Here is a 253,071-nt window from a genome sequence, read left to right as displayed (position 1 = left end):
CTCCTAATGTATCTCTCAGGACTAAAAGAACTATAACTGTTTTAGGCCTGCCTTTCTGACCCCACTTGCCTTCTAGGGAGTTAACAGAATTCAATAATCAAATGCTTCAAAGGATGCTGGAAGACGTGACATAATTCCCAGGCGCAGTTAATGGAGCTGCTGCTGGAGAGAGGCAGAAATCGTAGGTGCATTTTATCAAATCTAGGTCTGACTCAAAAGCAGAGAAAAACCATAAAAGCATGAAACCAAGAAGATAATTGAATGTTTGGTCTTTCTGTAGAGACAGTGGTAGGGTCCTTAGACTTCCACATCATCTCAGGCAAGTTTCTGGATTTCCTCTATCATAAATACCCTTCTGAGACTCTCAGAGCAGCAAACATTCAAGGACAAGGTGCTGTGAAAAAAACAAGGTTTAATTAGGGACCCAGGAGGTGGTGAAGATTTAGTATTATGCAATCAAATTAAATATTCCTCTGCAGCTTTTTGTTTTCTTAACAACTTAGCAAAGTTACTCAGAACATAATAAATCCAATAAAGAATAAAACCAAGTGATTAAATCAAAGTGGCAAACTCTATGACCTTTTCAGAGGGTACTTAGTTTTCCATTTCTGCCTGAATCCTTTCCAAAAAGAACTAACTTCAGAAATAATATGGAAAATTATTTGATCCAGTGTGTAAAATTCAGGGTTTTGTCAGAAGAATCAAATTGTGCCTTTATGTCTGAGGATTTAGTGGGTACTATTTCAGTGAATTCTTAGCCTTTAAAAGTTTTAAGTGTCCACTGTAGAATAACTAGGAAAGCTCTGGAAAAGCTCTGACTTCATCCATAAATTTGGTTATTTACTCATTCACTCACTCACTCATTCACTCACTCATACTATGTTCTAGGCACCATGCTAGACACCATGTTGTTGGTGTTACTGATTGCCTTTGTCCTCCAAAGCTCATTAGTCTAGTGAGGAGGAAACATATGCTACCAAATGAGGACTATATTATAAATGTCTCTAAGGAATATGATGCTGTGACAGGAGACCTCAACAAATCTGGACACTAATGGAAGGTTTTCTTGAAGAAGAAAGATTTAAACTGAGACCTGGAGGATGAGTAGGAGGAGTTCACCATGTGAAGAGGAGAGAAGAATATTCTAGGTAGAAGGAACAACATATGCAAAAGTTTTCAGCAGGAGAGAGCGTGGTGTTTTGTTAAAAATAAAGAAAACCCAATGTGATTGGAAGCAGCCACAACTCTAAAAATGTCTGGATCGTGGTTTCTAAATATCATTTTTCACCAAGACTCCCTAGAAAAATGGACTTTTCCAGAGCTGGAGAGAGGAGAAAGTGCAAGATGAGCCCAGGACATCTTTCAGTGTCACAAAGTAAGGAAGTGCTCAGAGAATAGAGGGAACTTGTCAAAATAACAATGAAGTAAAGCTAGCATTAAGAAGTTCCCTTTGACCAAAGTTCGGGCAATTCAGATATCAAAATAAATAATAATAACAGCACATTACAAAACACCAAATAAAATAAGAAAAAATGAGTCCATACTAACATAATTATTACGCATGAAAAAGTTTAAAGTTTGGTGAGGAATAAGATATTTACAGTCTCAAATTACCTCCCTACAAAATATTTGTTAAATACAAAGAGAAAAAGAATACTTTACAATAGAGAACCTTGGCAGATACCACTTTAAGTGATCAAAGTCAGCAGCATTAGTAATCATAAAAATTGAAACTGTATGCTGTTAGTAATCAATAAGTAGAACACAATATTAGTTCTCTAATAATCTTGCCAAAGTGCACAACGATCAAGAAGGAAAACCAGACCAATCAAAATTGAGGGGCATTATCCAAAAATAATTGGCCTGTAATCTTCAAGTTTCAAGATGATGAAAGCCAAGGAAAGAATGAGAAATCAAAGGAGATTAAAGAGAGTTGACGACTAAACACAATATGTAACTCCAACCTGGATCTTTGGTTATAAAGGAAAACTGAATGGGATCTGAGAGATGAGTTGATGTGAATTTTCTGATTGTGACGATTGTAAGTGTGTAGGGGAATGCCCTTGTTTATAAGAAATTAGCTAAAGTATTTGGGGGTCATAGGCACCATGTCAGCAATATATGCATCCACATGGTTAAGAAAAAACAAGTTCTTTGTACTATACTTCCAACACTTCTACAAGTTTGAAACTGTTTCAAAATAAAACATAATAATGATTAATTAATTAAAAAAGAGGGGAAAAGCCAACATGGCTAGAAAGCTTGGCCCTCATTTTCACCATCTGGACAATAAGGAGGTCAATGAAATCCATGGACCTCAGTTCCAGTTGCACCATGGTGTGCTAACTAGTTCCCAGGAAAGACATGCAGATGAAAAAGGGTGTGTATTAGTTTTCTATTGCTGTATAACCAATTAACCACAAACTTAGTAGCTTAAACTAATACCCATTTATTATCCCACAGTTCTGAAATCTAGAGAAGTCTGATGGCATGACTGAGTTCTTTACTGAAGGATGGAATCAAGGTGGCAACTCTGCATTCTCATCTGGAGCTGGGGTCTTCTCTTCCAAACTCACTCCTGTGTGATTGGCCAAATTCAGCTCCTTGAGGCTGTAGAACTGAAATGCCCATTTTCTTGCCGGGAACTGCTGTCAGCTCTTAGAGAACACTCTTGGGTCCTCGCCCTGTGGCCCCCTTCCATCTCTGCAGTAGAGTCTTCCTCATGTGGAGTACCTCTCACATTTTGAATCTCTCTGATCTTCTCTTTTGTTATCACCTAGAGAAAAACATTTCACTTCTAAAGGGTTTGTGCTGATTAGGTTAGGCCACCCACAGCATTTTTCTACCGTGAGGTCAATTGATTAGTAATCTTAACTACATCTTTAAAATCCCTTTTGCCATATAATATAACACAACCGGGGACAAAGATTGTGGGAGCCATCTTAGAATTCTAGAATTCTGCCTGCCCTTGGATGGAGGAGAGTAGTGCTTTGGAGCCTAGTGTCAAATAATATATGTAAAAGAGGGAAAGTAAAAATCTGCTTCTCTATTTATGAATTGGGGATTGGGGAATTCTGAACTATTTTCTTTGAGACATCTTCAGCAGTGACATTCTTCGATTTGTTGTTATGAGGCGGTAAGAACAGGCACAGTGTATTTCTGTATTCCCAGTGCTTTGTTTAATGCCTGGTACATAGTAGATACTAAAGAAAGTTGAGGGTATGAAGAATAAATGATGAGTGAATAATTAGTTATGACAACCAAAGATTTATTTTCTTATTTAACCAATCAAAATCTTCAATGCTGGTCCTTCAGTGAATTATTCTTCCAGAATAGCCAGGTTAAGGAGAAACCTGACAGTTAATTTCTAGTTCCCTTTTGATTGATGGTATTTGTGTGTATATAGAATTTCAGAGGGGTTTTTTTTTTTAAGTAAATATAATTTTCCAAGAAGCTTGAAACACATTCATTTATCAATAGAAGCAGCTGATGCATTTGGAGTGAAAGGATCTTAAGATGCTATGTGGTTTCAATTAACATATGACAAAAGTTTAAAACATTCCCATATAGGTGTATAGGAAAAGGTTGTAGTAAATATCATTTTGGAAATAGTTTTATCGCTTTTCGTCATTATAAAATGTGAATATGCTCAAAGTAAAAAAAAAAAAAGAAAGAAAAATACAGAAGAGTATGAAAAAGAAAATAAAGATTATCTATAATCTCACAACTCAAGATAATCACTATTAATAATTTGGTAGATATCCTTTCAGATTTTTTCCTCTGCAGCCATGGACAACAACATACTAGCATGCACACATATAGTTCTACATAGATAATCATACATAGAGTTTATATAATCTGCCTTTTTTGTTTAAAAATATATCATAGACATAGTTCCATGATTATTAATTACATCATTTTTAACATCGGTAATGTATTTTATTATGTGATTTTTTTTATTTAGCCAGTCCTTCCTGAGGGACTCTTAAGTTTTTCTAGTGTATACATATCACTGCAATAAACATCTTGGTACATAAATATTTGTATATTGGCTTAATTATTTCTGTAAAATAAGTAACTAGAAGTGCTATTGATTAGTGAAAAGGTAGGTAAATATTGTTGTTACCAGATTGTCCTCAGAAATGTTTAACCCCACAAGCAGATTATAAAATATCTGTTCATCCTTACCAACAATGGGTATTATCAGTTAAATATTTAATCTTCTCCAACTTGATACAGAAAAATAATTTACTCTTTTAACTTTAATTTCTTTTTTATATAGCTACTTTACCTTTTTTTTTTGAGTTTTAAAAGTATTTTAAGATGAGATTGTTAAAATAGCTCTTAGGCATTTTTTCTCATTCTTTGTCAAAAAGTATATTTTTTACCGCTTGTAAATATTTAAGTCATCTAAATAATTTTGAAATGCATTAGTATGGTAGGCAGCCTCTGGGATGCCTCCCAATGATCCCAGCCACCTGGTATCCACAACCTTCTGAAATCTCCTCCCTTTGAGTGTGAACTGGCCTTGACTTCCTTCCTTGTCCTGTCAATAGAATATGGCAAAGGCAATGGGATGGCACTTCTGTGATTAGGTTATAAAATACTGTGACTTCTTTCTTGTAAGCAGATTCTCCTTATTGTTTCTTGGCTGCATGATTTGATGAAGGAAGCTGCCGTGTTAGAGAGACTTGCTTAATAAAGAACCAAAGGTAGGCTTTGGCCCAGAGCCAGCAAGAAACTGATGTTTTCAGTCCAACAACCCAAGAGGAAGTGAATTCTACCAACGACCACCTTGTGGGCTTGGGAGCAGATCTTTTCCCAACTGTGCCTTTAGATGAGACCCTTGGCCTGGGCGACTCCTTGATTACAGACTTAGCTGTTCCAATGTACAGAAATGTAACTTTTATAATATAAATATCTTATATCTTATAGTATAGAGATCAAATATTGATTTTTAAAATTCCTATATAATATGTACTATATGGTGATATGAGGATTTTAGTATAGCTGAAAGAAAATTTGGTCTCAGGTTTGTTTACTTTTGACAAAGAAAGTTGATGACAGTTCTTGTAGTTTGCTTGTTATTTTAAAGAACTAATTGGATACCCGTTCAATGTTTAACTTTTCAACTGGCACTGGGATTCTTAAGGACTCCCCTCTGCTTTGGTTTTGCAATAAATATTGGAAATTCTACACCAATTTATTTGCATGCACTTGTATTTATTTGGATGTGAGTATCTATACATATGTGTCCCTATTTGTCTCTAATATTTGTTTTTGAAAAGATGTGAGGGAGTAAGATAGGAGGGAAGGGGAATTATACTCACTTCTCCAGTTTCCAGAAGTACACATGTACTGTAATTACCAGGCCTCTGATGAAATATTCAGTGGATGAATTTGAGTACTCTACTTCATGACTTACAACATCCACAATAATTATTTTGAGTGGTAGTGGACAGTAGGAAATGCATTATAGCATAGCGGAGAAGAGTATGGATTTTAGTTCCAAAAAGGCATATGGTATATTAGAATTTCAGGCCCTGTACTTATTAGCTGCAAGTCTTGGTTTCTTCATATAGGAAGGGGTAATAATCTTAACAATTGTCATTATAGAGTTTTAAGAGTTAAAACGAAATAATATACATAGAACAATTCTGGCACATTTTAAGATCTCAATGAGTAGCAGCTCTGGTTATATTGCTATCTTTCATGAACCCTTAAATTATGTATAAAATGAAAGTGTAACACATTTTAATATTTCACAGGTTCTGAGTTGATTCATCCTCATAATCAACACACAAATATTTGTCTCATTTTATAACAATATTTTTCTCTTATGTAGGTTACTTTCTTTGTAAAACAAACTAAATCTGTATTTCATAAATCAAATTATATTTGATAATGAGAGGTGGACAGTACACTAAACAAACACAGTTTTAAGCTTTGTTTAAACATACAATCTTTTGAAAATCTAATGGCAGCTGTGTACCTTTTTTCTGGCCAAATGAACAAATCTTCACATGACAAAACTTTGTTTATAATTAAAGGGGCACATGGGCCAACTCCAAAAAAGTTGAGACTTTTAATAATGTGAATAAACCTTCAATCTTGTCAAAAAACCAATCCTTGATCTATCTGTTGAACCAATTCAAATTTTCATATAGTGGCTTTTAATGAAGTCACCTTATATAGATTATTAATGTTTAATGTGGTCTGAAACATAGTCCTATGCCACAATATTCACTAGTTAAAGTTATTTTTAACCCAAGCTTATTAACTATGGTGTACTAGCAGTTTTGTGTCCAGTGAACAGTCACTATTATACCATTAATATTACTGTCAGGTTGTAATACCGAATTACGCGAGCTGATTAACGTTATTCTTTCATGCTTTTCTGTACCAAAGAACCAGCAAATACAATAATCTTGTTTTCTAACAAAAGTTTTTTTAACTTCATATTTTCAATAAGTATCTTTTAAAAATTTATATCAAGTACTTATTTTTCTAACATAGCAATATCTAATGGGAGTAATTGAATATTTGAATCTTAAAAGCAGTCAGTAGGTGATAAGTTTACCAGTAATTTCTTGGCTTTTTTCCCACGTTCAATACCATATTAAAGTTAACTTGATTCAGTGTTTCAATATTTGAAAATAACAGATAATTAATAAACTCTGAAGACTTCCCTGCCAGCAAAATTTGATATTTCTGCTAATAAAAGCAAATGACCTTTTCTGAATATATGTTTAAAGATATGTTTTGAAAGGTATGTAAAATCTTGAGGAAATAAAGTTTGGCTATTAGGCAGTCTTCAACGTTTCATTTCTGAAGTTGTAAATTAACTAGGGAAACGACTTACTTTAAGGAGAGTTTGTTGACCTGGGATAACTTGTTATTATCTCATTTGTGAGGTCCATCACTTCAATTAATGGAGTCTGATTGTTTGCTTTATTCTTTTTTTTTTTTTTTGTAAACTGTGAAATTTTGATAATCCATAAAACTTTAATGTGAGATTTGTGGTGGTTTTCGTTTTAAATGTAATTAGGCAAATCAAGAGGCAAATGAAAGCAGTGCCTATAATAGCAGTGAGAAACAACCGTCAGTGGCAGGAATTTGTTTGGTTGCTGATCCGTTGCATCTGCTGTGTGTGAAATGGCAGAAGGATTATTCAGGAAATTCAATATACCCACAGAGAGAAGCCAAACATGACAGCTTATTTTGGGAACCATTCTATCATGAGGATACATTTGTTCTTGGAGCAGCCTCGGAAAACGTCCCTTTTATCAAACTGTGTCTTGATTAAAAGGACAGCTGATGTCTGCTACACAGAGAATGGTTTTCTTTTGACAATGTTGTCTTATTATAGTCGATGTATTTCTTCTTGTAAGGAAAATATTTTATTGTTAAATATTTGATTATTGCCTGTTTTCAGCAGAACAGATTGAAAGATAGTTCCAGGAAAGCTGGGCACAGTCATCTGATAAATTACAAAGTATAAATTCTTACAAAAATATATATGGCATTTTTATCTTGTAAATGTGCTTCTGAAGAAGGAATTGTGACAATGTAACTACTAGTTCTTTGAGGGTTTTTTAGTTGTAATCTTTAAATTTGTAGTATAGTTCACTATAATTTATTTAGTAACAAAAATTTAGAAATCAATTCAGAAGCTTTTGTGTTTTTACCAGAGCATTGAGATGAAAGCAAATAATAGTATATTAATTATAGCTAAAAATTAAGAGTGACATTTCTTAAGGCACTCAATCATGCTTTTGCACTTTTCATACACTTGAATTATTTTCTCTCCTTTACCTGTAATTTCTACCCAATCTTGGGATTTTCTGTTAGTGGAACTTCTTTAGCTAATGCAAGTCAAGATGGCCAAAACATCCCTTTGTAAATGGTAAGTAACAAATGTGATATATTGAAAATGAAGAGATAGCTCTATCTTACCAGTTTCTGGGATGTCACACTCCCCCAATTGCTTTTAGATTTTGCAAGCATCTCACAAACCTTCTCACATTATAAATAATAATCAATGTCTTATAAGCACAGGAATAATTAATTCACTCATTGAGGTGTGTCTGATATTTTTTTCCCTGTGTGACATAGGGTAGGTATTCCTAATTAACATTAAGAACACTTACAAAACTGTTTGCCCCTTTGAGTAGGTCTATTTAAAATTTTTTGCCTTGCTTTTAACCTGCCACACATTAAACCTAAGATTAAACTTCTCTTTTGTTAGATTGCAGTTAACAATTCTTTTCTTCCCTAAAGTTAAAACAACAAATATAACGTTTCTCAATACTTTTTAGTTGTTTTAGATTAAATGATTTTTGAATAATTTTCATATGTTGTCTATGAAGCAAATGCCATCCTGTGCTGAAGTGGGCAATTCTAAGAAGAATCGTTCGTCCGCCATGCTGATAGCTCATAATGATTAATACTTCTAGAACGGGGCACAAAATGTTCCCAACACTGAATGAGCACAGATGGTGCCGAGTGTCTCTGCTGCTTGTTATTGACTTTCAACCCACGTTCATGTCAAGCTCCAAAGTGTTGTCTTCTTGGTGAAGGATGATGATGATGATGTGACCTACAGGTTAAAGATGTGACTTGTCAGTCATGTTCAGACTCTGGTATTCGGAGTTAAGAACTCTTTCTTGCTACTCTGTGGCCTGGTATTGGCACTTTTGTAAGGGAAAAAGATGTATTTAATTACATCTCTGTTCTCTTCTGACTTTATTCCAATTCTGAATTCTGACCTCTCCTTCAATGTTCCATATACTTTAGGAAGGGCATGGAAATCTCTCAAAATCCTTGTCCATCTGTGCAAGCGACACATACACAATACACATTTAGTGCTTAGTAGAGTGTTTGGCACGGAGTAAATATTCAATCAAGGGAATAAATTCAATGAATTCTTGAAAAAATAGAAGAATAATTAATGAAATTAATTACATTGAAATATGAAAAAGGTTTCAGTGAATTTTCTAGCTGATCGGGATGTTTCATTGCTGGTTCTACGAAGGTAAAGATGAAGGCTCATCATTTTTGGGGATAGAGAGATTAAAATGTCTTTTCTAAGTTAAACACATCATTAGACACAAAAATTTCAAAATAATTTTTAAGCTATAGCTACAGGTGATTGGTAATTTCATGAATGTAATAAGATTAGTGAGTACAAAGTATTTTAAATAAAAATGTCATATAAACCACTAGATAGTTGCTGTTTATTAACTTCATTATTTTGTCTAACATGGTGATTCTCACATTATTTCAGATCAAAATTTTAAGCGTTCATCTCACCCTGTCTTTAACTTTTTGTTTTCCTTGCTGGTATATATCTCATTCAGAAAGAATAAAAATTAAAAAATAGAGAAACCTTTAAGGTTATAATAGTAAATTAATCTTATTAAATATTTTCCTAGTCTAGATAATATGAAAAATATGTAAAACACTTATATGGCAATAGCCTATGTAAGTAAGATATGTTCATTATTATTTCTATCATAAAATAGTCAAATAAGAAATACATGTGAATTATATACAGATTATATCCAAATGTATGCCTGCATTGGGTAGCGTTAGAGCCTCCTAAATACATTTCATCCTTCCCCAATATGTTTTAGCCATGGAATTTGAATGGAATTGATGCCACCACCTCCCCAACATCCCCTCCACCCCCCGCCACCCCAGTTCTAAGGGTAGGTTCTGATGGATCCTTTCCCATTCCATCACTGTGGCAGCCTGACCCTGCCTGGCCATTTTCTGCTTGAATAAGTTAATTCCTGACTGCCCCCTGTGCCTCCCTCTCCAGGACTCTCCGGCTTGGCAACCAATCAATGTTCTCTTTATGTTTTCCTTTCTTATATGGAATATCTGTAGCTGTGTAGGAATGCAGAAATACTAGACTATATAAAACTGTCTGCCATGTTACAATCGGGGCTCAGCCTTTGGATGAGAATCCGCTGAACCAGTGCCCGCATCAATGAATGCTGCTTCCTGCTTATAGCATCAGTGTCTCGTCTTTCTGTTTGAGAACCCTGCAACATCGCCACAGCAGTTGGTTTGGGTGTGGGTATATATTTCAGATTTAAGTCAATCAATATTTCCCCAGCTATCATGATCCAGCTATTTTGGATCATCCAATTAGACCAAAACATAAGAGTTTTGTTCTGAGGTTATAGAAGGTAATCTTTTCTTTCTATTACTAGCCATGAAGAAAGTCACCTGCAGTATCAGTTACTACTGGCAGCCATTCTGTGCCCACGAGGACGGAAAGTCTTCAGAAGACACCAACACTGTTGAAAGCAGAATGGCAAGATGGAAAGATACTGTGTGCTAATAACATTGTTAATTAACTTTGAAGAACCTTTAACTTCTGGACCTTGCAATCACATGAGTCAACAAATTCCCTTCAAATTAACTACTATGAGTTGCTTTTTTGTTACTTTTAACTGAAAGTATCCTTCACAGTAAAATATCTATCAAAACATGTCCATCCATTTGATTATGAGCCATGAGATAATACTAGTGGAGAAGACAACCTTTCTGAGAAATGGCTTCTTGGGGTTGCCTACCATCACTTTGTTTGGTTTTACTTATTTGAGACTAGATTCTTTAGTGGAATAATAAAAATAGTATTGAAGAAATGAAAATATAATATTTGGATAGATTATTTTTAATTTTATAGCTAACAAATCTCTAAGAAATTTTAAGAGACATAATTAGAGACATAAAGGGCAGATTCTAGGGTCTAGAGTAGCAACGTATTAGAAAAACATGAAGAATATTTAAAAGTATATTAACAACAGAAACAACCTGAAAGAGAAATTTCTCGGTAAGTGTGCCAGTCTAACACATTGCTTTGGAATCGTGACTATTTTGAACTACTCCTATGTCCAAACTCTTGCATTGTGATAGGCACATACATAATAATGAATGTTTTTTAAATGAATGAATGATTTACTCTGAAGAGGTGAATAACTATAAAAGAATGGTAAATCATAGAAGAAACAAATAAGTATTCAACAAGGTAGTGTTGACATTTTAAGGAAAGCAACGAATACAAGCAAATGAATGAATGAGGATTGTGCTGTAAGTTGAATAATTGGGTTTCCTGGGTAAAAATTAATAATAAGATGAAAAATATAAGTTCATGAATTAGGCTTTTATTGGTTGGAAGCAGTAGAAAACAATTCTGGCTAAGAAAAGAAAAAGATAATTAATTGGCAGTATTTGGGGGCTCATGAAATTGGCAGAGCTGCAGTTAGGGTTAGGAATTTGCAGAAGCCAAGGTCATTGTGAAGACTAAGAAGCAGAACACATAATGGAAAATTCAGGGTGCAGCTATTGAAGGTTGGTGACAAGGAGGAGTTTGGTGATGACTTGAACGAAAGTTATTTCAGTGAAGAATGAATTTTTTTTTTTTTGGAGAAGACTGAAGATAAATTGGGAAAAGCAACTCTTTTAATGAATTTTTCTGTGAAAGGGAGCACAGGAAGACATTAAGCCCAGAGATAATTCTCTTTTGTTACTGCTACTTAGCGAGTTTCTGTAATGACAGAACTGAACCACTGGCTAGAACATTAACCTGCAAACGTCTCTAGCCTGGTTCCTTCTAATCTTTCATGTCTTAGTTCTATGTTACCTCCCGTTTCTAGTTATATATCCTTATTATATTTTCTCTACGGTACTCGTCCCTGTCGGAAATTATTTTCTGTATTTGTTTGATTGCCTCCATCAACTAAAGCATGAAATTAAAAGAGCAGCAACTCTGTCTTGCTTACCACTGTTTCACTAGCAACTAGAAAAGTGATCGTCATGTAGCAGAGGTTCAATAAGTATTTGTGAAATAAAGAAATAAGCAAATGGATAACTAGAACTTTGACTGTTTCATTCATTCTTTTTTCACTTGTTTGAGATAAAAAGTCCCAGGATCCCGCTGCTGAACAGCCAAATTGAGATGCTATGCAGTCAGTCATTTCTCTGGACAGGGCTGTCTCTTCTTGGGTTATATGGTGCGGGCTGAGCTCATGAGTTTATTTTCCCTTCAAAACAGAATATGAGGGGGGAGGCAATTCCCAGGGAAATCAGAGATTATGCTCATGCAGTATAGAACTGTAAGAGAGAAGAAGGAATGTTTACTTCCTGCTTTAAAAATGCCATAAATGAAAAGTTTACATTCCTGCTCATCGATTAACAGCTTTCAACTTTATTCCTATGTTTACTGAGGAAAGACTTTAAAACCAAGAGGTAGGCAAGTCTCTCTGCACACACAGATAAACATCTCCCTCCATTAAAACAGGCTGGAAGCCTGGAGATAATTAGACCCACTATGTCAAGCAATCAGCACCACAGCGAAGAGGTCACAAGAAAACAATGACAAGAGAGCTGGCTAATTCTTGAGAGAAATGAAAGGAAAGCCTTGCAATCAGTTGAAAGATGTTTTGTTTGTTGCAGTTCATGGATTGATCTGTACTTATTTGTGTGATGTTACTTTAGCTTCTCACCTTCACCTCCTCTCCTAGCACAGACACACCCAGACTCCCACACACAGTCACAGTCACCTTGTGTCCATCGCAATAAAAGCATAGTGAACTTTGTTAGGTCAGCTCTGTGAAAAGCAGTCACTTGTCTACAAGAGTGTGTACCCCTATAAGAGGAATACCTACAAGGTACTTCTGCTTGCTTTCATTTGTTTATTCTTTTCAATGCTTGAGATATGTTTAGAATGGCAGTACGATCAGCTCCATGAGAATAGGGGCAGCATCGAATTCACTCACGCTGAGCAGCTTGCTTAGTACTGAGTAGGTTTTCAATAAGTAGTTGGTAAGTAACTGAATAAAGAATTAAGAGGGAGCGGACTATTGAAGACCAAAGGGCTGCTTCCCAAGTAGAGATTCTAAAGACCTCCATGGCGACTTCCTCTCTGTCTTCAGCCACACCACTTCATTGTAAACATACTCTCCTTTCATGTCTTGCTGATACTCAGTCATTTAAGTTTGATAAGGCATTCTGATAAGCCTTACCAGGAGAGCACATAAAGTATGCATGCTCCTTAAAATTCCTTGTTATTTGCATATATATGATTTCCAATTCTAAAAAAAGATGCATTTTTGACAGACCTCAAGGTAAGTTTTCAAATAGTGCATAGTGGTCTACGAGAGCCCCAATGAGCATGCAGTATTTTTTTAAGTTTAAAATTTTGTTAATGGTGGAAGTGCCAATAATTTATATGTATAAATTTCTAGAAGCTTTGTTACATCACACCTCGTTTTTATTAGATTTAAAGGGGAATATTGTAGTTTCTCTTAACATCCAGTTTGAGTTTTTAAAATAAGACCATTTCAATGATTTTCATTCATAAGTACTCTTCCTTAGCTTAATCATAAAAGAACATTATCATTAATTTCATTATTTAGCCTGTTCAGTCAAGAATTCTGTAGACTAATATGTCTTTGATAAACCTACTAATTACTTTACTACCTTCTTCTGTAATCCTTCCCTCCACAGGACTTATTTAAGAGATAGAAACAAGGGAAAAGTCACTCTGTTCTTCAAGGGCTTTTTGTATTAGACATATCTCCCCACCTGTTTTTGATTAGTAAGATGTAAGATAAGATTAATAACTTTTATAAAGAATTAGTGTCTACACTGTCTTTCACCAGCCATATTGAGATGACCTTCCTTTCATAAATTGTTATAAAACAAATACATGGTGAATATCTGCACATTCCTCTAAAATGTACTAAAAACTTATCTACTCTGTGGGTTTTTTAACCTATTTCTTGTTTGCACAGAGAATACTTGCTGGTGGCATTTGTGGCTGCAGCGTTTACCCTGAGATTATGGTCTTAACCTAGCCACCAAAGTTTGCCACAAAATATCTTGCTTTTATTATTATTTTCACATCACTCTAGTATATTGATAGTCTTTGGTAGCAAATGACATGATACTATTTATAGCATTCTCTTTCTAGTAGTGGTATTTCCATTTACAAAATATAGTAATTCTCGATTGCTAAAATTTGGCATCCTAGCAAACATAGCATTCCTACATGTGATGTTAATTAATGTTGTTCTCAAATAGCTGTTAGCCAAAGATTCATTTGATAAATCTAATTTCTATATACATTTCTGTTACATTAGGATTAGAGACAAGTTCTGTTTAGAAATAACTCCAAGAACAGTTTTTATATTTTATTTTCACATTGAAAATCAGTCAGATTTGCTTCAGCCTCAAAGAGCGTGTTCATGTAAAATTAATGCTGGCAGTGTGCTGCACTTTTTTTTTTCTCTAAATAGGAAATAGGTTGATAAGTGGGCTAAGGAAACAGAACCGAATGTTAGAGCTGGAAGGAATGACAGAAACAGCTCAAGTGAGTCTTTTATCATGAGAAAACTAAGGCATAGGTAGGTGAGAGAATTTTCTGAATTCTATATGGGCTGCTAACTAGATGTAACACCGATACTTCAATCCTTGTCTTTCCACATCTACCTAGTTAGTGATTTTTCCATGCAGAGCCCCGATAGCTCAGAGTTCATAACTTTACTCATAGGAGCTGGGTTACTTAAAGTTCTTTTGAAGAAGTAAATGCTAATTATACTCTTTAAATGATCAGTTCCAACTATTCCCATTACTATTGTGGTTATTTGATCTACATGCTCTATGCCCAGAAACAAGTTCTGTGATTGAAAAAACTGCTGTCAAACTGACCTAATTTATTTTGGGATGGGCTGGATGATCAGGTTTGGGTGAGCCCAGAACATAAGGGATCAAAACCCAGGAGTGATTCCCAGCTATAGACTGCAGAGCTCCTGCAGGTACTTCCTGCCAGAGCAGGAAGTGAAGGGAATACAGACTGACCTGGGTCCACGAATGCATCCAGGGAGAGATGTAGCAACTGGCTTAGAGAAAGGGGCTGTTGTCTTTGGACAAGCAACAGAGAAGCAGTAGCAGCGGACTACAGATGAGTTGTGACAGTGAACAGAACACCAGCTAATCAGCCACAATTTATCACCTCTGCCGTCTTGTGTCAGGAAACCTTAATTAGGACATGGCCAAGCAAAGTCTGCTGTCCCAGAGAAAGATCGTCACAATTGGGGGTCTGTGGCAAAAATTACTGCTTATCCTGTAAACTAATCCATGTCTGTGTATGCTTCCCTCTCAGCAAGTCATGTGACTGTTTTCCTAGCACTGGTTCTGGATGTAAATATGCTATGGTTTAAGCACAAAACCACTGATTCTGGCCCACTTTGAACGCATTTTCCAGAAATAGTGAATATGCAGCTATTCTTCATCTCTATTCATGCCTGCATTTGATTTGTAAAATGTTTTGAGGAGGTACTGTGGCTTTGTAATTGAGGTTTGTTTTTCCTCTGGGAAGTTAACTATCTTTTCCACAGCCATTGTGGTTGCCTAGCAGCAGAAGACAGTGAAGGAGTAACAGGGATTCTAAAACTGTCAAGAATGGGGATAGCCGATGCCTGTCCCATGACAGGGTATCCCACTGGGACTGATTTGACATGGGAGAATGTTATAGCAAGAAATCTGTGGCCCCAGGGTCTGAAACCCCAGAGAGAAGCAGGTGAGTCCCCAGCTCCTTCCATCTCAGAAGAATTTATGGGAATTTCTAGATAAAGTAGCCTTTGCTCAGTGCTTCAAAGAAAGCCTTTCTAAAAACTCTGGGGGAAATATCAGACAGATCATTCATCTTTTCCTGGAGAATGACCCCTTTCTTTGAACACTGCTGTCTTCTCAGACCATAGGGCAGGACCTGAATACACAGTAGGTTGCCAACAAATATTTGTTCAATGAATAAGCTGTCTTTCACTTGCTCTTCTCAAAATCACACACTTATCCCAATTACTGGTGTGAGAAGGATGGGGGTTTTGGGGTAAGCCAGACCTTTTTCAGAACCACCTTAATGAAATGTCACCTTTACTTCTCCCTTGTCAGGAGATATACACAAAAGAAGCTAGGTCATTCCAGCTCTCCCCAAATAAAAATCCAAACCAACTCTGGCTATAAACATGACAGTACAGTTCACCTCTGTATCTGATCTATGGTTAATCACTGGGAAGTCTGCTTGTTGGCATAATACTCGTTTCCCCTTCTTATGTGGAAATAACCTTCCTTCCACTTAGAATTTTCTTATATATCTTGAATAGGAGCTGGATCCTGGAGGGTGGTATCCTGTGTGATACGTTCACATGTAACCATAGTTCTGCTTCGTTAAGTTTTAAAATGTACTTTTCATTACATAAAATCTGTGGGCTTTGCTTTTATTTACTTTTAAACTTGGGTCTGTGGTCTACAGATGATGTGGAAAATTAACAGATCCCCCCAAATTTTATGTGAAATATTTCCATGTGCAAAGGAATCTCTGAACCTCAAAAGATTAACAATCTGTGAGAGGGAGGAAATTTTTTGTCAGTTAAAGAAAATGGAATTTAGCACTCACTCACTTTCTTTTAATTTCCCTGAATACAGCACCTACAGAGATAATATGTCAATGTGCTGACAATTGGAGAGGTGAACATAATGTTACTGAAGAAAAATGCCCTGTGATTAACAACTTTGAAATGAATAGCCCAGTGTACAACCAGCAGGGAAGCCAAGTGGAAAGTAGGACTTTGCTCTCACTGCAAATTATCATTGGTGTTTTTGTTCTCCTGTTATATGGAGCTCAGTGTTCTGAGGAGGGAGAGAGCAGGACTTTGAGACAGGAGACAGGGGAAGGACCACGCTACCTTGGTTAACCTTTAGGTGGGTTCAGTTTAGCTCCTTCCCTTCTAAGCAGGAATAAACTGGTCCCATTGTCTGGTCGCCTCCTCTGCTTTTCTTTCCCCTCTTCCTCTCTTTTCATGCCCTTGACACAGACCTTTTCTGTAGTTTACAGAAACCAAATGGGAACTTGTTCCTATGTTGTGTAAGCAAGGGAGGATTAGGCCTCGGATGCCATCAACCCAGGGAATAAAAAAAGCATTTTCCCAGGAAATTCTTTTTTATAAGAGCTGGACGGATGGATGATCAATAGTTACATTTCCAAACCAATTTTATTAAAATCATTTATTCATATGGACTTATTGGTGACTGATTATTACCACACCAAACCAGCCTTAAAAACATAGGGCAAAATGTTTCAGGAACAGATAGAATGATATTTCACTGGAAGGAAATGTTTATGTTTTTGTCAAGCACTGAGAAAAAAATGTAAAGCGTGTATGTCATATCATTGCTCTATGCCAATAGAAATTTAAAGATTTTTTTTTCAGTTTTTCCATGAACCCTAAAGAAAATACTACAATAAAAACAAGCTTCATAAATACATTTGTTAATTCTAATTTGTTTTCTCTCACTAATAGGCTTTCTAAAGCTTTTAAAAAATTAATTATGGTACAACATTACTTGTACTGTGTATGCAGAGTTACTATGGATACTCTGAGGCCCTGACTCATGACCTTTAAATATTATTGTCAAAAAGCCAAAACTCCCTTTTAAATCAGTAGTTTTGTTTTTGGCATTATTAAAAGAAGGTGATTTCAAATAGTACTTTCTCTTGCATATTTGTGGCACGTCTGAATATGCACATAAGGGTATTGTACTCACAATGTTTTGTTTTGCTTGGTTTCATTCAGTAACAGAATATTAATTTCTTGCATAGCATGTCATCAAGTGAATAAAAAATAAGGTATGGTCTTCATAGTCCTATGAGGGTGTTACTGAGAAATGCAAAAACATAGGTAGATGGATAATTATATACATCATAAAATATAATAAGGCATATAAAAGATAGACATCCAAAAACTACAGAGGCAAGAAATACTTCTGCCTGGTATAATCAAAGAGGCAGCTTTTGAGTCATGGTGTGAAGAATGGATAAAGTTTTAACAGGGAGAGAAGTGAGCACAGGTGGTCTAGTAAGGGGAAACAACCTAAGGAAAGGATAAACCCATACTCTGGAGCTATTGGATAGTACGGTTTGGTGGAAATGTCAGTTTTGTGAGATCCATTGATAGAAGATAAAATTGGTTGGAAGGTGAGAGAGGCCAGCCTTTGCTGTTTTGCCCAGCAACTGTGCTAACCAAAAAGTTGTTTTCCATTTCATAATAAAGAAGAATTGTCAAGAAGAGAGCACCAGAACACTGGGTTTTGTTGATTTAGGTATGATGTGAGAGAAGCAATTACATCTCTCAGAACCCCAGCACGTCTTTCCACTAAGTGGGAATTTCATTAATTTTATTCAATAGTCACTGATTACTTTGTAAACATTTTAAAATAAATTTAATTTTTTTTTTTGAAAAGTGAGAGACAGGCACAGAAATATGTAAATAATATACTACATTTTTAAAAAAGAGAATGATAGGATAGAAACTAATAAAAATACCCCTGGATTTTAAAGTAAGGCTTGTTTGTGGCACTAGTAGAATGAGACTTAAACAGATTTAAGGTTTACTAAATCATCCGTTTATGAATTCATTCCACAAATATTTATTGACCATCCTCTTCAAGATGCTAAGGATGAGTAACAAAACAACAGAAAAAATCCTCTATCTTCAAGGCATTTACATTTTCAGTAGGGAAGAAATATAATAAATATAATAAGCAAATTACATAGTATGTTAGAAAGTGGTACGTACTGCAGAGAAAAACAAGCAAGGTATTGAGGATGGAGAGAGAATGGGGAATTCAATTTTAAAGGAGGTACATATGGTTGGCTTCACTGAGACAGAGATATTTGAGCAAAGACAAGAAGGAAGTGGGAATAGCCAAGTGAACAGGTGTGAAGAAAATATTCCTGGCAGAGGTACTTGAGATAGGAGTCTATGAGGTGGTTGAAGAGGAGTGAGGAGGCCAGTGTGACCTGGAGGGGAGGGATCGAGAAGGAGAATATTACACTCATTCAGAGATGTAAAGCCGGAGCTGTGTGGGGCAGGGGCAGGAGTGGGATGGAGACCTACAGTGGATGGCAAACGTGAATAGTGGAGACATCTGTAGGACCTTGTAGGCCATTATATGGGCTTTGGGTTTTATTCTCAGTGACATGAGATCCCTTTTTGGAGGCTTTGTGAAATGATTTTTCTTTTAATTAATGTATCAATGTAGGGTGCACAGGTGGAAGCAGAGTGAGCCTATTTAGTAGGTTAACCCAGGCAACAATCCAGGCAAGAGCTAATGGTAGCGCGTTAACCAGAGCATCAACAAAGACAGCAGTGAGCGTGGGCAGATATTGGATATATTTTGATGGTAGGCCAAGAATTTCCTGTTGGGTTGGAAATGGGTTCTCAGAGTAAAGGAGAACTCAAGGTATTAGCCTGATTAATGCCATCAACAGCTGAGTTGAGGAAGACTGTAAGTAGGGCAGTTTGGGGTAGGCATCAGAAAGTAGGTTTGTGAAATGTTGAAATTAAGATATCGAGTCTACATGCCCAATCTCATCTGATCTCGGAAGCTAAGCAGGATCAGGCCTGATTAGTACTTGGATGGGAGACCACCTAGGAATACTAGATGCTGTAGGTGTTAAAAAAAAAAAAAGAAATTAAGATATTCATTCTTATCTTAAAAATAAAATATGAGGTGTCAAGAAGGCAACCGAAGGAGTGAATCTGGGATTCGAGGAAGAAGTCTGGACTGGAGATATGTATTTAGGAGTGATGGGCATATTGATGACATTTAAGGCCAGGAGGCTGAAGGAGATGCCCAAGGGAGTAAATGTGAATAACGAAGAGAAGAAGCCCTAGAGCCTGACAAAACTGAGCACTCAGGGACATGAGAAAAGACCCTATAAGGGGAATGAGGAGCAGAAGGTGGCATAAGAAAGAAACCTGAGGCTGGGAGGCGGCGGGGCGTGGAAGGGCCTAGAGCCAAGCAGAGAAAGTATTTTAAGGAAGGAATGACAACTCATGCTAAAAGCTCTCAAATAAGGTGGGTTGTGGGTAATGTGATGAATTCAGTAGTGCGGATACTGTAGAGTGAAACTTGTGACAGTCTGAATGAAGTGGTTTTAACAAAAAATAGGAGGAAAGGAATTGGAGACAGTGAAAATATGGTTTTACTATAAAAGGGGTCAAAGTAATCAAGCAGAAACTAAAGGGTTAAGAGGGTTCAAGATATAATAAATAACCAGCATGTTTTTAGACTACTGGAAATGATCCAGGAAAGAGAGCAGAGAAAGAGAAATTGGTTGAGAAACAGTGTAAAAGATAAAGAATTCCCTAAGTCTGAGATTTCATAGGATGATATGCTTCCCTTCCTCCACTTTTTTTATAAGTGGAAATAAGAGATTTTGCAGGTTTTCAGAACAGATTGTACTGTTCAGCCTGCTTATTCTCAAGAGAACCTTTAAAGGCTATTTTATCTTCTTTGAGTAAAGTTTACATTCCATAGTTTTGATTTCCTTTGGAAATGTTCAGAAATTGACATTTGGAGGAAATACCTTAGAAAATTTATCTTCAATGTTACAGTATAAAGATCTTTTTAATGTAGGGCTGTGCATGTGCATGTGTGTGAGTGTGCAAGCTTCTGAAATGTTGGAACTTAAACTCTTACTTTATTTCAGCATCACGTCTGGAAGTTCGGAGTCAGACATACAACAAATAAACAAAATACCGGTAAGAAATACAATTTGTCTGAATTATTATTTTGGAAAAGATTACAGTTTCAAAAATTATAATGAAACTGTAATTTCCTACATTCATGTTGAGATTTTCCTAATATGTTCATTTTCACATTTTACTAAGGAAAGATTTTAAGAATAAAACATGGAATGTTCTTTCTCAAGTAGAATGAGGTAAAATGGGTAGGATGCCAACTGAGGGATGTATGTTAGTGGGTAGCAGAGAAGTTAAGTACCAGTGGTGTGGTGTAACCTTTCCCATTTTCACCGGAAATAAATCTCACACTGCTTCTGTGGCCCTACTATGTGGTGGATGTCCTGGATTACTTCAAAGTGTTTTTTTGTATTTGAGGAAATTCTATAATTCAGACATGGTACAGTTTGGGTAAATCACATTATTTAGTTTATTTAGACTTTAGATGAAATCATAGTCTATTCCATATATTTCCAGTTCATGCTTTTTCAGGTCAGCTGATAACACACCTACCTCTGACCCTTGAGATTTCTCTCTTCCATGAGCTCCGTTATGTCCTGGCATAGCTGGGTCCTTTATATCTGAGCCACACCTAGTCCCTCTATGTAGGTTGTTGATAAGTGTTGAAGCTAGGTGATTGCTACATGGGGGATGGAGGGGCATCATTATACTAGTTCTCCATTTTATGTAAGTTTGAGGAATTCTCTCAAAAAAAAGAAAAAAATAAGCTATCAGTACACCCTGGATTCAGTTTCAGTATGGATCTCCTAGATTCCGCCCACACACATTTCTGAAACAATTCTTTCAGCTCGAATGTAAAGGCAGTGTGGTATAGGAGAATGATTGTGGAACTAGGAGCTAGGCCCAGACTTGCCACTTCCAAGCTCTGTAGTGATAGTCGAGCTACTTAAACTCTCTGAGACTATTTTTCATCCATAGAAAGAGGATGATGAGACTTTAATAGTTTACGGTCATACTTCAGAGATATTGTAGTTTTGGTGTCAGGTCACCACAATAAAGCAAATATTGCAATAAAGTGAGTCACTCAAATTGTTTGGTTTTCTGGTGCATATAAAAGTTATGTTTCCACTTACCATAGTCTACTAAGTCTATAATAATACTGTGCCTCAAAAAAATAATAAAAAATTAAAATAAAAAACAATGTACGTACCTTAATTAAAAAATACTTCAACGCTAAAAAACCCTAAACATCTGTGCCACCAGTGAGTTGTAATCTTTTTGCTGGTGGAGGGTCTTGTTGTGATGTTGCCTCATTGTTGATGGCTGCTGACTGATCCAGGTGGTGGTTGCTGAAGGTTGGAGTGGCTGTGGGAATTTCTTAAAATACGACAACAATGAAGTTTGCCATTTTAATTGACTCTTCCTTTCACAAACAATTTCTGTAGCATGTGATGCCGTATGGTAGATTTTATTCACAGTAGGACTTATTTCAAAATCGGAGTCAATCCTTAGATACCCTACTGCTGTTTTATCGACTAAGTTTCCGCAATACTCTAAATCCTTTGTTGTCGTTTCGACATCTTCACAGCATCTTCATTCATCTCAAGAAACCACTTTCTTTGCTCATCCATAAGAAGCAACTCCTCATCCATTACAGCTTTATCATGACATTGCAGCAATTCAGTCACATCTTCAGGCTCCACTTCTAATTCTACTTCTCCTGCTATTTCCGCCACTTCTGCAGTTAACTTCCTCCACTGAAGTCTTGAACCCCTCACAGTCATGCATAAGGGTTAGGATCAACGTCTTCCAAACCCCTGATAATGTTGATACTTTGAACTCTGCCTATGAATCACAAGTGTTGTTAATGGCATCTAGACTGGGTGAATCCTCTCCAGGTTTTGAATTTACACTGCACAGATCCATCAGAGGAATCACTATCTATGGCAGCTAGCGCCTCACAGAATGTGTTTCTTGACTAACAAAACTCAAGAGTTAAAATTACTCCTGATCCATGGCTGCAGAATGTTGTGCTGACAGGCATGAAAACAGCAGTAATCTCATTGTGCATCCCCCTCAGAGCTCTTGGGTGACCGGGTGTATTGTCAATGAGCAGTAAGATTTTGAAAGGAATCTCCCCCCCCCCCCTCAAAGCAGATAGTCTCAACAGTGGGCTTAAAATTTCAGTAAACCATGTTTATCAGGTTTATCGTTCCATTTACAGAACACAGGCAGAGTCGATTTAGCATAATTCTTAAAGGCCTGAGGATTTTTAGAATGGTACATGAGCACTGGTTTCAACCTAAAGTCACCAGCTGCATTACCCTTTAACAAGAATCAGCCTGTTCTTGAAGCTTTGAGCCGGGTATTGACGTCTCTCTAGCTATGTAAGTCCTAGATGGCATCCTCTTCTAGTATAAGGCTGTTTTGTCTACATTGAAAATCTATTGTTTAGCCACATTTATTAATTATCATAGCTAGATCTGGATAACGTGCTACAGCTTCTACATCAGCACCTGCTGCTTCACCTTACATGTTTATGTTGTGAGGATGGCTTCTTTCCCTAAACCCCATGAACCAACCTCTGCCAGCTCAAACTTTTCTTCTGCAGCTTTCTTACCTCTTTCAGCCTTCACAGAATTGAAGGGAGTTAGGGCCTTGCTCTGGTTTAGGCTTTGGCTTAAGGGAATGTTGTGGCTGATTTAATCATCTATTCAGACCACTAAAACTTCCTCTCTATCAGCAAAAAGGCTGTTTTGCTTTCTTATGATTCATGTGTTCACTGGAGTAGCACTTTTAATTTCCTTCAAGAACTTTTCCTTCACATTCAGAAGTTGGCTGTTTGGTGCAGGAGGTCAAGCTTTTGGACTATCTTAGCTTTTGACATGCCTTCCTCACTGAGTTAATCATTTCTAGCTTTTGATTTAAAGTGAAAGATGTGTAACTCTTCCTTTTGCTTGAACACTTAGCCTTTGCAGGGTTATTAATTGGCCTATTTTACTATTGTTATGTCAGAGGGAATAGAGAGGCCAGAGGGGATGGGAGAGGGATGGGGGAACGGCTGATAGGTGTAGTAGTTAGAACACGCACATTTATTAAGTTTGCCATCTCATACGGGCACTGTTCATGGTGACTTAAACAATTACCATGGTAACATCAAAGATCACTGATCACAGATCACCATAAAGATATAATAATAATGGAAAAGTTTGAAATATTGTGAGAATTACCAAAATGCAACACAGAGACACAGAGTGAGCAAATGCTGTCAGAAAAATGGCACCAATAGACTCGCTGGACACAGGGTTGCCACAAACCTGCAATTTGTAAAAAATGCAGTATCTGCTAAGTGCAAGAAGTAAAGTACAATAAAATGAGGTATGCCTGTACTTCAAATAAGATATCCGGCTGTGACATTTGTTGTCAAAGTACTTGCGTGTGTATGGGAGTCTAGTTGGAAATGCAGAGCATTCACACAGGCTCCTTTGTGGGCCAGGGGGCCTTGCTCTTTGAATTTTCATTCTTTCCAATTCAGAATATCTGTTCTATCACTTCTGTCCCACCCAGCATCACCAGCGAAGAACTGATCTAGGAAGGTGCATATCCAGAACCTCACTTCTGCACAATTATTTTTGTTCACGAAATATTAACCTCTTTTCTAAGTATATTTTATTTAATCTGGCCCCATACAGACTGGACATATCTCTCAAATCCATAGTAATTTTCAGGAGGATTTTTGTAGAAGAAATATAAGTCAACTTAGATTAGTAGAATATAACTTTAAACATTTGTTTTCTAACTCTAGTGTTACTTTAATCTAATGTTGCTTGTATTTTTTGATTAGCAAAAGAAAACCTAATAACGAGTTTTTATTTTAAATAGTGGAATTATTTATGATTCTGTTGCTTAAAGATAGAGAATTCTTTACTGGTATTATATGAAAATATTTTATCTTTGGTTAGAACCCTTGGATTGCTGGTTTTTTTTTAATTTTTAATTAAAAACACTTTTTTAGTACTAGTTGGATTGCTATTAAATTGGAGTTCTGGAAATGGGAGACTTCAGCTCACAGATTTGTGTTTACTGCCTTTTCCTCTAACAATCCTAATCAATCAGCACTCTAGAGGTAACCCACTCACTGGAAAGGACCAGATGCCAATTACCACATTTAGGATTTCTGCCTAGAGCTCCCAATTAGCTTCCTGGAGTTTAGACTCTCTCTCCTCTCAATTTACATTTACTGTTGTTAGGAGTCCTGGGGCTTGACGTAGCTGGTTCTGCTTTAGTTACTGTATTTTCACATTTCTAAAAGAATACATTTAGCTAGAGGAGGATAGGATTAGAGACCTCAAGGCCATAAGACATCTACAATTGTTCTGCCTCCTCACCACACATCCCCTTTAAATCTTGGAACTCAGTAGTTTCTGTGGAGTGATCAATCACTCCACAGAATCTATTCTGCTCTGTGCCATGAGGAACCAAATTACATGTGGATCTTGGATGCCTTTTTAAATAGTTATAGTTAGTTTTAGTAGGGAAGATTGAGGCGAGGGATGAAATCTGTTTAATTCTGTGAAGAAGTCTTGAACACCCAAGCAGAATGAAATACACTCTGGCTTTGTGGCACTGCTTTCTGGAGACTGTGGCTTCTCATTTTCTTTTGCCACACTAGTCTCTGACGAGTTTAACCTTTTGGGCTCTCCTGGTGAACTGTGCATTCTTCGAGTGAGGACTGGCCTTTATTCACCTCTGTGTTTCTGGGACAACGTTTCTGATACTATAACGGCATTCGATTAGCATCGATGGAAATAGAACAAATGGACTGAGCTTGGTGCATAGCACTAGGTAACTGACAAAAACCTTCTCTCTGAATCCTGATAGCAACAGATCACGGTGGGTTTTAGAGTCATCACTATCATATTGATACTTTTCTTCTAATTATTATTAACACATCAGAAATTAAGAAATTGAGAATCAGGGAGATTGAGGGAGATTCCGGCTGTGGAATGATCAATGAATATGTGTTTACTACATAATAGGAACATTGTGGGATAATTCATGGAGAGTTAGTTTATTTATATCCACTTCAATGGTGCCGGGTTGTCCCTGTTTATCTGGACCTTATTCCTTTGGACCTGATGAATTATTAGAATATTATTTGAACTGTTGCTTTTGCTCCATTTTAACATCCTCTGACAGAGGACAGCTAATGTGTATAAGTCATCTTATTTGAAACTGTTTAGGAAATAAAAATTCTATTGCAATGAGTTCTGGCCTGAACCAGACACCCGGCTCAGGATTTCTCCCCGTGAATCACTCCTAAGAACTGGGACACAAAGAAATGAACAATGTAGAACATACAACACCATTGGTTATGTGGACTGTTACATCCAAAAGTAAGAATGTGAATATGAAGTCATTAATGCTAGAATATGAAGTACTTCACTCATTGTGCATTGCTAAGCTTATTATGAAACCTCATTAAGCCATTTAGCTTTAAGGTTGTAATTTAGTGATGACTTCATTAAAGAGTCATTATTTTAAGTGTCAAAGATATGAAAGCACTTTAAAAAATTTTTCATTTGTAAGTCAAATTCATTGCACACTGTATAGGAAGTCAGTTACAAAATGACCTTAAAGTAGCTAAAAGATTTAATGTTTGATAAACTAGGATTGGCAAGCAATGCCTCAAATTGTGTCAAATAGTATAAATTCTGTTCTTTTAGTACTTGGTATAATGCAGTATTATTTTTCACAGAAAACATATATTTGATAACGTTTCTGATAGTTCTAAGCTTTAACATTTTAAAATGGTGTTTAGAAGAGTCCTCCCTTTGATGAACAAACTTTAAAATCATTAACGAATCATAGTTAATATATTAGTTGTGCTTTCAATAAACATATCAAATGATTTAAAGGAGACATTCCTATTTTTAAATGAGATCAATAGAGAACTGCATTTCTATATATATTTAAAGATTTTTGCTATTCTAGAAAATATTTTTATTTTCTACCTTTCTAATAGGTGAGCAATATCTCAAAACTTTTTGTTTTGGTTCTTTCTTTCTCTCTCTCCCTCCTTTCTACTCTCTCTTTTACTGGAGAATACTTGACAAATTTAAAGTGTACAAGTTGGTGAGTTCTGACACATGTATACACGTGTGAAACCATCACAACAGCCAAAATAATGAAACTATTCATCACCTCCAGAAGTTTCTCATGATCCTTTGTAACCCCTCTCACCCACTTCTCCCCATCTGCCTATACCTCATTTCTAAGGAAGCACTGGTCTGCTTCATGTCACTATATATTACTGCATTTCTTTGAGCTTTTCATAAAGTCATACAACATGTACCCCCTTTACTGGCTTTCACTCAGTAAAATTAGTTTGAGATTCATCCATGTTTTAGTGTGTATTGATGATTTATTTTTATTGCTAAAATAGTACCCCCATTGTATCGAATGTACCATTTGGTTTATCCCTTCCTCTGTTGACTGACATTTAAGTTATCTCCAGTTTTTGACTCTTATAAATAAAGCTACTGTCAATATTCAAGTATGAGTTTTTGTATGGATATATTCTTTCTTTTCCCTTGGGTAAATACCTAAGGGAATTGGGTTAGCAATAAAAATAAATTATCAGTACACCCTAAAACGTGGATAAATACCTAAGGAAATGGTTAAGTCATATAGTAGGTAAATGTTTAACTTTCTTAAAAACTGTCCAGATCCCGAAGTTATGGTATTACCAACAGTATATGAAAGCTTTAGTTTATCCACATTCTCTCCAGCCCTGGTAAGTTCAGCCTTTTAAATGTAAGCCATTCTAATAGGCATAGAGTAGTATCTCGTTGTGATTTTAATTTGAATTCCCTCAATTAATGGGGTTGAGTAAATCTTCGTGTGCTTATTTGCCATCCTTATATCTTATTTAGTGTAATATCTATTGAAATTTTTTGTCCATTTTTAAACTGTGTTTGTTTCTTATTACTGGGTTTTAAGAGTTCTTTATGTGTTCAAGATACAAGTAAATTTTCAGATGTGTGTTTTGCAAGTATTTTCTCCAGTCTGTGGTTAGCCTTTTCACTCTCTCAAGAGTGTTTTTAGAAGAGCAGAAGGTATTAATTTTGATGAAGACTAATGTATCAATTTGTACTGTTGTGGATCATGATTTTGCTTTCTTACTTAAGATAGTTTAGCCCAAGGTCACAAACCTTTTCTTCTATAAGTTTTATACTCTTAGGTTTTGTATTTAGATCTATTATTTATTTTGAGTTCATTTTTCTTGATGATGACTCACAGCTAAATCCCTCTCCAGGAATTTCCTTCAGCTGAAGGATCACCACTGTCCCAAAGCCTTCCCTTTTTATAGGATCGACATGATTCCAATGACTGCTTGATAACAGAACCACAAAACCTTCCTTTGAGCAAGAACAATTTTGAAGGGCCAGCCTGGCTCCAGAGTTCCCCCTGGAATTGGCTGAGCCTGCTGCTGCATTTCTGCTTCCTCCCAAGAACCATCTCCAAAAAGAAGTCTGCAGCCAAATCTTTGAGTCTATTTCTCATGGACCCTAACCTAATAGAATCACAAAGTCAGCAGAATAGGTCTAACCTAATGAGTGCTTTGTGAATGAACATTTATAAAGAATGCAAAACGGCCATTGTATTGTCACTGAAGGCAAGACAAAAGATATAAGTAGAAATTGTCATTGTAACTTTGACAGCCCTTCAAAGAAATCTTTCTTCATATAAGTAGAGCTTTAATGAATACTTGTTCTCAAATTTTAGGAAGTAAAATATTTCATTTAATAACACATGGTAATATTCATTCAGTCAATCTAAAAAATTGACTTTTTCCTACAAAGAACACAAATAGTATGGAAATTGAATTTTTACTTAGAGGGACATCTGCTAGTTCTCTAGATAGTATCTAACATTGCTCTGTCTGAGCAAGTAATGTTATCTACCCAAATGTTGGGACATGAAATGTTAGTTGGAGTTTCTACAATTGTTCAAGCTCTCATATAGCTAATTTTATGTTGGGATCCTGCAGTAAATGAGGGACTGATTCATATCATGCTCTCCTGCCCCTACACTCCTTCAAGAGTTTACCTAATTCAAATTGTGTACCTATATTCTAAAAAGAAACAATTTCAAAAGAAATTTCAGGTCAAGCAGTGCATAGTGATGGTATCATTGTAACTGATGAGAAATACATTTTTTCCTTCATCAATTATCAAGAAAGATCAAAACTTCAATTCAATTCAATTTAATTTGATTGTCATTAAAAATTTTAAAGGTTATTATTTGCATTTGGCTAATGGCTAATCTTAGTATTGGATTTATTTGAATAATTTATTTTTTCTTCACAATACCCATCAAAGGTGGGTGGCAGAGAGTTTCTATCCATCATAGTTCCTAAGGGACTATCCAGATGGAAGCTTCACCAGGGAATGCACTTCTGCAATCCAGGCAGGCAACAATAAAAGAGGGACAAACTGTAGAACTAGTATTCCACCTAGAAGTTACACGTGACTTCTGCTCCTATTTAAAAAATGTCACATGCCAAAAACAATTTTAAGGGTTGAGGAAGCGATAGCATGTCATGTGCTTAGGAGAATTTTCAGAGATATTTTTTTGGACAAAGTCGTAGCAATACAAATCTAGATATAAAAAAATAATTCAACTTAAAATAAAGGAAATGCTATAGATAGACACAAAATAAAGGAAGACATTAGCTCCATAATTTCCCATTTTAATAATAAGTTCTGTTTAACTTGAGAACAGAGGCTGCAAAAAAAAGATCTTAGTCTAAAATGAGATTGGTTAAAGAACTAGGAAGTGTTCTTTTGAAAACGATAGGTCGCAAGCAATTAAGCAAAACAATCTATTTTGTTTTTAACTTCTATAATAGAATACATGTACAAGAAACAAAAGGTCCTATTTTCACATGTAAATGTGTTCCTTTATATTTTTTAAATGTCAACAGGCAAAATTTAGAAAACATGTGACACCGAAACAGATTGTTTACAGATAGGATATTTTTCAAAATTTCCCCAAGAGGCATCGATGGCGCAAAGGACCTCTATAAACTGAAGCATTTGAGCGTCTGCAAATCTATTTCATCAAATGCCCATGACATTTTTGTACCATTGGCTCCTTCAAATGGCAAAAAATTCCAAACGACAGGCATAATTTGGGGAAAGCATGCTAATTTGTGCTGTATAATGCTGACATTTTTTTTTTTTTCCTGTGAGGGTGAAAATGCTGAGAAATTTGTATGTATAGAAGGAAGTCATGAAATGTAAAAAGGGAACAGAAGTTAAATATATACATTTAGTTGAATTCAAGAGTTAATCTAAATTAATATTCTGGGTAAACTCAAGTTCACGTACAATATCCTCATCTTCTGAAACTTGAAGGTTTGGATCAGAGGAAGACAGGGCAAGGGGGAAGTGTGTTTTGGGGATAATCTCATCAATCAGTTTGACTTTGAAAGCACACTTTGATTGCTGTGGTGTGAAGAAAAATACTTTCCAAAACTTCAAAATTTCCTTGAAAAAACATATTCTCCAAAGGGCTAGGATAATTATTCAATCTAGCCTTTCCCAAAGGAGTAACTATCCATTTGGAAGATGCTCTATGAATGCTTGGAGAGAAGTTGGAAGAGAGTGGGGGTGACTAGAGAATGAGAATCAGAAGGAGGCAGGCTCTCCTGTAAAAAGCTTAACCTCTGGCTGCCCTTAGTCTCATCAGGCAGATTGAATAACAACAGTTTAACTTATTTTGATAGTTTTGTTAAACTGAAATTTGCTGCTGGGAATAATAACCCCAGGTATTGTGTCAATAGCTGAGCTGTTTCTGTTAGATCGGGTATCAGAGTCAATGAGTTATTTCAAAATAGATCTAATAGTTTGAATCAATGTGATGTGTTATCTGTACTTAATGAGGTTCAGAGAAATTGAGTAATTCTCCAAGTTTTGGTTAGAGTTTGCTTCTTTAAAATGTTGACTCTCTCCTCAAAGTGATGCATTAATAATGCACAAAGATGAAAAAATAATTTAGTACTTGAAAATTCTATACCTCATAAGAAAACTTACCATTTACCACTATTTCAACCTATTTAAGACTTTGTAAATATTCAAAATAAGTAATAGAAAATATTTATAACATTTATTACAACATAATATCCTTAATATATTAAGGTCTCATATACATAAATGAGGAAAAGATTAACCCTGAAATAGAAAATAAACAAAGGACACATTTTACAAATCACAAAAGAAGACACAAATATCCGATAAAATCTCCAAACTTGCATTTATCAAAAAAAATGTCCAAACTCAATGAAAGGCAGAGATAAAAAAAAATTTAAATTTAGATGTCATATTTACCTGTAGCTTTGACAGCTATCAAAAGTATTGAAAATATCACTGTAGGCAAATGTGTAAGAAAACTACAATTCTCATCATTTTGGTGGGATCGTTAATTTGGTGGGTTGTAATCTTAAATATGTATCAGGTATATACTCTTTAAAATCCAGTAACTGCTTTTTTATGTATATTAAGAAAATAAAAAAACAAGTTCACAAAGATGCATAAATATGCTTATTACAGGGTTTTCCAATAGAAAGGAAAGTCATAAATGCACATAATAAAATTTATTGTGATGGTTAAAAATTATGGACAATGATATCGATCATCATTCAAATACAGATTATACCTATGACATTGTTAATTAAAAACAATCATAATTTAACCATATATAACCATGTATGTATGAATCAATGTAATATATGTTATTCGTCTTACAGGCATACACAACTCTAGAAGGTAATGCGCCAAACGTTGAGTCTTAGTCATCTTGGGCTGCCCTAACAAAATACCACAGACTGTGTGGTTTAAGCAACACATTTATTTTGCACAGTTCTGAAGTCAGAGATTAGGGTGCCAGCATGGTTGGATCCTGGTGCAGATGGTTGCCTTGTTACTGTATCCTTACATTGTGGGAATTGGGGGTGAGGGGAGAGAAAAGGAGGGAGTGAGGGAGCAAGGGAAGAAGTTCTCTGGTTAATAAGAACCAGAGAGTGTTCTTCTTATTAGGACACTAATCCCATTATGACGACTCTACCCCGACGACCTCATCTAAACCTAATAACCTCCCAGAGGCCCCACCTCCTAATACAATCACATTGGAAGTTAGGGCTTCAATATATGAATTTGAGGGGGCAGGGGACACAAATATTCTACCCATAGCATGTGGCAATCTCTGGGACCTACATATAAAAGGCACTCAATAAATATGTGAACGATTCCCATGGCTTTGTCATTATGTAACTGGACACATTGTGTTTTTCAGTTAGGAAAGAAAATGTTCCTGAATCATACATACTCTTAATGCAAAGGAAAGTTAAATTGAAAGATATTTTTAAATTAAATGTAGTTCAGAAACATTCTTTGGAAAGGAGTAAGCCCTGTTTTGCTTGTTTCAAATGCCTAAGGAAAATGCTATAAATTCTAGAACAGCTTGCTTTCCCTAGGGGCTATTACTACTTAGATTCTTCCTTAAAATAGAAATATCTGTCTGTGGTGACTATATTCTGAGTCCTATTCATTTTTCTGCTTCTGAATACAGCCAGATTTGGGCTTAGTGCCTTCAGATGTGTTCTTATACATTATTTTAACAATCAAGTTACTGAAAATTAAAAAGTCTTCCATAACTTTCCTTGTGACTGCTTGACATGTAATTCTAAAATTTAAATGGTTTGGTTTCAGCACTGATTTGTGACTTAAAAAAACAGTCTACTATCCACAAGGTAACTTTCAAATTCCTCAAGTGCTTAACCCTTAGTATACTAGAAAAATAGTCATCATCATTTACCATCTGGATCAAATAAATCTATCTAAATCTTTTATTTTTAAAGTAATAATTGACATATGAATGAGACAGTAAAAAAAAACAACCTCATTAGAAATTTTAATAAGAATTCAAACAGCAAATCTCCTTATATCAAGTGAAAATTTTGTCATATAAAGATTTTAAAAGGTGGGAGAATACTATCACATATCTTCTTAGCAAACAGGACAGTCCAAGTTCTTATTACCAAATAGCGTGTAGTCTCTCCTGTACGGGACTATCCTGTTCATGTTTGAGGACATGCATCTCAGTCTCAAGGAAGTCATGATTTGAAGATTCATAGTCTATTTCACTTACATAATTAATTCCACTATCAACATTAGCATCTAGAACAGCACTGTCTGATAGAAATATACGGTGTCTACATAATTTTAAATTTTCTAGTGACATTAACATTTTTACATAAACGAGTGAAAGTAAATTTTAATAAAGTTTATTTAACCTATCAAAAATAGTCATTTCAACATGTAATCAAAATAAAAAGGTATTGAGAGAGCTTACATTCTTGCTTATTGTATCGGGTCTTCAAAAATCTTGTGTTTTATGCTTACAATACATCTCACTTCAAACTAAACACATCTCAGGTACTGAAGAGCCACCTATGGTTTAGTGGCTGCCACACTGGGCAGTACTGGTCCAGAGTGCTTGCTGCTTTTCACATTCAACTTCTGATTTGTCTAAAAATTCTGAAACGTCCTCCTCTGTCAATTTTCTTCTCTTTGGACATTATGCATGGAAAAAGAAAAATTCAGTATTCACAGCTGTGTTTAATGAAAGTCAAAGCTAGGCTATAAAAATGGTGTCTCTTCTTTTATACCTTGAAAGATGATGCAATACTTTTGGCAATGCAATAAGAAAATGAAGGATAATTATTAATTTTACTGTGGCATTGTCTTCCTAGGTAATTTCACAATTTGGGGGGGTGCGGAAGGAGGGTTCTTTTTAATCTTTAAAGTCTTAGTTGGAAATAATTGATGAATAATAATAGAAAATAATTCTGTGGATGATTAAATAACAATACGTTTCAAATACAGGAAAAATAAGATTACTAAGACTTCACAATATATCTTAGATTTGTAAAAGGTTCCAACATGTAATCTGTATTGTATTTGCAAGGTAGAATGAGTTTTATTCTATTTTTAAAAAATAAATGTGTATTCTTTAGTTTTTTTGTGAGACCCCCTAGGAAAAAATAACAGCCATGAAATATAGATTTTTATGAATAGAATGGCTCAAAAACAGAAACCGAAAACTACATTCGAGTCCAATGAACTCTGATGGCATATTGGAGCATAAATTGCATTAATTAAACAGTATGTGTGGAAAAATTTCAGAGAGATATATATTTTTTTAATTCTTCTTTCCTTTTCCATAAGCTTCCATTTCACATGACAGCTTTTCCCAAGTTTTCTCCTCAAAAGTTTCTTGGAAAACTTTTTCCTTTAGCCCTAGTAATGTTCTTCACTCTCTTCTTCAATCTCTCCTTCTTCATTTTAGAAGCTCAAAAGAACACATTTAGCAAAAAGGTCAAATAAAGGAAGAAATAGAGCACACTAAATAAAACCCCTCTTTAGCAACAGAAAAGTCTATGCCTTATTCTACTACATTTTTGAATTTTTGCTATAATATTATGCATAAAAATCACTTTTCCAACAAGAAGTAATCGGACTACATGTAGTCACATAATGGCAAAACCATCAGAGTTTTAAAAAAGTTTTGGGTCTTTATGACTAACTCTCAGGCTCTTTCTTAGGCTGTGAGCTCCCAGAAGCTGTACCATCGAAACACAAAAGCTAAAGCTTGAAAAGAAAATGCTTTTTTAAATTTACTTCTATGGATTAGCAATATCAAGCATTTTTCTGCACGTCCACATTTAGTCATAACAGCAGCCCCTGTTGAGTTATTATTTCTTCCATTTTTAGAGGTGACGAAATAGAGGCTCAAAATAATTAAATTACTTGCTGAAAATTACACAAACAATAAGTAATAATCAGTCAAATTTACATTCAAAATCAACAGAACCCAACCTAGTTGGTATTAAGGGGAAAATTAATCCTTAAAGGATATTAGGTGTTTCAGAAGACCGCTCGGGCTTGGAGGCGAACCACAATTACCCTGCCAGGTTCTGGTGAAGAACCAATTACTGCTGTCACTTGACTTTGGCCCCATTATCACTTATTACTCCCCTGAGTATGAGATACTACTTCTAAGTCTTCTATCCCTGTGGCTTCTGAACAGAGAATGACCCTCTCAACCTGGCCAGATTCCATTCTATGTGGTAGCTGTGTCATGTCACTCTCAACCATATCGAAGTCTCAAGCTGGTATGTTTGATTGGTAAAGCCATATGCCTAACACTTAGATGCAAAGGATGCTTAAGAGGGAGCTCCTGACTTATATTTTGGGTAGATGAGATTCATAAGTTGGGAAATTCTCCAAACAGGTGAAAGACACGGGACCATCAACATAGTATGACAAATGGCCACCGAAGACAGCAAGATGAATGAGATATAATGGTCTCATTTCATGAGTGAGAAAACTGAGGCCCATTGAGTAGCTAATGTCAGGCACGTTATGTCACCTTCTGGTATTGTGTCCATGCCTCTTAGTACTGTTTTGACTGGAAGACCTTAAAAGAAGTGGAAATTTACAGTAAAAGAACTGTCCCATCTGTCTTCCGCTTACCTTATCGTATCGGAATGTACTATGGAAATTGTTGCTAAACTTTTATCTGATCCGCAAGAATGCATAACACATTTCTCCTTCAAACCTTGGTAAGGAAAGAAGTCTCTGTAAATGCCAAGCTGGGTTAGGGGAGTGGATTCTTATGGAAAAGTTTTCTTATGAAACATCAAGTTCAATTAAGTATTTCCTTGATAGGTTTTGGGAACAACATCATTAGAGCATTGAAGTACTTAGCATTGAGTTAAATTTAAGTTTACTTATTTAGAGCCTATACTTTGCTAGCAGAAAATAAATTACCTCCACTCTGAACAGTATCAGTCATAAAACATTCGTTGTTTATTATACACAGTTTAGCAATAATTTATTCACAAAACTACATTTGAAAAACCTCAGTTAATTTGAGCAGTAAAATTCTATCACCTTACTTATTAGCTGACCTGAAAGTCTTTCTTCCTACAGGCATGTACATTTTCTAAAACACTAGGATACAGTGGGAGGATGAAAACATTGCTGGTCAATATGCCAGAGTACTCAAAATATAAACTTATGTATGATGTATGAGAAAATAAATAATCCTGTTATGAAAAACTCAACTATTATTCAAAGCACTATTTTCACAAATGAGAAAAATATTTGCATTATTATGCTCCACTAAACCAAAATTTTATTTAAAACAAATAGTGTTTGTTTTCTTTATTAAAGAATTCAAAATCCTTTCCTTCAGTAAGATTACCTTATTGTGTATTTTTATTTTACAGTTTTTATTATGTGCAATCTTTTTTTTATTTTGTTCACATGACAACCCTGTAAAGTACAGTAGTTGAATTAATTTTAACATTGTCTGATTCCTTCACTCCATAATTTACCTGCTTTATATATTTGTTTTATGTTACTTTTATTTTTAATGTGGTAAAACACATATAACATAAAATTGACCATTTTAACCATTTGAAAGTGTAAAGTTCAATAGTGTAAAGTTCACACTTTTGTGCGACTAATCTCCAGAGATTTTCATTTTGCAAAACTGAAACTCTATACCAATTAAATAGCAATTCTTAATTTCCTCCTCCTTTATTTTTTAAGAAAATGAAAATGTTTTATTATGAAGTGAAATGCTTTAGATTGAATTAAAATGAGAGTTGGCCTCTTATTTAAAGTTAGGCCATGATTTACACTTATTTATGAAGCTATAAAATGTCACATGGTCATTTCTCTTTAATTTCCATGCCAACAATCTTTTTATAAGTTAATATCTAAGCCAACAATTTCTTTTGAATACCCTTTTCTTTTATTCTATCAGTGATGCTATAGAAATGGAAAAGTAGTTAAACCTTTCACAGTACGAAAGATTGGTCCAGGGGAATTCAGGTATCATAGTTCTAGAAAGGCCACTTACTAAGACATTCAATTCATAATTTAACAGAGATGACTTAGATAGAGGGTTTCTATAATTTCAGATTTCATAAATCCATAAAAATATTCACCCCCAAAATAACTGGAGTTAGTTCTCAAAAGACTGCCACCTTTCCTTTTTTTCCAAGAAAAAAAAAAACACTAAAACAATAATTTCCATATACTATCGCCATCATTAACACCAAAATGTTTAGACCAATCACAGTCTCAGAATAAAAGACAGTCCTCTAAATGGAATTAATTTGACTTCATGAAAACTTTACAATTCTTTTAAATTTTTTAGCTTTGTTCTTTCCTTGGTGACTGGTGAAAATGTTACTATAAACCAACACTCATCTATGGACTGGTGTTTGGAACATGCTAATATAATGAAATGCCTTTGGCCCGAGGTTTTTTTGTTTCCCCTTCCAGATTCACTTTCCATTTTTCCCCTACTCCCTTCTTTTCCAGGGAAGCTGGTCTCTCTGGACTTATCATTCAGACTCTCTTGCCTCTGGGTTCTTGGGTTGAGCCCAAGGGAAATACAGACTGAAGTGAGGAGAGATGAGGTTAAGCCATTTAACTGGTCCATACTACTGTCTGGGCACAGGGTTGGCAGTGGCTGTATTCCTCTGCCCAAAGGCCCAGCTCGTGGGGTGGCTCTCTCTGCAACTCCTTTTCTTGATTCTGCAATAATACAACTCTCCCATTACTTCTCCCCCTACTTCTTCAAGCTAAGGCAAATGGTACCTTCACTTCTAGGGGCTGATGCACCATCCTTTGTTGACGCCCTTAATTGTGCCCACATCTTTGTACACAGTTCCTTCATTAAAGCCCCCTAAGTCACTCCATTAAAGTGGCCATCCATTTCCCACTGGGATCTGGCCAGTATATTCACAATTTAAAGATAAAAAACTGAGACTCTGAGAAGTGAAGGCCACAAGTCCCACTGTCTAAATCAAATGGACTGTTAAGTCCAGAGTTCTCCTTAGTCAATGCTCATCTGTCATCCTCCCATGGCCGTCTCCTTCACAGTTATATTGATGGGCACTTTCTAGAACCTTCTTTCCACTGTGCTTTGACAATAGTTGTAGTTTGCTCACATTCTGAATTAAAAACATCTTATTAGGTGACTACTAAGGCAGGTCCAAGCACAGAGGAATACAGTAGAATGGATTGAAATCAAGAAAGCAAATTTTTAAATTTCCACTCTTAAATGAATTTTGATCATCAAAGATTACAGAAGACCTCCCAGAAATCCGTGCAGGGGAAGGGGCTGAGCTAGGAGCCTGGGGAAAGACTTTAATCCACGTGAGAAATATAAGCTGGTTGTAGAAGGGTAAGCAAGTGTAGAGCCTTCAGTGCCTGTCAAGCAGGGGGAAAGATGAATAGACAGTAGTAGTAAATACAGGAAGCACGAAGCAGGAAGTTTGACCATTGCAAAATGTATCAAAATCATGTTTTATGTGGCAGGAAGATACTGCACCTCTGAGCAGGGGCTGCTGCCAGAACCCTGGACATTGGAAGCTTTAGATTGCTAGAAACAATGAATCATTTTAAATCGACCCATGTCCAAATGCTCTTCTATAAAGGTGAAATTTTCTATAACTATGCCCTTATTTATCAATATGGGTGTTCAATAAATACACATGCATATGTTTAACATAGTAACTTTGTTCTGATCTCATAATTGACTGAATTTCCCACTGCTGTCCTTTGATCATTTGTTGTTACGAGTGTCTCTATGGGAACTTTCTTTTACTAGGGTCTAAAAATAAACTAGAAAGTTTTAATATCAAATGCGTCTCTTTAAAGGAGTTAAGATAATGGAATTATTAATAATATCAATTGAGAATTTCATCTGCCTAAGAAGTTACCTGCCTTCCTCATTTAATCCTCACAACCACCTCTCCCGTCATCATCACCCAACTTCATGGCCATCTTCTTGCTCTCTGCTGCACTATCTTGCATCTGGCTTTGGCAAGCAGAATTTCTCTAAGGATCTGATCCCTGTCGGTGTCCCCAGCTGGATGCATGACAAATTAGGAAAGAAAGAGTATAATGGACTTTTTATTAGTATAATTCATTCATCACTTTAACCACCAAGACAATTTCATGTTTGTAATAAATTGCTTTATGTAGGATATGTCCACACATGCCTGAAGTAGAATGAACCTGACAGTGTAGTCCCACCATTCTACTCTTCTGCCATTGCATCCTGCAAAACTGGAACAATGACTGACTACAACTAACTTTTTTTAGGATCCTTGAAACCACACACATACCTCCAAAATCTCCTAATCTCATGGATTTACTTATTTCTGAAATTATCGGTTTAATTTTTATTCCTTTGCTTGGTTAATGGGAATTGCCTCCTATTAAAAAGTACATGCCTTTGTAAAAGCCATTTTTACCTCAGCGAAGACACATTTATGACTGTCTTAAGAGAGTGAGGAGAACACAAAGGCAAGTCAGAGAGCGGGGAGTGACAGCTTGCATCTGGGCTGAAGAACGCAGACTGCATTCTTCAGCTTGCTCAGAACTCTCTCTGTTCAATAACACATGACAATTTCTTAAATCTACCTGTATGAAAAGTTCTATGTTATTTAATACCAGTCTTCAGTCAAGCCTGTTTCATTTGGCTTTACTTACAATGTTTTTGTCTTACTGGAAACGGTTATCCTTGGCTGGAGAAATGTGGGATGTTTGGAGAAAAAAGACCCAGAGAAACAGATTAGGTGATCTTACTTGGTCTAGTCACAAGAATTTAAAAAACTTCCCTTGAAATCCAGCATGAGATGAGAAGATTCTTCCTGGAAATAGCAGTTTAGATAAAGGATTCCCAATCTTTTGGGAAGAGTTTGGCCTCTTGATAATTTCCCCTTTCCTGCATAAAATGTTTTGCATATGAATTATCTGTAAGTGTAAATGCACAAAAAATTTGTTTTGAGGCTTGTTTTTTTGAGTTTTTTTTTGTTCGTTTGTATGCTTGTTTCTTTGTTTTTGGAGTGACTCAAAATTATTGGAATCATCATTGGTTCATCTCAAGTATCACCATTCTAGACCAAGATGTTATCCACCAAAAGCCAACTTTTGAGTGAGATAACACAGTTGCATGTTACCCATGAGCCAGGCTGTTTTTGAGACATAGGAAAATTCTTTCTTCTTTCATTCCATGGAGTTTCATTTATATTAGAGCCCTGACACAGGGTCCTAAGCGTAAGAGTACTTACTGTATGAACAATTATAGGAAATTAATGAATGCTTTATTTTTATGGCTGGTTCCATTTACCACCAGATGGCTCTATTGTATCATCAGGAAATGCACACATGTGTAAAATCAGTGGGCTCCTAAACCAAAGGGAAAAAACAAAGCAGCAGGTTTTCCTTTTTAACTTCTCTCTCATATTGCTGCGTAATTTTAATTAATTGTCTCAATAGCTAAAGAACAGTCAGTATGCGCTCTAGTCTCAGAAGGCCCATGACTGAAATTGACATGCCACATTTTGCATAATCCTCAGGCGGTTATAGAGGAGAAAGAGCAACTGTTAAACAATTTTGAGAGGCAAAGTCTACACATCTGCTAATTTGAGTCATATTAGCCATGTTCTGGGAAAGGATGATTTGATCCTAAACCATGTGGTATCTGTGCTTTAATGGAATTTGTGATAAGAAGGTGCTGATCAGAGGAAACAAGAGCTTCTCTGAATTCAAATGACCCTGTTCCTCAAGATAGGTGAATGTTAAAGAAATGTAGGCATTTTAGGTGACATCTCTTATTAGGAATGTGAAATTTTGGTCTTAACCACTTGAAGGAAAGTTTTCCCTTGTATCAAGATGAAAAGTCTCAGATTAACCTAATTCCAAACAGTAATTTTATTCTATTTTAAAGCTATTCATTGTTGTCATTTAATATGTATTTTTACCCTTTCTTTAGACCTTAAATGTTAAATAAGACTATTGTTTTTGTAAAATTTCACTGTTTTATTATGTGTTGATGAAGAAAAAGAGATGATTTGCGTGAGTTTATTAAGCCTATCGTTAGTTTATAAAGTTGTTTAAGATGTGCTCAGGAACCTATCCATGTCAAAAAGTAATACTTGATTATTATTTTAAAGAAAGATTCCCTGGAAACTGGACAAATGTCATTTACTCTGACACATCTCGAGGCTCTGGAGACTTGCCTAAAGGAAGCGGAAGAAAAGGCTAAAACCTTATCTGAGCAGGTAATACCTGTTGTTGGTATTGAAAAGAGATTTTTCAGTAGAACAAGTGTAAGTCTAAATATGTGACTTAACCTCTGTAATTATTCACATGCATGCACACACACACACAGTATTTCATTCATTTTTAGATTAACAATAATTACTTTAATCCATATGGAACTTTTCAGCCTTTAAGACTACTTTTACATTTGTATTTTGATTTTCATCCACTACAGCCCATGAGTTAGGCAAGCCATCTTAAGCAAGTGGTTTTCCTGAATGAGTGAAGCATATTTGCATTATAAAAAGATAAGCCCAAAGGTAAGATAAAACCTATAGGAACCACACAGAAGTAATTTTCTCAAATTACTTGAGACAGGAGAATTTTCCAAATATTGATCTTCCTCTTGGTGTTCGAAATTCATAGAAACAAAGCAGGTGCTTCCTAGGTGGAGCCCAGGCTGCAGTGGGCAACCTGGATGCTTTATAAAAGTGAACTGCCTCAATTGTCAGGTTTCTCATCTCAGAGACACTGTGTGTGGATATCAGTAAAGCTCAGCCCAGAGGTTGAACCAGTTCCCAGCATGATTACGGTTTGCAAACAGCAAATTGTATAGTGCAAATCCCACTGTTACTGTTCGTCCTTTTCCCCTGGGCAGTGGGGGTTGGCCCAAGAGAGTCTGGGTCCTCCTACAGGGCACCAGTGCTCACTCTTGGTGATGGTCAGCAAAGGAAAATGGACTTCAGAGACCTGAAATATTATAAATGCTTATTGATTTATCATGCATTGATACATTTCGCTAATATATTTTAGGAAGTTTCGAAAAATGATATTTCATAACAAATATCTGGATAGCAAAGTTTGATTGTATCAGAATTTTATAAGAATTTTTGCAAAAACTAGAGGGTCAAGCTGCTTGTATTATGAGAAAAAGAAGTACGATTAACACGCAATGTAATGACACACACAAAAATGGCCTCTATTTCTTTTTCGAATTGCCAAAAAATGCATGTCTTACTTTGGGATGTGTTTATTGTCTATTGACTAAATGTGACTGATGCAAGAGTCACCGGGGACTTACGTCATTTAATGGAAAGGTGTTGCCGTAAGCCCAGAGCCATTTGAGAAAGTTTCCATCTCAGCCACATGCCGTAACCCTGACTTTCCAACTGGTCTTTTCTTTAAAACAAATACAAACAAGCCTCAAATCATGGAAAAATTATAAATTACAAAAAAGATAATGATGAACATGAGGTACCATTTCAAAGGAAAAAAAAAAAAAAAGATTTCAGAACCTCCAAACCTGGAAGAAATTTTGAAGTGGCTCACTAAACAAGGACAGCCCAGTAGTATTATTTTGCACTAAGATATATGTTTATTTCATAATTGAATGTCTTTTCATGATTTCTCATTTAAAGTAGTAAAATGCAATTCACCCATAAAAGTACTCATTCATTTTGTTCTTTATAAAATAGTTTTATCCAATATAAAGGGCCCCTAATATTTAAGATTCTTAAATCAATGATCCTTTTATGTAACATCAAATAATTAGATCCATTTTTTTTACAGTTTAGCAGATTAAATATACGAAGTGGAAACTGGATTTTTTTCCTCAACTTTTTTGTACTTACCATGAATAAAATGTTTTGAGAAGAAAGATATATAACTGTGGCTTCACTACCCAAGTAGCTCACAACCAGAATAATCAAACAAAGAGCTGAAGAGTAAAAATAGCTATTTGTATGGCTCCCAGATAAACTACACAATAGCATTAAGTTGCAGGATTCGTGTGTGTTACTTTCCGGAAATATTGTCCTTGGAGTTGCCAAATTTGTATAGCCAAGTGAATTTAATTGGAAAGTTGGCAGTGGTTTGAAAAAAAGAGGACATGATGCATTAAAAAAAAAAAAAAAAAAAAAAAAAGGCCCATGACAGGCATTTTCAACATTGCAATTTTAATTAAATGGAGTATTTTATTAGCTTTAGCTGTCTCTACTGCTACTGTTGAAATAGGTTAATCAAATATAAACCCTGTTCTTGAGGATTTAATACTGAAAGTTTTGCTTTCTCCAATGTTTTAGTTTAGTCTTATTATTGAAAATATGAAAACTATAAGAATATTCCACTCTTTCCTATTTTTAAATTCAGTAGATGTCATAAAAACGAGATGACAGAGGAGAGCGAAAGATAAGGGGAGCAACTGACTATTCTTAAGGCTAAGATATGAGAACATTTCAGAATGGACACCTGTCTCAAACAATCAAACATTTGTCCACTGGGTGCCACTGTCTTCCTTATCAGGTTATGCCACTTAGTGGTTGCAAAAAGAGAAATTGTCTTTAGTATTCAAGACAATGGTGCGTGCGTGTGTGTGTGTGTGTGTGTGTGTGTGTGTGTGTGTGTGTGTGAATATATTTGCCCGTATACATGTATACATCTTAAACCTTCTTTTAAATATCACTAATCTAGTATTTGTCATAGGATGGTGGGAATGCTAGCTGGCTTTCACTGGTAACACAAATCTTTTTTGTCAGCCCTGTAGCTAAGCACAGGCCAGATGGACTGGCCATGGGGACAAGAAATGTGTGGGGAGGGCAGAGGAGAGGAAATGGCAAGGACAAAGATTTGTGCTGGAACTAAGGAGTGGAAGCTCATGGTATTGTTCACCAGTGGATTCTGACTTTGAGATAAGGGTAAATCTCACTGTTAGCCAAATTCTTATCTCCTGGCTTTAAGAACATAGAACTAACTCAGAATGGAAAGTATAGATGCCCAAGGTTTCATCTACAGTAAGAATCTGTTGGTCTTGGGCTCCACTCAGTTTACTTAAACTAAACCTTTCTAAGGTTCCTTTCAGCAAAGTCTCTGTTGGTTCGCTATAAAAAAAAAAAAGAGAGAAAAGAAAAGAAAGAAAAGAAAAGAAAAGAAAAGAAAAGAAAGGAAAGGAAAGGAAAGGAAAGGAAAGGAAAGGAAAGGAAAAAGGAAAAAGGGGAAAGGGAAAAGGGAAAAGGAAAAAGGAAAAAGGAAAAAGGAAAAAGGAAAAAGGAAAGGAAAAGAAAAGAAAAAAGAAAGAAAAGAAAAAAGAAAATAACATAGAAATAGTGAAGTAATAAGGAGATTGTGGCCATTTCTGTGAGGTCACACAGTAAACAAAATTATTGTTGGCTTCCCACTAGCTAACAATTGTTCTGTATTTCTCTGCAGTCATACCACCATTGACAAAATAAAAGAAATATGAGATTAGGGTAATTTGTAATTAAGATTTATAATCTGGGCTATTCACAGCTGTGAGAAGTAACTTTGCAGCAATTCAGTTGGTCAGAGTGAGAGAGGATCCTAAGAATACAACTCTTGTCCTGGGTTAAAATGGTAAATAACTCAAAACATTACAAAGTTTTGCCAAAGAAAAGACTTGATTATATTTTCTGCAGTTTAAGATCAGTATGAAGAAATGCCCGGAAATTGTGTCATAGATAAAGGAATAGAAGGGGGAAGAGGAAAGAAGGAAAAGTGTTAAGGAAGCAAGGGAAAAAAGAAGAGTAAAAAGGTTTCTGGAGAAACTCATGAAAGTAGTTTTGAATGTATTCTGGCTTCTATTACCAGTATATATGGGAGGGATGGAGAAAGAGGCTTTGGTGGGCTACAGTTTTGACCATATACAAGAAAATAGATCTCATAGCTTTTATGCTGTGTTTCCACAGCTTTTTGTGCTAAGGAAGCCTCAGGAAAAACCCACAGTTTCACAATGAAACACAGATTCAGAGACACCATAGTGCAGAGGACACGGCAGGCCATTTCCTGAGACACTTCCTCTAGCAAAAATCTTTGGCCCAGTGTCTCTCATTCAACAGCAGCTTCTGGTCCCCAGCTCCCAGCGGCAGACCCAGGATAGTTTCAGCTTTGCTCCTGTTCCACCAGCTTTACGACCTTGGACAATTCACTTAATTTCCCTGAGTCCCAGCTGTCTTATCTAGAAGTGGGTAAACATTCTGGTTTCCTAGGACTGTTATGAAGATTTAACGAGATGTGTATCCAGCTCTTCAGTAGGTTGTCAATAAATGTTAATTTATCTCCACTCCTGCTAGCGGTCGTAACAGAACTGTGTGATTCTCTTTGTCATGCTTTTATGGGTTTGTGTGTAAGTTGCTTCTTTAATTTTTTACAGTTGCCACCCAAATGAAGCACAGCAGTTCCCCAGCACTCCCAACCTCATAGCACTTCAACCAGGAAAGGCCGCCCTTGCACACCAGCTTCCTTGTCCTAGCTTGGCTTTTTTGCCACCTAGTTTTCTCTTCTATTCTTTGTCAGCAATTTACTCAGTAAAAGGACTTTTGTATACTTAACCTCGTTCTTTCTTTCTGTGTCATTTCTTGGGTTTTCTATTTGTTTCTGTCCAGACTGGGAGCTAAATGGTCAGCGCCAATATTGGGTTTTTCGAGGAGAAACTGGGAAATGAGGAGATCTGCGATCATTCCCTCGCCAAGGAGGTGAATCCAGTAACAACTGTGTAGTTGGAATAAGCTTCAGGCATCTTCTAGATATCATACCCAGCAAAATACTAGTTTCATATTAAGTGTGCCATAGACACTAGCTGGGAAAGAGATGTGATTTGGTGCAAAAGCTAGGAGGTGGGAAGCTTGGTGGGGAAGCTGACTTTGATAGGAATGAGACATAAATAAGACATAGTGAGGGGCTCCTTTATGGCCTTTTGAAAGGCCATGAAAATAATTTTGCCCCTTTTGTTTTCATAAAAAGAGATTTATTGGTAATACTCACCATACAAACAAATTTTGACGGAGAAGACCATGGTAGTTTTATTTCCTAATTTTGGAATAAGCACATGTGAACCTTTTTCTTATTTTTAGTAATAGCTCATATACCAGTTAGGTATAATTTTTTCCCTTACCTGATGAGAAGGACATTTCTAAAGGCCTAAAATAAAATAGTAATAAGGCCTCCCTGTATTCTTACTCTGTAGTGAACTTGACCGGTTGTATTATATTCAAAGAAGACTCCTTTTCCTTTTTTTTCCCTCCTGGGATCTCTCTGCCTAAGGTTCTCTTCCACCTTAAAGAGTAACGGAAGCAATAATGAAGACAGAGTGTAAAATGGGGGTGAAGTGAGGGTGTGTCTAGCTCAGATCCTACAGGAATGCATGCCTGGTACCACATGCCTGCAATGCATTGTAAGTGGTGGACAGTGAGTGGAGGAACTAACATTTATTAAGCACCTACAGTGTTCCAGGTACTGTGCTTAGATTTATCATTTGATCCACACAAGAACTCTATGAAGGGCACTATTATTATAATCTCCATGAGGAAAATGAGTCTCACAAATATTAAGTCATTTGCCCAAGGACATACGATTTAATAAAAAGTGAAGCTGAAGTTAGAACCTAAGTAGTTTTAAAATTTAAAGAACCTAATCTTAAGAACACGTGGTCTTAGGCCAAAGCCATTGAAAAGAAATATCCTACTCAAGGAGCATGGAACAGGAAGCACTTACCTTGGTTCCCAAACCACAACCTGAAGGACTTGCTAGACTGGGCCTTATTTTCAGAGTTTCTGATATAGGGCCAAGCATTTGCATTTTTAACAAGTTCCTACTCTAAGCTGAATTTAAGTTACAGCCCTAACTGAAACCTACAGGTCAAGGTTCCTCTTCACTTTCACCCTGTGTTCCCAGCTGCCCAGGAACTGATGGAATCAGTTAAGATTAGTCTTGGATACATAAAACAAACAACCTAAATAAGAATGTCCTAAACAAATAGATGCTTATTTTTCACTCATACAAAGTAAGTCTGGACACAGGCAGCCCAGGATGGATGTGGTGGCCCCACAGTCCTCAGTAGCCTGAGCTTTGTCTCTTCATGTGTTCACAAACATGGCTTCCATCCTCAAGGTCCAAGGTACACCTGCAGCTGCAGCCATTCTAGTCACATGTCAGGTAGCATGGAGAAGGAAAAGGAAGTGCAAAATAGAAATGGACAACTGCAAGCTAAGCAGCCCTGTTTAAGAGATTTTCTCAAAAACTCACTTAACAAGTTCTTATATATCACTGACCACTGCTATTTGCATGGGGACTAGAACTGTGGACACTTACCTAAGCGCATTGCTACCCCAAGAGTATGGGGATTCTTTTACTAAGAAGGAAAAAATGGATCTTAGCCTGGCAAACTGCAACTGCTGCCTTGCTCATTCAAGCCTTTTACCATATTGCACATAGTGCTCTGTCCAGGTAAATTTAATGTTCCTTTGCACATGTGTATCCAGTTTTCCCCAGCACCATTTATTGGAGACAATTTTTTTCCCCATCGAATGGTCTTGGCAACTTCATCAAAAATCACTTGTTTATAGATGTATAAATCACTGTCAATTCTATTCTATTGCTCTATAACTGTGTGAGTTTTGGCAGATACTGCTGGTTGGAAACCCAATGTAAATTTTTGAGCTGGAACTCAGATTCAGTCTTCTGGGTCCTTTACCGCTACTCTTTCTTAATGAGAGAACCACAGCGAACCTCTCTTACTTATGCGATAGCTGAGGACTGAATGAATCTTCTAACTGATCGTTTACCTTTAACACTTAGTATCGTAAGAAAACAAACACAAAGACAAAAGATTAGTATGTTTAACTCTAATAACCAAAACTTATTCAGCATTTTATACCTAAGGCTCTAAAATAAACTGTCATTATTTGCCTCTTGGTGTTCAATCGCTATTTTCTTTAAGTTTAGGAGTAGGAAGAATATAAATAGCCAGAAAATTTTTAGATTTCTAAATATGTGTATGAGCGGCTAAAAGTGATTTGATGTGTTTGATTTAAGATTGCCCACCCAAAATGTTCTGGTTCTTCTTCATTGTTCAAATGCAACAGTAGGTCCCTTGATGTCAAGTTTATTTGAAATAAGTAATGTGCCCTTGGTAGGAGTATTCATTTCTGCAAATGCTCAAAAATTGTGCTTGATATGCCAATCTGAAATCATGAGTTTTTGTGAATGAGTTTTTGTTTCCCAATCTATTTGGAAGTCTACTTTAATGCTGTATAATCACGAGCAGTTTGTTTGACCTGGAATGGGTTCCCTTACCGCCATGAAGTCTAGATATTGGGAGTTTTGTTAAACTGTTTAGATCTGGTTGATTTTACAGCAGAAGAGTTCCCTTTTAAAATACATGTGTGTGCGTGCACACACACACACTCACACACACTCACACACACACTCACTCACACACACACACACACACACACACACACCCTCCTATCTAAGCAGATGTTAATCTTCACCCCCTTACTGGATTTTTGGGCATGCGTTTGGAGCCTCAGAGAATGTAAGGAAAAAAATACAAGCTGGTGAAGAGATGTGTTGTTTTGAATAGAGTCAGGCACAATGACAAATGGGCTTCTGTTGTTATTGTTGTTGGGGGAGGGGGAATGCGGACTGCTGGCCTGTTACATAACTAAAGACTTCCTTTTGCTTGTAAATGTCAAGATCAAACAGAGGTCAGTTTTAAATAGCTGACCGGGTGCTAATAAATGTGTCTTTCTTGTCTAAGAAAAAGCAAAAGGCCTTGTCCCTTATGAGTCATGGCTCTGCTGATAAGGACAAGTGTCTTTTTCTATAGGTATAACCTGTATTTTCTTCATAAGATTTTCTCAGAGGTGGCAAACTTTCACTTTGTTTAATCTCTACAAGGAAATTAGTAAATTACACTTAGGCTTTTGTTCCATTATTCATTTATTCATCCAATAAATATTTATTGACCCTGTACTGTGAGCTAGGCATTTTGCTAGGTACTTCTCATGTTGTAAGCACATTTATTTCTCCTAAAGGCCCTGGAAAACTGTGCCCCTATTTTGCAAATGATGAAAGTTGTTTTGTGAGATTGCAGCCATTTTGTCTGTTCTTTTTATACATTCTCCCTTGGTGACCTTCCTGCCTTTAGGGCACATAAGCTGCTGAGAAGAACCAAGTCTTTATCATTAGTCTGATCTTCCTCACCCCAGACCTGAGCATCCAACTGCTTACTGAATAACTCCACCGAGGTCCTCACAGTCAAGTTCTACCCATACATTAGCTTCTTGTCCCAAACCTGTTCCTTCTCCCACATCCACTGGCCAAGGACAGGTGCTGCCAGATACCGTGTAGCTCATAACAGAAATCTGTGCTGCTTTAATTCTTTCCTCTTCCTCACCCCACACTTCCAATCAATTGTTAAGTATTATGAATGATGATCACTACTCTTGTCAAGACCACTGACTACAAAAGTCTCTCCTGACTTTACTCCCATTATGGTCCTCATTTAATGGCTCCTCAACACTGCAGCCAGAGTGAAGATTCAAAAACACACACTTGATATTCCTCTTTGGCTTAAATTCTAAATTATCTCTGTTTTTACTGCCAGGGTCAAATCTATATTCATTAACAGATCTTAAATCATTTGGGGTCTGACCTTCTACACATTTTATCTTACGCCACTCCCTGCATAAGTTCTCATTATCCAACAAATCTCAACAAATTTCTCCTCCAATTACATGTCACTCCCTCCAAAATGCTTTTCTTTCTCCTTCAAGTTTGGATTAGATATCCTTCTTAGGTGCTCTAATAACTCTTCTCCCACTTCCCCATTCTAACCAACTATATTTTTCTGTCTGTATCACCTATTACACCATAAACCCCATGGAGGAAGTTCAGATAGTGACTTTCCTAAGTTCTTAAATTAAGTTAGGATTTATCCACTTATCCCTCTGATGTCAAAGCTCTCACTCTTTCAATTATATCAATGGGAGATGACATAATGAGGAGCCATTAAAGGACACGAAAGGGGCATATTTAGATTTGTACTAAGTGAGAAAACTGAGGGTACTGAGAAGAACAGATTTGAGAGGAGACCATAGCCAGGCATATCGATATGTAGACTCTTGCAAAAATCTAGTTTAGAAATAATAAGTGCCTATCAGTGGTGAACAGAAGACCAAGATGAGAAATATTTATGAGCTGGATTTGGTGATTAAGTAAATGGAAAGTAGTATTCAAGACTGACCCAAAGTTTCAGGTGACTGGATTTGTGGGCACTCCAACTATCTTATATATGAGTCACTAGATGTTAAAGGTGACTTATTTCCTATGGAAAGCTCTATGTAGGCTCAATTTAGTCCACATATGCACTGGATTCTCCTCAAAACTTTGTAACTTGGATTTCCTTATTTAGGTCTTCTGAATGTTGCAGTCCTTTGATATTACATCAGGTTCTTTATCCATTTCTTAGAAATAAATGTTTCTTCTTCCCATTTTTCTGTTCCTGGGATTTCAAGAAGATTTTGGAAGACCATGTGCTTTGTGCATGAAGATCTCATTTATTAGCCTTAGGAATAGTATAATGTTTACATTTGGAGTTATATAAATGTATGTCTCTCACCATTATTGAGTGGATGTATAGTGACAGGCAGTTCCTAAAAGCCTCAGGGGATATTCAAAGTAGAAACTATTTGCATAATAATATTAACAGGTTATTGGCCCTTTCCACTATCAATCTTTAACAAGGTGACTGAGAAGTTTTCCAGATTCTACATGAAAGATTAAACACAGAGCAAGTATGATAATCCAGCTGTCCTCTATTAAGCCAAATATTAAAGAGATAAGAGGAGAAAGGGAGACCCTTGAGAGAAACTCAAGGATAGTAGAATGCATTTTCCCCAAGTTGGAGAGTAGAGAGTCAACTCTGTGAGTCCCACCAGCAGGAGAAGTCTGTGTCCTATTCCATGAAAGTGTTCTGAGAATGTACCCAAATTAAAGACACTGGCTGTATCATACAAATAGTCCCCAGGCCCTTGTAATTGTTGGATTTAGTTTCTCAGAATCTGATATTACTTTTTGATTTTTACACCCAAGCACTTGGCCTTTACATCAAAGTCAATGATTAATTGTCTCACCTCTCACCTTTTCCTGTGTCTCACTTCTCTCAGGTATTCATCTATTAATAAGGCCCAGAGAACTTTTTTGGAAACTAAAAGAATCTTAGGACTCTCTATGCATGGATCTCTACCATTATATTTTGATTACATGCATACCTTGTTTTATTGTGCTTTGCTTTATTACCCTGGCAGATTCTGCATTTTTTAAAAAAAAAATTGAAGGTTCATGGCAACCATGCATCAAGTAAGTCTATTGACACCATTTTTCTAACATTTGCTCACTTCGTGTCTCTGTGACTCCTTTTGATAATTCTTACAATATTTCACTTTTTATTATTATATTAGTTATGGTGATCTGTGATCAATTATCTTTGATATTACTATTATAATTGTTTGAGGGTACCAGGAATTGTGCCCATAATAAGACGGCAAATTTAATTCATAAATGTTCTGTGTGTTCTGACTGCTCCACCAACTGACAATTTCCATGTCTCTCTCCCACTTCTGGGGCTTCCCTATTCCCTGAGACACAATAATATCAAAATTAGGCCAATTAATAACCTTATGATGGCCTCTAAGTATTCAAGTGAAAGGAAGAGTTGCATATCTCTCAGTATAAATCAAAAGCTAGAAATAATTAACTCAGTGAGGAAGGCATGTCAAAAGCTGAGATAGGCCCCAAACTGTGCTTCTTATGCCAAACAGTCAACTTGTGAATGCAAAAGAAAAGTTTTTGAAGGAAATTAAAAGTGCTACTCCAGTGAACACATGAATCATCAGAAAGCAAAACAGCCTTATTGCTGATAGGAAGAAAGTTTCGGTGGTCCGGATAGATGATTAAACCAGTCACAATGTTCTCCTAAGCCAAAGCCTAAGCCAGAGTGGGGCCTTAAATTCAATTCTACAATTCTAAGCTGAGAGAGGTCAGGAGGCTGCAGAAGAAAACTTGAAGCTAGCAGAGGCTGGTTTGTGAGGTTTAAGGAAAGAAGCCATCCTCATAACATAAACATGTAAGGCGAAGCAGCAGGTGCTGTAGCACGTTATTAGATCTAGTTACGATAATTAATAAATGTGGCTAAACAACAGATTTTCAATGTAGACAAAACAGCCTTATACTAGAAGAGGATGCCATCTAGGACTTTTATAGCTAGAGAGACGTCAATGCCTGGCTTCAAAGCTTCAAGAACAGGCTGATTCTTGTTAAAGGGTAATGCAGCTGGTGACTTTAGGTTGAAACCAGTGCTCATTTACCATTCTAAAAATCCTCAGGCCTTTAAGAATTATGCTAAATCGACTCTGCCTGTGTTCTGTAAATGGAACGATAAACCTGATAAACATGGTTTACTGAAATTTTAAGCCCACTGTTGAGACTATCTGCTTGGTGGGGGGGAAGATTCCTTTCAAAATCTTACTGCTCATTGACAATGCGCCCGGTCACCCAAGAGCTCTGAGGGGGATGCACAATGAGATTACTGCTGTTTTCATGCCTGTCAGCACAACATTCTGCAGCCCATGGATCAGGAGTAATTTTAACTCTCGAGTTTTGTTAGTCAAGAAACACATTCTGTGAGGCGCTAGCTGCCACAGATAGTGATTCCTCTGATGGATCTGTGCAGTGTAAATTCAAAACCTGGAGAGGATTCACCCAGTCTAGATGCCATTAACAACACTTGTGATTCATAGGCAGAGTTCAAAGTATCAACATTATCAGGGGTTTGGAAGACGTTGATCCTAACCCTCATGCATGACTGTGAGGGGTTCAAGACTTCAGTGGAGGAAGTTAACTGCAGAAGTGGCGGAAATAGCAGGAGAAGTAGAATTAGAAGTGGAGCCTGAAGATGTGACTGAATTGCTGCAATGTCATGATAAAGCTGTAATGGATGAGGAGTTGCTTCTTATGAATGAGCAAAGAAAGTGGTTTCTTGAGATGAATGAAGATGCTGTGAAGATGTCGAAACGACAACAAAGGATTTAGAGTATTGCAGAAACTTAGTCGATAAAACAGCAGTAGGGTATCTAAGGATTGACTCCGATTTTGAAATAAGTCCTACTGTGAGTAAAATCTATCATACAGTGACGCATGCTACAGAAATTGTTCATAAAAGGAAGAGTCAATTAAAATGGCAAACTTCATTGTTGTCGTATTTTAAGAAATTTCCACAACCACTCCAACCTTCAACAACCACCGCCTGGATCAGTCAGCAGCCATCGACAATGAGGCAACATCATGATAAGACCCTCCACCAGCAAAAAGATTACAGCTCACTAGTGGCACAGATGACAATATTTTTTAGCAATAAAGTATTTTTTAATTAAAGTATATACATTGAATTTTTTTCAACATAATGTTATTTCATTCAATAGACTATAATATAGTATAATCATAACTTTTATATGTACTGGGAAACCAAAACTTTGTGTGACTCACTTTATTGAGGCATTCACTTTGTTGCAGTGGTCTGGAATTGTACCTGCAACCTCTTTGGGTATACCTGTATTGATTGATCTTTTGGTAAGTATTTCTGTTTTCATCCAGACTTTAAATGTTTCTTCATCGCTCAGAGCCCCTGATTTTGGTGGTGGTGGTGTTATGGCTTGAATTGTGTTCCCTCCAAATTCTAATGTTAATGTTCTAACTCCCAGTACCTCAGAACACGACTTTTTTTTTTTTTTTGAAATAACATTGTTCCAGATGCAATTAATCTAGATGATGACATAGTAGAGTAAGATAGACTCCTGAACAAACATGGTTGGTCCCCTTATAAAAGGTAGATATTTGGGCATAGAAATACAGGTGAAATATTATGTGAAAATGAAGGTAGAGCCCATGGTGATGCTTCTACAAGCTAAAGAATGTCAAAGACTCTCAGAAAATCACCAGAAGCTAGAGGAGCGATACAGAATAGATTCACTTTTCATAGCCCTCAGAAGAAACCAAGCCTACTGACACCTTGATCTTGGAGTTGTAGTCTCCCGAACTACGAGACAATAAATTTATGTTGTTTAAGCCACCTAGTTTGTGGTACTATTTTCCAGCAGCCCCGGCAAACCTAATATAAGGGTAACTATGCTTCTAAATTATAGGCCTTTGGAGGTCTATTTTAAGATGTGTGTGAACCCAGAAATGGCTGGAAATAACTTGTTAAAGGCAGATATATTAATAAACATAAAATTCTGTTTTGTCTAGGTAGGATCAGGAATTTGTTGTTTGTTTTTAGCTGTAAAATTAAAATGAGACCAAACCAGTTCTGTGAATTAAATGTATTTTCAGACACGGGGGTTTCTGCTTATTCCACAGGTAGGAGAGGAAATTTTCAAAGTACTTGCCTCTATTATTTATTGAGGAGGAATTTCATAGTTTGTAGTACTAGTCTAAGTCTGTTTATGAAGCATTTAGCACAAGTGAAGCCTTTGTTTTTAAATTAAGTCATTCTTCTCTGTAGCATGAGCTCTATGAAATTTGTCAACTCGGTTTGGTTATGAGAGGTTACCGAATGACACTGGAAACCGATCCTGCAGTATTAACTACTGTGTATATGTGTGTATGGGTTGTGGAAAAGAAGATCTAGGAGAATAGACAATAAGAAGAGACAAACGTGAAATCTCACAATATTCAATGGAGAGGTTTTAATAATTGCATTCTGTGATAGATTGGGTGAATGTTAAGGGAAAGAGAAGTTTTAAACATATTTGTGACTTAAGCATATGGACAAGTGGTTCCATTTATTGAGAGAGGGAAGTCTGGGGAAGATATATAATATGAGGAGTACATTTTGAATACATTAATTTTTAGATGCCTAGTTACATTCAATATTAAGTACACACACACACATCTGAAGCTAAGTAGTTGTACATAAAAAAATTGGGAGTCAAACATGTGACTAGTGTTTAAACCACAGCACCTAATAAAATCAGCTGGAGTATGAATGTAGATAATGGGGAAAATTGGGCCCAGGACTAAACTCTCAGATTTCGATACTTAGAGGATTGGAAGAAAAGGAAGATTTAGCTAAGGAAACTGAGAATCAGAAAGAAATCCAGAGAAATGTGTCCTGGAAGCAGAAAGAAGAGAATGTTTCAAGAGACATGGAGTGCTCAAATGCGTGATATTTTATTGAGAATTGAATAAGATGACCAGAAATATGCTCATTGCATTTGCTTAAAAGAGAATAACAGGTAACCTTAACAAGATTAGTTTCAGTAGAGTAGTGGAGGGCAGAAGCCTACTGAAGAGAAGTTAGGAGGGAATATAATTCAGGGCAGCCTCTTCCCAGCCACTGAGCAGAGTAGGGCAATGATGGTAGAGAGTGAATTCTGAAAATCTAATTTGAGACTTGGAATCTAAGGGTCCCCCCACTTGCAAGCTAAATGAACCAATTATTTCCCTCTTTAATCTAAGCCAATTTAAATTGTGTTTCTATAATATAACTAAAATGGTCCTGAAAATGGAGGAATTAGTGACATACCCAAAACTCTGGAACTTAGTATAACCCCCATGAAAGGAATGCCCTCTGGCCTTTTTCTTGATTATAGCCGTAGGAGAAAAGAACAAAGAAGGCTCCCAGAATTCAGGAACAGTCAAACAGCTCAGAATCCTACAGTCACTGCATTGCTAGGGAAGGCCTTATTAACTCTGACTAGTAGAACACATTGGCCAGAAACAACTGTAAATTGTTTCCCCTTGTTCCTTCTCCTAAGGGAGAATTACATGGAATTACCTTGCGGTTGTCCTGTTTTTCCTGTATTTTAGACAACATATTAAGGAAAGGAATTTTTTGTTGTCTTCAGGTGTGTATTGTGATAAGCCTCATCTGGATTTGAGTCAGGGAGGAATGCACATAATTTGGAGATCAGAAGGGGCATTAGATGCAGTAACTTGATAAGACTTTGGGTTATCTCCTGTTGGGAGGAGGTGAGTGTATTTTTGGATTAATATAGAATAGATGCACCATATTATGTGAGAGCATTTCCCATATTGAGAAATGCATATTTTTATGAACATAAGGGTGTAATTGTTCTGAACACCCACAGGGTGATATTTAATTGGTCTCTGTTTTATGTCTACCTCTTCTGGAGAATTGCTCCTTCTGGTTTCAATCTTGTAATACGTCTGTGGCTGTCAACCATATTATTCCTGGCCAGAGGGAATGATCTTTGAGCAAATGACCTAGGCCCAGTCGATATGATATCCCATTCTCTTGACCATAAAGATTGACCCAAGAGAAGTCATATGAGCAAGGATGGGCCAAATAGAGTCATTCTTCAGTTTGTTACTGGAGGACAAATTGTCTGACAATTGGGATTATGAACCTGGGTGGTTTAGTTCAATTGTGATTCATTCCCTGGGGCTGGACACAGCGAAGCTCCCTTAAACACACGGCTGCTAGCTAATCCAAATTGTCTGTCTGGTAGGAAGGGATAAATGAGCAAACTGTTGGGAAACAGATTAGCAGTGTCTGCCACAATAAGGTTTATATTTTGGCTGGTGGGAAGGTGAGAAAGTAGCTGTCTGGCAGCTACTATTTTTTCAGTAAATTATTGATGAGGTGGTCATTTAGGGTGAGAGGTGAGATGGAATTTTGAAGAGAAAGAAAGTATGAAATGATATTTGAGAAAAGAGTAGAGAGTAATAAATAGTTATCTCAGAGAAGAGGAAAGTCAATTTACTAAAAGAAAAATATAATATTTAGATTTCAGGGCGCTATTGAGTACCTGTCTGAGATTTGTGCTCATTAATTCAAAATGAAACCAGTCAATCCAATTTTGTTAATTTTTCCTAATGTTCAATGAATGGATGTAATGCTAACGGTTTTCTTGGCCATTGAGTGCTAACTAGAAAGCCATTTTATTTTTATGGAGTTAAATTCACGTAATATACAATTAACTATTTTAAAGGATGCAATTCAATGGCATTCGGCATATTCACAGTTTTGTGCAATCACCACCTCTCAAAAGTTTCAACATTCTCTTCACCCTAGAACACTTTGTACCTATTAAATAATCATTCCCCAAAACCCCCTCCTCCCATCCCTAATAACCACTAATCCTGTCTCTATGGGTTACCTATTCTGGATATTTTGTATGAAAGGAATCATACAATATGTGACCTTTTGTGTTTGGCTTTCTTCACTTGGCATAATGTTTTTGAGGCTCATCCAAGTTATAGCAAGTACTTAATTCCTTTTTATGGCTGAATAATATTCCATTGTGTGTATACAACACAATTCATTTATCATTCATCTGTGGTGGACATTTGGTTTCTACCTTTAGATATGAATAATGCTGCTATAAATATTCATATATAAGTTTCTGTGTGGATATTGCTTTCATTTCTCTTAGGACACTCCTGGGAATAGAATTGTTGGACTAAATGGTAATTCTATTTTTAACTTTCTGATGAACCACCAAATTGTTTTCCAATACAATTGCACCATTATGCATTCCTACTAGCAATGTAGAAGGGTTCCTATTTCTCTACATCACCAACATTTTTTATTTTCCATTTTTTAAAATTACAGCCATCATAGTAGCTGTGAAGTAGAATCTCACTGTGGTTTTGATTTGAATTTCCTTAATTAATGAACAATGATATTGAGTATTTTTTTAAATTAAAAAACATTTCCAATTTTATTCATAAAAGTATTAATCAAAATTGCAGAAGTAGATTTTAGAGCTATAAAACAATAACAAAACAGAAAATAAATTAAACATTCCAGAGACATACTGAAAAGTTTCAAAGAAATACACATGAAATAAAAATCTACAGTTAAATTGTGGTTGCACAACAGGTTATATTCATTCCTAATTTTTTCCAGTAAGTTGTTTCTTATATATCTTTCTCTTTCCCAAATTGTCCAGTTTTGGCATTGCATTCAAAATATTTTTTATGGTTTTTGTCCAGTTTAGTCCGGTTATAACCACCTCGCTTCGGTGAATGCCCACATGAACAGTTGTACCATTAGGTTCTCACACTGTAACTGCCTAATGTAGATCAGGGGTCTCCGGCCACCAAGCTGTGGACCAGTGCCGGTCCGTGGCCTGCACACAGCAGGAGGTGAGCAACCAAAGCCTCATTTGTATTTGCAGCCACTCCCCACTGCTAGCTAGCATCACCACCTCAGCTGCACTTCAGATGATCAGGCATCAGATTATCATAGAAACACCGATCCCTAATACCAAAAAGATTGGGGACAGCTGATGTAGATGACATATTTTTTTCTGTACAGCTGGACCATCTTGATGATTTACTGACCTTTGTAGCGTCCTCACACCACCTGGACCTCGTCTTTGTAGATGGGCATGAGCAGACGTTATACTTCTGCCACAACTCTTTGGAGAGCAGGGATGACATGATCTTCCTGTACACATATGAGGGGATATTGAAATGATATTTGTAAGTTTTACTGTATTTTGAGAGTAGATAGATGTTGAACTTCATGGTGACATCTACCTAGCGCTGGGAGGGATCTTGAACATTTTTTCATGTACTTATTGGTCATTTATGTATCTTCTTTGGAGAAATGTCTGTTCAAGTCCTTTGCCCATTTTTTAACTGGATTGTCTTTTTTACTGTTGGATTGTAAGAGTTCTTTCTAAATTCTGGATTCTAAATTCTTATTAGACATATGATTTGCAAATATTTCCTCTGGCTATTCTGGGTCCTTGAAATTCCATATCAATTTGAAGATTGGCTTTTCCATTTTTGTAAAGAAAGACATTATAATTTTAATATAAACTACTGAATCTATAGTTTGCAATGGAGAGGATTGCCATCTTAATAGTACTAAGTTTTGTAATCCATGAACATGGAATATCTTTCCATTTATTTAGAACTTTTTAAATTTCCTTCAGCAATATTTTATAGTTTTCAGTGTATCACTCTTTAACTACCTTGGTTAAATTTATTCTTTGATAATTTATTCTTTTGGATGCTATTGTGGATAGAATTGTTTTCTTTATAGGTATACCTTGTTTTATTATGTTTCGCTTTATTGCGTTTCATAAATATTGCATTTTTTACAAATTGAAGGTTTGTGGTGACCCTGTGTTGAGCAAGTCTATTGACACTATTTTCCCGACAACTTTTTTTTACTTTGTGTCTCTGTGTCGCATTTTGGTAATTCTTACAATATTTCAAAGTTTTCATTATTATTGTATTTGTTATGGTGATTTGTGACCAGTGATCTTTGATGTTACTACTGTAATTGTTTTGAATCACCATGAACTATACTTAGGGGGAAAGCTATCACTTTTACAATTGAGTATGAGGTTAGCCCAACATAATAAATACCCCTTATCATGTTGATGAAGTTTTCTTCTATTCCTAGTTTGTTAGTGTTTTTATTGCGTTGAATTTTGTCAAATTTTTTTTCACCTGCTGAGATGATCCTGTTGTAGCTCCCCTTCATTCTATTAATATAGTATATTAAAGTAATTAATTTTTTCTTAATGTTGAACCTCCCTTGCATCCCTTGGATAAATCCCACTTTGTCATGGTGTATATACTCTTCTTAATGTGTTGTTGGATCCAGTTTGCTAGTATTTTGTTGAGTTTACATCTGTATTCCTAAGAGATATTATTGATATCTTTGTTATAATATCCTTGTCTAACTTTGATATTAAGGTGATATGTTAGAAAGTGTTCTCTTCTATTTTTTTGGATATTTGAGTAGAATTAGTGTTAATTGTTCTTGAAAATTTGGTGAATTCATCAGTGAGGTCATCCGATCCTGGGTTTTGTTGAGGGAGTTGATTTTTCTTTTCTTTTTCTTTCTTTCTTTCTCTTTCTTTCTTTCTTTCTTTCTTTCTTTCTTTCTTTCTTTCTTTCTTTCTTTCTTTCTTTCTTTCTTTCTTTCAATTAACAACCCAATCTTTGCTTCCTGCAAAGGTCTATAGAGCTTTTCTATTTTTTTCTTGAATCAGTTTTAGTAATTTGTGTGTTTCCAGGAATCTGTCCATCTCATTTAGATAATGTAATTTGTTGGCATCTAATTGTTCATAGTATTGTCATAATCTTTTTAATTTCTGTAAGACTGGCAGTAATGTCTCCACTTTCACTTCTGTATTTAGTTATTTTTGACTTTTCTCTCTTTTTAAAATCAGTATAGCTAAAGATATGTCAATTTTGTTGATCATTTCCAAAAATTAACTTTTGGTTTCACTGATTCTCTCTACTACTTTTCTATTATCTATTTTGTTTATCTCTGCTTTATTATTTATATGCTTTATTATCTCTTTATTATTTCATCCCTCTACTGGTGTTGGTTATTCTTTTTCTCATTCTTTAAGGTGTAAAGTTAGGTTGTTGATTTGACATATATATTTTTTTAACCTAAGTGTTTTCAGCTATAAATTTTCCTCTGGCACCGCCTTCACAGCATCACCAATGTTTGCATTTTGTATTTGTGTGTGGGTGTGTACATGTTTGTGTCTAAGTATTTTTTAATTTCCCTTTTGATTTTTTCTTTGTCCTATTGATTCTTTAAGAATGTGCTCTTTATTTCCATTCATTTTCAATTTTTTTAGTTTTCCTTTTGTTACTGATTTCTATCTTCATTCCACTCTAGTCAGAGAAGATACTGTGTATAATTTCAATCTTTTTAAATTTATTGAGAATTATTTTATGGCCTAATGTATGGTCTGTCCTGGAAAATGTTCCACACACACTTGAGAATAATGTGTATTCTGATATTGTTGGGTAGATTGTCCTGCATATGTCTGTTAGGTGTAGTTATTTTATAGTGTTGTTCAACTCTATTTCCTTATTGATCTTCTGTCTAGATGTTCCATCCATTACTAAAAGTGAGGTATTGAAGTTTCTAACTACTCTGTCACTGTTTTTTACTGTCTATTTCTCCCTTAAATTCTGTCAGCAATTGTTTCATATACTTTGAGGATCTGTTGTTTAGTGCATATACGTTAATAAGTTTGGTGACTTGACCCTTTCATCAACATATAATAATCTTCTTTGTATTTTGTAATAATTTTGACTTAGCATCTATTTTGTTTGATATTAATATGTCACCCTAGCTCTCTTTTGGCTACTATTTGCATGGAATATCTTTTTTCATCCTTTCACTTTCAACCTATTTGTTTCTTTGAGTCTCAAGTTAGTCTCTTGTAAGCAGCATATAGTTGGATCATGTTATTTATCCATTCTGCTAGTCTCTATCTTTTAGTGTGTTTAATCCATTTACTTTTAAAGTACTACTGATAATGAAGGACACACTTCTGCCACTTTGCTATTTGTTTTCTATATGTCTTATATCACTCTGTTCCTCAATTCTTCCAGTGCTGCCACCTTTTGCATTTAATTTTTTCTAGTGTACCATTTTGATTGGCTTTTACTTTTCTGTATCTTCTTTAGTTACTTACTCCTATAATATGTATGTTAGTATGCTTGATAGTATTCTATAGGGCCCTTAGGCTCTGTTCATTTCCCTTCATCCTTTTCATTTTTTGCTCCTCAGACTGGGTAATCTCAGCTGCCCTATCTTCAAGTTGCTGATCCTTTTATCTGCCTGCTTATATCTTCCGTTGAACTCTTCTAGTGAATTTTTCATTTAATTATTTTGGTTTTTAACTCCAGAATTTCTACTTGGTTTCTTTTTATATTCTCTATCCCTTTATTCATATTCCCCTACCTGCTCATACATAATTCTTCTGATTTCCTTTACTTCTTTGCCTTTGGTTTATTTCAGCTCTTTGAGCATATTGAAGATAGTTAATTTAAAGTACGTATTTACTAAGTCCAAAATTCCAATGTATGAGTTTCCTCAAGGATGATTTTTTTTTAACAATTTCTTTCTTTCTTCTTTCTTCCTTTCTTCCTTCCTTCCTTCCTTCCTTCCTTCCTTCCTTCCTTCCTTCCTTCCTTCCTTTCTTCTTTCCTTCCTTTCTTTTTCTCTTTCTTTCGATAGGTACTATTTTACTTTGTAAACACTGCGATTTTATTGTTGTTGTTGAGAACTATACATTTTGAATAGTATAATGTGGTAACTCGGGAAATCAGATTCCTCCCCACTCCTTCAGAACTATAGCTGTTGCTTGTTGAAGGCTACAGTTATGTATTTGTTTAGCTACTTTTCCAAACTAATTTTGCAAAGACTATATTTCTTATCATGTGTGGTCACTAAAGTCTCCTGTTCCATTATCTCTGCAGTTAGCCAGTGACCTGATGGAGATTTCCTTGCATGTCTCTATTCTCGTCAAATGCTCCCCTGGATGCTGCAAGCATTCTGCTAGATTCTAGAGTTTTGAAATAGCTGATTCTGAAATTTCTTGCCTGCTCAATAGTTATTTAAGTGAAAACACCAAATTTTGGAGCTTCCTACTCTGTCATCTTCTGCGAAGTTTAAATCCTTTTGTTTTAACTATTATCTTGACTATAATACTAAAATATAGCAGTACCCTTTCTTGACTGCATCAATAAATTATACAATGGATACAGTTTATTGTTCTTTAACTTTTAACTCTATTGCAATACAAATGATATTTATTGAACATTGGGGTACATATTGAAAATTGAATTTTTGATTAGATTTACACAGCTTCAAGGGTATAATGTAAAAGTTATCTCTTTGTTTTACATAATTCTTAAGAAAAAATTTTGTCTTAGGGCTTCCTGAACTTTAGACTTTGAAAACTCCTAAAGCCGCCATCAGGTGAATTCAATAGAGTGAATTCAAAATGACAGCTAACACTGTGACCTAGCAGTAAGGCACAATCTTTTATGCACTACTTTAATAATAATAATAATAATAATAATAAATATATAAATTATATTTTTCTCATCCTTTTTTGGGTTATTAGGGTTATTCGATGGACAATTTTCAAAGGAGCCTGAGGAATATCAATTTTCCTGTGCTGAAAATTAATAAATATCAATATTCCTATGTTCCAACATACCCACATGAGGAGAAAATAATATCCCTTTATCCTATTTTTGTGAGGTGATAATACATATGAGAATTAAGACTCACAATTTAAAAAGTTAATAAATGAGACAATCTTAGCAAAGATTGTTTCTGGCCAATTCAATTGTGTCTTGATGTTAAGTTTTGACAGAACTCTCCATTCATCCTACTGGACAATTTACAACTAGTTCAAATACATATGACTGAAGAACTACTCTGTGAAAATATAGGAAGGCAGTATAGAAAAATCCTATAATAGGTACCAAGGTCATACCATCAATGAGTTGTGGGATTAAGACTAAAACACATAGATCTCCTCATTGCTGGACAAGGTTTCTTAAAGTCAAGCTGAACCCGAGTTAAACATATCTGAGTCAAAGGGATATCTAGATAGAAACCTCTGGCAAGCAGAAAGGAAAGAGATGGGGTTGATGTCCATATAAAAAGGGAGCAAGATGGCAGGACAGAATTCTCAAGTCTTAGAAACAAAATTAATTTTCTTCAGGTAAATAAGTAAGCACACTGAGAAACAATGCTGAGGACCACATAGCAAGGGGAAAGGGGTGGGAATTACAGGTCTCATCTTTGCAGGCAGCTTCAGAGTTAAGTTTTGGATATAATATGCAATCCAGAGTTAGAGGCAGATGAGTATAGATCCAAATCCAATCTCCTCTTATTCGCTGTGGGCAAGCTAATTCACCCCTGAGAGCATCTAGTTCCTCGATCCTTAAACAATGATAAATATAAAAAATATAAATAAAATGTAAGGTTTTGAGCAACAAAATAAGATAACTTAGATACAGATAGCATCCAGCAGAAAGCCACCAAATAAATGTTAGTTACTTCCGTTTTTCCATGAATTTTACTCACTTGTCGTCAAGAGCATGGAATTTTGGGAATTAGATAGTATATCAGTAGAATGCTCATGGTAGCAAGTAATAAAAACTCAATTCCTAAACAATAAAGAAACATCTCACTAAATGTAAGTCTCAAGATAGGACATGCTTCAAGATAGTTGGATAAAATAGTTCAATAATGTCAGCAAGACCCGGGTATTATTTATTGCCCACTTTTCCATTCAGAGCGTGGCTTTTTCATATGACTGGTTTCCTGATGTTTGTGGGATTGCTACAGTAGCATTTATATCTGGTAGATAAGAGAGAGTGCTCCTTCAAATCATCAACGTTCCTCCCGTGTGGTGCGAGTGGTCCAAATTAGGTCACATCTCCTTATACAATAACTGTTGCCAAAGAAAAGCCAGGCTCTGATTGGTTTAGGCCTTGATTTCTGAGCCACTCAGCAGCAGAGAGGATGGGACTGTCATGATCATCTGACTCCACTTCTTGAGCTTCTTGGAGTCAAATTTGGGTTTAGGGAGTCAGACTCAATGTCCACTCCCGAAAGCTTAGATTCCAACTTACTTGCCATGTTGTGTAACTTGGGTAAATTTTACAACCACATTGAACTTACTGAATTTCTTCATCGGCAAGTTGGGTATGAAGCTGAATTGAGATAAATAAGCATGAAAACAAAAGGTTCAGCAGAATGTCTGGTATGTACTCAGTAAATATTAATTATTATTATTATTCATCTACATGCTTTTATATTATATAATAGTTTTAAGAATGTCTAATGAAGTGAGATTTTTGAGAATGTATACATCACCACTTTCATTTTTTACCTCCAAAGTCTTACATATAATAAATGTCCAACATATTTCTTTAACAAATGAATAAATAAATAAATATCTATTGAGTGAATGATTTAAGGCCTTAAAACAATAGAAGGTAGATTTTAAAAAAAGGCAACCAAATGATGACTGGAAATTAGGAAAAATATGAGAACAAAATGGGCCAGAGTGAGAAAGAATATACTTGAGAGAAAAAAACACTAGACCTAGAGAGGCCTTTCCCCTGAAGACTAGAATGGTTGCAGGAAGTAAGCAAAGCAAATACAATTTGTGTTTAGGGTAACCAGTTTATAGAGGCTATGATATCTTCAAATATTTTGTTTTATAATTTGATAAATAATAAATATTTGGATAAAACCCATATGAATGCTTACTGCAATTTAGAGGAGGTAGTAAAAATAAAAATAATAGTTATCAAGTACTTGATATGTTCCGGGTGTTGCTCTGAGTGTTTATCTTATATAAACTCATATAATCCTCATAATAAACCCATGAGGTAAGTACTATTCTTTTTATCCCCATTCTCATTTAAAGATAGAAAAATCAAGCCCAGAGAGACTGGGCAACTTACCCAAATCACATAAACAGTAAGTAGCATACTGAGATTTTTACCCAACAGGTCTGACTCAAGAGTCTGTGTGTTATTATACACGATACTGTATAATAAAATAGAAGGGTGCTCAGAGAAACTAGATTGCATTTCCAAACCACCACACATCCAAGAGTTAAATGTGTTAGTGCCCGTGAGAAGCACTGGAGGCTTCCCAGGTCGCAGAGAGTCAAAAGGCAGAGCCACCAGTTCATGACACATGTGTTCCCTCTGGCCCTTACATTGTACTTCCGTAATCCCTAGCATATAACATGATGACCTTGAAGAATGCCAACTACACATCTGTTAAGCAGATGATTGTGTAGATGGATGGATGGACGGTTGGATGAATGTCAGTATATATGATGTGCTCACCTTATTTCCGCAGCGGACCAAATCTCTTTATGCTTCCCCATTTGGTAAATTGTCATTAAAAACTTGCTGGATTTTTCAAGATGAGATAGTATGCTTCACAATAACAGCTGAAGTAATACGAAAGAGATACTTAGAGATAATCCATTCCTCAGAGGATACTCTGGAACTTGGAATGAATACAAAATTTTTTGTCTCTTCCCAGGGACTCTTTCAAAATTGCTGCTGAGCTATAGAGAAAAAGCACAAAAAGCTGCCTGAATGAAAGGAAAAGCTAGTTCAGGGGGCTCTCCAAGGGAATTAAGGGACCAGGGACTATCAAAGTACCACTTACCTCAAAAGGAATCTACAAACAGTAAAACAAGGACAGTCATCTCTAGACATGGTTTTTGGTTACAGTCTAACATAGATCTGCCTTTGATCAGAATTTAACTTGAAATTCCTGCACTTTCCTTCACCTAGCCGCTTATATTTGAACATTCAAGGGATTTAGAACTCCCACTCTTTCTAGAGAGCTATAGTCCCCCAAGAGTTAAGTTTCATGAACCATATGTAAACCACTATACAGATTTCAAATACAGATGCACAAATAAAGTGCAATCTTGAAACATAAGATGAGTGTTGAGACCATCGCACTAGAAATCTCTGCCTGTTGTAACTATGTGGTCTCATGTCTTGTCCAGGTTGATCTTTATAATTAAAAATAAATAAAATCAACATCATTTCATTATCTGTCTATACTAATCATTTGTCATATGTAGAATATTCCAGAAGCCATTTTCATATCTGATAGATACCAGTGGAAGTAAATAATTTATAAATTGAACTTTTAAAAGAAGCTTTTAAAAACTCAGTGTACTTACATATCCTTAAAAGCAAATGTCTTTAGCTTTCAGCCTCTGAAGGAACAAAATCAAAACTGCTTGAGCAAGTTTCCTGGCTACAGGAAAAACTAGAGGCTCTGGACCATAAGGAAGACAGTGGGGATCTATATAAAAAAATGGTTCTTGCAAAAGACCAGGTATGTAGTAGAGGAAAAATTATCTTTATTTCAAGTTACCTAAACTTACATGAACTGACAATTCTGCAGTCATTACTGGCTGGGTTGGAAGTTCATATTTAAGTTCAAGATGGTCAATAACAATTTTGTATTTGCGAAATGTAATTGTACTCCTTTATGAATATTTACTTCCAAAAATTAATTTTGTTAGTAATATTTTTAAAGTTTGTTTGATATGCATCCCTTTAAACCAGATTAGCTAAATAGTCTATTTATTTTATAAGTGGTATTGACTGTTTTCAAGGTTAAACTTAACAAAGGAATAGTTTCTTTCTATGTAATAAAATAAGTGGATCAGAAAATTTGGTATGTGCTTTTAATCAATTCCTTTATAAAGAGTTATTAATCTTTGAATCTCAAGATATTTTTATATGTGTCGTTATATGAAAATTTATCTCTTGTTCAATCCAAATGAGTTTGTATCTGCCTTTGGAATATATATATATATATAGATAGACACACATATGCATGTATATATGCACATATACATTACAAAATAGATATGTATATTATATATTTATATATTCTTAGATATGTATATTCTTAGAAAACATACTCATATATTACAAAGAAGGAAACAAACCCATTAAGTCCCGTATAAAAGTATGCATGAAATAAGGTGGGTTAGTATTACCTACAGTACATCAGCAAACATTATTTTTCTGAATCACTTCCTAGTTCTTAACACATTCATTCACTTTGTCCTTCAGCTCTTCATTACAATGGAGAAGAGATAGGAATGGAAACAATGATTTCTTTAATGGTGATTTTCAAAACCTCTGGCTGAGATAATGCCATTCATAAGATTTGAGAACCAGTGCATATTTATATCTGTAATACTTTGAATATGTAAAAGGAAGAGTTATATACTTCATTTCTGAACTTTCCTCTTTTCCAGTGCATTGAGAAATTACAAGCTGAAGTGAAAGCCTCTCAGGAGCAACTTACAGCCCATGTAAGTGTTTTTCTCCAGTTTTCATCCTGAATTTATATCACTGTTATCTTGGACATGAACAGAATATTTTCAGATGTTATAACTGCTGTCTTTCTGCTACAAACCCAATCACAAGACTAAGAATCAGTATTTTTACCACCTCTACAGAGTTGCCTTTCATAAAAGAATTCTGATTCATGTTGATGATAAAAATTACAAAACTGAACTCTCATATTAAACCAGGTTGGTTTAATCAGGTATCATCAGGTTAAGAGAACAGGAAACAAATAATAGAAAGACAAAGAAGCCAGGCTCCTTTAGTGAGTGAATGGAAGTAGAAATTACAGACACATTGAATGTAGGTCTATAGCGGTTCCCCTTAAACTTTAGTATACAAAAATTATCTGGAAAACTTTAAAAAACACATTACCTAGAGATTCTGTTTCCTATATGCCTAGAGTAGAACCTGAGAATGTGCTCTTCTAGGTGATGTTGGATTCAGGTCATGCTGATGCTGCCAGTCTTTTGCCTATATTTCATGAAGCACTGTTTTTGATATATTTATTCTGCCCCAGTCTTGTGATTTTTAGGCAAGTAAACATATAAACAAACCAGACATAGAATTGTCCATTTTCTTCTGTAAGTGCTGCACTGAGAGAGACCCTATGAGTTTCTGGGGCAAATTTTATTTATACGTTAGCCTATCTTTGCTCAGAAAACAACTAATGAGAATCTCCTGCCACAATACCCTTGTGTATTCACATGCATAAACCAGTCATCGCCCTGCTGCTGCCTTTCCCAAGGATCTGAACAACCCTGATCCTTAAGCGTTTCCTCATAGACTTGCTCACTACCCTCAGTGACCTCTATCATCTACATCTGGGATGCTCTAGGGTGACTTTTTGATTAAGAACACCGCCACTCATGTTAAATGGCCAATTTAACCACGAACTCCTCAAGAACAGTCTGAGAGGCTGTAGTCCAGAAGTCCAGCAGGGGAAGAAAAAAAAAAAAACAACTCTGCAAAATAATAAATTTTAGTCACCATTCCTTTGGGGTTTGAAATGAGCCAATCCGGATAAAATCACAGTAGTTGTCCCAGTTTTGTGCTGAGATAGAGAAAAGCTAATTGGCTATGGCAGTTAGCAGAGCTTTTACCTATAAATTCAAAATCTTTTTTTGACCTTGTATACTCAATTGACAGCAGCCTGCATGTGTGACACTGTGACATTTTCAGACAGAAGTATATCTCATTAGCCCAGTATTCTGTCACAGACACCTCTCACCTGGCATGCCCCTGAGGGTGCCAGTTAATGACTATTGTTAGAGAGTGTCTCCTCATGCCAGACTGATACCTACAGCCATATGTCCATGGGTTTTTAGCTCAGAATTTTTTAGGGAGAGCAACTTATTTACTAAGTTCTAATATTAGCTTCAAATATCTCTTCATGTAAAACTGATGGAGAAAAACATAGTCTTGGGTGCCTTAGGGAAGTTCCTATGGTATCTTCTTCCTTTGCCTAGTTTCTGTGGATTCCATTCTTGTATCACACTGTTCCACGCCCCAATCTTGTCTAAATTGGGATTGCTTCCTTGTATTAGGGTATGATACCAATGACTGAGATCTCTCCTACATAATTTTTCAATGTTCAGGTTTTAACATAGCACTATAGTCATCAAAGTTTTACTTCAACTCATCAAAAATATTTAAATAAAAATAATATTAATAATGGTATTTATTGAGAGTAGAGTATATGTCTACCACATGGTAGGTGCTTCATATATTATCTACTTTAAATCTCAATACAACCCAACAAGGTGAGCGTTGTTTTTCAGAGAAGAAAACTTAGAGATTAGATCACTTGTCACATGTGTCAATTCTGAAACCCATGCTTTTGCCATCACAACTTGCTGTTTCTCCAAATCATATTCTCTACATGCCATCTGAGGTATCAAATAGTGTTTATAAAAATTTATTTCCAGTCTCCTTTCTCTATTCACTCTGAGTGATTCATCAAATTATAAAGCTTCAACGTGGACTTCCACGAAAATAAACAACCCTCCGCCTCCATCAAGTTCTTCCTATCTTAATCAACCCCTGATTACAGTGTTGTAATGAGCATTTCCTAAAACATTGTTCCTGGGAAAAAAATATTCTAAATGATGTTAACAGGTATTCTGGGGGGTGGGGGAGAATGGGAAGGGAATTAGAGATTAAGTTAAATAGCTGCAGGACTTATCAGTGTCTAGTCAATCTCCAAGAAAGGACCATAGTATATCACCTTTCAATGGTATTTCACCATGAATGAGTTTTAAGTACACAGGTTTGGAGACAACTGTCATACCACATTGAATTAAAGCACTATGCTTGCTAAATATGATCTAACTATCTTGCCAAGACCCCAGGCTCAGCATATATGAGTCAAATTTATCTTCTATTCCTGTCTCTTAAGTCTGCTCCTCTATTCGTATTCCCTAACCATGGTGAAAAATACCACACTACTTTTATTTATTCTAGATACAAACTAAAAATATTCTTAGACTCCTACCTCTCTCTGCCTCTATCACACATTTAATTAGTTGTCAGGCTCTAAGTTTCTACAAGTTATCTCACTTCTGTGTCTTCTATTCCATTGTACTACCACATCCTTAGCTCTTTTTGATGATTTTACATGTTGATTATTGCTACTGGCCCCAAGATACAATATAGCCCACTTGCTTTCACATCATCAAGCTCTGGTTGCAGAGGAGAGAAAGGATAAAATCTGTGTGTAAAGTTTTGGGATGGGGGCAGAAAACCAAACACAGCCAAAGATTAACACTCAAATGGAGAATGAGTGTTCTATTGGAGTAGCAGAGAAGAGAAAGGAGATTAAGGGACTGAGGTGGTAGGAATAAAACCTGTAGATGGGGTGAGGGCTCTTTGGGAGATTGCAAGTTTCCAGGGAGTTCTGGGGATGCTTGAGACTAGGAAACAAGAGAGCATTAGTAAGAGTTGTCAGGCAATGTGTATTTGAACCCCCTTAAGTGTTCGAGAGTCATGTATGAAGTTTGGAACTCTCTTTTGGACTACGCCCCCTACATGTATCACAACCATAGAATTTGACCACTGTAGTAGTCTCCTGGTTTCCTTGACTCCACCCTGAGTGAAGTTTTCATAGGACTATCCCCACCCCTGGTCTCCCTTTCTCACTCACTACCCTCTGCCTCATGCTGAACAGGCTAGTGAAATAGAAGTGCTGTTCTTTACACAACCAGTGTCAGTTGATGCTCTACTACTTTGCTCTCGTATTCTCTCAGCCTGGACTATACTTGCCTCTTTTCTTTAACCAGATAATTCTTTTCTTGCAACACTCATATCAGGGACCAACTTCTCCTTTTGCCCCCAGAGTACCTTCTCTGGGCTCCCATAGCCTTCTATACATCCATCTGTTTTAGCTCAAAATACTACATTTTATTGATGTTACCTGTTTATACATCTGTCTCCCACCAGACTCGAAGGTCATTGAGGGCAGCACCAAGAATGTTTCTCTATTCACTATACCAAGCATAGGGCTGGGCACACTGCAACCACTCAATGCATTTTGTTGAATTGAATTTTACTCTGATCATGTCATTTCCATTGTTTCAAAGCCTAGAATAAGACAATAGTTGCCCATTATTCCAGAATAAAGTCCACTCTTGCAACCATGGCATTTATCATACTGAAAATGAGGGTCTTACCCTTTTTTCTGACTCTTCTCTGTCATATATATGTGACTTCCAAATATACCCATGCATTGCCGCCTTAGGGGCTTTGCTCCTGGTTTCATTTCCACCTAGAATATTTGTCCCTACAATGGTACTTGCCAGATTTTCCCTATTCTTCATCAAGATTTTTCTTTCCAGGAAGTTTTCCCTGACCATCAATCCAGAAGTAATCTCTCCTTCCTTTGGTACTTTCATAGCTCTTCTCTGCCCCTCTCTTCTGTCCCTTGTCACACTATTACTCACAATAGAATTATTTGAGCTCATGAAGAATAGAGCAAGTCCTTTACCTTTATGCCTCTCACAGTGTCTTGCTCAGCATTTTATACAGATTTCATTGAAATGAATTGTTTAGATGGCTAAATTAAAAATAAAGTTATTTTGGTAATTATAAGAACCGACTTTAAATCTCTGGGAAAATTATTTTATTAATTTTATTCCTTAAATATGCCAGATACAAAAGGCATGACTTTAATCTGAAATAGATATTTTCAAGGTATAACGTGCAAGGAACAAAAGGTAATAATCTCGGGAATGGAAATACAGGAAAAATAACAGAAAAAACACAGTTGTGGAAAACCCTTATTTCAGAAGAAATAAGAACATCTAGAGGAAACTACAGTCTTAGCATGAAAATAAACAACCTACAGTCTTGACTTTCTTTTATTCAGTTCACTTGTCTAGAACACAATAGTTGAATTATGTTATTGTATAATTAAATGGATAGTTATGAAATAGAGAGATATACAAGCCTAAACATTTCAGAGTGAATTGTCACTGCTAATATTTGGATGATTGAAGTTGCATCCCATTAACTTTAGTTTGCCTAGTCACAGCTTATAACTTTCAAAAGATTACAAAGGGTTGCTCCTCCCAATGCATACACAGGTACTCACGCTGAGCCTAGGTGTTTTGTTGGCTCCCTCCCACTTGATTACTTATCTGCTTAGAGACCTACATGGGATTAAACAATATTTGAAGTGAATGTTTATAATCACTTAACGATAATTGTTCATATTAGGGCAATTCGAGTCAGGACTAGGAATCTTAAGGGAATAAAGTCCTTTCACAACTAATGCATTAGAAATTGCTGAATCCACTGCTTGCCTATTTTTAGTATTTGTTGGTGGTGGTGGGGGAAGGGTATAAATACTCAGCCCTGTCCATCTACTCTGTCATCAATGATCTGGTTATCTACAGTAGTACAGGGATTTGCCTCCTCTCCCACCTCCATCCCAATGGCTAGCCCATTTCTTGGTCTAGATGCCCCCAGCACCTGACTAGCACCAAAAGTTCTGTAATATTTGATGTGATTATTTAAAAAAAGAGAAACCTGGGTAACTGGGTAACAGGCACTCAAGTGTTATGTTATTCTCTATACTGTTCTGTATGCTTGAAATATTTTACAATAAACTAAAAAGTTAACAATAACCAGAAGAAGGAACCCCTCCAATAAATTACACAGCATGCTTCAAGCTTTAGGATAGTTGAGTGTGTATTTGAAATCAGAAATTCCTGGCCTGCAATTCCTGAGGACATACTTAGACCTGGAAGCAATGGTCCTGAAGTTCAGGGTCAAGAATATAAGGCATAAAGGAACCACCAGGGGTACCCATGACAGAGTTTTCCCCAAAAGGTGGTTTAACTTCTTTTCCTTCTCTAAGGAAGCTATCAACTACCATTTTGCTTTCTAAATTAAGAATCTACAAGAGTCCTCAATTTAGATCAAGAACAGATTCCTCTCCCCTAGAATTCCAGGCTGTCTACTAATTGGTTTTTTCCTACCATGATAGAGAATATAGGTTGGTTTGGGGTTGCCTAAGCATCTGTTACACATCTTTGGCAGTAGTACACTGATATCTTTTTAAATTGTGTCTCTTCCACCCTGCATAGTCTTGAGGGGCCTATAATTCAAAGTACCCTATCAGCTACAAGCAGGAGAGTAGGCATGTGCCCTAAGCCAATTGGACTCTGAACGTTAATTCAAATGAAACTAGAGAGGAAAAACAGTGATAATTCAAGTGATGCAAGAGAGAGAAAACTGATATGTACTAGTGATGCTCCAGGTATCATGGCAAAGGAGTTTGTGTTGCCGGGACCAGAAATGCTCTAGTTCCTGTCTATTTCTGAATCTGATTCCTGTCCATTTTAGGAATAAACCAACAACCCCAATTAGCTTTAAGAAAATTCACTTTTTCATTATGCTAGTCAAAATCAAATTTGGTTGCTTACTGCTGAGAGCTGTAACTCATATACCATTTAGTTCTCAAAGTGTGGCCCCTGGACTTGTTTAAAATGTAAATTTTGAGGCCCCAGATCATCTCCTGAATCAGAAATTCTGGGAGTGGGATCCGTAGTATGAGTCTTTAAAGTTCTCCTGATGATGGCTAATGTCCGAGAAGCCCTGTACTGTCCAATGTCATCCCTAGCATTTGCAGCCTAGACCCTCTGTTCTCACCAGAATTATTGTCCCTGATGAGCACCTTGCTGTTGAGGCCCATCTCTCTGATCTGACGCTCCTGACTCTGAGAAACATCCCTAGGCCTGGTTCTTAGCATAGGACATTTGTTCAACTAATGAGCTTCTTCCTCTCTAAATCTCATACTTCTACAGGCTTTAGCAGTATCACTTCATTCCTGAAGCTTGTCGTGACTAATTCTTAGGTCAAGTGACAGTAATTAATAACACCTTAGAGTCATATAACAATTTACCGTTTCCTAAATACTCCCACCCACATTACATCATTTATTTTTCACAACGATCCTGTGAGGCAGGTATTACTCCTTCTCTATCAGATAAAATGAAAGTCAAGAAGATAGCAGGAAGCCTGCTCAGTGCAAACAGCTAGTAGGTAGCAAAGAAAAGACTCTAATGTAGGTATTCTGACTCTAGGGCCCTTGTTTCATAAACTTGATTTCACTCTCATTTCAAATTTTTTGTTGAATACCCAACACACATGCTGGTTGTGTTGATTATTTATGATCTTTTAACTTTATCTACAGACCTCATGGCAGAGTTATTCAGCCTGAGGGACTTTGGTAGTAGGAGCTAATAGAGTCTTGCCTGGAGCCAATGAAGAATGGGGAAATTTCTTCCCAGAGAGCCATTCTTTTGGAGCCAAACATGTTAATCTAAATGAAAAATTCCTCAGTGATTATTTATGAATAGAACCCTTTGGTACCAAATGGCAGCCTATACAATAAACCTCAGAAATATTTTATTGCACTAGTTGATTATTTTATAGCTAAGCCCTTTCTGTAACCCATTCTCTTTGGTTCATTTATCTGGACTAGATGATTATTTGGCCCTTTATTTTAACCCTTTGTGTGGTTATATCGTGGCTCATCTCCTACATACTTCATCTGGAGAAGCTAAAAATAGAAAAATAACAGAGGCTTTCAAATCTCATTGGTGAGTGTTGCTGCCAAACTCCTTTGTAAACTTGGAAAGAAAAGGGGTCTGAGCTCTCACTGCACACCAAGTTGCTCATAACCCAGAGTCAGTACTCTCTGAACTGTAAGCTATTAGATAGATCCTGCCTAGTAAGGTGTGGTTAAATAGCTAATCTTTGGCACATTGATGAGGCAAAGTAAAACTTTGGAGCTCCACCAGGATCTTATTTAATTAATCTTATCTGGTGTTTTTTTTTTCTTCTTCTTCTTTTTTTTTTTTTTTTTGGCCTCAAAATACCAAGGCACAATAATTTGCTATGGGAACTACTAATCTTAGCTACAGAATTATCTAATGAAGGCAGATTAAGGGGCAGGGCCCCAACGCATGAGTTTGGTCAGCACATCAGCCAAGCTCAGATTCTGGCTCATATCCAGGAAGCTCATTTTTCCTTCTCTGCTCAGAGCTGAGTCCTGTTTCTTCATTTTCTATAGTCGATAAATAAGTTTAAGCTGAACCAACACCCAAGGACAATTCCTCCCACCCCCACTACTTTACAATCATTGCATGTGTCTGAAATTTGTTTAACCACCTATTTGTACACAGGGTTCTAATCCTTTCACTTTTTTTGTTTTTTTTTTAGGGGGGGGGGGGTAAATACCTATTAGCAAACTTTATTTTTTCAAACATATATTTCAGTTTCTTACTTGATAAGTTTGGACTTCTTACATCGACAGCCTATCAAAAGAATATACAGTTTAGAGGCTCAAACATTCCAATACAGACTTTTGATATAATCTCTACCTAATTGTCAAAAAATCAAGTGAGAATAATGTAGAATTGTTCACATCAGTTTTTCCTTTTGATCCTGAGCTGTATTAATCTATATAAACCACTAGCAATAATGCTCACACAAAACTTATGCTATAGTATTATTACAAGAATCTAGTAGAAATCATTTTTTAAATCATTATTTTTTTAATAAATCAAAATCATTTAAGATGATTGAGAGTCATACCCTCTCATTCTGGAGAATAGAAAGATGAACTATTGATATGAATCATGGGCAGTGGGGAGTGGGTTTAATTGGCCACTGGTCCTGCTACCTAATTAATTACTGCTAGGGAGAAGGATAATAATGGAGAGCTAGGCACTGGGGTTGACCCTCATGGCCTTATGATACTTACTAAAATTCCACTCCTCTTATTTGTAGAAAGACATTAATAACATTACTTAGCTTCATAGGGTGTTTTGGAGGGTACATAATCTTGTGAAGTAATATAGGAAGTAGTTAGAGTGTCTAACACATACCAAGGTTCAAAAAATTTATTAACAGTTATTCCAAAATGAATGGTTTCAGTAACTGCTCTACAATTTTTATGGTCTTGCGGTGAATAATCTGCTAGAATAAAGTACCTCATTTCAGCTGCCAGTTTATTTTATAGGGGGCACTAGGAAGCTGATTAATCAAAAACTCAAAATTACTTTCTGAGGGGAATCTTGTCCTGCTCTGCCTTGGTTCATTTTTTCTCCTGGAGAATGTCTTTTTAAGCCTTTGGTAGAACTATCTAGTTATAATTCATCTGTTTATTTGTCTTTATTTTCCATTAGCTTATAAGTTTCTTGACAGTACAGCCTGGGTTTAATTTGTGGTATTTGCTACATAGTAGGTTCTTAATAACCATTTGTCAAATAAATGAATCAATAAGTCAATCAATAAATGAGCAAGTGAATGAATGAAGGTGAACATCCTTTCAATTCAAGAAACATTATTTTGGGCCTCACGATTTCTAAAAGAAGATGTCATTTCTGGCCCCATCTCAGCTGACCATTTCTACCAGAGAGCTCTGTGCCTAACTGGACTCCAAGAACTAACCATGAGTATTATCTTGGGCTCAACTCTTAGCTTTAAAAATCTTGGCTGAAAAAAAGCATATCATATAGAAATATCTGAACTACAGTCCATTTTCCCTCTCAAGTATATATCCCAATCCTTCCTGAATAAAGTGAGGTCAGCAGAAAGCCACATTTCTAGACTATATTGTGTCATTCTAGAATTGCTTTTATTGAATGGCGGGTGTGGTGAGGGGTTTGACATGATGCTAATGACTTAGTTTGGGAAGATTTTATAAGAAACTATCTTGCGAAGCTTATTACTATATTTACTGTCAGATTACTATTGAGGATATTTATTACTATATCAGAGAGTATGTGTTTCTACATCAGGAATATTGACTCTTCCACTGAACACTGGTCTTGTTTTTGCTTCATGGATTCTATGTTTCTGTGAATGGTTGTTTTGACTACCAAAAAGGCTAGAGCCAAGTTCGTTGTGCCTCACCTCTAACAAGTGATTTTGTAGAATGTCAAAGCATGAATTGTGCGAATCAACCTTCCAACTTACTTCTTTTAACTTCCCTTTACCCTATCTTTCCGGCTTTTATTTTAGTGGCTTCTAACGCAATATATTTACCTTTTCGAGCTACCCTAAATTCTTTCTGAAATGCGTCAGTACTAAATTAAATCAACAAATCAAAAGAAAAGTAATCAGACTGATTCCATAAAGGCCCTGAGCAGTATTTCCAGAGTTGGCTCCATAGACCATAGATTTAATTTTGTAAGCCTTAAATACTTCTATGGCAAGTGAGGACCTTGATCAGGTCTCTATTACCTTTCATTAACAGCTTCATTACCCGACATTCTCCCCTACCCCTGCTTCCAGTAGACACCCAACGGTGGTTCTGATTTGAGGATTTGAGAGTCACTAAGGAATCTTCCAGGCTCAGGCCTCCATCCCTTAGCAAACTGGGCCCTTCCCCCTGCTTCAGCCCCTACTCACCTTTCAACACTTACTGCTCGTGTCTCCCAGGTGACAAGCTGCTCTTGACTCCTCAGGCAGAAACTGTCCTCCTCTCCAGTGCACATTCTATGGATCTCTCTTTTAGTCTTTATGCTACTCCATCAGTTGAGTCCCCAAGTCCTTCCTGAGACTTGGCTTTATTCACAGAGTTCTTGACACAGAGTAGGTGTTTAATAGATGACTTGTTGAGTGAATGGACAAGTAAATGAGAAAATGTATCTATCTATATATGCTGGCTGCTATTTAAGGTTCATTTCTAAAAATAAAACAAGTTAAGCAGTTTATAGTAAATCATCCAGAAAAGGGACCAAGAAATCATTTATTTACAATTTTATCCTACTTTAAAAGGGAAAGAAACAAAATCAAATAAAAATTTGTATCTTAAATGGATATAGCCTGATATTTTATTAATATTAAACATTTTCTGTTTTCTTGCTATAATTTATATTACTATTAAATATTAGCTATAATATTTAATTTAACCATATTTATTTATTTATACTCCAAATCCACAAAGAATTTGTATGAAATAGTTGAATTTTTTAAAGTACATAAATAATTGAGAATATATATCAAAATAAAATAGCAATAAAAAGAGAAAAAATAGAACATATACCTCTTAAGTCATAACTTCTCACACAATAGAGTTGAAACAAAAATATAGCTTCGATATTCCCAACAGCCAAAGGCAAAATGGGGAAAATGATCAGATGAATAGTGCTGATATTAAGGGGAGGGGATGTTACTAATTATTTTCCAATGAGTTAATTCTGAAATGAGATTTTGTGTTGGATTTCATACAGAGAATATTGAGAGATAACGTTGAGAGAAAAACCTATCAAAATGATCAGATCAGCAAATGCAGTAATGGATTTTACATGCTGTTTCAGTAATTTCAAAAAAAAAAAAAAAGAAACCAAGAACATAACATGTAAATAGTTCATCTTTTCTTATTGTAATTATAGTCTAGTTGGTTTTGCATATTTTTTAAATCCCCAGCTCTTTATGATAATCTAGGGCAAATGTATTTAAAGGCCACATTCCTCGTAAGTAATGTGGAAGAGGAAAGATGGTCAAAATAAGTAACGTGCATCTGGAGAGTGCGTGGCTTACATAAAATAGAGAATAAAACCTAAGTCATTCAGATTTTCCAATTTTTCAGTAGATGAAATCAAAATTTTGCATGAAATTTCCTCATTTATAAATGTCGGGAACTAATTCAAATAAAATAGAATGATCCATGTGACAAATAAAACACATTTATAAGTAATCTAAATATTAACTACACTAGATTTTAAGTTTAGAATGCTATTTTCTTACACCTGTTTTACCATTTGAAAGATGTTCTTTACAAAGGACAGGAGCATGTGGTGATTGTAGGTAAGGGGAGTTAGTTTGTTTTAGTAGTGGTTGTTTCAGTCTCTCTAAGTTTATTAGTCATAATAATGTTAGCTATGGTAACAAATGGATCCCAGATTTTCAGTGGCTTAACAAAATAGAAGTTTATTTCTTGTTCATTCAAGTAATAGTTTACTGTGAGTGTTCCTGCTGGTGGGCAAGCTCCTCTCATTCATCATTATTCAGTGTAATTCAGTAATAAAAACTGAAGGAGGCTCTGCCATCTTGGACATGTGTATTCCCAGATTACTTGGGAACATCTCTATTCCAGTTGACCAGAGGGCAAGAGGTTTACAGCTATCTAAAAGTAGTAGTACCTCATGTCTGATCACTTTCTGTTGGCTAGAACTCAGTTATGAGGCCACATTAATTGCAAGGAATGCCAGGAAAGGTAGTCTAGCTGTGTAACCAAGAAGAAGAGGGGAGCATGGATTTTGACTGTCATTCATCTTATCTTGGATCTGTAAATGTTGAAAATTTATCCCAAGTAAAGAACGTTAGACATTGATTTACTATTGTTATTATTATTGTTATTAAACCAGGTGAAACTTGAGATTAAAATTTATGCAATAAATACCAAACGGCATGAGAGAATGTACAATATCTCTTCATGTCTTGTTCCATAATATTCAATGGACAAAAATACTGCATTCCTTTTTTCTTTTCTTTTCTTTTCTTTTTTTTTTTTTTAAATATATCAAATCCAACTCCGGCTTCTTTTGTTATTGTTAGAAGGAAATTTAGTCTCAGTCATTTGGCAGAAAGAGTAGTCTTCTCTCCTCTCTGGGGTTTGCTATCCAAGAGTTAGGGGACATTGTTTTCTAGTCAGTTGTGGCTGTTCTTCCCTCTGCTCCATGCCCATGCCTATGGGCCCATTCAAAGACCCGTGGCTCTTATTTTTCCATGCTAAGCCTTAATGGAAGATTTATGGGAGCTCCTACTTTAATATATAGTACTCAAGTCCAGCCTCCCTCCCACAACTGCCTATTTAAGGTCTTATTACCCAGAGGACCTGCATAAAATTATGGTCCTTGACATCTGAAGAATCCCCAATATTTCATTGTCTTTGTTTTTGATGAACACACTTCCTCCCCTTAGATTTGTTTATTTTCTTTTCTTTTTCAAAGCACCAAATTCTATCTCCTCCCTACTTGAGGTATTTTTAGGTTGTTTTATTAATGAGAACAGGCCTCTCGACCAAAGGCTTTCCAGGTGCTCAAAACTTCATCAAGGAATGCTATTTGCTATGGCCATGCCACCCTGAATGTGCCCAATCTTGTCTGATCTCGGAAGCTAAGCAGTGTTGGGCCTGGTTAGTACTTGGATGGGAGACCACTTTGGAATACCAGGTGCTATAGGCATTTAAAAAAAGAAAAAAGCTAAATTCCCCTTTTTTTTTTGCACAGGAGTTGGGGATGGTGTCAGTGTTGGAGTAGGGGCAATTTCCCCTCATGAGATTGAACTTTCCAGGTTTAATTTATTTGAAACTTAGGGACTGTTTAAAGAGTTATATAGAATTGTGTACTTGGGTAGTTGAGTAGATATATAGTATATTTTGGATTTTTATTTTGTTGATAAATGTGAAGTATTAAAATTATTAAGTAAAATAAAATTTGAGCTGTTAGTGTTAGCTATTAGCATTGAACTTGATTTTGATTGTTTATTCACATGTTAGATAGCTTCTAATCCCCAATGGTCAATCTGTCATCATTACTAGGTGTACTAGGTGGTAACGTCCATAAAAGGAAATGCGAGCTCTTACACCAGTCATCATGAGGTATAATAGAGTCATCGGCAAGTTCGGAGAGAGAAAAAAAGAAAAAAGCAGGACAAACACCTGGCTTTCCCCTTCTTAATCTCTCCTTCACAGTACCCACACTCCACACACACACCCCTCCCCACTCCAGTACATTGGGTAAGTTGACTAAATTTAATAAATGCTTGAGCATCAACTTCTTATTTAAGACATTTTTCTCTCTGAACATTAAAGAGAAACTGCCTGGGGTTAGAGCCCTGCTCTACTAATCTTACCAGTTGTGTAGCCTTGGTTGGTTGCTTGATCTCCTCGAGGCTCAACTTGACATCTTCAAAATGATGATAATAAATGTAGCTCATGGGGTTGTCATGAAGATTAAATGAGTTAATACTTACAAAATTCTTAGATCAGTACTTGCCACATTGTAAAACTTATATAAGTGCTTGCTAACTAATAAAACAAAAAAAACTAAAACAGCAAACATTCCTATAGCTTGCTCAGTGCTTAGCTTTAACAGCATTCTTGGTTAGAGGAGGTTCTGAAAATTTTAATACCATGGTTACCTGTAAAATGGGATAATCACAGAACCTGCCTCATTAAGGTTATTATAAGGATGAAATGAGACGATACAGGTAAAGGGCTTAAAATAGTGCCTGGAACATAGATAACCTTGATTAATGTTGGCATTAATTACTGCTGCTTCATTAGCCGGAACATCATTTATAATGCATGCTTTGAGATTTATCTAACAGTTTACAAGCATGTGTTTTTCAGTACCAGACTCCATTTTATTGAACTTAACGCTAAAGTACTTCACCATTGTATTCACAATAAATATATGTTCTGGTTGAACCCAAAGAATTCCTAATTCTTGTAAGTACTTATTTTTTCTGCACATGAGACGAGATTGTCTGCACCTGCCAAAGGAGGCCCAGAGGAACTAATACAGTGTTTTTGCTTAACTTCGCCTAAGTAAGAACACAATGCTTGTATTAGGCAGCTGTCAATGCCACAGGGAATGGAAAACTACCGCTGAGGAGTCTGCCAACTGGAAAAGATCATCTTCACTGCTTAGAGGCAATTCTGACCACACTCCTGTCCCTCCACCTTTGCCTTCCTAACTTTTACTTTCTCAGCCCCTAATGAATGTCATTCTGCTTGATTCTCTCCAATTCTCGATTAACCGCATAAATAAACATCCCAACTAAGAGTCTTGATGATGTATGCTCCCCCTGTTGAAATGAAATGCAGCTGCATTAGCCAGTTTCTTGGACGTTCATTTTTGAATGCACATTACTGGAAACATTAGTGCATCTTTAGTAGGTAGCCAGTAAAGAGTGGAGGGAGTTGCCTAGCACAGACCTTTCTATGAGATCTTTTTTTTTTTTTAAGACTTTATTTTTGTAGAGCAATTTTAGGTTCACAACAGAATTGACAAGAAAGTACAGAGATTTCCCAAATACCCCCTGTTCCCACATATGCATAGCCTGTCCCATTGTCCATGAGATGTTTTTATAAAACACCTACAGCACCTGGTATTCCAAGGTGGATATCTTTTTGATGTTATTCTTCGCTTTCCTGATTTCAATGTCCAAGCTAGGGCTTAAGTTGTCCTTATTTTATTCTTCTGTCCTTTTTCTGTTGTACCTTTCCCATTCTCAAATACTGTTAGGAATGCCTCTAGAACAGAAGCACCCTCAATTGAAGGGAAAGTGGAACCTCAGAATTGTCAAGAATTTACTTTTGAAAAGGCAATTATTAATATAGTTTCCTAGAAATCATCAAGACTATCAGTCTCTTGAAAAATTTAAAAAGGAAAGTTGTTTCTCATTTTAAATGTTAATTTAAGTAACTGCTTATGTGCAGATGTTTATCACCTCTAGTGTTTCAAATATAAATAATTCTATCTTTTGCCTAATCTCTTCTCTTTGTTTTAAGTGCCATTTATTAAGAGCGGACATAAACCCCACTGGGAGACTGCAGGGAGAGAAAAGGGGTCCAGGAGAGTTCTCTTGAGCCTTTATAAATGAAAAGGTATTGTCATAGTTTCACAGCCTGTAACAATAATCAGCAACCATATAAACAGATGATTTAGACAGACTTGTTTAAACGAGTGTGATTTCTCAGAGGATAACCAGGTCAGAAAGTCAACAAATGATTTAGATATGAGTCATCTTAAATTTTTTTTTAAAAAAAACCTAAAATAATAATTCTACACCTTTTAAACATTTTTAACTAAAAAATATGTGGCAATATTGTATTGTGGGAACTAAGAAGGACCTGAGTTTCTCATAGGAATCAGATGATTGCAGAAAGATGCTAAGGAACACAAAACCAAAAGAAATAGTTATTAATTGTTCTCTCTTCAACTGTTTTTGCTGATCCTAACAAGCCAGTCTCTTATCCTTCAGGCTTAATGGGTGCCGGGAGCCTTGGTTGTGAGTTGTTATTGTCTGTCTCATGGAGGAATCAGTGAAGAGGAAGGATTAAGAGGAGAAGTGGGAGGAGGTGGTTTGGCGGTCACACAGGGAAGCTGCTGCCGGTGTAGGGAGGATGCAGAGCACAGGGTGGGTGGGGGTGGGAGCAGGAACAATGAAGACAGTCAGACTGGAAGTGCAGAGGAGGGAACAGGCGGAAATGAGAAGGGGAGGCATTCTTGTGCTTTGTGGAATCTCTAATGAGAATACAGCTAGATGTTTACATTAAGCATTAAAACAAGTTATGTCCAGTTTGAGTTCATGAAATTGTTTTCCCCTCAACACTCTTCCATGACTGAAACACACCCATCCCCAGAAATAGAACTCATGAGGTAACCAAAGTAATTAAAGAGCTCTATCAGAGTAACCCCTAAAAGGCTGCATTGTTCATCTAGTCATGGCAGACAAAAGTTACACTAGATGGAAACCTAGGGTTGAGGTGGAGTTCAGCCTGAACAACTAGCATGTTAAATGCTCATAAATGTGTAGTTTTTAGTACACTGTAATAATTCAAAGAATTGTTGGGGAGAGACCCAGTAATATATTGAAGATAGTCCTATGACTTTTCCAAAAGTGTGTTGCCTAGGGTGTTCGCATTTTGGCCACAGATCTTGGATAAGGTCTTAGGCTTCAGGATGACTTCCTAGCAAACCAATCTTTTCCTGGTCAGTTTCAGATCTTACCTTTCTGGAAATTCGGGCCAATGAAATTATATGCTATTCTCTCATTCGTGTCTTATGTGTCTGCATCGTCTTTAACATTGTTGAGAATAAACAATTGTACACAAAAATTATCTTTTGGTAAATTGAAATCAACTGGAGAGCTTTCAAAAACACTGAATCCTGAGTCCCACCTTCCTGATTTCATCAGTCCGGAGTGCAAACAGGTCATCAGGACTTTAAACATTTCCTTAAATCATTCTCATATGTAACCAAAATTTAGAACTACTGCCGAAAGAAAGTGATTAACCATACATAGGTTATATTCTACATTATAGCAAACAGTATGGTGGCAGTAAACAAAAATTACTGTCGGAACTGAAAGGAACCATCCCTAACCCACGCTGGAGATGAAGATTGATCAGGGAAGCAGCCTGTCAAAGGCAAGGAGAGGTGAAAGGGCCGAACTGTTATCTTGAAGAAAGGACTAAGAAAAACCCAATTGACATGTCATATATTTTGTAGCTGGCTGCAACCACTGGAATTTTCTTCAGAAACCAACTTGAGTTGAAAACGTTGGGACTTCAAGGTCATAGCGTCTTCTCGCTTTCTTGCATTTGAGGAAAGGCAGCAGTATCCTAGTGCACCATACTATGGACTCACAGTGGAAGAAGGAAATCCAGCAGCGCTGTGCCTTTCCAGTGAACTTTTTGAACATTGAAATAGATGCTGGAATTATTTGTTTTGTGAAGTATTTAATACCTGTCTACTCATATCAATTGGAAAGTCAGTTTTCCAGAAATCCTTTAGCTCCTGGTCCCCGGTAAAGATCCTCTGTTGTCCTTAAATTAAGTAAACATTGAACCACTGAGAGGGCACAAACTAGGCAACTACTAGGAAACAAACTGAAAAAGAATTTCCTTACAGAGAAAGAGGTGTCTATTTCTTTCTTATCCCAAAAAGCACGTTAGGGGTTGAATAGTCACCGCCCCAATTGTCAACAGACCCTGCTTTAGGTTCCCAGTCCTGTATTCTTACTATCTCTCAAGTCTGATTGCCGTACAAATACAGGTGGTTCTCAGGTAGCGTAAACACTCTGTGTTATTTTCAGAGGATTATTTGAGATTGTAGGGAGATTGCCTTTATCTGATGTGGTGGAGTCAATGATATGATTATATGTATATATATATGTTCTTTTTTATTGAAGTTGGGTAGTCACTTCTATAACATGATTTTAAAGATATGATATGGAAGAAGCTTACATCTTGACAAACCTCTAATACCACAATGAAAGTAATCATAGGAGCCAGGCCTTAGATAGCTTCACAAAATGTCTATACTGTATATATGACATCATGGCTTCTGATATGTTTCACAAAAACGTTCCCTCTCTGCATGGATCCTCACAATTTACAGGGAGATTCAACAGCTGATCCAAGGTTGAGGAGTCACTGGTGTCATACTTGGAGTAGGTGGAAGAACAAACAGGCTCCCGCTCCCCAGGGCAAATGAATAGTCCATTGTCTGCAAGATGCCTGTGCTTAGTCAGGCAGACTGCCTCTGTTTTCTGGGATACCTTTATTCTTTTTTGCTTTCACAAAATATTATAAAGCCCCCCCCCCACACACACCCTCTAATATTTGTAACGTAACCTTAGTATTTTATGTATAATCATCAGCATATTACTATTGATTTGTGTTGCTTTAAAGTTTTTTATATTTTGAGTAGCTAATGCTGTAAATTTTGCATGTGGAACTGAATGATGATGATTTCTCTCAAAACTTTTCAAGTACATCTAACAACATTTCATTTATACTACATTTCTAAGTAAGTCATTCTTTTAAAGTCATTTTGCTTAGCCTCTGCTTTGCAATTCCAAAATGTAATCGATGAATAGCTGGCCAAAAGATCAATTATATAAAAGTTTATGAATTTTAAAATTTCTTTCTCTTTCCACTTTCTTACCCCTTATGTCAATAGCATGCAATTTCTATACTCTATAATACAGAAACACATACACACATACATATATTTGTTTTAAGTTGAGATGATTTTTTTGTTTTAATAAAAATGTGATCTTGTATAGGTATCAACTTCAAACTATATGTATTATCTTTTGCTCTTATCAGTAAGTCACAAGTATCTTTATAACATTATTTTAATGGTATACTCTTAAACTAATGAAATTTATAACAAAGATTATTTTAATCTAAATATATTTTTAATATAAAAATGTCTCATTACATTTTAGACTATACTACCCATGCCCTGGTGTTCACCATCTGGATAATACTTTTCCATACATCTTTTTTCCCCTCCCATCTCCATAATATACACATATTACATATGTATACGTGTGTACACACACACACACACACACACACACACACGTGCGCGCACACACACACACACACACACACAGCCCAGGCAGGCAAAGCGTTCACAGTAATGTTGGGTAATGACTGAGGGCTAGTGGTGTGTTGGAGAATGTTTAACAACCAGCTCTTTGGGTTTGGGGAGGAGCCCTGATTTAGTGTTTGCCTATTTCAGTAGTTTAAATACTCCCTCCCTTTTAAAGCTAACAATCTCAAATCCACCAGTTCCCAACTTTCCTGACATTTTAACACCTTGCTCTTATGAGCCTGTATGAGCTGGCTCCAGGATGCCGCTAACTGAGGCTACGGTGCCAACAATAGAAGGTGCTATGACTTAAACAGGGCATTCCGGAGCTGGTGGAGAGACTCATCTAAGGAACAACCTTTTTTTCAAGAAATCCAAGAAGTCATTTCAGCCCCTTTTCTTGATCCAAAGTTGAAAAGAGATTGGAAAACTCATCTTTCTAAGGATCCAATGAATCTCTTCTAAATTCTCTGGGGATCTTTAATGGGGGTTGGGCAATAAGTGTTGATGGACTTTATGGGTTATCTCCATTTTATCAATGTTGAAGCTAAGAGTTTATCCAGGCAGTCTGACAAAAAGTTGAAAAGCCCAGTTCAGAACCTATTGTCGTCCCTGACGTCTGGAATTCAGAGTCAGGAGACAAGAACTTGAGAGATAAAGTACCTCCTCAGGTGGTCCTTAACTCCAGTGATGTTTGAAGAACATTTCCTAATGGGCGACTACTTCCTCCATGGTAGCATGATTGTAACTGCCATAAAGGCTATCAGGAACAAGATGGTACTCAAAAAAACATGGAACAGAAGGGTTAACAAAAAATCCAATTAATTATGAATCTTCCTGCATAACTTAATTTTAAGATAAATACAAATATTTTCCAAGCTCTATTGGCTACTTTGGTTTTAAAAACTTAAATCAAGGGGCAGTAAGGGACGATTTAAATAAATTAAAATATAGAGAAAAGTCAATGACTATTGGATTCAGGCATTTTTCCAGGGTCATGTTTGAATCCGTTATCTTGATTCTTTTTCCCAAAGGACCAGAAACTTGTCATTGAGACTCCAGGGAGAACATTCTGGTAGGACCCTGCCTTAGAACTATAATCAAGAAACACTGAAAACTGATTGTCATTCTCATATTGAAGAGGCTTTCACTTTGCACCTTGTGTACACTGATTAGCCTTGGGACCCTGGCCCCATTCAGAATGCATTCTTTGCAAAGAAAGCCTTTTCTATCTGTCACTCACATGGGGGTGCAAACGGCCCATGGGTCTGAAGAAATTGAGAGATATCAGAAAGAGTTAAAAGCTTTGCTGAAGGCCTCACTTATTCATTTCCCAAATATTTATAGGATACCTATGGTGAGATATAGCAGTAAACTAAACACAAAATCTCTGCCCTTATAGAACTTATATTCTAATGGGGCACGAAAGACGATAAGTAACTAAATTAGTAAGTACATAAATGATCAGATAGTGAAAAAGGCTAAAGAGAGAAATAGAATATGAAAAGAAATTCAGCATCCTAGGAGAAGGGGACTATTTGAAATAGAGTGATGGGGAAAGACCTCGCTGACAAGACAGTATCAAAGCAGAGATGACAGGGAGTGAGGGTGTGAGCTCTGGGAATGTCAAAGGAAGGACATTCCACCAGAGGCTCCAGAAGGGCAAAGGCTGCATGCTTGATTTCAGAGCACAGATCTCTGCAAATGAAGAGTCCTCCAAATGTGACAGATAAAATGACCCTCAAGAGTGAAGTCTTGCTGCTGCAGGGTCAGGTACTGGGCCTCAAGCCCCTAAGACCCAGTGAATGACACCTAGGTTCAGGATTAGACTATATCTGTTTTGCAGTCTGGGTACATGCCTTGGTGTCAGGCCTGAAGGCAAGATTTCCAAGAAGAGAAGGAGCCAGTGTTCTTCAACACTCCTTAAGAAGTGCCCTTAATCCAGCAAAATACCTTGCCTATCAGCTCTGCTTTGCAAGAGGGAAATTCAGGCAAACCTGTCTTTTTCCTAAAGATACCTATTATGGTGTTTGGTTAATTTGGGCTTGTCCTCTGAGAAGCTGCTGACAGCAACAGTGCAGATGGTAATCTGATGGTATAGGTGTCTCTCCCACACTTTGTATGGATGGGTGAAGTCTGACTTTTCTGTGGGTACAGTTAATGTTGACAAAGCCTGGGTTGTTTGAAACCACACCTCTTTCCCTTACCATCTGCCCAGGACTTTGGTCAGAAAGGATCTCTCTGCCAGGTTGATCTATACACCCTTGGCATAGTCCACATTATTGGAATTCACAATTTTACATGTCCTTACCATGTTCTTCTTCTCTCTATATTGATTTCCAATTCAATTTCCCACATCGAAGATTATTTTCCTAGTTAACTGGTAAACTAGTAAAATATGGGCTAAAGACTGTGCCGGAGCCCGCCGGCAGAGATCGAACAGCACCTAAAAGAGGGGAGTGAAGCCTCAGAAAAAAGAAGAAGACAGGAAAGCGATTCGGGAGGGCATACAGTCACTGCTGCCGCCCTGAGTTTATTTAGCACAGCCTTTATATAAGTTTTTGGATACAATAGCAGAGTACGATAGCAAAGCACAGAGTACAATAGCAAAGTACAGACTACAATGGCAAAGCACAAAGTACATTACCATAGGAATGCTGACATTTACATAAGTTCCTATGTATCCTTCCCTCAGGGTACGAACATCCTTTTCTGAGCTGGATTTCTTTAGGAGGCAAACCTCCCCTCCAGGGTCAGTAAGGTATAACTCCACACCCTGCTTCCTAGAACCATTGTTTAAGCAGGGTCAGTCAGCAGTTGCTTCATGGCTATCAGCTACGTGACTTCTTTAGTGTCTTTTAATGGCTCCCGACAAGACTGCAAAGCTATACTGGACCAACTTTCCCTCATGCTAGTCAAGAAATTCTATTCTCAAGCCTTGAGGTCTTTGCCTTACTTCTAAAACAGTCAATGAGAAACTGTAGAACTGCTCTTGTGGGAAAAAGCCATCCCCAAAGTTCCATTCCCTCTCTGACCTCTAGAGTCACCCTCGGAGTCCTTCTTATATGTTTCAAAGAGTCATAGGATTTTCCCCAGTGCCTCCTTACAATCATGTTATGGAGGCTTTATTAAATTTGGTGAAAGGCTTTTTGTTCCAATTGTGCCCACACAAAAGGATCATTATTGATTTGACTCTAGTTGCCTACTAGCCATTTTTTTCTTTGCTGATGGAAATCATAGGCATTTCCAAAATGCTCAGTCCTCATGCCACCCAGCACACCAGGCCAACCAGTCTATCACATCAGCTGTGTGCACTTCGCCTGACAGCAAGATTCCTAATCGTGATCGTACTCAGGAAAGAAGTGAGGGCAAACAAATGGAAGACTAAAATGTCTTAATACCACCCCTCACCCTTTGAGAAATAATAGCAACACCTAGAAAAGCCCACCTTCAAGGACATGACCAAGGCTGAAAGCTCTGCTTCACTTAAGAAAAAAGCTAGTGTCTGTAGTTTCTTTTGAAACACTAACAATAATATCAACTTCTTTCCTAGCCTCTTGAAAGGACAGAGAGAATAATATAACCTTTAGTTTTGATCGAGAAGGGTACCGGAATTGTTCAGTGTCCCATGAAATTTATTTGAATGGATCCTGTTTAAGTGTGCCAGCTGGAGGAAATATTATTTATAAAAGCAAACAAGCAAAATTCAGTAAGGAGACAGAACCTGTGAAATAACGTGGAAAAATTTTTATTTCAAAACTCTGTTCTTAATGCTTTCCTCTTTAGGGGTTCATAGAAATTAAATACGTTTTGTTTCCAAACTCCCCAAATCTTTCGCTTAATGGAGTTCTTTCTGAGCACTCTTCTCGTGGAATTTCACAGACCCAAGGACAAAGACACAATTGCCTAGATTTTGGATAGCATTTAATTTCAACATTTTCTTGCATAGATCTGGATGAAATCAGAACCTGTGTTTAAAACAAACAAACAAACAAACAGTAGTGATTCATAGAGATGGGAGCCTGTGTGTTACACAGAGTGCAGGGTCACCACATAATTCACCTACCTTTTCTTCTCTGGCCCCACAGGAGGTGTTGTCCTCCAGTCAGGGTCACTCCCTCTTGAAAAAGAGAATGTTCAGGAAGTCACAGAGCTCCTTAAGAAGTAGCCTCTTTTTTCATCATCTATGTTAAGATAAACAAAGTTATGTTGGTACCAAATCTTCGAACCTAAACACACTTGTTTCAAGAGAAACAATGCAAGTTTTTATTTAAAAATTTTAATATAGGACAGGAAAAGTTTAATAGTTGTTCAAGCACATGAGCTGATCATTAAGATAATCTGTATATCTTGACAGGAATACCACAACAGGGCCGTCCAGCTCTTTGATCAGATTTTAATCCTTTTATAAAACTAAAAATGAAGATATCTTCGTTGCTTGAAGAGCCTTGTGGAGAACTAAGAATAGATAGTTGTTTGGAAAAGGATTGCTGATAGCACTTATTTCTGTTTCATTTATTAAAACTCATTCTCGATTTACAATGAGTATAAAAAGAAGCTATTCACAATGGATTCAGAAACACAGCGCAGAAGCCAGCAAGTCTTATTAGTAGTCTCTCTCTAGAACATAGAGTAGTTTTTGCAATGAACTTCAGTGATGGGGAATAGAGGAAAGTTGGCCAAATTAAAAAAAAAAAAAGCAGAAAAATCACTGCTTTAAACCACAATATACTCTGAAATGCATTAAAGTCAGAGAGGTATGAACATGAGCCTTAAAAAAAAAAAAAAAAAAAAAACTGAAGACATATTCAGATTGTCAAAGAAACTATTTTTAGCATAAGTAAAACTAAAGGTGACAAAATTCTTTTCTTCTGGCTACCCTATTCCCAACCTGTGTGTTTTCTGAACCACAGATAAAACAGGCTGTCCATTTTCTTTTGAAAGTATTTCAAGACTTTTGTAAGGATTTAGCTTCAAGTAAGTTTAGAAGTTGTGTCTTCTAGACGACTGTTCCCAGTTCTTCTGACATTTAAACTTGGTCAATCTTTTTCTTGCTGAGTTTTGGCCCATAGTGATCTTGAATTCTGTAATGACTTAGAAATAAGACCCTTTTACTAGAACAAGAATGTAAACTCTCTGAAGTTTTTCTACCTCCGATGTCCTGGTGACATCTTGGTGATAACTTTAATACAGTAGTTTTTTTTAAAGATCATGTTTGATCAGTGTAATTTTCTACAAATATTAAAACATTTATATGCTTTTAAAATATAATAAATTAAGATAAAATGGAAATGCTTAATAAATCATTATTTGCAAAGTGGATGAATTAAGTCACCTATGTAGTCTTTCCATGGTCTGTGTTCGAAGATATTGGTGGTAGGAGAAGCAAGATGTGTGCATGGCTGGGCAGTCTCCACAAAGTAAGCCATGAAAAAACCCAAAATGTAGAGCCCTTTCCAGAAAAGTCCATGCGCTTCTTCATTTCTTCTACGAAAAGTAAAAGGAGTACAGGTTTCTCCGCAGGGAACCAAATGCCCACTGTCAAGACACTGGATCCTGTTAGCAAACTTCAAAAAGCAATTTCTAGTGCTTTATTCCCTCATCTGCTTCTGGGCTTCATATTACATCGCTGTGTCCTTTGGGAATAAAGCCCGAAAGAAGAATGATGCCCTGGAGTTCTTTCCACTTCAGATATTCTTGACAGCTGCACCTAAAAACTCAGTTTCAGCACTTACGCATAAGGCATAGCGAAAGTAACTCCCGAGTTTTCTCCTAATCCTCTCTGGAAACACGATTGCTGATGGAACCGCCACGTGATCGTGACGTCAGCTCACCTGCCCCGTAGTCTTGCTGCCCTCAGCTGCAGTGGCTTAGCCGCTTTGCATCACTGCGTTCTGGCGTCTGGGGTCTTTTCCTTCAGACTTCCGGGGCCTGATCGTGGATATGACAATGTACCAGGACAGCAGCCGGAAGCGGCCCTGGACTTCAGCCAGCGATGACGCCAGCCACGAATTCCAATGCAAAGCGGTGGTGAATGGGAAAGTTCTTCCGAAACATCCAGTCTTTCTTGAGCCTCGTGAAGAAATGACGCTCTTCAAAAAGATGAAAAAAGATGATTGAAATTCTGTTCGGTGTTTAAGCCAGCAATGCCAAGGGTATAGCTTATATGTATTTCGAGCATTTTTATCATAACTCAGTAATAGAATATCACCTCTGGATAATATAATACTCACTTGTGCATTTTTAGCCTGCATGGTACGTGAATTCAATGTATCTAGTCCACAATTTGTTGGACTGGTACGGGAGAGTCCTCTTGTACAGGAGAAGGCACTCAAACAGATTTTGGAATAGGAACTGCTTCTTACACAGCAATTTAATTTCCACTGTATTGTCCACAATCCTTATATGCCATTTGAGGGCTTCTCGTTGACTTAAAGAGCTGCTATCCCACACTAGAGAATCCAGAGATTTTGAGGAAAACAGCTGATAACTTGGTTAATAGAGTTGCGTCGACGGAGGCTTACCTTTTACATACAACTTCCAAATCGTGCTGACTGCCATTTTATCTAGTGCATCCAGAGCAGTAATTACTATGGAAAGTTATTTATCAGAAAGTCTGATGCTGAAAGAAAACAAAACTTGCTTGGGGCAGTTACTAGATACCATAAAAAGCATGAGAAATACAGTTAAAAAAAAAAAAAAAAAAAAGAACCACCAGATCTGAAGAAGTTGCTATTCTGAAACAAGTTAGAGAGATGCAACTCTGCTGTGTTTGCACTTACTGTGGTTACCAAGAAGAGGAAGGCTATGAGGACGGATGATCATGTCTCAAAGAAATCCAAATGCGAGGAGCTATGTTCACCAAAGGAAGAATGGACTGATGATGAACTGGAAGATTCTCTCTAACCACTTGAAACTGATATTCGTCAGTGCTAACAAATCTACAGAAGGATGAAACATTTGGCATTTCAATTTATTTAAAAGTGAACTAATGTTAAAGCATCAAAATATAGTAAACTTTTCTAACTATTTAAAAGTTTTTCCTTTCAGAGTAACCTTATGTAAAATAAAACATCTGCAAGGGAACTTCCCCCCCTCAAAAAAACAAACAAATTCAGTTTCGGTTTAGAAACTTATTATTATAATGGTGAATGATTAGCATAAAGGGTTGGAGATGTCTGACATTTTAAAACTTTTTGATTTATACTGGCATGGTTTATTGTGTCTTTAAATACAGAACCTTCCTTTTCTTAAATATTTAATCAGCGTAAAAGAATTAGGCGCGGTCAGCAGAACTCCTTGTGCTGCCGACTGTCCTTAATGCTGGCAAGTGGCCCCAGCACCGGGCACAGCTGTGCAATGTACAAGGACCGTCCCAAAGTATGGACCAACAAATAAAAGTTAAAACAATAAAGAAACTCTTGCCTTCAACTTATCTTTCTGTCAGATAGTAACTTCCCACTCCTTTGGAGTATTCCCAACTGTTCCTGGAGAGAAAAACAAGAAGGACTTTCCCTGTGTAAAATCCTTGACCAAGGTTGGCCATTTCTCATACATTTATTTGCTAAGAATTTGCAAGCTTGACTCATAATTCATTTTTAAATCTCTATCAAAAAATTTCAAGAAATTTCGAGTATCTTTCACTTTCTATGCTTGTATTCTGGAAAAAAGACCAGACTACTTTTGAGTAATTAGAAACCATAGGGAAAAATACATTACATTTGAGAAGAGCAGTGAGTCATGGCACTTACTTAATTGCTCTATTATTAAGCAACAGGAATGGCCTAATGAGTCAACATTTTGATCCATTTGGAATCAGTACCATTTTACTTTCCTTTACTGTCCATGAGAGTTGTATAAATAATAAGATAAAGGTTCACTTAAGGTAACTTTAGAATTTTTCAAGCACATTTGAATGATCTGTTACACTACTAATAGATTCAAACAAAAAGACAAAATAAGGGGTCAATCAGATATAGTGTAATCTTTGTTTACTAATTGTTTTTTATTTGTTCATTTAATAAGTACTTATTAATTACCTATTATATCCCAGGCTTTGTGAACATCTAACAGTGAACAACATATAACAGTGGCACTTTCAGACTGGTGGAAAACACAGTCAAGTTAGAAGGCATTTGCAACGCACTATGAAAAGAGCTAAGTCTGGGTAAATACACATCTTTATGACTACCCTTAATTGAGGCTGAGAGCGGATTAAGAGGTTTGTCCAAAGAAATAGCACATAAGTTGAGACTTGCATAGAAGTACAAGTGAGAGAGAATATCAAGCAGATGTCATTTCTTCAAAGAGGAATATGGGCATTTTCTGGAACAGAAGAGTATCTAGAAATAAAGCTAAAGAGGTAGGCATTGCCAAGAGCAGTGGTAGCCACTGAAAGGTTTTTAGATAAAATCAGAATGACATTGTAGAAACATCACATTGGGGGCAATGTGGAAAGAGACCTGGATGGGCCAAGGACACCGATGACCGTAACCTGAGAGGCAGGACAGTGGCAGACTGGAGCTGCTGGGAGGGAGCAGGAGGGAGCCTGGCATGATGCAAGAGCTAGGGCAACGGAGTGGAAGGCGGTGCCACTCACCAAAGGAGGGAATTTGTTGAGGAGCAGGCCTGAGGCAAGATAATTAATTTGATTTTGAACACATTGCCTTTCATTTGCCTGTAGACATGAAAAGTGCCCATCGTCAGGAGTAAGTTTAAAATGCAACTCTGAAGTGAAAAGTGAGAACAGGGTTGGAAACTTTTAAATTCGAGTAAATAAAATAAAAAATTTAGATCCCCTTTTACATTTTTTTTCCGAATTATTTTGGGGTTCTTAACTTTATAAACATCTCTGGAATCTGCAAAGAAGAAAACACAAACCATCTTCCACCTTTGTCCTTCTGTGACAGCACTATAATTTCTAATGAGTTTATATGTTTATTTTTAACATCATTGCTGGTAACTAAAGAGAAAACATAGCAAGGAATAAAATAAATTGCTATAGGAGGAGCTAGGTAAAGAATAGCGACACCACAAAATGTATGTTTAAAATACAAAAAATTAAATGTTTCCAATTCATAAAACATTTGCAATAAAAATTAGATGCATGAAATATAATATTTTACTGGGTTTTTACTTTTCAGTTTTTTAAAGGTTACTTTACTTCTCAGATTAATGATCTCCAGAATCAGTGCTTTGTGTCTTTGTTGATTTCTATGGAGGCAATTAAATACACTTAAATACAGTTGAGGTATCCTTTTCTCAACTTACAGCCCCCATAATTGCTTGCTAATAGCAAAATAGACACAGACAAGGATCCTTGACAAGTAAGAATAACATACTGGTGGTTTAACTAGAGTAATGATGGAATTTTTTTTAAGTAAATTACTCATTTTTCTGAAAAATTAAAAAACTGCATGCATTATGGAATAGAATGAAAAATAAAATGTGAACTTGTATGTCTTACCTATTTTTTTATTCATTCCAAATTTATTTCTAAGATTCAAATAGTTTTTAAAGCAATCTATATTTTCAGATTATAATACATTCTATATAGCAAAGAAGCAAAAAACAGCAAAATGCTCACGGTCAAAAGATATACAGATACCTTCAGTATTCTCAGGAAATGAAAGGATTCCTCTAGCGTACTGTGTGTTTCGCCTTAATTTTTTGTTGAAAGTTTGGTGAATAGATTCATGTACTGTCCAGGCTTCTAAAGCCAGAAAAAAGAGTGATCCATTTATTACTGGGGAGACTGAAGAACAAGAGTGATTACTGCATATTACTTTGCTAAGGCTGCTATAACAAAATACTAGAGATTGAGTGGCTCAGACAATGTAAATTTATTTTCTTGTAGTTCTGGAGGCTAAAACTTATTTGGGATTAAGGTGTTGGCAGTGTTGGTTTTTCCTGAGAGTGCTCTCCTTGCCTCGCAGATGGCACCTTCTTTCTCTGTCATATTGCGGTCTTTCCGTTTCATGGGTGCACTTTCTTCTTATAAAGACACCAGTCATATCAGGTTAGAGTCCACTCTAAAGATCTCATTTTAAGTTACCTCATTAAAGACCTTATCTCCAACTACAATGGGGTCACATTCTGAGATACTCAGGGTTAGGACTTCAACTTATGAATTTTGGGGGGCAGGTCACAATTCAACCATAAAACCCTGTTTGCCTCAAATTCACAGACAGGAGGGTAAGAATAACTCTAAAGAATTTAGATGCAAAAGAAAATGGGCACCATTTCCTTCTATCCCTATGACTCTAAAAAATTCTTATGGAAAAGTAAAAATTTTAATTTATTTAAATACAGAATGTGAAATGATAGCTTAAAGACATAGTTTGGCAACCTATGGAAATCATAATTAGTATCTGTTAATGCACTGTTTTCAGCAAATTCACCTAGCATACTTGGCAATATATGAACTTCTAGAAGTCGATAAATGAAGGTATGAAAAAATAAACATAAAGTAAAACTGCATGGCCAATAAATATATGAAAACATCTATATGAAAACATTAGTAATCAGAAAAACAGAAATTAATATAATAAGGTATAATTTCATACTCATTTGTTTGGATAAAATAGAAAAAGCATCAAATACCAAAGAGGAGAGAAACAGGAAGTCTCACAAAATGCTGGCAAGAATTTACATTGGTACCTTCACTTTAGAGCCATCAGGCAAGACCAAAGACAGATGAAAATGCACTAGTCCTATATCCTTACAATTTCATTTCTGATTCCCGGAAGAAACTCTTGCACCAGAAAAGTCACCGAAGATTAATATATATGTATATATATATATTAGTATAATATATATGTACATATATATATGATATACAGGTAGTATCATCGTATTAATGTAAATTTTTAAAAAAACATATAATAAAGGCATAAACAAGTCTATAGTAAAAGTATATGTAAAAGAATCAATAGAAAAAATAAAATGAAAAGATCTTAAATCTGAAGGAATCACTAAAGAATTCAAAGTAGTAAGGAGCTGGCTCTGAGCCTGGGCATCTCTGAATTATCTTGGGGAGCATATGTGTCATCTTCAGCTGCTGCCCAAGCCCCAAGCTACTATGGGCCCTCTTGGGACTTAAACCTCCTGCTTGTTGAAATAGAAACCAAAATATCCAGCCTTTTAAAAGCAATTATTCTCGACTTAGCCAAAGAAAAGGGTTATTCTGCAGGCTGATAGATTTGAGGGAAAATTTTAATTATGACCACATTTTAAAAAGCTTGTCCATTTTTTTGAGAGATAATCTTATTCTTTGGTTGTCCCTTATGTAGTTCTTACTCACAAAATATGGCTAAGAACAAAATTCAAGTGTTAACATTCTCTTATGTCCTTTCTTCTAATTTCACAGTTTTGCTTCCTTCTCTTGCACTGACGGGTTGATAGCAGATAATTAGCTAATTAATTCTTCCACTTTATGCCTCTATTCTAGTACTTTTATTATTTTAATCATTTTTTTAAAATTGTATTTTGTTAGAATTGTTTTAAGTGGTCATCACTTTCAAAATTATTTAAGCTTCTAATTCACTGCCATAACATAGAGTACTGGGCACATTAGGTGCTCAATAAGTACATAATGATTTTAATTTTGATTTATTTTTTCTAGATTCTGTTTATACTATATTATAAATATAAAATAGTAAACTTCTTGAGGGCAGGGTCATTATCTTCTGTGTACTCTGCTTACACATGTTACTACTCCTACTTACATATACCAATTGCTTCATATTGCTTGATTGATTGTTTAGGTAGAGGAATATGCTTAATGGTTTTTTCTTTACTAAAGCAAAGCTCTATATCTATAGACCTTCAGAGAGTTCCAGTGCTTGAAATTAGTACTTTCTTGCAGATAACCTGTTGTTTGTGCTCTTAGAATTAATAAACCTTTTAATAAAAAGCCAATTTCCTAGGTATGCAAGGTCAAATCACTGCAGTTAGCCATAATCGTGTTAGAATAAGCTGTATAAAGACAAGTAAGTTGCATTTTTGTCTCTCAGGAAACATCTTAATTTCTAACCAAGAGATCTTGAACATTTGCATCACATACCAAAACGCTTACCCATATTTTGCTATGCATCCAAAATTAAGAGAAAATTAGAGACGAAGTCAAAAAAAGGGAAATCACAGTCACGAAAAGTGAAACTTTTTATATCACTTGTTATAGTACTTAAACAAACTTCATAAATCATACAAATTTGCTTTATACTCTAACAAGCTATAATCATAGTATCTTTGCAGGCAAGGATTTTAAATTGACAAACAGTCCAAAATCACCACCAGGAAAATTTTTTAAAGGGGAGCAACTGTTTTGTACAAACAACTAGCTCTCCTGAGTAGAGCCAAACAAGACCATCCCTGAGGGTCACCTGCTAATTGCTTAAGTCTCCAATGCAGTAAAACAACTGTGAGTGTCTTGAACCTATAATAATAACATTCGTATCTAATGAGTGAAGAAAATATGATTGCACAATAATAAAGTGGGGGTAAATATGGTGTTAGGGACTCCACTAGCCTAAAGGGGTCAGTGTATATTTTTCTTTCACAGAGCAGAGAAAAGCAGTTTTAAATTATTGGTAAACTTGATACAAAAAATTAAAAACTACATAGTTCCAAAATGTTTTTTTCTCTTCAGCCAAAGTCTACCAACTGTCTCAGAAAGCATCTGGAACTTGAGGGAAGAGATAAATATAATGATCAATTCTTTAAATTCTCTTTAAGCTAATATAGTATTTTTTAAAAAGGTCAAGCTTAGTTCTTTCTATTAGGTCCTATAGTATGTATTAGGTATGCATACACCTCATGTCATTCCACAAGAAATTCAGAGGGATTCTCAAATAAGTGGTAATTTGCTAAGTTAAAATATTAAATAATTGGTTTCATACACACATCAGGAAGCATTCCATATCATTCAAACAGTCCACCCAGAATTTGCAAAGATTCCCAAATTCTCTCTGATATTTTCCCTTTTGGAGTCTTCTCATCATGTTCCTTTTGCCAAATTTCTATGGGTAAATTCTTAATCAACTTTCACAGTCAAGTTTCACAGTTTTTTCTTCCCATGAATGCTGGATCTCTCTTATTGGCCTTTCAGATGATAACCTGGGTTATGGTGATTCCAGAGAAATCTTTCTCCCTTTATTAGAATGTAAATGCTTTGTGCACAGGGATTATGCTTTAGCTATGTATGAGACCAACCTGAAAAATAGCACCCATTGGTCTCAAAACATTCATTATTTGATACTGAATAATAAAAATTAGGCCAGAATCCATACCGAAGTTTCTGAAATGTGAACTGTAGAAAGCCTTAGTTATACAAATATATGTTATCCATCTGACTCTTATTCCCACATTCACTCTTTTGCTTCATCTCCCTTATCTCTTGTATAATCTCAAACTTAGCCTTAGTTGATAGCCTCTGGGAAAACAATATTTGTACTAGAGTGCCTAGGACAGTGTCACACATATTATTGACATGTAGCAAGTATCAATGAAGACAAAATAGAGGTAATGGGGTGCTTTAGTTTCACTTACAGAGAGATATGGATACTTAGAGAGTTCTAAGTTGCTCAATTGAAAATTAAAAGATGTTGCTGAAGACTTTTAATTGGGGATACTGAGAAAATATCCCTTAGTCTTCAGGAGACATTAATTTTCAAGACACATTTTAATCGCAATAGTAAACATGAATGTACCCAGGAAATAAAAGCCACAATACAGTGGTTATTTTCTGAAGGTGGAACTATGTACAGAATGTCTTTCTGGCACTAGTGGAGGGCTGTCAGGAATGTCCAGTCGTCTCTTAAATCTCTTAAATCTCCTCTTCTCCAGTTCATTGTGCCCCTTTTTAAAGACTAACCTCTGCTATGATGATTACTTCCTGACTTTTCCTCTCTTGTCAATACTGAGAAGAGGTTAAAAGAAAAGTGAGACTAAGAAAATGAAAAGCCCTAAAAATGTTTAGATCAGATTTCCTAGTCTACAATGTCTATACACACTGCCCAGGTCCAGTTTGTAGCCTCCACCTCAGTAATGTGACCATAACTGGCATGGAGCATAGGCCCTATTGCCATCATAACTCAGCCTTGAATACATTGACTGTCTAGGACTTCTCTAATGAAGGTAAAATCCCCTCACAGAGAGACTGAACAATGCCAAGTAGCAGCTCCAGAGAACACCGCTGTTGTTCTCTATACGGAAATGTTTCTCACTTGAGCTCTGGATTTTCCAGACACTTCACACTCACAGTTCTTCTTCTATATCGAAGGCACATACTGTTTTCATTCTACTGAGCAGCTGAGGTGAACATGATAACTTAAAAAGAAGAACAAACAGTCCTTGGAACCTTAAGATGATAAGAAGGCAGTCCACTGCATGTGCCTACATAGTGAAAACTTCGCAATAATCTAAATTTTCAATATTAGCACAACTCTATGATGGTAAGTTAGATAGCCATTCGAAGTCTTGTACTCATAGAACTTATAATAGCATGGGAAGATGCCTACGATATAATAAATGAAAGAGAGGGATGCAAGCTGAATCACTGGTATGTTACCAATGCTATAAATATATATGAACGTGTACAAGGGAAAAAAGCCAGGAAGAAATATACCAAAATGTTAGCAACAGTAGAATCTTAGTAAGATGCAAGTTGATTTACATTTCTTCCTTAAATTTTCCGCTTTAAAGATTTTTACAATGAATTCATGTTTATTTTTAAATCACAAAATGAAAATAATCATTGAAATGGTACATTTAAATATGATGATGAAAAGGAAACTGGAAAAAAGAAAAGTAACAAGGATCACTTTCCCAAGTTGTAATGTAGAGGTCAAGAGACTGGGCTCTGGAATGAGACAGTATGGTCTCATGGAATTCGCTTAACTTCTCTGAGCTTGTGATTCCTTGGCAATTGAATGGGAACATTATATTTCATCAAATCTAAGATTTCATGGATTTTAATGTGCATACATCATCAGTTTATATGCCAATAAGGTTTTTCTAAGTGTTGCCAATACTCCATTTTAAGCCGCATTTCTATTTCAAAAATGTGAAATGAAAGTGTCAGAGAATCAATGAAGTATGATAATATTTGTACCTACTTCATAAGCTTTTGTGAGGACTGAATAAAATATGTAAATTTCTTGAGCCAGTCCATGACATTTAATCAATGCTTAACAACTGTGAGCATTATGGCAGACTCACCTAAGGAGGCTGAGACAAAATCTAAGGGTGAGGCAGAGATTTTAGTTTGAGAGGCCAGAGGATGGCAGGCAGACTGACGTGGAAAAAGGGTAAAGGTGGTTGAGCATTAGCGAAGGCCAATTCCGGTCATGAAGACCTGAAGCCAGAGTGCTCCACCTTTGCTTGAATAGGTGTGGTAACCACAAGCAGAAAATAGAGCCATTGTTTTAGAAAGCAATATTACATAGAGTCCTACAACTTGAAATTCTCAAATAACTGGGTAAGAAGTTAAATGTTGAGGGTTGAGGAGAGAAAAAGGGGAAGAGGAAGAAAATTTGAAGTTGAGTGGTTTAAGTATTACAGTTATCAAATTATCTCATTCATTTCCAGTATTCGTTGAGTAACATAGGCTACAGAGTACTCTGCAGTTGCATGGGTGTAGTGGAGATGAAACTGCAAGGAAAAAACACATTCATAGTCTCTTTTCTTAAGGACTTTCCAAACAAATGAACATACATGCAGGAATAATTGCAATTTACATGCCTATAAAGTAAGCATAGGTTGCAGTAAAATCACATAAAAATAAATACAAAACTGGAGACATGCTAAAATATATATTTTGTTAAATGATTTCGCATTTCTTGAACTGCAACAGGCTCTAGGAAATTAATGCTCTTCTTCAAGCACTTTTTTTAAAAGGAGCTATTGTGACTGAACATAAAGTATTCCTAATTATCTTGCTTAAGGGCAGTAATAATGACAGAGAAAGTGTTATTAAAAGCATTAAAAAACAGTGTATTTCATCATTGGTCACTTAAAGGATAAATCTATTATGGTTTTACTTACTCATGTATAAAGCACTTATCAATAGTTATCATGTGGGTGCTTATGTTAGATGAGTGCAAAAGTGCCGGCAACAGCTACAGCTAGGAAATGAAATAAAGAATACTGACAAAACGGGGAAAATCTGGCAGAATGAGTCAGCCAGAACCCTGGCCTTTGAACCTTTTCAGGCTTTGTATAGAACAGATCTTGTATCGAAACAAGATCCGGCCTGGAAATGGTCCAGAAAACTGAAATTGCAGGAATTGCAATGAGGTCAAACAAAAGGAAGAGGAACTATCAACAGAAAGATATTCCTTCAGCGTTTAGGTGCTCTTAGCAGGCCGATCCGTTTCAGAGTACGGAACAGCTATAGTAGAGTCCATAATGAACTTTAAACTGACGGTAAATTTTGAGGTTCAAGAGAACAAAGTATATTATTTTGGAATATATTACCATTCAGGAAGACCTAAGCCCTTCAGATTTATCATCCAAATTGCCAAAGAGCGTGAAGTCTTGTCTTTGGGAGAAAGCTTCATCAGAGCACATCAGATAGGGTTAAAGGGAATGATCGATAATCAACACTTTGCATGGGTGTTGATTTAAGAGACTGCTTTTTTAAACGAGCATTTGTGTTTGCCAATTTTGTGCTTTGTTTTAGTTTTTAGCACAGAATATTTCAGGTTTTCATAAAATGACAGACTTTTTCGAATCCTAGAGTGAAGAGGCTTCGTCCATCTTCCAGTCTTGCATCATTCAGTGTAATTCCCCCCGAGGAGGAAAGCACATTGCAGCCATGGAACAAGGAAGCTTCTGTGGGTCATGCTGAGCTGCTTTAACATATGCTCACCTTCCACCCTTGGTTCCACTGTCTTAGAACTAAAAGTTCTCCAACCTATGGGTGGGCGGCTTCCACTCTCAATGATCAATAAAAGTCTTATAGCAAGTCGCTGCCTCCAATGGGCGATCAATAAGCATGTCCTCATATGGGCAGTTTTAACTTTTGGACCAGAGGGCACAAATTCATATTTCTATAGGGGCCAGGCAAGATGATATAAATAAGCTCAGTGAATTCAGTGAATTCAGTATAAATAAGCTCAGTGAGAAAAAAAAATTGAGCAAGTGCAATGATGAATGTTGACTGACATGTGGTCTCAGTGTAGGAAGTAAAGGGAGTGAAGGAGGCTGTGGTGACCATGCTTCATTTTGTTTACTTTTTATTTTATTAAATGCCTACAGCACCTGGTATTCCTAGATGGTCTCCCATCCAACTACTAACCATGCCCAAACCTGCTTAGCTTCAGAGATCAGATGGGATCTGGTATGTTCAGGGTGGATGGCTATAGATTACCATGCTTCATTTTAAAGGGGCAGCCACCACTCAGCTCCCACTGATTGCTATCTGAGAAACATGGGCCTGCTTGGCAGCCCCTCTGAATTTTTGACCGATGCTGACTTTATGGGCATGCAACCCATGCAGTTACAGCAGGCCTGCACTTAGAAGGGCCCATATTTGTTTTAATGCTCTGCTGTCACTGTCATGAAGTTCTTAATAATTTTTGAACAGGGGTGTCTGCATTTTCATTTTGCAATGGACTCCCAAAATGATGTACCCAGTCTTGTTTCCATAATTTTCTGTAATATATTTTAATTTTTAAATATTGACAATTAATTCAAATTTTAAAATGTAGTGAATGCTATGCATTTGCAAGCTAACTGGTCTAGGAGCAGGCAACAGATTTTAACTCTATAGATCATCTTAGTAAATTATCCTAGAATTTTGGAACCTGGAGCTGTGAGTGTGAGAGCTTCAATGCAACCTGGCTAATCTCCTTATCCTCCAGATGAGGGAAGAGTCACAAGGGCTGAAAATAGAAACGAGCTGTCATATATTACACCCACTGTACTGGGCTTGTAGGAGCAGCTTTTCCTGGACATGCTTCCCATGCACAAGGAATCTGAGTTTTATGGCATCTGTGACAATGTATTCTCTCTGCTTTATCACCTCAATTTCTTGGATGGTGGTTCTGCCAAGAAAGATTCTTTCAATTTTTGGTGTCTTATATTTTTTTCCCAATGATTTTATTATGATTTATACAGAATTATCCAAATAATATCTTTTGACTTAGCCAGGGTTATGTACATGTCTAGGGCCCAGTGAACAGCAGGAAGTACACTACCAGATCCCACCCCAAGAGCTGCAGGCTTTGTGTGGGCAATTTCTTTCTTCTTCTTTTTTTTTTTTTAATGCCACTGGGTTTGGTGACATTCTGTGTGATGTAAGAAGGGGAAAAAATAGCATATATGAATGCATAATCATATTCTGACATGACTGTTGTCATCTCCTGTATCATTAGTACATTAGAAAAGGGTGCATTCCAGGGTTACAGACGTTACATAAACTGGCTATTTTTATGAATTTTAACTTTCTGTTGGACCTAGACCTATTTTTTAAGAATGTGAAATAAACAACATAATCTCTTTTTAAGAGTTCCCTAGTTTATACTTCTTTACCTGTATGTCCCCATGCTGTATCTTTCTCCCTGCCCTGTTCTTTGACATCTTATTCCTAAGAAAACTCTGATGGGCTGTCAGTAATTGAATATGTACTTCGACAGATCCTGCAGTGGGCAGTGATTATATTTCTAACAGTGAAATTTTATACCCAAAGCCACTAGTATAATCAATTTATCCTTGTGTGCCCCACAGTCTCATTTTCGAAGATGCTTGAACTTTTTAATGGAGTAGTAGGGTTTAAAGACAACTTAATTAAAAGCTGTTGTGATGAATCAAACAGTTTTCAGGAATGAATTTGACAGACTACAAAGTAAAATGTCAAAAACAAACAATTTGTGCCTTGAATATAATGAAATCCTAGTCCCAGCCAGATTGAGTGTGATTTAATTTAAGCAGTTTTTCTTTGGAATGCTCACCCTGCCTTGCGAGGGTATCCGTGCCTCCCCAGATCACTCTGAGTGAGCCAGTGGATCTTTTACACGCAGAGCTAGACTGGGTTTCCCTCTCACAGAGACAAAGGTTGAGAAGGAAAGGCTGTGTGACAGACAAGTGAGATGTTTTGGGGACGCAGCAGGATGTGAATGGTGTGGCTGCTCTTTGTGCATTCATGGTGGCAGCCTGCCGGGCTGCTTAGCCAACAGTGCCCTTTGTTGTTTTGTACCATGTGGTGCCAGCAATATTCTGGCAGCTGATACCATCAGCAAGTGCCCCTAAAATACCAAGTAGCCCTGGGAAGACAGGAGGAAATAAGGTTTGTGGCCACATAAGGCCTTGTGCCATCATTTCACAGGGTATTGGCTTTTGTTATTTGTTTATTATTTTTAAGCCAAAGGGTGCCACCCTTCTCTTTGTGGTTCTTTGAAGATAGCAAGACTCCACTGCTTTCCTCCATTCTTAAGAAGGGTCAAGTGTGAAAGATGAATAAATCCAAGATAATAAGGGGGAGCTGGACTGACTTGAAAAGGCCACATTTGGAATAAAACAAATGAATACCACTGTCCAAGCAAAGCCGGAAAGATGGAGTTTTCATTTTAAGAAATAGTTGTTATTATCCAAAGGCACTATGTGACATGTGTAGGAGTTCTCGGTGTGTTCAGTATGTTATTCCTCAAGGATGTATGATGTTCACACGCAGACCATAAGAAAAATTGCAGTCAGGGTCCCACAAGATAAACAGACCTATGTCATCGTATATTTGATCGGAAAGCTCTTCCTATTTACCTACATATTTTATCCTTGTTTTTTTTTTCTTTTTAGTGAAAAATAATGTTGAAAATAAGAATGCCCTTCAGGCATATATGTGACAGGCAGTGACTTCTACTGGGGAGGGAATGCTTGAGGTGGAAAGCAAATTCAGCCATTCATAGTTTAATTCCATCTCCAAAATATTAGGTATCGAACGGAGTCGTTTTTCAGTCAAATTCTGATCTATCAAAGGAGAGTATTTCTTTTCCCCTCCAAATTCTATTAAATAATCAGTTCTGAGAGGATAAATGCTTTAGATGAAAAGAATGTAATCAAGTATTTAGGATGACTTACTTAATGTAAGTTTTCCCCAAGGAAGACCAATATCATATACTTCATATGGAAAAAACTTAGAATATTACAACTTAGTTAAAACCTGAAAGTTACCTGGAATTTTATTCAATTGGTTAAACATATTTTCATTTACTTGCCACCTTTGGATCAGTCATGGAGAATGGAGCCATTCTGGAGAGAGTTGAGGGGTAAGTAGGAGATGACTAGTAGAAATAGCGACAGTGGGCAACTCTTTCAAGAAGTGGTTTTGAAAGAAAATAGAGGGTGGTAGAGGGATATGTGAGAGGAATAAGGTGGTTCATTTGTTATTTGTTTTTAAGAAACGAAAGTCTTATGCATATTTACAGCTGTTCAGAATGAACCTAGACGGGGACATTTTGAAGATACAGGAGAAGGGATGCTGAGAAGGGAAAAGTCCTCATGAAGGTAGGAAGAGATGTGATCCACAGTATTTCAGGGCAAAAAGGAGGAGTAGGCCACATGCAGGCGGAGGGCTCCTCTTCTACTGTGACTGCAAGGTGAGGATGAAAGGATGGAGGCCAAGGCAAGTAACCATGTGCACTTTGGGGCCTGAGTTTGAAGGGGCTCCTGTGTGAGTTGTTTACCCAAACGAGTTTTTGTTTTTGTGTTTTTTCCCTCTATGTAGTAGATGAGCAAGGTTATCCATGGAGGATGAGAAGAAAGTAATTAGTTTAGGAGATTTGTGAGTAGTAATGAGGGCCTGACCTGGCCACTGTCGAAAATAAGAGCAAGCTGAAAGAGAGGCTTAGAAGACTTGCAAGGTCATTTTGGGAACTCAGTTGAGACTGGAAAGCAAGACTACATGGTATCATTAAAATGCAAGATTGTGAGGTTTTCTCCCACAGAACTCAGCAGCACTAGTGCTGGTCCTAGAGGGACAAGGATCAAGGGAAACATGGCAGGGGGCGAGGGGAGTTAGACACAGCGAGATGATGGAGGAAAACCGAGAATGATCTTGAAAAGAGAGTTGAAGTGACAGGACAAGGACACCACACTGGATAGACTTGACTTAGCCCAGGGACGCGGCATCTGAGATCATTTATGGAACCTCCTCGGTTAGCAAATAAGGAAACAGAGGCTTAGGGAGGTTATGTTTAATCACTGAGTTTTCTGAAGACTGTGTAACCAAACAAATTGTTAAAATGTATTTCTTAATTTCCCATGTGACTTTGTAATAAATAAGGGTGTCACTGCTGAGCAAAACCTTGAATTCAAATGGATAAACAGAAACAACAGTACATAATAAAAGAAAACCATAAATCTTTATAACATTTTAATATATAAAAATTATGCTAAGTAAAGAGGGACATATATGTGCTATCCATGGACCTCAATGTACCTACGAAGTAAAATATACTTCTTGTGCTTCTGAAATTATTATTCTAGCTATTTTCACTAGGATATAGCCTCTGTAAAGGTCAAGACTTTGTCTTTCCTACAGCAGTATATCCAGAACCTAGAACAGGACCTGGACGAGTAATCATTCAATAATATTTATTGAATAAATGAATACATTAAACAAGCTGACTCTTCCCCTTGACCTCCTGTAGATAACTTAAAGGAAAACTGGACTTATTTTGCACAGCTTCTCACCTCCCATACACCTGTCCCCCCTAAAAAATATCTGAATTTTCTTTTTGTTCCCTAGTTCAGTTAAAGATGTTTCCATCCACCTAGTCAACAAAGCAAAAAAAAAAAAAAAAAAAAAGAAAGAAAAGAAAAGAAAAAAGGTGGGGGAGCAGCCATGACTCCTCCCTCATCCCCATTTCTAGGTCTAGTTGGTTCCCATACCCTGTCAATTTTGTCTTGGAAAAAGTATGATTAATACTTTCCCCATAGAACATTCCCACAGTCCCGCTCCGTGCAGGCTTTCATCATTTCTCAGTTTGATTATTACATTGGTCCTATATTTAAGTTCCCTGACCCAAAATTTACCCACATTGGTCCAGTGTTATTTCCAAATGCCCATCCATTGGATATTTTCTACATTATTTTCTACAGAATAAATTTACTTAGTGTGGCTTTTAAGAATTTGCATAATCAAATTCCTTGCTATGCTTTGGCTTTTATCTCTTTCTACTTTGTAATTTTGCCACTTACTTATTGATCCATATTTTCATAATTTTATGCCTTTTTTCACACGGGCTTCCTCTGTTTAGGATATTTATACCTCCTAGCACATCTGATGGAATCATAATTATTCTTCACATTTTCCTCTATTATGAACTCAATTTTCGATGAGCTGCTTCACTTGAAATTTATGTAGGACTACTCAGTTACATTTTTGCTACTGATGGTGTTTCTCACAAAACCTCCCACTATTTTTAAAAGATATAGAACAATATTAGTGAAATGAGATTAAGGGAAAATGGCAATTTCAAACAAATATTTAAACCTAGTATAATAATGGACATAAAATATAAATAGATAAGATGTCTGACTTTCTTCATAATTAGATTAAAATAACTATAAGTAAGATGTCATTTTGCACCTTTCTGGTTGGCAAAATATAAAAGTTTGATTTAAAAAGCAGGATAGGTTCAGAGGTAAGCACTATTAAAAATCTTATGAGATTGTAAGTTGGTATAACCTTTTTGAAAGGAAATTTAACATCCTTCACATTTTTAAATTCAGGTCTGATTGGTGTTTAAGAGATTGTTTCTTTTGCCGGCCTGCTTGTTCCTAACTCCTCAGTTGCTCCCCTGCCCCTTCTTTTTTTTTCATTAGAAATTGAGATTCATACAGGACTGAGATCCTAATGGGAATGAGTAGGTGTTTCAGTAAATAAATCTTGTTCATTTTGGTTGTGTGCCAAGAATTCTCTTTTTATGGACAATGTGGTTTGTGTTTTTGAAAATAAAAAAATGAAGAAAAGGCCGATTAAGAGTTCAAGTGAACAAGCTATCTGCTGCGGCAAGAAGATTTGGAATGTCTGGTCAGGAAATGTGAAACAGGATTTGTCTTCAGGCAACGTGCATTAACGTATGTGCTGACCGTGTTTGAGAAGGTTTGAAGGAAGTGGCTGAGAGACTAAAGACATTCTTTTTGCAGTATGCATATCAGTGGTAGCAGCAAAGGGTAGCTCCCTCATAGCCCAAACCACCTATAATAAAAACATGAACTAACCTCAAACAGTGTGCTTTCTATGCAAAAGCAAGCCTATACCAGTGCCCTGGCCAACCCTTCCATCTGGATTACTGGCCCCAGATCCTCTCATCTAGAAATTTTGGAGCCTCTATTGCGAGGTTCATTAAGGCCTGAGGCTGACATCTCTAACAGCATCACTGGAGGATAAAATCATAGGACGTAACAGGAATTTAAGGAGATCTGACTCTGGATTGTATCTTATTTTTAATCTGACTGCAACAGAACTCAGGGATTTGAACTTAGGAAGAAAACATATATCCACTGTAATCGGTCTTCCTTTAATAACTCCACTATAAAAGAACAATTTTCTTTTATTCTTCTATATTTTAAGTCAATTTTCTTTTTCTACATATTTGATGGCCAAACTGTTGAGTGACTACTCTTTTCTTGTCTTTGCTGCTCCTGAGCATGAACCTGATTCTTTCCTGTGGTTATGGTCTAGGACACATTCCTGAGTCCTCCTGTAATTGTCCCGTAGTAAACCCTCAACGTGGTCACACACTTTCAGTCCCTTCCTTCTGAGGGTCATAAGACAATGTCACAGCAGATGGACTATAGAGGAATTCAGCCACTGTCCAACTTAGTTCCCTCAGTCTGATTCCTTTTTCACACTTTTCTGGGCCCACATTTACTTCATGCCATTTGGCTGTACAATATCTGAACTTACTCCTTCTTGCCTTCATTTTCTCTTCTTGGAAAGGCTAGGTTGCTTTCCTGCTTGGACCCAGGATGGCACAGCAATTAACAGCCCAGGCGTAGAGCCAACATTCTGGGATGAAAACCCGTCTCTGCCATTTAATAGGCATGACCTCTAACCTAAACTCTGCCACTCAGCTTGGCCAATCTTCTGTGCCTCAGACTCCTCAACTGCAAATGAAGATGCTAATAAGAGTCTCTAACATGTCGAATTCTTATGAGGTTCTTATGAATTAATACATATATGTAAAGTGCTTAGAACTGTACCGGACATAGAAAAAACACTGAATAAGCGTCAACTCTCACTACTACTTCAGAGACGCTTAGTTCATTCTGGGAAGGAAGGCAGTATCTATTTTTTTAAATTAGAATAACTCTAGTTATATATATTTTACATGGAAGACAGAACATACAATAGGAGCAATGTCCCAACTACCCTGAGATAAAAGCCTCTGTATAAACTTTAGTACTTATCTACCTGGTATCTTAAATTTGGATGAAATCAATAAATATAGATTGCTGTACTGTGTCCTCATACTGTAGCCATAATTTCACCTACGGTTTCACCACTATGGCGCTCCCAGCCCAGCCATAGCCCTTAGCCCACAAAGCTGGTTACTGACTGCATCTGGCCCATTGCCAGGGGCACACTCTGATCTAGGTCCAGCCAGCCCTGGATCATTTCTGTTCTAGAGAATTTCTGGAATATAGAGAAGTAGTCTCAGCAATCCCAGAATATAGAAAGAGCTGGCTTTCCTGAGATGTGCTGATGATTTCTTTGTCCCTGAGAGAATTTTTCTCTACTGTCTACTAGTACCTAAATTCTATCATTAAGAGATTCATCCTTTTTTGCCTTAGGCTTCTACAAGTTGTGAAAGTCAAAATGTCACTAAATGATTCATTTATACCTAACTTGGGTTAAAGACACACAGACCCACAAGAGGTAGGGAGAGATACAATGTGTGGAGGGAGAGGAAATGAATCTTCAACTTCTCAGTAATACATTTTCCTCAAACCAGTTCTATTTCCTAGACTGAATCAAAAACGATGACTAAGAATTTTCTAGGCTAAGAAAAATTCCTCGTGAAGAAGAATCTTTCAAAATGGGACTCAGAGAAAATCCTAACAAGACCCTTCAAATCTTGAGTCAAAATAAGATCACTTGAATTTATCATACTTTACTCAGATCAGGACCTGAAAAACAGCAATAACAAAAGAAAAAAAGGGAGTTTATATGCTTCTTCTGATAAGATCTGCCAATTGACTGTGAACCAATAGTTTATGGCTTTATGGCCAGTTGTAAGATAAGGCCTTATGGATGATAGCTTTTGGGATCAGTGCTGCCGCCCAAATCTGCCACTTCTGTGCATGTGGTTCATGATTACATTTAACCTCCTTATCTTTGGCAGGTGCAGAGGCATCAGGAACTTTGCATATAGCTGGGTAGCTTATAGTGAATAAGAACTCATCTGAGGGGCAAGTGGGAACTAATATCCAGCTACGTTCTGCTTCCCTAGCTGAGATTTTTGACTCAGGAAAGGATCCACCTGGAGGAAAGGGTACTTAAAATTCTTTCAAAGGTACTCCAGAAGCTAATGCACAAAGATGCATTTACCTACATGGGGCATCTTTTACTAATTCCCACAAAGGTGCTCCATGGGATGCAGCAGTAATCTTGGTGGACAATTTTAGCTGCCCAAAATTACAGACTCCTTACCTATAATGGGGGAATTCTCTATTACACAGGTCTTCAAGAGAAGCAGAGCCCACCATATAAACCAAGTAGAACACTTTCTAGCCTCCCTTGCAGCCAGGGTGAAAGACCAATCAAATGTGCATCCCTGGACTGTGAATTGAGAATTGGAGATGCTCAAGAGATGGCATGGAGATTCCCTTGGGGCAGCAGCAAATTCCAGTTTCCAAAGCAGCAGAGGCAAGAGTAATAGGAGCTGTGGAAAGCATCCAGGACCCCATGTCACAGTGCAGCTGGGCTGCTTGTGACCTGAGACTAGTTCTGTCAGAGGGTAGGTCTATTGTCCTGGCTACTGCATTGCATTCCCTCGTGTCCAGCCTGTTTCCCAGCCTGATTCTCTAAGTTTCTCAGCAGTAACTTCTTTCGGTATTTAAATTGGTCTCAGTGGCTTACACATAGAAATCCTGAGCAGAGGTTATGATAGGGAGTGCCTTGATGCTGATACCTCTATCATTCAGAGCTAAGACTTATTCTAGAAATGTTATCAGACAGGACCCTTCACCTTCCTACCACCACAGATACAGGGGTACCTACTTCTGAGCCAATCTTCACCTAGCTTTGGATCCAATTCTCTCCCATTATCTCAAGAATCTTAGAACATCAACTATTTCTTTCTTTCTTGTATATTTAAACCCCCATCCATCCATCCACCCATCCACATACCTCAACTAGATCCTTCCTGTCAGCATTTGAATATGATCACATAGCTCCCATTTAAAAATGACTTGCCTTGAGCCCATATGTTTATCTAACTATTGCTCTATCTTACCATTTACCAACTGGAGTGCCAGAGTACTGTATGTTCCAAGAATGGGTTATAGGTGTGCCACAAGATAGTGATGGTTGTAAATGCTCATGGTAATAACTATTTGACAAATTAGACTCTCTAGGAGTAAGACCCAAGGTGCTCATTTTAAATTTTTCTTGCTAGCAAGGAATTACATTGTCCTTTATTCTGGAAATTTCTCCACCATTTTTACCTCAAATATTGCCCCTCCTTTATTCTCTCTTCTTTCTTTCTGCAAAGCATGTTAGACTTACATTGGAGATTCTCCTCCCACTCTATGCCTCTTAAGTGTTCCTCCATATTTTCCATCTCTTCATTTCTCTAGGTTCTCATGATTTCTCCCAGATTGTCTACTAATGTCCTAAGTCTCTTGTCTACTATCTCTATTCTACAGTTTAGCATGTATATTTTTCAATGATTATAGTTTTTATTTTCAAATGTTTACTTGAGCCTCTGATAAGGGCCTAATATCCAAAATATGCAGAGAACTCATATGACTCAATAATAACAAAAAAACAAATGATCCAATCAGAAATTGGGCAAAGGACCTGAACAGACACTTCTCCCTAGAGGGCATACAAACTGCCAACAAATATATGAAAAGATGCTCAACATCACTAGCTATTAGGAAAATGCGAATCAAAAGCACAATGAGATACCATCTCACACCTGTTAGAATAGCTATAATCAACAGAACAAGTAATAACAAATGTTGGAGAGGATGCAGAGGAAAAGGAAGACTACGAATTGGCACAGCCACTATAGAAAACAGTATGGAGTTTCCTCAAAAAACTAAGAATTGATCTCATATGATCCAGCAATCCTTGTACTGGGTATTTACCCCAAAGACTTGAAAACCCATATCAAAAAAGATATTTGCACACCGATTTTCGTAGCAGTACTATTCACAGTGGCCAGGATGTGGAAGCAACCGAAGTGTCCTATGATAGATGATTGGCTAAAGAAGCTGTGGTACATATATACAATGGAATATTAGCCATAAGAAGAGATGAAATACTGTCATTTGCAACAACCGGACAGGAAAAGTTGAAAATCACATGATATCACTTATATGTGGGATACAAACCTAAAAACAACAAATGAACAGGACAAACAGAGACTCAGGGAAATGGACAATGGTTACCATGGACTAGTGGTTACCAGAGGGTAGCGGGTGGAGGAGGAGGGTTGAGGTAGATAGGGTAAAAGGGGGTCAAATATATGGTAGCTGAAGGAAACTGGACTCTGGGTGGTAATCACACAATAGAATATATAGATGTCAAATTATGTACATCTGAAATGTATGCCTGAAAATTATCTAATTATATTAACCAATGTAACCACAATAAACAATTAAAAAATGTTTGATTCTTTTTAATTTTTCGTACTTGTTTTATTATTATTTTTTTTTATCCATAATGCCTAATTCTTGTCTTCTGATTTTTGAAGTTATTTTTGAACATTAAAAACCCTTTCGGATTCCTCTTATTAGTAGTTCCTGGGTATGAGTTCTATTTGCTATGTATGCTGATACATTCACTCTCAATGCAGTGTCAACTTTTGTGCTTCTGTAACTTTAGTCTCTGAGCTTATCTTCACTGGGGATTGTTTCCTTGGAAGCTCCTAAAACTCAGTTCCAAGTGCACTGCTCTTAGAAGCCTTTATGTTTCATTATATAAACCATTTTAAAATAATTTTTGGCTCATAGTTTCTGTATAAGATAAATGTGAACCAGAACCATAAATCATACATGACATGGACTTGGGTTTCAAATTCTCCAGGGTGTCTTCTTTGTCACCCAGTTTCTACATTCTTGCAATATCTCTGAGTTGGTGGGTGATGTGTCTTCAACCATTTTTCTCAACTGAAAATTCTCTTCCCAACTCAAGGTTACATGCAGGAGAAGGACAGCCCCATCTCAGTCCCTTACTATGCACAAGGGCAGAGAGGTTTGATTCCCATTCCAACTGACCATTATAGCTTCCACTCTAAGGTTTATGTCTTCTCATAATACCCCTGCAGGCTGTTTCATTTCTATTCTTGTTAAAGATTGCAGACTTATTTTGAGTTCCCATTGCCTTTTTAATATTCAGATATTTTACTTTCCTGGTTTGGAGCTTTTTATGTAAGTTTTTAGGTCTGTAGTATATGTTTCTGTACTACCATATGACTTGAGTAAAAAAGGATGTCTTTCCAAATCAATCAAATTTGTCATCTTAATCAACAATCTGGATTGGCATTTTTAACGCTCACTAGGTAATTCTCAACGACATCAAAGTTTAGAAATCATACATAAAAATTTTAAAATAATTGCATTTATGAATTTAATACTTTTTTTTTCACCACTGAGCCCCACTCACACCCCACAAACACAAGCCAATTGCTCAAATTCAGTTTTACTTCCTACATATTTTTGTCTTCTTACTACTACCCAATTCACTTGAACCATTGGAAACCTTTTCAAACTGAAATCTCTGTATCTAACTTTCTCCCTTAAAATTCTACCCACCTCATACTATCAGGGTAGTCTATCTATAGCATGTATTTGTTCAAGCCTAAAATCCTTCCATTCTCTACACGATAAAGCCCAAAGTTCCTAGAACTATGTAAAAGATCATTCATGATCCAGCCTTTATCCCTCCTGCTTTTTATCTCAATGTCTTGAACTTGACCTCATGAGGTTTCCAATATAGACTATGTTTATGAACTTCAGTCTTGTGCCTACTAAAATGACCTCATTCCTGTACCTCTTTCTTCCAAAACTGTCTAACTTCTATTCATGTTTCAAGATTCAGCTCAGGCATTATCTCCTCTAGAAAGAGTCTTCGACCCTCTAGGCAGTACAAAAGGCCCTCCTTTGTGCTCCCAGAGGACCCAATACATACTGTGCCTTAAAACATGTTGTCACAAGACAACAGCTTCCAAAAGGAAGGGATTATCCTTTATCTTTGTATTCTCAGCATCTGGCTCAGAGGCTGGCACACTGTAGATAACATTTGTTGAGCTTAACTAAATTATTAAGAATCTCAGAAAACCAGCTCTCTCTCTAATGAGCTAGATTCTCTCTTAAAATTTTATCTGCTTTGGAATGTTTAACCTGGTCAGAAAAACATGTCCTCAAAAGTTTTAGACTAAAAAGTTTTTCAGTAGATTATGTGCTTGGAAAGTTGGGATCAGTCCAGTAGAAACGTTCAACCCTTGTTGATATGCTCATTTGGCTCTCCCAGGTTGACAGAAATACCACTTTAGTATAATTCCTTAACAAATTTACAGATTTCTTCCCATTTACTCAAACCTAGAAGAAAGTAATAACAATCCCATTGAAAAATAAAAAGATTGACAAAAGAATAGAGAACCAATTAAAGATATTTTCTCTTGTTGAAAATATGCAGTGACTCCAGTTTTAGATAGGAAAAAAAAAAAAAAAACCAGAAGCAATACAAATGATCGAAAACTGACTAGTAACTATACTCCATATTAAACCTTTTCAGATGACTTAAGAGTCTTCCTTTTCATATATTAGAATACCTTGTAGCACTTTGAGGTTCCATAAAAATTTCCCCCTTATAATGGACAAAAATTAGGCTAGGCAGCAAAGAGCTTTGAGATATTTTATGCCACAGAAATTACATTTATTTTTATTTTCTGCTGTGTGAGTTAAGTGCACACAGGGATTATGAAGGGATTTAAAATATTTAAAAGGTGTGAGTTACTTTTTAAAAAACATATTATTACTTTTCAAGTAATAAGCTTAAAAAAACTTTAAAAAGGAGATTTCCTTGGAGTATTCTTTTCATTGTCTCTGTTCTCCACCTAGGTTACTTTGAACATTTGAGGCTCAAAGGATTTAATCAGGGTGAGTTAATTCATCATATATAAACCCTGAGGTGCTTTCAAAAATTCCATTTTTCATTAGAGAAAAGGAACATCAAGGCACTTGCCTCAGATTACTATGTTGTTGACAGAGTTGGGAACAGAACTTAGAATTTTCCTACTAGATTTCTTTGAAGCTTATGAAGTCATTAAAATAACTTTGAACAATGCAATGAGTGTGAAAACAAGTATGGGAATTTTTTCTAGCTGTTGTGACCTGCAAAGAGTTCCCAGGGAGTTGTGGGTGGGAAATAAGGTTCAGAAGGACCGAGATGTTCTTCTCCAAGTAAGAGGTGGGGGAATGTTGGAGCTTTGAATGGCCCAGTGCAGTTTGGTACTTTGATTACTATTTCTTCATATTTACCCTAAGAAAGAGAGTATTCCACAAATTCTTTTCTTCCCCGTCTTTAATTCTTCCCACCCCCGTCCCCCCAACACAACACAACACACACACACATACACACACACACACACACACACACACACACACACACACTTCCACCCCTGACCTATGAATGTTGCCATCTCCCCTTAAGAACTGGATATCTGAAGGCAGAGCATCTCCTCCCACACACACCCTGCACCCGGGCCTGGCACACCTGGAATATGTTCCATGGCTCCACCTGGGGCATGAACCCAGGACTGTCTGCATGTAAAGCAGACATGCTAACCCCTACACTACAGAGCCACCCTAGTATTCCACAAATTCTTTAACTATACTGCCATACCATAATATAATTTCCAAAACCTAAGATTCCTTTATCCCACTAAGTCTTTTCTTTCTGCAGCTGAAATTGGCCATCTATGTAAAAAATGCGGACATATATATTCTTGACAGACCTTCACAGAAACCTCCCCATCTGCAACTTCTGGAGTTGTTACTGCCTGCACTTTTCCAACTCACACTCATGCCTACCTAACTGCCCTCCTGTATAGAAATAAACATGTGTCCACAGGACTCTCATACTGCTTTTGTGGCCAGCACCTGGCTCTTCTCTATAGATACTCCTCTAATCTACCTTTACAGATGTGCACATCAGGACCACCCAGAAAGCTTAAAAGCCGATTACCAGTCCTGCACCCAAACTCTCTCAAATTCTGATTGAGCAGGACTGGAGAGAAGCTCGAGCTGATGTATTTTTTTAAAAGCTTTTCAGTTGGATCCGATGTGCAGTTGTCAAACTATAGAACAGGAGAGGAAGCCTTAACAACCCCGTTTTAAAAAGGGCAGGTGAAGGAGAGAGAGAGGTTCATCACTGAATTCATTTGTCTGATAATAATCTCCTATATGTTTCTTTTTAAACAACCACTGGATATCTATCAAAATTTACCTATTTCTTAAGTTTTGCATTCTTGAGCTATGTCTGCTTGATGCCCCCAAGCCTGTTTGTCTGCCAACAGGGTTTTGCATTTTCTATTGACAGTAGACCTTTTCTTTATAGAAAAGAAGGAAGACCTTATACCAGACATAAAAAGAATGCCTAATTTAGAAGTCTGTGATAGAAATTATCTTACCAAAATTATTTAATAAGATAAGAGAAAGCTTCTAAATGTGTTCCCAATTTGGAACCAATATACTTAGCTGACAATAAAAATAAAAAGTAAACCTTTCTGGAAATTAAAATGTAACTTGAAATTAAAAAATGAAGTTTCAGTTCATCTAGGAAAGGCAAATATTGCAATTGTTGTACTACTATGATCGCTATTTCAGGAAATGTCTTCCACACAATAGTCAGGAGGTAGAAGCAGCCCATGTGTCCAAGAATGGATGAATGGACAAACAAGATGTGATGCATACATACAATGGAATATTACTGAGCCTTAAAAATGAAGGAAATTCTGACACATGTTAACCATTGGATGAACTTTGAGGACATTCTGCTAAGTGAAAAAGCCAGTCAAAAAAAGACTAATACTGTCCGATTCTACTTATATGAGGTACCAGAGTAGTAAGATTTATAGAAACAGAGTGTTTTCCAGGGGGCTAAAAAGAGGAGAAATGGTAAGTTGTTATTTAATGGGTAGAAAGTCCCAGTTATCCAAGATTAAAAAAAAAAAATTCTAGAGATTGGTTGCACAACAAAGTACACATACTTAACACTTAGAAATGTTTATGATGGTAAATTTCATGATATATATTTTACTACAATTAAAAAGGAAAAAAAATGTCTTCTGGTTGAAAAACCAAGTGCAGTACATTTGTGACTAGGTAATTGGTATTGTCAGTTTAGGTAGGTCACCACAGAATTGAAATTAGAAAAAGTGCAAGTCAGTTTTGACTTTAACACATGATACTTGGCAAAATTAGGAAGCTTCTTATTCATCTCTTCATTCTTTTAGACTGTCGAAAAGCATTTGTCGCACGTCTCCTGAGTTTTAGTTTCACAGAAACTTAAATGGCTTTGGTCAGCCTCATTCTTATTCTGGGGGCAGGATCAGATTTAGTCTAGGGTGTCCCAAGGATGTATTTCTGGTGATCTGACATTTCCAGATCTGGGTGACCTCCTGTCGGGCCAATGCTTTTTCCACTATTACTAAAGATTCCCTAAAAGTTTGAGTCTAAAGCAGAATGTATCAAATATGACTCCTATGGGTTTTCTGGGTCAAGATCAGAACAGGTAACTCATCATTTCAGAACAGGTAACTCATCATTTGTAAAACTTGAGATATCTTCAACCTATTCCTGATGAATAACTCATCTGATTATTCCTAAATCTTATAATCTCAGACTCTGGGAAGCTGTGACACCACAAGTCACTAGCGAGAGATGATGCAAGTGGCTTTAAGCCCAGTTGGCATGTTCCCCTTCCCACCAGTTATCCTTGCATATCTTAGAGACCAAGGGCGTATTGATGGGAACAGGCTTAAAGGTCTACAAGACAGGACTTTCCAATCTAAAAGTTCCTGTTTAGGAGTTCAGCTTTATGTGTTATCTTTTTACTGCTAGCTTTCTTAAGGAAATTAAAGAAAGTACCTTGCTGGAAAGTGAAGTAAGAGACAGATTCCTGAGTCCAACAAAACCAAGTTACAATTCGAATTTAATGACTTGTTTTGTAGCAAGGACATTTGTCTAGACTTGTTAAAATATGCAATCTGAAACTTGCTAATATCTACATAGCAAAAATTCACATCATCACCACACCTTTTCCTCCCTGACTCTTTGCATGCTATTTACAAGTGACAAACACTTCTTTTATTGGATTATACCTTTGCAACCTCATCTTGCATGCACATAACCCAACTCACATGCAGTATCAGATTCAGAAATTAAATTTTTGTTCTAAGGACTATTGAAAATAATGATATGTAAATTCAAATATCCTCATCTCTCCACCTATGAAATGTGGCTTCATGGCATGAATGAAGCAGCTTCTCTAAATAGGGAGAAGGACAAGACAAAAAAAAATTAACTAAAGTTACAGCTGGAATGTAGAGAATGAAGAATGAAACTGCTTAATATCCAGACCATTTCCCCAGGTGCTAAGCTGCCTCCGTGGAACCGGGCTGACAATTTTTAGTGTGGAAGTTAGCAGGTGTGGTAAACCACTGCTATTTCTACCATCATCTTTAAAGGTTTATGATGTACTTTTTATTTAGTATTGATGATGTCGTAATCTGTGGTTATTTGATGAAAAGATACTCAGGTTTCTAATATTGCAACAAAATCACCCCCGTGTTTCTTAACTAAAATCTTACAATCTGACAATCATTAGCTTAGTCTCTCCCTTAGAGCTTTCCTGTAATTCCATCCTTGACCACTGGGGCAACTTACACTATAAACCTTTGTTTTTAATTAAAAATTTTTTTCAATTACAGTTGACATTCAATATTATATTAGTTTTAGGTGTACAGCATAGAAGATATTTATTTAACTTATGAAATGATTCCCTCCAATAAGTCTAGTACCCACCCGACAGTTATTACAATGTTATCTACTGTATTTCATATTTAACATCCTCGTGACTATTATGTAATGGAGATATAATGTCATACATGCATCATCAGCACACATTGATAAGAAAGCATGAATAAGAACAGAAGTGTGGAGGGGTTACAAAATGCCTTTGCAATTAGATCCCCCGAAGTGACCTGGCCTTGTAGCTCTTGGACAAATAAACTTTAAGGTAATTCAGTTTTAATCACTGGATTATATTTATAGTGGTGAAGATTGTACGTTTGTAATTTATTAGAACATCAACTTTTTTCTTCGCTTTGTACTTATATCATCTTGAAAAACTTGGTTAATCCAACTGAAGGCGAAGACACAGTTTCAGAGACATTTGCTGTCCCCTCTTAGTCTTTTTTACAATACGATTTTTCTCTTTATTATAATGGATAGCTGAGAAAGAACTGAGAAGAGGAAAAGCAAAAAAGGGAATTTTTAGGGTAGCAATAACAACTGAACCATTAAATATCATTGAGCTTCTAGATAAAAGTAGTTAGTCTCAGCATATACAGACTACAGAGCACTGATTCTGTGGCTTGGTAGTACTAAATGGTTGTGACTTCCCACCATCTGCTTTATTAATTTTTTCTATCCACTTGAATTTATATTGCCCAATTAGTTTAATATTCGAGTGAATCTTCCCTTTCAAGTAAGAGTCAAAAAGGCAAATCACATCTTGAGCTAGGAGTCAAGTTTGACGCTTTAATTTCTGGTGGTTTCTTCAAATGCATTTCACCATCCTTAGCCAAATTAACTGTCAAACATTGCTTGTGATGAATCTAATTAGAAGCTTTAAATTTCTTAGGGGGAAACTAGACTTGAGATTTTTGCCTCTTATGAAACTACTTTTGTTTCCAGACATATACCAGATTAAAGCAATTGAAAAGGATTGACAAATTACTCATTTAATTGGAGCTTATATTTAACTAACAGATATTACTATAAAGCCCTGTGCTCATAATTCATTGCCAAGAACCACTGTCTCAGAAGTTCTGCTTATAAAGAAGAAAAGTCCTAACATCATAATAGCAGTAACAATATTAACTAATATCATTCCTCTCAGCAGTTTACAAAACATTCACCCGTACCTTCGCTCTCTTACTTTTAACACATACTTCTTTATATGAAACCAGATCTATTTCACTTTAAACCTAGAAATTCCTGCTGTAAAATTGTTTCAACTCTGCATTAAGAAAGCAGCAGTTTTTATAAACATTGTATTTCATGGGAAAAATAATACATATCACAGAAAACTTTCCACTTTGCTTTCTCTAATTTCTCTTGTATGCTGTCCAAAGCCATTCAATGCTAAATAAGATCATTTCTCTTATGATAATTTTCCTTTTCTTTACTTATATTTCTTTATCATTTGTTGAGTTGTTTTAAGGCCAGCTCTTTATGCTCACTGAGCCTGTATCCCCTTTAATTTGCCTGTTTTCTGGGCAAAGCAGAGTTTCTGAAGGAGAGTGATATTTACTGGGAAGATTAACTTAGATTTTCTTTACCATTAGAAAATCCTTCAAAGCGATTTAAGCACTGTGGTGCTTCAGAATCACAATTTTCCCATTCTTAAACATGTGCCTTTGCTTTATGATTCAAGATAAGTCACAGATGGCCAATAGCTACCAATCTCCTCCCAGAAGGCAGCCTCAGTCAAGTTCAAAAGGATCGATGGGCACAAAATAACAACAACAATAAAAACGAAAAAACAAATATCTACCCAATTATAAAGTTTTTGTAGAGAAAAAGCGCCTTGTTTTTTATACTCATATTAGAGGAGCTTAGCAGCACTTTCACCAGGCAGGTATGGGAGTTCTTTCTCAACACCTGTGTATTCCGTCCTCTCTGGTTTCTGTTTTTTGCTTTCTTCTTCCCGCGTCACTTCTTGTGGCTGTTTGCCAATGATGCCAACACTTGTTGAGGTGGGGCTGAGAAACTGAAATTGCTTCATATACAGCTTTGGCCCTTTGGGCTCTCTCTATCCCCCAGGGAGGATTGGACTGGAAAACAGCTTCGTACCAGGCTCTGTTAGGTGTGACAACGCACTTCTCTCTGTTCTCAGTGTGTGCTTTGAGATCGTAAGACCAAAAAGTAGATTTGGCTTTATCAGGCACTTACTATTTTTCTTTTCAAAAGACCTTGGTATTGAACGCTTTGGTTTCTTTTGTGCCATGCTTAGCCAGTAACAGAAAAACTTATTTATTGCACTGTAGCTCCTTTCTTTCTTGATGGTAAGCCTGATTAATGTTTATGGATAAGAACGGGGGTTACACTAGCACACACACAAAAAGAGCATACTAGCAGTAGCCCTTCATCTCAGAAATGGCTTATATGACTGAGTACAGATATTCTAATGCTATATGAAGGCAGGTTGGCTGGTAGACATTGATCCAGCTTATTTCTTTGAATTTAGCAGGATCTCAATTACCTAAAACCTCTTCATTCTTTCAAATATAACCCTGATATGTACTATATAGAATGACCCAAGGCCAGTCCTCCTTGGTTCTCTGTGTGAGGATGACTTTAAAGAAAGGCTGCCCGCCTAAATAACTGTTGTTTTTAACATTGGGACCTTAGTCCTCAGGGATCTTAGCTACTGCTCCAGTTTCCAATCATGTATTTATTTCACCGAACTTCAGCTCTGATGGCCAAGGAGCAACATGATATAGTAGGAAAAAAAAGAAAAAAGAAAAAGAAAAAAGAACACTGAGCTAGAGAGTCAGAAAACCTGGCTTTGAGTCCTGCTTCTGCAGTTTTATTAGCTGTGACTTTGGGCAAATCATGTCATTTCTCTCTGCTTCCACTTTTGCATCTTGAAAATGCTAAGGTTGGACAGTCTGGTTTTCAAAGATTGCACCCAATTCTGCGTCATCTGAGATTTAATGATTTTTGTTTTGATTTCCTAATTTGTACTGAAGGTCAGCCCATTTCTCAAAAACTTTGTAATTAGAAGTGAGACACTTCTTGCCTTAAGAAATGGATTTATAGAGGAGGAACTGTCATCTTATCCAAACTCCCCACAATGTAGGACGCTGAGTGGGATGAGGTATGTGCAAGTACAGCATGGTGATGGAAGGCACAGTCTGGTGCTGGACTGCTCATATTTGAATTGTGTCACTAATTGATTTGGGGAAAGTTACTTAAAGCTCTCTGTGCTTCAGTACTTGCATCTAAAAATGGGATTAAGAATAGTCCTATGGCATTAGTTTGCTACAAAAATGAAATGAGCTATTACATATAGAGTCATCAGAACTATGCCTATCACATTATAGATGGTCAGTAAGTGTTAGCTTCTCCAGATTTTTTTCCCAGTAATGGTCTGTATACCACATGCAAGGAAGGGTAACTTATTGTCTTTTAGGGCAGAAACTCAAACTTTTGGACAATTCTATTGTTAGAAAGTTCCACCTTATCGTTGGAATTGACTCCAATGTAAAGTTTATCTCTTTATCTTGCATTAATTTGTAACTCCTCTTACATAAACACTTACACAGGCATTTTTGGAAACTAGAGCATATACTGGCAAACTCCACCTCTATCTCTAAAAATTAATTACCTCATAGAGGGAAAGAATGGAGCCTTGACTCCAACTAATAGTAAACTCTTCCCTTGTAGTGAGTCAAGAAGTTGGCTTAATTACTGGGATTTTGTCTTATTTTCATTAGAAAATCCAAACCTTCTGGGTAGGGGGATCAGAATTAAATTGTATTCCTATAACATATTATAACATAAAATAATCTACTTATAAGAAAGGGATACTGTAAAGAACTGAAAAGTGTCAGCTGTAATTTTTAAAGTCTGACGCCCTTGGCCATTAAATATGAACAGTGGTCACAGGGGGCCTAGCTCTCGGTCAAAGTTGCGATGAGGCCTGAGAGTTTGTGTATCAACTAGTTCCCCTACAACTTTATTAAATGAAATAAGACTAAGCTATATTTTGCATTTTTTTTTTTTTTTTTTTTTTTTTTTGTCTATCATTCAAGGCATTTTGTAAGAAAGATTCTTATGATCTACTCTTTGTCACTTCAGATGACTCAGCTGACTAGAATGGTCACAATTTTCGGGATCGAGTCAGAATCCTCTGAAGAGAGACATTAAGAGGGCTCAGAACACCTGGCACAGGTAGTCCTTAGCTGGGTTCATCAAGTCTTTCCTTTATTTCCAAGGTTCTCTAAAGATATCATGACAACCCCTGCTGTAAATGCCTTACCATCACACTTCAATAGTACTCTTTTAAATCCAAGTCTGTTATATTGCCTTTCTATTTCTACTAATTAGAGCTACTCAAACTCAAATATCAAAGAGTACCTTTAAGTAAATTAACAAATTAATGGTGCTATGTATTAGTGAAGCCTCATGTTACCACTGAAAAGAAAACTAAGCATTTAGAATCAAAAGACCTTTGTTCCAATCAATTATCTACTTACTAACTAAGAGACCATGACTAGTTACGCAAACTCTCCGGGGCCTCAGCTCTCTCACCTATAAAATAGAGACACTAACATAGATGATAATTAGGTTTCATCAACGAACGGTGGCTGCTGGGAGTGTAGGTTAAAGATCGTGAAGCCAGGTGTGCAACCCAGGGTGCGAGAATCCCCAAATCGAAGATCTGCCACGGAGAAGGAAGAACACACATGGCGCAATATGTTGGCCATTCCTGGATTTTTCAAACATTCATCTGAGGAGAGTATAAATATAAAACAAGAAACACGAAAGTGATTTTTTAAGCCCAGTTTTATTCAAGTGCTACCATTACTTTTAGCAGTTTCATTATTAATAATGGACTACTAGAAGAGAAATGAAAGGAGAAATCTGCCTGTGTCTTCCGTATTAAAAACCAAGTTATTTTTGTTTTGTTTTTTGTTTGTTTTGTTTTGTGTTGTTGTTGTTGTTGTTCTGTATGTTATTAATAGCATTTTCAGTGGCCCTCTGAAGATAAAACCCATCTTTATTCTATATGTTCTCTAAGTGAATGAGAGTGGGCTGAATGGGGTAGGTTTCGGACAAAGTGGGAAGAAGCCATCATGTGCTGGTAGGCCCAAGACAGAGGTGCCACAGGAAGCAAGAGGTAGGGCCTTACAGTGAGTGTTTCTCACATCATTCCACACAGGCAGCCACTTACTTTGCCTAGGCATTGAGCCAACCCTGGCAGGAGATTGGATCAAGGATATTTGCATGTCTCTTTTCAGAACATTAAGTTTAATCTACCCATACAAAATGAAGAGGAGATCAATGCAATCATGCAAATAACTTAATTTAGGTGGAGAAGGAAGAGGAAGAGGGAGAGGAAAAGAAGACAGATTGCTTGCTTTCAATAAAGTAATAAATAAATCTTATTTTTTGTAAAGTATAAAGTGTGACATCTTTGGAAAAGATACTTTAGTGTTTTGGTGGAGAGTTGAGAATTTCCCTGATGAGTTTCAAGGAATAATAATGATAAAAACAGAAACACATATCTACTACATTGCGAACATAGTACTGGGTACTGTCATTTATGTATTATGTCATTTAATCAGCACCAGCTCCATGAAAAGGGATCTAGGGCCCGGAGAGGTCATGTGCCTGGTCCTATTTCTCATGGCAATAACAGACAAAGCCCAGCCTTAGAATCTGAGGCCATGATTCAAAGTATGTGGAAAGACCAAGAAATTTTAAACAGCACTGGCAATTCTGTGTTGAATCTCTTTTATATATAGTCCCCTGATTCGTTCTAATTCCCATTGACTTGGTATAATACAAGCTATTCAGCAATGTGATACAGATAGATATTTCCTTTTCAAAATATTGCACGAATACATGATTTCCTCCCTCTGTCCACCATGCAGGAGAAGGAGGAAAAGAGCAAGGTAATAGGAATTTATCTGCAAGCTATAAAGCCTTCCTATCCTTTCAGTAATCACCGAGGGGGAACTCCTAGTTACTAAGGAGACCATAACAGACTCCATTAGGTTCAAGTACAACACTTTGGTTGCCTGACTAGAGAATGCCAAAAAAGCAAAGGAAAATATTATCATTGCTGAAATCATTTGATGTCTATGACTAATAAAAACATGTTGGCAAATTGAATTTTTAGAAATGCCCAAAGGGCTTGGTTTGAGCTATAAATTAATAGCATACAGCAGTTCTGTCTACAGAGAAGAAAAAAAGACAAAGATGTAAAACTATTTTAAAATTTATCTGAATAACCGAAAGGGCCCAACAGAAACCTTAAGTAACCAATCTATGTCCTTTATTCAATTTTTTTTAATTTAAATTTTTTCTTTTTCTTCTTTACCTTATAGCTAAATAATAAAGTCCGTACATTTTGAGTCACATTATTCTTGAATTCTAAGGGACCTAGAGGGCTTCTGGACCTTCTTATTTAATATCTCACGAATACCAGAATTATCCTTAAAGAATCTCTGAGAAACTGCACCCACCTTAGAGACTATGAGGACAGAGGTATCCATTCATGTATGTGCTGTGCCCATCAGCACCTGGGGGAAGCCAGAGGTAGAAAGAGCTGGGGGTAAGCCAGACTTCCAATTACCTCTTGACCCAGGTCCCAGAGGTTACAGTGGGCCTGCCTGAAGATGTTCATCCAGCCTCTGCTTGATCATTCCCAGAGCTCGAGGCCTTTGCCAGGACCCATCCTGTCTTGTTATGGATGCAGCTCTGACTGTTGGAGGTTCCTTTCCCATGCTTTGCCAAAATCTACTTCCTAGTGTTTTCTTCCCATTGTTTTCATGGTATTTCTAGAACAATGCTATTTGACTTAACTTCCTCTCCTCTGGAATAGCCCCTTAGATAATTGAAGCCAAATGTCATGACTCCCCTATATACTGTCTCCTCCAAACTAAATATCCTCAGTTTCTTTCTGAGATCATAAGGCAAATATATAACAATTATAACAACAGTAAGAGGCAGAACATAAAATCACCATAAAACAAAAAGGTGGTTTGGAAATCAGAATTTAAAAAAATGAGTTTTTTTTAAAATTTAAAAACTAAAACATTTAACTGATATTGAGAAGCACTGTCTTTCCACAGAGTTCCTGCACTCTATCCAAGTCCTCCTGTCAAAATGGACAGGCAGTTCGATAAGACTTTTTCTTAGTGACACGGTGCCAGCACCTAGAGATCATTCAACAGTTCTCACCAAGTTGCGTTTATTTTTGCTTTTGTTTATTTACTATCCATGACTACTTTGAGAAAAGGTTCTAGAAAAATACTTATCTGCATACAAATAGTTGTGAGATAATTTCAAAATTTGAATTCTATCTATTAAGAGTTAAAGTAGGGGCATATTAAGAAAACTAAATCTTTAGTTCTTTTTATTCCCTATATTTTATTATAAAAAATTCTAAACATACAGAAAAGTCAAAATAACTTTATTGTAAACACCCTTATGCGTAATAACTAGATACTATAATTTAACATTTTTGCCATCTTCGATTTGTCACATATCTATCAGTTTCTCTACCATCATCAACCAGTTTTAATTTTTTACGCATATCAATATAAATTGTATTCATCAGTACACTTAATCCCTACACTTTAGCATGCATATCATTATCAGTTCTTTTCTGATGCTTTAAATTAGACTCTCTTCTGAATCCCTCTTTCTATCCCTTTCCTCATTTCTTCCACTTTCTTCATTTTTATTTCTGTACCCTTCTCACTTTCTAGCCCGAAATTCTAAGTGGTAAAAGGAAAGTGTGAAAAATCTGAGCATGGTGCAGTCTTGAAGTAGCATCGGGAAAGCTTGCTAATGACCACACAGGGCCTCATATCTGTTATCACCACAGGCCTGGGATGGACAAGGTTCTCATGAATAAGCTGATGCAAACCAATTTACAAGAGAGGAGGTATAGATTAGCATGACAACTTAATAATTTATTATGAGAAACACAGCTATCAAATACCCAGGTGCGTGCATTTCTTTATCAGCTCAGTCTCTCCCTGAACTAATCTATCTATAGGAGAGGCCAACTTGTGAAGGATTTTGGTGGATGGAGACACAAAAGAAAGGAATTAGTTAGAAGGTCTTAGTGGTATGAAGCAGAGACCTTATCAGCGTCAAAGTTTCAACAGCTGGCCAGAACGGTGCCTGACATCAAAAGGGTATTTCATACTTAGTACAATGATGAAATGAACATGTGAATACTAACTACCACCACAGTAGGACTGCCACACAGACCAGGCACTCATGTTAAGACTCCGGGCACCTCTCACCTGGACTGCACAGGATGAACCCTGCCAAAGTCCACCCCTCCAGTTCCCTTTAAAGAAGTTCCATGACTACAATTCTCCTTTGAGTAATGCATTCTCTTTTAGTCCTTCTGTATGTCATTTAATTAGCTTTTGTGAAGTCCTAATCTTCCTATTTGGGTCTGGAAGACAACCTGTCTTTAAAATGAGAGATCGGTGTCTATCTAATCCCATCTTTGATAAACTAATTTCATTAGCTTTACTCTAAAAAAAAAAAGTGGGGGGCGGGGGAGTGATTCCCTAGTGCCCCAGTGTACTCCTTTCAAATACTGGAGAACACTGTCTTCCCTGATGAGTGAAAATCATTTCTTTTCCTATCTTTGAGATTTATGTCTAATAAAAGCTGTGAGTGATTTATTTGCTGGGCTTCCTAATTACCTGCCCACAAAGACTTGGCAAGGTGAGCTCTTCAGTGGAAAGGCAGCAGCACAAAAGTGCAGATGCCACACTTTTCATACTAGATAACTTCCTCATAGTTGCAGATAAATCCAATTTTGACAAATCAAATTCACTTTGAAATCATAAAAGGAGCCTTCCAGCTGTAAAGTCTCAAGGTGAATCCTTTGGTTACATATCGACTTCCCAATAAAGCTGTTTAAAGGTTTAGATATCATCCATCGGATCATTTTATAACAAGGAATTCCTCTCCCCTATTGCTTGAACACCATTCCTAGCCCTGATCACTTTCCCTACACGGATACCATAATAAATATCGATAAACATCATCATTTCATGGTAGTATCACACCCTTTAGAATTTATTTGAATGCAAGCCATTATGGTATTAGGATGAAAAATGACAGAATCAAGTCTCTGTTTTGTGTGAGTCTACCTACAGATTGGAACAAAAATCAGATACTTTTAGGCATTGGTACCTCAGTGGCAAAATGCCAACTGCCAACTAGAGTTTTTCTCTAATTGCCTCTATTATAACCAACCAAAACACAAGGTTCAGATCCAGATTAAAAACCCTTCAAGAAGATAAAAAGATACTATGATGCAGAGAGTAGGCTTTGCTCACTGGGGATTTGAATGCTCTGACAGCATATGCACTCAGTTAGTTTCATGACTGAGCGTAGGGCTCAGTCTAGATAAACAGAGAGCATTTCATCTAAGCCTGGCTTCAAAGGCCATATTAGTTCAGACATCATTTGTTCTTTTTATTCCTTTTATGTTTCTGTCTCCAGAAACTTTTATTATCATTATTTTTAGAAACTAAAGCACAAAAGGAAACTGAAAAAGCTACAAACTGATTTGGCAACAGCTAAGCAAGAGGCTGCCATCACAGTCCTGGAACTCAATGAGAAGATAAAGACTCTATTTGAAGGAACGCCAGCCCCTAGAGGTCAGTATTAGCACGTGACAGTTGCATGGGCCTATGGTCCTGAGTGATGTATATAGTTTTATTGGCAACAAAGCAAAAAACAAGGTCATAGTGCCAGGCAGTACACTGGCCCAGCAGCATGCTGACCTGGCCTGACCTCCATCCTGCATGAATGGACACAGCACCAACTACTAACTTTATACTGGGTTCACTTTCACCACAAGAGAGACGGAGAATGAGTGAATAAGCAGTTCTTTAAAGGAAAGCCTGAAGCTGAAGAGTTGGACTGAAATAGATCTGATAAGTGTCTTTGCACAAGCTGGGTGGCAGTGAGGGAAGGGCAGGGACAGGGAGGAAGACCTAAGGCCTCCGGGGACGCGGCTCTGGAGTGGGGCAAGGAGAGGAGCTCATCTAAAAATGTAGACAGGCTTAAAGACTAAGACACAATAGACAAATGAACCAGTAACGAGCAGGTAAGTCTGGTTGAAGATAAAATCTGGTGGGTCAGAAAAATTTTAACAGCCACTTTGGTTTGGATTTTTTTTTAAGCCTTCTCTAAAAGACTCTTAGCAATAATATTAACATTTAACACTATGTGCTAGGCATTTTGTTAAGTATTTCACGTGTATTTAATTCTCAGAAGTTAAGTACATTTATGTAGCCTACAAGAATAAGCAGAGGCTTAGAGATGCTGATAACCTTGCCCCAGGCAAGATGCCTGTGAGCATCACCTGGCCAGTCAGCCTCCAGACAGGAATTTACCCTACCCCAGGGTGCCTGTGCATTTCTAACACAGTCAGCCCATTTCAATCTCTGCTATGTAGCAATGATATCAAACCACCTTCTGCCTGGTGGATCTCTTGCAAACCTGTGGTTCCCTGGGATAAATGTCTTCCTCTGATGTGTGGCACTCTTTTAAAGCCAGGAACATGCCATTGTTCTTACTCTGGCTTCCTTTATTACTCATAAGTAAGAGGAGGACCATGGAAATAAACAGAGGAGGAGGAAGTAGGCGACGGGGTGGCTTCAGAAAGTGAGACACTCCCAGCATCCTGACCACACGGTAAAAACTTTTAATATGAGTTTGGTTTTAATTTTCAGTTTTAAATAGTACTTTCCCAGGGCTGAAATGGCATGTAACATAGTAACCTTGAGACATATACTGAAGGTCAATTTGTTTTTCTCTTTCCACAGAACAAAATATAGTTTATGAATTTGCCTTCCCCACCATGAAACTTAAAAACTTAAAATCCTTAGAGAATATTATCTATTTAAAGATCTTTATAAGACCTTTAGGTATCATAGCCAGATTTCAAATTAGTTGTATAATAAGAAGCTGACACTGATTTTATAGTACATTGGAGAAAGTTCCCTAGCTCACTTGAGAGAGGCTTTCAACAGCTACTCTGTATTCGTAATCTTGTGGGAAAAAAAAATATTATTACAAGATATCTAATTCTCATTACTCTCACTCTACAAAAATAATATCATTTGCTGTCTAATGACAATTTTGTACCTTTGATAGGTCAAATAATACTGAGGTACCAGGACTCCAATTGTTTGAGAGAGTATAGAAAACATTAAATTCCACCTTGCCTTCTTTGCCCCATTTTTTCTTTATATTCCTGTTTTAAAAACAACCAGCATAGGGGGAAAACAAAAAACAAAAAACTAATGTTTTATGAACAGACAAGATTTAAATAAAATAAGTTTTCCAAGGTCAATTATGGTTAAAAACAGTGACTCCCTTTTGGACCTACATGTCGCTTCTCTCATTTGGTGGAGAAACTGAGTCAATAGACTGACATATTAGACTAAGGTCTTAAATCAGGTATTTGCACATTCTTATTCTCACCTGGGTCCCATGCAGCCTCACCCTGAATTCAATAGCCCAGGAGATTGCCAAGGCCATTGTGGCCCCAGAGTAATACTAGCTCTCATTCTCAGGGACTTTGGTCACCTTGCCCTACCTCTCAATTCACTTGAGAGTCAAGTCTGAAAAGCTGTCGGTAACTTTAACACACGACCCCCATTTAACCACAGAACAATTAGAGTCAACCCACCTCCCACACACATTCCTCAACCAGAACACTACCCCACCCCTAGTTATCTTGTGTCCTTTTATAAAATGTTTGTTTTCAGTTCTCAGACCTTTGTTTGCAAATGACAGATGCCCCAGTCATAATAGCTTAAGGAGAAAGGGTGATATTGGCACAAGTGTAACTGAACTAGGAAAGGGCAAGCTATTAGTTTTGGAGTCCAATGGATTCAGGGTCTCAGATATTACTTGGTGTCTCTCATCTCTGCTTCTCTCTGCATTGAAACTTTATTCTCTTAAGTGGATATCAGAAGAGACTTGGAAACACAGCAAAAAGCAGCTATGGGCTGTTTTTTGTCCTCCGGAGAAGAGAAAAAAAAAATTTTTTTCCACCAGCTCCAGTTGGAAAAGTATAAGGAAGAACACTGTCCTGGCTTGTGCTGGGTACTAATGCAGGCACATGAACTAATCTTTGAGGCCAAGGATAGGGACAAGTTTGGACAAGCCTTGGTCATGGTGGGGTCAAGGGAAATAAGGCTGGGGAAGGAGAATGTTCTGATTGATAGCTACTACCAGAAGCACAGGGCTGGATTGGGATAAAAGCGCTCCCTTAAAGGAAGGGACAGCCTGTTACTGGAAAGAAAGAGTGAAGGACAAAACCTACACATACAATACATTCTCACCTAGTGGTCGAATATAATGTAATGCTTAATGAATCACCCATCCATGAATATTTGTAGTTTTTAAGTAAACGCTTCTTGGTGAACAAAAGAATTTTATGATCCAAGAAATAAATGTCTAATTCCAGACCCCATAATAAATTGAGAGTGAACTATTTTTGGACAAGAGTCCCGTTCCACCCTCCATCAAGTGACATCATAGTCGTCTACTCTAAAGTCCTGCCTTATTGTAATGATTGAAATTGCAAGACAGGGAAAAAGTGTTGATTATAAATGACATATTAACTGGATTAACATAAAGCTACTTCTCTGTTATATTTACAAACTGATGCCTACAATTCTAACAAGCAGATTAATGACATATTTCCAAATAAATTAGAACTTCTTTTTACCCAAATATGGGATAAATCTTTGTCCTTGTTTGGTTCATTTTCTAAGTCTATATATATTAGGTTGCCATTTAGCTTCTCTGATCAGAGGAATGTTCCAAAATATTAGGAATACTTTTAAGTATATTCAAGTCGATGAAACAGTGAGGTTTCAAACTTTTTTTTTTTTTCACATAAACACAGTAAATGATTTCATTGGCTATGTACTTAAATTACCTCCAGGAAAAGAAATGATTTAAGTCAATGTAAGTTCAACTGAAAAAGAAAAACACCTTATTATAAAACAAGCATAGCAGGAAAATTTACTTACAGCCTGAGTATTATTTGTTGATTTTACTTGGTGCAAATAATCACAGCCCAGGGTAGATTCTTTACTTCATTTCCATAGCCTGCACCAGAATTGCTTACAGCTTTAGTTACTAGCAGAATTCAGTGAAATGCCTATTGTATCCCTTCAGAGCTTGATTCTACCTTTAGGTAAACCTTAGTATGCAGGAACTTAAGGTTAAATTTCAAAATCTTTTGCTTCCTTTGGCTTAGTAGGACAAAGTTACTTTGCAAAAGACCTTATTGACTAAATCTTTTTTTATGGCTCATGAGCATTAAGTCACTTGCTATAATGAAAACTCTTATGTTTGACCAGAACATCAGGAACCATGTTTACAGATTTTTAGCTAGCGTATAAAGGGATTGCACGCTTCTGGATTTTTTTTCTTTTAATTTATTTCTCTTAATATGCACAGCTAATATACCAAATACGGTATCTAATCCCTGCATGCATGTCTGAGTGAAAGCCATATCAACTTCCAAGTCACCTCTTTGTTTTATTCCCATTAAAAAGACACTCGCAGGTAGTGAAGGTACAACCTCGGGTGGGCTTATCCAGGACTCAGTGTCTGAATTGAGCCAACCACATTTTGAAAGGAGGGTTGTAATAGAATTGGCATCAGTAATTTTCAATGACACAAGACTGTTTTTAAACATTATCCCCTTAATTTTAAGAGTCAGGCTATTGCTGTCCTATATATTTTTTAATAAGAATTTATTTGAGCCAAATTGATGATGTGTGTTGGGGAGCAAGATCTCAAATGCTTCTGCCCTATACTCTTAAGAAAGTACTCTTAAGAATATCTTTGCCAACACCCCAGAGCCAACTCTAATCAACATTTTAAAGAACATCTTTCATCAAGACATCCATCCTTAGGTGTTCAGCCCAAACTTTCTATTCCTCTTTTTTTTTTTTACCTCTCCTCCTGCAAACTTCCTCAAGATTAAAGCTCCCATTGCAACTAGGTGTTAAGGAAACAGGGATTTGAGGGTGATAATAATGTTCTGGAATTAGACAGTGACATTAGTTGCCTAACATTGTTAATAAACCTACTGAACTGTACACTTTAAAATGGTTAGCATGGGAGTGAGTTATGGTCTAGATGGCAGGCTAGGTAAAAATAGGGTTCACCTCCTCCCATGATCACATTAAATTTACCACTAAATTGGCCCAGTGAGAGCAGGCCACTCCACCTCGTGTCTCTCTGGGACCCTACTCCACCCATCCCACAAATTGCCCATAGCAGGGCTGTTGCCAGGCAGCCAGCACCACTCTGCACTTTCCCTGGGTCACGTGTTCATGGGCAGGCAGCAGCCTTCAGCTCATGATGCCCATGCATGGCCCACACATTACAGGAGAGAGTTTTGATGGTGGGTCACTGGCGCCAGCCCAAACTGCAGTGTCTCTTGGGTGGACCACTGGGATCTGTGGCCCCGAGGTGGATGGCAGCTGGCCTCTCTGTGATTGGTGACTTTTGCGGGATCCCAGGGGTTCAGCACTGGCAACAATCTTTATTGTCCTGATGGATTAGCTTGCTCCACCCCATGTCTCCCTGAGACCCTCACTACCCAACCCACAAATTGCCTACAGTGGGCCCATTACCGGGCAGCCAGCCCTCAGCCTGTGCTTTCCCTGGGACATGATTTTGACAGTAAACAACAGCCCTCAACTTACACAGCCCACATGCAGCCCGTGCATCCCAGAAGAGACTTTTGTGGGAGGCCATAAGCCATGCCCTAAGCTACAATATTTCATGAACAGATCTCAGGTGTCTGCGGGCCTAAGGTGGGCAGTGGCTGGCCTTGCTGTGATCTAAGATGTTTATAGGAAGCCACAAATTCAGCATGGGAGCAAAACCTGATTCTGTATTGGCTGGGTGAAATCTGTAGGCCTCACTTTGGTGACTCCTTGAGTGTCCCCCCTCCCCAACTCCTATACTTTACAGCTGTGAAGACTTACAGGCAAATGACAGCCTTGGGACTTGAGGTGCATTAGTCCTTTTGCTGAGCCATCCCAAGGCCCGTACTGGGGGTAACCCACCTCAACTTGTAGCATGGCTTCTCCCACTTGCCTCTAGATTCAGCACAAGCAGCAACTATCTGTGGATTGCTTTGTAGCTCCCATTAGGTAGCCCAAAACAGTCAAAAGCCAAAGCTGAATTTGACCTACATGGGGGCCCCTCCCAAAGGGCCCCAGAACCAACACACCCAGAGGCTTGTGTCAGATCACAACAGAGTACCTCCTGACTAGCCCCATAAGTGTCACCCCTAAAGAGAGGCCTCACCAGGTACATGAGCCTGTTGGAATGAATCTCAGTGGGGTCAGTCCCCAAATAGCAGCTCATGCCCCATGGGCATGGCCAAACTCCACAGCCAGTCAGCTTGAGAGTCAATCCCATTCACTGACATGCTAACAGCAATCAAAGATTAGCTACAATAGAAGAACACACAACCCACCCAAGGCAATTGCCCAGAGCCCATGGTGCAGGTGATCAGGGAGACTGCACCACTGGGCCACATAGGATATTAACTACATAAGGCCACCTGGCCAAGGTTGGGAGACATAACAAATATTCCTAATATGTAGAAATGAACACAGAAAGCCAACAAAATGAGAAACAAAGAAATATGCTGCAAATGAAACAACAGGTGAAAACTTCAGAAAAAAACTAAATGAAATGAAGATAAGCAACTACCAGAGACAGAATTCAAAACACTGATTATAAGGATGCTCAATGAACTTAGGGAGAGAATAAATGATCTCGGTGAGGACATTGACAGAGAGATAATAAGCATAAAGATGGACATAGAAACCATAAAAAAGAACCAGTCAGAAATGAAGAATACAATAAATGAAATGAAGAATACATTAGAAAGAATCAGCAATAGATTAGAAGGAGCAGAGGATCAAATCAGTAAGTAGGAAGACAAGAGAGCAGAAAACATCCAATTGGAAGAGCAATAAGAAAAAGAAGTTTTAAAAAATAAAGATGGTTTAAGGGGCCCTTGGGACAACATCAAACATACCAACATTTGCATGATCGGGGTACCAGAAGGAGAAGAGAGAAGGCAAAAGATTGAGAACTTATGACAGAACAATGACAGAAAACTTCCCTAACCTGTCAAAGGAATTAGACATACAAGTCCAGGAAGCACAAAGAGTCCCAAACAAGAGGAATTCAAACAGACTCACTCCAAGAAACATCATAATTAAAGTGCCAAAAGTCAAAGACAAAGAGAAAATCTTAAAAGCAGCAAGAGAAAGACAGCTAGTTACTTATAAGGATACCCCTAGTAAGAATGTCTGGTGATTTCTCAAAAGAAATTTTGCAGTCCAGAAGGGACTGACAAGAAATAGTTAAAATATTAAAAAACAAGAATCTACAACTATGGATACTCTAATTAAAAGGAAAGCTTTTAATTAAAATGGATGGTGAAATAGAGAGCTTCCCAGACAGAGAAAAGCTTGAGGAATTTATCACCAACAAGCCAGTAGTATAAAAAATGTTTAAAAAGAATTCTGTAAAAAAAAAAAAAAAAAAAAGAGAGAGAGAGAGCGAGAGAAAGAGAAATAAATAAATACAAATAATAAAATGGCAGTGACATATATACATATCGATAATCATTTCAAATGTAAATGAATTAAACGTTTCAATCAAAAGACATAGGGTACTTGAATAGATAAGAAAACAAGACCCATGCATATGCTGTCTACAAGAGACCCACTTCAGATCAAAAGAGACACACAGACTAAGAGCAAAGAAAAAGGAAAAGATATTCCATGCGAATGGAAATTTAAAAAAAAAGCTGGAGTAGCAATACTTATATCAGACAAAAATAGACTTTAGAACAAACGTTATAATAGAAAAGAAGGACATTACTTAATGATAAAGGGATCAATACAAGAGAACATAACCCTAGTAAATATTCGTGCACCCAACATAGGAGCATATATAAAGCAATTATTGACTGATGTAAAAGGAGAGATCAACGGTGATACACTCATAGTAGGAGACTTTAACACCCCATTGACACAAATAGGCAGATCTTCCAGGCAGAAAACCAACAAGGAAATAAAACCTTAAATGACACACTAAACCAGATGGAGTTAATTGATACTTTCAGAGCATTTCACCCTAAATAAGCAGAATATACATTCTTCTCAAGTGCATATGGAACATTTTCCAGGATAGCCCATGTGTTAGGTTACAAAACGAGTATCAATAAATTTAAAAAGACTGAAATTATATCAAGCGTCTTCTCCAACCATGATGGTATGAAACTAGAAATCGATTACAAGAAAAAAACTGGAAAATACACAAACACATGGAAGCTAAACAACATGCTACTAAACAATGAATGGGTTAACAATGAGGTCAATGAAGAAATCAGAAGATGCCTAGAGACAAATGAAAATGAAAACACGATGCCTCAATATCTTTGAGACACAGTGAAAGCAGTCCTAAGAGGGAAATTCATAGCAATACGTGCCTACCTCAAGAAACAAGAAAAATCTCAAATAAACAATCTAACACAACGCTTAAAAGAACTAGAAAAAGAACAGCAAATAAAACCCAAAGTGAATAGAAAGAAGGAAATAATAAAGATAAGAGAGGAAATAAATGAAATGGAGTGAAAAACAATACAAAAGATCAATGAAACCAAGAGCTGGTTCTTTAAAAGGATAAACAAAATTGCTAAACCTTTAATCAGACTCAAGAATTAACACCTATTCAAGAGGAGAAAGTCTCCCTAACTCTTCTTTTGAGGCCACCATTACTCTGATTCCAAAACCAGACAATGTCAGGCAAAAAACAAACAAACAAACAAACAAAAAAACTGTAGGCTAATATCCCTGATGAACATTGATGCAGAAATCTTCAACAAAATATTAGCAGTACCTTAAAAATATTATATACCATGATCAAGTTGGATTTATTCTTGGGATGCAAGGTTGGTTTAATATCCACGAATTAATTAATGTGATACATCACATTAACAAACTGAAGATAAAAATCACATAATCATCATAGATGCTGAAAAAGAATTTGACAAAGTTCAGCATCCATTTATAAAAAAAACTCTCAGCAAAGTGGGAATAGAGGGAACATATCTCAACATAATAAAGGCCATATATGACAAACGCACAGCTAACATCATACTCAATGGGAAAAAGCTAAAAGCATTTTCTTTAAGATCAGGAACAAGACAAGGATGGCCACTCTATTCAACACAGAATTGGAAGTTCTAGCTACAGAAATCAAGCAAGAAAGAGAAATAAAAAGTATCCAAATTAGAAAGGAAGAAGTAAAACTGTCATTATTTGCACATGACATGATACTATATAGAGAGAACCCTAAAGATTCCATCAAAAAATTGTTAGAACTGATAAATGAGTTCAGCAAAGCACCAGGATACAAAATTAATATTCAGAAGACAGTGGCATTTTTATACACCAATGATGAACTTTCAGAAAAAGAAATTAGCAAAAAAATTTCATTTACAATTGTATCAAAAGCAATAAAATACTTAGGAATCAAATTAACCAAGGAGGTAAAAGACCTGTTCTCAGCAATTACAAGTTATTGAAAATTGAAGAAGATACAAATAAATGGAAGTATATATTGTGTTCATATGTAGGCATAATCAATACTGTTAAAATAGCTATACTACCCAAAGCAATCTATAGATTCAATGCAATCCTTATCAAAATACCAATGGCATGTTTCAGAGAACTAGAACAATTAGTTCTAAAATTTATATGCAACCATAAAAGATCCCAAATAGCCACAGAAATCTTGAGAAAGAACAAAGTTGGAGGTATCACACTACCTGATATCAAACTATACTGTAAGGCCATAGCAATCAAAACAGCATGGTAACGGCATAAAAACAGACACATAAATCAATGGAACAGAACAGAGAGCCCAGAAATCAACACCTATATGGTCATTTAATCTATGACAAAGGTGGCAAGAATATACAATGGGGCAAAGACAGTCTCTTCAAAAAATGGTGTTAGGAAAACTAGACATTTACATGCAAAAAAATGAAACTAAACCAATTTCTTATGCCATATACAACAATAAACTCAAAACAGATTAAAGATTTAAATGTAAGACTCAAAACCATAAAACTTCTAGGCGAAAACATGGGCAGTAATCTCTCTGATATTGTTATTAGTAATTTTTTTCCTGGTATATCTCCTTGGTCAAGGGAAACAAAAGAAAAAATAAACAAATGGGACTACATCAAACTAAAAAGGTTTTGTACAACAAAGGAAACCATCAACAAAACAAAAACACAACTTACTGAGTAGAAGAAAATATTTGCCCATAATACATCTAGCAAGGAATTAATATCCAAAATACATAAGGAACTCATATAACTTAACATCCCCCCTACAAAAAAAGATTAAAAAATGGGCACAGGACCTGAGTAGACATTTCTCCTAAGAGAACATACAGATAGCCAATAGACATATGAAAAGATACTCAGCATCACGAATCATCAGAAAAATGCAAATTAAAACCACAGTGAGATATCACCTGACACTTGTCATCGATAAATTAAAAAAACAAGTGCTGACAAGGATGTGGAGAAAAGGGAACCCTCGTATACTGTTGACGGGATTGCAAATTAGTTCAGCCACTATGGAAAACAATTTGGAGGTTCCTCAAAAAATAGAACTACCTTTTGACCTAGCAATTGTACTTCTGGGTATTTATCCAAAGACAATTAAAACACTAGTTCATAAAGATCTATGTACCCCTATGTCTATGGCACTGCTATGCACAATAGTTAAGATATGGAAGGAAACTAAAATTCAAGATATGCAAGCAACCTAAATGCCCATTAATAGATAATTGGATAAAGAAGTTATGGTACATATATACAAAGGAATATTACTCAGCCATAAAAAAATGAAATCTTACCATTTGCAATGACATGGATGAACCTACAGGGTATTGTGCTGAGTGAAATAAGTTGGAGAAAGATAAATGCCATATGATTTCACTTATTTGTGGAATCTAAGGAACAAAAGAAACAAACAAACTAAATGAAAACAGATTCATAGATACAAAAAACAAACTGGTAATTGCCAGAGGGGAGAGGGGTTGCAGGGCTGAGTGAAAAAGTGAAGAGATGAAGTACAAATTAGTAGTTACAAAACAGTCACGGGGATGTAGAGTCCGGCATAGGGAATACAGTCAGTAGTATTATAATGGCTGTGTATTGTGCCAAATGGGTGCTAGAGTAATTGGGGATCTCACTTCATAAATTATATAAATATCTAGCTATTATAATGTATATCTAAACAAATAATAAAAAAAAATCATTAGGACACACTCCCAAAAATTAAATTAAATTAAATTAAATAATTAAATTAAATTAAATTAAATGGTTAACATAGTGAGTTTTATGTTTTGTGACTCTTATCTCAATTAGAAAAAAAAAGTTATTAAAACAATACTCACTAAGATACAATGACTAACATCTGGTCAAGTGTCTATTAATGAGTGTGCTTTGGGCCTAAATAAAATCTTGACTTGATAGAATTTCAAGCATTTAGAGAGAGGTCATATTAACATTTATTGGAGTAAGGCCGATCTTGAAGAGCCCTGCGTTTGAGTGTAGGTTTCTTGAACAGTGCCACCCTTTCCTCTTCTGCTTTCTCTTAGCCCCGTTCTTTGAAAGGCTGCTGTTCCACTGTCTAGGAAACAATTATTTGACCAATAGTTCTACACACAACCATCTTTCACCACTGAACACAGAAATTTATCTTAACAGTCTACCTAGAGTGTCCTAAGAAAGTGACAAGGGCCTGGGATCTCACTGTTTTAACTTTATTTAAAAGCACCACTCACCACCCACATCATCAGACTGCAAGGGCCTCAGTCTGATATTAGGCAAAGCACAAGCAGGCAGCCTGTCCTCTCTTCTGCTGCTAAGAGTGTTATAGCCTTGACAGAAAGTGATGAGAACTTTAGGAAAACAAAAGGTGGAGATTCACCCTATTCCCGCCCTGCCCAAGTGAAGCCAATCACGTTTGCTCTTTTTTCAGGAACTTGAATCTTGAGCTGAGTTGAGTGAAGGAGGGCAGAAAAAGACTAGAGCTGATGTATCCTGGAGGTGGGGCCCTGGCCCCTGAAGAAATTGTCTATTAGCTTTTGATATCTACATCCCTAAGGCTGCCTTTAGGAAGCCTGGTTGTTATGCTTTCCTTCAATACCGAGAGCTATTTTATATCATTCCGATAAACTCTTTTTTTTTTTTTTCTTGCTTAAAGTAGTCAGCACTGGCTTGTAATACTTTCAACTAAAGAACCTTAATTTATACACAGCTCCAGGGAATAAAACTTCTTTCTCATAGAACTTATGTAAAAATTTCAGGGAAGGAAGTTGATCAATCCTGCTCATATCACATTCTCACCCATGGATCAATCTTTGTGGCCAAGGCAATGGGATGTTATCATGGACCACACCAGAGCCATGTACCAGAAGTCAAGGGCTAGGGAAAGTTACCAGATAAAGGTGGGAAAACTTCCTGGACAGAAGACAAAAAATACCTCTCACTGCCCTTTTTAATCTATTTTAGTTAAAACTTATAAACTTGGAGGAGACAGCCATGAGCTGAAGATTGGTTTTATCTTGTCAGGAAAGTACAGAATCTCTCTTCATTCTCACCCTATCATTTTCAAACTGCATATTTTGGCCCTTCCTTTGCAAAAAGTCTGGAAATCTATTTATTTATAATTAACAAAGGGTAAGAAGATGCATTCTGAAATTTTTGGTTAGGGTCCAGTATTTGCTAGTTACACCAGCTGTGGGAATTCAATGTCGAGGTCCCCTCCCTCCTTTGTTTATAAGGCTAATTTTGGAATTATATGATTATCAGGAAATGGTGTTCCCTTCCTTCTGTCTATCCCTAAGGAATGGGGTTTTCATTTGTTTTTATTTTGTTGTGCTGTGTTTTGTTTTATTTTTTAAAGTCTCCTGGCTTCTGTATCAGAGAGGTTGGATGAAAGGGCAAGAACCAGCTAAATGTCAGACAAGGCACACGAGAATTGGAGCTTGATCAATTTCAAAGGTTTCTTTCCTCAGCATGGAGACTACTATTATCACCAGGAGAACATGTGCTCTTTGAAAATACTATTAAAGAACCTGGACTAGAGCTGAGAAGAAAGATGCTTCCTTCCAGGAAATTTGCACAGAAAGTGAGCGCTCCTTTGCCAAACATCAGCAGAGGCATGTTTATTTGTCAACATAAGATGAATTAGAGAAGTTGGGGTTGCAAACAATGGTTAGCCAGCTGTCGATACACATACAGCTATTTCTGGTACAAACCTCTTGGTGCCAAAGGAGAAAACATGAATACATTTTGAAAAAATGACACAATGTTTCCTGATAGAATGTTGAAATTAGAGGTTAGCTACATTGATCATCTGAAAATTTTTGGAGCAATGAATGGATACTTAGGAGGGGCCTGAGCTCATCAAACCAAATTTAGAAAGAATGCATAGAACTGAAATTCTGCTGCACAAGTGAGTGCCTTCTGTTTGAATTCATAGGATTTATTTCTGGCCAGTGGGATAGTGTTAGATATATGCTTTTACGTACATATTAGATAATACTAGTATGTGCATTGTGGTAGTCTGGAAGAATATTTATTTTTAAAGATACACTGCCTTGGATCAGATTACCCTATAATGTCTCTAAATTCCTCTGTCAAATAAAGCCACAGGTTGATATTGAATAAATGACATATAACTGAGAAGAAATAAAGAAAATATAAGAGGAACAGCATTATTCTGATTCGTTAAATATGCAGTTGGATCCAGGAGAAATATGTTAACCGTGCTGGCATAATATCAGTGCCTACAAGATCTGAAAACGCTGTTGCTCTCCTGCAGATGCTTTTCTTAATCCCAGAAATTATGGCTGAGAACATTGCTCTGATTTTTCCAGTAAGACCTGGAAGTCCTGCCAAGCCAAGATGTCATCTCAACCTGGGCATACTGTTAGAACACCTGCTCCACAAAGATGGTCTAGACATAGTCCAAGGGCCCCTTTTTTCCTTTGGACATACCTAGTGAATAAGGAAGGAACTCTGTTCCTATTCCAGGGAATTTTGAATAGAACTTGGCAGATAAAGGAGGGAAGAACCCTCAGCCACAAATTGAATTTGTATTCTTAAAAATTGATCGATTTTATATCTCTAAAAAGTGAATCTCTGAAGCCAAGGAAATAAAAGGATACATGTCCATTTATGTGTTCTTCATGAATGGACAAAAACAAGAATTCTATGAATCTTCAAAGGCAGAAGAAGCACTTATAAGACTTAGGTCAACAAGATAAAACTTACTTAGTTCTATAGAATTCTAATATTACCCTAACTCTTAAAAGTTCCTAAACTTATAATAAGATGGCAAAATTTTTGTCACACTGAGCTGTCTTATACTAGGATTCTGGCCTCAAGTAATAGTCTCTTTCTCTCAGTTGATCCACAATATGTTGACTCACTTGACAGTCTCTTGCAGTTAGTTCCTTTATCTCAGCTGATTAGAGTGACAAATTTAAGGCGAATAGGTCTTTCTAACTCTGGTTAAGTGTCAAAACCTCTGATCTTATCACAGGCTGCTAAGTAAATTTCTGACAAAAAGTAATTAAATTTCAATTTCCTTTTATTTTAATTTTTGTAAGGTATACCACCACTAGACAGATTTTCATTTAAAGTTATATATGTTAATTAATCCATATATAATCTTTATTTACTATTTTAAAAAAATTACCTGGAGATTTAAAATGAGAACTTTAAAAAATACTCTTTTCACTTCTAAGTTTTAAAGTCTCATATATCTATAGCGACATTCTTAGAACGAAAAATCAAGACACTGCCTGACATAAATTCTCATACGTAAAATTACATTCATACTCAAAAATATTTGAAATCAAGACTAAGCTACAGAATCCTAGACATATTATTACTCTACTTATAGTTCAAATAGGATTTCATGAGAGAGTGGAAATACCACATTTATCTGATTTTACTTATGGATCATAAGAGCTTTGGGGTCTTAGAAGCAAATGTTAGTAGAATGTAATTAATGCCAGAAATCCAACAGACTGTCAGGAGTCACTGAGGGAAATACAGAGCTGACTACTATGAAAGTGAGAATCAGTGTTTATCTTCATTAATTGTATCAGAAGAGAAAATATTAGAACCAGACATTGTATAATTCATCTATATTAATGCTATGAACAACATTTTCAGATGCATATGGTTGATCTTTTCTTTTTCATAGCCATAACTTTCCTGTATGAGTCCCAAGAGTCAGTAATTGAACTTCAGAAAAGATGTCCTTCTTTTGAGATTGCTTTTGATCTGAAGCCAAAGGGAAGTAATTTATTTAGCAGAAGCTGTGGGTTCTAAACAAAGATGTGTATGTGGGAATACTGGAAAACAAAATTAAATATACCTTAATTTATATGTCAATAAAACAGTATCAAGATTCTAAGGTTTCACTATAGGATAAATCTTAAGGAAATGGAAACTAGTTTGAGGTTTTCTTTTTTTTTTTCCCCATGAGCATATGCTGATAAACACTCTTATTTATATTATGTGAAGAGGCTTTGGTTCTTGGAAAAAACATCCCTGAAGACAACTGATAGATCTACCAATCTTTTATTGCCTCAATTACATCAGCTTTCTTTTCGGTTAATTTAATCAAATAAAGTAATAAATAAACGCTCTTACTCTTTTTTTAATGACTGATTTTACAGGTATATTTCTATTTTGGTTAAAGTTTATTTGTTTTATTCCTGGATTTTACATGCATCCATTATATTAAAAACTATTTGGTGCTTTCGAAAGTAAGCAAGAATAGAAAAAATCTCGATTAAACTTCAAATCAAGGGAGGGAAAAAACAAAATAAAGATTATGCTAGAGAAATAGAATCCACATGAATAAAGTCTAAACCTAATCAAAACATTATAGTGATATGCAACTACTGGGAATTTCCCCCAAAGCGCCACTCTGCTCAGTCTTTGAAGGCATCGTACCAGTTATTTCCTCTTTCTAAGATGCCTGAACCCTTTACCCCTATTTGCAGTCCTGCCCTTTTCTTCTTCTGATCTTTCAAAAAGTCCTATGGAACTACCTCCATCAGGGCTACCGTCTGCCCACCCACTCTCTGGCCTTCCCATGAGTCATGCAGCCATAAACCTTGTGCACACGGCAGTCATAACAACTATTATAAATATTTCTTTGCTTATCTATCTTTACTAATAGACTCTAGGTTTCTTGAAGAGAAACAAAAATAGTGTCTTTTTTTCTTTGTATCCACAACTTAGCACAGTGCCTGATGCTGGATGGTCACAAAATATTGGATGGATGAATATCGAATAAAACTTAATGAAATTCTGTCTCGATGTTCTATTGCTTAATATGTTTATAAATTACTAGGCGATGGAGCGTTTGCTTATTAAATTAAAAACTGTAAAGTCAATCCTAGTGGCAGGTTTACCAGGGAACAGATTATGCTTTCAGATTACAAGTGATGTCCATGGAATCACGAGCACAGCTACTGGCTCCCAGGTCGAAGATGATCGAATCCTAGGGATTGATTTGAAGTATTACTAATTCTTCTGTGCAGTATAGTAATGAGCTGATTATGACTTACTGAAAGTTGTGTTATTTTATGAATTTTCACTTTACCTTTTCAACTCATACTAATGTCATATACATATATTTAGATGGCATAAAATTTAGCGCTCAGGGTTTAAATCAGAGCTTTGTCATTAAATTGGCCAATCCTGGAAAACCAAACTGAACATTAGTTCCAAACTCCTTTCAATTCTCTTTAAACTGGCTGGCTCTCCTGCCCTATTTAGTGTGTTGGGCCAGCACCCAGCATCCTCATGTTGGCCATGATCGATGCCTTCAGCCACTCTCACACTGCTTGTTGTGCACGCCTCTTGCTAAACTCTTCCTCACCTTTTCTGACCCTTTTACTGGCGAATGATTATTCATTTGGTTCTGATACTCAAGGTGACTTCTTGGATTCTCACTCTTGCTGTGATTAATTGATATGTCCCTTGATGTATGTCTGCTTCCAACTGCTTTAGGTAACATCCTACCTAATTCTAGTCCATCCAGTCTTTTGGATTCTCTCTCCTGTGGTCTGATGTTCCCATCAAGTTGGTCTGGTTCCTGTAGATACAAAGATCTCTTAGGAATTTAACCTTCAATGGTCTGGAGGTTGCTGTTGCTTACTTTCATTTAGATCTTGATATCTAATCCCTGGTCCTTCACAAATGGTCTTCTCGTTTCTTTTCTTTAACCATATCAGTTCTTTAAAGACAGGTTAATTATGCAGGAGCACAGTTTTGGTAATGTCACTTTCAAAGTCACAAATACTTCAATAACTTCTCATTGCCCGTGAAATAAAGTTTATATTTTTCGGTCTGACATTCAGAGCCCTCTATGAACTGGTCTCAACATATCTTTCACTATATCTTTCTAAATTTATTTCTTAAAACTTCCTTTTACATATTTCTTCTCTCTATCACCTGCCTGGCAAAACATCTGATGGAGCCCTCTATCTTTCTCCCCACTCCTGCTGACAAAAATAACAAAACCCACTTGATTGGTTTCACGTTGCATGGTTATAGACCTCAGATGAGCATTTAATTCTGCCCAGTGAAACAGTAATGATTTTTTCCAGTAGGTTGCTGTCTTACTCTCCAAGGCAACTATTCCGTACCCTCATATCTCTTCTCAAACGTCCTTCTCCTCCTCCACAATTACACCCAGCTAATGAGCTCACCTATAATTCACTGAGAATACACAGGTCAGTTGTCAAATGGAGACTCTCTCATCTCATCAAATCTAAATTCTTGCCTCATGTTGTCACCTGTGTTCTCCTGATTCTTTTGTTGCCGGTGAAGTAAATCTCCTTCCTCCCATTAAAGATTTTATCCTTCTGCTAGTCCTCCATTCAAGGTTTTATTCTTCTGCTAGTCCTCCAGACCCTGTGGTTCTCACCTTATTACATATTTCATCTGTTTACCCTATTTCACACTTGCATCATATACACAGGAACATGTTAGTATCTCACATCCTTGCAAAAACTTTCTTTGATTTCTCATTACTTGGTACCTTTTTCCCACTCTTATTCTAAGGTAAACAGCCCCACATGATGTCTTCATTTCCTCACTTTCCTCACATTTGCTGTTTAATCCCCTTTGGTCTTGTTCTTACCACTCTATTCAGATGATGTTATCCGACTGGAAGTGCTCTAATCAAGGTCCTCAACAACCTCCATGATGTCAGACCCCATGTTAACTTGTCTGTGTTCATCTTACTTGATTTCAGAGCATCACGCAACACAGAGGGCCACTCCTTTCTTCTTGTCACATTTTCACTCTTGGCCTGTGTCAAACCACATGGTCCTTGTTTTTCTTCCTTGTTAGCTACTTCTATAATTTGTTGAATTCTACTTTATAAAAATTCTAAAGATCTTCAAAACCTAATCCAGGTTCCTCTCTTCTGAATCTTCCATTTTTTCCTGGATTGTCCCATTCATTCTCATGGCCTTAAATAACACCTGGAGTCTAATAATTTCTAATTTGTATCTTCGGTCCAACTCTCTAAGTCCAAATTTATATGTTTGCAGGTGAACTTTATATTTCTTCTTGTTTACTTAACCTTCCAGAAGAGAAATGTTCAATATGCATGCCAGTTTTTGAGAAAAGAGGTGCCAAGGAGTGCAGTAACTACAGGACCTTTGCTCCCATTTCCCATGCAAGTAAAGTGATGCAACAAAGGCTTTTATTTTATATGGAGCAAGAAATGTCAGCTGTTAAAAGGTGGATTTTAAAAAGTAAGAGCACTAGATATCTAACTGCAACTGTTCCTTGAATACTGAAGTACTCCAAAGAATTTCAGAAGATGATTAGTCTGTTTATAGACTACGGTAAAGCTTTTGACTGCATGGGTCATAAAAAGCTGTGGGTTATTCTGAAAAAAATAGGTATACTTCAGCACTTTATTGTCCTGCTGTGTAACCTGTATTGTGGACAGAAAGCCACTGTCAAAACAGAATATGAAGAGACAGAGAAGTTTTTAATAGGCAAACATGTCAGACAAGGGCGCATTTTATGTCTCCATTTGTTTAATCTATATGCAGAATATATCATATGAAAAACTGGGCTAGGAGGAGTGAAAATTGGTGGAAGAAGAATTAGTAACTTAAGATATTCAGATGATACCATCTTACTGGCCAAAAGTAACAATGATTTGAAATGACTTCTGATGCAAGAGGAAAGTGCCAAAGCAGGACTGCACTTTAATATCAAGGAAAAAATTGTGACTACAGAAGAAATACACAACTTTAACGTAGACAACAAAGGCATCAAAATTGTTAAAGATTTTGCTTACTCTGGTTCAGTCATCAGTTCAAGGAGAGATTGCAGCCAAGAAATCAAGAAAAGGTTTAAACTTGGAAGGGCAGCAATGAAAGACCTAGGAAAGATCTCTGAGAGAAAAGGTATGTCATTAGAGACCAGGGCTAAGATCATCCATGCCCTCGTTTTCCCAATTAGTATGTAATGGATGCAAAAGATGGACAGCAAAGAAGGCTAATAAAAAAAAATGATACATTTGAAATATGGTGTTAGAAGAGAGTTCTATGGATACCTCAGATCTCTAGGAAGAAGAACAAGTGAGTCCTAGAGCAAATTAAGCCTAAAATATCACTGGAGGCAAAAATGACAAAACTAAAGCTGTCCTACTTTGAACGTATCGGGAGAAGGCAGAGTTCTTTGGAAAAGACAATGATGCTGAAAAAATAGAAGAGAGCAGGAAAAGAGGAAGACAAAATATGAAATGAACTGACTCCATAAAAGAGCCATAGACATGGGTCTACAGGAGCTGAGCAGGGCTGTCGAGCACAGGACATTGTAGACATTGCTTGTTGTTGGGTCGACAGTAGTCTAAGGCAAATCAGCACACAACACACACAACTCTATTTCACTTGGCAACTAGTAGTGTGGTCCTCTGACACCATTTTATTATTGTTGTCCAATTTTGTGAAGACGTGGTATTGTTTTATATGATGTCCTAAAGAGAACCTAAATAATAGACTTCAAAAGGACTTTGAAATTTGCATTCTAGTTGGTCAAATGTGCAAAAAAACTCAATAGTCTAGTTAAATATAAACCCATTATTTAGGGTTTGGAAAAGAAACAGTATAGAGTAGGTTTATGTGAAAATAAAACAACAGAGAAGATAATGCTCTCCATTGTTTCGAGTGACAAAGAATTGGCAGGAATCCAAATACCAAGGGAGACAAGATTCATATTAAGTATATCTGTCAACATCCTGTTTGAAAATCTCAGCCAGGATCAGAAGTATCTGAAAATATCCAAAGGAGGTTTCACCTAAGAGTGAGTCACATTCTCTGCAGCAGAAAGCCCTGAAATATCAGTATAAGTTGTTAGAAGTCAAACAGACCTTAGTGACCATCTTGTCCAACTCCCATGTTTTACAAATAAGAAAAATGGGGCCCAGAAAACCCTCCTTCCACTGTGCGGCACTGAGAGGCACCAGGAAGTAATGGACAGAATATGGAGTTTGGAACCATACACAATTAGTTTTGAATCCCAGCTCGGTCATTCAAACAAGTCCCTCACTATCTCTGAGCCTTAATTTTCTCAACTGTAATATGAGGATAGCTACTTTGCAGAATGATTATGAGATTAGAAATAATGTACATGAAGTATCTGGCTTAGAATTGAGAATTACTGTCTTGCCACCCAAAATCCTGGGGTTCATGGCAAAACAAGGAGGCCTACCTCAGTCCAAGTATGTCTTCAATATACCTTTAGAGATCCCTGGTCAGAAGATCTCTTCCCCCAAAAAAGGGTGAGCAGAGAGGGTGGTACACTTGTCTATAAATACTTAGGCCTTTAATAATCTTGAAATATCAAATGAGTCAGTATTATATAAAATGCCAGATGGAACTTCCAAATTTTTCCAAGACTTCCACACAGCAAAGAATAGTTCAACACAAGGAGCCAAAATCTAATAACTTTAGGAAAACACTTCTAAATACAACTGAAGGAATCTTTCTAAACTGAATCTTCCATACTTAAGTATGTGTGGTGAGGGTGTATCAATGTTTCATGTATGTTTGCCAAAGTACACTTTGTACCTTATACAATAGTATATTTTTTTAATTTCGTGAAATTGCATTAGATTCATCTAACATTTAAGGCAGAAAAAAACAGGCTAAACTTTCAAGAATTTAGTGAGTTATACAGAGAGGTAAAGGAAGATTCCTGAAGACTATGATTTGTAAAAGAACGAGACACAACTAAGATATTTATTTGTCCTAGTTAGCTATCTCCATTGTAAGTATACATGACATGGAAATATAGACCCTACCACTTGCCGGAAAGACTTCATGAATCACAGGAAATCTGATTGCTCAGACCTTTCAGTCCTAGCTATTTCTAACTCACTTGTATAGACATAGTCATTAGCCATAACATGTTAAATGAGAATGGATGATTTAAGTTTCTACAACCAGGCATCTGCTCTGCTAAATATCGTTTTAGGATTATTACTTGGAAACTAATTTCAATGTTTTAAATGAGGCAAGATTAAGTCTACAGAGAAATACCCTGTAACTAGCTTCTCCTGGTTCCTACTTAGGTTGTCTCCAGGTGCCTACAGTTGCCAATATGGTAATGTAGATCTGGAAAACTGAGAAAGGTAGGAGATGTATATATAGGATTTTTGGAACTAGAAAGGATCTAAACAAGGCCAAAATTAGCCTACAGGCTAAATCTAGCCAACTAAAGTGTTTTAGCTGTTCTTTAAAGTTATTGGCCTATGTTATATGTAAGAGATTTTGCATTGGTTGCAACCATTTAACAGTCAGAGTTCCCATTACAAGTGGGATCTCCAGCTTTTTATTACAAGTTGGACACTGGCAACCCCGTGTCTGAATTTTTTCCTGGCAACATTCGGTTAGAGCAGAATCGTGACGGCCCCCTTAAATGCAATGAGTTCTCTTTAGTAGCCCCATCTCACATCACTCCCGATGTGTTGCCCAGGCCAATTCCACTCACTGATCTTACCTTCACAGTTTCCGATCCATTCTAAACCCTATTTGACAGAAGAGAAAAACCAAAGCCCAGAGAGATCAAAAGACTGAAGTTAGCTTCACCCAGATGTCCTAGTCAACTATGCCTTTTCCCATTTTAGAAAGTCTTTAATGAGTATTAGTTTGTTGGCCACTTTCTAAGAGGTAAACACAAAAATACAACCTAGGGCAAGATTTATAAGTGAAATACTTAGTAAAAATTAGTGCTGCTTCACATAGAATATTATTGATCACTACTTGCTACTTAGCTTGATCCTAGGTTACAAACATTCTTAAAAGGAGGACTAATTATTATCAGGCATTTGGCTTTGTATGATTTTTTTTTAAATTTCTTGGCTTTATTTGGATTTCAACTATTGACATACATAGGAGTCACTTGGAGAATCAATGGAATTTAAATTCCTAGGCCCTTTTTTAAAAAGTTCTAATTTAGTATGTCTGTGTTGAGAAGCAGGGATTTGCATTTTTGATGAATATCACAGGTGATTTACAACACTTACTCATTAAAGTAAGAGGTCACTTTCATTTCTTCGGTTCTGGTCTCAAGTTTCAAACTTTAATCATGGTACTCTGTACCCCTTCATTCAGAGAACAGAAGTTTCTCGTCCCTGATTCTCTTCCTTCTTTTTCTGTATTCTCTGCTTTGTGGTTTATGAAAGAAGATATCATGACTGTACAGTACAGTATGAAGGATCTAAATGTAATTACCTAAATGTAATTGCTCAATCCAAATATTTTTACCATGGTAACTAGGTTACTAATATACAATATCTTCTACCCACTCCACTGACTTTGCTCTTTTTTCCAAAGAATGCTTCCTTTGAATTGACAAAATAATTCAATTCAAATTGAAAAACAATTTCCTTTATAAAATAAGTCTACCAGAAGTTTTCTAACTTTAGTTGGATCAACTTGTATTGTTTCTTCCTTGAAACTTGTGGTCTTTACAGGTTTTCTACTTAATCTTCTATACCTTTTAAACAGACTTTTAATATAACCAAACATGCAAAACAAATACTATTACACAATAGTTCCCTCATATATGACCATTATTTGATTCCACCTAATTAAGCTACATCTTATATACTATATTATATCAGAATCAATTTAAGTTTTCTTTTTTTTTATTTAAAGCAATTTTTAAAAGAAAATGTCTATATTTGGCTCAAAGAAAGTGAAAAAAATCAAAAAATTAGTTTAAGTCAGACAGAAAAATTTGAGAACCATAAGATTTCACTTATATGTAGGATATAAAACTGAAAGCAGCAAACGAACAAGACAAACAAAAACTCATAGACACAACAGTTAAGTGGTTACCAGAGGGAAAAGTGGGGAGAAGGAGAGGTAAATAAGGGTAAAGGGAGTCAAATATATGGTGACAAAAGGAGGTTTAACTTTGGGTGGTGAACACGCAATGCGACACACGTGTCTCTCGATTTATGCAGTATTTTTTTACACAAGTTTTTTTATATGCGGTTACTATTTCCCCTTTTACGCAAACTTTTTATACGCGGTTTCCTTTTACGCAGTCTCATGTTGCGCGTTTCTTTCTTTTTCATTTGCATTATTGGCGATTACTCTTTCTAAAAAACAATAGCTTAACTCAGCAACGTACAAAGAACTAATACTTATTAATGCACAATTATTAATCTTCCCTTTCATTGGATGGCAAATTAAAAAGCATGGGTGACTACTGATGTTTTCCAGGGTTGGTTTTACAAATGTTTTGCTGTAGAAGCTAAAAATTATATGAGGAAAAATGTGTTCCTTTTAAAATACATTTACTCAGGGACATGGACTATAGACTAGTGGTTACCAGAGGGTAAGGGGTAGGAGAGGAGGGGAGAAGTAGAAGGTTAAAGAGGGTCAAATATAGGTGAAGTGGGTAAAGGGGATCAAATATATGGTAGCTGAAGGAAACTGGACTTTGGGTGGTAAACACACAATAGAATGCACAGATGTTGAATTATAATGTACACCTGAAAATTGTATAATTGTATTAACCATCGTTACCCCGATAAACTTAATTTAAAATAAAATGAAATTAAAAACTAAAATAAAATACTTTTACTTTGGTTAACATACCTGGTCATCCTCACAATTTAGAACATCCAAATATAAAAGTTATATATTTGCCACCAAATGTAATTAACTTCCTTGGTCCAACCTTTAGATCAAAGCATTATTTCCACCTTTAAGATTAATTATATTAAATGGAGTTTTAATGATAAACTTGAAGATAATAAATCACTTATAGTTAAAGAAGCCTGGAATAAATATATAGTTTAAAATTGTATCAAGAATATAGCTTTAGCTTTGAGTGATATAAAACCATCAACTTTAAATGCTTGCTAGAAAGCAAAATAGCCAGAAGTGGTTATACCAGAGAATATGGTTCCAGCAACGGAAGAGGGATTAACTGGCATTATTAACTTATTAAATAAATTTCAAGAAGAAGACTCTGACAATTTGAATGTAGATGATATTAATGAATTACTGGTTGGCCACAAATTAACCAATAATGAATTAATTCACCTAATATTTGAAGCCCATCCTGCCAATGAATATGGCAATAACCTTGAATCATTTTCATTCACTGCAGAAAATATTTACAAAGCTCTTCAACTGGCCACAAAACTGGAAACTGCAATTCTATATATTGATCCAAATATCCAATGAGCCTTAAAATTTTGAAAAGATCTTTTAAAATTTTGCAGTGAATATAGAAGGATATATGAAAACTTAGCAAAAGATGGATTGGAAAAAGATCATCCAAAAACATGAACATAAATAATGAAACCAAAGTAGTACTTCCAAATATTTTGAGTAATAAAGACAGCGACTTTTTGCCAATTAAAAAGAGAAGGTTGGTTTTTTTGGATTACAGTACAGACACTGACAGTGAATAATATTTATTTTGGTTTTTCTGAATTTTCATTAGCATTTTTTTGTGAAAATATATGAAATAAATATTTGTATTACTTATATTGGCCTATTTCTTTAGTATTTTTTTTTTATTTTGAACAGATGGAGTCTTTTTACACAACTTTCTTTAGCATAAAAAAAAGACATGTAATCGACAATCCGCATACATCGAGGGATGAGTGTACAGATGATATATTATTGAATTGTACACTTAAAACCTGCATAATTAATTAACCAGTGTCATCCCAACAAACTTAATGTAAAAAAAAATGAAAAAAGAGAAGAGTTAAGTTTTAAATAAACTACAAGCCCAACAGAAAAAAGTTAGTTCTTTAGAGGGACAAGTTTGCCAAAAATGGATATAATGTCTGTCCTCAATTAATCCATATTGAAACTCTGCAGAAGTAACACTGCATTACACGAGATAAAGAAGAAGGAAAACTTTATCAAAGAATTGAGTTGAATTTCCAATAGGATAGATAGTTCTAAATGTGCAAATTAAGGCTCTCGGGTTATGAGTGCTTAAGACAGAGCAATCCTTGATGTGAAAGCAGACATATCTAATCAGGCCACTTTAAAGAAGAGGTAAGACCTTGAAGAATTTTTAGCATTTATGGAAACCAAAGTTCTATATATATGGAATAATACAATTTTAGAAAAAGGGCATATGTATATATAGTGGGGGTTTTTTTTCCAGTTTTCCCACTAGGAATTAGCTTTTAGAGAATTTTCTCACTTATTGTTTTATCTTTCAAAATTTTGCATTAGAGTGAGTATTCTACTTTATAAGATCACTTTTTTAAAAGTCATTTGAGAATGTAAAAATATTTAAGAATCTTTCAGCTTCTAATGTATTTTACTTCCAAAGTAAGTTTTATCTCGCTAGAACATAGGTTAACATGCTACAGACATAATTGACATAATTCTATCCAGTAATAAGACCCTCCTTGATATCAAATGAGAAGCTTAATGTACTTGATAGTATAATAATAACATCTTAAAAGATTTAACTTTAGCTTTATCATTAACATAGGAATTTAGGAACTGGATAGCTTAAAAAACATGCTAGAGAATATTTTAATGGCCTGAAAGGATTCCTAATATGATCCACATATTTGTTAATAGAGAAGAAAAGCTTGATTCAGAGTTCCCTATATAATATACCTTGTCTATATGTGCAATAATCTAAGGAAAGAGAAAAAGAACTGAAATCATGCCCCACTTTAGGTCACAATAAGTAGTTCTGCTTAACAGGAATGAAGAGGTGGGACAAGTAGGATAGAGAGGAAGGAGATGGACATGAACACAGCACAGAAGCAAGAAGGTTGTTTGACCCCACAAAATTCCCAGGATAGGGAAGGTTCGGCCTTCCCGCTACCAGCTCTGCACAGCACACTTCTTCCTCAACATTTTCCTGACTGAAATGGTTCCACGGTAAATCTGTAGTGATTTAGTACTTAGGACAGAGTTATGGTTTCTAAATAACTCCAGTGGCCCTGGCGCACATGGGCCAGATCTAATGAGGACAGATTTTCACTGTCAACAAAGGTCCCTGACCTCAGTTAGGCTTTCTCTGTGGTTCCTGTGCTGGATTCCAGGCTAGTGATAATAGCCAGAGACTGTATTTCTTAGAGTCAACTAGCATTTTAGGAAGAAAGCAAAATTTTTATGAATAAGAAATGAGTCACAGACATGTTTTGAAATTTAGTTCCAAATGTTATAGAATGCTGATAAATTTTAAACTCCAGAGTAGAAGTTAGAAGTATGTTCTGTATTTGGGGTGGGGACTTCTTTCCAAAAAAAAAACCAAAAGAAATGCTTTCTCACAGAGATGCAAAGAGTACCAAAAAGCAGCCTTTCTAAACAGACATTTCTAAACAGCCTGAGGAGAGGAAGATGTGCAAGACAAGCACTTCTGAAGTGGAAAAACGGACCCCTCTCTGAGGCCGAGCCCCGTTAGGCACACATGTTTGTGGAGAGAGAAGAGAGAATGTTTGAGAGAGTTTCTGGGACAAAGGGGGTCTAGCTTAGCCATAAAGCCGCCCTGTCAACAAGCCTAGGGCCTGCTCCTGAACTTAAAGGACATAAACACAGCCTTTCAACTGCCAGCCATACATGCAAAAAGTTGTCACATACACACAGAGAGGGAGTGGGGTGAGAGGGAGGGAAGAAGGGAGAGACAGAGAGAGAGAATCTTTAAACTGTAGTTTATTCAAACACAGTCACCCAGCAGAGAATCTGCGGGCTCAAAGCTCATTCGTGGGCTTGGGGGAGCTCAGCTTAGACTCAGATCTTATCTTCTTGATCTTGCAGGACCAGACTCACAATTCGTAGTGTTTTCAAAATCATAATAAATTCTCCAAACAATCTTCACATTTATCTTCGAACAGTTGCCCAAATATCCTGTATGTGTGTATGTCCCACAGGAACAGCAATAGGCATAACAAGGGGGCATGGGCTCCGAATTCTGTATGGGACAGCAGGTCTCCTCAGTAAATACCCTCAAGTTCACGTTCCCATTGATGCTTAAGTAATGGCTTCAGATCCCTTTAGAAAACTGCCCAGACAGTTCTAAAAAAGCACCTGCATTCACAGCTGTTTGGTATAACATGCAGGTTTATGTTACTTGCCAGAGACATTTGAACATCTGCCTTGAATATCTAGTTATCAAGAGAAAGAGTGGCGATAAAAAGAAAAATATGAATCTGAATCCCAGAATGCTAATATTTGGTATCTCAGTTTCTTTGTTGCTCAAAAACTGGATTAATGCTGTAAAATTTTCTTGAAAAAAGAAAATATGGAAATTCCCGCACCATGAGTTTTTCATTCTTTTCTTTTCCTAGAAGTGTCTGTTCCTTTTAGAAATGCTACACTCATAAAGTAGGGTTGCATAGTTCACTCATCCTAAACTCAGATGTATAAGTAAAATGGAATTATGGCGATTCTATTGGTTATAAGACAGTATTGAAGCCAGTCCAGATTCAAAAGGAAAGGAATTCCACCTCTTGGTGGGGTATGGTCAGTTCACATTTCAGAACATGTGGGATGAGACACACTGCTGTGGCCATTTTTGGAAAATCCGGTCAGCCACACATGGCTTGCTGCATAACCCAGTTTTGAAGGTCAAAGCTGAGTATAGCCTGTCGGTATTTTCTTTGTAACAAATTCCAATTTCTCCTCAGGCAGACAAATGCTCACAGTGGACTAGTACAAAAGATTTTTGGATTCAGGAAAACAAAAGAGAAAAACACATTAAGTATTGTAAAACATTCTCACAAATGCACCTACGACTCAGATAAATTGACAAGGTTTCTGAGCCAGGACCTCATGGAATTGCTTGGCTTCCTGCAGGCTTATCTTAGGAAAAAGGGTAAAGCAAACTCTTACATATTTGGTTTTCTTTAAAATTAGTTTTTATTAAAGCAGTACTGTATAAAAGTCAATGTTGCTTTGTGTCTCAAGTCTTACTAAATAGTTGGTCTCTCTTCTGAAAAAGGAGTGATTCGAGAAAAAAACTTTAACTTTGGGGTTCAAAATAACACTTTTCCTCCAAGGAACACATCATTTAGTTTAAAAATGTTTAAGCTTGTATAAGTTATTTTTTAAGCAGAAATGTAAATTAGTCTAAATAATGAAACATGATTTTGCACAGTGAAGGAACAATAAAAAAAAAAAAAGACAACCAAGTGAATGAGAGAAGTTGTTTACCAATGATACACCCAATGAGGGGTTGATATCCAAAGTATATAAGGAATCTATACAATTTAACATGCACACATACAAATGATCCAATTAAAATATGGGCAAAGGACCTGAACAGACATTTCTCCCAAGAGATGGTCAATGGCCAATAGATATATGAAAGATGTTCAACATCACTAATTATTAGAGAGATGCAAATTAAAACCTCAGAGAGAGATCACCTCACACTTGTCAGAATGGCTTTCTTTAATAAATAGACAAATAACAAGAGTTGGCATGGATGTGGAGAAAGGGGAATTCTTGTGCACTATTGGTGGGATTGTAAATCGGTGCAGCCACTGTGGAAAACAGTTTGGAGGTTCTTCAAAAACTTAAAAATAGAACTACCATCTGATCCAGCAATTCCGCTTCTGGTTATTTATCAAAAGAAATCCAAATCATTAATTTGAAAAGATATATGCATCCCTATGATTATTGCAGCATTATTTACTATAGCCAAGATATGGAAGCAACCTAAGTGTCTATTGATAGATGATTGGATAAAGAAGATGTGGTACATATATGCAATGGAATGGTAGTCAGTCGTTAAAAATAGGAGTAAAATCTTACCACTTGCGACAACATGGATGGACCTAGAGGGTATTATGTTAAGTAAAATAAGTCAGACAGAGAAAGACAGATACCATATGATTTCACTTGCATGTGGAATCTAAAGAACAATATAAACAAATAAACAAAACAGAAACAAACTCATAAATATAGAGAATAAATTGATGGTTGCCAGATCAGAGTGGGGTTGAGAGGACTGGGTTAAAAAGGTGAAAGGATTAAGAGGTACAAATTAGCAGTTACGAAATAGTCATGAGAATGTAAAGTACAGCATAGGGAATATAGTCAATAATATTGTGATGACTATGGTGCCAGATGGGTACTAGATTTTTGGGGGGATCATATCATAACTTATGTAAATGTCTAACCATTGTGTACACACTTGAAACTAATATAATATTGAGTCAACTATATTCGAAAAATAAAATATTTTAGAAATAAAGTCCTTAATAAATAAAAAAAATGAGACATGACTTAAATTATAGTCAATTTTATTCCACACAGTACAATTGAGCATCAACTTGCAGTAAACAAAAAAGATGCGTTTCTGGCTTTCATGAAGCTTAGGCAACAAAACATTCGATGTTGTTTCACTGATATATTCCTCAAGAAATTAAACTGTTTTGTTAAATCATAACATTGCTAGGTAATAGCATGAAAAATCATTCTTTTCCCTATGGCAAAAATCACTGATTCCAAAAATCGGAACTGCATGAATAATCATCAGTGATAATGAAGTTATTTTGGATGGGCCTGGGATAAATAAGGAATGCTTGGGAGGGTAGTACCAAACCTATCTCTCATTTATATTTTTATGAATTATTAGTAAGTTTTTGCATATACGTATAGTTGTGCTGATGGCGATGGATGATGGGTGCGTCGTAAAACTATATTCAGGCCCCTACTGAATTTGACTGATTAGGAAAGTGAACAAATATAAATGGTCTGAAAATTAATAGAGAAAATTGGAGAGTCATTAGTGTGTATATGAAATGCAAACACAACCAGAATTAAGCCAAAAATAATTAAATAATTACTGAAGCACTGAGAGAAGACGGTTGTTTTTGTACCAGCTTCAGAGAAAGCTTAAAGAAAGGACAGGGCATCCAAAAATCTACCTCTATGTTCCAAATTAGTCAGGTCAGGTCTTTTTTTACCTTTATCTAACCCCATCCTACACATTTTTGATGGTTCATCTCAAACCCCAATACCCTAAAGCTATTGCAATATTTCAATCCTATTTTAATGACGTCCCTCACTGACCTACCATAGCCCAGATCATGTGCTTCCTACTTTGGCCATTGATTCTGTTTTATTTTGTATCATTTTCTAATGTCATGTTTATAAACTTTGTCAAACCAACTCTCAAGTGCCCAAAGTAACCAGTCCACCAGCAGGACTATGGGTCAACAAAAGACAGTCAGAGGACAAATGAGTAACTTTGTTTTCTAAACATGGGAACATGTCGAGTGAAATGAGGTACAAATGAGAGTATCAGGGTGCACTGGGTGAATCTGTGAGTTTTCTTCATGGCATTCTTTTTATAAAGGTTCTTGGAGCACGTTCCTGCACCAAGGCCAAAATCCCAAGTGGGTAATACTAACCAGACGCCATTCCCAGATTTAGTCCAGGAAAAACAAACAAAACTCAGTTTCTCCCAACTTCCCTGCCCACACACATCTTGCCCAGGGAGATGGAGGCCCAGTACTGCAAAAGAGGTTTGGCCTTTTAGGCACAGTAAATTGAGGGAAAGTAAATACATAGGGAAAACTAATAAAAGATAAGGGTCATTTAGTAAGGTATGTTTATATGGATTGATCTTGGCATCAACTCCTTGTCTCCAGTGATAATAATGGTACAGAAAGGCCACCTCTCTCATGGGAAATTTATGCTCTGCTTTTAGGCAAAGAGGAGGGTGAGCAAAGTGTCCTTCTTGCATCTGCTGTTTCTCAGTTTCCTTCAGCTCAAAATAATCGATATGCCAAAGCGGCATATTTTGGAGTGGCATGTTCTGATCCCCTTCACTAGCTACTGGTTAAAACCTGAAAAGTTCTGTCTAATAATTCATTTGATGACCTTTAAAGAATGTTTTTCAAAGAATGATCTTGGGATCTGCATCAAAATGATCAGAGACACAGATTCAAGAGTCCTGGGCCTACTGCAGACAAGCCTAATTGGAATATCTGGGGTGGGTCCAGAATCCACATGTTTAACAAGCTTCCAAGCAATTCTCAGATTTTTCGTTTCTTTTGTGGATCAGGCTGTTCTTATGCACAGTGAAGAATGGCTAGAGCTGTGTGGCAGCCTCCTTTCAATGATGTGTGTGTGGCAGAGTTCACTATAATCCTCACTAGCCCCCTTCGGTCACTCACATTTACCTGACTGGCCCAAGCAGGAATTTGTATATTCAATGCCTGATTGAAGCCTTCTGGGTTTTGTGCTAAGGGAGTACCAGCAGCCTCCGAAATAGCAGACTTGCTTACAGATGTTTCTGGAAACCTTATCTGCCTAATTTACTTCAGTTTAGAAAAAAATTTAAGTTAGAAATGCAGTGACTCTAATATGGTAGATAGCTACTTTTAGTCTCCTGGAACTTAGGGCAAGATTATGGCCCTTCTCTCTAAGTACACCAAGAGCTGTCAGCAAGCTGTCCAGACACTGACTTCCAGAACTTTATTCCTGTTTGATGGCTGGAACAAAGGGATCAATACGAAATGTCTTCACACTACCTCTTCTACAGCTGCTGAGAAGCCATGAGGGAATTTAAGAGGCAAAACTAGGACAATTTCCCAAGATCAAGTTTATTCTGACCCTTGGAAACAGAGGTCAGGGAAAAATATCATAGGAGTAAGAGGAAGGCAACTCTGATGGAAAATTAATGACAGTCTACTCCAAATCGGTGAGTCACGATGAAACTGCTACATATGCCCACGTAATCAGAGCACAGTTTGATAAACATTCTTACGCATATGCTGATTATTCTTATTTCTACAAAAATATAGTATTTATCAAATATTTCATTAATAATATTAATATTTTGAAAAAAGATAAAAATTACCCTTAATCTTACTGCCCCAACAAAATGTTACTTTTCCAAGGTATTTCTCTTCGTACATAAATATATTTTTATGCATACATAGTTTTATTATCAAAATACTATATTTTGTGTTCTGCTATTTGAATAAGGTCTTCTCAATTTCAGTACTGTGGAGATCCCAAATATGATGAATAAATTGTATACATAAGTGAATAATTATTGAGAAATATAAATCTTCAATAATAATAAACAAATAATCTAGAAAGAACACAAGAGCAGGAAGCTATAAAACAGTTCTTTCCATTCTTGGATCTGGGTCCTGACATCCACAACATGCTTGTTAAAAAAAAAAAAATTAAAAAAGAAAGAGAGAAAGAACACTTCCTGCCCTCATTCAAAGTTTATTAAATGCTCTTCGGTTTATTTTCATAAACATTCCTTACTTGATCTTCACCCCCGGTTTTCACAAACCTCCTTCTATCTGTATGCATTCATGGAACATGTGTCATACTTGGCAGTGAAAGTCAAGCGATGTACCTGTTGCTGGACTGGTTTTCCAAAGAGCACTGTATACCTGCATGACTATGAAGTGAGAAGTAAATACCCACAAGATTTCTGCCTGCCATAGCTGTAGACTATTTCCTGGTTTATGGTTTATGTGGCATCATAGAGGGAATAACCTACTGAGTAATTAGCAGTGGTATTTTTATACATGATGGCACCAGTTATTCTGGGCAAGTAGAGCCTGCAAAGGACTCTAGTGCTTCAGCAATTAAATTGAGTATGGGGATCAAAATGCTTACTTAGGTGGAGTTGTTCTGGAGCACAAGAATTTAACTTTTTTAACCTCTGTTTAACTTTATTGCCTTTATCAATCAAGCCTCATGGGGTTGCAAGAGTCAGGAATCCAAAGTTGCTTAAAGTTGCTTACACAAAAAGAGAATATAAACTTTTGTAATAGAAATCTCAGGCACGAGTAGATGCAGATGCTTGGACTCTGCTGTTGTCCTCCACCCCTGCTTTCCTCTATAGCGGGTTCATTCTTAGGCATTCTTTTCTCTCCTGGATAGAGATGCACGTGGCAGTTTTACACTTGCTTTGTACATACTTAGCGACACCTGTGGGATAAGAACTCCTCTTTTAGAATATCTCACCTAAGTCCTGCAATTCACTCTCTTTGGGGGATTTCCTGAATGAATAGTTGTGATTGGATGATGTAACACTTTGGATGGGCATGCTTGGCTCATGTGGGCACCAGGCAAGCCTTGACAAGGTCAGCAGCACCTAAGTCATACAGCCTGAGAGCAGAAAAAGGTAGGTCATCACTCAGCAAAATTGGAATGGTATTACTGATAATTGGACTATCTGACAGAAACAGATGAAAAATAGCTGTCTACTACAAATAAGAATACTAAAAACTTCATCTCATGTCCAGTCTTCTGGATTATTATAAACCAATAGTTTTTAAAAGAAAATCCAAAGAAGTAGAAGCTTCTATTGAAAACTTTTTCTCTAAAGTGGCAGCCAGTTATTAACATTATATTTTAATATGTGAATTTCATTATAATAAAAAGTAACTGTGATAGAATAATGACCACACATATCCCTCCACCACCACCAAAGATGTTCTCATTCTAAACCCTGGAAACTTACATGAAAAAAAGGATTTTACGGATGTGATTAATGTTAAGGACTTTGAGCTGGGCAGATTATCCTGGATGATCCTGTTGGGTCCCGTGTGCCCACACGAGTCCTTAAAAGCAGAGAACCTTGCCTGGCTCGGGTCAGACGGAGATGTGATCATAAAGGAGGAATAGAGAGATGCAACATTGCTGGCTATGAAGATAGAGAAAGGGAACCAGGAACCAAGGAATGTGGACAGCTGCTGGAAAATAGAAAAGACCTGAAACAGATTCTCTCCTAAAGCTCCCAGAAGGAAGCAGCCCTGGCATCTCCTTCATTTTAGCCTAGTGAGGCCTTATTGGGCTTCTGAACTATACAACTGTAAAACAGTAAATGTGTGTTGTTTAAGCTGGTGTTTGTGGTGATTTATTAGAGTAGTAATAGAAAACTAACATAGCAGCTATGTTCATATATTCTGTGGACTAAATTCTTGGGACGTGGCTCAGACTGAAAAACCTCATTGTGGCAGAGACATTTAATGCCCACTGAATACATATATCACCCACCTTTCTTAGCCTCCATGCAGTTAGGTAGCGTCATATGATTTTCTCTGGCCAATGGGTTGTGAGTTTAAGCAACACATGTCACGTCCCAGCCTGAGACAATGAAATGCCCCTGCCTATACTCCTCCACCCAACCCCAGCTCCTTTGTTCTCTGCCTGTGCAAACTGGAGGGCTCACCCTGAGATGGCGATGAAACAAGATGCAGACATCCTAGGTCCCCGAGACTCTGCTGAAAAGAACTTGCCTGGAGAACCACTGAACCTGCAAAAGTTTTTCATGAATGAAAAATTTTTATTTTTTTAAGTCACTGATGCCTTTAGATTTATTTGTTTCTGCAGAATCACCAAGTCTATCCTGAGTAGTATACTTACTCAGAGTAAGGCTGTCCCAGGAGACAAATGACCCAACCTGCCAAGTTTAACATGAAAACTACTTTCTAATTCTCTCTCTTATTAGCCTATTAAACTGCATCTTTAAGCTTCAATTTCCCTGTACATTCAATTCATAGATAATATTACACAGCACTTGAAAAAATATTGAATATTATATAGATGACTTTCTTTTATTCATGTTATTTATGTCATATCACAATGAATTTTAGTTTAGAAGATAAAACAGCTTTAAATTTTATTAAGAAATAATATTTTTGTTTTTCTGTCATTGACTGGTAATGACGATGCAAATATTGTGCTTTCATGTCAAGTTTATCTGATGAAAATCTATATTTAAATGATGAAAATTGCTTTTTCAATTAATATTTTACATTTAAGACATTTGTCAAGATATTCACAAATCGTAACCAAACACCATGCTTATGTCCATCAAAAGGAAAAGCAAACTCACAGTCTGTGATGCTTTTCCAAGAGAATTGGAATGTAAAAAAGTAAACTGATAGTATAGTCTGTTTTAAATAGAGTAATAGCTTACTATTTTCCATTGAATCATCCACAGTGATAAGAACAGCTCAAGGAAAGCCAGAGATTAACCAATTTCGCTCCTTCATTTGATGGAAGAAAAAATTCAGGACTACAGAAATTAAGTGGTAATTTACGCCAAGTAGCCAACAGGGAAACAGAAAATACCTGAGGGCAAATCCAAGTGCAGGTAGAAAGCAGCTACTTTGTTAAGGGTGAGCTAGATTTACATGATCAAAAATCACATCTTTGTGTCTGTGTGTGTAGCAAAATAGACATAACATAAAACTCACCATTTTAACCATTTTCGCATGAACAATTTGGTGGCATTACATACATTCGCATCGTTGTGCAACCATCACCACCACCATGCGTCTCCAGACCTTTCCCCTCATCCCAAACCGAAACTGTGTGCCCATTAAATAGCAACTGCTCTCCCCTGATGCTGCGTAACCACTGTTCTATTTTCTGTCTATAATTTGACTGTTTTAGATTCTTCCTATAAGTGGAATCGTACAGTATTTGTCCTTTCGTGACTGCTTTATTTCACTAAGCATAATGTCTTCAAGGTTCATCCATGTTGTAGCATGTCAGTATTTCCTTCCATTTTTATACCAAGTAATATTCCACTGTGTGTATATACCACATTTTGTTTAACCATTCATCTGTCAATGGATATTAGGGTTTTTTCCCATGTTTTGGCTATTGCGATTAATGCTGCTATGATCATCGGTGTGCAAATATCCGTTCCAGTCCCTCCTTTCAGATCTTTTGGGTATATATCTAAGAGTGGAATTGCTGGATCATATACTAATTTTATGTTTCATTTTTTGAGAAACTTTAATACTATTTTCCACAGGAGCTGAACTGTCTTACATTCCCATCAGCCATGTGCAAGGAGTCCAGTTTCTCCATATCCTGGGCAACGTTTGGTATTTTTCTAGGATCTGAGGGGCTGTTTTGTCTTTGCTTGTTTCTACAATAGCCATCTTAATGGGTATAAAGTGTTATCTCACTGTCATTTTGAAAAAAACACACATCTTTTACCACTGAGAAATCTTAGCCTTATCTTTTTTTTTTAATGTGACATTTCTATTGAATTTGAAAATATTTGCCTGTTACTTACAAGAGGAGTCATACCAGTGAACAAAGTCCAACTAACTCACAAGTTAGCAGTCATTTCAATCCTTTTAAATCAACACAAACAGATAAAATAACTCATTTGTTTAAGAGCTAATTTTTGTTCAAATTATCTCTTTTAGAACAAATCAAAGGGTTTTGCCTAACATAAAACCTCAGATTTAAGTTAAAAATTTAGCTCAAGAAATTTAAATTATTAAATTAATTGAAAAAATGATGGATCTTATGTTTTTTAGCTTTTATAATTTAGTGTCGGTAGCACAATATTTTTAGATATATAACAAAATCTTTTCATTGTTTTCCTTCTCGAGACACTGATACAGCATATGTTAAAGTCTGAGGACTATTTCAAATGTTTACTTTATATTGACTTTATCTTAATCAGCTATTTTAAGTAATTAAAAATGTTATCTCAATTTTACTTCAAGAGGTTTTGTGTTTTCATTAAGTACACAACCAGCAACTAAAACTGGTAGACACAACATGAAAAATTAAGTCACCAAAAATTTTTGGTGACTCTTCTCTAAATGGCACAACCAAGGAAACCTCTAAAATTCCTTAGCCCTTCTGTAATCAGCTGAATTAATATGAAGTGGTGTCCGACATTTAATTCGGCAACCCATAGCATTCTGCCTTTCTAGATACAGTAGTAATGACATATAAACTTTGCAGATAAGATAATCAGGTTGTAATAAACAGGAAGTATATTATGTGAAGGAATGTAAGAGATTATTGTCTACTCTGGTTTGGCACTTTCGAAGAATATAATCATAACTCAGAGTGGTTTAATGCTATCATTTTGCTCTCCTGTCAAAGAATTAAGCCATCTGATGCTTCATATTATACACATGCTGACTATACACCTCACATGGTATTCAGCTGTGGGATAGCTTTAGGGTTCTTTCCTAGGATGGGTGATTATTTTGAGGAAGCAAATGCACAAAACATACTAATAGACTAAGCCAAATCATGTAATTTAACAGCTCCTTAACTTGGGCCAGATCAGTTTCTCCTTTAGGGACTTAGAGGCTTACAGATTTTTTTAAGAACTAACTAAATGAAATATAGTTTGTGTGAAAAGAGTTTTTTAAATTATAATTTTTAGAGAAATACAAAGAAATATTATTCTTATAATTACATTACCAGTCATTCTTGTCTCATCTTTCACATTCCCATAAAAGAATAAAAAACTTGAAATAAATTAGATCATAAATAACATTTAACATCACTTTTTTCCTGATAAAATATAAGCTCAATAGTGCCGTCATATCATTTTCTTCAAGAAAACTTAGAATTATTACATGTATTTCTGACTTGAATTTTTGTAGTGGTAGAAGACTAATATTTTGAAATATCCTCTGATGTAATTTCTAGTCTCTGTAATTTATTTTTATTTTTATTTCTCTCTCAAATTTTCTTTTGCCATTAATTGTAGGCCTTGAGACTTAGCTTCATTTTCAGGATAGGACAGAGCAGCAACTGTATAGTACAAAGAATAATTGTTTAACTCTGGCATTAAAATTGAGATTTTTAAGCTTCATAGAGAGATAATAGTTTTAAATATCAGGCTTTGAGGAGAAAGAATAATTCTCTCGGGATCTCAAATCATATTTTTATAGGTTAAATCACATGAAACTTCTAATATTCAACAATTTTTAAGCTATAATTCACTGCTTTCTCACACAGCCTGAGGAGTCTGCCCTCCGAGATATCCCATGCTCACCAGTCAGAAGTAGGAGCACTTCCGGTTCCCCATGTTTCACACATACCATCAAGGAAATACAGAAGCTCTCACGTGCCCCAACTGGGGTAGGGGGTAAGAGGCAAAAGAGCTGAGACCTGAAAAGATCTAGGGTTGGGATAAGGAGATGGCATTAACACCTAGAGAAGGTGGGCCATGTCAGAAACCAGAGTAACATCTGAAAAACAGGTAAAACCAGCCATAGCTCAACAGACACCAATCAGCAAAAGATACAGGAGAGCACTGGGACAATACTGACCACAGCAAGACTACCTAAGTATCAGGCATCTTTCTGTTATATATAGCAGTATGGTATATGAACTTCTGAAAGACTTTATCATGCAAAAGTGTAGGAGAAGATGGGTTCTCAGAACTGGCTGGCTTAGATCCTATAGGGGGGATTGGGAAGTGACTGTTTTAAACTGCAAGGACATAGTTACCCTTAGTGGGCAAGTTCAAGTTCACATTTTTCCCCTGCTAACAAGTGAGAATAGATTAATAAAAAGAAGAAATCAATTAAATTTCGAGGTATACTAGATTAAGATAAATATGTTCTTTGAAATGAGTTGCACTAAGAAACAATTTTTTTTTCTATTTTTAACATGTTTGAAACATTTATATTTGGTGCCTAATTTGTGTTCTTTTGTGCCCTTAGTATATAATGGTTCCAATCTCGAGAGCTATAAAAGCTACAAAATTAAATAATTTGTCCACTATCGCTAGCTAGTTAATGAAAGAAATAGAAGCAAGCTCATATTTTCCAATGTCTACTTCAGGGAGCTTTCAAACAAAGAGAGGGTTTTTGCTGTTGTCCTTGTTGTTTGTTTGTTTGTTTAAGTTACAAAATGCTAAAACAATCATGCACTGAAGTTTACTAAACTAATGATAAATGGCTTTTTCGTTCTGGCCAATATAGACAAATAGAAAAGTTCAAGACTTGATAGAATGATAAATATACACACCTTACTTCTTAGAGGAGACCAGAATCTCAATTTGACTCTAAGATGGTTTTTATTGCCTCTCCTAAGAAAAAGAATCGACACAAGGATCCAATTTCAGTATTTTTGAGTGTGCTCATTTTAATTTGGCACAGTTTTTTCACTACCACTGTGTCTGCCAAGAGAAATACGTGTAAAGGTTATATCTAACTTATACAAAACAGAGAGCTTGGCCTATAAGAAGATGAAAACAGTCAAAATGAGCTACAAACAAAAGTTGACCTTTCTGAGGCTCCAAATCCTCAAATCCTTCAGTTCTGCATTTTCTGCCTGAAGGTAAGGGCTAAACCCTTCCTATCTTCTTTGTATATCTGAAAAAAACGGTGTATTTCTTATGGCTTTCAAGGTGGTGTATTGTAAAATCTTCTATTTACCTTTAAACTGGATCACTGTGTATTGGGTCCCTAGAAACCTTTGGCATCCTCACTTTGCATAGAAAATGCAAAAGCTCAACAGACACTAACGGGTGGCAGCACTTTATACTGGATTCCTACAGAATTAATGTTCAGATGAAACCAATGCTCTAACTTTCTCAGGTTTGTTAGTTAATATATCCATCTTTTTTAGCTGGTGATTGGTATAGAATGATACAATATAAAAGGAGACTTCCAGTTGTGCTTCTAAAGGGTTGGGTGTGTAACAGGGAAATTCATACAATAAGCTCCCGGTATTGAACTAGTAATTGTTCGGATATGAATAAATATACAGGAGTTTAAATAGTTGTATGTAGCACAATTCCCCCAACCATTCCCATTGTTTTCCCATTGCAGTAAACATGAAGATTTCTTTTCCCATGCAGGAGCCATAAGAAAGGTGGTATCCAGTAGTAAACACTGACTGTCCAGATCACAACATTTCACATGACCCCATACACAGGCTAAGAGCAGTTTCTGCCAAACCACAACCCATGGGGAATAGGCCTTTGAGGTTGCTTAAAAGTGGCAGGCTATGAGAGAGAAGCTTATTTCCTTTCTTGGAGCCTAATTTAGCTGGAAAATGAAGATAGGCAGAACGTGAGTTTCCTGTAGCTTCGTGCGTTGTGTAATTTTATTAGACATAAACAAACTTGCTCTGAATGGCTTATATTTGTCCACTGATATATTTACTTTCATGTAAAATGTGCTTGTCAAGCTACATATAGCACATCATCCAATGAGAATACAAAACAGCTCCCAACGATGTCCCTTTACAGTCAGTCCAATCATCAGATCCTAGCACAGAGATCACTTTCTTTAATTTGACAAGACATATGTTGAGTCCCTCAATATTGCTATGATGTCAACAAACATTTGTGGAACACCCATCGTGGGCCACGTAACTGTGGGAAACCTGGAGATAGGAAGCCAAGTGACATCCGTCTCTATTCCCAAGGGTTTTACATGCCAGAAGAGGAGACAGAGATCCAAACAGGCAAATATTAACAATAATCCCGGGTGTTCTGATGGCTGAAGAAATGCTGGGAAACAAACCTACTGTGCTCTATAAACGTGGGAATGCCTCATGATTCTGGAGCTACTACCACTTACTCATATCTAAATGCACGTATCTTACATCTTCTCCTATAAATTGATCACAGGAAACTAAAAATATGTATACGGTATTCCTCTCAGCACCACAAGTAGGTATTATCTATAATTTATATGTATTTATAGATAGATATGTATATAGAGAGAATTTTTCTTCTAGGTCTGTAGAGGGGGTAACAATGTGCAATAAATGAGAAAGAGGGAGAGAACTGATACCACAGTTCTCTATTTTTGCCTTAAGTCCTTTACCCTTTATTTTAAGTCCTATTCCCACTTATCCCCCACCCCCCTGCCGATCACCAAAAAAAGGTTTTGTCAGGAAACAACATCAAGTAAGGAAGTGCCACTGACCTCAGATACCGTGTCTTCAGGCTGTTCCTCCAGTAGCCTCCCTTTAAAGAATAAACTGTGTGTCCAGTGAGTTACAAAGCTGTTTTCCTGTCATTTCCAATGAGAGCAAGTTCCTGGATTTAGGAAAAAAAAGAAGTTGTACTTTATACTTTATTAAGTGTGGTATTTAAAGGCTATATCAAAGAGATTTGGAAATTTAAAGTCTTCCAGGAAGCCAAGGGCTTCTGCATTTATAGAAATCACTGGAGAAAACTAGCTTCTAGAAACTGGGAAGCTTTTAGTAGCAGGTGCAGTCTCTGTGTCTTGAACAGATTCCTTTTGGTGATAAGGTGTTCATTGGATAAGGTATCATATCCCATACACCCAGGATTGCTCAGGAAGAGGGACTTCTCACTCTCTGTTTAGATTTTTTTAAGCAACTGAAATTTCTGCTGTAGTTTCTCCTCTTCTCAGCTCTCAGTGAGCTCCACAATGCTTGCAATAAGACTTTCTGAGGTTTGCTATGTGGTACCACATAACTAGGTTTACATATAATGGTAGAAGAACCACAGACAGCTTTGGATTGCCCCTCCTGTCACCCTGTTACTTAGGACAAGGAAGTCTTTTAAATTTTACACTGTAGCCATGCTCTACATGTAGCCCTGATCAACACCAGGTCCCATCATCAAAAGTTAAATTGTCCAAAAGTTCTTCCACACTGTATTAATAGCTAGCTAGCTGTGGTGATTTAGCAGCAGAGGGAACATTTCGTTTTACATATGAACTTTCTAGAGACAGCATGATGGAAATGACAAGATCAGTGTTTTCGGAGTCAAACAAATAGATACATGTTTGAATCCCAGCTCAGTAATTTTCTGTTGTGACCCAGAGTAAATCTAGATAAGTAGGAACCATGATGCCTATAGTACTGACCAAGAAAATAAATTCCAAAGAAGTTAAGGGGTTTGCTCCAAGACACAGAATGATGAGTAAATGACCCAGGGAGAATTCAAATGCAGATACCACTTTACCGTATTTCCTTCTAAATGAGGTCTTCATCTCACTAGAACTAGAAGGCTCTGCCTGTTGGGATTGATATCTGTTATAAAACTATATTTACCTCTTTACTGTTGGTCACCTTGGTAACTAAATAATTCTACATCTTGAGGCCACTTTGAGCACAAAAGAGAAAGAAAACATTCTGAGTATACTGGAAAAGAGGTTTTCAGGGTCAGTTCTACCTAAACTGCTGCTTTCTATTAGTACTGTGAGTGAGATCAGATTTTTAAACCCAGCTGTAGTTACTGTGGTTAATTCTGATGTGTAGATTAAATTTATTTGGAGAATTTTAAAACATATGACTTTAGACTCCCTGGAGATAGAGAGGAAGGAATCTTAGAATTTTCTCCTAGATAGCTCTAGAGATCTCAGGCATCTTTAACAAAAATAGGTATTTTAGATTGTAATCTACTGTCAACTTCCTGAGATAAAACCAGACAAACTGCCTGAAGACTAGACAGTTCTTTTCAACCAGTGGCTCAGGCATAATAGGACATGTGCTGAAGGGCAAAATGGAGTTAATATGCTTGGCAAGACTCATCCTCTTTGATCCCTTGACTTATCCCAGGTGGGGAAAAATGAAAAAAGCTATCAAGAACAGGGTTGAGGGGTTACATACTTCCACCCAACAATTCAAATTTGTTTGTCAAAATACCATACTTTATGGTGTATGAATGTGAACAGAGATTGAGTGAATGGGCTAAGGCATTAAAATAATTGGAGAAGTAGAATTATTATAACTTGATAAATGTTTCAAAATCAAAATAACTGCTCCTTGAAAATTATAGCAGAGAGAACAAGTAGGAGGAAAGATTGACCTAGTGATAATAAATGTCATGGGGAAACAAGTTTCACATTTTTTGGATTTGGAGAACTGATTGGTTCAGGATGTTTATAATTGAAAAACTCACATCCCTGCTTAATAAATCTTGCTTACAGAGCCAGAGATGGAAATTTCTTTTATACTGGCTAGTATAGATCTACATTTTCTTATCTAAACCCTGGAGGTCAAATATATTTGAGAATAAAGAATTTTTCACATTTGAAAGGTAATCTCAATAGGGTGTGGGACAATATTCCATAATCGAATATATTAATACTTATGCTGAATAGGGTATATAAAACTATTAATAGCTGTCCATTAGTTCAGATCAGATTTTGTTGCCAAATAAATTCAGGTCAGATCAGGTTAGATTTTGCTACCGGATGGGCCATAAAAAGCTTTAATTTTGCAGAGCTTTTAGGAGTTTGAAAATAAAGTTGTAAAATTGTGAACCTATACAAACGGAAACTTTTCTTTGACCATGCTACTAAAAGAAATGTCAATTGATTTACAGGAAGATGAGGAACTTAGATTTGGGGAATGTGCTTAGAAATAGTAGGTAGACAATGATAATAATATTGATAATATTTCTTGCACAATATTATGTGCCAGGCATTATTCTTAGAGCTTAACATGAATTAACCCATAAAAGTCTCTTACAATACTATGAGGTACTGTACTGATGTGCTTAGAGGCCTATTTACAGAGAAAGAAATTGAAACACAGAAAGTTTAAGTAACCGCCAAGCTCGCACAGCAAGTGATTGGAGGATCCCTAGTTTAAATACAGATTGCCCCATTCTCTGACTATTAATATTATTGTTTTATGTTCTACTCAAAGAAAACAGCTCTTATATATCATTCTACTCACATTCCTTCTATTTATAGGAAACTAAGGGACATGTTTTACATTTAAAGATACTATAATACTTCTTGAGATGCTTGCTTTCTTCATGGAATGTCTTTTGTATTAAAAAAACATCTGTAATTCTTTAGCTTGAAACTGGGCTGATTAACAGATTATGGAAACAAACAAGCCTATTATAATATAAGAAGAATTGAGCATTAAAATTTTTCCCTGGTTTATCGTCACTGTATTATTGCCAGGGCCTAACTTAGAGGCTTGTGTATAATAGGCATTTTGTGGGATGAATGAATCAGTCTTAATCTCCAAAACTCCACAAAATAAATGAGTGCCATTCAGAAATACTAATTTGTACTATTTCACTTATTTACATTTTTCTGTTAATTGATGTTAATTCATTAGAATTCTTTATGAAATCAAATTTTTATGTTTTAATATAAAAGTATAACATTGATGGTGAGAAGGTTAACCACTTTGAACTTGGTTGAATGTATTATTTTAGCTGGTTTCCAGTGACTCCTGATCATGCCCATGTGTGTGTTTATAATTTACTTAGAATGTGTGACACATCCAGATAGCATCAGGCCTTACTCAAGCAGTACTTGGAAAATGATGCTGCTTGTCTAGTTTTACCACTCCAGGTACTTGATTGCTAAGGTCAGGTGCTTCCATCTGGTTCCCATGTCTATCTTTAACAATATCTGAAGAGTTCTTTGACTAAGGACTTTGTAAAGATGAAAGGATTGAGAAGGCCTGAAACTATACTATAAAGCATACTATATAAAATTTTCTAAATTTATCTTGAGCAAACCATGTACTTCTCATATCAATATCCAATCCTATTTATTAAAGAATTTGTGGATTAAAAAAACAAAAAACAAAAAATTTCTTCCTGGTCCTGTTCATATTTTATATCATTGTCATGGTTCTGCAGGATTTACTGTTCTCTGCTAAGTCTTGCACGGTCCCAGTTTCAGACAGTATATGCTAGTCAGTCTCGTATGAGGGCTTCTGTGCTAAAAGCAGAGAATTCTTTATTCTCTCTATCTTTAGCTGTGAAAAATTCTCTATCAAAGCACACAATCTCACTGAAGTTCTATAGCAGATTCTACTATGTTACTGCACAGGACAGAGTCACTATTTTTCAAAGCATCCTCACAAAAATTCCCTAATGACTGCTCATTCCCATAGCTTTTTCCTCTACTATGCTGCCTCACTAGACTTCCCTCTCCCTCTCTCTCTCTTTCCCTCTTTCTTTCTCTCCCTTTCCTCCCCTCTCTCTTTCTCTCTGACCTTCTGTTACTTCAATCAATTCTGTACTGCAGGAGCAAGATGGGCTATTTAGACACAGAGTGCAACTTTCAGGTGGGTAAGCCCAGATAAAGAATTCCTTATTGGACAGTAGCCACTGACCAACCCCCTGTTACTTCTTGTGTCACATTATCTACTTCCTCTCTGAATATTCTTCAACCACATCGACGTATGTTTACACATGCGGAGATACACACACCTGCACTTCTATACCTTCCAGAGAGATGATAATTTGAGGATTTAAGTTGTCCTATCAGCTTTTCAAACACTTATTATACCAGTTATTAATATAAAACTAAATTTGAGAATATTTTTTCAATTTTAATTGAAATTCTTATTTGGCGGTATTCTGATTTTTCCCACTGGGGAGACTCATGCCTATATGAAAATATGTAACTTTGTGGTTGATCATCAATATCATCAATAGGGCTCATAATTTCCAAGATGCTGAAAAAGCTAAAGAAGTGTTGACCAAGTTATTTCTGCCTACATTTAGTTCTTTGGGCTGTTTTTCTATATGTGAGGTCATAGTGACGTTAGAGGAATGATAAATAAACTACTCAGTCCTACCCACCATCTATTGGAAAAGGCAGTCATAATCATAATCATAGTCTCCAACTTAACTCAACAAGAATCAAACACTTACCATGTACCCACTACTTAGTAATATAGATGTAATATGAACTGTTAAACCAGGCATAAGAAGCTTAAATGTCAACATGTAAACTAACATCACATTATATTAAGCACCAAAATAGTTTAGAATATATGATCAGAAGTCTAAAGTCCCTAATACAATCATAAAATTATAGAGTCAGAAAAATTTTTATTGACTATATGGATTAATATTTTGTCTTACAAATAAAGAGGCTGACACACAGAGGCACTGATTTGTCCAAGATTTTAGGAAATTATTGTACTGGCCATACATGTGACCAGAGGCCATGAACCCTCCCTTTGTATCTTTTGACTGCTGCCTTCTCTTCCCATACTGAATCATATAATTCATTTGCTTATTCTTAGACACTATTAATTTGTCCAAGGATGTATTTAAGAAAGTCGATATAGTCTTCTACTTTGTGGTGTATATAGTAGCCATTTTAGAAATGTTGACATTTCTGGCATTAAACATCACTGTGCACTAAAAAGTGCAACGTACTAAAAATATTTTTTATTTATTTAGATTTTAAAAGTCCCTTCAATGATAACCATCAGAACCAAATTTGAACCTAAACTAATTGAATTCTGTGTGAGTTTTTTGACCAAACTATAATTAATTCAATTTCCCTAATATCGAAATGTCACAATGAATAACTTCTTAGTCTTTTTTAAAACCAATACATTGTATCCAAAACAATCATCTTATTCTGCTAGAATTTTGATACTGGTGTGGTTTTTACTAGTTATTTTTTATAAACTTGATATTTATGATTTGCTTAATTTAATTTATCTTCCAGACAACAATTATTCAATGCATTAAAATTTGCTAGAAAAATGGCCACAATATGAAACTCATAGCAATTGGAAAGGTCTTCCTTTATTTATCATTCATTCGCTCATTCACCTCTCTTCTTAACTTTCTTTCACTGATGTCAGAAGATTACTATTCTAAATTGCATTGCTTTAGATGTATGACAATGTTATTGCCTAAACATTAATTGCATAGCCCATCCATTGGTTCATAGATGAGTTTGTAATCTAACATGAGCCAATGAAATGTGAGGGATATTTGTTGACACTTATAGGAAAGAAAAGTCTCCAATTTTTCTGTAGTAGATAAAGGTAGATACTCTTTGACACTAGACAGAAGGAGAATTGTCCCTGGAAGACAGTGGCAGTCATCTGGCTACCAGGACAGTATCAAGCTTAGGAAGAAGCTGTCATTGTAAAGGAAGAAAGAGCAGAGATACCAAAAGATCTTCCATTACATGTTTAGGTCTACTCGTTCAAGTTGGGCCTGAAACTAGCCCTATCTCAATATGTTCTCTTTATAGCTATGGGGGTTCAGGGTTAGTCACCCCAAAATGTGCTTCTGTGGTATGTGAATTGTTTGAGCTAAGGGTGCCTTTAGCTACTGACTCAGGAGAAACTGCTGCCCCCTCCCTTGACTACCCAGAAAAACTTGGATTAGGGTCCTTTCCCAGAATGGGAGATTATCAAAGATAACCTCTTTTGAGGGCAGGACAAACTTCTATTCGCTGAACACCTGCTCCTCTTATTATTCTGTAATGACATTTTGAAGTCCCCAAGGCATCTTACCGCATCCCAAACTCAGAATGTCTTATGTATCCATGTTCTTTTTCTGTCTCTGAACATTTCATGTGTCTGAGGTCTCTGACTCTCTCATGTATGTGGGGTTCCCATACATATGTATGTATGAAATTTGGTTATTTTCTCTGCTAATCTGTCTCATGTCTATTTTATTATTAGGCCAACCAAAAGAACTTTGAGGATCAAGAGAAGTTCATTTTTCCCTAACACTACTTAAGCCAATTACAGTTGGGCTTTCAGGTTTTTTGCAACAAAAAATAGTACTGAATGACACAGTATTGTTGGCACTTTGTATAAAAAAGTTTTGTTCGCAGTGGCAGACAGTATGAGTCACCTACACAAAAAAACATTGTTCTTCCTTCTTAATGAGAACCCCAATTTTATTCATAATTTAGGCAGATAATGTGATTCAGGGATCCTCCCCAATCACCCCAGAATGTTAACGTGTATTAGTCTTAACCAATCATAGTGATTCTATTTCCCTATCAAGAGCTGCTTTAGAAATATGATATAACCATGGACAAAAATATAAAGTAAATTCTGCTGTGATCATCATAGAAATTTTCCTCATTCTTAAAAAGGGGAGACTTGACAAGACTTTCCTTTATTTTTCACCTTTTAGACAAAAGCCTGGGAAGAATACAGCCACCTTGCAATTAGGAAAAAAAAAAACAAAAACAAACAAACAAACAAAAAAACCGAGATAATCTAAGAAAAGTTAATCTGACTACTTTGAGCCACAGAATGAGCTAAGCCTGGAATTCCCCAGACTTTACCTTATGTACAATTTTAAGCATACTTTCTCATCTGAAGGTTTAAGTGGTTAAAAGAGAAGTGATCAGATAATACATAATACAGATTAAATTTAAATAATTCCTATATCTTAAACCAGAAATAAAATGAAAATTTGGCCAGCTAAAAATTAATGTGTCCCTAAGCCTTTGTTTATTCAGGTGGTTAGAATCAGAAGACACCGGGAGAATCATCTTGGATGGTAACCAGAACAAATGCCCACAAGTCTTAATGGTAATCTTGCTGCCAATTCCTAAGATTCCTATTATCTTAGCATTTTCCAGATCAGAAATTAATAATAGGAACAAAAAAGAATAAGACACCTAGTCTACTGTTTTATTCTTTTAAAGCCAGGAATATTCCATAAACAATTGAGACGTGCTTGAAATATGACCCCCATGGATATGTTGTAACCCAAGATCAGGAGGATAACGCTGGTGAGACAGGCTTACATGGGCTTACACGAACATCTGACAGTGAGGTGGGAGTTTGGGGGGGTGACAATGAAGTTGAAAGTGGCCTACATATTTCAGACCTACTCCTATACAAGGTTGCTGGTGGTATTGGTCATAATAATAGAAAGAAGATGTGAACAGTTTTTCTGCTTTGGTGTGATTGCTAAACAAGTTCTTAGCAAAACGACACAAATTACATGCTCTGTAAATGTTCCATTTCTTTCCCCACTTCCCTTTCTCCTTCTCTTTTCTTCTCATCTTTATAATTACAAAGAAGGGGACTAAGGACAAAGGAAAATCATAGCTATGGAAGTTCTTTGATATCTCTTATAAATATTCTTTTTCTAATATTTTTGTATAATACATCCAAATGACAACAAAATTTCTCAGTATCAGAATGGAAGAATTTTGTAAGTATTTCACTAGTCTCCTAGACAATATTTTGTGCTTCTCTAGAGTGCATTGGATTTAAGCCCAACTTGAAAATAACTCCTTTACCATTAGCTTTGATAATATTCTCAAGGCATATAATTTACATGATAAAGTAGGCAACTAATGGGAAACCAACTATGAAAATTAACATTTGTACCAGATATCAGAAGATTTCCTAAATAAAGAAAAGCTTGTTTGAGTTCCCTCTTGAGAAATTTCTCTATTGCTTTTGAATTATCTTTTATAATTTCAAGATGAAATTACATCTTGAAATTTCAAAAAAAAATATAATCAAGCTGATAAAAACTGAAATGGCATTCCACTGAGAGGAAGAATTGGAAGAACTGTATTCCACAGGCTATCCTCAAGAACAGGGCATTTTTACGCTGCCAAATTAACAACATAGCAGAGACATCTCTGGCCTTCACCCATCCCAGAGTCCATTTTTTACTGTTGTCTTATTACTATAAAATTTAAACTAATAGCAAGTCGCATAAATAAAAGTGAAGGAGTGAATAAAAACCAGGTTACATACAATTACCTGTATACATTACCTCTATAGCAGGTAAGATTGATAAGCAGTCTTCGTTTCTGTGAGCTATTTCTCTCAAGTGTGCAAGGGCCCTCCCACTTTGACGTTTTCCTTCCCACTTCAACTCTGCTATTGCTTCTTATGCACTTAAATCACTTTTATGGGTTGTTCTCTAACATCTGCCTTTCTCTTGGTCTCTTTTGAATTGAACCCTGAAGATTCCAATGATAAATGTCCAAGTCCTCAGATGTGCCACTATAAAGATCATTTGTATCATCTGATAAGTGGTCCCCACCAGCTTGCTAGTTTCTTATGGCCATCTATTACATTTTCATAACACGACTAATGCTGAGGAGGAAGTAATAGAGTTTGGAGAAGTCATCAATGAAATGGTACCCCATAAAGGTTACAAACAGAATTTTCGAATGAGAATTACAAAGGTACAGAGGTGAAGGATGTTATAGGAGCCTGACCTAATGGGTATGGAGACAATTAGATAAAGTTAAGGGTTTAAATCAACAGGACTTTGTGATAAGATGGATGGAAGAGCATAGAAGAGCAAAGGAGAAAATAAGCCTCAAATTTCTGACTTTAACAAGTTAATGCATGGCGATGTCATTTTATTCAGCTGGTGAACACTGGAAGAAGATTGATTTTGGAGATTAATATTGAGATCAGTTCTGTATATATTGTACCTGAATTATTTTTGAGCAATGGAGGGTGCAGGATCCAGAGCTCAGATCTAATGTAGAGTTGTAAATACGGGCATCATTCACACAAACGGATTGCAATCAAGGCTGCAAGAGCTAATGAAATTACTTATGGAGAGAAAGAAGAAAGTTTAAGGCTAAGAATGGAAGGATCTCTATGTAGTAACTGCTCTGAGGAGGAGATAACGAAATGAGACTCAACAAGAAATCAAGAAGTTTGGAAGAAAAGAGTGTCATATCACCAAAGTCAAGTGAAGAGTGTGTTAGGGGGAGCTGCCAACAGTGGCAAATGTTCAGAGGTCACATAAGATGAACACTGAAGCAAGTCCATTGGATTTAGTAATGTCAGAAATCTCAGTAAAGCCAAGTTTGGAAATGTAATTGGAAGTAAAAGCTGGAGTACAATGAGTAAACACAAGAAAGGCATGAGTAAAGGCTATAGACAACTCTTCTAAGAGATTTGACTATAAAGGAGAGAAGAGTGGATGAGCAATAGCTGAAGAGGCATTAAGTAGTGAAAGGGTTTGATTTCTTTTTAAAGATGGTGGCCATTGAGTAAGTTTCCATGTTAATGGCTTGGAGTCAGAAGAAAGGTTAACATTTACCAGAAAGAGGGACTAATAATAGAATGAGATTCTAGAGGATGTGGGAAGGTCTGGAATCCAGACTCCTCTGGATGTTTGGAAATCCTCAGTAGCCCTTATTTGAAATCCAAGGCTTTTGGAAACATTGCACCAAGATGAGCTTCCTGGGCCTATTGTAATGGATAGATTATTTTCATCATTCAGATATTAATTAGTTTTCTCTTCTGTAATTGTTTTCTATTACTACTATGACAAATTACTATAAGTTAATTTAATTAAAACAACACGAATTTATTATTTTGTAGTCTGGAGGTTAGAAATCCACAACAGGTGTCATTGGACTAAAATCAAGGCTCAATAGGGCTATGCTTCTTATAGCAGACCTAAAGGAGAATCTATTTCTTTGCCTCCTACCATGAGCATGCTTTGACTTGCGGCTTCTTTCTCCATCTTCAAAGTCAGCAGTGTGGCATCTCCAGAAATTTCTCTCTGACTCTGACCTATTATCTCCCTCTTATAAAGGATTCTTATGATTACATTTGGTCCTTCCAGATAATCTAAAATAATCTTCCCATCTCAAGATCCTTAAACACATCTGCTATGTCCCTTTTGTCCTATAAAGTAATATATTCACAGGTTTGGGAAATGTCTTTGGGAGGACATTATTCTGCCTATGCTATCTCCTATTTCTCAACAGCCAGGGATAAGAAGCTGTAGAATTCATAGATCTGACAGCTTGCAGAGAATTATGGATGAAGCCTTAAGAATTTCCACTACTTGATGTTTTAAATAAGTAAAAATCTCAGTAATCAATTTCAGCAATGTCATTCTCAAATGATAAAGTATTAAACACTTGGAGAATTTGATCTAAGTAATGTGAAGGTCCCACTTGGTTCAGTCTAGCAGTGGTTGATGTCATCATTTTTAGCATTCCAGGGCAAAATAAATGAACAACCCAAATAAATTCTGTGAGATCTTTTAGCTGCTATTTTTAAAGAAAATATTATTCTGACCCTTGTTAAAACAGTAAGGAAAACTTTATTTAGGACTATCATGATAGGCATCAAGACTATCACGATAGAGAAGAGAAGTTGGCTCAACTCTGAATACAACAGGAAAAGTGGGGATTTATATATAGCAAAGGATCAGAGTGGTGGGATGAGTGAATAGAAAATGACGAGGAGAAAGCAGGTAGGTCAGGGTGATCATCTGTCACCTGAGGGGATGGTGGAAGATGAGAAACTGGGTCAGATATTGAGACAATCAGATACCAAGGATGGGAAATTCTCTCTAACATGATTTGGCAGGATTCTTGCTACAACAGGGCTCTTGAAGATTAGTCAAGAAATGGGCTTGGAGGAGCCTGACTAAAGTTTGGTAAAAGAGAATGTCTTTGTAACTATAGTTTTTTGTGGTAATTTTTTGAAATTTATTACATTTTATGCGCAGACTCCTCAACTCAGTACTCAGAAGTACTGAGTCTATAACTAGCACTGTGTCTAGGGAGCTGATAAAATTCAATGGTGCTATCACTGTCATCCTGGAGCTAATCGAAAGGAAAAAATTGAGAGACAGGGTAAGATTTAAGGAAGTAAAGGAGCCATGTGTTGTGAGATATAGTTGTCCATGTCACTCAAAATTCTGCAAACAAAAATGAGCACATCCAAGTGTCCTGTTGTTGGGAACATTACATAGCAGTGTCAAGTCAGCAAAATCAAAATGACTTGTACCCCCTCTTCACAAACCACATTCCCTTGCATAGTTTAAACAAGTAAATCCAGATCAACAAAAATGATGAATCCTTTATCCCATCTTACACACACACACACACACACCTAATTTTGATTGTCATTATCAAAAAATTACTAACCTTGCCAATACTATTATTACTACAACGTCGTTTTATTTCTCAATGCCATTCAATACTAGAAACCCTACCATCTGCTGAAAAATTAATGCAAATAAACTAAATTGGCATTCTTTATTTTAGAAGAACTTAGTATCACATGACCTCTGTGCATCAGAAAGAAATGCGGGGACAAGTCTGTTAGACACTGTAGTGCAGCATGCAGTCCAAATGATGTAAAATAATCTCTACTTTTATTCCTCTAATTGACTTCAAATCCATGCTGATTCCACTTCAGATAAGCATAGAAACAGTCCTTATTTATTGTCTCTTCTTTTCATTCCTTTCTCAGAATCTCCTGGGTCTCTCCCTCTCTTGAATTTCCTGTTTTCCTACCAGAGCCCATTTTTACCTTTTGGCCTCTGGCCAGGCTGTCACTCATTGCATTCATCCATCATTCTCTTCAAAGGAGCCAGACCTATTGGAGGAGACTTCAGGTCCTGCTAATAGGAAGAGGTAGGAGAGCTTCTAAAAAACCTTCCTTCTGCTTAAATTGATTCCCTCTTGGCATAACTCAGGTGCACTGCTATGCTAACAGCGTTCGTGTCATTTTTCAAAGAACTCCTGTAGCACAATCTGATGTGATCTGAGACCCCGAAGTGGCTGGGAAGAAACCTTGCCCAGAAAGGGAGATGTGAGCTAAGTTAACCTATGCTGTTCTACTCTCACCCTAGTAAAACACGTTGCCCTAGTGGTGTAGATAGAAGGTGGAAAACAGCACTGCGCTCTGCCCACCAGGCAGAATATGGCCACTGCGGGTTTCCCCCGCCTCCCACCACATCAGTCTATATTTATGTTGTGGCACCATCTTTGAGATGTCCTCACTTCTTTTACACACACACACCCCCCTCCCCAAGCTACTCCCAAGTTTCCACACGTCTTTCTGTGATGATAATCTTATGAGTCTTTGTGGACATACTAGCTGACTCCAGCAAGCTTCAAGAAGAAAACCCTGGACTCAGATCAGCAGAAGGGATTCACTCTCTCCCTAAGTAGTGGCAGTAGCTGTTCAACTCCCCTGGATGCTGAGGAGTTACTGTGCTTCCACCTCAAGGCAAGATCTCTTCCTTCCTCTTCCTCTCACGCACTCCCTTTTCCACTCACTTTTCATGAGACAGAAAAGAGACACTCCTCTCCAGACCACTTGTGAGGAAAGGGGTTCATCTATCCAGGGGGAAACAGAAACAGAAGCAGAAGCAAAAACAAACTGCTCATTTTCTCTGGATATTCTGGATAATTTAGCCAGGTTAGAACTGGCAAGATGCTGCTGAGCTTTAAGCTAATTAAAGTGGAGTGGGTGCCATGAGGACCATGGCTGCAGTCAGTCAGCGAGCAGCATTTACAGGCAGAACCATGTCAGGTAAAAAAGGAGAGGTACAAGAAGTGCATTAGATGGGCTCTCTATCCTCCTGCTGTGAATGTTACAGCCTTATCAAGAAGCTTCCCTGGGAGATTTCTGGTCTACCTTTTGGGATTTAGCCAAAAGCTTAGTTCCCCATGACTATAGTATGTCAGTAGAAATTCTCTTGTAAAAACCTGGCTGATCATCAGAATTATCTGGAGAGCTTTATAAAAATATAGATTTCCAGACACCCTCCTAAATTCACTCAAGCAAAACTTCAGCAGTGAGGCCTTGGATTCCCTGTATAGATGAAGTTTCCAGGTGCCCACTTGGAGAACCATTTTCATAGCTAATAGAATCTAAGTTATAGATGTGGAAGAGATCTATTCTAAATTTTCCATTTTTCTATTCAAAAAGAAGCCGTAAACTCAGAGTTAAGTGCAAAGCTATACAATTAAATCAGTTTATTATCTGAAGAAAAATGCAATAGCGAAAAGCTTTGAGTGAAAAAAAATATGTGCCTGGGGAGAAAATCGAGAAACCATTGCAACAATACACCAATTGAAACCCTTTGACCAGCCACTGCTACAGTGATTTGTATCATATATGCACTTAACTTTCATTCATTTGTTCACTTAACAAATATGCTGAGCACTGCTTTAGGCACAGAGGATACAATAGCGAACAAAATAATCAAGAAATTCTGTCCTCATGGAGTTTTCCTCATTCTAGTATGCGTTAGAGTCTACCAACAGAGTAGTCAGATATAGCATGTCAATAAAAACAAAGCAGGAAACAGGATTTGATGTGTTTAGCAATGGAGGTCAGGTTGAAGTTGTAGGCAAGATGGCTGGGAAAGGCTTCATTGTGCGAAGGTGACTTTGACAAGGCCTGTGGGAATCAAGGGAGCCAGCCATGTATGTATCAGGGGCACAATTATCCAGGCAAAGGAAATAGCAAGTGCAAAGGCTCTGGGGTGGGGACATGTCTGGTCTGTTAGGAATGAAGATAGTGGGGATGTAGCAGAATGAATGAGAAGAAGAGGAATAGATGTGTCAATGAGGTAAAGGGGTCCCAGATCACACAGGACCTTGCAGTGTAAGCACTTGGGTTTCTAGTCTGTCTGAGATAGAAAAGTATTGGAGGATTTTGGACAAAAGAGTGCCAAGACCCAACTTATATTTTAATGAGACCTGTCTGTGCAGAGTTGAAATCAGACTGAAAGGGCAGTAACAAAAGCAGGGGGGCCAGGTATGAAGTTACTGCAGTGCTTCAACCACAAGGTGAGAGAATCAACCACTTCAATATGTGTTAGGCCTGGCATCACAGTGTGTTTAAGCCTTGAGTGCAGATAGGAAGGAGGCTAGGAATCTGCAGCGCCCTCAGTCAGTCTCCTTAGCTCTCACGTCTTACAATGAAAGCATCCTTCCACCCACCACAAGAGTGATGCTAACAGTTAGAGATGAGGGATTCTCATCCTACCTGGTCTCCAAATATTAAACAAGTCCCCAAAGCATCCACACCAGCCACACCCCTTACATTGGTTCTGGAGACTGGTGAGGGCACAGCACCTGCTTGAGGCCTAATAAACTTGAAGCAATAAGCACTTCCTACATAGTTTTTCTCTCTCTCTTCTTGTTTTTCCTAAGCGTTTTGTTGTTGTTGTTGTTGTTGTTTAATTTTGTTTCACTAAGTGTTCTATAGGCTCTCTGATCTCATTGCTCTCCAGGGCACTTACTTCCGCATGTCATTAGGGCTGCAGCCTTTCCATCATAGTTGCAACTAAATATCTTGCTTCCTCCAAAGCACTTATTAAAATAAACGGATATTTTGAAGCTCTTAGTTATGGGGCTGTTGGGCTCTTGCTAGGTAAAAATATATATTTACTCCAGGTGCCACTACACCTCAGATTTTTCCTCTTAAACGTAATCCTGTTATAAGAATGGTCATCACTAGGAAATGGAAAGTTTTGTGATATATATGGAAAATTTCTAGCAAATATCACACTGTATTTTAATTCTTTTAACTGGCCAAACTTATTTGCCAATTAAATCTGTTCCTGTAATGCTGCTTATTTTTTACAAATCAACAAACACTTGCCAACTTCAGATGTATTCTAAGTGTTCACAGCATTAGTGGAAAGAAACTGAAACCCTTAAAACGCGATCATTTGGCACCATTGGTCTCTGTACAAATAAAAACATTGACGCGGGAGGGTAGAGAAATCTTCAAGAAGTAAGACTAATCTGATTTTTAAGAAGTAAAATGTTTGTGCTATAAGAATGCAAAAAATAAGTGAATTATTTATTCCAGAGAATTATTGTTCTCAAATGTCATCTTAAAAGTCTAGAGAAGGAGAGAAAACTAGGAAGGTTTTTGTTATCAGTTTTTTTCTGCAAGTAGTGAGAGGGATGTATTTACAAATGCCAGTTTTCAATTCCAAGTATGGCAATAGATGAAACTGGGCTCCTTGTGGTTACTGAGAAATATACACAGCTTTCAAAACCAGCATGAAGGTGAGTCAGAGTGATGGGCATTTGTACAGAGGAGGAAGCTGACATAGTCTTTTAGGTCAAACAGTAATCCTGGGTGGCTCTGGTGGACCAAGGTATTTTATCACCTCACCGGTAAGAGTCTTTCTTCTCGAGTAAATAGCTGGCAATCTTGGTCATTAGCTTGGAAGGCAGAGAGAAAAGTAAACCCAGCAGAGGTGTTTGTTTAAGCTAAATCCTGAATGTCCCTTAGGGCCTAACTCAGTGCTGCCTCTTTCCTGCACCACTGCGGAGCTGCGACTGTAGGAGCCAGCACTGCATCTGATTCATCCTCCCTGTGTGTTCTTATGTCCCAGTGACTAATTACCGAGTGAACGAACGAAGAAGATGACCATGGAGGATGCTTGAGGCCACACTGGGAACAAGTGTGCTTCCCATCACTAGAGGTGTGTTAACCAGAAACGAGATCAGTGTTTCTCAGCATTCTCCACTCAGTGAACACATCTGGATTGTAGCATGAGTGAAGGGATTAAAATGGAACACCCTTTTTAGAAATAAGTATTTTGAAAATCTAAAGAAAGCTTTCTAGCCTTTCACTGGGCCACCTTTGGGCACAGTAGCTCTGTTTACACTAAACTACTAACTTCCTGGATTCACCAGGCAGTATTTTCACATGTTGAATTTTCACATCTCCTCTCTCTGATTAGCAAGTTGTAGCCTGCTCTCCTCACAGTCTGACCATCACAACCTTCCAATCCAATTTGATATCTCTATAACAGCATGGAGCTGCATGATGATGAAAGGCAAATTCTATTCATTGATTACAATTGGCAGCTGACCTATAAAGAGCTTGGGAGACACAAATGTCTGAGAGCCACTCGCTTAGAAAATCATCAATTAGGGACATTGCAGAAATAATTCCTGTACGAGTGAGACCAAATCACTCCCAAAATGCACATTCCAACTCTAAGTTTCTAAGCTACTCCTTAAACTATAATTACCTCTGCTGTGAACTCTGTTGTCATTTTTGACATAACTCTCCTGTGGCACTTTACTGAGAGCATAAAGGAACTTAGGGTATGAAGAATGAGAATCTGGAAATGGCCAAAGGCAAATGTCATGATTTCTTCTGGGCCTTTCATCTTTCAAAGCTGACATAGAAAAGTGAGCTCAGCCTGGCCCTGCTGCAGGCAGAAGTCTTTTCTTACCTATCTTCTTTCTAAACCTTTCTAGACCTGCACAACTACCACCACCTCTTCTCCTGTCTCTTCTTTGCCGTGCTCCTAAGCCCTCATTCTCACTCCTGCTTCTCACCTATTTTAAGTGGAAGCAGGAAGAAGGGAAATTATGAAAAATGGTGTGTGCTTGTAAAACCCTCCACAATAGCAGCAATTTTAATGGGTTCATATATTGACTGTGGTTAATCAGATTTGCCCCCTTTCTCTGACAGATAACAGGAAACTCTCTTGTTTCTGGTTCTCCCTGAGCCTCTAGGTACGAGGTTAAACTTGAGATTATCTGTTCAGATGACAAAACCTCATACCTCAAACAGCCACGTCCCTGGCAAGAATACCTGAGCTGCTAGTGAAAGCCTAGGAAAGACCACAGGTTTTTGAGATTTGGGGACACATAGAGCTGTCAGGACCTGAGGGACACACATACCTTCCAGATGAGGGAGACTGAACTAGGGAAGAGTAGTTCAGAACAGGTCATGTGAAGGTTACCGGTAGAATCTGGAAAACTGTGGCCCTGGGCTATTTCCAACACAAATAGGATGTGAGACTGCTGGAGTCCCCACTTTGTTGAAGTGTTTAAAACACTTTCAATATTTGTAATGTGTTTAGAAACGGAACAAAAATATTTTTGTTTTATGTGTAAAGAAGTCATTTAATAGTAAAACGTACTTGTAGGAGAAATTTCTTTTTTGGTATATATATTCTTTAACTTATCTCCTTATCAACATTTTAATTTAATACATAAAAGCAATAGAGTATGAATCGAAGGCCTCATGCCATTTCTCCTTTTTCAGCTTCATCTTCCTTCTCTACTCCTTTTCCAATTGTCTTCTCCTTGTGCCAGGGACTGAATTGTGTCCCCGCCTCCATTCGTATGTTGAATCCCTAACCCCCAACATCGTGTATCTGGAGATAGTGCCTTTGAGAATTAATTAGGTTTAAATGAGGTCATGAAGATGGGGACCTCTTAATATTAGTGCCCTTACAAGAAGAAACATCAGAGAACTTGTGGTCTCTCTCCATCATGTGAGGATATAATAAACAGGTAGCTGTCTATAAACCAGGAAGAGAGTTCTTACCAGAACTAGACCACACTGATCTTGGACTTCCAGGCTCCAGAACTGTGGCAAAAGAAATTTCTGTTGTTTAAGCCACCCAGTCCATGGTATTTTGTTATGGCAGCCTAAGCTGATCAAGATACCCTGCCTTTCTTTTTCTACTACTACTGTCTTCTGAGAGGGCTGAGACAGAGGATGGCGACCTAGTGACTATAATTGCCTATGTAATACCACCCTGCTGCATTTTTGCCCCTTTATCATTAGAATTAGATGAAGAAAGTATTATACTCATATTGCATTATTTAAAACAAAAAAATTTGTGACCAGTTTGCCTGCTGGAATGACACTAAACTCCTTTCTTCATTGTGCAAATTGGTAGAAATAACTTTTTCTGAAAAGAAGAGGGAAACTGTGGAAAGAAAAAACTGAAGGAGAAGTCAAAGAGAAAAGAGAAGGTGACAGACAAGCACATACAAGAAGCTCCTGAGGAAGCCCTCCGTCCCTGAGCCTCTCTGAGGCCCAACCTTCCCGTCCTTGTCGCCGTTCCTTTCCTTAGCATCTTCCCACTGCCTCCTGCTGCCACTGCTCATCTTTCCCTTCCTCTCCTGTTGAAACTCACTTCAACCCACAAGAATTTATTCTCCCAAGCCCAGATTTCCCTGCCTCCATCTTTAACAGAAAGATGATCCGTGTTAATGGTTGAGGATCAGTGATACTCCCTCCCAAATAACAATCGTCCATGTTAATTAAAGGCATATACAAGGAACACATCCACTTTGGCTTCAGAGTGTTCATTTAAAAGGAAACTCTTGCCCAGTACTATTCAGTAGAAAAATAACGAGAGCCACAAATGCAAGCCACAAATAGTATGTTTCGAATTTTCTAGTAGCCATATTTTTCAAATTTAAAAACAATGATTGAAGTTCATTCTACAAATATATTTTAACACAATATATCCCAAATAATATCATTTTAATATTTAATCAATTTTTTATATTTAGTGAGATATTTCACATTTTTTTAAAACTAAGTCTTCCAAATCAAAAATGTATTTTATATTTATAGCACATCTCAGTTCAGACTACCCACATTCAATTGCTTAATGGCCACATATAGCTAGTGGCTATCATATTAGATAGCACAGCCCTGGACAGATAAAAGGAAAGATGAGGCCCTGGCATACCAGCAGATGGGTAAGGCCTGCCAACATATAGACTCCCCATCCAGGGCCTGAAAGCATAGGCCTATTGCAGAGGCAAGAAGCTAAATGCTCCTTTGAGAACCGAGATTGTTTTCATTGCTTTTTAAGAAAGGTACAAACCACCATCTCCTTAAATAGTTAGAAGTTCAAATGATAAGAACAAAATTCTCCATGGATTCTTGAAAGGTAGTATATTGCTAGTAATAATTTCTAAGAGCAAAGTCTGATCTCTCCCCTCATCATTTTTGTGAGGCCGAAGCATCCTGCCCACTGTGCAATTCAGTGCACAAACTTTCACTCTGATCCTTCAGGAAAGCAATGAGTGCAAATTGGTCTTATTTGCTGAGAAATGAGTGATTACCTGCCTGCATGGACTATCACAACAAAGCTGTCCCATCCTTAGCAGGTGCGTAAGTACACAATAGTAGCAGGTTTTTGTATCCTGGACTAACAGTTAGGTTTCTCTCAAGTGTGGCTGTGCAGTTTGTTTTCACTGGGGGTTGAGTAAATGCTAAACCTTCTTTCATTGGAGCAATCAACTGTCAACATGTGTCAGATTCATCTATATGCCATTGGCTTGATTGTTCCTACAATTGTACCCAAGTTCTGATGTCCCTTCCTTCTTATAGCTGAAGACTGCCTTTTACATCATCAGAGAAGTGATTTTAATGGTGGACATTTCAGAATAAGAGTGGTAAGGAAGATGGTACTACTAAATCTAGTAGAATGGGCTTTGCTTTCAGCAGCTAAAATTTGTGATGATCTAAGTGAAGTTTATTTTCAAGCATTCCCTGATGCCAGCCACTAATCTTTTATCTATTTGTAGGAGCCTCTCTCTCCCTCCTCATTCAGGGCTTTATCCTTATCTGACGGGCTAGCTGATAGAAATTGATAAAAGATAAGCTTTTATTTCCAAGAAGTATTGGTAATTTTATTAAGAAATGGTGAAAAGACTTCAGACTTAAAAAAAAATGAACCTCTATGGGAGATATTATGCTAATAGAGTTTTCCTAAATCACCTCAAATTACACCCCTGCCAACTCTAGAGCTGACTTGAGTTAAAAACCTAGTCTTTTTTCATTCACTTCTCCCAGAAAGAGCAATGACCTTTTTCTTTTTCTTTTTTATTCCAGTCTAATTAAAATTCAAATTAAAGCATACTTCTACTTGATTATAGCTCTTGTGAAAGATTCTTAGGGAAAAAGATAACATGAAACTTGGGATGGCTGTTATTTGTAGATTGGGTTCTTAAGGACAGCCCATTCTCATGGTTAATTGAAAGTTAAATATGTATAAAAAAGAGTTGGCAAAGACTGATTTTCCTCCCTCTCCAGAGGCTTCCAAGTTCTTTTTTCATGAACACCCAGAATCTCCCTTCACTGGATTCAGATTCCATTCTCAGTATATCTGACCAGATGACGCAACATCTGTGTTCTCTTTTAAGAACGTGAGAATTGAAGCTTTTCATCTTCTCTCTCTTCGAGTTCTGAGAAATTCAATTAAAACTGCTCAGATTTTCCTTTTCTTGTTTGCTTTAGAAGGCAGCTCAGCAGAAGAGTCCTGTGGCAATCTCCGAACTGTGGAAGAAGGTGATCGAAAATTTAGCCTGATTATGGAGTTGTCAACTCAGGTTTCCCTTCAGACTGAGAAAATAACTCAGCTGGAAGAAGTTTTAGAGGAAAAGGAAAAGAGGATTCAGCAGCTGGAAGCCAAACAGGGGGCCTTTCCTTTTCAAGAGGTCAAGGACTCTCCAGAATGTTTACGAGAAGCCCCAATTTTCTTTAATAACACCATTACTCCTGTGGTCTCTGATGAGGATATGTAAAGATTCCCAGTAAGAAAATAATAAAAGTTTATTAAGTGTCATCAAGGTAAAGTCCAGAACCTTGGTAGGCTCCTCATTAGCAAATTCAAGTTCATGTACGTGAGTTTGAATATATCTCACAGTGTTCATATTGGAAGGAAATAAAACAAAAGGAAGTGTTCAGAAACAAACATTGAATGTTGCCCCTTTACGTATCATAATCTGCACAGCTGTATGTTTTCAGACAGTTCTGGTAACAATGGGAGAGGGAGCATCACAAAACTAGAGATGGCCAGAGAACTTAGCATCATCCTCTTGCCAGAGATTTGTCACACTGCAAAGGAGGGGTGGCACCAATCTCGTTTTACTATGCAGCTCGGTTGTGAACAGAAAGCTGTCATGGAGAGCAAGCTTCAAACTGGGGAACGTTAGGTTACTGAAAAGCAGAATCATTGCTAGCAGAGTAAATAGCCATGAGATTTGTTCTTTCTTGTCCTCTAGAATGTATTTCTTTACTGCATGCATTTCATTAACATTTAGCAAGAGTGGAAATGACATAAAACCAGAGCAATCAAAAGAAATTTAAAAAATGGATGAATCAGAGCTCCAGTCCTTTGGGAAAAGTGTCCTGGGACAGCATCTCCTTGGGAAAACACAGAACACTGATTTTTCCCTTAGGAGCAAGACTAAGACCAAAGCAAAATACACTTTTTTATTCTGATTGTACCAAAGAGCTGTGAACAGCACAAAATAATGTCAGAAGAAATATAGAATGGGCAAAAAAATTAATAGAATAGAATGGAATATTCCTCTCTATGCATGCCTCTCAAATAAACTATTTCCCACTCAGAGAACGCAGCTAGGCACTAACTTTAAGGAAGACTTTGGTACTTAATTCTTACTGTCCTGATACAGCATGACACAGTCAAACAAATCGAGTTCTCCTGTGACTCTAATACTACTTCTTGATTTAATTCAACCAGTTCAACAAATACTTATTTAAATTCTTCTACCTACCAACCACAATAATAGATGTTAGAAATATCATAGCAAACGTGAGAATCACAACTTTTATAATCCAGGAATTCACAGACACACGAGAGTCTCCTTAAATGTAGGCACTAGAGCAATTGTAATGGCAGATGGGAAATAGAGGAGAGAACTTGGGAGAACGTGGGTAAATCTGATTAGCACAGCTTTAGTAGAGGTTTTCAAATTTACTAAGCCTGAGTGATCGGTAAGAACACACATTCATGTGCCCAGGAATATGTATTTTAATGAATATGTGTGGTATTCCTGAAGGATACATTCCAGGAACTACGTTTTAAAACACATTGGTTTAAAGCTGCCTTTAAATTAAAAAACTATTCCAGAAGTAGAACTACTCCTTACAAGTCAGGGTGAGAAGTCTTCTATTATAGTATATAACTAATGTATACTCTGATTACAGATCCTGACTATCTACAAAACAAAGTTACTTGACTCTTCTTATTTTTTTAAGGAAGTAATTGAGTTTTGGACTCAAAATATGTTTGCCAATTGACCAGAGTCAATTATGTTGACTCTAGTGGTTCACCAAAAAAGAAAAAAAAAAAAAAAAAGACATGAGTGCTTCCTTCCAGGAGGTTCTGTTTTCATACAAAACTATAATCTTCCCATATTTGTTTCTAACCTCAGTATAACCTGAAATATCTGTATGTACAGGTGCAATCCATTATCAGAAATGAAGTCAATGTACAACTAACTCCCTGATCATGAACACACACCAACCCCAGAAAGTGACTGAAAGCACTTGTCTACGGTTCCAAAAGAAACTTTTCCATGGAATCTACTTCAGAAATCTGCTTACAAAATGTGCTTCAGAAATCCCTTCTGTCTGGTTCCTCCATTTCACCTCCTCAAATTCTATAATCTCCCTTTCCCTTTCTATTTCTCTGACACCAACTAGGTCTCCCAGTTCCAGTCTTGAGGTTCTGCTCATTGTTTCTGACATCGTGGTAAGGCTGAGGGTTGGCATATCCTAACTGTATATTTCTGTGAGAAAGCTTTAAATCTTTCCATTTGTTAAGAGCAGACTATCTCCAAGACAATCTATCACCTTTGCAATTTTGATGTTGTTATGATCATCAAGTCTCCATCTCTTTATTTTATCAAAGATTGTTTTAATCCCATGGGATATTAAGGGTGAGCTACATGAAAAGTAGGGAGGAGAGAAAAAAAGTCTCATCATATCCCAGACAGGACGATGGTAACTTTTACATCGATTTCCCCTGGCTAATGCCCTCACTAGCCCTCATGAGGAAAGCAGACTTTCAGTGGAGATAAAATAACAGACAGAACTGAAACTGCTGTTAATAATTAAATGAGGCTGTCACCTCTGAATAGTCAAAGACCAGTCACTGAAGAAGGAAGCCTTGTTACCCTGAAAAGCCGTCTTTACAACAAGCTGATCCTGTTTCAGGTCTAGGTTATCTCCAAATCGGAAGTGGGAAGGAGGTTTGGCCCAAAGGTGACTAGACTAATTTCTATTACTGACGCCTTAATAATAAGAATTCTTTTAATACCTTAATAATAAGAATTCTTTTAATATACAGGTTTACTGAGGTGGGGGGAGAGGGTAATAAGAGGTGCTACTAGACTCCAAGGCATTTCTAGGTGGAAAATTTCACATTCCCAGCTGAATGTTTATGACTTTGTAGGCCCCCAAGGTTTAGTTCCATTTTCTGCCATTCCTCCAGAAAATTGAGGAGTATGCCTCCAATTGTGTAAAGGCCTGATTCAGACAAGGTGAAAATCAGATTATAGCCTCTACTCCAGGCCAAAGTCTCATCTTCTCAGAAACAAGTTAGGTTGTTGAAGTATTCTACTGATCTTTAAAATATCTGGTGTAGATATCACAAGGCAATTAGCTTTCTAATGACGCTGTTTCTTTAATAAAAATTTAGCAAATCATCAGGTTATATATCTGATTCAAAAACAACTGGAAATCCAGAGAAACATTTAACAAGGACTCAAGCTGTTCTCTAATATTCTCAAAACATTTGCGTAGATATATGTAAAGTTTTAATCTTTTTTCACCAGTTAAATTGAACATGTGATATGTATAACCAATTAAATAAATGTTGAATTTAACTATTTAATTTTACTATTGTGTACATGGAAAGTTGAAATCAAAACAACAGACTTGTTAAAGACTATCAAGAAAGCAAGTCATTTGAGAAATAGGCCAAGAAATCTGAAGGGGGGTACCCTAGGATTCAATGAGGTTCAGCAAAAGCAAAAAAACTATAATTCTTTCTGTCTAAATGCACTTCTGGGAAAGTATGAACTCAATTAAGTTTTGATTATCTCCTCTGTGCTTATCCCAAGACACAATCATTTGTTTCTAGATTACACATTACACTGAAGTAAAGAATTTTTGCTTAAATGTAACAAATAGAGAAGTCTTGATGAATGTTGCAGGCCTGAGTTAAAAAATATTTATTTGGCAATTATTGAGTATATGGACTACAGAGATGAAACTATTCCAAAAGATAAAAGAAAACACTTTTAAGGGACTATGAAAATCAAATGCCTGAGATTCAAAAAGTCCGACTTGTAATTTGAAAAAATTAGACAAAAACCATAAAAATAAAAGATAAATTGTAAAGAATAAATAATTATAATAATTTTTACCTGCTATTACAACGACATCTTAAAGCTTTCCCAGACCTAAGATAGCTTTTTTGCTAATAGAGGAGAATCAAATACAAGAAGGAAATAACCTTTTGAAAATAAAAATACTAGTATACTAGGACAAAGTTCACAGCAAAAAACAGGGTGGCCACAAGATTTCACATATCTAATGAAATTAGGCCTATTACGGCAAAACAAAACAAAACCAAAACCAGTTTTTATTTCCAGCTTCCCAGAGAAATTGATCATCTGGAGTCAGATACACAATACATTTCCAATAATATGAATCTGTATCAAGATGACATTTAATTGTTTGACCATGTCTTTCAATAAGATTTACATTTGCTTTTTGTTTGTTTAACAAAGAATGACCCTTATGCTCAAATCCAATAATACTAAAGCCTTTGTTTTTGGATGGAAAAATCACACAACATATGGTCTAACAAATCTTGAGTCCATTTTCCCAAACGTGACAAATAAGTTTCACCAAGTTCATTATCCGATGTCATCTTTTTCATAGAGAGATGATACCACAGGTAAAGGATAACAGCAGAATGAGAAAGAAAGAACTAGCTCAGCACCAGTTTTTGTCACGTGGGGTCCAAACCATTACAATGGTAAATTCTAGTTAAATTAAAAAGCTGATAATATAATCCGTGGCCTTGTAATAAAAAGGTGTGCCTTTTTGGTTAGCTCCTATTTGAATGAAGTTGGTATGGTGATGGTGAAAGAAACAACAAACAGCTACAGTGGACGCCCTACAATCTTGTTAGGGACCTGCATTTGCTAATCATCAGTTATGCATATAGGAATATAATTAATATTTCCATAGCAATTTATAGTTAATTAAGGCATTTTCAAGTCATTATTTCATTTATATAGATTTTTTTTTTCATCTTCATGAGGTAGGTGTCAGCTGGATAACTAATCTCAAGCTTGTAACTAGGAAATTCCAGAACCAGGGCCTGTGACCCCCAGGCTAGTGTAACTTTCACAACATCTCCCACCCCTGTGCAGTTATATAACAAAGGCGTTCATTGTCTATACCTATCTCTCAGGTCAGCCTTCATTTCCATTTACAGGAAAAACAATTTTTCATAGGTGCCTTCTTTCTCAAGCTTATTCTACAACAAGAGTCATAAAGTTGTCCAGATTCAACTGGCCAACTTCGGTGGTTTAGCCAGTACAGCATTTTGGGTTTTGTTTGTTTGTTGTGCTTGTTTTGTTTTGTTTTAAAATTAATGTCTTTTTTTTTTCTTTTACAACTGGCAATTTGTACTTATAAAAATAGTCACAGGCTATAAAGTATAGCATAGGGAATATAGTCAATAATATTAAAATAACAATGCATGGTGTCAGATGGGTACTAGATTAATTGGGGTGATCACTTTGTAAGATCTAATGACTATGTTGTACACCTGAAACTAACCATATTGTACATCAACTGAAATTAAAAAATAAATTGAAAAAAGTAAGAAAGTAAATGTCTTTAAAAACTATGGGGCTACACTCTGCAGTTTGCCTTGGGCCTCACCATTTCCTATTGTCTTATGCCCAGTTGCTTAAGACATTTATCTTCCCTGTGTGGCCCTGTAGGTGAACAAGTATGGAATTCCTGCCTCACAATGTGTATACCAGGTCTGATTTGGTATGTTGTGGTTGTCACCATAAATTTTAATGTCTTAATCTCTTGATTGATCATTTAATATATACATTTAAAATGAGTACATTACAACCTACAGTCAACGTTCATGCATACTCCCATGTACATGACAGAGATCTAAAGAAAGCAACTAACTGAGTTTGCTGCCTCTTCTTCATCAGTTCAGGACACTTCTAATTTTTTCTTTTTGAATGTGCCTGTGCTGTGTAGGAGGGAATTCTGATAGTAAAAAGTGATTTTATCCAACACCCCAAGCCTAAGTTGGTAAATGACAACTACCGAAACCGGCATTTTCTAAAGGAAGACATCCCACACAGAGATGTTTTACTTACTTAATCTATAAAACTGCCCTTTGAGGTCAGTGGTATCGATTCTATTTTACAAAGATGGAGAAGCAAAGACAAGTAATTAAGTGATATGTGCAAACATGGCTGATTGCAGCTCTAGGTGTTTCGTCTTCTACTTAGATGAAAATGTAGGCATTAGGTCTCCTTCGAACATTTAGTGTGTATGGTAATAATGCCTTAAGTTTATAAAGCAAAGTAAAAAATTATGCCATCACTTATCCTGAAAATCCTGTGAGTTATTTGTTTCCTTTTTACAGGTGGGAAAACTGAGTCAGACTCTTAGAGTCCAGAACAGGTACTACAACAACAGGCCAAATCTGGCTTGCACATCGTTTTTGCATGGTTGGTATTTTAGAATGGTTTTGCATGTTTAAATTGTTGAACAATAACAACAAAACCAAAGGATAATATTCATGACACACATATAAATTCAAATTTTGCTGTCTATAAAGTTTTATTGAAATGCAGCCATGCTAATTTGTTTAGGTGCTGTCTCTGGGCCATTTTCTTGCTACAGTGGCAGAGTTGAGTAATTGTGACAGGAACTTATAGCCAGCAAGCCTAAATATCTGGGCCTTTATGGAAGAATTTGTCTAGAGTAAACTAAATGAATTGCTTGGAGTCATATAGCTAGTAATTTTCAGAACAAGGCTGGAGTGTGGCATTCTTATTTCAATTTGACTACTCCTTGTGATCAGAGTACAATTGCTTTTACAAAGATTTTTCTCACCTTGTCATCATAAGGAAAATATGTTACCCAGGGTCCCCACATCTCACCATGCTATGGCTAAAATATAAGCTCATATGTCCTTTATTATCATGTAACAGAATCCTTTTTCAGGTCATTAATACATTTTTCTTCCTGTATTTATCCCATTCTCTTTCCACATTGGCTTCTTACTATGTGTTCCCTCACCTATGATCCAGGAGCATTGTGTAAAAGGAGCAGAGTCAAAGGAGAAGCTGACCAGGAGATACTTCCTTTCTAGGCTTTTGCTCCCATAGCCTAAATCCACTGAGGAAAGGAGGGTTGGAAAACTGCATGTGAAGGGAACTTGAGAAGATACAGATGGACTCTCTCCACCCCTGAGGAGAGATTGAGAAAGGCATGTGTGTCCCATCAGCACCCGGAGCCTGTCCCTGATCCCTGGCACTGCTTTAGGAATGTAGCAGGATCTCAGAGGGATTAGCCCAATGAACCCCAAGCAGGTGAGATTCTGAGGCCTAGGACTTCAGGCCCTTCCAAGAGCCCCATACCCATGTGTGGCTCAAATGTGACCAAACAGCAGACCTGAGGGGAACAAGCTGACTAGGACAATAGGGGCTTAGCATCAGATGACAGGAGAGTCTCAGAACCAAGAATCCTGGCATGAAGCCAGAGGAAAGGAAGACTCAGAATGAATGGGGTCAAACTTCCTGCCTCCCCAGTGGGAGAGGGGTTCAAAGTCAATATTTAGATAATTTATAGAAAATAAAAGGAATTCCTGAAGCCTCAAGTTTACAGATTGAGAGTCACATGAGTTTACCATTGAAAGTCCTCATTAAAAATGCAGGTCATAAAGCCTCCATACTTCCAGCCAGAAATTCTTGCTGGGTCCAACCTTCCATTGAGTTCTGCTCCCCAAGAAGTATGGAAATCTCATCGTGTTGGTGACTCAGCACCTCAGCCTGTCTTTCTCACTCTGAACCACCACAGCTTCAGAGCAGCTGGCATCTCCTGCCACATTCTGGGTGTCTCACCCCCTGCCCCTCAAACCTCCACTCTACTACCCTGATGAGGCCAGGCTGCCACCAGAAGCATCTATCTCCCCTAACTCCCTGAAGCATAGCCAAACCATGCTATAGTATTTAACAAAACTTTATTAAATTCTTGGAAATAATGAAGATATGGTGCAAAAAATCACAGTTAGCTTAAGTTACTCATAGGCCTAAACTTAAGATCACAAGTTCTTCTTTGTTCTCAGCAGACACCAGCTCAGCTAATACCCTTCACATTTCACTATGGATACCCTACCCCTTCCTCCAGAGAGAGGAACTACTTCCCCTCCTAGTCCAACGCTGTTCATTTTGAATCCCCGGATGATTAATGGCGACAATATTCTTCTTCAGGGGAGAACTCCACCCTACCCACAGGGTGTGATCTGACTTCATGAACTCCAACCATTTGTCCTAGACCCTGGGTTATTCAACCTTAAATAACACCCTCTGTGGGAAACTGACAGCCCTATAAATATCTTTACTTAGGAGGAAATGTTCTCAATATATACCACTTTACAGAATGCTAAGTACCAGCCTGCACATCTGCAATCATGCATATGGCAACTTCGTCCTCAAGAAAGAGAAATAGGTATTTGCCTCACATCCTGTAATTAAATAACCATTTTTGTGATTTTTCTAACATAAAGGAAGTCTTCTCCAAAGATGAATTAAAATCACAACTGCAGAAATCCAGCTGCCAATAACTTTAATGGGAGTTCTTAGGGAAAACCAAGTCACGTTCTCTGCTGTACCCTCCTCTACCACTCTGAAGACTATACAAGCAGCACTGCTATAATTCAAAGTAGAAATCTCTCCACAGTCATTTCTGGTAAAAGTTCCCATTAAAAAAAAAATAGATTAAGAGCTAAAGTATACATTTCCTTATTCACTCAACAAATATTTACTGAGTACTTATTATGAGCTTGTACTTAAACGCTCTATTGGTCATGTCGGATGTCTACATTTAGCCCAAATTTATATGTAGATAACAGAGAGCTATTGCCTCAGAGATGTTTACTATAGCTTTTAAGCTTGTTAAATAATAAATTCAAGAAATGGCAGGTAAAAAGAAAACAAAAAGGAGGAGACATTTTCTACACCACAATTCCTCTTATAAATACAATTGAAATTGGTTAGAGAGATTTTTTTTAAATCCTACGTGGACCTTCTTGAGTAGATGAATGCTTCGTAGTGGTGAATGACCTTCAGAGAGTTAGGTTATATACAATCTGCCACAGATTGCAGGTTCGGATGCCTGGAGGAAGGTCTAGGGACGGAGAAGAGCTGTGGTTCCCCTTCTTCTCCACTGTACCTCCAACTCACAAAGATGCCAAGAATTCAAATTAACCTGATTATCTTCTGGAAGTAACTCAATCCCACTATTTTACTGCAGGAACTTAGACCCTTGCCCTGAGGTTGTTCTCTAGATTGCTTCTTGCTAAGAACTTTAACAAATTGAGATCCTGTGGGGGGGAAGAGGGGGTGGATCTATCTTGTTTGCTCCAAAATTTTTAAACGTAGAAGTTATCTCCTAAGATATTAGAGTGCCTTTGAATCAGGAAGTCAGACTGTGGAATAGTATGAATTGTTTCAAGCTTCAGAACACACTGATGAATTCCCTATATCTAATCAAATATTGAAATTGAATAGGACCCTAGAGTGATGTATAATTTCAGGGAACACATTTCTATCTGTTACTTTTTTAGTAAGAATTGGAGAACTCAATACCTATTAAGAAAACAGAATTAGACTTAAAAAAAGAGCCTGTGTTTATACTGAAATTTTTTTTCTTTAGTAATTAAGATCAGAAAATAAAATACTTGCATTACAAACCAAAGATATGTAATGTTCTTCTGGAGATTGAACCCCAAGAAACCCCATCTTTTCTCTTTAGTAATAGCGTTAACCTTTAATGGGCTGGAATATTTGTGAGATTTTTTTTTTCACCAGGAAAATGTATAGTGAATCTTTAAGAATTTTAAGTCCCAACACACAAATGTTCTATTGCTTTAATAGACTCTCTAGAGGAGTAATAAATCCTTATATGTAATGAAAAATTCTGTTACTAAGTGGAAAATAGAGACATAATTTTTTTCTTGGTACTACCACAGTTTATATTTTACGTTTGATTAAATTATAGTTGTTCTAGACGCATCTTGAGTAGACTCATAATAAAGACTGAACAAGGAACTGTCAGTCTGAACCTCTCAGTACTTCACCAGGCATAGGAAAACAGAGTTTAATGTTTTGCCTTATTTCCAGCCAGCACTAGTGATAGTGAAGTTTGTTATAAGGTGAGTTTGGTGGAATTTTCACCAGAATAAAGTTGAATGTTCCCTAAGGTGAGACATCTTGGGAAAGCACATATCTTACATATTATAGTTGCTTACCGATGCTTCTTCATCCTTCCTGGTGACCTAAAGCTTGTTGGACTAAAGGGAGTATTATGAAAGCTTTATAAAATAAGCAACTTAATTTTCCTCCCTGTTGGAGAGCACTCCATCAGACTTTTCATTCTATTACATTTCTTTGAAGAATTTTACAGAATCAGAGTAAGTTGGATAATGAAATGGCACTAATGTACCTTTCACATTGAAAATAATTCACACATGATTAAGAAAATGATCATTTAAAAGCGTTTAATAAATACGTCAGACATCAAACTTAAAAGCTCCTGCACAGCCAAGGAAACATCAACAAAATGAAAAGCAACCTACTAAAGGGAGAAAATACTTGCAAATCACATATCTGAGAAGGAGCTAATATCCAAAATACATGAAGAACTCTTAACTCAATAGCAAAAAAAAAAAAAAAAAAATCTGATTAAAAAGTGGGCAGAGGAGGCTCTAAATAGACATTTTTCCATAGAAGACATACAGATAGCCAAGAAGTACATGAAAAAATGCTCAGCATCACTAATCATCAGGGGAATGTGAATCAAAACCACAATGAGATACTACCTCACACCCATTAGAATGGCCATCACCCAAAAGACAGGAAATAATAACTGGTGGAGAGGATCTGTTGAAAAGGGAACTGTTGTACACTGTCAGTGGGAATATAAACTGGTACAGAAGATTTTAAGTCTGATGTGGTTCAGGGAGTGGGGGAGGGGTATTTTAAAGAACAGATTCATGTGATTGTGGAAGCTGGCAAGTCCAAAATCTTCAGGATAGGCTGGTGACTTGGAGACCCTGGGAAGAGTTGATGTTGCACTTTAAGTCCAAAGTCTGTTAACTGACAGAATTCCCCTCCTTTAAGGGAGGTCAGTCTTTTTCTGTTAAGGCCTTCAACTGCTTGGATGAGGGCCGCCCATATTATGAAGGATAATCTGCTTTACCCAAAGTCTGATGATTTAAGTGTTAATCTCATTTAAAAAATACTTTTACAGAAACATCTAGAATAATGTTTGACTAAATATCTGGGTACTGTAGTTTAGCTAAGTTGACACATGAAATTAACCATCTCAAGGAGAGAACACTTTCCAACTCATTTTATAAAGTTAATATTATCCCAATGTCAAAATCAGACAAAGAAAACTAAGACCAATGTCCCTCATAAATACAAACTCAAAAGTCCTTAACAAAATATTAGAAATGTAATATTCAGCAATAATGAAGACTAATTATACATTATGACCCGATGATATTTATTCTAGAGATGCAAGGTTGGTGCAATATTCAAAACCCAATCAATAGAATCTACCATATTAAGCTAAAAAAACAAAAATCACATAACTATATCAACTGATAAGGAAAAAGCATTTGACACAATTCAATAACCATTTATGATTAAATACTTTCAGAGAAATTGTGATAAAGGAAAACTTATTCAGCTTATTCTCTGATGAAGAACTTATTCTCTTGATGAAAAGCATCTACAAAAAAACTTGCAGGTAACATTATAGTTAGTAAAGAGACACTAAATATTTTCCCTCCTAAGATTGGGAATGAGGCAAGGCTGTTCAGTCTCACTCCTCTCATTCAACATAGTACTGGAAGTTATAGCCAGTGCAATAAGGTAGGAAAGGAAATATAAGCATACAGATTGGAAAGGAAGAAATAAAACTATCCCTATTTAAAGAGTTTTAAAAATCCCAAGGATCTACCAAAAAAATCTAATATTAAAAAGGGATTTCAGCAAGGTCTCAGGATATAAACTAAAAATACAAAAATTAAATTAATTGTATTTCTATGTAGTAGCAATGAATGTGTAATGAAACACTGAAATAAAAAGTGTATTGCCATTTATGTCACTTTATTTTTTTAATTTTTTAAAAATTTCTCATTGTAAATCTAACAAAACATATACAGGACATATACTGAAAGCTGTAAAATGCTAATAAAAGAAGTAAAAGAAGATCTAAATAGATGAAGAAACATATTGTGTTCATGGATTGAAAGACTCAACATAGTAAAGACATCGACTATTTCCAAATTAATATACAGATTAACACAATTCTTACCACATCTCAGCAAGACTTTTTAGATCTATAAAAAAAATTCTAAAATGTATATGTAAAGGCAAAGAAATTAGAATAACTAAACAATTTTATAATTTTTGAAGTCATAATTGCTGAGATCTTACCAAAATTAATGATAGACACCAAATCACAGATCCAGGAAGCTCAGAGTATAGATAAATGCAACACACACACACACACACACACACACACACACACACACTTTCTCTCTCTCTCTCTCTCTCTCTCTCTCTCTCTCTCTCTCTCTCTCTCTCTATCTCTCTCTTTCATGCATAATGTGTTTGAGCTTCAAAAAGCAATCAAACAGAAAATCTTGAATGAAGCCAAAAGAAAACAAATTTTTCCTGTAGAAGAACAAGGCTAGAATTATATTGGACTTGTCAGAAACCAAGCAAGTGAGAAGAGAGTAGAGTGAAATATATAGTGTTGAATGAAAAAGCCACCCGTATAGAATTTTATGTCATCATTATTCTTCAAAGGTGAAGGAGAAATGAAGACTTTCACAGAGAAGCAAAATAATAGAAATAGAGAACAGATTAGTGTTTGCCAGATGTTAAAGTTTAAGAGGAAAGGGTAGGTATAAAAGGGCAACATGAAGGATTCTTGTGGTGATGGAAATGTTTGATATCAGTGTCAGCATCCTGGTTTTGATATTATACTGCAATTTTGCAAGCTGTGGCCATTGGGAAGACTGGGTAAAGATATACAGTATCTCTCTGTATTATTCCTTACAACATCATGTGACTCAACAACTATCTCAAATGAAAAATTTAATAGAAAAATAAAGTCAGTTTTCTCAAGAATGTTTCTTCCTTATCCTCATCCCGGGTTTGATGTTAATAAGCTCTGAGAGGATGGAAGCAGATGGCAATCCTTTAGCAGCCAGCAGGAGGTGTTTATTTCTGTGTCAGGTCCATGCTGGCCTCCCACTCCAGTATGACTCATCCTATCTTATTCCCGTGGTGCTTGGAGGGGCTGCAGACTTTGACCTGGCTCCCACATAGTACCTGGACATCCATCGGCTAACATGTGACCTCAATCCCCTGGTGGTGATGTAGCCTAGTGGTCCCCAACATTTTTTGGCACCAGAGACTGGTGCTCCTATGACAATCTAATGCTTGATGATCTGAGGCGGAGCTGAGGCGATGATGCTAGTAGCGCTAAGGAGCAGTTGCAACTTGTCCATCACTCACTCTTGCTGTGAGGCTCAGTTCCTAACAGGCTATAGACTGGTACCAGTCCATAGCCCAGGGGCTGGGGACCCTTTATGTAATCCCTCATTCCTGCCACAAGACCTATAAAGCCCAGTGGCTTCACTCAGCTTACACCAGTGACCTGCTTGGGGGACTTTTGAGTGCCTTCGCCTACAACTTCAAGTTCACATAAAGTTGAGGAAACTGTCTCTGCCCCCTACTGCCTACATACACTGTGCCACCAGTTCTCATCAATACCTACCAGCTGTCACATCAGAATGGCATAGGGGGGAGGGATCATTTCCCTGAGAATCACTATCCTCTAGTTCAAACCCTGGTTATAAGTTTCTATTTTCCAAACTGAACACATACTCATGTCTACCTTCTTCCAGACTTGACCACAGGAGAAACTGGTTCTACAAGGATGCTTGTGACTTTTTCTGTCTTCCATCTAAACCAGCAGTTTTGAACGTAAGAACCCAGAATATGCTACCTTTGTTATTCAGGTTCCATAACAGCTACCTTTCCCCGAGGCAACGTACAACTTAGTATCTAACTTATCCAGGCTGAAGGGAAATCTCTAGGTAAACAGGTGAAGAAAAGAGAGTTAAAGAGCCTGGCAAAAAGGACAAAGTATGTCAATTCATTCACTGGGGGTGAGAGGTTACACCCTTACAAGAAAGTATTTGTATTGTACAACAGGCACACGTCAACAGTGCTCCTAAGATACCATCCTTCGACAGCACACAGGCCTTCGGCTGCCAGGCTTCGGGTACGAATGCTGTGTACCATTTATCTTCCAACAATAGTCCAATCCTGCCATGGACTTTAAGACTCAAGAAGCTCTTAGGAAATATTTTTAACGTGAATGTTTTCATGTTTCTTAAAAAAAAAAAAAAAAAAAGGGTGGGGGGTCGGGAGAAATACGTGGAAGGAAAAAAGTAAAAAAGCTGAACACAAAACCTGAGAGAAATGGACCATTTGCAAACCCTTGTCTTAATTTTATCTTGACAATAAGGCTTTCCTTTTCCTTTTTCCTCTGTGCCATCCTCCAATTTCCTGATGCTTTTCACTGCCCACTGAACCTCTGTTTCCATGCAGACCCATTGTGATGCCTTCGTGCTTCACACACACAAAGGTCCTTTTCAGTAACTCCAGCAATATACTTGTTTGATGCTAACCAGCTGCTTGCTAAGTCACCTCACATCCTGGTGTACAGAGCACTATAGATAATTAAAGTTGTAAATTCCCTATAAAAATCCAAGCCAATGTCCTCTTGGTCAAAGATTTGAAACACAAGAAAATCCTTTGTGTGAACAGGAAATTGCGAACTTACTGTTAACTAGACAAACAACTTGTAAGTGAATTGCATTTGTTTTCTTGGCAGCTGTTTGTATAAAGAGGCTTAACTAAAGATTAAAACAAAGTCTATCTTAAAATATTGTGCCATAAAGCCACACACCTGCCCAGAATTCAAAGGACTATCGTTATTGTAGGTTGTATAAGCATCAGGAAAAATTTACTCGAAAAACAGTTCAGAGTAACACATCTGGACATCTAAGGCAAAACCTTCCAAGTCCAAGGTTTCTTGGGCTGGCGAATTGAAATGAGAAAGCAAGACTTATCAACTTCCTGAAGGAAAGCCAGCCAGACTGATAGAGTGGAGCTTGAAAACTTGTAAGTATTGTTGATGAGAGGAACTGATGAGTTGTAAAGGGCAGAGAAAACATAAAGCCATTTTTGGATTCTATGACAGAAGGCTTTTGTTAATTCCAGAATAATTATGACTATGAAAAAATGCTGCTTCCTGTATAACCTATGTGGTGATTCCCCCTTATTTTCTACAAAGATAGGTGTGGGCTGAGAGAAAGAGTAGATAGGAAATATAGGAGAAGTTTTAGAGAAGCAAAAGAATGCTCAAGCTTTCACCAAGATTAAAACTTTCTGGAAACTACCCCACACAAGCTAATGTTAATATAACCCAGGTGTGCAGTGGCTGATGCAGGGAGAGGACTATTCACCTAGGCGCTGAGAAAATGGCTGTTTTTATTAGTACCTGCAATTTTCAAATTAATGACCTAATGCTGCACAGGATGAATAGACCACCTCTTAGAGAATAGTTGGATTGATTTTTTTTTTTAACTCCAAAGCAGGAAATGCTCTTTCTGGGCTCTGTCCATCTCCTGAAACTGTTCTGGGCACCCTGCCAAGGATTGCTCACCAGGCCCCTACTGCCCTTTTTTGATCTCATCCAATCTTTTTTGCCTTATGCTCTCACTTCTCTCATTTTTCTCTTTACCATATCTCCTGGAAATTGGGAAATAGAAGCAACCTGCTTTCCCTGGCTACCTCTTAGAACAGGGAAAGATCAGCTCAATGGGTGTAAAACTCAGTTGTTGGCTTTTTCATCAAGACCCTGGGACATTTATCCATTTTTAGTGGATAAAAATCCACTAAAAGTTGAGACTATACTAGGCATTCGTGGGGCTCTAGGGTGATTGCCTTTTTCTTAGATGAAACAAATGGTCTCTGGGTACTTGAGTTATTCCTGTGGCCCTTTCCTGTGCAGTGTACAAACAGGTAGGTCACTCATGGCCTGGATGCCAATGAGTCTTACCCCAGGGGAATTCACAGAGTACCCGGTGGCAGCTTTCAATCTCTGGTCTCTTATAGAACAATGTACCCAGTATCCTGGTCAATTAGGCTATGTTTCTTTCACTTTAAGAATTCTCTTAATGATTTACTTTCCAGAGAAACTTTCTTTACAAAAGCTCCCAAGTTTAAGCCTCTTAGCAGCCTCTTGTCAGTTTTAGCAGAGGTATCCAATGAGCCAAGCTCAGAAACACATTCATTATTCAGTCTCTCTCAAGCTCCCCTTCTTTTCAATTGCCTGTTTTGCTTCTGAGTAACTAATGTATTTAATTTTATAAATCCAACTGAAATACCCTAAAAATAAAACTTACAGGAGTTTAGCTCAGGTAGGTGGACTCAAGACAGGTACATAGAATGCCACCTGTTGGAGTTCTTTTGCTTTCACTGTACTGTATGAGCTGTTCTCCAGGAAGCTCCCTCAACATAGCATCACATTGTCTGCACCTTCGTTTCCTGCTATTTCTAGGGCAGCAGAGCACCAAGGTTCAAATCTCGATTGCACCACTTCCTAGCTGTGTAACCTTGTGGATAGATCTCCTCAGACAGCTAAGCTTTGGTTTCTGGCTTAGCACCACAACAAACAGTCTTATCTGGTCTTCCTCTCTGGATTTTCCCTTGGAGTCCGAGGCCATTTCCATATAAACTGAAAAAGACAAAATGTTGCTGCACAACTTACAAAGAATTGATGGCTTTTCCTTTACCCTCCCTTTATAAGATTTCCTATTTCCTGCTTCAGTTACTGAAATGAGGGATTCACTGATTTAAACAGTTACTATTGACTCATTTCTCGTCTTCCTGTTATGTTCACAATACTTATTTTATACACATGTAAATGACTTCCCTACGCTATGACACTTTGTAACCAAAATTGCACACCAAACTGACCAACTGACTTCATTGAAAAGATCTAGTGTTTGAAACTGGAATTTTCCTCAGCCATTAGGTTTCTCTATCAATACTTTGACAATGTTTGTTCAATGATAAACCCAGAGAGGCCTGATTTTCTGTGTTGAAGGAAGGTCAAGTTGTCTGGTCTATGACATTTATCAGATGTTTTCTTTTGCTATGTGTCAAAGGCTATTTTTATGCAGGCTCAGAAGTCTTTTGTTGCTACAGAATAATAGAACAAAATCCCAAATATGAAATGATTTAGAAAACACTAAAAGCATATAAACTGAAAACAATAACTACCTCATATGGTCATGGCGAGGATTAAATGAGATCATATATGTTACGTATTGAACACAGAGTCTAATACATGGTAAGCACTCAGTAAACATTAGTCACTGTTATTTTTACCAAAGTGTAAGAGAGCATTTTGAAATCTCACAGAAACTGCACTAAGCTAAAAATATGCAACCATGCTTATAAATATGTACTAATGACTAAGTGTCTGCTGTCTTTTAATATCATATTATCCTAAAACATCCTTCTTAGTAGGGATTCCTGGGTGTAGGGCCTGCCTCAGGGAATTGGGGCCTGTGGATTACTGAGAGTGACCTTCAGGAAAAACATGTGAAGGGGCAAGGAAAGAGAGCGGGGAGGCGGGGGAGGGTAAAAGCAGAACAAAGGTATGGTCTCAGATTAAGTCTAGACTTGCCTTGATCCACAGGGAGGCTCTGGAGCTTGACCCCTTGAGACAAGAGGGCTGGCCAAAAGGCCATGTCTATCAGTCATTTGCTGTAAACTGCATCTCCTTCCCCTCACATCAAAGATGGGGGCATAGTCCTTAGGACAAGGCAGCCCTCTTTGGCTGAGGATAATTCACCAGAATGGGGATGCATTTGTGAGCCTTTAGCAGCTAACACACAGCAGCTGAGGCATGGGAGCGAAAAACGGATTTGGTAGATTGTTTGCAAAAATGAGGCAGATTTTTTCCTCTCTGCATCCATGCCCCTTCAAATATGACTTTGCAGTTCTCTACCCTTTGTTGCTGGACTGGCCTTCTGACTTATTTTGACCAACAAAATATAGTGGATGTGAAATTTTGCCAGTTCTAATCCCAGGACTCAAGAGGTCTCGTGAGCTTTCACTCACTCCTCAGAACTCTGATGCTACCATATGAACAAACTTGGGTTGACCTGCTGAATGATGAAAGACACTGCTCCAGCCAACAGCCAGCCAGCCAACCATCAGACACATGAATAGAGTAGCCAGCTCCCAAACAACACTCAAGCTGAACACAGATACTTGAGGGAGCCCCGCTGAGATCAGCAAAACGGCCCAGCTGACTGATAGACTTGGGAGCAAATAATAAATGGTGGTTGTTTTAAGCCACCGAGCCGGGGGGGGGGGGATGCTTTTAAAAACAACAAAAGATAACTGATTCCCCCAATAAAGGGAACCTTGACAGAAATATGGAGTTAATGCAGATGATCAAGCATCTTAAAGCAATAATTTCTATAATCATGCTTAGAATTATTTTTCTCAGGGGAGCTTTTTAAAGAAGTAATTAATTCTATGACTTTTTAAAATGATATAAAAATCTGTCACTATCAGGCACATTTTTTTTTCAGTAAATATTAAATACAATTCCTATAGTCTAGTTTAATTCCTATCTAGCCCAAGAGATACATATCTAGACTTAAAATCAGTTTTCATCTGAGGATACTGGCTCACCTCAGTCATTAAAGAAAGCCACATGAGACATACTCAGAGATAAAATTTCAAGGTTTGATTTTCATTTGTACCATTTGGCAAATAATCTCTCTGAATCATGTGCTACCTTGGGATAATACACCATAACTACTGAGAATCTTCGTCAAGAGACTCAAATTAAATATCAGTGTGAAATTCTAGGTAAAGTGAAAAGTGCTCCACAAACATAAGTGAATTCAAAGGGACCAAATTTGTGTAACCACCTCAGAAAACAGGATGAAAAGATAAACATCCTTGTTGTGTGAAGGCATTGAAACTTTCTTAGATAAATGTAAGGTAGATTTGCAGATGTGTTCTAAGTTTGAGCCTTCATGATTATATTCCCTAAAAGGTGAAATAAAGGGGTCTCCCAGTTTTAACCCTGAGGAAGAGAACATGTAAAATGTGCCTTAGCAAGAGACTCTGATGGATCATGACCAGGGAAGAGCCTTTGGGGCATAGCTCAGAGTGCCTCTGACCTGCCTTTAAGATATTTGTTCTAAATTCTTCAACAGAGGGACCAATAAAATTGAAAAGTCCTGGTTACACATTGAAGGCTTAAACAAAGAGTGGACTTTCTAGTTGCTAACTGAATAGAAAGTTTACCCTTGGGGCCGGGGGGGGGGGGGGGAATCCCACTAAAATGACAGAAAAGCATATATTCATATGAAAAGAATAAATCTTAGCAGAGTGGTAAATTTGAAAGAGGTGCCAATAACTGAATTTCTGGAGGACATATAGCTGTTCAGAGCAGAATGAAAGTAAAACCTAAGAGAACTAAAGAAGTCACAACCTCATACAGAAGAAATAGTCAAATACGGTGTATTTTCCCAGCTGTGCCCCCAAATAAGCCAAATTGCAAAAACTAGGGTGACAAAACATTTACATCAGTAGCCACTCACATCCCTGTTGTTCTGAAAGGAGTGGTTACTTAGAACTACGGACTCTTGATTGGTACGCAGATTCAAGCCATGAGGGCAGCTCTGTAAAATGGGAGTTGACATTTAGGAAATTCCAGAGGGGCTGGAGCTGGAGAAGCCGAGCAAGTGTTTTGGACAGCCTGTGCTTACTGAAGGGACTGGGACTCCTGATGCACTTTCCCCCACAAACTGCCAGGCCCAGCTCCTGTGATCAGAACCTGTTCTGGTGTGACATGAATAGTGTTGTTCATTTTGGCTAGCAATCACATCTACAGCAGGGAACAGATACCTAGAATGCCTAAATATTTGAGGAAAACCGACAGAAAAAACATCAAATGTAATTTTAAAAAAATAATATCAGAGTTCTAAACACAACAAGTAGAAGAATTAACCCCTGGAAAAATGATGGAATCACAGCAAATGAAAGAAAACTATAAAATGATATAAACATAAGAAATTAAATAAAACTACAAAATAAACAATTTCTTCAAATCAGTTGGAAGGAGATTGTGTTCAAAAGAAAAGAATAGATTGCAATGAAAAATGAAAGTTAAAAATATGATCAAAATATGATGGGGTGAAGGGTTAAAGAAGTACAAATTAGCAGTTGATAGATGGTCACGGGGTAGGGGAGCATTGCATAGGGAATGCAGTTGGCATTAATGTACTAGCTAGGTGGAGAGCCAGAGGAGAGAAAGAGCAATTAGGGGGATTGTTTTATAAACTATATAAATGTCTAACCAATATACTGTATACTTGAAACTAATAAAAGAAAATTTTAAAAATAAATAAATAAAATTTTTTTAATAGATGATGGCCCAAATAACAAGATACACATGGCTAAAGAGTCAAATAGTCATCAGGAAGACAGAGATGAGTGATTCTTTTACCATGTAGTGCAGAAAGCAGAAGACTTGAAAAATGTTGGGGAAAATCTAAGAAATGTGAGGAAAAGATCTGGAAGAATAACCATCCATTTAAAAGGAATTAAAAAAAAAGAAAAGAAAAGAAAAACAAGAGAGAGGATAGAGGGGAAGAAATAATAAAAATAATAGAGAAAAAGGCTCTTATTTGATCTTCAGAAAAAAAAACATCAAATTAAATAACAAAATGGTAGGCTCACCCTGGTGAGATTGCAGAACCCAAACAATAAAGAGATTATCTTAAAACACTTCAGAAAGACAAAAAGTGTACCAGTAAGGAAACAGATCAGATTAACATTGAACTTATCCGTAAGTAGGGTTGCTAAAAGGAAACAATATCATCACAATTTTAAAAGCCATTCTGAACCTCAAGTTCTGTCCTACTCAAACTCTAACTGGAAGAAAAGAACAAGGGAAATATTTGGTAGCACTGAAAAACTCTTTCTAAAAGAATATCTGAATGTCGCAATAAATGTGTTTCATTTAATACATGTGGAGAGAATAATATACTTAGCAGTAAGAGAATACACATTCTTTTTGAGCTCCATGGCCTATTTAAAAAAATTGGCTGTGTATTAGTCGACACATCCACGTACACAAATGCTCATTAATTTCAAAATGAAAAATTTATTTCAGCCACATTGTTCTAACTCTAATGCATAAAAAATTAACAAGAGAAAAATAATCAATTTATTTGAAAATTGTTAAGCATCTTTATGTAATATATTCTGAATAAATAAAATTAAAAACCAAAAATATAAACAAGTGAGAGCTAAATGACAAGGAGAACATGACCTATAGGATGCAGCCAAAGGAATATGCAGAAGAAAATCCAGACCCTTAAGAAGATTAATAAGAGAACACTGAAATTGAAAATAAATTATCTAAGTATCAAATTTAAAAAGTTAATAGAGAAAAAATACAAAAGAATCAGAAGTAAAAGAAGATAGTTATAAAATAGCAAACCCAATGCAATATATATATGACATATTATTGAATAGTACACTTGAAATCTATTTGATTTTATTAACCAATGTCACCCCAATAATTTTAATTAAAAAAATAGAAAAAAAAAAAAAACAGGAAAGAAGGTAGCACCACTGGAAAGATAGACACGGACAGATGAAAAGGATCTTAAAAGCTGAGCTAAGAGTCTTGAAATGCATTGTGAAGGCCATGAGGGAGCCACTGTAGGGATTTGTAAAATGAGGAATAACATGGTAAGATTTGTGGTTTCGAGTGAAATCCCTCTTAGAGCAATGTGGAAGGAAGAGAGGACAATGAAGTCGCAGATACCAGAAAGCAGGCTTTGCAAGAACCCAAATTAAGCAGAGACAATTGGGGTAAAATGTGCCAGGTGTCAAGAAAGATTCAAAAACAAATAAAGGACAGGCTTTGGTGATCTTCTGAATTCTTCTTAATTAACTAATTGGATGGTAAGTATAAGGAAGACAGAGGAGAAGGAGGTTTGGGGGTAAAAGTGAGGATTTTTTGTTTGGATATGTTGAAATTGAGGTGCTCTTAAGTCATCTAAGTAGAAATGGGCTGTCAGATATTCAGATACATGGTTTGGAGGAAATCTGGATGAGATATGTAAATTTGAGGTTAATCTGGGTCTGCAATTGATTAATCATTTTGATCAGTCTGTGATATTAGATTGAAAACATGTATTCAGAAGGCAAGTTAAGGTTGAGCAGTAATGAGTACGAGGACAAACCAAGGCAAGTAGAGGTAGCAGACATGCAGTACATTTGCTCACTCTGTTACAAAACACTAGTGGATGTCACGAGTAAGGATGAGTTTGCTCCCAGACGGCATACAGCATGAGAAGAAAATAGTGATTAAGATGAATCCAACAGATCACCAGTATTAAAGAAGTGTATAAAAGGTTTGCCTTCACACAGGTTCAGCAAGTTTTATCAACCTGGGTTTTTAAGAATTTCTCCCTTACCACAAGGATCCACAAGGAGGTGTGCCTATAAATTAATGAGGTATCAATTGACTTCGTTGCTTTATAGCTACATCCATGAGAATTTGAGCTAAAAGACTGTTAATAATAGTGATTGGGTTAATTGTCCCAATTTTTATTAATAGAATGGAACAGAATTTTTATCCATTGACTTATGTTTTTTTATCTAAACTTCATATATTTTAGATCCAATAACTATGGCCCCAAATGAATTTCCAAAACACTTGCTTTCTTTGGCTATCCTCAATATACTTTATTGATTTTTTTCTCTATCCAGTGAACACAGAAATAGCCTACTAGCCTTAGTAAGTTTAAATTAGGTTAAAATTTTATGTGCTAATGCTGAGTTCTTAGGAATAAATAGTACAAATCAGAATTTGGAGAAACTTTCGAAAATATCCTAGAACATAGAGTCAAACTGATATTACACTATTCTAGAATCTTAATATGCTGCTCATGAATAAGGAAATACTTTTATTGCATTATGCTATAAGGGAAAAGACCTTATACTGGAAGTCAGAAAGCATGGGTTTCAGTATGTAATATATCAATAACTCCTATGAAACTTTGAGGTAGTTAATTGGTTGTTGAGGTAACCAACTTATTCCCATTTTCCACTTTTAGCATCAAAAGCTTTGCGGCCCAGGGTAAGTTGGGCATCGTATTTGTTGCTATCTCTGAACCTTCATTTTATCATTTGTAAAATGGATGATGGGAATGAATGGCCTGTAAATCTCAGTTAACCCTAAAATTTTAAAGACAGATAAATTATATATACCAAAAAAAAAGTGGCTGCTTGCAGGGTACAGTTTCCATGCATCAAAAGGCCAGCCTATTTATATGTATTGCCTCTGTGATGTAACACAGTATTTTAAATCCCCAAGATTTAATACGAGATTATATAGATGGGTCACAACCTCACTAACAAACAGAAGGATTAACATTTTTCAGAGACCTAAAGCTAGGAGAATCTAGGAACTGTAGAAGCAAGGGGCAATGCGTGGGCCAGGCTGTGCCCAATTTGAGACTAAGAGGCTTCCACGTCACAGTTCTGCCTATCCTGGCCCAGCCAACATCAGATCCCTTTCCTTTTATTTGGTGGTCATCAACAACAGAGGTCCTGAATAGAGATCAGCCTCCAATTAGAATGAAAGCAGGGCTTTTGTGAAGCCATGAATACAGGGTGCAGTGACCTGGTTAGTAGAGAGCTGGTCAAAATAAAAGGGGGAAGCTTTCTCTAGCCGAGACCAAGAGGTTACTTATCTCTGTGACTGCCAGTATTGAATCACTCAGAAAGACAGAAGGTCCAAAAGAGCATATGTGGTTGTTTTCCTGCTCCCCTTTTTGTGAACAGCCACAGAAACAGTCAATCTTGTTTTCCTGAGACAGCAGCTCTCAGTGGGATCACCTGAGTTTTACTAGTATCATCTCTATCGAAGGCATTTTACAGCACCAAAACTGTCCTATTTTTTCCAAATAAAGAGTTAATCAATCTAAATCCGTTTTCTGCAGGAAGAATGTAAAGAAAAGTTAAATACCAGATATGAGGGTCCTATGGTTCATGTCTCACAGCCACTGACTTGTTGACTCAGCCTAATAACTGAGACTTGAGTCAGATATTCTTACCTGAACATCTGCAGCAGCAAAACAAAGCAACGGTGTATTCTCAAGTCTCTGAATTACAGAGAATATCCTTTACAAAAATGGGAGATGGATTCAGAGATGTATCTAATTCCAAGAAGAGACAGATATCATTTAATAATTAACATTTAGTAAATTAATATTTTAGCGCATGGGAGACAAAAGCTAATAGCAATCTTTTGTCTACTGAAAACCATCTAGAAAGCAAATTTAAATTGATCATGTTTCTTTCCTGCTTAAATATAGCATTCTATATTTGCTAAAACAAATTCCAAATTTCCTGGACAGGTAATAGTCAAGTTTTACCACTATTTATTCCACTCTATATTTTCAATCTCATCTCCCATCTCTGAGCTCAAACCTTGCTAACTACTCTGTTCTAATCATCATACGCCTTAATGACTCTGTGCCTCACTTGTACGATACCTTCCACCTGGACTGCCCTCCCACTCTGTCTTCCTCTTGGAAACCTATTTATCCCTTAGTCTCCATTCCATCACAAAATCTTTCCTGAGTTCTCCAGCCCACAGTGATTTTTCCTGCTTCTGAATTCCTACGGCACATATTCAAAAGCGTACATTAGGCACTTAACAACCCAGCGTTGACTGTTTTCACACACGCATGTGTCTTACCTTCCCATCTAGATGCTTATGTCCTTGAGGGCAGTGACTTTTGTACCTTGCATCTCCCTTCACTACTATTAAATTGAAACAATGTAATTTACCAAATCCTGGATTAGGTCATAAGAGGATGTCCTACCTTGGAGATTAGAAGACTTTCCCATTGGTCTGAAACAATTTAAAGGAAGAATAATTGAAGCTAAAAGGATAATAATAGACTCCAAAAGGATAATATATGATAGATAGATGATAATAAATAATGATACTAGACTCCAGAAGGATTCTAAAATTCTAAAACTATATAGATAGATGATAGATAGATAAATATAAATAGATAAAGATAGAGAGAGAGAGAGAAAGAGAGAGACAGAGACAGAAATAGAGATAGAGAGATAGATAGGTATAGATAGGTATAGATATAGATATATCTGACAAGCCACTTGTTGTAGGCCAGACAGAAAATAGGATGGAAAAATCTGGTTTTACATGACAGTACCCATTGACTAAGGAATTAAAATACTTATCCAAGGAATCTTTTGGGTTGTCAAACACTGATTCATGTTTTTTGTTTTGTTTTGTTTTGTTTTGTTTGTAGTGAATTAGCATAGTCAACTGATAATAAAGGAAAATCTATTGCAAACCAAGCCAAAGCTAGAGTAAGCCAAATGTCCTCCTTTTACTTTTCTTGTTATTAAATTATCTTCACAAGAGACTGTGTTTTGGCAGAATAATTTAGTGTATTTATTGCATGTTTGAGGAGAAATTAGAATCTGCAAGCAGATGATGAAATTTGCTCATTCATTGCCTATTAGCAAATTTCAGTTAAGACATGAACACATGATGTAAAAGATACTAAACATTTATAAATTTTCAACCTTCTAGTAGGGGCTCATTATGAAATATGTTGTTTCACCTTGAGCCCCATTAAGATCTCACGTCTTCCTTTCTCTTTTTCTCCCTCTATATTTAGTATCTTGTTTTCTACAAGAAATATAGAGCTGCGCTGAGAAGCAAAAGTAAATTTAATATGCAAGCTCGGAAGTACCAAATATAAAATAGAATTACCTGTGAGAAAGAGCTTTTCAAAAGGAAAGCAACTTGATGACGAGCAAGAAGGAATCATTTTCAAGAAGGCGCACTTGATTGAATTTTTTAAAGACTTATTTTTTTAGAGCAGTTTTAGGTTTACAACAGAACTGATAGGGAGGTAAAGATATTTCACATATATCCCCTGACCCACACAGGCAGAGCCTCTCCCATTATCAACATCATTTACCAGAATCATATATATATTTTTTAACCAAGGATAAGCCTACATTGACACATTATAATCACCTAAAGTCCATAGGTTACTTTAGGGTTTACTCTTGGTGGTGTATGTTCAATGGGTTTGGACATATGCGGAATGACATATATCCACTATTATAATACACAGAATATTTTTACTGCCCTTAAAATCCTTGGTGCTCCACCTATTCATCTGTCCACACCCCCTCCCTGCACCAGCGACCACTGATCTTTTTATCGTCTCTATGGTTTTCCATTTCCAGAATGTTTTATAGTTGGAATCGTATAGTATGTAGCCTTTTCAGATTGACTTCTCTCACCTAGTAATACACACATAAGGTTTCTCCACGTTTTTTCATGGTTTGATGGATCATTTTCTTTTAGTGCTGAATAGTATTCCATTGTCCAGATATACCATGTGTATTCACTCATCTACTAAATGGCATCTTGGTTGCTGCTGATTTTTGGCAATTATAAATAAAGCTGCTAGAAACACCCATGTACAAATTATATGTGGACATAAGTTTTTAGCTCCTTTGGGTAAATGCCAAAGGAGCATGATTGCTAATCACCTGGTAAGAGTGCGTTTAGTTCTCTAAGAAACTCAAATCATCTTCCAAAGTGGCTGTACCATTCTACATTCCCACCAACAATGTTCTCATTGGCCCATATTCTCACCAGCATTTGACGATGTCAGTTTTCTGGATTCTGGCTATTCTAATAAGTATGTAGTTATATATCATTGTTTTGATTTGCATTTCCCTAATGACATATTAGGTGGAGCATCTTTTCATATGTTTACATGCTATCTGTATATCTTCTCTGGTGAGGTGTCTCCTAAGGTCTTTGACCCTTTTTTTAAAAATCAGGTTGTTTTCATATTGCTGAGTTTTAAGAGTTCTTTGTATATTTTGGGTAACAGTCATTTATCAGATGAATCTTTTACAAATAGCTTCTCCCAGTCTGTGGGTTGTCTTCTAATTCTCTTGATATTGTCTTTAATAGAGCAGAAATTTTTAATTTTAATCAAGTTTTAGCTTACACAATATTTCTTTCATGGATAGTGTCTTTGGCATTGTATCTAAAAAGGCATCACCATATCCAAGGTCATCTTGGTTTTTTACTATGTTGTCTGCTAAGAGTTTTATAGTTTTGTTTTTTATTTTTAGGTATGTGATTCATTTTGAGTTATTTTTTGTGAAGGGTGTAAAGTCTGTCATTTCTTTGCATATGACTGTCTATTTCTTTGCATATGAGTGTCCATTTTGCTTCATTATCTTACTTTTGCTCCTTTGTCAAAAATCAGTTGATTGTATTTATGAGTCTATTTCTGAAGACTCCATTCTATTCCACTGATCTGTCTATTCTTCTACCAATACCATACTGTCTTGATTACTGTAGCTTTACAGTAAGTCTTGAAGTCATGTAGCTTCAGTCTTCCATCTTCAATATTGTGTTTGCTATTCTGGGTTATTTGCCTCTTCATATAAACTTTAGAATGACTGCTGATATCTGTAAAGTAACTTACTGAAATGTTGGTTGGGTTTGCACTGAATCTATAGATAGTATTGGGTTTTTTATTTCTAATTCTACTTATTCATCATTGACTTTTGAATATTAACCTTATAGCCTGCAGCCTTGCTATAATTACATATTAGTTCCAGGATCTTTTTTTTTTTTTTCCCTTCGGTCAATCCTTTTGTATTTTCTACATTAGACAATCATATAATATACAAAGACAGTTTTATGTCCTTTTTCATTTCCTTTCCTTTCCTTATTGCATTAGACATAACTTCTAACACAATATCAAAACGGAATTGTGAGAGGGGATCTTAGAGGCAAAGCTTTGAGTTTCTCACCATTAAGTATGATGTTAGCTGTACAGTTTTTGTAGATAGTCTTTATCAAGTTGAGAACGTTCCCCTCTATTCCTAGTTTACCGAGAGCTTTTATCATGAATGGATGCTAGATTTCGTCAAGATTTTTTTTACATCTCTGATATTATCATGTGACCTTTTTTCAGTCTCTTGATGTAATGGATTACATTAATTTAGTTTCGAATGTTGAATTAGCCTTTCGTACTTGAGATAAGTCCCACTCGATTGTGGTATATAATTCTTTTTATATTTTTTGAATTTACTTAATTGAATTTTTATAAAATTATTAGACTTATATATAAAAGTGTATAGAAAAAGCTCAGGATTGATAGAACTATAGAACAATTTTTCTTTGTTTCCAAAAATAGATTTTTTATTTCTCACATGAAAAATGGAATGTCTACAATGTCTTACTAAAGGCTAGGTTAACTATACCTGCATAAAATTTCCTATAGAAAGAGAAATTGGGCTTCAACACGTTTTCTCTCTGAAGCTCCATATTCTTCTGCACTATCACCTTCTCCTGACCTTGACCCTCTCCTTCCTCAGGGGAGAGGCAGATTTTTTGTCTGCCATATCAGTGATGGTTTTTTCTTCAATATCTGATATTTCTCACCACTTTGCCCTACTACTTTGTCTACTTTTTAAATTCCAAACTCTATACTAACCCCTTTTCCCTTGTTTTTCTGAAAGGAGCTATTGCAGATGATCTGGCCAGTGACCCAATGGGTCACCTTATAAATCATTGCTGTTAATCTCCGATTGACAGTTCTTCCCCTGTCTCTTTCAGACTCCCACTGTAATATATAATCTTCAGGCTCCCAGGCCAACTCCTTCTTTCTCAGCCCCTGGGGTGACTCATGCTGTACTGTACTTAGATCAAAGCCATTTGACAGGACATCCTATAAATTCCCTTTTTTCTCTCAAAATATTTCTGTATTTTCATCCCTCTCTCCCTAACTCTCTCTCAGATAAAGTGCCAGGTATTTTTCTTAAGTGAATCCCACCTCTCGTCTTCTTGATTTATCTCCTCTCATCTCTTTAACAACCTGGCTCCATTAATCATTCCCTTTTGTACCTCTCTGGAGCTCCACTCAAATCACTCTCTCCTTCTTCTCTGCCTACAGTTGTGCATATGTCTTTCCATTCCCTTTAAAAAAAAAAAAAAATCTTTCAACCCTGTGTGATATGGAAACATTTTTAATGTTATCTCCTGTTTTTTTTTATACTCCCTGGCCTTTCTTCCATTAATTAGCAAATGCATCCTATGTTTATTTCTTCAAAGAAGAAATGCTGTAACAATTTTAAAACAGAAAAATAGATGGAATTCTTAGCTTTTCTACTTCAAAAGTCTAAATTAAATGGGGACGAAACATGAAAACAAATAGAATATAGCAATAGATTTGGGAGAACACTGATGAGAAAATCCACAGATTTGGAAAAGATATTCATATAAATATTTCTAACTTAGAATATATGTACATAATATGTGAAGTATTCATAAAATTTCTAATAAAAAGACTGGCATACAAATCATTGGTGAAGATGTGGAGCAAAAAGAATCGTTATATGTTGCCGATGGAAATGTAAAATGGTAAAACTATTTTGAAAAATTGTTTGGTAATTTCTTATGAAATTAAACATAAACCTATTCTATGACCCAGAAGTCCCATTCTACTTTTTTACCCAAGATAAATTTTAAAAATGTCCACAAAGAGATTCGTATAAGAAGCATTACTATAATAACAAAAGCAACTCAAATGTCCATTGATAATTGAATGGATAAATAAATTGTAAGGTATCTATACAATGGACTGCTGCTCAAAATTAAAAAAAAAAAAACTAGTTATTTATATACTCAATAATATGAATGAATCTCAAAAACATAATTTTAGTGAGGGGAAAGGAAACCAAAAAGTACATGTTATCTCATTTTATTTATGTAAAATTCAAGAACAGACAAACCTAATCTACGATGAGAGAGTTTGGAATAGTGGTTGTTTCTAGGGCTGCAGGAAAGGACTTGATTGGATGAGGAAAAGGAACTTTCTGGGATGATAGAAATGTTCTCTCTCTTATTAGAGATATGTATTGTATAAACATATGCATTTATCAAAATTCATTAATCTGAAAACTTAAGATCTATTCATCTTATTATCTATAAATTATACTTCTATTTTTAAAAAGTTTCAAAACGAAGCTAATTTAAAAGTTTTTTTTTTTTTTTAAGTGAAAATGTGTATATATGCCATATATTCCTCGAAGGTTGCATCTGGGTTTTACTTGTAACAGATCTTATATCCAATGATTCATACCCTGTGGATACTTCACAAAGCTTGATAAATTATTAATTTCAAAGTACATTCTTACAAGCCAAATTGTTTCTGCCTTCAAGTAGTATTCATCATATTCGGGAGACTAGCACTGCTATGTTTGAAAGTATTCGTATCCAAGTCAAGAAATGAGCTTCTTCCTTTGAAGTCATGGACAGGCTGGTAAAATAAACAAACAAACAAACAAACAAATAAATAAACAAGGTACTTAAGGAAATACATAGATATTAAGTTCTATGATGAGCTGGCCATGTCTGTCTGTTCACCTCTGTTTCTAATGCCTAGAACATAACATTATGTGCTTGCAGGTACTCAGCATCTGTGGAATAAGTAAACAAGCCAGGATGGGTAGAAAAAGAAGTGAAAAGGGTTAGTGGGAAAGAGAAAAGGGCATAATACCCAAAGACAGTTACTCAGCCAAGGAAATAATTAATATTAGATATGCAGTTATATTATATAGACTATGTCATGGATTTTGTATCATTGTCACTTTCCTAAATATATTAAAGAAGGAGAAGAGTGCTAGATAACAGGAGAATGCCAAATGCTTTGGTTTAACAATGCAAGAATAATTTAAAGTTGATTTTAGGCACTCAGGACTGAGACATGAATAATAAGACCTTTAGAATTCTTATTAAACTTGATCATCATACGGTGAAGGTACAGGGTTGACAGTTTCGTCCACTATCATCCTCACAGAAAATGTGTTGGGTTATCTCTAAATTATACTTTGATCTTCTCTAGGGCTATCATCACAGGAAGACAAGCTTATCTCGCTTTGCTTGGGCTCAGCCCTCCTTTTGCTACACCCCAATCTGTATCAAATTACCTCAAAAGACATTCTAATTTTTTTTAAGTTTTCAGAGAAATATTGTTTTAAAATAACTTGAAAATAAAAATCTCTTGCAGTTAACTCGTTGGGAGAAGTGTAAAACCTAAACTATCACTAAACCTATCAAGCTGAGAAAAATTTGCATGAATGTATTAGAAAGAAAAAAGGAAGGAGAGAAGACTGGAAATTTAAATAGCTGGAATAGTCATGCAGATAAATAAAGACAAGGATAAAAGAAGATGACAGGCCAAAGGGAAATATATGAAGGAACCATGGAAATGACATACGAACACAGCCAACATCCCTCCCCATGAAGCTACTTAAAGCAGCCATGCAGGAGACAGAGATAAAAGATAAGTGGGACTTCGTGTTTACTTTATCTTTCCCATTTCTAAATCTCATTCCTAAATCTGGCTCTATGACCTGTCATCTTACGGGGAAGACACTTCACTAAAGTCTTTCTTTCAATCGTTCAAATCTCCAAGACGATTTACAGAGATCAAGCAGTGGTGCTAAGCCTTTGGGTGACCTTGGTCAAGGAAACAGGAAAACAGGGGAGAGCTCTCTTCCCAGTCTGGGGAACGTGGCTTTGGTTCCAGGTAAGTATCTTGTTCAGAATGTGACATCTCTTTTCAATTCAGAATGCAATACACCGCACACTCAGAGCAACTCACTGTGAGCTGAAGTAGCAGCCCCTAAACTGCGGCTCTTCAACACTTATCTTTTTTTTTTCTTCTTAAAAATTAAAGCCGATTTCCAAAACTAGCTCCTGCTGCAGGTGAGCATAAGACCCAGGGCCAGGTAACACAGGAGACACCACTCTTCAAGTGAGCTCCCCATGTGGCTCTTTTTCCCCCAACGATCCCTTCCTCTTCAGTCCTACACAGGATTCCAAATTGTATTCAAGGAAAAACTTTAAAGGCATTTCAATTAAATTTACAAAGGCACTCCTTTTTTTCTGCAAGAAATATTTTCAAACAAATATTTTATCTCTATATGTATATTTTTTTTAATTCAGGTTTTCTTAAAATTTGAATCCTTTGTAGTGTTTATTTATACTCCCTTCTCTTAATAAATATTCTGAAAAGGCTGCCTTCCTTAACCTCATAACAGCTAGAGCCTTAGCACATTACCTACCGCGTTTTGTAACCTATTTAATTAGGTCTATTTTATCATCCACAACCCCTCGGTCAATTTGCCTTTTTTTCCCTATGTCCATGAATGCCAGAATTATCTCAGAGTATTTTACACACGTGCGGAAATATCTGCAAGGGAATGTGTTTACAAGCAGTAGAAGAGTCATTACAAATTGAGTACATTTGCATTCTCTATACCCTAGGGCGAGTGTCCTTGTTTAGGCTTTTTTTCCTCCACATTTTGCTTGAAGAGCAGAGAATGTTGCTGTCTATCCAAAAATGGGTTACACAGGCTCAGATCCAATAGGAGAAGGAAAAAGGAAACTATACTGAATGCCAGCTCTATGCGAGACAGTGGTGCTAAGTGTTTTATCTACATTTTTTCCATTTAGTCCTCACTCTACCTGTATTAGGGAAATATACTTATTTCTATTTTACAGATGACGGAACTGGAACATTGAAAGGTTAATAGTTCTATTGATTCCATAACACTATGTTACTTCCTCAGTTCACCGGATTGTTTATATTAAACCCAAGCAAGTAGCAATAACAGCCTTAAAGACCTAAATTTGGTCCTCCTTTGGCTGGTGATTTCACAAAGGCTATAACAATGAAGAAGATAGTCACATTTTCCTCTTCTAAGCTGAGTAAGGTCGCAGGGTAGCTACACTGCCTGAAACTTTGTGCTGAGGATTGGAAGGCATGGGCGTCAGGTCAAACAGCGGAGTCTGGACACTGGCTATGTGACCTTGGGGTTATTTGTACATTCGTTCATTCATCTATTTTATGTTACAGGTATTTACTGAACACCTACTTATGTGCCAAGTATTCCTCTAGATGCTCAGAATATAGCAGTGAGTAAAATAAGCCAGGCTCTCACAGAACCCACACGCTCAAGGAATGTAAAACATTATGCCTCTGCTTTCTTCCTGTGTGAAATGGGAATAATGGTGCCTCCCTTATGGGGATGTGCTAAAGATTAAATAAGTCAATATATATGGTGCTTGCCCCAGTATAAGGCACACACACTTGATAAATGACAGTTGTATTCTTATTTGTAAATGGAAATTCTTATCTCTGTCATAAATTGAGCTAAAACTAACATGGGTGACAACAGTGAGACTTTTATATAGAGAGACAGGGTTGGGGGTAGGGAACAACTGTCCCTTGAAGTGTCAGGAGTAATTTCCTGTCACACTTAGTTGAGATGAGAGGGCTCTAATATGAGCTACTTGGCTATCGTTCATTTGAACACTAATGGAAATGTCAGGTTGAATTGAGAGTCTTGTTGCCTTGCAAATTTCACCATACAAAGCGGTCCTGGGGTTTATTTTTGCTTACTACAAAAAATTGAGTTCTCCTCAGAGAAAGCAAAGTGCAGGTGTTATAATTATTTTAAATAATGCAAGCATAAGAGGGAGAGTATTTCTATAATACCTTTTTAAAATTAGACATTTTTTTCTCTCTCTCTTTTCAAAAAGCTGGAGCTGTTCCTAATCTGCTTTATAAGCTTTGGATGCTAATAGGAGTGCACAGAAAAATTATCTGATTGGTGAACAGTTTCCTAGCCATTCCAAGGACTTCTTAGACAATACAGCACCAGGAGCCTGTGGGAGTAAATCCAAGTTTCAGATAATCGACTTCCTGGAGTCGGGGGCGGAGGATGGATGGTGCACTGGGAAGAAATGAGCCACAGCTACAAAAACCTTATTAATCTTCCCAACACCTCCAGCAGTAAGATATAGCCTCCTAACTGCCCAAGCAGTGATCCCAATTTCTTCCTTTGATTGCGGACCTGAGAATTAAAGATCCATACATTTTATTCAGTTTATTTCTGAGACTATTTCGATGTTCTTGATCAAAAAAGAAAAAAAGTTTGTTTCATTTCTAACCTATTCATCGGCATTTCAAAAAGAAAGTTTTTTTCTTTAAACCCTTTCATTTAGCCTGTGTCTTAAATCAATATTGATTGATTGATCTATCTTTGGTTCAGGGCTAGCAAGTTAGTCTAGCGATTATGGTTTTGATACAAGTTTCAATTCTTGCCCCAGAGATCTAAAAAGACACAGAAATGAAGTGAAATCAGACTAGGAACAATTAAGAAAGACATAAAGGAATCCTTCAAGCGACATTTTCTTTCAAGCATTCCTAACAATAAAAGTCCTGGTTATAACTTACTAGTTATAGGATATTTCTAATCATAGGAATTCCCTTTCTTCTTATACAAATTAATGCAACTTTGATTTTCCTATCTCCTCAGAGTCTCCATGATAGAGCCAAGAGCCTTGTCCATTTTTCTGAGGTCTGTAGTCCAGACCCTCCAATGAGGTAGAAAATATTTGGCTGAGACTCGAGGAGGTGCTCAGACCCCCATACAAGGGACTCTGAAGGATTATTTTCACCAACTATGCATCTCTTTTGACTATGCCAGTGCAGTTTACTAGTTCCTGACCGGAAATCGATGCTATATTGACTTTCAACCTCAGTTTTCTGAATAACAGGTAGTGGTCACGGAAGTCATCTTGCTGAACTACCTAAGTTGACTCCCATGAGCATTAACTACCTGTCATTTGCACCAAAATCTGGATGCCAGCTAGTCTGCATCTTTGATGGGGGATCGAAAACCACCGAATTGCTCTGTATGTATATGTGTGACAGCACTGTCTAGCTTCTCTGCCAGTACTCCCAAGAAATAGTCCAGCACTTTAACAACATGTAAAGGGAAAGGGAAGGTATTGAGCATGAAATTCTATGAGGTCAGCTTATTTTAAACAGCGACTCTGCCCATAAACGGAAACTGTGAATACACAATAGAAATTCAACACAAAGAACAATTATTTGCTCAGGAAAAGTACACTCACATATTTGCCAAGGGTGAAAAATAAAGATGGGATTTTTTTTTTCCTACTGAATAAGAAGACATAGTTTTTCAGGATGACCTTTAGAGGTCGACATAATAGAGGGCAGCTACCAGGCTAAGCCACAAAATAGCTTTTGCGTTTACTGTTTCAGAATGTACTCTTCCAAAGTCGCCAATGAGAAAGGGGCTGATCCCAAGCTGTGAGGCCAGGCCACTGTATCTTCAGGGCCTAACTCCAACTGTCGCATATATAAGCTCTGTCGTATTACAAGACCTGAGTTTGAATTATGACCCTGTGATCTCGATGTGTCATTTAACCTCCTCCCTCAAGGTAAAATTAGGTAATGTAGGTGAGAAACTGTGTGTGAGGCATCCCAGGAAGTCCAATTTGCAATTCAGGGTCTGGTCGTGCCTGGGAACTGGGGGTTCTGGAGATTCCCAAGTCTATTTCATGAATTGATTTGCATACAAGCAAACAGTAGTTATTAACTAGAGCAGGAAGGTAACTCAGGAGGGAGAAGGAAAATAGTATTATAAGAAGAACTTATATTTAATGTCCAGCCTGAAGACTGTGGGGTGAAGGATTGTTTTATTCTAAACTTCACGAGGCCTAAGACCCATGCACAAGCATGTGTAGTAACACCTAGGAAGTTTCAGAAATACCTAGAGGAAGCTGAGAAGGAGAAGGAGTTTGTTGTGCTGCTTAGCAGTAATGTTTCTAGAGGATCTTCCGGGGAAGTTGGGATTAAAAGGTCAAAATGACTTTGTTTCCCCAAACATAGAGGCCGTTTACTGTCACAAAAACATGAGGAGGTAATTAGATATGTGTACAATACGTTTTTAACCAAAGTCTTACTAACAAAAGAAAATGTCCTTTACAGTAGATCACATGGCCCTTATGCCTCAAATCCTATTCATTTGTCTTTGCACAGCTGTAAAATTTTTAAAACAGACAGATGAAAAGGTTGCTGGATTGTTTTAGATGCATTAGAATTTATTAAGAGTCAAAAAGAGGGTGAGCAGAAATTGGTTTTGAGAACACAGGCATACAAATCAGGAAGCTCACATCTTTATACTTTTTGTATAAATACTTTTCTTAGATTCTCAAGAATACAAAGCGGAAATACTGAGAATGAGATCACTGTGTCACTGCCCTTCTAAAGGTCAACCTCTTCCTTTATCTAACTCTGATTTTCTTGGGTTACATAGAAATTACTCTTGCTTAATCACTGATGGTTCTGGCCCCTCATATTGGAGATTTAAGCCATTTTGGCTCTTGCCCTGGTTTACCTTGGAGTAACACGGTAAACTCTCCCAACAAGTATTTTTGTTTTTGTTTTGTTTTGTTTTTGTGGTTTTGATTGTTTAATGGTGACCTTAGGTTGTAAAGAAAAACCTCAACAAAGGAGAGATTGTCTCTAGCAGCTTTAGTTCTACCTAGGTCGTGTCTGAGCTATCGGATTTCTTGAATCCTAAATGCAACCACACAAATCTTGCCTTTCCCTGAAGCAATTTCAGTCATTTATCATTAACAAGTAGAGAGTTCTTTTCATGTTTCAGATATACTGCATGCAATTCTCTGAGACCAGAACCTCCTTTCCTGCCTTATCAGGCTAGCTCTGCCCAGGAAAATCATTAAGCATTAAGCCTGTTCGGCCTTAGAAAAAAAAATATATAACTTACTCAAAAGTTAGCTTTTATGTTTATGCGCCTCTTCTTCTTTATGGAGAATGCTTTACACTTTCACATTTATCTTTACAAAGCGCCTTCGCATTTATTTCTCACTCAATTCTCTGTGATTTCGGAAAGGCAGATATCACTGCCTTTACAGATAAGTTCAAGAAAGCTTAATGACTATGACAAAAGTCTTAAGGCTAAATAATGGCAAAGGTCTTACGACTCTTCATTCTATGTGCTGTTTCATGACTGTTCTGCTTACTTATGGCTGTGCAAGAAACAACTCCAAACCTAGTACTCACAGATTCAGAGCGTCAGGAATTTAGACAGGGCACAGTGGAGATGGCCTGTCTGCTCCTCAAAGTCTGGGGCCTCAGAGCTAGGAAGAACACTGGAGGTGGCTAAAATGACTTGGTGTTGGAATTATCTAAAAAGCTTCTTTACTCATGTGGCTGGTGTCTGGCAAAGATAACTAAACCACTCATCTGGGACTGTAAACCAGAAAACCTACGTGGTCTTCCCACATGGCTTGGACCACTCGCAGCATGACGTCTATATAATGAAAGCATCCCAATGGGGAGCATCCAGAGGAGGAGTGTTTCAAGAGAACTAGGCAGAAGCTGAAGGGCTCAGATGTCACATAATGCCCTTTCTACTATTAGTTATAAGCGAAAGGGGAGTCTTGGTGGAGAAGTGGCAAAGCCACATTCAGAAGAGCACATGGAATGCAGATGCTATTGTAGCCATTTTTGAAAACTACAATCTTCCACAGTGAGTACAACTATATTTTTTATAGAATGTGGAATGAAAGAAAAAAATCTGAAGTAGGGCTCTAACTGGTTATAACATAAATAAGAAAATATTAAGAGCTATCCTACACACCAACAATAATAACTAAGGACATAAAGTGAAAAAAAAAATGCTCCATTCACATCGGCATAGTAAAATATAAAAGAATTTAGAAAAAAGGTTAACAAAAAGTTATATAGCACTTATATGAAAAAAAATCAAGTATTCTGAAATATATTTAAAAACCGAAGTAAGGGAAGAAAGATATATTGTTTCTTAATAATATAATTTATGACCAAATGCAATATTATCATGCTTCTAAACAATATTATTTCTGCTACAAACGTAACAGTTCCCAGAAAGAACCCAACATAGAGTCATGTGAATTTGACAATACTAATGTAAATTTCATTTTAAAGAATAAAAGTGTTCGAATTGTCAATAGTTTCATTAAAAAAAGAATAAAGAAGGAAATAAAAAGCATACCAGTTATTAAAATGTAATGAAGCTTCAATGGTTTACATAAAAGAACGTCTGATAATTAATGGGGTAAAAGTATGCCTGAGACAGTCCCAATTTACCCCTCTTGTCCCAGTGTAATTATAGTTTCTTTAACTCTCAAAAGTGTCCTGCTTTGAATGATGAATTATTTGGTCATCCTACAATTATCACATATATTTATTTCTACTCCCTTTCCAAATCCCACTTAAATGACAGTGATGTATTTTGAAAATATTAGTGACGAAGTCAAAGAAGAGATAGATGAATGAATGGAAGAGTGGATATATATATTATGTAGGTGGATAGATAGGTAAATGGATGGATGTATAGGTAGTTGAGTGGATATATAGATACTAAGTAGATTGATCATTCAACCAATAACCAGCTAATAAAAAGAAGATCAACTAGTGATGTGTACTGTGGTAAGATTTAAAGCTGGATGTGATGATCAAAAGTTACATCGGCTGTCTTTGGAGGAAAATCTCTGAAGAGATTAAATTTAAATAGTGGTTTGAATGGCAAGGAACAAGTCATTCAAAGAGCTGGAGAGGATGTTTTTTACTCAGGGAGAATAATTAGTACAAAGGCTCTAAAATAAGAATAAACTTAGCTTGTTTGAGAAACTTAAGTGCTTCTGTAGCTGAAGCATTGTACCCATGTAAGATGAAGTCTGCGAGATGGGCCAGACCATTTAGGGCTTTGTAAGCTAGAGTATGAAGTTTGGGTTTCATCCTAAATGTAATGTGAGGCAATTAGAAACTTTTAAGAAGAAGAGTAACATCTGATAGACACTTTTAAATAGAGGAGGTGAAGAGACTACATTGTTGAGAGCAGAAGCTGGCTGATCAATTAGAAGGCTCTTGCAGTGATCCCTATGGGAGGGGATAGTGTCTTGGGCAAAAATGGTAGAAAGAAAGATGGAGAGAAGTGTCCCGACTTGGGAAAAAGAGTTGACAATACTTGCAAAAGCCATAAAGAGAAAGACTGATGGATATGTCTGTATGGAAATGTAAATCTTGGATATCAAAAAGACCTTAAACAAATTAAGAGAAAAATAGGTGTAACATATATAACAAAGGACTTAGATAAAGTATACATGGTGTATATTAAAAAAAGATTAATATTCAAAATATATAAAGGTATAAATCAATCAGAAAAAGACAACCCAATAGAAAAATGAGCAACAATATAAACTAGTAATTTACAGAAAAAATACAAAGGGAAATTACATATGCAAAACCATTCAACCCACCAATAAACAAAGATGTATCAGATATTACTTCAGTTTTTCTGAATACACAAATTAAGATATAAAATTTAAAATATAATAAAAGAAAAAAATGTACAATTTTAAATATTTTTGTATTGGTCAACATTATGAGGAAATGTACTCTTGTCCTCTACTAGTAGGAATATAAACGAATACTGAAATTCAGAGTATGTCTATGTCTATCAATGTTTTTAAATGATGTTGGATTTTCCAGGTATTTATTTTAGAGAGATACTTTCAAATGCAGACATAGAGGTACATAAAAGAATATTCATTGCAAGGATATTTGTAATGAGACAAAAGGGAAACCATCTACTTGACCATTTTTAGTGACACATTGTGAAATATAATAAAAATACTATGAAAACATTTTAACAAGTGGCATTTATATATATTTACTTACTTGGAAATGTCTCTATGATGTTGTTGAAGGAGAAAAAGTCAAGTCATAAAACAATGTGAGGGGTCTGTTTTTATTTACATGGAGAAAACTAAAACTATATGTGGATGTATACAAATACGTAGAATAAAATCTGGTAGGCCACACTTTAGACGCTTATCAGTGGTTCCACAGTGGGCCACGAGTTAGTTGGTCTTGCTCAGGGAAAAGCTGATGGCCAAAGAAGCACTTCTGCTTTTACTCTACACATTTCTACATTGTCTGAATATTTATTAGCATGTATTTATGCATTACTGAGTAATCATCTTAAAATATTTTTGAAGATTTGTTTGTTTTTTGGAAATCTAAATATATTGAGTAATGAAACTTAGTCTTGGCAATCACCCATGCCTTAGAAAAATTATGGCAATACTCACAAAAGAGGCTTCAGTGCTAAATTATGACACTTTGCTAGGGGAGGGGTGGGGGGCAGCAAATTTAAGAGATCTTTACTGACCAAGGTTCACATGAGTACATCGTAAAGTTTGGACAAGTGGCATTAAAGAAGTGCTACAAGAATTGTCCAGTAACTTGGTGGGTGGAAAGAGAAAGACAGTGATCTCTAACCTCTCTGGGTCTCATTTTCCTTATCTAGAAAACAAAGTACCGTGCTTGCTTCTGCAGCACATATACTAAAGCAAAAGTATTGGCCGAAGCAGCTTTGTAAACTTTTTTTTTTTTTAACAGAACAGTTTTGTATCCCAAAAATGAAACCTTATAATAATCTTACTATTTAAGACTCATAAAGGCAGCATTTCTCTGGTGGAAGAAGGTCAAGGGCCAGAGTCCCGCCGCCTGGGCAACGTGCAGACTTCCCCAGGGGAACCTGAGGCCTCACAGAACACTGCCTGAAAACCTCTAGTCCAGATCACTTCTAAAGTCTTTTTTTTTTCAAGTGCATAGTTTTCATCTACGAATTAAAATTTATGAGACCCAGCCAAATGAAAGCCTCAGCGAGTGTTCTGTTACATATAGGTAGAATTGGACTGAGGGATAGGAAGAAGGAGAAACCAAAAGAAGCAGCATTTATTACACTGTTAACATGGACTAGGCATTGTGTAAGGCATTTTAATACCTTATTTTGCTTAATCCTCAGAACCACCCCATATTTTTAGCCTTATGAAGATGAGGAAACCAGGAGATAAGGAACTTGCCGCAGGTCACACAGTAAGTGCTGAGCTGGAATTCTAACCAAATTTGCCTAATTTGAAAGGCCACACTGTGTAGGCCTAGAGCACAGTGCCCTATTAGAGAAAAGAGGACACAACTAAAGATAGCAATTCTGGGGGCCTCAGAGGGTGGCGGAGGATACCATAAGGGGAGGTGAGAGGACTGCCAATACCAGCTCCTCGCACTTCCAAACTGTGCCTGGGACTATGCCTTTTACAATCTATTTGGGGAGCTAAGACTATCATATGTGAAACAAGTTAAGGAAGACATGAGGCAGCATGTAATTAGCTGCTCAACCACATGGTACATTCTTGAATTTGGGGAGCTTTGAATTACTTTTTCGGGAGTGATAAATTTATACTAGTCTCGTTCTGCCCTTTCCAGATACCGGGCAGAGCTACGGTTGTGGTCAGTGCCTGTGATCAAGGCATCGCAGTGTGTATTGAACACCTGTGAGCATGATACACTCACACGTGCATGCTACAACGATCCCATAATATCTGCCTCCATTACATCACCAATTGACCTAAATGCCTAACTTAATGGGCAGGGCTTTTCTGAATGCTAAATGAGCAGCATGCTAGTTGTCCCTACTTGTAATTTACCATTGTAATTTACATTATTTTCCAGGTAACTGATTTTCAGGTAACTCAGCCAGTCAAGAGCTGAGTCATATTGGAAGAAAGCCCAAAAGGCTTCCCTGTGCAGCAACCTTTACAAAAAGATCATCCTTTATAGAATGCAAACAAAATGGCCTCTACAGTTTACTAATGTTCGCAAGAGTTATTATTATAAATGCAAACATTTTTATACTCTAATGACTCTAATGATGTCACATGAACATGGTATCTGCCTACAAGTTACTTAGAAGCAGCCTGAGGTGCAACATAAGCTGCCAGGTCCTGTCAAACATAACCGGAAGCACTTTGTCTTCTGAGCTGGAAGGTCAGGCAAGAATCTACACAGAATGCCAAATGGCTGATGCTTCGCTAAGCCAGAGTGTACATTTTTCCGAGTCCTCAGATTCTACAATTCTAAAGGGAATAAAATATTGGCATATCCCTGATCCAAACCATTCATTCAACTGCTGTTTATATAAAAGGCAATTTAAAATAATAAAGAAGGAATTCACTAATTGAAACATAATTTCAATTTTAATATCACCATCAATTTCACAGGAGAAACAGTAGATGTAGAAGTTGACATGATTTTTTTTTTTAATTCAAAAAAGTAAACAGAAGCTACATCTACATACCGGTATGTCCCCATGGCTAGTATAACTTAGCATGTAGTTGATGCTCAATAAATGTTGATAAATAAAGAATATTTAGTTATGGGACGTTGTGTGATTAGTATAATATACAGCTTTATTTGAAGACAAACTGATTTTTCTGTTGAGGTTTAAAAGTTATAGATGTTTTTCCATTGTAGCAGAATACCCACCATAGAACAATTTGTATTTCCTTTTCCTCTCTAATAAAAGTTTATAGTAGCAAAACATCCTACTCTGCCTCATTTAAGAGTTCTGATATAATTATTAATAGTGCTTTTAAAAAATATTTCAGTTCTGGAAACAAATTAAACAACTATATAGTTATCTAGAAAAGTGCCCTAAAATAACCTTTATATCATTGGAGATTGTCCCCTGGAGACAATAATCACTTAAATGATCAACTAAAAGAAGAATAGCTATGAATATCTTGGAATCACTCTGAAACTTTCTCAGAGGATAAAACACCTTTGAGTTACTAAGGTATCATCCCTGAGAAGAGAGACTGAGCAAGTGTTTTCTTTTAGTATAGAGAAATCAGACTCTTTGATCCCAAAGGAGAGACCTAGGCAGGGTCTCCATCAGTTTAGAACCATAGAACAGGTATAACAAACATCACCACCCTTGGGATCAGTCTACACCAGTGACATCACGTGACAGTCAGTAACAATGAGAGCTGATCAGATTCATTTTCTCTCCTTGCTAGTTGTAAAGGCTAGGCTCTTACCTCTCTTTTGCTCCCCAGTATTCTTGGGGACTCAAAAGAGACAAATAAAGCAGAGTGGGCTTTTATTTGAAAAAATAAAAGAAAGGTAGTTTTAACTTAATACCAAGTTTTCAGAGGAATTCATACAAGACAAAAAGCATAGAGCCTAAATGACAACAAGCAATTTTAGGTAATATTTTGAAGACTGTCTTGAATATAGACAGAATGTCCACACCTGGAGTTCTTCAAGACCAGAGTGGCTCACAGTCAGGTAAGCACATGATCGACTTGAGTCTCAAAGTCAAGGAATGATAGGGATCTTCTGCTTGTAAACAACTCACTAGAAGTTCTCTCTGGGCTTGATAACAAAGAACAGAGGGTGGTCTTCTCTGTCCAAAAAGAAATCTAGGTTGATGAAGAAATATCAATTCTTCGATGTTTTAGGCCAATGATATGATTTATAGAGCTTAAAATTGTTTTGAGGACCATCTGAAATTAAGAAGTCTCCCCCTGATTAAGAGGTATAATCAGAATGGCTACCAGAAAAACTAAGACTCTGAAACTCAACATCCAAACTTAACAATGCTATTGGGAATACATGCCTCCCTTTATCACCACTTGCCATTCCAAAGAGATCTCCTTAGAGACACTATGAGACTCAGTGAAGAAGAATAGATAGAAATTAAGAGCACTAGAGAATTTATAGAAAAGACACATGTAAAGAAGATTGATAAAAAAAACAAAGGAAGAAATGCAAGGTAAAAAAAAAAAAAAGAAAGAAAGAAATATAGGACAACAAAGATTCAAAGAACCTAAAAAGCACCCCAAATACGGCACATACATTGAGAAAAAATCTGACATTATAACATGATTTCAAGGGAAGACTCCTCAAAACAAAAGGATCACCAAGAAATGTGAATGTGTTTATACTGGAAAAGAAATGAGTGGGACTCTAAGAATAAAGACTCTAAATGTAAAACTAATATTTTTCCTTTTCAGTAAAGGCCAATATTTACATAGCTCAATGTCTACATTTATAGTTATGTAACAAGTAATGTAGCACATTGAGTTACCCATGTAAGCAGTCATAGATCTGATGGGGATATGTAGTGAATTCTCTGATCTCTAAATGAACAGCTCCACAAGATGGCATATAGGAAATTTCCACTGCTTATAGACAGGGCCAGCACCTGACATCCATGAAAAGTGCTTATTTCTCTACAAAGAGCGTGATGCTTCAAAGGGAACCCTATATATTAAATCTCATCTCTTATCTCAATGAAAGTTGAAAATGGTTAGTTGCTGCCAATTATGAAATACTTCTATTGTTGGCTATTTGGTGGTGAGGTGTCATTTTTAAAAATTGGTTTCACTGATAATTATGCAGCATAAGGTTTATGTTCTAACTTCTCTGAGATTTGGTCAGCAGTTTGTCAGGTTTGAAATAGAAGTAGAAGTATATTCTCAAGTCCTTACGCACTGTATCAAGTTCTGATTTTGGAAATTGAAAACTCTCAGGAAAGAAATCACGATTGATTTAATTAGTGAATTGGATCCCTTTAAGAATTGTTTTGAGTAATACTTAATAAAGAATGAATCATTCATTAATAGCCAGGCAAAAGAGCTTGTAGAATTTCCCTCTACTCACCACCACCCCCCAATCCTCTGACTTGATTGGGTTGTTAAATACAGTTGCGAAACGTATTTGCAAAAACTAAACAAATTCAAACATTTGAAGAATGTGTTAAGCATCCGGCGAGGTATGAAAAAGTAACCCTTGTGTTATAGAACAGAAGACAAAAAGAATAATTGTGGACTTATCCAAGTAAACAGGATGTGCTGTCATAATCAATTTAAAGTCAAATACAAGGATCTGGCAATCAGATCTGAAATGAAAACAAGGAAAAACTAGTGCCAGCCCTTGTAGATGAATGTCAAGGGAAGCTAGGCAGGGGAGCCTCACTGTTGCACAAGCCTTCATTTCTATTCCTCACCTTGTTAAGGCTTCACTCTATGACATGGGCAAGATACTCATTCATTCAACAAATACATATTGATGCACACACTGAACCAGGTTCTTAGCACACTGAATTCAAATGCCTTTTTGCCTATAATCTGAAAAACAATAAATACCCCTACTTGCCTTGATTTAGCAACATATGGGGAAAGAACCTCTGATGAGACAAAACAACACAGTTCTAGTTCATGTTTGATTATTTATTAACTATGTGACCATGAGCAAGTTAGGTTCTTCGTCTCATTTGTAAAATGTCTTATAAACAACTGCATATGTATGTCCAATATAAACTCTTATAAAATTATAAGTGATGATAAATATTAAGCAAATTGTTATGTTTTTCATCTAGAAGGGCTCTTGAAAAGCCTTCCCCCAATCCTCGACGGTGATGGGCACATAGTGCAAGCCAGGCCTGTTGTGTTACAATCAGAAAGCTTTAAGATGGTGAGTCTGGAAGTATGGTAGCCATGTCCCTACCACATGAAGAAAGTTGGTCTGGGGAATTCTTTATGTCTCTCATCTCTCCTGGAGAAAGAGGCGAGAGACATAGAGAATTCCAATGAAATATGAACTAGTTTTAGTCTTCTGGAGACCTTTCAGGGCTCGTCTCTCACATCTTCCTTCAGTTCTATTCTTTTTTGTGCATACACTAATTTGGATTGGTTTCTGTCACCATTGCAAAGGCTGACTCCATAGAAAAAGACAGACACTCACTCATATTTTCTTCCCTCTTGGATTAATGCTTGCTCTAAGAATGCTCGGGGCTGGGAAAGTGGCCAGAACTCTTTTATAAGGAAGATTCGAAGCCACAACCTCTGGCTTTGGTGGAGAAGAAGGGATAGATGCTGATTTTTGGACAGAGCAGTGGTGGTAAGGAGGGAATGAGCCTGGGGTCCTCTGGCCTAGATTTAAACTCAGACCCGCAAAGCTACATAATCCTTACCTATAAGCCACAATTAAGAAATTAGAGGCATAAATAGAATACAAATCCCTGGCATTGCAACTGACTAAGTTTCGACTTTAAGTCATTCATATAGCCTTTCCAGGATTGATTTTCACCTATAAAGTAAAATCTCACTTTGCAAAATGCTATAATTCTTGAAGCTCTTGTGAAAATTTACTTTAAACTTAACAAAAATTAACTGTGACAAATGCTGTATGAAGAGTGGATGGGTAGAGATTTAAATAAAAATAGTTCATTGAGATTACATTTATTTTTAATAACACTTACAAAAGCAATAATAACTAAAAATATATAGCATTACTACATGACAGGCACTGTTCTAAACCCATTATCGATGCTAACTCATTTAATCCTCATTTCAACTCTTTGAGATAGATATTACTATCCCCATTTTATCCTCGAAGAAACAAAGGCACAGAGAAGTCAAGTAATCTGCCCAAGGCTACACAATTAGCATGTCAGAAAGAGGGACTTAACTAATGCAATTAGTATCCTAAATCTAAGCTCTTCACAATGATGCTACACATCTGTTGTTAAGTGTACCTGCTTCTCTACCCGGCACAGAGTAGAATTCGACAGTGCTTATTAAATGTTAGCAGATGAAAAAATATTAATTTTTGTGAAGGCATTAATATTTTTTTAAAATTATAGTGGAGGTAGTGAAGGTAACTGTCCATGGAACAAGATATCCTCTCTTCAGGATTCTTTACAGCCACACTCCCAAACTCACAGCCATTTTTGTCATGCTCTGCCTAGAATTCTTGGCACATTCTGTGTAAGAGCTAAGTAAGTTTGGTTAAAGATAGGACAATCTTTGTGTGATTTCCTTGGAAACTGAGTTTAACCAAGCAGACTGGCTTTCGATAGGCAGTCCTACTTCAGGCCACTGGGTAAAATCATAGAAAATGAACTATTGGAGACAAAGAATATGGTTACAAAAAGATTCATTTTTTTCCTCCCAATTTTTAAATAAAGGTACTATTTCCTCTCTCATCAGAGACCTACATAAAAACAGTCCTTTAAATCATGAGTTTCTTAGCATCCAGAGAGTGGACAGAAATGGCTTCGGTAACTAGAGTCTATAATTTGAACAGTGTCCTTACAATAAGGCTTATTAAAGACTATTTAGTAAGTAAATTGAAATTTAGATCAGAGTAAATTTTTGATAAGTAATCTCACTGCCTCTTTAAACAAGAATCAGATTTTTCCACACTAACTTTACTGTGAAGAATTATGTTGCCAGAGTCAAACTCGGCAGTTTAATAAAACCACTCCCTCATCGGAATGCTGAGATCAAGTTTATTAATCCGTACCAGCAAAGCTTATCTAAGCAATGGAAAAGGCCATTGTAATGATTATCTACTATATGGTTTTACAAAACAGCCAAAGTTTAGCAACTTGCACTTTTATTGTCTAATGGCTTCAAAGATCTAAGGAACCAAATGGCTTAAAGATTAATTCAAACTCAAATCCGAACAACTGCCAGGATTTGGAAATTTTAGATTATAAGAACTAAGGATAGATCTCATGTGAACAGAACAATAACTGTGGAAAAAAACTATTAGGTCACTGTATGTACCGATCCCCCTGCCGGTTCTAGAGAAGCAATTAAAGACTCCCTTGCTCCGATGTTGTTTGGCTCCGTGCAGAGGGACAGCTTTAACTCCTTGTGGGGTAGCCAGGTTGGCCGGAGTGCGACATGGACACTGCCCATCCGGACAGGAGGTGGTGGGGCAGGGCCACGGGGCTGCCTGCCTGAACTGAATCCTGGACTGAGCCCAGGCGTGTGCTTAAACACGAACCTTCAACAGGACATCCTGGGACTCTTATTTTGCAGAACTTTCCGCCTTGTGGAAATGTAGCCTCAAGAGCAACACCTCGCCAAGCCCTGAGAAGATGGAAACACTCCTCGCAGGGGACAGCCTAGTGAGTTCAGCCCATGGAAAAGCCTTGCCTGTTTAAGCTCAGATGCCTCCCCAGTTGCACTAGGACGCAGGTGCACGTCCTCACTTGTCAGACGGCTTTTGGATTATTTGCACAAGCGGTTGGACTGTGTGGACAGAATGCTTTCTAGACGGAAATACAGAGCTTTTTTTAGAGACTGGACTAGAGGTTTGGGGAAGCCCTTACCGTGAACATAATCGTTTTGTCAAACAGATTGTACAAGCCGGAAAATGAAGTTTGGAATGATCCAAAGAGCTTACCTTTACTCCTGCCTAGAAAATTAACTAATAAAAGCTGAATTGAAAAGATGACTCCCTCTGCCCCTACTGACAATTTGCACAAATAAGACTGATCTAGAAATTCTAGCCTGGAAATAAATTTCTGACCTTGGGCCCCAAATCAGATGGCTTCAGATGTGTTCCATATGCTATCCTTCATACAATAGCAGAAACCTATGAGGGAGAACTTCGGATTTCATTTTGAACCTGTAGATAACTTACTTAAAAAAAAAAAAACATTATTCAAATATTTCTAAAGCCCACAGAGACTATAAAGTCTTTGAGGGTTGAGATTAGGCCACTCCTTCCCCTGTGGGGTCACACACTCCTTTAGAACAGTGCTCACAGCTGTGACTGCAGCCAGCCTCTAAGGCGGCAGCCAGCCTCTAAGGAGGCACCCAAGGATCCCTGCCTCCTGACGTTCACACACTGGCACGGTTCTCTCCCGAACTGTTCCAAAGTCGGTTTGTGTGAACAACAGAGTCTGGAGAAGTGAAAGGATGGCACTTCTGAGATTAGTTAATATAAAACTGTGGCTTCCTTTTGGCTCTCACTCTCCCTTTCCTTCTTTCACTTCCCTCTCTCCTCCTCTCTTTTTCTCTGCCCCTCACCCCGCAACCACCACCACACTCAGGGAAAAAGCAGTGTATCGCGTTTGAGCAGCCGCACAGAGAGGTTCACGTGACCAGGACCCGCCGGCCTACCAACGCCAGTGAGACACTACAGTCTAACAGCAAACACGTGAATGAGCATGAAGCAGACTCACTAACCCCAGTCTGGCCTTGGCATGACTGCAGCCTCCTCTGACTGTTTAGCAGTGTCTTTGTGAAGCACTGAGTCAGAACACCTAGTCAAGGTGTGCCTGAATTCCAAAATAAGGGTCTACATTTTAGGGTAGCTTTGTTACTCAGCAACAGATAGCTAATACAACTACAGAGCACCCCTTCCTTCTCACAATAGCAATTCTAATAAAACTCGGCTATAGACATAAAGGAGGCGACCAGAGACATAAAGAGTCCAATTGAGTTTCTGGTCCTGATCTAAATGTTTTTGTTCAGCTAACCCTAGACCAAAACCATCTTCCGTGCCTCCTAGGAAAGACTGCATGATCCTTTGAAGATAAACTGTGCTCATGTAGTTTGCTTTAAGCTGGTTCCCACAGCCTTCTCCCTACTCCCACCCCCCGCCTGAGTTACATGAGATGCCCCAATTACATGTCCATTTATTCATTCATTTAACAAATATTTAATGAGTGCCACTGTTCTAGGTGCTGGGGGCCACAGCAGTGAACAAAACTAAGAAGGCCCCTGGCCTTAGGAGCTTACATCTAGCATACCTTCCTGATAAGCTATGTCTCCCAAACCCCAGAGCTGTCCTTTTGACCTCTTCTACAGCTGCCTGGGCTCTGAATCCCCATCTAACTCTTGCTTATGGGGACCCAGCACTAGATAGCCTTTCTAATGGAAGCCTGAAAGATATACTTCTTCCATAAGAGGCAGCACTTATAACAACCTTTAGCAATGACTAGTAGTCATTTAGCCCATAATCGAGACAACTGAATAACACAGTTATGGACACATTCAATGGAGGTTGGAATTTACCATACATACAATCTCTCTAATGTATATGTGCAATGGCATTTAACAGTGTTCTTTACACCATAAAGTTTTAATAAATAAATCACATTTTATCAGCTGATAAACATCCTAATGTGACGATTCCTGCCCAATAGCCAATTGGACCTGGACAGTGCAGATCAGTGAGATACAAACAATACACTTAAATAAAAATTAGATAATAAATTGTATCTAACGTGCATGTATAATCACGTGCCTTGGATGCTTTTTCCACTCACCTGGGCTCATTTTTATTCTAGCACAAACTCTCAGTTGAAAGAAAACTCATATTTCCTAGGTCACTGCAGCCAGAAAACAAATATGTTATCAAAACAATTATCACAAAACAGTATTCCTGACTCTGCCCCAGTCAGCCTTAGTTCCTCCAAAGAAGTATGAACAATTTCAAGAACTGCTGTTTCTGTGTTCTACAAGCCAGTCTTTGTGGTAGCCTCTGGCTTGGGCTCTTACCCTGTCCTAGATATAGGATGATATCTGTCCCTACCATGGACTCAAAAGCAGCAGGCACCACCAATGCCCACTAGAGGAGCAATGCCCCATACTGAGTGTAGAGCTCTGATCCAACGCCACAGTCCCCTGAAGTTATGATGCCTCTCTTTGGCAAAGTTATGATGCCTCTCTTTGGCAAAGTTGCTAGAACTGGTACAGGGATTAGTCTTGGTGTTAGGGAGTAATTTGAAGGGGCAGCCACAATGTTACCCCTTCTCTAGCATTGGTCCTCCTTTCTTTCCGAGAATGAAATTTTGCTCAAGAAACTCAGGAACACAGCATATTCCCTACCTCCTCTTCACAAAATGTTCAGATTCGTTCACATGTGGCTGGATGCTGAGTGAACTTGGTTTAGGCTTAAGCTAAGACCCTTGATTTAAGGGTATCTTAGGAAAACTAGTTTGGGAGCCAGACTAACCTGCATATTTCCAGAATAACAGTTATTTGAGAAAGTCGCCAGAAAGCCTGGGAAGTCTAATTTGGAAAAAAGTATACAGACCAAAAATTGATTTTTTTTATTTATCCCACTTGAATTCATAAACAAAAACAAAGTTCCTATCTTCTACATTTTCGTTTCAGTTATAAAATTTTCAATCAGAGTCAAACAGATTAATCACCTTATTCGGTAGGTTAATTTTTAGAAAGCCTTTGAAATTCCTGACGAGAAAGAAGGTCAGCCTATGAGAAAGAAGCAAGAGGAAAAATTTTTTGTTTGGAGAAATTGGATTTTTTAGTTGCTAGGAATACAACTACTTCATTGGTATTAGGTTTAGCTGTGATTTTAAAACAACAAAAATAGTTCCTTTCTGTGGTTGAGAGAGAAGAGAGTTTTAACCAATAAGTTAAGACTGTGAACTCAAACAGCTTTTTCTTTTACTGCTTACTCATTACTCAAGTGTGTTCTATTTATTTCATTAAGATTACATTTTATAAGAAAATTTTTTTCATAAAAGAAAAATTTTGAATTAAATACACTTTAAGATAAGATAAATTCATTAAGATAATTAAAATATATAACCCAGAACTAGGAAAGAGAAAATTATGGAAATAGGTTCAAAATGAAAGTGTACATGATATTTTGACAAACCTTAAAAAAAAATGTAAAAATCAGAGCGCTATAATGGTATTATATTATGCAACTAATGGAATAGATAGACAATTCTGCATTTTCACAAAAGGCCCATCTGTAATCTATATGCTGTATTGACATAAAGTTTGACTTTTAGCTAGTCCTTATGGGCTTGGAACATTTCCTGACTGATGGACATATAAATTCCTTTAGATAATCAAATAATATATACAGAAGAATCAAAAATATAAATAATAAATCTTGAAAAAGAATAGATGAAAAAATTGCAAAGCAATTATATTAATTATTTCAGGGTGGGAGAAAAGGTCCTTTTTGTTTTCTTCTTTATACTTTGTCACTACATGATTTTCTATGACAAATAGATTTGCATTAGAGGAGGAGAAGGGAACAAAGAATGTCTGCCAAGTCCCATTTGTGTTTGTCCCTGTCCTTTGGTAGGTAGAACGCTGTAATAACGTGCTTACTCAACACTGGTTCCCTTAAGCCTGACTTATTCAGGTATTGATAATGTGTGTCCCATGGGAGTATCTGGAATGTTACACACCAAGGGGCCAGGAAGGGCCCCTTGGTTTTGTACACTGACAAGTACCTCAAGCAATTGGGTGTCCTTTTCCATTAACAGAAGATGACATTCACCTTTAGAATTCAGCGAGCAAAGTATGGATTTAAGTCTGACTTTCTTTAAGGAGAGAAGGTCACAACGCCAGGATGGACCATGGGAAGAGAGGAGCAGTTATTCAAAGGCAGCAAATACATACCTTCTCCAGAACTTTGGACTTTGTGGTAGGCAGTTCTGTGAATAAAGATCTATGTATTGCTTTCCAAAATACCTCCATTTCTATCTTATATTCCATCTATGAGCTGTGGGTTCACAATACAGCCCCACAGTTCACTAGTTTTTTCCCCCCTGCTTCCAAACAAAAAAGAATAAATGGAGGCATTTAATGCCTGTGGAAAGAAAAATAAAAATCTACATGTACAGGCATGTTCTATATAAATGTAAATAGCAGGATATAGGAATAAGGAAGGTATAAGATTGTTTCAGTAGTATCCAGACATTAATGGAAGCCAATTTGCAATTAGGTGATTAACATAAGAGCCAGTGGTAACAAGCAATGTGCTCTTATTTCAAACATCTTTGCTACAAATTGCTGTTAATACTGTTTCCCTATATTTCCCCTTTGTATTTCGACTGCATGGTAATGATATAAAGTAATTGCACAGCAACTGCAAAATACTACATGTTATTTCACGCAAGTCATTTAGTAACTGTTTCAGGTAATGATACAGAAAACCCTTTTAATTATAAGACAGAACAGCTTGCATTACCCAGCTACAGTCTCTCTGGTTAAACCTGAACTAAATGTTCATTTCTAAAGCTCGCATTTGTCTCAGGTTGTACCCTACTAGCTGCCAGGGTTGCACTGACACTGGTGGACTGCTCCTACAGCTTTAGGCACACAGGGATGCTCCCTCATTTCTCTGTGCAAAGGCTTGGCTGTAATTGCTACTTGGATCCACCTGGTTCTGGTTAGCAACACCCAAAAGATTCTGCTCGCCATCAATTCTACAAAGATATAAAAAATATAATAATTTGGCCCCCACTGAGGAATTAACTAAAGTTTCCTTAACAACTAATTTAAGTAAATACATGCATACCTAAATATATTACTGTAAGTAATATCAAGTTTGGAATTACTCCTTTCAGCACTCTTTCTAGTTTTCCTTATTAAAGAATGGTAACTCATTTTGCTACGTGTGGCTGAGAATAATGTACAGGCTATGATCTTACTTGTATCCTCTTTTTTTTTTATCATCTTGATTATGTGTTATCCGCTGATATTCCTCTGTTTTGTGCTGTTCCACTTCCTACCCTAGTATGTGTCAGAGCTGTTATTTCCTTTGGCAAGGTCGACTTGCTAATTTACAGTGCATTTCAGCATCTTTGATGATAATTGCTCAAAATTCAATTTCTAAATCTACATAATGAATTGTATTTATAGCTCTAGCTACTGCTCTTCCTAATTTGCTATGGAACAGATACTGAAACTTAGAGACAGAGATTCTCCCTTCCCGGGCCCTTTATAAAATATCTGCTTCTGTGAACGACTCCCTTATCAGGCACCCTGGCTTTCGGTAATGTAAGAATGACTGACTTTCTCGGACAGGCTGGAAGGTACGGTGAGGGATAAACTAGATCCTATTGTGCATAAATGGATCACCTTATTGAGTGCTTTCTCTAGCTACAGGGGGCTTGTTGCTTAACTATTTCACGACCACAGACATATCAGCTACCACTGTTATGTCTGAAAGAAACCTCAGTCTTTTTCCAGGGCCTTGGGAATACGAGCGATGACAGTTAAAGTGGAACTTTGAGATCAACATTACAAAGCTTTTATTTTATCTGAAAATTGCATTCTAAAAGTTTATCAGCTTAAAACATTTCACATTGAAGAGAAATAACAATGTGTTTTTTCTGGACTCCAAAAACTTTCGATTCTTGTTTTCATAAGGGCTAATTGGTAATGATATCCTGCCTTGGGGTCCTGAATTAAAGAGACATCCCACAATACCTGTCCTAGTCCACCTCACCTTCAGCACCAACCCTGCCCAGTGAGACCCTTTTCTGAACTTCCTGCCTTGGTAATACTTCCTGCTCCTCCACAATGGCCAGACTTGAACCTAGAGAATTTTTCTTGGCTCCTACTCACAAGCACCCATACACACTATCGGGTAGCAAAATTTTGTATTTTTAGAACCACAAAAAAGAAAGATACATTCAGTTTTTCAAATACCTGGTAGAAATTACGTATTTACTCATTCAACCACATGGATTTCTTTGTTTTGGCTGGAATTATTGTACATTAGTATGGTGACTTATTAGCTCAGGATTAGTAAAACATTTCACTGGCTTTTGATGGCATCAGAAGAATTCCTGAAACATGCATGTAGATCAGACTTAAATTTAAAATGTTCATCACATGATTTATCTTGGATATGGGCACAGTGACATTTAGTTCAGGTTTAACCAGAGAGTCTGTAGCTGGGTAATGCAAGCTGTTCTGTCTTATAATTAAAGCGGTTTTCTGTATCGTTACCTGACACAGTTACTAAACCGAAAGCAGTGAAATATTTAAAAATGTCTGCTCATTTGCTCAAAGTTGGTGCTTCTTATCACAACTAGAACAGTGCTGTGTTTCTGAGCCCTTGATGATTCTGAACTGTTGGTTATAATCTGGATGTGTGATAATGGGAAAAATAATGATCTCATGTGGAACACATTTCTCTTTGTTTAGTTAAATCCAGTTTGCTTCATAAACCAATCTTTCGAATCATGAAATCACAGTTGGTAGAAAGATGGGGAATCACAAGTATAGCCTACTTACAAAATTGCTCTTACCTTCACCCATTTCACCCCATTCCAACTGCACTTGCCCTAGTGTACTTCCTTTCCTTTTACTTGGGCTGTTATAAAAGATTTCTAACTAGGCTTCCATCTTTCTGCCTCTCTTGATAGTATATATTGCTACTCAATTGTCTCAAAAATTATCGAACCATTTCTATTAACACCCTAAGTACAAAATCCCTTATCTAGGCATTTAAGCTCTCTGAAAAATAGCTGCTACCTCCATGCTAAGCCTTAATTCCCATTACTGCCCGAGAAAGTGCCTGTGTCTGTCAAGGTGAACAGCTTCCTACTATTAATCGTAGCAATTAGACATAATGTTCTGAGTTGCTGACTCCATGGGTTCAAATCCTGACTCTGGGGCTTATTAGCTCTGTGACTTTAAGCAAGTTATTTAACCTCTCTAAAACTAACTCTCGTCATTAGCAAAATTGAAATAATTTTTTAAAAATAGGCATTGTTAACATTATTACTTAAAATGCCCATCAGTTTCTTGCCTCTCAAATTTGTTCATCCTCTTGCTCTGGGTTAAACTCTCTCTATCCTTTTTCAGTCTGTCTCAAGCAACGGTTTTCCATGCGTTGTCTCTGAAAAAGCAGTATGAGGATCACCAGGGAGCTTGTTAGAAATACAGATTTTCAGGCCCCATCTCAGGCCTATTAAATCAAAAATGTCGAGTGCAGGCCCCCGCAACCAGTGTTTTAACAACTCTCCCAGGTAATCATGATGCACACTAAACTTTGAAACTCAAGATCCATGTCAGCTGCTGCCACTAAGATTATTCCTTGTCCCTCCCGGGGTACTTGATCTCTTGCCCCATTCAAACCTTCAGAATACTTTGTACTGTCCCTTAGCATTTTTCTTCTTTGCGTTGCCTTAACCACATGTGTATATTCACCTTTCCCACTTTACCCTTGCCAAATAATAAACTTTTTACAAGTAGGAACTTGGCTTTTTAATCTTCGAATAGGAAGTGAGCCTTAACAGAGTTTCCTTCCAATATTTGTTTTACTAAATTGAGTCAAATTATCTTAGTACTCAAGGCATTGGAGTCTAAATAAAGAACTAAAAATAGAGGGAAAACTTCCTTTTTATTACCTACAGGCATTCCTTGTTTTATTGCGCTTCGCTTTCTTGTGCTTTGCAGGTATTGTGTCTTTTGTAAAGTGAAGGTCTGTGGTGACTTACCATCACACTAGTCTATTGGCTCCATTTTTCTAACAGGGCTCAGGTGATGGTTAGCATTTTTTTAAGAATAAAGTATTTTCTACTTCAGCTATGTACATTTTTTAGAGATAATCGGATTGCACACTTAATAGACTACAGTATAGTTTAAACGTAACTTTTATATGCACTAAAATGCATAAAAATTCGTTAGACTTGCTTTATTGCAATATTTGTTTTATTGTGGCCATCTGGAACCGAACCTGCAATGCCTCTGAGTTATGCCTGTATTAAGAAGTCCCATGCTGGAAAACAGCAGCAACACACACTAAATGCTTCAAGTTCTTAATTGGAAGCAGTTCCAAGATAGGCAGAAGGGTTTTAATAATCACCTCTTCTTTCCTCGATTCTGTAGTGCAAGCCATTTTCTGAACATAATTTTCTAAATGCATGATGATGGTGGGGGACTGTAATGTCAAGGGTTAAGGCAAAATAAATATGTAAGGCTGATGTCTCTGTTCAGTTTATCTGCTTACAAAAGGTATAGTCAATATTATTTATTTTCCTCAGTTTGCTCAAATAAATTTGAACTTGGAAATGAAGCCAAATTTGGCCTATTAAATTGAAAACCCAGTATGAACAACATGTAGTCTCTATTCTGAGTGCATGAAGTTTGTCATATACCAAGGGAAAAAAATGAGTACTGTTTGTTAAAACTTCATTTTACTATTAGTATCAGTAAGCAATTTTCAAAAAGAAAAAAAGACTTTTTCAAATTATGCATACACAGCTGTATATACATTAATAAAATCATTTTGAGCAATAATACTTTCGAATGCTTGGATGCTTGATATCATCCAACTGATAATTGGGCAGTAGTTGAGCACAAGCCTAATTTTCAACCAGTTTATCAGTTAGTCTGACTTTCAAATAATGGAAAAAGTATCCATTTTTACTGGTAAAAACTTGATTTCTTTTGATCTACTGTTTTGGCTGTACTATTTACTTTCCTTGGAAGCATCTTTAAACTCACCACAACTTTAACAAATTAATGCACAGCCTGAACTCAGACATATTCAAAGCCCATGATATCACCCTGCTCTAATCATATCTATCAGATTGTGGTGTTTTTCCATTCTGACAGAGTCATGTGTTGCTGCATTGTCAGGTATAAGTCCCCAGCCTATGAATCAAAATACAGGTAAGATGATTAAAAGGTGCTTTTTAAACTCTTTCACAACCCTAGCATCTACTGTCTTCAATAATTATTTGAGAAAAAAATAATAGTCATTTTAATGACAGAATGCTAAAGAGGCTATTGCCTGTCCAATAAAATCCAAGCAATACAACTTACAGCAGGTACTTCTATCGTTTCCTATTTCTGAGGCCCTCAACTTTAAAGATGACTCCTAGGAGGATCTAGAAAGAGAGCTCTTGGCAAAATTCTAAGAGACACCTAAAATGGTTTGGGAAAATTCTGCTTGCTATGGCTGGTCATGGAACAAGATGATAGCACAGATTTTGTGACGCCCACACATGAGTCACAGGGTGAATAATTGGCACACAAAACTCTATTCACCTGCTAGTAAAAGACAAACAAAAGAAATAATTCTAGAATCCTTACCTTCATGATAGTTATACTTAGTTTTCAAAAAAAAAGAAAAGGTGGGAAATGTGGTCATAAAATAAAAAAGAACTTTCTCATGGAAAGGGCACTAGGCAAATCCAAGTTCTATTGCAGAGATTTAAGAGGAAACACAGATGATAAAAGCAAGCAGGGATGAACCTTGAAAACATTATGATAAAGGAAATAAGCCAGATGCAAAAAGACAAATATCACATATATGAGATACCTAGAATTGGCAAATTCATGGAGACAAAGGAGAATAGAGTTTACAAGGAACTCGGGGGAGAGGAGAATGGGAAGTTTAACGGGCACAGAGTTTGTCTGGAATGATGAAGAGTTCTGAGAACGGATAGTCATGAAGGTAGCACAACATTGTGAATGTACTTCATGCCACAAAAATCGTACACTTTAAACTGCTTAAAAGAATGAGCTTTACTTATACTTTATCGCAATAAAAAAATATAATGAAAACAAACAGGCAAACAAAAAGAACAAGCAGGAAGATCCTGTGACAGAAAGTGACGGATGCTAAAATGTTATGAACATGGGGAATAGAGAAAAGAATTTTCAGAACTAAAAAAAAAAAGGAATTAAACTAGATTCTCATCTGTAAGAATTATATCGTGTTTTTCACAGTGGAAAAAAAGCAATAGAAGATCAAACAATAGAACAGAATATCAGCTAGGACTGAGTAGTGCAATTTCTGAGATGGGAGGTGACCGTAAGTAGGGCCAAATAATACCGTGTCTATTTAGTGTTTTTATTCTAGTCATGTATTCCTTAGATTTTCATCCTTACCTGTGAAGAGGAAAAACAAGGAAGGGACTGTCACTGATAAACAACTGACTAAAGAGGAAGACAGAATCTTTACTACAAAGCACAGCAATACTACTGAGGGAGCACAAAGAGTAAAATTGTATTTAAAGCTCAATGAAGACAGGAAGAAAAGGAGGAAGTTAGAAAATCCAGCCCTGTCCAACACTTGAGATTGTGATTTGGTGATGTGGAGATCTTCAGAAATATTTTTAAACACCAACATCTAGCAGTAAAAAATAATTGGTAAACAATCCAGGATGACAGAAAAGGATTCACTTTTGTTAATAAATAATTTACTATATATAAAAAAAACTTCTACTATATATGTGAAAGCAATGCTTCTTCAAGACTGGTCATCAAACCAACTACAACACCTTCTGTTTGAAAGGCCAGTTTGAAAGGCCAGTTTGTAGGCTTTATACCAGACTTTCTGCATCAGAAACTCTGGGAGCAGGCAAGCATTCTGTGTTGCAACAACCCCTCCAGGTGATTGTAATGGTAAAGTGTGAGAACTGGCACTTTAGGAAAGAACTGGAACAGAGGTAGTTAGCAAGGCCTGCCAGTGGTTAGCCAGACTGAACCCTAGGGAGAAAACTACAGGCAGGCTTCTTGCTGGAGGCAGCTGCTCTGGAAAGTGGGATAAGCACTGAAGGCCACAGGGAGGACTTTCTTCTCCTTTTCCAGGAGGTTTTCTCATTTGACTCAGGGGAACTAATCGTCTGTTGCTAGAGGTAGTAAACCAAAGCTGTAGAGAAATCTGTAGAGATTCTGCTAATGAGACAGCACAGGGACTCTCCCTGCTTTCTGAATACCTGCTCCCTCTCTTTTTCTTTGCATTTCTCCTTATTGGGAATAGATCTGCAACTTATTAGGTAGATGTTTTTCAAATCTTTTGGAATATGTATTCCTATCTTACCGTTGTCAAGAAGACTTCAAATTAAGCTAACTCATTAAGACTATCCCAGTATAGGCATACCTCGTTCTATTGTGCCTTGTCTTATTGTGCTTCACAAATGATGCATTTTTACAAATTGAAGGTAAGACGTTCCACCAGCAAAAAGATTGTGACTCGCTTTATTGTGGTGGTCTGTAAAGGCATTCGCAATATCTCTGAGGTACGTCTGTATTTCTACAACACAATGGTTCAGTTGCAGATTTAAGGCGTCTCATTAGATGTGTGGGTTTTTTTTTTTATTTTTTTAAATATTTGCTCTGCTTTCTGCCATAAAATATCTGAAAACAAAAGCCATAGTAAAGCCCTCTGTCCATACTTACTTAGACTAAGGTTATGAAACCACCTTAACCTCAATACTCTATCAAATGTTAATATATTTTTAAAATCTATGTGCACATATATTTCTTTTATAAAGTTTAATGAATATTATTAACATTTTTCCTTTGTGTCAGAAGCGTTCTCACTTTTCTTAAATTGGATAGGCAGTCGAACTTAATTCCACATTTTTAAGCCCGTCCCTCACCTCTGCTGCCTGCCTGCCCCATCCCAACTATATAGGCAGCATTCAAAAAGACCCAGATCTAGTACTCTTTCTTGGTTCAGGGCCTACTTCCCTGAACCATCTTGTGTCCCACCCTACTTTCCAACTTCTTGACCTATGGCCTTATCACCTCTCTAAAGCTTCATGCCAATTCCCATCCTGACTTGGTATTATTTTTTTGGTACTTAGTGGAGGAAAAATTCTCCTCTACTCATTTAGAGCCTCTGGCTGGGAATAAGAATTAAACTAAAATAGGCAGATTAACAAGAGAAAAGCATTCAAGTTTTATTAGAATTTTACTTATACATGAAAGCTTTTACAAGAGAATGAAGACCTGAAAAAGTGACTAGTGCAGAAAGCTTTTATACCTTTTAGACAAATAGCAAACTGTAAGAAATAAAGCAAAGGGTTTAGGATAAAGGCAGTAAATTGTGAGAAGTCACTAGGAGATATATAGAGGGGTAAAACTTGAGAGATAAGGTTATTTTAGTAAGTTTGTATGATCCATTTCGGCATCGATTTCCAGTCTCTGAGGATAAGGACATTCTTCTCTTCCTGGTAGAAGGAAAGCATCTTTCTCATGGAAAATTTATGCTCTGCTTTTAGGGAGAAATAAGAGGTCAGAGAGCCTTCCTGCATCTGTTATATGACAAATGCCTTCAAGCTCAAAATAGTCAATATGCCAACCTCTTCAGGTACTAACCCTTGCCATAATTTTCACTTGTTGCTTGCATTTTATCTACTTTCTGGAAGCTCCTGGTAACAATGACACAAGATCTAGAAAACAACCCATCAAGCTAACACTTCTACCAATCTTTCCAAAGAGAGCTGGGCATCTGGAAGCATTTTTAGAGTCACATCATTAGGAAAAAAAGTGGTTAAATAGAGATTTTCCATGTAGTTTAAGTGGTGGTTCATACAAAAATAAAAATAGGGATATGCACTCTCTTTCCCGGTGCCTGCTGATGGCTAAACTCCGAAGGTAATCTACCAACTGCCTACCTAAGAATCTATGAATTATGGAATTTATTCCTAATAGAGAAGATGATGCAAAACACTCTAATTAGACTTTTTATTAAGGCATGGAGGGTTGTTGAGCCAATGAAGAAGAGAAGAGAGAAAACATGATTTCTAAAGCTACATTAGAAAAGGACATTTTTTAATGTCATGAAAATATGCATTGACCCTAACAGGGTTTCAAGAAAATAAGGGAGTCTGAATAAAGAAGATTAGCTGGTGAACTAAATGGAAAATTTAATGGACTGTTTTCTCCTTACTATTTTATTTTAGTGTGACATTTTTGGAATCCATGTTTGTGGAAGAATTACAGGTTTTACATGCAACAGCAATATTTTTATGTACCACTAAAAGTGCCATTGTTTGGGAGTAGTTCTGTTCAATTCAATGGTAGTAGTAATAATGACAATATAATAATGACAATATAATGTTAAGCTAAACTGTAGTAAAAAAAAATCATAGTGTCGTAAAACGATCAACTTTTACTTAATGTTCACATAAAGTCTGATATAGTCCAGAAGCTCTCTTGAGAAATTCTCCTTTGATAGTGACTCAGAGATCTAGGCTCCTTACACATTATAGCTATACTATCACCAAGGTTGATACTGCAGGGGTAGAAGATGCAGGAAGTACACATGCTTTTAACTGTCCAGTCCCTCACACTTCATTGGCTGGAGCTAGTCACATGACTCCAATCTAACTGCAAGGTAGGCTGGGAAGTATAAAAGAGCACATTTGGTGATCCTTTTCCCCAAGTAGGTACAATTTATTGATCAATGCTATCTACATTCTAAGCATTGTGCTAATTTACATGCATTATCTCAGATTCTCAAAACAACCCTTTAAGATTCGTTATTAATTTCACTTCATAAATGAGTAAACCAAGGCTCATAAAAATAAACCAATTTACATATATTATCTCAGGTTCTCAGAGAAATCTATATTTTTTTATTTTTTATTTTTAGGCAAGGCAACCCTTGGTTGACCTCACAGATTACAAGGACCTTGTCATCTTACAATCCCTTATTTATTTTATTTTATTTTTTATACCTACAGCACCTGGTCTTCCTAGGTGGTCTCCCATCCAAATACTAACCAGGCCTGACCCTGCTTAGCTTCC

The 253,071-nt window shown here is 36.8% G+C and overlaps 1 protein-coding gene and 6 pseudogenes across 1 annotated transcript; 4 read left to right on the top strand and 3 right to left on the bottom strand.

Annotated features, from left to right (window-relative positions):
- Positions 1-20,233: 20,233 nt before the first annotated feature.
- On the top strand, positions 20,234-191,401 carry CCDC192 (coiled-coil domain containing 192). Its single transcript, XM_016159025.2, has 6 exons — positions 20,234-20,621; positions 40,672-40,779; positions 66,126-66,257; positions 67,195-67,251; positions 129,680-129,812; positions 191,113-191,401. The coding sequence occupies exons 1-6, from the start codon at positions 20,466-20,468 to the stop codon at positions 191,397-191,399; spliced, it is 873 nt and encodes a 290-aa protein (XP_016014511.2). The 5' UTR covers positions 20,234-20,465; the 3' UTR covers positions 191,400-191,401.
- On the bottom strand, positions 21,805-27,015 carry LOC118606662 (annotated as a pseudogene).
- LOC118606661 lies at positions 51,146-52,964 on the top strand (annotated as a pseudogene).
- LOC118607260 lies at positions 79,868-79,986 on the top strand (annotated as a pseudogene).
- Positions 91,867-93,455, top strand: LOC107517871 (annotated as a pseudogene).
- Positions 103,168-103,285, bottom strand: LOC118607267 (annotated as a pseudogene).
- A 61,597-nt stretch (positions 191,402-252,998) lies between the features above and the next one.
- The window catches only part of LOC118607432, a 119-nt pseudogene continuing 46 nt past the window's right edge, over positions 252,999-253,071 (bottom strand).

Source organism: Rousettus aegyptiacus, unplaced genomic scaffold (assembly GCF_014176215.1).
Source record: "Rousettus aegyptiacus isolate mRouAeg1 unplaced genomic scaffold, mRouAeg1.p scaffold_m13_p_8, whole genome shotgun sequence".
Taxonomy (NCBI): domain Eukaryota; kingdom Metazoa; phylum Chordata; class Mammalia; order Chiroptera; family Pteropodidae; genus Rousettus; species Rousettus aegyptiacus.
The sequence above is the reverse complement of the archived record's forward strand: the minus strand, read 5'-3'. Positions and strand labels throughout refer to the sequence as shown.

Excerpts from the sequence above, each read along its gene's own strand:
- CCDC192 (XM_016159025.2), top strand. The coding sequence starts at position 20,466 with ATGTTACAGTATAAAGATCTTTTTAATGTAGGGCTGTGCATGTGCATG. Across the intron at positions 66,258-67,194 it reads TGGTTCTTGCAAAAGACCAG|TGCATTGAGAAATTACAAGC; the intron begins GTATGTAGTAGA and ends CCTCTTTTCCAG. Across the intron at positions 129,813-191,112 it reads AGGAACGCCAGCCCCTAGAG|AAGGCAGCTCAGCAGAAGAG; the intron begins GTCAGTATTAGC and ends TGTTTGCTTTAG.